Source organism: Gorilla gorilla, chromosome 12 (assembly GCF_029281585.2).
Source record: "Gorilla gorilla gorilla isolate KB3781 chromosome 12, NHGRI_mGorGor1-v2.1_pri, whole genome shotgun sequence".
Lineage (NCBI taxonomy): Eukaryota > Metazoa > Chordata > Mammalia > Primates > Hominidae > Gorilla > Gorilla gorilla.
The window spans coordinates 109727825-109975635 of record NC_073236.2 but is presented as its reverse complement, the minus strand read 5'-3'; the positions used below and the strand labels follow the sequence as shown (position 1 = coordinate 109975635).

Genomic DNA, 247811 nt, shown 5'->3' with positions numbered 1-247811 from the left:
CCCTTTCCAAGTCCCAAACCCTGTCTCATGGCTCCTGATGGCTTAGCAGCCAGTATGGCCCATATAGCCAGTCCTCATCCTGTAAAACAGACCCTCAACTCTCCCACCAGTCCAAGATGTCTGGCCCTGTGGTAATAGTCGAGCTCTGGAGTCTTGCTCGTTACTTTGAGAAGCATATGTCCACTGATGTTAACCAGCCTCGAAAACAGTCCCATCTTCTCATATTTGCACACTTGTCCATTGCCTTCCCACAGTGACTAGGGCTAACCAGTGTCACCAATAGGATATGCAGAAATGAGAGTATGATTTCTGAGTTTGGTCACAAAAGACACTTTGGCTCTCTTGGATCACTTGCTCTGAGGGAAGCCAGTTGCCATGTTGTAAGGATATTTAAGAAGCCCTGTGGAGATGTCCATGTGGCAAGGAACAAAGGACTCCTGCCAAGAGTCAGCTGTAACTTGCCAGACATGTGAATAAGCCATCTTGGAAGTAGATGCTCCAGCCCCAGGCAAGCCTTCAGATGCCTGGAGCCTCAGCCAATACCCTGACTATAACCTTGTAAGAGACCCTGAACCAGAATCACCTGCTTAGGTCAGGTTTTTGACTCACATAACCTGTGAGATAATAAATATTTATTGTATTTTTGGTGGCTAAGTTCTGGATTAATTTGTTTTGCAGTAATAGATAACAGACATACCACTTCTTCCTGTTCACCAGGTACCTCTGTCTTTCCACCTGTGTCCCCAGCCAGGCTGTGCCATTGCAGGTCAATCTGCCACAGCTGGTGCCATATATACCCAAATGTCCACCAAGACAGGACTCATCACCACAGGCTATAGCCAGAGGCAGGAAACCCCCTCAAAAATACTTCAGTGTTCCCTTAACACCTACAGCTGAAGCTACACAGCCCTTCATATTCCTGGGAAGGAATCCTTTAATTTTTTTTCTTTTATAGAATTTTCTTTCTGATTATAAAAGTGATACATATTAATTGTGGGAAATTTGGAAAATTCAGAACTGTGTTTAAAAGAAAGTTTCAATAACTCACATTCTTACCACCTAAAAGGAATGACTCAAAATTTTGTTATAGTTCCTTCTGGTATTGTTTTAAACCAGAATCATTTGGTTGATGCAAAGTCATATCCTGTGCTATTTTTTAACTTAACATTATATTATAAGCACTTTCCCATATCACAGAACATTCTAGGGATTTATGGTTTTTAATGACTGCATAGAATTACAATGTATAGATATACCATAATTTGTTTAACCAATCTCTATTTTTGGACATGTAGGTTGTTTCCAAGTCTTTGCTGTTACAAATAATGCTGCAACAAATATTCATGTACATTAATCTTTGTCCATGACTCTGATTAATTCTACAGCTCATAAATTTCTGTTTGCATTTCAATTCATTTCTCTAAATCCCTAAGTTTCTTTTTTAAAAATGTAATCACTAAGACATGCATAGAACTGAAAAGCTACAAAAGATTAGGCAGTAAAAAGCACATCCTTCTCCCTCCAGGGTCCCTGGTCCTCCAAGTCAATTTCTTCAGAGGCAATAATGGTTACCCATTCTGGGGTATTCTTGCAGAACCCTTCTATGCATATATAATTATAGATGTAAAGGTCAGATGTTCTCAAAGTGTGTTCCATGGACCCCTGGGGTCCTCAGGACCCTTTGAGGGAGTCTATAAGATCAAAGCTACTTTTATTATAATACCAAAGCATTATTCACCTGCTTCACTTTTATCCTAACAGAGGTATACAGTGGAGTTTTCCAAAGGCTGTATGATATGTGATGACATCATCATGTTGACAGCTAATGGAATGTGTGCTTGTGTATTCTTAGGTTTTCTAGAATTTTCTAAGATAATCTCTTTAGAGTTCTTGATAATTTTTAAGAGTATAAAGGCTTCCTGACACCAAAATGTTTAAGATCTGTTGGTATAGATTTTAAAACACACATACATGTACATGAAAATGGTTGTGTGCTATATGTATTCTGTGGCTTTTTAAAAATATATGGCAATAAATCTTTGAGATTACTTCATCTCAACAGCTATAAAACAGTCTTCATGTTTTTAATTGACTATTTTCTTCTATGTTATGGTTGTTCCACATGTATTTAACCAGCTTCTATTAATAGAATTTAATGTTTTAAAATATATCTTCGCTGCATTATTACTATTACATAACAATATATGTTGCACAGAATAACCTTATGTGCACTTCATTTTGTAAAAATGCAAGAATATTTCTATAGTAAATTCTTAGTAGTGGAATTGCCGGCCCAAGGGGTATGCACATTTGAAATTGGTACTGTCAAATTGCTTTCCATAGAGAATATATCCATTTTTATACCCACAACAGTTGAGAGCAATTATTTTCTCACATCTTCACCATCACAGTATATCAGTTTTTTGATCATTAAAATCTGATAGTTAAAAATATGGTATCCCATTGTACTTTGAGCTCCATTTATTCCATTATGAGTAGATCAAGTATATTTTCCTATTTTAAAAAGTCACTTGTATCTTATTCTCTGGAAAGTGTCTGCTTATGTACTTTGCCATTTGTCTTTTGATTTGTTGTTTTTTTCTTATCGATTACTAGAATTTCTTTACATATAAGAAAATTAGCACATTTCTGTCTTTTGCCTTTTAATTGGTTTATCTTACCGGGCAAAATAAATTTTGCAACTATCAAATTAATAATTTCTGTTATGGCATCTGGGTTATATGTAAGTTACATGCGCAGACACACACACTCTCTCTCTCTCGTTTTAAATTTATTCTATATTTTCCTCTAGTGATTTTATGGGATATTAAACTTTTTAGTCCATTTAAATTGTTTTCATACAGATTTAGACAAGAATCCAAGTTTACTTTTTAAATTTTCTTTCTACATGGGACTGATTGTCCCAACACTATTTATTTCGTAAGAAGTATTTTTTCCCTACTGATAAGAAATTCTACCTTTATTATAAAATTATTTTTGCCTCTATTTGGGTCTTTTTCTGATTCCCCCATTTTGTTGCATGGATCGGTCTGTGTGTCCCTCCCTAGCTACACACCATTTACAATATTATAGCTTTGTAATAGGTAGAAAGTTGTTCCTTCCTTCCTATTATCCGTTCTTTTCAGCATTTAGTTAAATATTCTTGCTCCTTTATTTTGCCATATAAATTTTAGAACTGACTCAATTAGTTTAAAAAATCCTGTTGCTTTGAGATTACTTGAAATTTACAAATTAACATAGGACAATCTGCCATCTTTACAATGTTGAGTCTTTCTGTCCAAGAACACAGGAAGTATTTTTACCGTGTTCTTAAGTAGCATTTAATAATTTCTTCACATAGATCTTGCATATTTCTTGTAAAGTTTACTCCTATTGTTTCTTTTGCTATTATAAATGGAATTTTTTTCCTTTCAAATATATTTTCTAACTGGTTATATATTATATAATATTAGAATTATATATTATATAATACTGGGATGCTATTGATTTTGGTTATATAATGATATTGAATTGGTTATATAATATATAATTTTGGTTATATAATGCTATTGAATTGGCTACATATTATATAATACTGGAATTATATAATATTGGAGTTATATATTATATAATATTGTAATGCTATTGATTTTCCTGTATTCATTTTATATCTGGCCTTCTTACTGGATACACTTGCTTATAACAGTTTTTCAGTTGTTCTTCTTGGATTTTTCAAGTATATATCATCTGAAAACAATGAAAATTGTGCTGATTTCTTTCTGAGTTTTATACCTCCTTTCTTTCTGAAACCAGCTCAGTTTTCCCATAGAACTGATGTTTATAGCTTTTTTTGAGTAAACATAGATATTGACTTTCCTGTTCTTGAAGCTTGAGAAACTTATACTTGTCTTATCTGAGTTTCTTTCTCAGAAAACCAATCGTCAGGGCTCCCAGATAGTATCAAGGAGTGGAAACTTTCCAGACCCCTTGTCTGACCACCTGCTCACTGTAGAACATCTTCTTTTCCTTCCCTACTGTATAAACCCCTAACTGTAGCCATGGAAAAAACTAATTTGAGCCTTGTCTCCCATCTCTCTGCAGACTTCACCCACAAGAAAGCTCTTCTTTTCTGACAATACCCACTGTCTCAGTGACTGGCTTTCTGTGCAGTGAGCAACTGACCTTCACCAAACCCTTGGCATTTGGCTACACTTCTCATCAAATTTCATTGGCTAGCTCCTCCAAAATAAAGCCAAATCACAGTAAGGATGTGTAGAATCTTGTGTTGTTCCTGACTCTATGGGAATGGTTCTAATATCTCACCAGTATGCCTAATGCTAGAATTGCCTTGAAAAAGATATCTTTTTATTGAATTATGACCCTTACTTTTCTAAACTCCATGCTCCCATCAAAAATTCAGATTCCCCAATCAATCATTGTGGCCCCCATCTTGCACCTATCGGTTGACATGTGATATGTGCACATATCTCAAACTGGAGGAATGAATTTGTCGTCTAGAATTAGATGGTAAACTCTCCTGGGGACCAAAATAAGGTATTTTTAAACATCTTCCTCTAAAAGGGATTACCAAAAGGTAGGCACCACATGCATTTCAGCTTAGGGCTGCTGAGTAAAAGTTTACTACTGGTGCCTAATTTTCAGGGAACATTCAAGAAAGAAGACAGTGCCTGAAAAATCTTTCAACCCAAATCTATTCATATACTATTGCTCTATCTGAGCTGTCTTTCTTTCCTAAGCCCCCATAGTCTTTGCCTGTCTCTAACTCACAAAGCATGCTGAGCCCCGGTCTCAAAATCATTTCAGACACACTCTCTATCCTCACCCACACCTGCTAATGCTGACCTTGTGAAGACTGTGAAACCACATGTCACAGTTTCCCAACATACAGAATAGCCAGGAATGCTTACTAAAACTTTAGAATCCCAGGCTCCCCAAGACCTGGTGAAGCTTATGTATACCATGATTTGAGAAGCACAGCCTTACAGTTTCATCAGTGCTGCAGGAAGTGCTAAAGGCCCTACAAGGTCCAACTCTTCATCCTCAACTCTTCTGACGAGAAGTCAAATTATCAGGCTCTTCCTAGAACTATTAGGTATGCTATGACCCCCACCCAGACAGGACAAATGCTATTTCTAAACTACTTGGCTTAGAATCTCCAAGGATGCACACGCATTTCTGGGAAAGTGGAGACACACCCAAACCATCCGTGGGTAGATTCCAGTGGATACTCTGAACAAAGTGGATCAGACATGTCTGTCAAACCCAGAAAAACCTAGAACTAGGAGGCTTTGTTAGAGAAATCATCCTTTACTGGAATGGGCCATGGGAACCTATGACAGCAAGATCTTTCCAGCCATAGACAACATGTGCCCAAGGCTGGTTCTGTACATCCCTATCCATGGAGTAGCCCTGCCTCTGATTCCACAGTGTCTCAGATGTCTGCACTTGCTCCTAAACTGCCTCAGGTATTAGGGCTATTAGGAGCCGTGATGGCATCTGCCACACCCCTGGTTACACTAGCCACTGGCTTGCTAGCTGGCATTTTCGTGGGAGATGGTTTGGTTGCCTTGTACCCATCTCTGCCCTCTTTCTACTTCTTCCTTTTCTCCATAGCCTGATGATGTTGAGCAGGTCTCACCTGCAAGCCCGAGTTACGGCCACTGGTAAGAACAAGCATCCCTGGCGATGAACAATCATATTTACAAACTGTCTACTGCTCACACGCACAGTCAGGACCACTTTGAATGGTGGCCTTAGAATGCTGAGGAGATCCACCGGCAGCCCCCCGTGGTTGGAGTCAAGGGTGGTGTGAAGTGGCAGAACTGCCGAACTGCTTTTAAATTGGTCTTTAAGCAAACGAGAAAAGCAGCTCAGCCCATTAAGAAACCCTCACTCAGAAGCTGTCCCACTGCCATGCCTCCCGGGGTGTTTGGGGACTCGGCTAATGAACCACCAGCACCGCCGCTAGTTACTTCCCTGAAAGTCACACCACATCAAGGTGAGTTTGCCGAGAAACGGAGGCACTCCTGGCCCATCGAGGGAGCCCATCTGGCGAGTTTAGCTTCTGTCTCCAGCAGCACCACATAATGAACGAGTCTCCTTTGAGGGAAGCGAAGCATTTTTCCAGTCTGACTCTGCCTTCTTTATAGATTTTCAAAGCCTGGTGAAGGCAAGAGGTCTCCCTTTCTTTCAGGGAAGACAGTAGACTTTCATCTTGACTCAGGACCACAGGCTACACAGTCACAACTTAAACTCAGCAATCCGGGTTCTTAAATTTTGTCACTCATAAACTAAAAATTGCTCATTATTAGAGTTTGTGGAAGAGTCTAACTCGGTATTCACTCAAAAGTGGGGATATCTTTCGAGCCTGGCTGTGTTTCCCAGCTCCTACTGTGTGTGCAATGCTTTACAGGTAGGTGTACTCCAACACTTTGAGGAAGTCAGTTTCCTCCATCACTGGGTCTGTGGTGCTATCATGAGTAGCACTCACAATGCAAATAATACTTCATGCGATTTCTTACTAGATCAAGTTTACCACGATTATTGTTAACTGGTGAGGTTTTCAAGAGCGACTATTTTTGCTTTTTGTAAAATATAAATCACTGTTCATCTAGCTTTATTATAATCAATTTAGAGTATTATCACTTATTTGCTTAACTCTATGATGTACAGTGATCTATAGTTGCATCAAAAGTAGTTCGGGCCTATAATTTTCCAATAATTAAAGTTTAATATTTATCATCTATATCCGTGTGCTAATTTGCTTTGTATACAGACACTTAAATGACACACTTATGTGCTGCCTGTGAATTTGTGCCATTTGAATCACTTGAGCCTTCTAATAAAGAAAGTATAATAAAAATCAGAGTTATCTTAAAATCACAAGGCATTGTTTTAGCATATATAGACTCTTGTATGTGTTCATTTTCTTTTTTTTACAATACAAATAATGTGCAATATGTATTTCTTTATAGCAACAAATTGAACATAATTGATTTTGTCCTTCAATTATATTTTGTCTCCCCCCAACTCCCATCAGTCACTGACAGAGGGAATTGATGGGTCAGGGAGGTTTCTGTTTCACTCAAGTAGACTATGATAAAAAAAAAAAAAAAATTTAAGAAATTATAGGGGTTGAGGGGGCAATGATGGAGAGGCCATTGGTAAGGGATCCAAGTCCCCCAACCACTTCATTGAAGCAAGGCAGCTCGCCTGTAATCTGGGTACACACTGAGTTTCTATGTTTGTAGAAAGAATCCTACTGCCAAAAAGTGTTTGAAATCTCAGCACTACACTTTTCTATTTATTCAAAATACTATAACCTTCTAAAACAATGCTAGAAAAATCCAGAAAGATGGCCCCGTTAGTTGAGGAGAAAAGGTTGAAAAGAAAAGGAAAAAGAAAACGTGGAACTAGGCACAGAAAGATAAGATTTAATCATCTCAATTCACCCTAGCAAAGCACCCAGCTGGGTGGATACCAGGAGGGGTGGGATGGGGATGATGGGAGATGACAGGGGATGAATGAGAGAAGATCCTGGACCTTTTGGTTCAGGAAAACAAAGACAGATGTTCAAAACTGACTATGATACAGGGGAAAAAAAAAAAAAAAGAAATGCAAATAGCATTGCCAAGGGGGTGAATTGTCCCAAGGAGAAGGGATCACTTTGATTATGAGCTGCTTAGGAAGGATACTTCTCCCTGAACACTGGGTTGACATAATTTATTCAGTTGTGAATTTATTTAGCAGAAATTTGCCACTGAGAAGGCACTGGGCAAAGCCAAGGAAAAGATTCCAAGAACCAGGGATTCCCTTGTTTCTTTGACATTAAGGAAAGTAATCTAAGACAATGTTTTTCAAACTTGAATGTGCATACAATTCACCTGAGAAGGGAGGGCAGGGGGAAGGGGGAGGGTCCTGTTAGAAAAAGATTCCTATTCAGAAGGTCTGGGGCTAGCCTGAAATTCTGCATTTCTAATCAGCTTTCAGGTGATGCCAGTACTGCTGGTCAGACACTTTGAGCAGTATGGATCTAATGAACTCATGCCTCACTCAAGTGTTAGAGACACATCATAAGGCAGTAACTACGGTGACAAATACTGCTACTTGCCTACCCAATATCCATTCTCTTATTTCACAATGAGAATCCCAGTTTTGTTTGGCAGGGCAATATGCTCAGCTAGAACCATTCAATTTTTCAATATAGTATCAACTGTAGTTGGGGTGGGGGAGTATTGTGAAATAATTCTGGCAAAAGAAGTATAGGCAGAACTTCTTGGAGAAGGCATCTGTGATGGTTGGTACTGAGTGTCAACTTGACTGGATTGAAAGATTCAAAGTATGAATTCTGGGTGTGTCTATGAGGGTGTTGCCAAAAGAGATTTAACATTTGAGTCAGTGGGCTGGGGAAGGCAGATCCACCCTTAATCTGGTGGGCACAATCTAATCAGCTGCCAGCAAATATAAAGCAGGCAGAAAAACGTGGAAAGGAGAGATGGGCCTAGGCTCCCAGCCTAGATCTTTCTCCCATCCTGGATGCTTCTGCCCTCGAACATCAGACTCCAAGTTCTTCAGTTTTGGGACTCAGACTGGCTCTCCTCACTCCTCAGCTTTCAGATAGCCTATTTTTGGACCTTGTGATTGTGTACATTAATACTTAACAAACTCCTCTCTCTCTCTCTATATATATATATATATACACACACGTACATATAAACATATACATATGTACATATATACATATACTCATATACGTATATGTGTATATATGTACATATATTCTGCTAGGTAGGTGGACTCCAACACTTTGAGGAAGTCAGTTTCCTCCATCACTGGGTCTGCAGTGCTATCATGAGTTGCATTCACAATGCAAATAATACTTCATGCGATTTCTTACTAGAACAAGTTTACCACAATTATTGTTAACTGGTGAGGTTTTCAAGAGCTGCTATTTTTGCTTTTTGTAAAATATAATCACTGTTCATCTAGCTTTCTTATTATCAATTTAGAGTATTATCAGTTATTTGGTTAACCCTATGATATGCAGTGATCAATAGTTGCATCAAAAGTAGTTTGGGCCTATAATTTTCCAATAATTAAAGTTTAATATTTATCACCTATATACCTGTACTAATTTGCTTTGTATAAGGACATATACATATATGTACATACATATATGTATATGTACATATATACACATGTATGTATATGAATACATATATGTATTTGTTATACATACATATCCTATTAATTCTGTTCCTCTAAAAGAACCCTGAATAATACAGTATCCCTTCCTGTTTAAAGGGCAAAATCTTTGGCAGAGGTTTTGGCTTTTGTCTTGGCTTTTGGTGTTTTCTCCCCTTTTTCCTGCCTCAAATACTGACTAATTCCTGGAGGGGCGGCAGCAGCTCTCTGGCCATAACACTGAAAACTTGACTCAGGGCGCTGGAAGCAACACCCTGGGTCCTTCAAGTCTCATGGATTGTCCTTACCTGCACCCCCAGTTTGGGTTTCTCAAAAGCAGCCCTGAGAAGAGAATTCAGCTGCAAGTAGTTTATTTGGGAGTGATTTCAGGAAACACCGGTGGAGGGATGGGAAGTGACACAGGGAAGCAAAGGGAGCCAGTAGCAGTGTGTTGCCAAGCCAATGGCACAGTGGGAACCTGGAGCTTAATCCCTGGGGAAGTCTGGGAGACAGTGTAGAACAATGCCAGGATTATCTAACCAAGGGGAGAAGAGGCTGGGGTATGTATCCACTCAATCCCACCTGTCCTTGGAAGAGGGCTGCTTCTGTAGGGCTTTAATTCTTCAGTACTCTGGCTTGCTCAGCACACAGCCCAAGCATGCTCCCCTACCCCAAAACAGCCCTATGACTGTGATTGGGGGTATTTGCAGTAGCAATAAGAACCTTATTGACAGGTATGGGTGGGATACTAACAGCATCTGCTATACCTGAGAAAATTCAATCTAGCCTCTGTTATTCTAGTCAGACACAATTCTAGCTGATAGCCACTCCAGGAGTATTATTTTAAAAGATATTCTCACCCATATTGCACTAAAAGGCCAATGCTTAACACTAAGCTGTATATCTGTAATGCAGAATCCAAGGCAATATCTTTAGATTTAGGAAGGCTTTTCTAGCAAACTTTTAAAAGACACTGTATAAGCAACCACCTACTCTGCCAATGGGAGCAGCCAGCAGACCTCTCTACAATGTGGGGATTTTGATATAACACCCAGAGCTTATAAATATGTTACTTATTTTCTTAGTTCTTCGGCAAATCAAAGAGACTTTCAATGAGTTCAGGAAAAAGCATTCTCTAGGTAGGGAAAACTCCCATCCTTCTAAATGATTAACATCCTTATGAATGACCTAGAAGATGAAAGAAGAAGAAAGTTACTCACAAGGCCACATGGTACCAAGCTGAGGCAAGGTGGAATGTGAATAAAGATTAAAAGAATGAGTTTCATAAAGTTCTTGAATGTGGAAACTGGAAGAGAGAACACTGACATCATCTTTTCTTCTTGTCTGAGCCCTTTGGCTGACCTTGAGGGGAACGGAAGCAGTGTAGAGAAGGAAGGAGCCAGAGACTCCCTCTGCTCCGCACAGAGCCTGGATTCAGGGCTGGCTGCAGCCAAGGGAACACAGACTGGAGATTAAGCAGGCCTAAAGTTTCCAAAGTCAGCGATTTCAAACAAAAACGCAGCAAAAAACAAAACAAAACAAAAAAAAAAACAGCTGTCACTGAGGGGCAGAGAATAGCAAACTCCTCTCATCTGACCCACAGAATGAGCTTCAGGGAGGCAGGGCCAGAGAACCACCCAGACAAAACAAATAAAACAATAAGCCCAGCAACATGGAGGGAAAGGTAAGCAGCTTTCTTTCTGAAAATTTTTGGGAACTTTTTGCAGTCTTAAATATTTCCAAATCAGGTTTCAATATGGCCAAAGGGCATGCAATTAAGCAAATGCTTTTGCTACATAAGAGTAAATGTTTGTGTGTGTTTGTGTGTGTCTGTGTGTGTGTGGTGGCAGGGGGAGGGGTGGTGGGGGGTTGAGGGGTTGTGGGGGTGGGAGGGTGGGTACAAATTCCAATGATGGGATTGTCCTTCTCAAATTTCTGATGCAATTGCCCTGAAGTAATCTTCAGTTCTTTTTTAGGTGCTTGTAGGCCTGTTGCCTTTATGAGTTTCAATTTCTTTCTCTGTAACATGAGATATACCCACCCTTTCTACAACTTAGGTTGTTGCTAATGTCAAAGCAGAAAGGGTATCATAGATGAGCAACGGCTTATAAACTAGAAATAAATGTAAAACATTATGATTACTAACATTACCATTGACCCCTTAACATGTCTGGGTTCGTTGTTTATAAAATATTATTGTTTATGCATTTGTTTGACCTTGAATAATACAATGTGATTCTGAAGATTGTGAGGTAGTATGCATGGAGACTTAGCATAGGACCTAGCACATAATTATGTTCTGACTATTGTTATTATCATCACCAACATCATCACCATCATCATCACCATCATCATCACCATCATCACCATTGTCCTCACCATCATCACCATCATCACCATCATCATCACAATCACTATCACCACTATCACCATCACCATCACCATCATCACCATCACAATCACTATCACCACTATGACCATCATCACCATCATCGCCATCATCATCATCACCATCATCATCGCTATCACAACCACTATCACCACTACCACCATCATCACTATCATCACTATCATCATCATCACCATCATCACAATCACTATCACCACTATCGCCATCATCATCATCATCATCACCATCACAATCACTATCACCACTATCACTGTCATCACAACTATTGTCATTGTCATCCTGTGTGGTTCACTTTATATTATAAAGGTCCCCAAATCAATGAATATTCTCTTTTGATTCACGGGCGTTTGGCTACTTGTGTTTCCTTTTTAAGCCAATCTCTAAGTCACCAAGCAGCATTAGAAAATTGAGTAGTAAGACTTTCTCTGATACCCTAGGAGGCTTTTCTTCTCCAAAAGATGAGTAATGAATGAATTTGAGATTACTTTGAAAGCCAAATAATGTTCTCTGCCTATTGTTATTGCTTTTGCTTAATTTTCATTTGTGTTGACAGTCAGCACTCACCCGAGTGTTGTCACCAACAAGCCCGGGGAAATACAGCTCCTGAACATTTTCAACCAAACAGTCACGAAGCAGATTTTCCATTAGCCTTGGGGACATTCAAAGGTAGTTTACCACTTGTGAATGACAAATCAGGTGCATCCCACCCATCTCTCTTCCAAAGACTCATAGCACCACAGGATGTGAATGCTGGAAAAGCTCTTAGCAATCTAGTCAACCTTTCATTTCTCACATAGGAAAAATGGGACACAGAAAAATAAAGGACATGTATAAAAACATACAGATAATGAGAGGTGGGAACAGGACCAGAACCCATGGCTGCTTAATTTTCATCCCAGTATTCTTTCCGCTACCCAGTGCCACCTCTTCTTGAAGTCAGATGACACCATCAGAGCCTCGGCAGGGAATAGGGGAAAGGCAGTTCATGCAGGTGAGAGAAGCCAGGAGCAGCTGGAAATTAGCTGGCTGGAGTGAAGATGAAACAAACTTGGAAACAAGCCCCCGAACTAGATAGAGGTAGGCAGGAAACAAGGCAAGAATGGAGCAAACATATCCAAGAAGCAGGCAAAAATGGATGGGAGCCCAAACCAGCCAGCAGTGACACCTAGCCAAGCTGCCTAGTGGCAACTGTCTGGGAGCCAGACTCACAGGACTCATGACATTACTGGCTCCTCCTTCTCCAGGAGTCCAGCCCTGACCTGGAGTGACCAGGGCTAAGGACTGGATCTATCATTCGGAGACATAAAGGGCTGGCTTTGATTTCTGATGTTATTATGGTGCTGGTTTTTCCTATCTCACCATTCTAAAGGGTCTCATCTGATGAAAGCGTAGGGCAAGAGTGGAAACCACAAGCTGGGAGTGAGAATTCTCAAAGTCTTGAGTATAAAAGCCAGGAAAAATAGAGCAGGAATTTCCCCCCCAAGACCTAACAGTGAGAACATTCACAAAGGACTGAATTTCCTCAAGAGTTAATGATTAGGGGAAACAAAAGAAACAGATCCTTAATGAAAAGTCATTTTCATTTGTTTGTCCCATAACTTATGCATGCTTTAAAAAACAAATCATAAAAATCAAACTCTTTGCTTCTGAGCCAAATATACAAATTGTGTGGACGACTAGGTTTCCTACTGCTATGGTCTAATGTTGGTGTCCTGTAAAATTCATATATTGAAATCCTACCTCCCAAGGTAATGATACCAGGAAATGGGGCCTTTGGAAGGTGGTTAGATCATGAGGGTGGGGCCTCCATGAACAGATTAGTACCCTGATAAAAGAGACACCAGAGGCCAGGTGTGGCAGCTCGCGGCTCACGCCTGTAATCCCAGAACTTTGGGAGGCCGAGGTGGGTGGATCACTTGAGGTCAGGAGTTTGAGACAAGCCTGGCCAACATGGTGAAAACCTATCTCTACTAGAAATACAAAAAAATTACCTGGGCATGGTGGTGCATGCCTGTAATCCCAGCTACTCGGGAGGCTGAGGCAGGAGAATCACTTGAAACTGGGAGGCAGAGGTTGCAGTGAGCCAAGATGGTGCCACTGTACTCCAGCCTGGGTGACCAAGCAAAAAAAGAAAGAGAGAGAGACACCAGAGAGCTTGTTTGCCCCTTCTGCCAGGTAAGGTTACAGTGAAAAGATGGCTATTTAAGTACCAGGAAGCAGGCCCTCTCCATGCACCAAATCTAACAGCAAATTGATCTTGGACTTCCCAGCATTTACAGCCACGAAAAATAAATTTCTGTTGTTGATAAGCCACCCAGTCTATGGTATTCTATTATAGCAGCCCACATGGATGAAGATGCCTACCTATTGGCCTCTTCTGAGAAGAATAATAGCTTAGTTTTGTGAGGATAAAGAGGGCACCTTAGGCAGAAAACAGTATGTGCAGTGGTACAGAAGTAAGAAGCAGCATTCCCTGACCAGAGAGTAAGAGGAGTGGCTGGACAATGGGGTATGTGTTAGGAGCAGCGGCAGAAAGTGTGGAAGAAGCAGGCAGGAAGTAGATTTCAAAGGACTCAGCACATGGGATGGGGTAGTTTGGACTTTCTGATAGATCCTCACCATGACCACCCTGAAGCACAGTTTTTCCTCATTATTCACATTTCAGTATTTGCAAATTCTCCTACTAAAATTTCTTTCTGTGTAACTCCCAAATCAAGTCTTGAGATGCATTTGCAGTCATTCATAGACATATGCAGATGAGGGAAAATGTGCACGCTCCCAGCTGAGGTGGGACCGGGTGAAGCTCTGCCTTTTTGTTTTGGCTCTCAGACTGTAAACCAGCACCCTTTTGCAGTCTATTGAGTGGCACATTTTTGCGCTTTTTGTTGGTGATTCTGAAGTAGGAGACCAGCAGGACTTGTTTTCTGGTCACAACCCTGCTGACACAAAACAGAATCTGATCCAGATGGAATGAAGTAAAGAAACTGGCAGAAACCAGCTGGGCACAGTGGCTCACACCTGTAATCCCAGCACTGTGGGAGGCCAAGGGGGGGCAGATCATTGAGGTCAGGAGTTCGAAACCAGCCTGGCCAACATGGTGAAACCCCGTCTCTACTAAAACTACAAAAATTAGCTAGGCAAATTGGTGCATGGTGCAGGCCATTAGTCCCAACTACTCCAGAGGCTAAGGCAGAAGAATTGCTTGAACCCAGGAGGCAAAGTTTGCAGTGGGCTGAGACTGCACCACTACACTCCAACCTGGGCGACAGAGACTCTGTCTCAAAAAAAAAAAAAAGAAAGAAACTGGCAGAAACCAGCAGATGGTAACAAAAGTGATCCCTAGATGCCCTCATTGCTCATTAGCATAACACACTCCCACCAGTGGCATGACAGTTTACAAATTCCATGGCAATGACCTGGAAGTTACCACCCCTTTCTAGAATGTTGTTGAATAAACTGCCCCTTAATTTGCATTAACATGTCCCTTAATTTGCAAGTATTGTAACTGCAAGTATTACAAGTAATTGGATATAAATATGGCCACCAACAGCCCACAAGTGTGACTCTGGGCACACTGCCTATGAATTAGCCCTGCTCCACCAGAAGCAGTTCCAGTTCAATAAAAGACTGCTATTTAACACCACTGGCTTACTCTTGAATTCTTTCCTGGGTGAAGCCAAGAACCTTGTATTAGTCTGTTCTCATACTGCTAATAAAGACATACCTAAGACTGGGTAATTTATAAAGGAAAGAGGTTTAATTGACTCACAGTTCCACATGGCTGGGGAGGCCTCACAATCATGGCAGAAGGTGAATGAGGAGCAAAGTCACATCTTACATGGTGGCAGGCAAGAGAGCATGTGCAGGGGAATCCCCCTTTTATAAAACCATCAGATCTTGTGAGACTTATCCACTATGATGAGAATAGCATGGGAAAGACCCACCCCCCATGATTCAATTACCTCCTACTGGGTCCCTCCTACGACACGTGGGAATTATGGGAGCTACAATTCAAGATGAGATTTGGGTGGGGACACAGCAAAAGCATATCAAACCTTCCCTGGCTAAACCCCAATTCTGGGGCTTGCCTGTCCACCTGCTTCAATTCCACTGTTTAAAATAGCTCCCATGTATGGTGCTGAAGTGCTGCAGGGCCAGAAGGATGTGACATGACTTACAAAGAAAATGCATGTGTTAGATAAGCTTTATTCAGTCATGAGTTGTAGTTCTGTTGGCTATGAGTTCAATGTTAACTAATCAACAATTTGTATTAAATAAGATGTCTAAACAGAAACACACATAAAACAAGGTTTTAACAATGTGTTGATAAATGATTAAACTATTATGACCAAAAGCTTGCAGGAACCTAACTCCATATTTCCCCTAGGAGCAATGGTTTAGTATTTCATTCAGTGTTTGCAGCAACTGTATAGAATGTAACTACCATGAATAATAAGAATCAACTGCACTTGGAATGTCTTCATTTTATTTGACTTTTAAATCTCCATTTCACAAATTGGGACCCTAAGTCTCACAAGGCTGAGACTTGCCCAAGGCTCCGTAACTACTAAGTATCAGAGCCAGGACTTGAACACAAATGGTCTGATTCCCACTCCCATCATATTTCTACTCTGAAATGCAGCAGATGCTAAAATAGCAGAAATACCAGTGTCCCTCAGGCCAGGTCTTAGAAATCTATAGTCAGCCATGCCATAAGACTGAAAGGTAATTCAGTGAAGGTCTTCTAGGATGCCTTAGCTGGCTCTTTACTGGAGGTAATGGCCAGGTAAAGACCTAGAATCCTGCCTGGCTCCACTTGGGTTTGAGCTGGGTTTTATGAGGACTCGATTTATCAGTGGCCTGGTACAGCTTCCATATTGAGATGTTGGCAGCCCCAGGAGAAGCCCGGCATCTTAATATTCCAGATGCAGCCGTGCCTGGCAGCCTAGAGTCAGATAACGGCAGCCTGGGTGTGTGCACACTTAATATTCCCTCCAGCAGCCCCATATCCCTCCTCCTGCTTCCAAGTCCTGCTATATTTTTGATGAAAGCTAAACAGATTACGAAGGAAGCCCAAAAAAGACACAGTGTTTGCAGGAACTAAACCTTGAAGGGGAGGCCCTTGGGGGCAAGAGAGAGCTACAGCTTTCTATTTAGACAGTGCTCCTTTTGGATAATTGGACGCCTGCTTCGTATGCAGCTGGTCAACTGAAAATGTATACAAAATGAGTGAGTGGCGTGTGTGTGTGTGTGTGTTGAGGGAGCAACCAGAACAGCAAAAGAGAGAAGAAAGCGATTTTTTTTTATCTAATATGATGATAATTGAGCATCTCCATGATATCCCCTTCAAATCTGCTAAAATTGTAAGAACAGAAAATCCTTACCAGGCAATGTTTCTCCAAAGAAAGAGATCAAAGCGGAAAAGTGTCAAATGAGACTGCAGCAGCCCCAGGCTAATTGTGAAGTTTGCCTTATGGGCCTCAGCTTCTTCTTCCAAGGTCTCCTGCCCTCTCTTGGATACTTAGGGACCCCATACTAGCTCCCTATGCCTACCATCTAATAGTATTGTAGGACTTAGTGTTAAAAGAGACACCATAAGCCAGCTAATTGTAACCCCCACCCAACCCGGGCTGGTATACACACCTTGACACTATTAAGGGAGGGTCTTTCAACCTCTAATTGCACCCTGTCTTTATTGTGATGGTGATGATGGGAGGGGATACTTACCACTTACTTCCGATGGTCACCTATCCTACACGTGATCCTCCAATGCAGGGGTCTGCAAACAGAGCCCCGTGGGCCAAATATGACCTACTGCTTGCTTTTGCAAATAATGCATTATTTGTACATGGCCACACTTATTATGTATCGCCTGTGGCTGTGTTCATACTACAATGGCAGAGTTGAGTGATGTGACAGGTACTGTATGGTCCACAAAGCCTAGAATGTCTACTGCCTGTCCCTACACAAAAAAGTTTCCCAGCCCCTGCTTTAATGGAAAAGATGGGTTTTCTTACTGCACTGAAATCTGAAATCTGCCCTGGTGGTCACAGTCCTCCCCCTGGAGTGCCATGGGAGGCTACATCCTCCTCCATCAAACTGTTCCCCACCTTCCTCCATCAGACAACCCTTTGGTTATGTGTAATCAGTCATTGTGGTTTGTTCTTTTTTCTCTCTTCCCCAAGATGGAAACCCCTTCCTTGTGCAGTCTCCACTTGCAGTTTAGAAAGGGACCCTTGTCCACACATGCTTGGCTCTGCCTTCTGAGGAAGCCATGTATGTCTCACACCCAACCCCACTCCCTCTCCTACCTCTACCCCAGAAATCTTTGGGTTCTTAAATACTTAAACAGAGAGTGCTAGATATAGCTTGTATTTATTCAACCATCAGTTCTCTTTATAAAGAGCCTGTCTGGTGACCTTTGCTTTGCCTATTATTTAATTTATAGCCCCCAGCCAACTGGGTGGGGTAGCAAGTAAATATAGACAAAGGGGAAAAGTTTCAACTTGGTTTGGCTAGACATTAGAATTGAGGATTGTAGCCAAAAAGGAGCTTACAGTCCAATTCCTTTATTTGACAGATGAAAGAGCAGAGACCCAGAGTGCTTGTATAATTTGTCCAATGTGTCAAAACTGAGCAGTACTGGGATTTAGACCAGAATACAGTAGTTTTCACTTCAGGATCACTCTTTCCACTGTTGTAGTTGTCTCTCCATATGGCTAATTCCCTTAGATCCACAGTAAAAATGTTTTGAGCATCTTAACATAAACTGGGAGGAGAATAGCTCCTCCTCTCTAGGCCATATGATTCTTTATCCAGTGGTTCCCCTTCCTACAACCTTCCCACTCGACTCTCTAATACTCCAAAGTCAGGCCCGGGATATTCAGAAAAAAATATCAGCACATATAATTGATATAATTTATTAAGTACTTGCTATGTACCAAGCACTCTGACAACTACATCTACACTGATCATCTCATTTAATCCTTACAATAAAAAGAGATCATTATTATTCACATTGTATGAATCACAAAATAGGGTTTTAAAGAGCTACCTGAGTGGTCTTTTGGTGAAACCCAAACCAGACAATCTGACTCCAGAGCTGGAATTATTTGCCTCCCACTGATTGGAGCAAAAATCCGGCTCTCCAGCCTCCCACTAACTGAAACGTCATGGGAATTTTCTACTGCATTGCATGGAGTCAAGTCTCCCACAGAGGTGGGTGAGAGTCTATAAAATATTACTTGGCTGTCCTCTCTCTAATATTCTTCTCCCACTTTCACTCTCAATTGGGCAATGATTTTTTTTTCTCAATCAGCAAAGGTCTATAATGGATCCACTACAATTCTACTTTTCCTCTTATTGTTTCTCCCTTTTTTTCTCTTCTCCCATTTTTTTCTCTTCCCCTTAATGGCTTAGATATGCCAAAAGCCCCCACAGGTACTGGCAGCTCAGACAGGGGCATGCAGAAATAGAGTTTGTTCCCCTTTGGATTCCTGTTCTATTCAAGGTGCAGTTGATACTACTGTCCCTGCCTCCTTCAGCAGCCATCTGGCCCCGACCCATAGAAAGGGGCAAACGTGGACCTTGAATTCGGTCCTCCTTATGTTGGACTTTATATGCAGCTCACTATGAATGATGCTGGAATACAAAGTGGAATAATATAGGCCCTGCCCTCATGAAGTTTACCACTAGTGGGAGAGAAAAACTGATAACAGATATGTGCTTGAACAGATAATTTCAAGACAATGTGATATATCAAGCAAACTATGAAGCCCAGGGGAGGGGCATTTGGCTCAGCCTAGTGATGTCAGGGAAAGTTCCAGAGAGAGAAATGTTTGAGCTAAATAATTTAGGACCAGTAAGACCCATCAAAACCCAGGAAGAGGAAAAAGGGTGCAGGTTCACGGAGAGAGTCTAATGGGTATGGACACTTAGTATAGGGCCCAATGAGGATCAAAGAATCTCTTGAAGCTTTTCATGGGGTGAAACAAAGGGTTCTTTACTCATCTGGTGAGCTCTGACTCCAACTGTATCTTGTGCTCTTTAAATGCGTTCTGTCATTTAATCTTCAGAACAAACTACTGGGTAGGTAACACTAGCTCCATTAAATAGATTATCCAGGCTTAGAGAAGTTGAATTCCTTGCCCAATTTTGTGCAGACAGGAGGGGATAAAGAGAAAAGTGCTTGTTCTGATTTGCATCCCTTGTCCCCAGTGCTAAGGACCCATACATGTATTTCTGCCGTCCCTGGAACATGTATTTCTGCCCTCCCTGGAACAGTATTGTGAGCTTTTCTCTTCCAATCTGGAACATAATCACCTGCCATTTGCTCAGAGTGTTCATAAGAGATGTTGTTGGGCGTCAAATGTGATGTCCTCAAGAGGGTCTCAAAGACGCTGAGGGTAATTATCAGAATGAATATGGGCAGCTGTGCCCTCCCAGAAGCATCCTTCCCCAAAAGGTGCTCTGCTTGGTGGCACTGCAATACACGCATGTGGTGTGTAAGGCAATGTGGTGTGTGTATGCTGTCTCTCTGCCTTTTTTTGTTACACTTTGCAGAGGTTGGCATCTTCACAGGGCCCCTTAGACTGCCATGTGGGATCTGTGTCTCTCTCTCCCTACTTTTTCTAGGCCTTTTCCTGTTTTAACTTATGCCCTGGAGGGCCAGCTCGTGTTGGGATGCTTGCTGACTGGTAGTGACAAGTGGCTCTGCAGTCACTCAGAGCTCCAAGCACCCTGCCTCCTCCTACATCTGTCTTCATCTAGAGCCAGGCTGAGCTCCAGATTAACTCTAGCATGAATTTGGCCTGAAAGTTGCCAACCACTTTTGGTAATGACATCACCAGTGGTGGGTAAATGTTTTACTTATATCAGGCTCCTTGCGGAATCTGTGTCCAGGATTTTAAAAACAAAAAGACAAAAAAACCAGAGTCAGCAGGTTTGCAATAATTAAACAAAGCCCTGAAGGCAGAGCTGATGCAAAGCCCAGGTTGAAAGCAAGGCAGGGCGAGCTGCAGGTTAGAGCCTGTGTCTGCACCTCCCGTTGGGCCCAGCAGCTGGGGGCCAGCAGAGTCAGTCTGAGGCCAGGTGTGAGATGAGAAAACCAGGCCTCCTTAGAACAGAAGCCAGCTGCTGAGGCTAAATGTCATGAGGCCAAAAAGCAGGGAGTTTGTTTTCCCCCTAAAGGCCCCAAGGGTGTTAGAGTCAGGACAATCTTCTTAAACCAAACAGTGTGTTTTCTTCCCTCTGATCTTATGTCAGAGCAAGGTTAAGCTCCAGAAAAGTCACCTGGGTCAGGTACTCAACATTCACAGAGCAGGAGGGTTGAAAGTCAGAAGATTTGGATGGAATCATGTCTCTGTCACTTGCTGGCTGTGTGATCTGGGGCAAAACTCAAGTCTCCCTGAGCCTGATCCCTCAGCTGTAGAATAAACAAAGGACGGACCACACAGACCATGAAAAGCTTGCTCTGAGAATCAACTGAGATAATGTATGCACCAGGTCACACATAGTAGGAGCCTCATTCTTCCTCCTCTTCCATGAAGACATCATCGTTTATATTTCGGCTACTGTTTTGCTTTCAGAGAACTACGAGGACACAACATTTATTGTATTATAAATATTATTTTACAACTCTAAATTTTCTATTTGATTTAGAACCCCTTAAGAAAAAAGATTGTGTCTTTCTTATCTTTCTTTGTATATCTAACACTTAATACATAGCAAATGTGCAAAAAAAGAAAGGTTTGCTAAATGAATTCATACATCCGTGTACTTGGTGGAATAAATAATAGCCAGAGATAAATTCCCACATGTATTTAATTAAAATCTTTTTTCTCCACTGTTCTCTCCTTTTCTTGCCCTTTTGTCTTTTCATTCACTGCTTCATGTGCTGAATAGTTCTTCTGTGCCATCCCTACTCCAGGCACTGTAAGGACATAATGGTGAATAAGAATAAGCCATGGTCCTCATACTCTTCCAATCCTGTAATAGCACAGGTTTGAAAGTCAAACCACGGGGCAGTATGGGCTATGTCTTATCAGTAGTATTTATAACTGTGAGTTTAGAGGGAGGAGCAATCCCTGGGGTTGCAGAGGCAGCTTCATAGAACACTTTGTCTTTGAACGAAGCCTTTGGATTTATCTCACTCTAGCCTGAGCTCTGAAATTTACCCATATTACTCCCAAACAATGGGAGGCTAATGATTAGAATGCAGACAGCAATAAGAAAAAGATTCCTAGCCATCAGCCAGGACTTGCTGTAACCAAGAAAAACTTTTCAACCTGTTCTAATGGGGAGAACAAGCCCATGACACACCAAGCCTCACAGAGTCTAGAGTTAGACAGAAGTCACTTGGGGTCCAAGACACTGCCAGCAATAGTTTTGTTTTGTTACTCATTAATGCCCCACTGTGAATGTGACTCGGCTTCTCTCTGTGTATATCTGACTCTGTTCATCATCTCAGCTGTCAGCTAACTGCCCAATGGAGAGTAATGGATCCAATGTAGTCACCATCAGTCTGATTAGGTGAAATAAGCCCAGGGCCCCTCATAGGCTGCTGTCACATCTATAGGTTGGTTTTCCTTGGATCATGGCCAAGCTTCATACAACCCTCTGTGACAGGAGAGGGCAATGGAATCACATGGGACAATATGGTACACATTAAGGAGCTGCTGATGACCACACTTCCTTCCACAGGGCTTAGGGCAGCAACTCCATTAGAACGTGGATGTTGACAGGAAGCGCACTTTGAATGGCCTGCCCGGTCTTGCCTGGAATCTCAGGTGTGATTTTTATTGGAAGTGACAACAAGTAAGGTGCAGGAGAAAGGAGCAAACACTCCAGCGGAAAGAAGAAGATGGGCAAAGGCTTGGAGGGAGCAAAGCTCAGGATAACACTACCCCTGTAGATTATGTGATCTTGGCTTGGACTCATGAAAGCCAGGGATTTGGGGAGGTTCCAGAAAACCAAGATTCCTTACCAAGCAATAAATACTGACCTTTGGTGAAAGGAGAATCACTAATTCAGGAATGAGTAGGTTTATGTCTCCGAAAGTTATAAAACTGAATGCATTACCAGTGTGTTGAAAAGTGTTTGTGGAAATGCTATCTCTAAATTTAAAATAAGGATTAGTGCAACCTGCCTGAGACAGAACAGGGCAGCACCTCCTGGAAGCAGAGAGCTTGACCAAAGACTCCTGCTAACAAAACTGTTGGTGATTAAAACTTATTCCCAAAGATAGTAGACAGACACGTCTTATACCTTGCAAGACCTCATTAAACATCAAACAGAACTGGAGGGGCCCATTCACAGACCAGAAAGTTCAACAAAGGGAGAAGGAAATTGTTTGTATTGTCTGACAACAGATACAACTGCAGCCTAGAATACAGGTAGAGTTGCCTACAGAGAGGAAATCAAATTTCCAGGCAGACCTCCAGAGAGAGTAAATACAATGGAAGCTAGGGTCAGAATGGAACACAGAATACAGGTATGTTAATGGAACAATTTACTTCTACTCTCATGCAGAATACTGGGTGCTAGCCATTTGCCCTGTGCAAAGAAAGAAAAACTAAAGTCTCTAATGAATTAAAACAAACTATCTGGAGAGGACATGAGCCTTTATTGTGAGGATTTGTGTCTGCAAGCAAAACCCTACCCATGTGGACATTTGGGGTGCCCCCAGGACAAAGGCTCTCAGTCTTCCCACCCTAAGGAGAGCTGTCAATCAAGAGGCCTCACCAAGTACAGAGAGTTCCCAATCAGCCTCTCCCCAGCCTCAATTAAAAATCTCATGATACACAAGCAAAACCTGCAGCATCATGAGAAACATTAAGATTAAGTGAAAATCCCAGTGGAATTCAAGAAAATCCTGATCAGAGTGCCATTTTTAAAAAATATCCGAAGACATTAAAGATCTCTTGGAAATCAAAAATATAATTTCCCCAACATAAAAATTAATAAATTGGATCCTTAAAATACAAAACCAAAAACCACTTTCAGAATGTTGAACAAAAAGACAAAGAGATGCAACATATGAGAGAAAAGAGACATGGTGTTCAATTCAGAAAGTCTACTTCAGTTGAGAGGGTTGCTAAAAGGGAAAACATAGAGTCAAACAAGATGAAAGAACTGACCCATGTCTAGACTCATGACCACCAGGCCTAAATAGAAACTAGTAAAACTACCCAGATGGGGGAAAATGGCTACCAACAAAAATAAAAAAAAGATTCAGATTGACACCATGTTTCTTAGCCTCCACAGTGGATGCTAAAATATAATGGAATAATATTGCAAAGGCTGAGGAACATAAAATTTTAAGCTAGAATTTATAATCAGGTAATTTACTAAACAAGTGTAAAAGAATAAAAGTCTTTTGATACCAAAAAAAATCTCAGAAAGTTTATATTCTATGTACCGTCTTTTAAAGTTATTTCAGGATGTTTGTCAACAAAATAGGGTTGGAAATAAAGAAAGAGGAAAACATTGGATCCAGGAAACAACAGATGCAACCCAGGAAACTAAATACAAAAGTTCTAGAATGATAGCTGTGAAATAGGCCTACCAACCAGCGAAGAATGGACCAGGGAAACTGAGACCTTCAAGAAAGAAGGTTCTAAGAAAAAAAAAAAAAAAACAAAAAAAACAGAAGTGGGAGGAAAAGCTGGGGAAGGGACTCAATAGAACAGAATCTAAAAACACATTGGGAATGAGAAAACAAAAAGCATGGGGATAAATAAAGGAAGGTGCACTTAGATTCTCCAAGGAAACCAAAAAGCTCTCAAGAAACTTGTCCAAATATGAAGCAGCTGGTTCAACATAGAACAAGAGATCATTGTCCATAAGAAAACACAAAATGGATTCTGAACAATACAGAGATTGAGTGGTAAAAAGAGGAAGGCAAAAAGGCCTATGTTCCTTCCCTTAACAAGAAAAATGTAAAGCAATCTGTAATTTTGAGGAAGGGCAAGTCCAAGAAAGGCAAAGTCCAAAGGTGAAATCTGAAAAAATATGACATAATTTTGAGCAATTGGTAAAATGCAAGAAAAAATAATCTATTTGAAGATTTTTCTTTATGTGATACAGGAATAATGAAATGGCAACTGTAGAGAAAGAAATGTAATCAGAGCACAGTAATTAATTGCCTTTGGCTTTGCAGTAAATAGTCAGCACCTCCTCATAATAACGTAAAATCTCTGCGTTGGTTTCCACTTTTGGAATCAAGTTAGAGTCAAAGCAAAAAAAGAAAGAAACAAGAAAACTTAATTATAATCCCAAAATATAACGTACATACTCTCAACTTCAGCCATATAAAAGTTCAAGTCACAGAAACTGAGAGGTGAAGGAAGATGACTTAAAGGGAGATACAGGATCTTCATTTCCTCATTTTGCAGAGTAAGACTCAAGAGGTATGGTCTTTATTGCTATCACAAGATACAGAGGCTTAAATATAATATTTAAAATTTCAAAGCTAAAGGAACTGAACGTAGTGAGTTGATTCTTTAGAAGAAAGTAAAAGGAAGATGAGAATGTAAATAAGCCAAAACCTCATTTATCACAGGAGAAAATCAACTGACGCTGTCCCAGATTGAGAGGGTGCCATTTAACACGTGGTGGGAGCCAGACTGAAACCAGGAGGGGTTCTGCGGGACTGCTTAGGAGGAGGAGGGCTGAGGTCGAAGATGGGCAGGCAGGGAGCAGGACCTGGGGGTGAGAGAGAGTCTCATTATAAACTGTGTATATATTCGTTTTATTTTTTATTTTAAAAGAAAAAAATATTATTTCCAAAAAGGGCTATTAAAACCCTTAAAATCCAGAGTCCACAAAAAGTGTGGTGTAGCCCTGATTTTTGACTAAAGAGCCATCTAATTCACATAAAATACACTGCAGGTCTTAACAGAGAATTGGATATTATTCTTAGGCACATTAGTTGTAACATTTTGCCATATTTGTTCTCTCTCTCTGAAATAATTTTTCTCAAGCCATTTGAAAGCATGTTTTATGCAATATATATACGTCATGTCCCTTTACCTTTAACACACCAGTGTATCTTTCCTAAGAACAGGATACCCTCTTATACAACCATGGTTGAATTAAATTCAATAACTTTAACATTGACATAGTTTTATCTAACTAGAGGTTATTTGTCAACTTCATCAATTTTCCCAGTAATGTCCTTTACTGTAATTTTATTCCCAGAAAAGAATCCAGTGCAGTTATCAAGTATTACATTTAGTTTGTCTTGTTTCTTTAGTTTTCTTTGAAACAGTTCCTTGTCCTTTCTTTGATATTCATGACATCGATAATTTGAAAATTATAGGTCAGTTACCTTATAGAATTTTATTTGAATATAGTTATTTTATAGAATGCTTCTCAGTTTGGGTTTGCTTGATATTTCCTCATTAGATTTGTGTTATGCATTTTTGGCTAGAATGTTAAATGGTTACTGAACTATCTTTGATTTCATTGATTCTGCTATCTTAAATCTGCTATTGAACAAATCTAGTAATTTTTTTAAAAGTTACTGTATTTTTCAATCCTGGAAATTCCATTTTTTATAGTTTCTTTTTCTCTATTGAGATTTACTGTTTGTTGAGTTATTGCCACCATATATTTATTTAATTCTTTGAATATATATATAATAGATCTTTGACGTCTTTGCCAAATTTATCATTCTGGGCTCACGCAGAATCCGTTTTCTATTGACTTATTTTTTTTTCTTGAGTATGAGTCACACCTTGTTTCCTTGCATGCTCAACATTTTTGTTTGAAATTTGACATTTTAGGTAATATATTATGACAACTCTAGATTCTCTTTTTTTTTTTCCTGAGGGTTTTCTTGGTAGGGAAAGTGAGGTAGCTTGCCTGAACTTAAGCTACAGAATCTCTCTCTCCCATGGTGAATAGCCACGAATGTCTCTGTGCAGTTGTTTCATTCCTAACTTCACTTTTTTCACTGGCTTTCTAGGATTATGTAGTTCATAGATAACCAACACTTGGGTACAGGCTGTTCTCAAATGCCTTGGTCTCTTAAAGCTTTCACTCTGCTGGTTTATCTATGTATAGGTTGGGAAGGCTTCAAAGGTCAGCTAGTTCTCAAGTCAGCCTTGACTTTCACTTTGCCCTGAGCTCTCTTGGGTCCCTGAGCAAGCTCATGGTTTTGTGGTCAGTCAGAGAAGGGTGGAGAGCCCCTCTGCGACTCTAATATCTAGGATATTCCTGTTAAGTATCTCACTGACCCACTTCATACCCCGATTTGCCCTGGGACCTCAAGGCAAATTAACAGAGTGATAGTATTTCCTGCTCATTTTCTACTGAGTTTGCTATTTTTACTGACAACACCCTGAGTTGTCTCCCTCTTCCCCATATCAAGTCCACTCCCCTGGGCAGCAAAGCTACTGTTTTTCCTGGTCAATTCTGCAATGGTGAAATTATAATTTTTGCCAACAGATTTGTATGTGGAGAGTGGACAGGATTTGTAGGAGGGTCAGGGGAGAATTTGACAATGGCCCCAGCAAGTAGTTTGCAGGCTGCGATGTTCTCACCCACTGCTCTGGTAGTTTTTCATCCATAAATGCTTCTCAATGTTTTGTCAGCCTTTGGTTGATTTCCAGATCCCTGAAAGGATTTTTGTCCAGTTTGATATGTATTTTGGGGACAGAGAATATGCCAACTTCTTGATGCCACCATGGCCAGTATTCTACTCTCCCTCTGATACATCCAGAGTTTACTGCTGCATATTGTATACATCTAATTTTATTATTTACTATATGGATTTCTAGTTGCCTCATATTTTTTATTAAAATAGCTATCTTTTCCCCAGTGACTTGAGATGCCACCTTTATCATATACTAAATTGCTACATGTATTTGGTGGATTCCTAAATTTTCTATTCCATTAGTTTGTCTGTTTGTCCGAACTGCATTTTTAAATGATAGGGACCTTTGCAGTATATTTTGTCTCCTTGGACTTATTGCTTCCTTCCCCCACTTCTCCCCTTCCCCAGACACACAAACATAGCTATTTCTTTTCACTGTTTCATGGCTATACTTGCATGTTTATTTTTCCATGTGGACTTTCAGTATCATCCGTAAAGCTATGGCAAAAAAGTATCTTATCAGTTTTGGGGGGATATATTAAATTTATAAATTAACTTCCCCAGCATACTGATGATATTGAAATATTTATCAAAGAACAGGGATGTGCTTCCACTTACTCAATTCTGTGTCGCTCACAAGTGTTTTCTGGTTTTCTTCATATAAGATTTACACACTTCTTATTAAGTTTATTCCAAAATATTTCATCTTTTTGTTGTTGTCTTAACCACATTTAAAATTCTAACAGCATTGGCCTTCAGTCTCAAATAAGAACTCAGGCATAGTGAGAGATTCAACACAATTCCTATCAAATCAACAACATCATTTTTCATAAAATTAGAGAAAATAATCACAAAATTCATATGGAATCAAAAAGAGAGCCCAAATAACCAAAGCAATCCTAAGCAAAAAGAACAAAGCTGGAGACATCACATTACCTGATTTCAAATTATACCACAAGGCTGTAGTAACTAAAACATCATGGTACTGGTATAAAAATAGACATATAGGTCAATTGAACAGAATAGAGAACCCAGAAATAAAGCTACATACCTACAATCAACTGATCTTTGACAAAGTCAATGAAAATATACACTGGGGAAAGGACACTGTATTCAATAAATGGTGCTGGGATAACTGGCTAGACATGTGCAGAAGAATGAAACTGGACCTTTATCTTTCACCATATACAAAAATTAATCCAAGATGGATTGAAGACTTAAATGTAAGACCTGAAACTGTAAAAATCTTAGAAGAAAATCTAGGAAAAACTCTTCTGGACATTGGGCTCGGCAAAGAATTTATGAATAAGACCCCAAAAGCAAATGCAACAAAACCAAAAATAGACAAATGGGACTTAGCTAAACTAAAAAGATTCTGTATAGCAAAAGAAATAATCAATAGAGTAGATAGACAATCTACAGAATGGGAGAATATATTTGTAAACCATGTATCTGACAAAGGATTATGAATTAGTCCATTTTCATGCTGCTGATAAAGACATATTCAAGACTAGGCAATTTACAAAAGAAAGCGGTTTATTGGACTTACAGTTCCACATGGCTGGGGAAGCTTCACAACCATGGCAGAAGGCAGGGAGCAGCAGGTCACGTCTTACACGAATGGCAACAGGCAAAGAGAAAGCTTGTGCGGGGAAAGTTCCCCTTTTAATAAACATCAGATCTCATGAGTCTACTTACTACCATGAGAACAGCACAGGAAAGACCTGCCCCCACGATTCAATTACCTCCCACCGGGTCCCTCCCACAACACGTGGGAATTCAAGATGAGATCTGGGTGGGGACACAGCCAAGCCATATCATTACACCCCCAAAATAAAAATCTTAGAAGAAAATCTAGGAAAAACTCTTCTGGACATTGGCCTCAGCAAATAATTTATGACTAAGACCTCAAAAGCAAATGCAACAAAACCAAAAATAGACAAATGCAACTTAAACTAAAAAGATTCTGTATAGCAAAAGAAATAATCAATAGAGTAAACAGATGATCTAAAGAATGGGAGAAAATATTTGTAAACTATGTGTCAGACAAAGGACTAATATCCAGAATCTACAATGAACTAAACAAGAAAAAACAAATAATCTCATTTAAAAGTAGACAAAGATTTACAATAGCCAAAGAATGAAATATTTAGGAACTTAGCTAACCGAACTGGTGAAAGTTCTCTATAAGGAGAGCTATAAAACACTGCTGAAAGAAATCAGAGATAACACAAATAAATGGAAAAAATATTCTATGTTCATGGATTAGAAGAATCAATACTGTTATTAATAAAATAGCCATACTGCTCAAAGCAATTTATAGATGCAATGCTATTCCTATCAAAACACAAACATCATCTCTCACAAAATTAGAAAAATATATTCTAAAATTCATATAGAACCAAAGAACACCCAAAATAGCCAAAGAAATCCTAAGCAAAAAAAGAAAGTTGGAGGCATCACATTACTTGACTTCAAATTATACTTTAAGAATACAATAACCTGGCCAGGTGGTAGCTCACGCCTGTAATCCCAGTACTTTGGGAGCCCGAGGCAAGTGGATTGCCTGAGGTAAGGAGTTCAAGACCAGCCTGGCTAATATGTTGAAACCCCGACTCTACAAAAAAATACAAAAATTAGCCAGGTGTGGTGGCACACGCCTGTAGTCCCAACTACTCAGGAGGCTGAGGCAGGGGAATTGCTTGAACCTGGGAGGCGGAAGTTGCAGTGAGCAGAGATGGCACCACTGCACTCCAGCTGGGGAGACAAAGTAAGACTCCATTTCAAAAAAAAAAAAAGACTACAATAACCAAAACAGCAGGGTGCTAGTACAAAAACAGACACATAGCCCAATGGAACAGAATACAGAACCTACACATAAACCTGCACACCTATGACCATCTGATCTTCAATGAAATCAATAAAAATAAGCAGTAGGTAAAGTATTTAATAAATGGCGCTGGGATAACTGGCTAGCCATATGCTGAAGAATGAAACTGGACCCCTACCTCTCACTATATATAAAAATTAACTCAAGATGGATTAAAGATTTAAATGTAAGACCTAAAACTATAAAATCCTAGAATAAAACCTACGAAATACTCTTCTTGACATCAGCTTGGGCAAAGAATTTATGGCTAAGTCTCCAGAAGCAACTGCAACTAAAACAAAAATTGACAAATGGAACCTAATTAAACTAAAATCTGCGTAGCAAAAGAAATTGCCAACAGAAAACAGAGAGCCTACAGAATGGGAGAAAATATTTGCATCTGACAAAGGTCTAATATCCAGAATCTGCAAGGAACTTAAACATGTCAATAAGCAAAAAACAAATAACACAATTAAAACATAGGCAAAGGATACGAACAGACACCTCTCAAAAGAAGACATACAAATGGCCAACATATGACAAGATGCTCAACATCACTATTCATCAGAGAAATGCAAATTAAAACCACAATGAGATACTATCTTACACCAATCAGAATGATGAGTATTAAAAAGTCAAAAAATAACAGATGCTGGAGAGACTGTGGCAAAAAGGGTTCACTTATATACTGTTGGTGGGAATGCAAACTAGGTCCACTGTGGAAAGCAGCTTGGAGATTTCTCAAAGAACTTAAAACAGAACTACCATTCGACTCAGAAATCCCACTACTGGGTATATACACAAAGGAAAATAATTCATTCTATCAAAAAGATACACACACTCCTATCTTCAATGCAGTGCTATTCATCATAGCAAAGACATGGATAAGTAGTCACCACCACCCCCTTTTCATGATCTAATTGCTGATTCTTAGACTCTGAAATAGATAAAAGTAAAAGCACAGAGTCCATCACTTATCCTCACAGCTATCTGTGCTGGATCTCTTGCTGAAGCCTTGTCAATAAATTGGTGGGAGGAGAATTCGTGGGTAAACAATGAAGTATAGCATATGTTTTATTCATTTTTATTAGGAACTATGCAAAGGGTGGAATGTGCTTTCATTTTGGGTTTCTTAGTTGTCATCTAATCCCCACTTTAGGATTATTTCACTGGCAATGAAATTCAGATTCTAAGGCAAGCAATCTCCCCTCTCTTTTCAAGCTCCATAACAGAGAGAGAGGAAAGAATTCCATCAAATTTCCAACAGCATTTCAAGGTCTCCTTCAGTCCCAGGATTTATTCACAACTCACTGTCCACTCACTATCTCATCCAGCAGGCTTTGTTCTCTTTGTCTCTATTTTCTCTCTGTAAAGCTGAAGCAATCACCCTTAATGCCAGGTAAGGTATTTTGAGATCCTAAGATGAAAGGATTTGAGCCCATCAACATGGAGTTTGGAACTGCTTCATGGTATATGTCTCTAAACCTTTCATTCAGTGCTGAACAGTTCTGTAATTCTGTTCCCTTTAAAGTAAATGTACCAAGTGGGGAGCTGACGGTATATTGCCTTTAAGGACACCAAATGTCCTATTTTCAGAAAACAGCCTGTTTGTTTCTGAGGCAGCCTTTGGCTGCTGCTCCAGATTCCCTGAAATAAGAAAAACCTCCCAAAGCAGCTGGGAGATGCAGGTGCTCCGGGATCCTCCAGATTCACACCTGGAGTGAGAACATTCAGGTTCCCATTCTTTGCTGGCCTCCTCCTCCCCACTCTCTACTGGATATAATAGCTGCCCCCGCCCTGCCTTTCCCACCTTTGACCCACCCAACCTTAGATCTGTCAATCCAAGGAGGATGGTTTGCTCTCAGTAGTGCTCTTCATACTCTCTGTGGGGCAGTAAAATCCTCTTTTCAAATTCAATTTTCTTCTGATCTCGGACTATATGACAAATCACAGTAAAGCAGTTTTAGACACAGGGTTTGGGGTAAGGGGCTGCAGGACCTCGCTGCTGCATCACCCTCTGACCCCTCTACCACTTCATACTCATATGCTAGGACCAAGTCACACTCCCAGAACCCTGGGTCTCCTTCCAACATGATCTGAAACTAATGGGAGGAAAAAAGAACATATTTAGCTCTGTAAATGAGGTTATAAAAGGGAGTAAAAAATGAGATTGTAGCACCAGATGACATTCCTAACAAAAAGTAATGGTGAAGAGCAGCAGTTAAACTTTAGAGACCAATGCACAAGCTCAGAAGTCAGGACACTTAGGGAACAGCATCCTCTGGCCTTGATTCCCAGTGCAACCTCAGGAGAGTTACTTAAGTTCTCTGGGCTTCAGTTTCTTCTTCAGTTAAGCGTTAATGATATTGACCCATTCCCTTAGGTCTTTCCAAGCAGTCATTGGCAAAGGTCTTCCTTCCTCCAATAATATTTTAAAAGAAACAATGGGGACTGATGACAAAACATCTTTGCTGCATAAAACTCATGTTTTACAAAATTTCATGTGAGCCAAAATGTAATCCCAATTATAACTATATTTGAAATAATTATTCACTCACACATGATCATTTTCCTTTACTGAAGTCTAAACCTGTGCTTAAAATTGATTAAGGCATCTATATTTTATAACATTCTATATGATGCATTTATTCCCCTTTCTTTGCAATATATTCCCACTAAAACTTGTTCAAGCTAAGTCTGACATTTTTAGGACATGATTTTTAAGTGGTATCTGTGTGCAAATTACAGTAGCAAATCCAAATTAAATTGTTTTTACTTTAATGTATAATGTCAAACAGATAAATACCTAATTTGTATTCTTGGGAATTGAGAGAGTGGTATTAAAAAATATCAATATAATAACGTGCTTAAAATCAGAAATTCAGGAAAAATTTGGAATTTACACTGAGATTCTGCCTCATAAAATCATTTTCATCTTAAAGTTGGTCTTGAAGCTTCTGGATCAAAAAAAAAAAAAAAAAAAAAAGTCAGCACATTTCACACAGAAAGCAAAGACAGCCCATAGGCAGTAGATGGAGAGGAATAAGGAAAGAAAGCCAACCCCATCTTAAAGCTCTCCTTCCTTCTTACCTTTTTGTTTTCTGCTGTAAGTGTCCCCAACCTGGTTCCTTTCGGCTTGACTCTATGTTAGTTACACTGTTCGTTTTATGTCTGTTTACAATGTACAAGACACCTTCATGCCCATCTCCTATCATTTCATTCTTACAACAATCTCAAAACACATGGTGAGCAGCCCTCTTTCTACCAGTTCTCCAGAGGAGGCAAGCAGGCTCTGGAGAGGATCTGACCACCCCGGCTGCCTGGCCGAGTGGGGCTCCAGACCTCTTCCTGCTCCTCTGTCCAGTCTGCCTAGCACTGATGTCACAGGTGCCCACTTTTGGGGCCCCGTTTGCCTTTTAGGACCTCTCCACAAACCTTCCCAGGAACAGAGGAGACCTGTGAGTTCAGGGCAGGTGCTCCCTCAGGAAGAGCACTGACTGCAGCCCTAAGACCTGAGTTCTGATTCTAGTCTTGGCCCTGCCTGACTCAGCAGCATCAGACACTTCATTTATTCTGTCTAGGCCTCAGTCACACCCCATCCATAAACTGGGGTTGTGAATGTGGCTCGCCCACCTCATCGGCATACTAGGAAACTCAATATAGTACATAACATAGATGGAAATGGTCTTATTTCATTGTGTCCCATAAGCCACTGGAGATGTCCTCTTGGGGCCTATGTCCTGGGGGATCGTGATCCTTCAGAGTCCCCCCAGACTCCTGAAGCCTGCCAGGCACAGGACCTTGGGGAAAGAAAGAGCAGCATTCATTGGTGCTCTGACCTTCCCCTTGCGAACAGCCAAGGAGGCTGCTCCGGAGGGGCCCTTCCTGCCCATCAGTCCAGCCCTCCTAGTAGCTCCCCAATTATATCAAAGGCCAGGTTCCCACTCCCGCCCTGCCTCAGCCAGGGGCCATCAATGACTTGATGAAAGTTAAAGCCACAGCTCTGAGACGCAGGAGTCAGCCCCCTGTGCTCACCCCTGTAGAGCCTGCTGGGACAGTCAAGGCTTGGAAGTGAGTCAAGCAGGGAGTGGGGTGTGGGAAGGTGAGTGCAGAGATGGCAGCTCCAAGCAGCAACTGCTTCTCCAGCCTCCTGTCACGCGGCTGCTCCCCTCCCTCCTGACACCCCCAGGACTGAGCCCACTATGCTCCAGGGCTCATTAAAAGTTTACCTGGTTAAAGCTTCAAGCTAGGATTAGGCAGGTTCTGGCTTGAGAAATCTGCAATGCTAATCAGGGACGGGCCAGAGGGGGTGATCTGGGATCCTGAGCCCCAGCAGCAGCCCCTTTATGGGGGTGGGGGGCCCTGAGTTAAGGGGTTGGGGGACAGAGGAACCCTGTGCCTGGTTTAACCATGTGTTACACACACAGTTTTTAGACATGACTTTGAGCACTTTAAGTCCACTGGACATCCCGAATAGGAGACGCAGCTACTGTGAGGGCCCCTTCGTTTTCCTAACAGGTCTCAGGGAACAAGTCCAGAATTACGGGAGGCACCTGCATCTACATCTGGCCAGAGAGCTGAGCCCAACGCAGAGCTGCTGGTCAGCTGCAGGGAGCCGCAGCTTCTGGAAGATTCTCCTTGTCATCATCTAAAGTGTTCTGGCGGAGTAACAATACTGCCAGTAAGAGCTGGCATTGAGTGATACTAGGCATTGAGCTTTCAGACCATTTACATGCAGTATTTTGTTTAATTTTCACAATGGTTGTGCAATGTAGGAACAATGAGGAAACTGAGGTTCACCCATGCAAGTCAGCACAGCCTGTAAGAGGCAGCAAAGCTGAACTAGGGCTGAGGTCTGACTTGAGGGCCTGAGTTCCTAACCAGCGTGCTGTTCTGAACTGCCTTCCAGGCATGAACAGGCTTTACAGATGACATCTGGGGGCTCTTTCAAGAAGAAAGGCAACAAATGTGTCTACTGAGCACCTACTCTGAGCTGGAATTCTTTACTCACGTCTTGTCATCTTCATAACACTCCTGTGTGGTGAATACTCTCATCTCCGGTTTACAGATTAGAAAACTGAACTTGGGGATAGTCAATGACTCACTCAAGCTATCAAACTGGGCTCCAAACCCAGGTCCGTCTGACTCCAGTGCCCATCGCCTTCCCACCAGGCTGATCTGAGTGTGTTTGTGATTCTCACTCCACTTTGGGGGTTCCTATAGTTCCCCAACAAAACCATTAAAAGGGGAGGAAGCCCCTGGGGGTGCCACAGAATCAAGGGGTAAAGGAACCATGAGTTCAGGCAGGGAAGTGACATTTCAGAGAATTTCTAGAAGTCCCCAAATCCTGGGAGTTACTGACCCACCTTTTGAAAAATGTTGCTTTCAGAGCCATTAACTCAGAGTGCCTGAGATATTAAATCTCGTGTTTTTAAAAAAGGCTTCCAGGTGACAATACCAGACCAAGAGGCAGATGAAATTTGCTCAGATTCTCCTTCTCATTCTCTGAGTGACTTCAGGTAAGTCAATTATCATCTCAGGGCCTCAGTTTCCTGATAAGACTTCTTAAAGCCCCTTCTACCTCTATTCTCTGATCCTGCAGTTGGATCTATCTCAGCCTAGGAGTGACTCCCAGTGGAGGTGTCTTGACACATTAATTGTGAAGCATATTGCAAATAATTTGTTATTAATGTTGGATGTGTCAAAGTAGAGACCATTCAAGTACCATCACGCTCACTCATGATCAGTGAGCAGGGTAGAAGGAGGGGAATGATAACCAGCACTAGGAATGGCACAAGCACCCATTATTAGTGACCCATAGTAAATGTAGTGAAGGATCTGAGAATTGCAGAGCTGAAACATCAGGAAGGTGGCACAGAGGAAGTGCTATTTGTATTGGGTCTGTAAGGACAAGGAGTTTTCCAGAGAAGAAGGACCTTCGAGGCAGAGGACACATTAGATCCAGACGGTCTTCACCAACTGTGAAGATACTACTGGGCCCAGACCAAGATGCTTGAGTCACTCCTACAACATCCTCAGGGGAGGCTTCTTAGTCTCTGCTACCCTTGGCAGGGTTCAAAGTCCAGAGTGAAACAGGTCAAGCAGGCTTCCGATGCTCAGGGAGGAAGAGTTCTGGGGTTGCTGGGAGCAAAGGACATTCTCCTTCCTTCAGCAACTCCTTCCAGAGTATAAGACCCTATCCTGCTATGCCTTGTTTTCTGCCCAGACCTGCCCAGCCTTGTCCAGTCCTGCCCAGTCCTCGCCTACACAGCAGTAGCAGCCCTGCCCAGTTCTGCCCTGGCCTGCCCAGTCCTGCTGAGCCTTGCCCAGTTATGCCTTGTTCTGGCCGGTGCTGTCCTGTCCTGCCCAACTCTGCTTTGCCCAGCCAAGCCCTGCTCAGCCCAGTTCACATTCTGCTCCATCCTGCCCAGCCCGTTCATTCCTGCCCAGTCAGCCCTTCCTGTCCACTCTAACCTGGCCCTGCCCTGCCCTGCCAGCCCTGTCCAGTCCAGTTTTCTGCCCAGCCCTGCCCTGCCTTGGTCTGATTCAGGACTTAAAGGAAGCCTCCTTTCTGTAAGACACCCTAGTCATTCTCTAAGGCTATATCTGGGGACATGATAAGAAACAGCTCTACGACACCCCCAACTACATCTATTTAAGAACATTGTTGAAGACATCGTTACTTTATGGGTTTTCTTTATGGAAATCCTTGGGAGAAGTTTCTAGCTGAACTCAATAATAGGAATTCTGCTTCTTTCAATCAATTGGATTGTTTTTACCTCAGGGCATTATGACTTAATAATGATAGTTCTTACTGCAGAGCCTCAAAAGAAAGCCAGGGGCCAAATAAATGACCCGTCTTTGTAAGTACAAAAGTTTCAAGGTGTATATTTTTGCACTAACTTTTTCCATCTTACAAGAATGAAGGTTTTGCTCTCTGCTTCCTTTTTTTTTTATTTTTTTGTTTCATGGTTAATGTATTTTTCTTTGTAAACTGGCCTGAATTCTTCTTTGAAGGAAGCTGGACACAAGTAATGAGGAATATTTATTAAACTCACAGTTTTGGTGGTGGTGTAAGGATAGGGGGCCCCTACTTTTTCACACATCTGGACTGGGATGAAAGAAAGCTCCCCTAATAGCTGTGGTGCTGTCTCCCACACACGGTGGCTGTGTGGGAGACTGGATCTCCAGAAGAGAAGAACTTCGCTCAGCAGGAAGTGATTGTACCCATGAGGAAGAACAACCTTGGAAGTGCTTACAAACGGGTTGTATTTGCTTTAGGACTTTAAGAGAATCAGGTTTTAAAAGAGATCTGCGAAAGATAATATGATTGACAGCTTTACGTTTCTTAGGTGCAGAGCTCACAAAGCAAGTAATCATTGTCAGATGATTAGCTCAAGGCAGGGGAAGGAAGAGCCTCATGGACACAAGAGGGAAAAAACAAGTGAACATCAAGTTGCATGCAAGGGACAAAATGTACCTCAATGTCTTTTTCACCATTATTTAAAAAAAAAAGCAAACAGACTTCATGAAGGTACTATCTTGGGGACAGTCTGAGGGTATCAAGGGGAGAAAAGGTGATTTTTTACTCCCAGTGACCTCCCATTCTGGTTGGAGAAAGAAGTCAGAGAGATAAAAGTCATATGGCACAAAGTTGCCTATGCTGAGTGTACAATTGGCTATGGGGTATCATGCGGAAGGCCTTCAATCCAGGAGTCTTAGGAGCTTCATCTGACTCTAGTGCCAAGAATGGATGGGAGCATGCAGAGACCAGAGTAAGAGGCCAGCTATCCTGGACCCTAACAGCAATCCAGGAGTCCAGCGGGGTGGTGACAGAGGGGGCAGAAAGGAAATGATGAATTCCAGTTGACCAGCGATAAAATAGAAGGGAGTCTCATCATACATGCTTTAATCTACAGATTTGACCATGGGAGAGAGAGGAAAAAAAAACAATGTAAAATTTCCAGGCTCATGTGCTCCTCCATGAACCAGAAGCTATGAAGCTGCAAGTCCTTCACTTGGTCTCAGCTCCCACATGCCTCTCACAGTGTGAGCGCCTCATGGCAGGACTGGAAACGTCTAATGTGTCCAAGTCCTTTGTTACATGCAGTGTGGATCACAAAATTCCTTAGATCACCTATAACATGCAATGTGTATGGCTTTGTGAAGACACAAAGAAATCTAAGAAGTCTTTGTGTCTTCACAGGTATTGTATGTTATAGGTGACCTAAGGAATTTTCAAGCTGTAATTTTCGCCTTCCCCACTTCAGACTAAGATAAGATGTGACTCAGTAAAAATGTCTAGTAGGTGCTTGATACAATTTTGATGACTGAGTGAATGGCTGGCCAAAGAGAAGGTGGGGATGAGAATCAGCCTCATGTTGGGATCTGGGGTGATTAAAGGAGCCTCAGAGATAATCATAGAAGCCCAGAGTTGCAGCTGGTTTTGAAGAAATGTCGGCAGGCCTCATTCTTTGTGGTGTTCATGTCACGGCTCCTGTTGTTTCCCTAGCATAAAATTCCTATCCTCTTTTTCCACATGAACTACTCGTCTTTCAAGACCAAACCTAAACATTACATCCTTAGGTGAGCCTTTTCTGAACCCACAGTGCAGACTTAGTTACTGTGTTCCCATAGTATATGTTTCTATTATAGAACCTATTAACAAAGCTTTATGGTCATTTATCAGCGTATGTTCAGCCTCTACTGGTCTGGAATCACATTAGGAGCTACTTGTTGCTTATTATTAATTTCCCAAAACAGTGCCTGGAATGGAAATTGAGTGAGTTTGGCTAGAGAGAAGCTGAGATTGGTAAAACACCCATCATAGGAGACTAAATTATTGGTCCTAATTTTTCACCCCCTCTCACCATAGTAGAACCCTTGCACTGTGGCCTCAGGAAAGGGCAAGTGGGCTTTCCTGACACTGATTCTGATCTTATCCAGCTGGCTTCAAAGTGCGGAATGCAAACATCTGGAAGGGGGTGGTCCCTGAAATACTTTTAGAAAGGCTGCGTGTTCTAAACTACTTTTATAATAATACTAAGACATTGTTTGTTCTTTTCACTGAGTTGACATTTCCACTGACGGTGCAGAAGCAGCTTTGGGTGAAAGTGCTGGCACCTCAGCAGGTATCCAGGCTGTGCCACCAAGCTAAATCAATAGTCATTGTATATACCTCACTGCCATTCACTCTCAGTAAGGGAAAGTGCCAGTTTGTCTACAAATTTCCCTGATGAAGCAGTAAACAAGATGCATTTTATTAAATCTTGATGCATGAGTAAACGTTTTACTAGTGTGTGAAAGGAAATGGTAAGTAAGCATAAAGCACTTGTGTTGCACACCCAAGTACTATAGTGGTCACAAGGAGAAGCATTTGTGTGATGGAGGTGCAAGTGGTCCCAGCTGCTTTGTCCATGGAACACCATTTTCACTGGAAAGGATGACTAGCAAATGATGGTAGCTTGGCAGACACTTGGTCAGAAACAGAGACTGTCACTTCTAGGAAAACACCTGACAATACCTGTAGCTAAGGATACAATTTGAGCTTCCAAACCAAAATGAGGATTTTGTACAGCATGTTGTATCGGTGTCCTCAAGAGTGTGACAGGCCCCACCTGTCTTCCTTTGCCCCACACTGAGCAGCTGATGAGAAAGCCCAGGTGTTCTCTCCTTGGGTGCCTGCAGAGAAGTTCAAACCACACAAACCCTGGCTGTGCACAGAACTCACTCTGCTTCTGCCCCCTAACCACAGTAAAAACCAAAGCCACTGGCCCCTGGATTTAAAGTCATTTCAGACCACCTTGGGGGCCTGCACTGCTCTCTCCAGAAAGCCTCAATCTATGAGAAATGAATGTTTTTGTGCCCTTTCTGGACATGTGTAGCATCCTCAGCATTGACATCCATGCCAATTTTGAGGGATTGATCCTGCCCTCCGTGAGCTACCACAAGACAATAAGTGGTGTGAGCAGGATGCTCTGCGCAACGACCACCACTACCTGGGGGCCTTTCTGCTCTCGTTTTTTGGCTTGCTAACTAGCTCTGCTGCCTATTGGCATACGTGCACCTAGGGCTGCTGCCTGCTGGCCAGTGTGCTCTTTGAGTGGTGCTGCTGCTTGCTGGCGAGCCTACACTTTGAGCTGTGCTAGTTTGTGCTGCATTTGCCAAGTCCTGCTGAGACTCTGCTATAGATTTAACGGCCTTAAATGAGAAGTTTCAATAATTGGCATTTAGGGACTGGGGTCCCTAAATAGGATTGGTGCCCTCCCTAGAGTTGCTCTGGGGAGTGTGTCATGGCCCAGATGGAGCCACGTGCCTCAGACTGAATCATCTATCTTGATTCCAGCATAAGCTGAGACTGACTGACTCTCGGCTCAGGGAACAACTCTTGCCCTCTGACTGTTGTTTGCGTGCACCAACCAGGTACTGACCCCTGTTCTACAGGGCACTAGGGAAAAGCTGGTGTCCTGTACAATGTATGGGTCCATCAGGTAGTCATTCAGGTGAGGAAGAGCAACTACATGGGGTGCACCGAGGGACAGCCCAAGGGCACTGGCTCACCTGGACTCTGTGAGGCTCAAAGTGTCTCTGCTGTTGTTGCTGCTTTGCTTCTGTCACAAGTAAAGAGCCTGATCTTCAGTATTCGAGAGTTGGAGATCTCAGATGCCCTGTGGCACAGAGCCTAATGAACAGTGGACCAGAATATCTCACCCTAGTTCTTCCAAAGGGGCCAGATCAAACTATACATGTATTGGAAAATTGAAAAAGTGATCACCAAACACTGCGGGTGCCACCAAGCATCAGTATATGAAGGGGCTGTTGCAACTCCACTAGGAGCAGAGGCCCCTAAGCCTTCAAAACAGGTAATATTGAGGAGTGGGGATACATGGAGGGTCAAGCTCCTGATCCTAGTGCCATTGACTGGAATTCTCTTAACGGAAAAACTCAAAAATGGGACAGGGGAAGACTTTCCCTGAAGTGTTTCTTATAACTACTCAAAAAATTGTATTCAGGTAGAAGAAGCAGAAAAGGAAACAGTCTGTCAGTTGAACTGACTGAAAATTTACTATAAGAATTTATTCAACAGGAAGATGAACAGGGAGCCAACTGACTTTGGCACCTCTATAACACTCATTCAGAATTTACTGTAGCATCTGTAGAGATGAGCTGATTGTCAGGACATTTTTTTGTGATCCCCAAATTAATACTTTTTTAAGAAATCCATTTAATCTATTGAAATGAGCACATAATCCATGCCCTCTGCAGTGTTCTAGAGCTCCTCTCCCAGTCTGTCCTCTCATCTACTGGGTGTTGCTGACAGGGAAAATAGCCCAGCCCATGACCACCACTGCAAATGCTCATGCCTTCACTAGTTGGAAACCCTGGGAGGAAGGACAACAGCTACTGAGAAAAATTGGTATGGTGCAATGGGTTTATTATTGTTTTGCTGAATATTCTGATGTACCAGAGGCTCTTACTAGCCCCGAGCAGGACCTTCTGATGCTGATACAAGGCAATTATTTTTAAGAAGGGCATTCTCAAATTCTCAGGCAGTCTTACTCCTCCTTATTAGCCACCTTGTGACCATTAGGGAAGCACTGGATGGCCTAGAGCTATCAGTTGCCCATAAAGAATAAGATGAGGCTGGGCGCAGTGGCTCATGCCTGTAATCCCAGCACTTTGGGAGGCTGAGGCAGGTGGATCACTTGAGGTTAGGAGTTTGAGACCAGCCTGGCCAACATGGTGAAACCTCGCCTCTACTGAAAAATACAAAAATTAGCCAGGCATGGTGGCGGATGCCTGTAATCCCAGCTACTAGGGAGGCTGAGGCAGGAGAATTGCTTGAACCCGGGAGGTGGAGGTTGCAGTGAGCCGAGATGGCGCTACTCTCTGGGTGACAGAGTGAGACTCCATCTCAAAAACATAAAAATAAATAAATAAATAAGATGAAACCCAATAAATGTTTCCTATCAATGAAATAATCAAAGGAGTAGGAGTCATAAAGGAGGCAGTGTCCTCATGAGGGACCTCCAGGCAATCAGCTTCCCCAAAACCAAGATCCCAATCCAAAGGCCTGATATTGGAGACTCCACAATCTAGGTTTCTCAAATCATTTTCTCTTGGGCACAACCCTTGAAGAATTACAAGATTGATTATAACAGACTGTGGGGAAGTTATGGCTCCCAGTGCCAGGCAGCATCAGATATACAGCAAGGTGGCTCCAGGCTTCCATGACTCCCATATCCCTGACACCCCAAGGGCTCATTGTCCAATATCTGGTTTTTAGGTAACGGCAACTGCCACAAGCCAGCTAGGGACTCAGCTTCTCCCCAGGACACCAGCCACCCACTAGGACAATTGTCCCTATACCTCTCTGGTAGTTCATTGGTCTCCTCACATTTAGCAAATCTTCACTGCCTTAATCAATACTAGGCTCAAGTTATAGCTATGCCTTGGATCCCATGAAACTTAAAGTAGATACCCTTATACTCTTAGGGAAAGTATAAGACATAAAATGTAGGACAGACACCTATCCCTCACCTTAACTGTCAGAACCATTACCTTACCTAAATTCCCCATGGTCATAGATAGCACTCACTACCCTAAAATACCTTATAGTTGGCATGGATGCCCAAACCCAATGAGCAATAAATTGGAATAAAATTAAGCAATTAGTACTTACAGTTGGTTTTGCAAAATGGAGTCCCATTTCCACACCCCCTTTCCACCAGTTAAAATAGTATAGCTGCATATACGTTGAAACAAGGGCTACAGGAATTGACCCATTATATAAGACTTACTGAAAGAAAGGGTCATTGTTCCTGCTGTCTCCCACTTTAATAACCCAATTTGGCCAGTGCTCACCCCTGATGGAAACAGATGATGCCTGAGAGTGGTTTAGCACAGCCTTAATGCCATGGTACCCTCAATAAGGTCCCCATATCTAATATCATTGACATTACTGACCATTCTTTAGCAACTGAAAGGTATTTTGTTGTAATAGACTTGGCTAAGGTGTCCTCTTCTGTGCCTATTTTGACAGCCTCTCAGCTGAGATTTGCCCTTGCCTTTGAAGAAACACAATAAACCTTCATTTTCCTCCACCATGGAGTATTTCAACAACTCTGCCATCTCACTCAGTCTTTGCAGGCAAGATCTTAACAACATCCAATTTTCTCTAGGAACACAAGTATGACATTGCACTGATGGCATCCTTCTCTGAAGGTATTTAAAGGATATACTCACATAGAAAACACAAACATTTGTCACAGAACTTTTCCAACTGGGGCTGAGCCATTGTGCCCTGTAAGATTCAAGACTATACCACTTCAGTAAAATTGCTGGGTGCTATTTGGTCAGGTGAGGGATAATCCATACCCAATACAGGAAAGAATCAAATCTTCACCTCATTGGCAGCGACTATTTTAAAGCAGGCTCCACACTTACTGGTTCTATTTGGATTTTGGAGGCAACGTATTTCTCACTTGCAAATTTGACTTCAGCCCATTTATGCTGTTACTCACAAATCAGCCTACTTTGAATGGGGCCCCCTACAACAGAAGGCTCTAAAATCTGTTCAAATGCAACAGGCAATCCCATTAATGCCTCCTTAAGACTCCCTCTATATAGAAGCATTGACAACCTCCTCTTGTGCCTCCTGAAGTCTCTGGACTACGTGTGATGGCCATAAATTGCTCATGGGCTTCAGTACATGAAATTCTTTGGCTCTCTAGAGCAGCAACCTCTGGCTATATACTGGAGTCCTCTGGAGATTAATGGAAGCTTTCACAGGTCCTGAGCCCAGCGTTCACCTAGCTCTACCAGACTGGTCTTTACTCAGCTGCCTCTGTGCCTTGGGTCAGGGAGGCAGGAGCACAGAATCAGCATGGCTACAGAAGCCTCTCTATTGAACATGGAAACGGTACCTACAAGATAGAGCCAAACCTGCACCCTCTGGCATATCCTGACTACAGAAGAAAATGGCTTCCCTGGTCCTCAATCCCTTGCCAAATGCAGTGGTGCCAGAGGAGGTCACCCCTCTCCCAGACCCACTGGCCACTAGGGTGCCCCTTGGTATCAACTGAGTGACCAGAAAAGAGAGTCTATACTTAAGGGTTGGTAGTGCCACCATCACATGTGATAAAACCCAATGGAGAGCTGCTGTTTTCCATTTCCTAATGGAGACATCTCTAATATCCAGGACCCAAGGTCCACAAAGCTGGATAAACCTCAAGTAGTCATCTTAGCACTAGAGGATACCCTGGCCAACAACCAGTCCTATCCACATTTTCTACAGAATATTAAGCCACTGCTGATGGGATCCTTGTATGGTACAATGAGTGGCAACAATTCCTTATTTAAGGTTTTTACCCTTTTGGGTAAAACGCTCAGGAAATTTCTTGTGTCATAGATATCCAAAATATAAGTCAAGGTCACACATGTTTCTGTTCATATTAAAGTCATGTTACAGGGCCTCACCCAACACTCATCACCTTCAGAGTTGCAGACGTTATTGATAGTTACCAAAGCACTCATTTCACTCTCAAAACTCAGAATGCTGGGTCATAACCTTGCTTTCCATATGCTATGAATTTATTTATTCTTCAGGGATCCACTGAGTACCTTCTATGATCCAGGTACTGGGTTAGGTTCTGGGAATACAATAATGAATGTGGCTAACACAGCCTTTGCCTGCCATGACTCATTTATTTTGTTGCCTGAGCGTAAGTATATATAAAGATTTCATTGCAATAGATGTGGTCAGAAAACACCTGAAGACAATTTTGTCCCCATTTAAAAGCAGCACTGGTGAGTCCTTTTATCTAGAGACTGGGAACAAGAATCACAAGGCATCAGAGAACCACGTCAGCCACGTTTCTCCTGGAGAAGAGAGCTCTGAAGGGAGGCATGACAGCTGCCACATCATGTGGAGAGCCACCACATAGGGAACTCCCTTCTCCCTTGGTACTCCAGAGGCAGGAGGATGATGGGAAAGCAGATTGTATTTCAATTTTGACAGGAGAACTTCCCAACTATTAGAACTTTTTTTTTTTTTTGGTTTTTTGGTTTTGGTTTTGCTTTTTTTTTTTTTTTTTTTTGAGACGGAGTCTCGCTCTGTTGCCCAGGCTGGAGTGCAGTGGCGTGATCTTGGCTCACTGCAAGCTCCGCCTCCTAGGTTCACGCTATTCTCCTGCCTCAGCCTCCTGGGTAGCTGGGACTACAGGCGCCTGCCACCACGCCCGGCTAATTTTTTGTATTTTTTAGTAGAGATGGGGTTTCACTGTGTTAGCCAGGATGTTCTCGATCTCCTGACCTCATGATCCACCCGCCTCGGCCTCCCCGAGTGCTGGGATTACTGGCGTGAGCCACCGCTCCCGGCCAGAACTTTCTAACAATGAAACGGACTCCCTCTGAGATGCCAATGTTTCCCCACAAGATGGTAAGATCCCAGTGAAGAAAGGCGATCAAATGGAACCTTATATTCCTTGGCCAGGTTATGGGTCAGTCACAAGATTGCAAAAATTCCATAGCTTAATATGGCAAAAGTTTAATTCCTCACTCATACTACACATCCATGTGGAGCAGCAGGGGTCTTTGCTCACTGTGGTGTCACTCAGCAAGCTGGTGACGTACATGTGAGCATCCACGATTGCCCACAAAAGTGGGAAGGGAAAGGCCCTCTTCGAGACCATTCCCAAGTGACGTGATCCTTTCCTATTTCATTGGCGACAGTACATCACACAGCACAACTACACAACTACTTAAAAGAGTTATGCTCAGAAAGCCGAACACCAGGAGTATCTGGAGAACAGCATTAATGACAATCATAAACTTCAATCTCTCCATCATATCTGTCCTACCTACTTTGCAGGGTGACTGAAAGGATAAAATCATGCACATGGAACTTCTTCATAAACAATAAAGTGCTATGGAAATGAAAGGATGCTGGTGATGCTCAGTGCATCCTGTTTATTGTGCTCCCCTTAGTACCTAGCACCCTGCCTGGGACATAGTAGAAGCTCAATGAATGTTTGCCGAAAGACTATATGATTAACAAGCATTCTGAGTTGATCTGATTTCTCACTGGGGGAATTTGACTTTGGATGTACTTAGGCGAAGGTGGCTAGCCAATCATCATCTATCAGTATGTTGAAAAACAGATGCCTCTGTTTAGATGGAAAATAAATTACGTGATCACAAAGCCCTTTTTAACAATGACAAAAATGCAAACTGCACATTTTTTTCCGTGGAAACATAAAAATACAATGATTATCCTAAAATAAGGGCTTGGGTTTCATGGCTTGTGAAAGAGTTTTTATTCTTTCTAATAAACCCCTCCCGACCCCACTCTACTTTGTTGCTTTTATTACCTTGAGAGCATGCAACACTCTCTGAACTTTATCTATTGTATCCCCATCTAGCACAGTAGCAAGATGAAGCAGGGACATCGTTTTGCTCTTGCTGGTAACCCCAGTGTCAACAGAGTGCTGGCCACGTAGTAGATGTCCAGTATTTGTTGAATGAGTGCTGCTTGGAACAATAAGAAAGGAGAAATTAAAAGCTTAAAAGCCAAATCAGAAGCCAAGACTTCTGACTTAGAGAAGTATACAGCAGGCCAGGCATGATGGCTCATGCGTGTAATCTCAGCACTTTGGGAGGCCGAGGCAGGAGGATCACTTGAGGTCAGGAGTTCGAGACCAGCCTGGCCAACATGGTGAAACCCAGTTTCTACTAAAAATACAAAAATTAGCTGGGTATGGTGGTGGGTGCCTGTAATCCCAGCTACGTAGGAGGCTGAGGTGGGAGAATCGCTTGAACCCAGGAGGTGGAAGTTGCAGTGAGCCGAGATCCTGCCACTGCACTCCAGCCTAGGCGACAGAGCAAGACTCTGTCTTAAAAAAAAAAAAAAAAATATATATATATATATATATATATGCACACACACACACACACATACACACACACACACACACACACACATACATACACACAGCTCAGAAGAACTTATCCAAGCCTCCTGGACTATGAAACAGAGTCTCCAACCTCCAAACACCAAAAAACGTCCCAGGCGAGGGAGCGTCACTTCCAAGGGCAGCCATTTCACCTGCTCAAAAGGAAGAGGAACCTTATTGGTAAACACAACCCCTTTGGGGAAATAACATTGGCCCTCAAAACAGCAGTTTTCTGCCGAGGTGGCATTTTTCCCAACACATTATGCAAAAGCCAGTTGGAGAAGATGCTGAGGACTGTTATTTCCTAATTTGATTCTGCCATTTCCAGTAATGGAAAGCTGCACTCCAGCCATCCATCTTAATAAGTGACAGATGCATTTCATTAAAACTTCCTTAAATAATTTCTCATGGTTTTAGAAGGATGGAAAAACAAGAAAGAGTGCTGTTTTGTGCTCTCTGGCACATGAACATTTTGAGAGCCATTAAACAAAGCGAGAGCTCGTCTTAGGTTGAGAATTTAGTGGTCATCTGATGCCAACCCAAGTGTGTTACTCAAATGCAGTTTCTCATTGGACAAAGCCGTGAAAGTCTGTTAGACTGTGTTCTGCTGAATGAGTACTAGTAGTAATCACACTATTATTTATGAATGATTTGACAATTCATATTGCACTGTCCATCCCTAAACACATTGCAGAGTGGAGATGGGTAATTCTGTAAATAGACTCGTCTCCATTTTGCAGCTCTCTGCAGGTAAACAGATACGAAAAAAATCTACTAAAGTGAAAAGAACATTGTACTGGATTCAGGGGATTTCATTTCTAGTCTTGTTTCTACTGCTTCGAGCACTGCAGCCTTGGCCAAGTCAGTGACTTAATCTCTGTGTCTCCATCTCCTCCTTTGTATGGCAAAGATATAATTCTTGTCAAACAACCCCATAGGAATACTGAGGATTAAATAAGATAATAAAGAGAAAACCATTTCTAAACTATTAAGAAACTTTCATTAAAAAAAAAAAAAACACCTGCAGGAGAATAGGGACTTTTTTTCTTTCCTTTTTCCCACTCCCATATCTCCAGTGCCTAGAACAATACCTGGCACACAGGAGGTATTCAACAGACATCTTCGGATTTATGAGTGTGACGGTTATTTTATATGTCAGCTTAAATAGGTCACGGGGTGCTCAGATATTTGGTCAAACACTATTTTGGGTGTGTCTGTGAAAGTGTTTCTGGATAAAATTAACATTTGAATCAGTAGACTGAGTAAAGCAAATTGCCCTTCCTAGCATGAGTGGACTCCATCCAATCAGTTGAAAACCTAAATAGAACAAAAAAGCTGAGCAAGAGGAAGTTTCGCCTTCCTGACTGCTTGAGCTGGGACATGGGTCGTCTCCTGCCCTCAGACTGGAACTCACGACATCAGCTCTCCTGGTTCACCAGCCTTCAGACTTGGAATGGAACTTACACTGCAAGCTTTCCTGGGTTTCCAACTTGCCAACTGCAGATCTTGGGACTTCTCAGCCTCCATAATTCTGTGAGTCAATGTCTTATAATAAGTTTATTTTGACAGACAGATGGTTGGTTGATTGGTTGATCTCCATTCATCCTATTGGTTCTGTTTCTCTGGAGAACCATGACCAGTACAATGAGTACAACACAATAAAATGGAAGGTGTTATTAATGATAAGCCATTTGAGTTGCCTTGACCTTCTAAGAAGTAGACACAATGAACTTAAAGTTGAGACTAAGAGAAATAGGATAAGAAAATTCACTCGTAACTCCAGAGGTATCATTTTACACTTGAAATCCCAGGCAGGATGCTTCAAGGCTGTGTGGTTTATGTAAGCACTGTTGTGCTACTCTCTTTTGAGCTCTCATTCTATACTTAGCAGTGACATGCAGCATCTCATTTAACCCTCACAAGCCTATTATTATCCTCACTCTACTCTCTTATGAGAAATGCTGAGTCTCAGAAAGTTCAAATAACTCTCCCAGTACCACAGCTGGTGATGGAATGGTGGAGCCAAACTAGATTCCCAACCACTGTGCCACTGTCTCACAGTTTGCAAGTTTAATGGCAGAATTACGGTTGCATCACTCAGCATGCATTGTTAGATGTACTAATCAAATCCAAATCAAATGGACTTAAACATAAAGAGAATGTATTGATTCATAACAGAAAAGCACAAGGGAGAAGGGTCTTTGGTGCAGCTTGATCCATGCTCCTGTTCTGTTTCTCTGGTTCTGCCCTTATCCATGTGAGGCTTCATCCGGTTTCCCTCATAGAAGCAAAGTGGTTACAGTGATTTCAACATAATATTCATGCCCTACATCATCCAGAGGGAAAAGAGAAGTGACCCTTTTCTTCTCCAGAACTTGAAACAGACAGATAAACCTCACTCTGATTTGGACCAACTTGAAAGAATCAAAGTGGGCAAGGAATGGCCATGCACTGATTAGCTTAAGCCTGGGTCATCCTCCAGTCCTAGACCAATGCCCAGGCAAGGAAAATGAGCTTACGGTAATAGGCCCAGGATGAGGTAACCCCCACCTCAGCTATATCACAAGAAGAAATTCTGGTTGCTGTTAGAAAGAGGGGAAAGCAGGATAGGATGCTAGGTGAGCAACCAGTAGATGTACATTGTGACAGTCAAATGACTAGTCCCCCTTTCCCTCACCAACAATGTGTGAGGACACTTTCTTAAGTAGTGACAAAGAACCTGTATTTTCTCAGTACTATGAACCAGCTGTGGCCCCACTAGCTGGCATCCATGCTCCCTTCCAATCACTCAATAGTCCAACAAACATGAAAGAAGCACTTTAGTCTGTACAAGCACCAGTGGTCATCCGTGGTCTGACATTCAAAAATAAGATATGATCTTGTCTTCAGAGGACTTGTAGTCTGGTAAAACTGGAAACTGACCACAAAGAGAATAAGGGGCAGGAGAGGAGATAGCTGAGAGGAGGATGGATGTGCATGCAATGGGCAGTTGGGGTGTGATCACCTGAGTAAGGCAGACCTCTCAACCCTTTCTTCTGCAGGGCAATCAGCCTGAAGCATCTAACCTTCCTTCAGAGCTTATTTTATCATTCCCACTGCCTTCCTTTGAACAAGTGCCTAGTTCCCCAGCCCTTCTCTTGGAGCCCCAAGACACGTTCCAGTGCTCTGAGGGTCTCCTGATCCATGCTGAGTCTAATCCCACCCCCTGCTCCCTTTAGTACATCTCTTATTTATTCATGCTTGGCTTATTTGCTATTTCCTTTCATTGTAGACACTGGGGAGGGGCTGTGTTTAAATACTCTTATTTGAAGTCTACCTAGAGCACAGTGGCTGTTCAATATGAGTCTATTAACAATAGTAACTACATTGATAAAGGATTTCAATCTCTGGAGCTATTAATCAAGTGCTTTTTACCAATTCTAAATTCATTTCATCCTGATATATTTATAGTTCTTGATTGCTGGCAAATAGTTCTAGTTGTTTATTTTCTACTCACTGGTACAGTGAGATTAGAGGCTGGACCTTTTCTCTTTCTCTGTTGTCCTATAGGTTTTTCAGTCCTAAAAGCTTAGTCACCAAACCTCATGAGGTTTGGAGAGGGTAAGGCTTGACTACCCACATTTTGATGCATGGAACAAAACCCGTGTACAGAAATAGGATGCATCATACCTAGGGTACCCATAGCAAAACCAAGCCTACAATTTCAGTTACCAGATATGCCTTAGCTACACTCAGTGTCTTCCCAGGAACAGAGTCGAGGAGTGGCTGAATGCATCGCAGGCAGGAAGGGAAAAGAAAGGTGTTTACTGGACACTTGCTATGTTACATACTTTGTCACATGTTTTCATGTGAACCATATATTTCTCTCAATGGTCTTTGAAAGATAGGCATAATTATTCTCATTACATAAAAATGTAAGGAAGGAAAACAGAAGAATATAAGGGTCAGAATTATTTAACAAACTTTCCCAGAACTAATGACTAGTAAAGCTGGGATTCAAACCCCAATCTCACTCCAAGCTCTGCCCTATTCTTTGTACCTGAGATCTTCCAGTGTCAGCAGATTTCTGAATTTGAAAACGCTCAGAAAATGACATCTGAGGACAGATGGAGATGAGCAGCCCTCACCCCTGACCACACCATCTTGCCCTGATGCTCTCTGTAATAAACTGATGATGATCAGCGTAGCCGGGGAAGTAGATTGTATTCTAGTCCTATGTCTGCTACTAACTGGCTGAGTAACCGTGAACAATTCCACTTTTTCAAATATATCCATAAATATTTTTAAGTATAAAGTTAAGTTATTGAGTGCCCAGTTGAGAGCACTGCTGATGACACTGGCTCTCTCTGCTCCTGATAACCCTAAAAGACACGGGAGTTTGATAATGACCTTTAGAGTGAATTTGGACTTTATCAGCTGTTGCAGCCCAAATGTGCTGATATGATAGCACAAAATGTAGGGCATCTGCATGCAGGAAAGGAGAGTGAAATCAAGGCTCACACAACTGCCCTGTCCTGGCTTTCTTTGGCTGGTGCCTGAGGATGCCCTAAAACAAGCTTGTCCAACCTGCGGCCCACAGGATGCATGTGGCCCAGGACAGCTTTGAATGCAGCCCAACACAAATTAATAGACTTTCTTAAAAAATGATGTTTTTTTTGGCATTTTTTTTAGCTCATCAGCTGTCGTTAGCGTTTAGTGTATTTTATGTCTGGCCCAAGACAATTCTTCTTCCAGTGTGGCCCAGGGAAGCCAAAAGACTGGACACCCCTGCCCTAAAATATCAAGCTACATTCAAAGAATAGGCTGGAAATAAAATCACAGGACAGAGTGGATATGATAAAAACCCCATAGTCCAGCAAAGGGAATAAGGAAGAGAAGAAGAAAAAGGCAAACATTAGATTTTGACACATACAGAAAATTCACCTGCCCAAGAAGAGGCCAAGGGAAGCTCAGAAATCAAGTGTGTAAGAGAAAGGCACTGGGTTTGGAAACAGGAGGTAGAGCTCAACGCTGGCTGTATAGAGATCCCAGGTGACTTTAGAGAGCTCATTCATCCTCCTTACATGCATAAAATGCAGATAAAGCCCCATCCCCTTATTTCATAACATTCCTCTAATAATTCAATGAGATAAATCGGAACAAGAAGGGCAAGTTATTATATCACAGGTAGGTTTCAGATGGCTTTGCCTGTCATTTTAATTTTTCCTTCTCTCCATTTGGAACAATGTGATTGGTAAATGAATAGGATTACTTTCACTACTTACACGTGTTGGGGAGAGGAACCGTTAACAAACATTTATTGAGACTCTAATACATGTAAAGTTCGTAGAGGCATGAGAAAGCGTATAAAACGTACTCTCAACCACTTAACGAATGCAAATAACTACCTCCACTGTCATCCTATAATTGATATGAAAGCTAGTTTGGAACTTTTGTAGGCAGAATGATGGCCCCCAAGGATATCCATGCCCTAATCCCCAGAACCTGTGAATACGTAAGGCGATATGGAAAAGGAGAATTAAGGTTGCAGATGGAATTAAGGTTACTAACCAGCTGACATTGAGATGGGGAGATTATCCTGGAGTATGTGAGCGGGCCCAGTGTAATCAGAAGGGTCCTTGTAAGTGGAAGAGAGAAGGAGAAGAGGGAGATCCAAGGAGATGGCAGCATAAGAAAGAGCCCAATTCTGCTGGCTTTGGAGGTGGAAGAATGGAGCTAGGGAACTGGGCAGCCTTGAGAAGCTAGAAAAAGGCAAGACAATGAATTCCCTCCAGAGCCTCCAGGAGGGATGGAGCTTTGCTGACACCTTGATTTTAGCCCCGTGAAACCCATTTTGGATGTCTGATCTACAGAATTTAAGATAATAAATTGGTGGTGTTTCAAGCCACTACATTCTGGATAATTTGTTACAGAGGCCATAGGAAACTAACATAAGAATTCAGTTTTGTTTTGTCTTTTTATTTGGAAAGCCAGTCCTCTATCTTGTACTTCTTTGCAAATAAACCTCCTTTCTTTTCTAAATGTTTTTGTCTCTGAGTCTTCCAGGACAGACGTCACAAAGAATTCCCTACCAGTTAATTAGTAAACAGAATATGAGATATATATTCCAGGTAAGTATTGCTATAAAGATATACAGTCTAGTCATTTACTGCAAGTTATCCTACCATTTACTGTTACAAAACAAGCATTTATTATGCTCATGAATTCTATGCATTAGGCATTCAGACAGGGCACAGTGGGGGTTGTTAGCTTCTGCTTGAGATAACTGAGTCCTCGGTAGGCTAGAAGGCTGGGAGTATCTTGACAGCTGGGGGCTAGAATTACCTGATGGCTCATACACTTACATATCTATTAGTCAATGCTGTCTGTAGTCTGGGGCATTAGCTGCTACCATAGGCTGGAACACCACTGCATGACCTCCCTGTGTAGCTGGGACTTCCTTACAACATGGTGACTTTTCTAGAATGTCATATAGTTGGACTCATATAGTATGTAGCTTTTTCAGACTGGCTTTTCATTAAATAATATGCATTTAAGTTTCCTCTATGTCTTTTCATGGCTTGATAGTTCATTTCTTATCACTGAATATTCCATTGTATGGATGTACCACAATTTGATTATCCACCTTTTTTTATATTTTTCGGTTTTTTTTTTTTTTTTTTGCTTTATTTCCAACCTTTTAAGTTCAGGGATGTATGTACAAGATGTGCAGGTTTGTTACATAGGTAAACATGTGCCATGGTGGTTTGCTGCACAGATCATCCCGTCACCCAGGTATTAATCCCAGCATCCACTAGCTATTCTTCCTGATTCTCTCCCTCCCCCCACCCACCACACCAGGCCTCAGTGTGTGTTGTTCCCCACTATGTGTCCATGTGTTCTCATCATTTAGCTCCCACTTATAAGTGAGAACATGTGGTATTTGGTTTTCTGTTCCTGCATTAGTTTGCTAAGGATAATGGCCCCCTGCTCCATCCATGTTCCTGCAAAGGATAGAATCTTGTTCCTTTTTATGTCTGCATAGCATTCCATGGTATATATGTACCACATTTTCTTTATCCAGTTTATCATCAACGGGCATTTGGATTGATTCCATGCCCTTGCTATTGTGAATAGTGCTGCAACAAACATGCACATACATGTGTCTTTTGACTATCCATTCACCTTTCAAAAGACATCCTGGTTGCTTCAAGTTTGAGTAAATACCTAGGAGCACGATGGTCAAATCATGTGACAAGACTATGCTTAGCCTTGTGAGAAACCACCAAACTGTCTTCCAAAGTGGCTGTACCATTTTGATTCCCATTAGCAATGAATGAAGATTTCTTGGTGCTTGACATCCTTGCCAGTATTTGATGTTTTCAGGGTTAGCTTTTTTGTTTTCTTTTTTTTTTTCTTTTTTTTTGGATTTTAGTCCTATCCCACTGGGTTAGTAATAGGTATATAGTGGTATCTCATTGTACTATTTAAATTTGCAATCCCTAATAAAATGATGTTGAACATCTTTTCATATGCTTGTTTGCTATTTTTATATCTTTTTTAGTGAGGTATCTGTTTAGATCTTTTGCCCCTCGACCCCCTTTTTTTTTTTTTTTTGAGACAGAGTCTCGCTCTGTTGCCAGGCTGGAGTGCAATGGCGTGATCTTGGCTCACTGCAACCTCCGCTTCCCGGGTTCAAGCGATTCTCCTGCCTCAGCCTCCGAGTAGCTGGGACAACAGGTGCATGCCACCACGTCCAGCTACTTTTTGTATTTTTAGTAGAGACGGGATTTCACCATGTTGGCCAGATGGTCTCGATCTCTTGACTTTGTGTTCCACCCACCTTGGCCTCCCAAAGTGCTGGGATTACAGGCAAGAGCCACCGCGCCCAGCCCAAAAAGGTTCCATTTTGTTTGTTTATTTATTCATCTGTTTGCTTTTAGAAATAAAATCACAGACAGGGCCTTGATGTTCTTCTGTGAGTCTAGTCTTTCTTTGTATTCCTTGGGAATTTCAAAGAAATGACTGTTGTCAGGGTAATCTAACAAGGCTACATTTGTGTTCTCTTCCTTCCCAACATTTGTTAATCCACCCTGCAACAACTCAGAGGCTTAAAGCTTTCTATAGCACTCTTTCAAACCCAGTTTCATCACTGGTACGTGTTGTTCTCCAAATCAGGTGTGACCTCTGAGGGTTCACGCTCATCTCTGCCCACCAGTGTTCCAATAGGGAAACAGCTATTGCCTCAAAACCAATTGGTCTCACAGCTAGGGCAATCATCAGTCTGTGGTAGATATGTTCTGCACTGGGAGCCTTAGCAGTCCTAGATGATGCCTCCATGTGTAGCAGGTATGAATTTTATTCCACAACATGGAACATAAGAAAGTTCATATTACTTTTATCTCCTAAAATAAAATTTAATCTTTTCTGAGGTCTTATCCCACTGGGTTAGTAGCAAATTTAATTCTGGTCACTACCTTGCGTCCTTTCCTCACTCAAGATTGGCAAAGTTCCCAGGGATCTTCCATAGTATGTGATTCAGGAATGGCTCTCTGGTCCATGGTTCATCACTAATATGGTCATTGTCCAAGCCCATGAAATCCCACAAAGGTGAGCATCAACTCTGTCCTGGGCTCATGGCTAAGGCTAAGTGGCCAGAGCCCCAGGTCCAGCCTCCTCGGTGCCCCACGTAGTATTCTCTGCTGAGATCCTGCCATCCTCCTATATTTTCCTACCATTAGGGGAAAGGCACTGGTGCCTACCACCCAATAAACCTAAAAATTTTCTCTCCCTTCTGGTCTTAGGGGATGGTCTAAAAACCTCTTCCCCTTGTGGCAGCTTCAACAGCTAGAGCCTCTTGGATACCGAACACTTTCCTCTACCTCCATCTCTTCCCTTGCAGCTCAGCACATTCCCCTCTGGAGCACAGACTTTGACAAAACAAAAGCCAGGAGAACCACTGTCTTCCGAGGGGCTGCTGCTTCCTGCTGCTGCTCCTGGGCAGAGACCAGAGATGAAAATGGGGTACGAAAATGCTGACTGTATAGCACCAATTAAAAAAAAAAAAACCTCAATTGCAATTTCAGTTTATTATACTGCCACAATTAAATTAGTAAAATTATAGGATAGAACAGCTCCTCTAAGAGATCTCATCACCTGTAACTCCCAAAGCACATTTGGAAAGGCCCTCCGGCCACCTGTAACCTAAATCATCACATCTTCCTCTCTGCCTACCAGCATGCTGCCTTCATCTGCTTCTGGTTGGGAGTAATTTTGTCTGGAACTCTCTCTCCCAGACCATGAATTTCTTAAGGGCAGGGACTGGGTTTTTCTGTATCAGTCAGGTTCCAAGAGGAAACATGGCACATGGAAACTGGACAATACAAAGAGGTTTGATTTACAAAGAGACTTATTACAAAGGCATGGGAAAGATGTAGGGAACTTCAAGGGATCACGAGGGAATCCAGAGCTAGCAAAGATCCAAAGAGATGAGAGAAGGTAAAGTTAATGAATCCTGGGAAAAAGAAGAGTGGGGTAGAGTCAATACCATGCCAAGATGAACACAGGGAAGGTGCTATGGAATGCCAATTTCCTGGCCTCAGTCTCCTCCAACTGGACTCTCCATTGGCTAAAGCCAACCAGAAACCAGAGGGCGTGGGCGCTGTCGATGTAATCCTCTGATCATCTTTGGGGCAGAGAACAACGTGGCCTTTGTGGGATCTAAATAATGAGTAGTTCTTCACTACCTTTGGATCAACTCTAGTGTGTGCCCTCTTTAGTCTTACAGTCTAGGGATAGAGAAGGGAGCCTAGCCCCAGTAGTTTCACTCCAAGTTGCCAGCTTATTCCACCTTCCTTTGCTGTACTGAATCCCCTGGGTGATTCTGAACCCTACAAGTACTTAATCTGAGATACACAAGCCATTGCTTGATCATAAGCTGTTTTGCAATTCACATGGGTTATTGTGTTCCTTGAACTGGACTATATATAAATTCTGTAAAGGCAAGATTTGTGTCTTATATCTTTCTCATATGTATAACAGCTCTAAACATAATGGTTGTCCAAAGTAAGCACTTTACAGTTGTCAAATGAGTGAGTCATCAAAGGGATCTTTGAGTGTCCAGGAAGATTTGAGCTCCAGGGGTGGGAGGGGGCATGTTTTGAATGACAGCCATACCATGTTACTATAGAGACTTTTCAGGGGAAGAATTACTTAGAATCAAGCATAGCTTCCCACCTTCCTCCTCTCCTCTCCCCAGCAACTAAAGCCCCAGAGGCACTCCCAGTCACGCTCTGAGAACAGAAAGCTGTTGCAGAAGCACAGATTCTATTCATTCATGCTTCTATTCATTCAGTTATGTATTCATTCACTTAACAAATAATTATTGAGGCTCTCCTGCATTCCAGGCACTTAGGTAGGTATTGGGTTTACAGTAGATCATTATCCTGACTTCCTCACCCTTTAAGGGACATATAAATATACAAATTAATGTAAAATTGAAAAGTATGATAAGTGCAGCAATTTTTTTAAGTGTGAAATAAAAGACTAGCTAAGACATGGCCAAGGTGGTCAGTGTCCTGCCTACACCCCAGCTTGCCCTGGAGGTCACTGTTGATAGCTGCCGTCCACGTAATGACTTTCTGTTTGCATCTCTGCTTTGGGGTTCTCTGCTTTGGGGTTCTCTGGGGTGGAGGGGAGGCTAGAAGTTTTAGGCAGTTGGAGCCCCAGGAACGCCCTTCACCCAATGAAGGATGGGAGTCAGTGGATCATTACCCTGGCTTCCTCACCCTTTAAAGGACAATTTTGAGACATGTTGCATAAAAGCTCTCTCAGAGGGCTGCAGAAGAAGACAGCCCCAAGTGCCCAGAGCGGTTACCTGCTCTTTAACCTCACACATGGCTGGCCTTGTTTCCTTCCCTGGATCCCTCCCTCACTCCCCTACTGCTGCTTCCTGGAATTGCCCCCCGACACACACATACAAAATTAATTGCATCCATATCATCTCATCCGTATCATCTCAGGGTTTCTTTTGGGGGGAGCAAAAACTACGACAATAGAAAACTAACTTACATTCAGGTCAACACCCACTGTTACTTAGACTCTTCCAGACTTAGGGGTCTGTAACATCAGTCATACATACTCTGAGAAAGACTCTAGTCATTGGAATTTTGGAAGAGAGGTGAGCCAATGACTGGTGGTCCTTCATCATGGGGGGATATGGAGAAGGGATTCTGTGTACTGGAAGGGGAGAGGAAAGGGAGGAAGGAGAAACAGGGAGTGACTGAGTGAAGAGACCAGCTGGCAGCCACAGGAAAGAGGTAAATGATTATTCCATTCTCTTCACAGAAAAACAGAACTTGGTTCCTTGTCATGGCCTCACAGCAATCTGGACCGTACAAGGCAGAGGGGGGGGCACTTTTAAAGCAAGTGATACCAACTGTGAGTTTTCTTCAACAGACTGAAAGTGTGAAAAAAGGCCCTTTGTAGGCTACTGATGTTCTTGCTTAGAATGGGTGTTTAATAACTCCTTCTCCTCCAATGTTAAACTTCAGGGAACTAGTATTCACTACTAAGGGAAGGACTTCTCTGAAAGCCAAGGCCACATCTAGTTTCATGTTTGAATTCCTCTCACTGAGCACAGAGGAAAAGAAGGTGCTCAAAAGTGTGTTGAATGCGCAAACGAACGAGTATGGAAGAGGAGTTGGCAGGGGCCTCGCACGTTCCTTCCCCTCTCCTAGTGATTCTTCCTTGTGTAGGAGGCTCTGTTAACAGGGCTCTCCCTTAGTAGGCCACTCCAGCCTCTCCCCACCGCTCCCTGACTGGACCCTGGGAATTACGGAGTGACCCATCTGAGTACTGCTTTTGGAAGAAGAGCTTGAATAGGGGCAGCCCAGCCCTTTCTTCTCTCTCTCTTCAAAGTGAGCTGCCCACAGGGTGTATGCATTTTCTTGGTGCCAGCACCTGTGGGACAGGAGGAACAGATGTGAAGTTCAGCCTTTCCCTAAGACCATAGCTATATTCTCCTATATCAGTTATAGCATTAATAACAGCAATATTTTGGTTCCCATCAATTCTTTTATATCTTAAAATTCAATTGGTCCAACCTCCAATATTATGGAAGAAGATTTTCATAATTTTAGCGGAACAGAATAGACTGAAGTAAAGAGGCCTGAGTCCTGAATGGTCTTCCACTTACCAGCTATGCAAATTGAGGGTTTTACTTCACTTCTCTGAGACTCGGTATGTTCACTGTTGAAAGCATTGATCTAGATGACTTCCAAGATCCCTTCCATGATTCTGAGCATCTGAGATTTGCAGGGGCATCTGCCTCTGGGGAGCACCCCCTAGCTCACCTGGTCTGGGCCAGATGCCTCTTCTTTGCGCAACTGGAAGCCTGCTCTGTCCTCCCTGACAGCACTTGCCACACTGTTCATATTGTCTGAATCCTCAGCCAGTCAGTTGGCAACATGGGAGTGGGACCATGACTGTTTGATTCCCTGCTGTATTCCCGGCACCTGGTACATCTCATAGCAGGTGCTTAATTGGCTGAATTCACAATTGTGATACAATTCAGGGGCCAGAGGCCCCTGAGGCACAGTTAGCCACCCTTTCCCTGTGCAGTGGGAAAAGAAAAGCATCACAGTGGCCGATCTAGCCACGACTCTCACACCACGTACCCCAAGGAATCTGGAAAGTAGATCCCAAGCAAGGCCTGGATTTTGAACCTGTTTCTGAAGGGGAAAATATCTTCCTATATTGTTTTTCAGATTAATTTGCCAGTGTTAGGGAAACAGTAAGCCATCTTTCAGGGAGAGATGACCATTTCTCCCATTGGTTCATTCATATTTATAGGCATCTGGTTTGGGGCTATTGCTGTGTCTGTTCTCAGATTCTCAGTGAGGCTTTTAGCCATTTGGAAAGCACAATAAACTCCTCTCCATTTCCATCTGCACAAGCCCATGCTGTAGTTATTCCCCTCTACAAGCCCTACCTGCCATCACGACATTTCCCTACCCTGGGATTGGAGGAGAAGAGCAACTCAACCCTGAGCACGCTTCAGGTGGCTCTGTGACCTTGCATTCTTCCCAGTGACCTTTCTCATGTTACTCTCTGCATGGGCAACTCCAGCCATTATATTAGCAACACACAATTACACCTTCAAGGTACATTCAAGTTCAGGCACTGCCAGGACATAAATACCTTAATGAGGTGACAGCCATGCAAAACCTCTGAGTGATGTAAATCAGAGCTCTGATTGCAAAGACACATTGGCAGGTTCACGCCCAAGCACAGAGAAAGAAGAAAGCAGAATGGGAGGAAGGGAGGCAGGGAGGCAGAGGAAGGAAGGGGGGAGATGAGAAGGAAGGAGGGAGATGAGAGGGAGGAAGGAAGACGGGAGCATTCTATGGTAATGCTAGCGGTAGCACGCAGCACAATGTTTTTGAAGTGATTTCTAATGCCTTCATCAAACACTTGCATCCTCATCCCGACTTCCTTGATTTCTCTGCTGGCTAAATCCTTGCTGGCACACCCAGGATTCAGTACTCACATTCAGCAAGCACTCCTCAGTTGACAGAACACAACTTGGCTCTAGGTTGTCCTTGCCTCTATCATACCCTCCAAATGCACCTCGGCCCATGGGGTGAGGTCTCTACTGCACAGACTCCTAACTCTGTTGGGGTCCTAAAGGAATGTCAATTTCAGGCCTAGAGGCAGAGTGGATGATGGGGGAGGGCATATCCAGCCTCCAACAGCAGCCAGGAAAGGGGACTCCGGTGCTACTGCTCTGGCCGATGGGTGACAGAAGGACTTTCTCATCCCTGAACCTGCTCACTCCAATGCAAACAGTCTTTGGTTCAGTTCTATACTAACTGCAGAACTGAAGCACTCAAGGGCCCTGTTCCATCATGTAGGGCCACGACTAATGCTAGATACTGAGAGAAATGGTGAGAGCTAGAATCCAGAGTCAGAGGTCAACATAAAAGGAAATGACAAGTAGCAGACCTGTGGAGATGCAATCAGCCTGGCTTCGCCTCCCTGGACTGCTGTTTCCTCTAAGGGTTGCATGACTGCTCTGCGGGCATGTATGCACCTGTCTTAAAGGCATAGCTGTCTGAGTGATGACCAACATCCCCAGGCCTGGTTATTCCACTCCCAACAGCCCCACCACCTCGCAAGGGCTTCATGTGGTTGTTCCCACAATGGTGGCAGTAGAATGAGCAGTAGCTTTTATCCACCTTACCCCAGGAATAGGAGGGGCCCAGTGCAGTGCTGCCTAACAGAAATACAATGTGAGCCACATATGTAACTTTAAGTTTTCTAGCATCTATGTTAAAAAATGTAAAAACAAACAGATAAAATTAATTTTAATATTAAACCCAATATGTTCAAAATATCATGATTTCATGTAAGCAATGTAAACAATTATTATAATATTTTACATTCTTTTTTCCATAGCAAGAGCTTTGGAACCCTGTGTATAGTTAATATTCATAGCACATGGCAATCAGAATAGCCATATTTCAATTGCTCAGAAGTCACATGTGGCCAGGCACAGTGACTCACGCCTGTAACCCCAGCACTTTGGGAGGCCAAGGTGGGTGGAACACAAAGTCAAGAGATCGAGACCATCCTGGCCAACATGGAGAAACCCCCATCTCTACTAAAAATACAAAAATTAGCCAGGCGTGGTGGCACGCCCCTGTAGTCCCAGCTACTCAGGAGGCTGAGGCAGGAGAATCGCTTGAACCTGGGAGGCAGAGGTTGAAGTGAGCCGAGATCACGCCACTGCACTCCAGCCTGGCTACAGAGCAAGACTCCGTATTAAAAAAAAAAAAAAAAAAAAGTCAGATGTGCCCAGTGGCTTCTATATGAGGTTGCCTAGTTCTGGTAGGATTCCCAGAAGGCCACACTCTCCCCAGTCATTCTAGAGATGCCTGCCTCAGTTACATGAACCAGTAAGGACAAAGGGGCTCTGAGATCATCAGAAACAAAGCATGTAGGCCAAGGAGCCAGGAGCAGCAAGCAAGGACATGTCAGTCTGACCCCAGATAAGGGAATACTTCCAATTCAGCACAGAAGCTCATATGCTCCATCAGGAGCTCTCCTGTCTAAATGCACCAGCCTTTCCTTCCTGTAATGAAACCATGTCTCAATCTCTGCAGTGCCCCCAGAAAAGAGAAAAACAGGAAGTTGAGCCCAAATTGCACTTCTTTTTTCCCTTATCCAGACCAAAAAGAAGGAAGAGTCTATAGCCCTCACAGATCAGAGAAGGCAGTACATAGATAAAAAACACATGGCCACCATAATATCTGGCCCTTCCAGCATCCTGCTTACCTGGCAAAACTCAGATTCCATTGACACCACTGGAGAGGAGAGTGACTTTCCCCCTTTATAGGCCATACTCTGCATCCTCATCAACCCCACCTCTGCACCCAGCTGTCCCAGTACAGACACCTAGGACTGCACCTGCATTACTTAATCTCATGTATTAACATATATCTTTCCCTCTACTAAAGTGTTAGCTCCTCGAGAGTAGGGTTCAGGGCTTATTTATTTCTGCATCCCTGGCACCTGACGCAGACTAGCTTTGAAGATAGGAAAAACAGGTGATAGAGAACAAACACAAACTCTGAGTTGGCCAGCCCTAGAATTACAAATTTGCTGTATTTTGAATAGCGCATAATCTTGGGGAGTTGTGGGGACCTTTCTATGCCTCAATTTCCTCATCCATAAAATGAAAACAATGATTCCTATCTCTTAGGGTTAATGTGAAGATTTGGTGTGGAACACACTTAGAGCACTTTAACTCAACTCACAACATACGGTGGGGATCCAGGAAAAGTGGGTTTGTTCCTGGACCAAACTGAGGGTCAGGCTGCTTATTCTCGTGGCCCAATAACAAGATGCAAATGAACTGGGAAAGAAGAGTTAATTTCTGTAACCTGGTACAGGGAGAAGGCCTGGAAAACATTGCCAGACCACCTCAAACTTACAAAGTTTTCCAGAGCTTGCATACTTTCTAAGCTATGTGTCTATGTGCAAGCGTGCATTCCTCTAAAGACATAACTGATTAACTTCTAATCCGTAACTAAGGTCTGAGTTTTGAAGACCTTCCTCTGGAGCCTCAGTAAATTTACTTAACCTAAATGGGTCCAGGTGCCGGGAATGATTACCCTTATCTTGTCTCTTGCTAAATCATGGAAGTTTGGGGAGTTCCTTTAGACCCCTAGTAAAACTTGCTTTATCCTAAATGGGTTGTGTTAAGATTTCCTTCATTATCTTGTCATGCTTCAAGTCCCAGGAAAGGCCTAGGCTCTTGGTGGGCTTTTGCTACATTCCAGCCTTTGTAAAAGGGCACTGGCCCTTTCAGCCCTTTTTTTTTTTTTTTTTTTTTTTTGAGACAGAGTCTCACTCTGTCACCCAGGCTGGAGTGCAGTGGTGTGATCTCGGCTCACTGAAAACTCCGCCTCCCAGGTTCACACCATTCTCCTGCCTCAGCCTCCCGAGTAGCTGGGACTACAGGTGCCCGCCCCCAAGCCCGGCTAATTTTTTGTATTTTTAGTAGAGACAGGGTTTCACCGTGTTAGCCAGGATGCTCTCGATCTCCTGACCTCGTGATCCGCCTGCCTCGGCCTCCCAAAGTGTTGGGATTACAGGTGTGAGCCACCGTGCCCGGCCTCAGCCTTTAATATTTAACTTAACCACTCGGTCAGTGCTGAAACAGTTGTTACGGAGGCCTGCCTGTTCAGCTGTTAGTGAAACCTGGCCTGCCACAGGTTCACCTTTCGCTCGAGCTGGAGCAGATAGAGAAAAACAAGAGGTGATAGGAACTGGGCTGAGTCAAACATCAGCCTTCATCTGGCTATGTACAGGCTGTCAGCAAGAGTACAAGTCTTGGCCAAATGCAGTGGCTCATGTCCGTAATTCCAGCACTTTGGGAGACGGAGGTGGGAGGATTGCTTGAGCCCAGGAGTTTGAAACCAGCCTGAATAATACAGTGAGACCTTGCCCTTACAAAAAATAAACAAAATTAGCCAGACATGGTGGCACATGCCTGTAGTCCCAGGTACTTGGGAGGCTGAGGTGGGAGGATTCCTTGAGCCCAGGAAGTGGAGGCTGCCATGAGCTGCCACTGTACTCCAGTCTCTGGGTGACACAGCAAGACCCTGTCTCAAAAAACAAAAAGAGTACAAGTCTTTTCAGTCCCTTACATCAAGGCTGTTCTGATCCTTAGTCTAACGTTATCCTAGCCAAAGGGGCAAGTAGCAAGAGACGTCCTCCCAGTCTGTGCCTTGATTTAGAAAGCACCTCACAGTTTGTGAAATAAATGGCAATGTATTCAAAGGGTATCAGATGAGAGTATTACTTCCTTGCACTGGCTGGCTATATTGTTTTCTTGATTTCATTTCTCGATGCATGTTAATTGGCCTGTCTCTCTTGCTCCATTTCACTCTGTGTGTCTTATCTCTAGATATGTAGGTCTCTCATACTCCCCAGGTGTCTATCTTTATGTGATTTTCTGTCTTTCTATCTCTCCCTGTCAAAAAGCCTCTTTTTTCTGTGTTTTTCTTTACTGTTTTTCTCTCTCTAGCCCATGTTTTCTTTTTCTTATTTGGGCATTATATGTAAATGAATGTATACTTTAAAATTGTTTTGTGTAGTTCTTATGATAAATTTTAAAAATGGAATGCTTTATATTTCTCTCCCATTTGAAAAAAAAGACCCTGCTAAAGAAAATCCCATCAAGTTATTTTTCAATATATTTCCCTTGGTTTTTATTTTCAGCATATCAGTATCTCAATAATAGTGATTAGAAAAATAATAGCAAACATTTGTACAGCACTTACTACATGCCACTTTTCAAAGCATATATTTCTCCTGTGAACTAGAAAACAACCCAACAAAAATGAAATAGATACTATTATTATCCCCATTTTACAGAAGAGAAAGTTGGAATGTCTGAATAGCCTATGAACCATCACTTTCCCCCTTTCCCTGGGAACTGTCCCTTCTCATGTGAGCCCAAAAATGGATCCTCAGTTATATTGGTTGAGCAAATCCAGCCCTTAGCCATAGCTGATCTGACCAGAAGAGGACACCTGAATTAGATTGAGGCACTCAGACCTTCTGCTCCAAGGCTTACACTCTGAGAGATGCCAGTCAATTTCTGTGTGTAGCAGGACTCATACTACATACATGCATGAGCTGTGAGGTGGCCATATTCTACCACAGGGACCAGAGAGAGAGAGAGAGCAGATAAGCAGAGAAATAGAAGAACAGAGACATGCAAAGGAGAAGAGATGGGGGCAGGAGACAGAGCTCAGCCAGCTTCCTCATCCCACTGCCTGCACTTAGTGAGGGAGCTGCTTCCCTGTCCTTGGGGACCACCAAACAAGCATGCCCCTGTGTCCTTCCAGTCATTTCCCCTTTTGTTCAACTTTTTCAAAGGAGTTTCTGTTACTGACTACCAGGGACTTTCCTAACATACATATTTACCTGTAACGGAACCATGACTGTCCTCCCAGTCAAATTCTTTGGTGCTTCCTACCACTCAGCATCTCATGCTGCTGTTGTCCTGCATGCTCCCCTTGCAAGACTAATAAAGAGCCAGGCTCTTTGGTTTCTTCAGATGGTTTATCTCTGAAATATGCCAACCTGTCCTCTGAGGATCCTTCTCAGTGCCACTCTTTTCTCTCCACGTTAAGAGCCCAGATCCATACTCTAAACTGGAAGCAACTAGGCTGGGATGCCTCTCTTTATGAAGCTGTCTTCCTCTGGTCCCTCTGGACAGACGGGAAAGCCAAAGGAATGAGATGAAGATGACACTGTAGTGTGAAAAACTGTCCATCACTCTTTTGAGAGCTATACATGAGAAAGGAAGAGGAAGATGGAATAGCACCTGGGAAGATGGATAGCATCACAGAAGGTTGTCTCTTAAGAATGGGGATATATTTCCAGATGACACGTTTAGCCATCATCTGCATACGGCAATCCTCATTTAGAGACCTTGGAGCCAGACTGCCTCTCAAATCACATAAAAACAGAATTTTCTGTCTTTTTCTAAGTATAAGCCTTCCCTCTTTTAAAATTTGCCTGAGGCATCCCACTCACTAGCCCCCTCCTTAGCCACAACCACTTTTGCTCTGTGGTATAGTCTTTGGAGCTCATCATCCCTGTGTTTACTTCTACATCATGGAAAAAACTTCTGGTAACCTCAGTGAACATGGTAGAGGAAAGACGTCTAAAACTCCTCTCCTCCATAAAATCAACTAAAACACCAGCAAAAATGATCAGAGTCAACTTTTCCAGAACTCTGGGATTTAAGCAAAGACTCGATACAAACCAGGGAACATTTATTCAAGGCAAAAAGCTGAATCTCAGTTAAAAAAAAAAAAAACCAGACAAACAGTGAGCACTGTGGCATTTAACTTGTCCTAATCCCCATCCCTACCCCCAGCTCCAAAGTAGCCTTGAAAATCAACAGGTTACAATCAACGTGAAAAGCAGCATCCTGGCTGCCCCACTGGCAGGGACGGAACAGGGCTAGAGCACCTTCAAAGTCTCATTCCCACAGAATTCCCACTAACTGGCCTCTCTGGTGGTCCCTAGAAGATCTCGCTTACAGGGTTGTGTTTATTTGACGTAACTGGGAACTTGCCCAGTGGGAACAGCCTAGCAATTGTTAAACATCACAGTGTTAAACATCACAGTGCTTGAGGAGGTGGGCAAAAGTTGAGGCAAACAAAAGACTTATTAAAAAGCTTAAAAAGAAAAACTGGAGAATGAGAGATGTCCACAGGCAGCTTCAAAAACCTCAGACATATTCTTGAGAATCTAGATTGCCAGTTGCATGAATATGGGGGACACACACCCAGGAAAGACCTGAGAAGAACCGAAGATCTCACTGTTGGCTGACATTGAAGTTCTGGGCAAAGAGGAAGCAAAGGCTTAGGCAGAATTATCAATAGCCTGGTTGAGGGTTGAAGGAATACCCCAAAACACACAGAGCCCCTCAGCAATGACTGGGAGACTTTCCAGGCATTTAAGGATATCTCTGCCAATCATTAGTAAGCAATAACCTAACTGAGCAGAAACTTCAATGATTATGCATGACAAAGAATATGGCCTTGAGAGAGTTCAGAAAGTCATGAACCTAATAACAACAAACAGCAAAAATAAACTCTGGGGAGAAGGGAAAATATGATTTCTAGAGTTGCCACATTATATTACTTAAAATGCCCAGTTGCCAATAAAAATTATGAGACATGCAAAGAAACAAGAAAGCATGGCAAACATACAGTAATAAAAACTCAGTCAGTAGAAACTGTCCCTGAGGAAGTCTAAACATTGCACTTATTAAACAAAAGCTTTAAGATACTATTTTAAATATGTTCAAAAAACTAAAAGAAAGCATATTTAAAGAACTTAAGGAAAGTATGAGAATGATATCATACCAAATATAATAGAAAAACTGTTAAAAGGACTAGATAGGATTTCTGGGAGCTGAAAAGTATAATACTTGAAATGAAAATATTCTCTAGAAGGGCCCAGCTACAAATCTGAGTAGACAAAAGAAAGAATCAGTGAACTTGAAAATTGTTCACCGAACTGTCAGTGAACAAAACTGAGAGAACTTATTGCTAGCCGACCTGCCTGAAATGCTAAAGTGAGTCCTTCAGGATGAAAAGACACTAGAGCAGAACTCAAATACACATGAAGATGCAAAGAGTATTAAAGGATACTACATAGGTAAATATAAAAGAAAACATAAATGAGTTTGATTTGTAACTTGTTTAAGAGACAATTGCATAAAAGAGTAATTACATGTCTGTGTCAATGGGCATACAATATATAAAAATATAATTTGTATTACAAAAACATTACAAAGGAGGAGGAAATGGAGCTATACAAGAGCGAAGTTTTATCTATTGAAAGAAAACTGGGGCCGGGTGTGGTGGCTCACATCTATAATTCCAGCAGTTTGGGAGGCCAAGGCAGTTGGATCACCTGAAGTCAGGAATTTTGAGACCAGCCTGGCCAATGTAGCAAAACCCCATCTCTACTAAAAATACAAAAATTAGCTGGACATGGTGGTGGGCACCTGTAATCCCAGCTACTCGGGAGGCTGAGGCAAGAGAATTGTTTGAACCTGGGAGGCTGAGGTTGCATTGAGCTGAGACTGTGCCATTGCACTCCATCCTGAGTGACAAGAGTGAAACTCTGTCTCAAAATAAAAAAAAAAAGAAAAAAGAAAATTGGCATTAATCTGAACTAAACTGTTGTAAATTAAGATGTTAATTAGAATCTCCAGGGTGATCATTTAGAAAATAACTCAAAAAATATTGTAATAAAAATGACAAATTAAAATAGTGCATTAGACAATATCTATTTAACAAAGAAGGTAGTAATGGAGAAATACAGGTCTAAAAATGACATAGGACATATAAGAAAACACAAAGCAAAATGACAGGTATAAATCCTACCTTACCAGTAATTATGTTAAATTATAAATGGAATAAACATCTCAATTATTAAAGGGATATTTGGGCAGAATGGATACAATAAGATAACCCAATTATATACTTTCTTTAGGTGACATACTTTAAGTTCAAAGACACAAATAGGTTGAAAGAAAAAGGATGAAAAAATATACACCATGAAAACAGTAGCCAGAAGAGAACTTAAGGGCTATACTAATATTAGACAAATAGATTTTAAGACAAAAACTGTTACTAGAGACAAAGAATGACATTTGGGCATTCAGCATGGTGGCTCACACCTGTGATCCCAACACAGGCATAGGGTGCCACACATCTGTAGTCCTAGCTACTCAAAAGGCTGAGACAGGAGAATAGCTTGAACCCAGGAATTCAAGGCTGCAGTGAGCCATGATCGTGCCACCGCACTCCAGCACAGGCAAAAAAGCAGACCCTATTTCTAAAAAAAAAAAAAAAAAAATTAAAATTAAAAACATTTTTAAAGAATGACATTTCACAATGATAAAATGACAAACCCATTATGATGATATAATAATTACAAACATATATGCACCTAACAACAGAGCCTCAAAATACATGAAGCAAAAGCTGACAGAATTGAAGAGTAAAATCATTAATACAAAAATAATATTTGGAGCCTTCAATATCCCACTTTCAATTATGAACAGAACAACTACACAGAAGGTCAATAAGGAAATAAAAGATTGAATAACACTTCAAACCAATTCAACAAAGAAGACATCTAAAGAACAGTACCCAACAACAGCAGAATTTATATTTTTCCCAAATGTGCATGGAACATTCTCTAGTATGGATGATATGTTAGGCCATAAAACAGTCCTAAATGAATTCAAGTGATTAAAATCACACAGTGTGTTCTCTGACGACATGGAATGAAATTAGAAAATAATTAAAGAAGTCAATTTGGGGAATTTATAATTATGTGGAAATTTTTAAAACATACTTCGAAGTGACCAATGAGTCAAAGAAGAAATTACAAGAAAAGCAGGAAAATACTTTGAGATAGATGAAAACAAAAACACAACATACCAAAACATATGAGGTGCAGCTAAAGCAGTGCTTAGAAGGAACTTTACAGCTTTGAATTATCTACATTAAAATAAAGGAGAAAGCTCTCAAGTCAGTAATCTTCTACCTCAAGAAACTGAAAAAAGATGAGTAAAAACCCAAAGCAAAAAGAAGGAAGAAAATAATGGAATTAGAGCAGAAATAAATGAAATAGAAAATAGAAAAACAACAGAAATTTTAAACATTGGTCCTTTGAAAAGATCAATAAAATTGACAAACTTTTAGCCTGAATGACCAGAAAAAAAAAGAAGATTAAAATTACTAAAAGAAAGAAAGAAAGATGGGACATTACTACCAACCATACATAAATGGAAAAAAATTATAATACTATGAAAAAAGTATGTCCACAAATTAGATTACCTAGACGAAATGGACAAATTCCTAGAAACACATAACCTACTGACTTAAAAGGAAACAAAATCTGAATAGACCTATAACAAGTAAATAAACTGAATTTAGTAATAAAAAAATCTTCCCATGGCCAGGCACAGTGGCTCAGGCCTGTAATCCCAGCATTTTGGGAGGCCAAGGTGGGTGGATCACCTGAGGTCGGGAGTTCGAGCCCAGCCTGGCTAACATGGCAAAACCCCATCTCTTCTAAAAATACAAAAATTAGCCAGGCATGGTGGTGTGCACCTGTAATCCCAGCTACTCAGGAGGCTGAGACAGGAGAATCGCTTGAACCCAGAAAACAGAGGTTGCAGTGAGCCAAGATTGTGCCACTGTACTCCAGCCTGGGTGACAGAGCAAGACTCAGTCTCAAAAAAAAAAAAAAAAGGAAAGAAAGAAAGGTTAGGAGCAGATGATTCCACTGGTGAATTCTGTCAATCATGTATACATACCCAAAATCTCCTTAAGCTGATAAGCAACTTCAGCAAAGTCTCAGGATACAAAATCAATGTGCGAAAATCACAAGCATTCTTATACACCAATAACAGACAGAGAGCCAAATCATGAGTGAACTCCCATTCAGAATTGCTTCAAAAAGAATAAAATACCTAGGAATCCAACTTACAAGGGATGTGAAGGACCTCTTCAAGGAGAACTACAAACCACTGCTCAACAAAATAAAAGAGGATACAAACAAATGGAAGAACATTCCATGCTCGTGGGTAGGTAGAATCAATATCATGAAAATGGCCATACTGCCCAAGGTAATTTATAGATTCAATGCCATCCCCATCAAGCTACCAATGACTTTCTTCACACAACTGGAAAAAACTACTTTAAAGTTCATAGGGAACCAAAAAAGAGCCCACATTGCTAAGTCAATCCTAAGCCAAAAGAACAAAGCTGGAGGCATCATGCTACCTGACTTCAAACCATACTACAAGGCTACAGTAACCAAAACAGCATGGTACTGGTACCAAAACAGAGATATAGACCAATGGAACAGAACAGAGTCCTCAGAAATAATGCCGCATATCTACAACTATCTGATCTTTGACAAACCTGAGAAAAACAAGCAATGGGGAAAGGATTCCCTATTTAATAAATGGTGCTGGGAAAACTGGCTAGCCATGTGTAGAAAGCTGAAACTGGATCCCTTCCTTACACCTTATACAAAAATTAATTCAAGATGGATTAAAGACTTAAATGTTAGACCTAAAACCATAAAAACCCTAGAAGAAAACCTAGGCAATATCATTCAGGTCATAGGCATGGGCAAGGACTTCATGTCCAAAACACCAAAAGCAATGGCAACAAAAGCCAAAATTGACAAATGGGATCTAATTAAACCAAAGAGCTTCTGTACAGCAAAAGAAACTACCATCAGAGTGAACAGGCAACCTACAGAATGGGAGAAAATTTTTGCAATCTACTCATCTAAGGGCTAATATCCAGACTCTACAAAGAACTCAAACAAATTTACAAGAAAAAAACAACCCCATCAACAAGTGGGCAAAGGATATGAACAGACACTTCTCAAAAGAAGACATTTATGCAGCCCAAAGACACATGAAAAAATGCTCATCATCACTGGCCATCAAAGAAATGCAAATCAAAACCACAATGAGATACCATCTCACACCTGTTAGAATGGCGATCATTAAAAAGTCAGGAAACAACAGGTGCTGGAGAGAATGTGGAGAAATAGGAACACTTTTACACTGTTGGTGGGACTGTAAGCTAGTTCAACCATTGTGGAAGTCAGTGTGGCGGATCCTCAGGGATCTAGAACTAGAAATACCATTTGACCCAGCCATCCCATTACGGGTATATACCCAAAGGATTATAAATCATGATGCTATAAAGACACATGCACACATGTGTTTATTATGGCACTATTCACAATAGCAAAGACTTGGAACCAACCCAAATGTCCAACAATGATAGACTGGATTAAGAAAATGTGGCACATATACACCATGGAAAACTATGCAGCCATAAAAAATGATGAGTTCATGTCCTTTGTAGGGGCATGGATGAAGCTGGAAACCATCATTCTCAGAAAACTGTCACAAGGACAAAAAACCAAACACCACATGTTCTCACTCATAGGTGGGAATTGAACAATGAGAACACATGGACACAGGAAGGAAAACATCACACACCGGGGCCTGTTGTGGGATGGGCGGAGGGGGGAGGGATAGCATTAGGAGATATACCTAATGTAAACGATGAGTTAATGGGTGCAGCACACCAACATGGCACATGTATACATATGTAACAAACCTGCACGTTGTGCACATGTACCCTAAAACTTAAAGTATAATAAAAAATAAAAAATAAAAATCATGTATACATAAATTAAAGTAATTCTTCACAAACTTTTCCAAAAAGTAGAATAAAATGAAATACTCCTCAACTTATTCTATAAAGCCAGTGTTACCCTGATTTACCCTGATACCAAAGCTAAACAAAGAAATCACAAGAAAACTAGAAAACAATCTCTCTTATATAGATGTCAAAATCCTCAACAAAATACTAAAAAGCCAAAGCTAACAACATATTTTTTTAAAAAAAGGATTATATACCATGAACAAGTAGAATTTATCCCAGGATGTTAGGTTGAGTCAACACATGTAACTCAATCAATGTAATAATCTATATTAATATAATAGAAGACAAGCACGTGATTATCTCGAAAGATGCAGAAAAAGCACTTGACAAAATCCAACACTTCTCATGGTAAAATCTCTCAACAGCACTATTTCCTCCTAGGAATGGAAGGAGACTTCTTCAGCTTGACAAAGGGCACCTATGAAAAAGCCACAGCTAACATCAAACTTAATGGTGAAAGACTGAAGATCTTACCCCTAACATCAGGAACACTGGAAAAAATTCTCACACTTGCCACCTGTATTCAACATTGTAGTAAATGTTCTAGCCACAGCAATTAGCAATAATAATAAAGGCATCCAGACTGCAAAGAAAAAAGAAAAACTCTTCACAGATAATATAATCACACATATTTTAAAAATCTGAAGAAATACACGCACACATAATACTAGTACTAATAAAGAGGGTTCAGCAAGCTTGCAGGATAAAAAATATATAAAACCCAGTTGTATTTCTATACACTAGAAATGCACACACAACCTAAAAATACATTTAAAAAACAATTTGATTTACAATGTCAGCAAAAAAAAAAAACTTACAAAAACATTTTAACAAAAGAAGTGTAAGACTTATACAATAAAAACATAAAGCATTGTTGAAAGACATTTTAAAAAACCTAAATAAGTGGAAGGATATTCCGTGTTCATGCACTGGAAGACTTACTTTTATTGTTATTAAGAGGTTAATACTTTCCAAATTGATCTACAGACTTAACATAATCCATGTCAAAATCCCAGCTGGCTTTTCTGGAGAAATTGACAAGCTGATGTTAAAATTTATATGAGTATCTAGGGAATTCAAAATAGCTAAAATCAATCTTCATAAAGAACAAAGCTAGAGAACCTACCAATTTTAAAACTTAGTACAAAGTGACAGTAACCAAGGTACTGTAGTACTGTCATAAAAACAGACATGTACATCACTGGAATACAATTAAGAATCTAGAAATAAACCCTTACATTTATGGTCAACCAATTTTTGACAAAGGGGCCAAGACAATTCAATGAGGAAAGAACAGTCTTTTCAACAAATGGCGTTGGGGCAGTTGGGCATCCACATGCAAAATAATGAAGTTGAACCACTACTTCACATCATACGTAATAATTAAAATAAATAAAAAACCTAAATGTAAGAAGCAAAACTATATAACTCTAGAAGAAAACGCAGGTGTAAATCTTTATGACCTTAGATTAGACAATAGTTTTTTCCATATGACACCAAAAGTAAATGCAACCAAAGGAAAAAAGAAAACTGGACTACATCAAAATTACGAACTTTTGTGTTTCTAAGAACACTAACAAGAAAGTGAAAGGACAATGGGTCTAGTATCCAGAATATATGAAGAATTCTCACAACAACATAAAAAAAAAATCTAATTTTAAAATCAGCAAAGAATGTGTACATACATTTCCACCAGAAAAATAGACAAATGCCAATAAGCACATGAAAAGATGCTCAACATCATTAGCCATCAGGAAAATGTAAATAAAAAGCACAATGGAATACCACTTCATACTTAGTAAGATGGTTATAATAAAAATTAATAACAAACGGTGGTGAAGATACAGAGAAATTGGAACTCTATACTGCTAGTAGGAAAATTAAATGGTACAAACTTAACCCTTTTTTCCTCCTCACCCCCACATCCAGGCACCAATATTACAAATTTTACCTGCAAAATATTTCTTTAATCTGCATTTGACTCTCCAAACTGAATTAGACCTCTCATCAGGATTAGAGTAAGAACCTCTTAACTGGTCTCCTTCCCTCCAAGGGTGTCTTTCTCAAATCCATTCTCCAGATAGCTGCTGCCATGACCTTTCAAAACATTCTCCTACTCTACACGTTTCCAGGCTCCCCATGACCTATAGGATGAAATCAAGATCCAACAGAAGTCCCAAGGCCCTCCGTGGCGAAGAGGACTTCTCCCATCATCCTGACTCTTCCTTCGTGCTCGCTCTTCTGTCAATGAGATTTTGCATTTTCATTTGAGAAACTTGGATCTGCTTGTAGTTCCCCTCCGTTGTCAACCGCTGATCACTCACTCACTCTGTCTCTCTCTCTCTCTCTCTCTCTCTCTCTCTCACACACACACACACACACACACACACAGTTCTCTATGTCACAGAGGTGAAAACAAGCATCCATCTCCTTCCCTCTCCATAATTTCCTGGATCATTCCTACTCAGCCCTTAAGCAGCCTCTCAAGGTTTACCACCTCGAGGTGGAAGGCCTTCCCAGGTCCTCTACAAATGAACCACTCACAGGTGAATTAAGGGTTTCCACTTTATGTTTTTTAATAGCTCATACATATATCATTCATCATCACGCTTACTATATTGTATTTTAATACTCTGTGTCTCATCTGCTAGTTTGAAAGTTCTGTAAGGGAAGAACTCATGTCATTCATCAAAACTTCCTGCGCAGGGCCCGACATAAGGCACCCAATAAGTGTCATGCAGACTGAAGGAATAAACCATAACACTTATGTGGCTATAGGTATCCTCAAATTGACTAAACAAAGAAACAAGAATTCATTGGTTAAGGCAATGGGCAAGTCCAAATAAGCCTCAGGCCCAGCTAGGTCCAGGTGCTTAAAAATACCACCAGGAAGCATTTTATAGTTATTTTGAGGCTCAGAAGAATATTTTTTTCTTAGTATTTGAGCAAGCACTCTAAACCTGGGCCAAAGTGACTTGCCCTTCCCAGAACCGATCACCAAAGCTCTGGTTAAAAGGCCTGGGTTGCGTGCCCACTTCTGAAGCTAAGGGCTAAGGTCAGTCTCACTCAAATATCACATAGGCAAGAATAGCGGAAGGGTGGTTAACAGAGGGAAAATAGAGATTTTCTTACCAGAAGAGGGTAGATGAAGGCTAGACAGGCAGCAACAATAGTTGTCTACCATAGAATCTCTTAGGTTTTCTATATTGTATTTGTGCTCCTCTTGTTCTCTCGATCAGCTTATCAGCATTTTAGGACAACGCTTGCTCTTTCTTTGTAGTTACCTACAGATTCCTGCAAGCTGTTCTAAGCACGGTGGCCACCCACTGCACGTAGTTGAGTAGCTGATGGGCAAGTCATCATTGACAGCCCCAGCAGCACCTGGCCAGGTCTCTCAGCCCATGTGCAAGGCAAGCATCACCGAGCAGGTGTAGGCTCTGGCTGGGAAATGTTGTTTTGCAGAGAGCTGAGTATTTATTTGGATTGATGACTCTCAGCGTTGCCAGATTTCAAATTTAAATCAAATATTTATTGTTGATAGGTGGCAAGGAAAACAGTATACTTTGGGGGTAATTATTAATGTAGTCCAGCTCATCTGTCATTGGAACAGCTGAATTTCAATCCCATGAACTGGGAACCCAAGCAAGAATAATCATGTTAATATGTCCTGACACTTACATAGTGCATTAGCATTTACAACATTTTCCCTATGTTATTCGTTTTGGCTTTAAATCACACACCTGTGCAAGGTGAGATTTGTAATTCCCATTTTACAGATGAGAAATACGAGACTCCAGGTGTCAAGTGGTTTCTCTACAAGTGGCAAAGCAGGGCTAGAACCCACATTGCTGATATCCAAGGCATGACTGTTGCCAAGATATCACTCACTCCCTTTCCTTACAGCACACCTAAATCACAGAAATACTTCATGCACTTCACATGTATGTCTGACCTTCGTGAACTCTTCAGTGTCAACTTAGTTGAGGTCTTTTCAAGTTAGCATGCCATTTCATGAACATAATCTTATTTTATTTTGAAGACCACCTATGAGATAGATATTACCCCTATTTTTTTTTTTTTTTTTGACAAGTGCTTCCAGATCAAGAATGTCCCTGTGAGTTGCCTGGAGAGGGGAGTCAAAGGTAGAAGGCATTGCCTCAAAAATATTTTACTCTGTCCAGCTTCCCTTGAGAGATCCAGACAACTGCCAAGCCCTGGTTGTTTCTGATTATTATTCAAATGCACAGCATGGTTGTCACAGAAACTTTTCTCCTCAAGCACCCTCTCAAATGAGTCTGTCCTTTCATCTCAGATTAAGTCTTCAGCCATCATTCTCACAGATAATTGTCTATTTGTGCAAGCCAAATTTCTGATTGTTTTCAATTTTCATCAGTCTTGCAGAAGAGGGGCCCCCACTTCACGGGGCGTCTGACCTTCATGAGCTCATCAGTGTGAGCTGACAGTGCTTTTTCTCTAACCACTTAAGTTCCTTTTACATGTCAAGTGTCTCATTTGAAGATCTGTTTAACCTGACCAAGAATTTGACATGAGTTCCTTGCTCTTGATAATGGCCAATCATTTCTCACCATCATAAGATCAAGCATGTCTCTTTACTATAGCTGTAGGACCAGGCAAACTGGCTGACCTTGGATGTGTTTGGATGGGAAGATCAGCTGTCTTGCTGCAGACTCTGCCAAGACCATTCCTGAGTCAACATATAGGAAAGGAGGTCATTCTCCTTACTTCATATCACTTGTCACATTAGCTTTTATATCACAGAATGCTAGGGTTGAAAAGGCCCAATCATAATCCAACATCTCCCACCTTTAGATGAAGAAACAAACTCCTCTTAAAGTATGTGATGAAAAATTTGGCTGAAGGGTAAAAACACAACCTCCAAGATTATAGACAGGTTTCTTCTGTCTTAAATTCTCTTGGAAAATAATATTTTGGAACATCTTTATCTACTTTGTGCTGTGGGTTCCCTGTCTCACACATGCTCACGCTACTTTACTAGTTCCACAACGTGTTTTAGTGATGTTCTCTATCGTTTCAATGTGGTAGAAAGCTCTAGGCCTGGACTCATGAGACCTGGGTTCTAGTCCTGGCTCAGCCACACCTGACCTTGTGGAAGCCAGAAAGCCTGTATCAGCCTCCACTTCCAAGCTTCACGGAATTGTTGTGATATCAGATGAGCTCGTGCGTGCAGGTGGAAGACTCCATCACCACCAACACCACTTCTGGAGGATTGCTGTAGGCTGGGGAGGAAGGCACTGTGCCTGAGAATGTGTTTGTTCCAAAGGTAAAGAAAAGTGATTTTTTTAAAGTCCAGGGTCTTTGATCATCTTTCTCTTTAGAGCAATTGACTTGGGACATAGTGGAAGATGAATAAAGAGCAGCTGGGTCTGTGCTGTCTCCACTTCCACTTCTGTATGTATTTGTGGAGTGTGAGTGTGTGTGTGTGTGTGTGTGTGTGTGTGTGTGTGTGCAGGCCAGAAGACCAGGAATGAGGAAGAGTTCTACTTTCACACAGACAGAGGGATCCCAAGGGACAATAAGACCTTACAGTACACACGCCCACCCTGGACTATCCCTCAAATTCCTCCTCTCCCTCCCTTGATGCCGTTAGGGATGAAGTCCTGGGTATGAGGCATAATAAAAAGAGTGGATTCTGGGCTAAGAGCAACCCCTGTGATATAGGGTATGAGTTTTAATTTTTAAAAAGGCAGAGGTTTTGTGTGTTGGACAACTGAAGAAGTTTCTCAGAAAGGGAATGAAGAAGACAACTCAAGCACAGGAAGTGAGGCTAGGTAACAGGGTGGACCTGAGAGGGCGCTGTGAGAGGAGTTTCATTATTTGGCTGATTTTTTCCTTGGACTATGGAAACAGCCAAAGCATGCACTGGTTCACCCTTTTTCCTCCAACTCTGTAATTACCTTCAGCTGTGGCTCTGAGTCATTCAGCCCTGTATGGAAGTGTGTTGGGGAGAAGAGGTACAGGGCAATGTAGGCAAGTGTGGCCTTCCCCAAGCCACTCCTGTACTGGAGCTGACCAGGCTGTCACGTCCTTACTCCATGTGGGATGGCAGCCCTCAAGCTCCAGGTGGTGACAGCAGGAAAGTGAGGTGGACCTATAGTGGAGCTGGGATGGAGAGGACACTCCCACCACAAGGAAGTCAATGTCTATGGGCAGTTCAGTGGATATTAGTCAAACCCCCTTTTTCTCCAAAGACACTAGGAAGGTGACCCTTGAAAGGGTAGAAGCTGACACACGTGACAGGTATGTGACAGTGTTCTCTGTGAGCTACTAAGCCCAGGGTAGGTAAGAAAGATGATCAGAGTTGCAGAGCTTTCCCTTCTGTGGCTCCCACTCCCCCCAGGTCTCCTGTGGTGCATTCTAATTATCAGGGAGCAGCCACCTGCTCCCAGGCCCCAGCCACAGGCACTGCTCCCAGTTGTTCCCAAAGATGCTCTCCTGGTCCCCAGCAAGATGGAAGAAACTTGGCCTGATGTGACCACACAGATTACATCCCACATTTTCCCCTTCCAGTTACTGGACATGGCCAGAGGACTTCCTGGCACTCTGCTCTTCTTATCTCAGGTGACCTTGCAGTTTCCCACTGCCTGGAACAACAGCACACATCAATTATAATAAAATAGCTCCTATTCCTGGGCTCCCCAGTGCCACCAGGCCCACTTGGGAGCAATAAACCATGTGCTCATCTGAGACAATCACGTACTCCCTGTTGATTAACCTCTTCAAAACCCAAGCCTCTATTCCCCAGAGTAGAAAGCCTCCCCTCAGACTGCAAGCATGAGCCTCTCTAGCCCTTCTCTGTGCTCCCATCTTCAGCTTGGCAGACATAAATAAGGCCACTACCATGCCAAGAAGCCATCCTGGGTCAATGTCCCCTCTTCCAGAGGCACCATGGGATTTAGCTGAGGTCATGGTGCTGGGGCAAGGAGGGCTCCCACCCTTGTACTGTAGTAGGTGACCCACATCATCATCTTTCACAGGGAGTCAACAGATGATGTCTGAAGTTCCTAAGTCAAGAAATGGCTGTGCTCACATTATTTAGTATGGAAATAAATAAACTCCAGCAGAACTAAAACCAGAGACAGCCATGAGTGGTCGTCTTCAAAGAGTAATACTTAGAAGAAGAGGTGAATAGCAGGGCACTGTTTTTCATTTTCAGCACTTGTGTATCATGCCAGTTTTTAACCATGTGTACTAATTTCATTTTTTAGGCCAATTTAAACAAGAAGAAAGGTAAATAAAGGAAATGCAAATAAGTCAAAATACAATAAAACAAAATAATGAAAATATAATCGTGTGAATTGTAGATTCAGAGAATCGATAGAGCTGAAAAAAATCTAAAGAAACTCTTTTCCAGTTCGACTTCCAGTACTTATTTACATATGGGAAAAGCAGGCTCAGAAGAAGAGACATTACATGTCCAAGGTCTCCCAGGGGATTGTTTCTTATAATAATCTTATTTCAACAACATGGTCCTGCAGCAGTGGTTGAAGTCAGGGGGTAGAGCAGGGAAGAGCAAGGGCCAAAATCCTCCTCTTTCTGTGCCTTGAAGGTCACATGGGTCATAGTAGCAGAACTAATTGCCACTCTTGTAATGACAGTCTCTGTAGTTGCAGGCTGTAAGGTGAGGGGTGGGATGTTGCTCTGGGGTGTCAGCGCTGTAGAAGCTGGGCTCATTGACTGATAAGGAGAGGAGTGCAAAGGGAAGCTTTGTATCTGGATTTCAAAGCCCATGGTTCAGCAGTACTCTGGTTCTGTGATCTTGGGGAAGCCACTTAATACATCTGGGCCTCATTCTCCTGATCTATAAAATAGGAATAAAGAAGAATACATAGCCCAGGTGTGGTGGCTCACGCCTGTAATTCCAGCACTTTGGGAGGCCGAGGCGGGCAGATCACAAGGCTAGGAGTTCAAGACCAGCCTGACTAACATGGTGAAACCCCATCTCTACTAAAAATACAAAAATTAACCAGTCATGATGGCACGTGCCTGTAATCCCAGCTACTCAGGAGGCTGAGGCAGGAGAATCTCTTGAACCCGGGAGGCGGAGGTTGCAGTGAGCCAAGATCATGCCATTGAACTCCAGCCTGGGTGACAGAGCATTAAAAAAAAAAGAGAGAGAAAGAAAGAAAAGAAAAAAAAAAGAATAATACCTGCCTCAGGCTGCATGCAGTGGCTTACATCTGTAATCCTAGAATCCTAGCACTTTGGAAGTCCGAGGCAGGAGGATCTCTTGAGTCCAGGAGTTCATGACCAGCCTAGGCAACATAGCGAGACCCTGTCTCTATTTCTTAAAAAAAAAAAAAAATATATATATATATATATATAGATAGATAGATAGATAGATATAATAAAAATAAAGAAAGAATAATACCTACCTAATAGGAATGTTGCAAGAAATAAATAAGCCTTCATATGTTAAGCACTTAGAACAGGACATGACATTTGGTAAGTGGTATGTAAGTGTTAACGTTCCCATCCTACCACCACAAATCCCTAAGATTTTATTTTAAGCACTACACATAAATAGAAGAATTTTGGTGGATCTGAGGCTGTGAAGCATATAAGGAGGGGGAAAGTAGATTAAAAGGCTCATAATAAGCTAAGATTCCACAGGATATCCTAACATCTTCTGGGAAAACAAGCAAGACCTACATGGGAAGCTGGTGGGCCACCATTCCAGGAAGCCAGTGGGACAGTTATGCCGGGCATTGCCTCAAGAGGCTGTCCTACCTGCCATGCCAAGAAACAACTGATGCCACCAGCTAAGAAGCTATCAAACCATATGGGAAAAAGTCAGCAGGCTCCAGGATCACAAGGAAGAATCTTGTCACAGAAAATGAATGCAGAGCCAAGAATTACTAAACGTTGGGTGAGGTGAACATAACTGATAACTCTCCAACAGAAGAAAGAACTTTCATGTGGGAAAAATATTAATAAAAAATTTAAAGGGCTTTTAAAAATTAAAGTTATAATCCTCTTAAAAATGAACATAAAATTTTATCAATAAAGTAAGATTTTTAAATAGGTAGTTCCTTAAAAGAATTGATTAGAGATTTTGAAATTAAAAAGACAATTGATGTGTTTGCTAGCAGGGTAGGCATGGCTAAAGAGAAAATTAGAGAACTGGAAGATAAAACTATAAAAATTATCCAGAATTCAGCCAAGAGAGATAAAGAGCAGAAAATGTAAAATAAAAGTATGATAGATTAACTATGATAAGAAACAGAAGAGTATCTTGATACTTATTGTACAAGGTTCCTATGAATTATAAATCAATACATTAATTCTTATTAATTACAAGGGGAAAAATAATAAGGTAAACCTGAGAGACATTGCTGTGGTTTGGATATGATTTTTTTGTCTCCATCAAATTCATGTTGAAATTTAATCCCTAGTGTGGCAGTGTTGGGAGGTAGGGCCTAGTGGAAGGTGTTTGTGTCATGGGGGCAGATCCCTCATGAATAGATTAATGCCCTTCTGCAGAGGTGAGTGAGTTTTCACTCTATTAGCTCCCAAGAGAGCTGGTTGTTAAAAAGGACTTGGCACCTCCCAGGTCTCTCTCTTTCTTCCTATCTCACCATGAGACCTCTGCACACACAGGCTCCCCTTCACCTTCTGCCATGATTGGAAGCAGCCTGAGGCCTTCACTCGATGCCCAATCTTGCCTTTCCAGCTCTCAGACTCATGAGCCAAATAAATCTTTTTTCCTCATAAATTACCAAGCCTCCAGTATTCCTTTATAGCAACACTAAATGGACCAAGACCGATACCATCCTAATCATGTGATCAAAGTTAGCATTACCAATACTAAGACAAATCAACACCATGTCTCCCCAGATATGCTGTACTAGGCACAACATCCCCTCTGTGTTATTCCCAAAAATGCTTAAACTTAATCTGTTGGATAAAAATCATCAGACAAATCTAAATTAAGAGATACTCTACAAAAAAAAATTGACATTAGTTTCTTTAAAGTATCAAGGTCATGAAACGCAAAAAAAAAAATAGTCCAAGGAACCATCAGATTGAAGGAGTCAGGGAGACATGCCAGTTCCATGTGGAATCCTGGACTAGACTATGAACCGAAGAAAGGATATTAGTGGGAAAACTTATGAAATTAAAATAAGGTAGATTAGTTAATAGTATTGTATCACTAGTAATTTCCTGGTTTTGATAATTATACTATGGTGATGTAAGAGGTTAACATTTAGGGACAATGTGATAAAGCATGTATTAAAAGTCTATGTACTCCTTTTGCAACTTTTTCGTATATCTAAAATTATATCAAAATAAAATTATCTTTAAAAAGTCACTTAGAACAGTGCCTAATACAGAATAGGCATTCAATATATTGTAATTGCTGTTATGATTATTGAAAGTAACATCTGAGAAGCATTTTCTACATTCATGGTTCCTAACCTGTGGGCTGATTTTCTGAAAAATCTACCTGGATACCAAATATTGTCTTTAAATAGAATATGTCTTTTACATTTATCTACTAATATTTGTCAAAAGAATATAAAGTGCATTTGTTGACTAATAAAATGCACACTCAAAAATATTGCCATACTATTTTGTACTTCTCTCATCAAGAGGTAGAGTATTTTTCCACACCTTTTGAATCTGGGCTGGCCCTGTTACTTGCTTTGACCAACAAATATATCGCAATGAAATGGAAACTACCAAAGATAAAGAGATCTTAAAGCCTGCCATAGAGACAAGCAGGGATGACACGAAAGGGATGACAATCAGTCTGACAGCTGATTTCCAAATAGCAGTGATCTAATCCTGAAGACAGTGGAATAATATCTTCATTAGGCTGAGAGAACATATCTGTTAACTTAGAAAATAACTTTGTAAACATCTTTCAAAAGCAGGGGAAAAATAGACATTTTCAGGCAAACAAAAGATGAGAATTTTACACAATAGACCATCACTAAGTGGAATTCAAATGGATATACTTCAGATGAAGGAAAGTGACCTGAGATATAAGAAGAAACAAAGAGCACAGATATGGTGAATTTGTAGGTAAACCTAAAAAAAAACGATCTACATGCATATCATCTTGTGGGGTTTAAAATAAACCAAAGAAACTAAAATTCACAGCAAAAACAAATAATGCAGGGAAGAAGTGAGCACAGTTAACCTGTTTTAAGGTCCTTTTATTGTTCTAAATGAAGTTAAAAAAATTAACAGTCTTCAGATTTGATAAGTTAGATATGCATGTGAGCATTTCTAGGAAAATTACTAAAATTAGAAAGGAAAAGTGAAATTAAAAATTGCATTTAACCAAAACAATGCAAGAAAGGAGAAGAAAAAAACACAGCAAAGGCAAGACAAATAAAATGGTAGCAATAAAGAAGATAAAATGCATCCAAATAAATTGGTGCTTACAACAGATGCAAATGGACTAAAATATTATAGCAAAACACAAAGATGTCAAACAATGAGATAAAGAACTGTTTTAGAACACTGCACATCAGTAGGAAAAAGTTGAACTTTTCAATAAATATTGCTGAGATACTTTACTATCTATATGGAGAAAAAATGAAATTGAACCCCAAACCTCCTACCACACATAAGATTCAATTCTAGCTGGACTAAAGATATAATAGTGAAAGGCAAACTTTCCAAAGAAAAGACAAGAGTATATTTGTATGTTCTCAGGGTGAGTAAAGGATTCTTTAAAATGATACAATAAGCAAAATAATAAAAGATAAAATTTATAAATCAACTACATAAAATTGAGTAACTTTTGATCATCAAAACACACTATAAAGGAAGTAAAAATACAAGCCTCAAATTTATAACACATAACTGGTGAGAGATTAAGATGCCACATAACTGGTGAGAGATTAAGATGCCAAACATACATTTTTAAACTTCTAAGCAGCAATAAGACAAAAGAACTAGGCAAAAAAGAGAAAATTATTGAATAGACAACCACACAGAAGGAACCAGATTGCAACAGCCAATAAACAAATAAAAATATGGTCTACTACACTAGTAATCAGGGAAATGAAAAATAAACCATAACAAGATACTATTTTATAATCACCATGTTGGCAAACATTGTAAAATCTCTTTATTCCAAGTGCAATGAAGAAGTGCAGCAAACAAAACACTTACACGGTGCTAGTAGAGGGGTCAACTATTACAATCACCCTAGAAGACAACTTGGGATTCTACAGTTGAAGATGCTCATGCACTGTGAGTACATGCATGTGGACCATGGAGCATGTGCAGGGATGTTCACAGAAGCACCATTTGAGATGGTAAAAAATGCCCATCAGCCATTAAACAGATAAATAAGTTATGTTACATCCACACAACAATAATAGCTAATATTTATATAGTGCTTATAACATGCCAGAAAGTGTTCTAAATACTACTACTACCTTTTTTTTTTTTTTTTTTTTTTTTGAGATGGAGTCTCGCTCAGTCGCCCAGGCTGGAGTGCGGTGGCATAATCTCGGCTCACTGCAACCTCTGCCTCCCGGGTTCAAGCAATTCTCTGCCTCAGTCCCCCGAGTAGCTGGGATTACAGGTGCCCGCCACCACGCCCGGCTAATTTTTACAGTTTTAGTAGAGACGGGGTTTCACCATTTTGGCCATGCTGGTCTTGAACTCCTGACCTCGTCGTGATCTACCTGCCTCTGCCTCCCAAAGTTCTGGGATTACAGACGTGAGCCACTGCACTCAGCCAATACTAATACATTTTTAACTCATTCACCACACTCTTGTGAGGTAGGTATTATTATGCTCATGTTACAGAGAAGGAAAGTGAGTCATAAATGGGTTAAAAAATTTGTCTACTGTCACACAGTTAATAAATGGTGGACCCAAGAATTTGAACAGGGATATTATAAGTCTAAGGGCTGTGTTCTTAGCCACTCATCTATCCCATCTCACAAGATAATTAATCATGGTATACAATACAGCAGTAAGGCTACATACAAAAATGCAGACAATCTCTGAAACATAATGTTGAATGGGGGAGGGGAGAAATTTTTTGTAGAAGAATGTATACTGTGTTATTTATTTACATAAAGTTAAAAAACTTGTAAGACTAAATAAAGTTAAGGACATAAACATGATAAAGAATGATTCCATTTATTCAGATATTAGAAAAGAAACCATAGATACTTTTATATCACTTGCAGATAAAATCACAATTTATAGTGTAAGGGGGCCAGGCGCGGTGGCTCACGCCTGTAATCCCAGCATTTTGGGAGGCTGAGGCGGGTGGATCCCTTGAGGTCGGGAGTTCCAGACCAGCCAGGCCAACATGGCAAAAACCCGTCTTTACTAAAAATACAATAACTAGCCAGGCATGGTGGCAAGCACTTGAAATCCCAGTTACTCAGGAGGCTGAGACAGAAGGATCGCTTGAACCCGGGAGGCAGAGGTTGCAGTGAGGTGAGACTGCATTACTGCACTCCAGCCTGGGTGACAGAGCAAGACTCTATCTCAAAAAAAAAAAAAAAAAAAAAAAAGGCGTAAGGGGCAAAATTATACAGGAAAGGAAGGGAGTGACAAACACAAATTTGTGGGGAATGCTTGGGTGGGTGAAGAAGGAAAAAGCAAGGAGACTCGGTCGGGCACAGTGGCTGATGCCTGTAATCCCAACACTTTGGGAGGCCGAGGCGGGTGGATCACAAGGTCATGAGATCGAGACCATCCTGGCTAACATGGTGAAATCCAGTCTCTACTAAAAACACAAAAAAACTAGCCGGGCGTGGTGGCGGGAGTCTGTAGTCCCAGCTACTCGGGAGGCTGAGGCAGGAGAATGGCGTGAACCCGGGAGGCGGAGATTGCAGTGAGCCGAGATCGCGCCACTGCACTCCAGCCTGGGCGACAGAGCAAGACTCCATCTCAAAAAAAAAAAACAAAAAAAAAAAACAGCAAGGAGATTCACAGAGAAGACTTCAAAGATAACATAATGTTCTTTCCTTACACAGGATTTTGGGTGCTCATGTGCTCATTGTATTTTTATTTTGTATCTTATACATATTTCATGCATATTATTTTGTATATACTCAATATTTAATAAAACATTTTTATATACTGTTTATAAAGAAGAAATATTAAGGAAAGGAATCAGAAAAATATGTTGTTAAATCTAAATAAGTATTGATTGTAACAAAAAAAGGTTTTTTATAAAAATCTGAATTCAAAATTTGAATCAATAGTAACATGGGGTTTGGATAATGGAAAGACAAATAAAGGCATGCATTTTTGTTATATGCAGAGGAAGAATATAAATACTAATTAACTCTAGACTTCATGAGAAAAATATTCAGTTACGTATTATGTCAAAATGGAAGAAAGACCTGAAAAAATCAAGATAAACTTTGTAACTTTCTAATCCGTAGAGGAAAATGTTCAAACAAATTTTTTTAAATGGCAGTATGTACATGTAATTAAAAACTATGGAGGCAAATACCCAGAAGAAACAGCCAGAAGAACTGGAAATGACTGTCTCAGGGAAGTGAGAAGTGCGAGAAATAATGGCTAAAGAAAGCTATTTTTATTAGAAGTCTTATTTTTAACAAATGAACATGTATAACTTTAATAAAAAATAAAATAAAAATATAATTATTATATGCATAACTGTTATAGATCAATTTTTAAAATATTATCTCCCAACTGCTGAAAAGGTCTTTGATACAATTCAACAGCTATTTATTACTCTTAAAACTTTTAGCAAATAAGTCAGAACTAAAGTCTTTAATTTCATGCAATGACCTATTAATATCATGCAAGACAAAAATGTTTACTGCCGTTAATATTATTCAACATTGTATTAGAGGTCTAGCCAGTTTCCAAAACAAGAAACAATATAAGAGAAAGAAATAAAAGTTATTTAAAAATTGAAAAGGAAATAAAATTGTCATTACTTACAGATGAGATTATCTGCCTAGAAAACTGAAGAAAAAACAACTGAAAACTATTGAAACTTATTTGAGAGTTCAGCAAAGTATCCAGATGCAAAATCACTACACAAAAATCAACAACTTTTCTATAAACTAGCATTTACCAACTAAATATATTTTAGAAAAAAAATCTTATTCATTATAGAAACAAAAGCTACAAGCTACCTACAAGTAAGTCTATCATAAATATGCAAAACCTTTTTTTGAGAAAAAGCACACCATTTTATAGAAAGACATTTTTTAAAAGATGTTAATAAAGGAAGATTGATCATGTTCTTGGATGGAGAGATTCTATACTGTACTTAATTTCTCTCCAAAACAATCTATATATTCAATGCAATCTCAATCAAAATCTCAATGTGACCGTATCAATCAGGATCCCAGCTGGAAACCAACAGCATATTCCAATTAGGAGGAATCAAGGAGGTTTTGATACAGAGACTATCTACACATGAAATAGACAGGGTCTAGGAAATCACAAGGAAAAGTGCCGTATCCCAGAGCAAGCGTCACTGGGGATATTATCACCCCAAGGCATACAGGGGCAGAGGGAGAGCAGTTACCAGAATCCAGATGGAAGGAGCTGGGAAAAGAGGGCCACCTTGAGAAGACATGTGATCTTCAATAGAGGAACACAGCCAACCCCAAGCAGCCCTGCAGGCAGAGAGCCAGGAGAATAAATATCCCGCTCTCATCCTCTTCACTCCCTCATCTTCTATTGGAGATCCTCCATTGGCTCAGCCGGGTGCTGGAGAATTGTCTGTATATTCCATAGTGCTTCCCAGGGCAGTGGGCAGGGTGAAATGTAGAGAATGGATCCAGAGAAGTAAATCGAACCTATCTGATGTTATAAAAGATAGGCCAATAGAACGCACAGAGTCAGAAACAGACCTTGATGTATAGGGAATTTGATAAATGATAGAGGTGGCATTTCAAATAAGAAGAGGAAAGATGGATTACTCAAAAGATGGTATTAGAGCAGATAGGCTCTCTATTTGGGGAAGGAAAATAGATACCTGTCTCATATGAATAAAGAAAATTTCTAGACGGAAAAAATACCTAAATGTAAAACCAAGCTATTTTAAAAAGTGAAAGAAAATATAATATTTTTATATCCTTGCGGTAAGGATGTTAAAATCAAAAATCATAAAGATAGATAAATCTGACTTTTTCAAGTGCTATGTACTAAAATATAGCATCAAATAATTTCAAGAAACTGAGAGAAAATATTTGCAAATACTGTCAAAGAACTTGTACTCAGAATATGCAAACAACTCCTAGAAATCTATAAGAAAAGGACAAACTATCCAATAGAAAATAGTCTGCAGATACGAAAAAACAGTTCTTGGAAGGTTTACAAATGAGGAATAAATAAATAGAAAATGTTCAGTCTCACTAAAAGGTAGGAAAATATTAAATGATGCTATTTTTCACTTATCAGATGATCCAAATATTAAGTCTTATAACATCACATGATGACAGAACATGGGGAAACAAGTACTCTTTTGCACTATTTGCGGGAGTAAAAGTGGAAGTGTTTATTTAGAATACAAACCAAACATTTAAAAAGTGGTTATTTCTGGGGATCAAGTTAGAGGATTAGCATTGGTGATGTTGGTTGGGGGACCTTAGGCGCTATCTGTACCATGTTCACTATTTTTAGAAAATACAAGATTAAAGTATGTTACTGTGTTATTTGCATCACGCAGCGATGATATTTCCTCATGATTCTGTCCTTGGCCCTTTGACCATTTCACTCCATACTCTCCCCAAAAATATGTCATCCACTCCTACAGAATTATTGGCCACCCACATGCTGATGTCTCCCAAATCTGTATTTTCAGCTCAACAGGTGTTCGAGTAACTCAAAGATGTTGGGGCCAAGGTCTCTGAAATTCCCTTGGCTTTTCCCCCATGGTTCTGATAAGGTTGTGTTAGTCCAACAATCCTCATTCCAGGAAACAGATAGGGGAAGAGTCCAGAGGAAATGATGGTGCCTACACAGGTTAAGCATCCCTAATCAGAAAATCTGAAGTCCAAAATGCTCCAAAACCCGAACATTTTTGAGCACCAACATGATACCACAAATGGAAAATTCCACACTTGACCTCATGCGACAGGTCGCAGTCGAAACCCAAGCGAACAACACATAGTTTGTCCAGTGTTCCCAAGGGAAAAAAGACTGTCCCAACCCTTTCAGGTGCTATATACATCCTTCCTGCACATGCCCAGACTCCCTCCCAGCAAGTATGCCCACAAAGGGTAACAAAATGCAGGCTGGGTTCACCAACGGCGGATTCTCCACAATGCGCCACGTGGGGCCAAGACCTACATGCATTACTTGCTGTGGTTGTTTGTCTATTCTCTACCCTGTGGTGTAAAGGTGTTGTTGAAGATGTCATTAAGGCCTGCAGATGCTCCTATGGATAACAATATAAGAAAAAGAAATAATAAGAAAAAGAGGAAGCATTTATGATTATCTATAGCATAGAAAGTCAAGCTATAGGAGAAACTGGACAGCAATGTCAGTGTGAAATGTCTTACAGCAGAGTATGGTGTTGGAATAACCACCATATACAGTTTCTTCCCACCTAAAGACATAAAATAGATTGCGGGGTCACCTTTTAATCCAAACACAACATTGTAGGTGGAGACTGAAAGCCTGCCATTGTTTGTGGTTGCTGTTGTGTAACATGACGCAGGTATCCTGGTGATGCTACTGTGCTGCTTAGTTACCCTGACACGTTATTTTTTCACTGTATTAATGGTATGTCACATTTCTTACTGTTAAGTACTTATGTGTGAATAAATATAAGAAAGTGATTGCTAATCAATAGCACGTAAATTCAGAGTCAGGAATGATGGTGAGGCCAAACAACCATAGATTATCCCCATGATTGGCTGAGAGAGTGACACCTCTGCTTTCTGATGGTTCCATGTACACAAACTTTGTTTCAGGCACAAATAATTTAAGATATTGTACAAAATTACCTTTGGGCTATGTGTAGAAGATGTATATGAAACATCAATGAATTTCAGGCTTAGGCTTGGGTCCCATCCCCAAGATGTGGGATATATTACATATATGCAAATATTCCAAAATCCAAACACTTCTGGTACCAAGCATTTCAGGATAAGGGATACTCACCCTGTAATATAAAAACAAAACTTTTCCTGAAGTCCCCAGCAGACTTCAACTTGTTTCTCCTTGCTCAAAAGAGTGTGAAATGGCTGCCCTTCACTGCAAAGGAAGTTGGACAAAGTAGTTTATAGCTGGGCACATTGCTGTTGTTAGAATGTCACAGCATTCCTCAAGCACCTGCAACTCCAAATGGCCAAGCCATCGTTTTCACTTGCCTCCCTTCGACTACTCCTCTGCTGTGCCCTCCATCAAGGCCACCACAGCTCCCAAGACAGATCTGTCATTGACTCCCTCCCCTCAAATCTCACATAGGAGGCTCCAAGTCTTTCCAAAGACTTGGAACTCTCACATCCTATCCTTTCCCTGGACTCCTGTCAGCCTTCTCCATGATCTTCTTCCCCTCTCACTCAATCTTTGCAGTCAGCCAGACTCATCTTTCTTTTTTTTTTTTTTTTTTTTGAGACAGAGTTTCACTCTTTTTGCCCAGGCTGGAGTGCAACGGCACGATCTCGGCTCACTGCAACCTCCGCCTCCCGGGTTCAAGTGATTCTCCTGCCTCAGCCTCCCAAGTAGCTGGGATTACAGGCGCCTGCCACCATGCCCAGCTTTTTTGTATTTTTAGTAGAGACGGGGTTTCACCATGTTGGCCAGGGTGGTCTCGATCTCTCAACCTTGTGATCCACCCACCTCGGCCTCCCAAAGTGCTGGGATTACAGGCGTGAGCCACCGCGCCCGGCCAGCCAGACTCATCTTTCTAAAGGCAAAAACAGATCGTGAAATGGTCTCAATTTGTTTTTAGGATAAAACGTAAATTTCTTATCGTGGCTTCTAAGGCCCTTCATGACCTAGCCCTTAGCTATCTCTCCGGCTGTACTTGTCACCACTCTTCCTTTCACATTCTTCGGCTATTCTGAACTTCTTTTCCATTCCTCTAGTAACCAACACTATCTCCTGAATCCAAGAACTTTTGCAGGTCTTTTTCCTCCACCTGGAATATTCCCCATCTACATCCACTGTGTCTAAATAGAATTTCTATCATCTTCACTGCTCAACTTAAGGATCCTGTTCTCCAAAGAGTCTTTCCTCACTCTCCTACAAGAAGATGATAATATTATTGCTGCAATAACAAACAACTGCAAAGTCTCAGTGGCTTACATATTGCTGCAGTAACAACTGCAAAGTCTCAGTGGCTTACAACAACCAATACTTAATTTTCTTCTCATTTCACATGTCAGTGGCTACAGGTCAGCCCTGCTCCCTGTGCCTTCTCATTTTAGGACCCAGGCTGAGGGCACAGTCCCAATCTATGGCATGACATTCTCACAGTGGAAACACGGGATGCCTCTTAAAACTTCTACTCAGACACGGTACACATTCCACCCTCTCACATTCTATTGACCAACACATGTCATACACAACCAAGGATATTATCTTGGGACTGGGAATGTATCCTCCTTCAACAGAGAGATGCCGTGAGTCACACAGCAATGGGAGAGGAGGTATAATCCTTTAACTCAGAAGGAAGAAGACAATAGTTGAGGCTAATCATATAATCTACTACCATGATGATGATAGTGACAACGTTATTTACTGAGTGTTTGCTGTCTGCCAGGCTTCATGCTAAATGCATTAATAAAATTTTTCCTTGTATCCTCACAAGACTGCTAAGCACTATTGCTCCCCGCAGATGAGAAAATGGAGGGGAAGGGAGATGGAGCAACTCATGGTCACATAATGAGTGGTAAAAGGGTGGATTTAAAACTAATTTCAATTCTGTCTGCTCAGAATTCATGCTTTACATCATTATACCATGCTGCTTCTGTGGCTCACTCCCAAGCTTAGTCTTTACCACCAATTGGCAATTTCCAGGGTAGCTTTGAAAGAAGGAGACATGTGACCAGCATGGTGCCCAGATCGCAGTCAGTGTTTGTAGAGCAAACAAATAAGCTACTGCACCCCATCTCCTATTTTTCAGTTAGCTAATTTGCATTCAAAGTGTCCGTTTCTGTTTGGGTGTCACTTCCTTCCAGAAACTTCCTCTGACCACACAGGCTGGGTTAGGATGCCTCTTCTGTGCGTCTATGGGAAATTGTGCATAGAGCTATTCTTGTACTTATTATAACAAACCATAATGATCTTTGTGACTTGAGAGCTCGCTCATGGCTTCTCACGTCTGAACCCTTCTTTCTCTTCCTCTGCTCCTCTCCCTCCTAGCCCTGGTTGGTCCCCCTGAGCAGGGTTATTATGTCTTCCAGATGGGATCAGACCCACTCACTCATTCTCTAAGGCCTGCTGTGCGCACCAGGCAATGCAGTCAGCTCCTTCACCACCAACATCCTGTCTTGCAGAGCCCACAGCCCAATGGAGGAGCAGGATGAGAGACAAGGAATCAGACTGGAAGCATAAAATAATTCCAGATTGCACAGACAAATATAAATAGAAAAGAGTGATAAGGCATGGGATATCTACTTACCATAGGCTGGTCAGAAAAGTATGTTTTGAGACAGTGATGTTTAGGCTGAAACTGAATGATGAGAAGGAGCCAGCCATGGCACGACAGCAAAACAGCACACCTTCCAAGCAGAGGGAACAACACATACAGAGGTGGCATAAAGCTTGTGTTCCAGAAATCAAAAGAAAGCACATGGCTGGAGTGTATGAGCTGTTGGGGACATGGCTTAATAATGCTGGAGGGATAGATTAGAAATAGATCTCACCAGGCATGTTGGCCATGGCAAGGAGTTTAGATGTGAACCTCTGGAAGGTTCTCAGGAGGGGAGAGACCATCTGCTTTTCATTTTAAGAACATCTTTCTGGCCACTGTGTGGAATAAAGTAGTAGGACACCATTGTATTGTCCAGAAGATAGATGATGATGGTGGCCTAGGTTAAGGAGATGGAAACTAGTGGAGATGGATAAGCAGTTAGATTTTATACATCATGTGATGTGGCTTTAGGCATGCGTCATTTAAGGAGTCTGCAGACATCCACGTGAAGCTGTCAGGCAGATGGAGCTTAGAGGAGAGGTCCAGGCCGGAGGTCTAATTTGAGAGCCATCATAACACTGATGGGGTTTTAAGCTAAGGGGATAGAGAAAAGAAGTGAACCCAGGACTGAGACCTGGGCATACCAATATTGAGAACTCAGGGAGACTGAGGCAGTGGATCACAAGGTCAGGAGATCAAGACCATCCTGGCTAACACGGTGAAACCCTGCCTTTACTAAAAATACAAAAAAATTAGCCAGGCATGGTGACGGGTGCCTGTAGTCCCAGCTACTTGGGAGGCAGAGCTTGCAGTGAGCTGAGATCAGGCCACTGCACTCCAGCCTGGGCGACAGAGCGAGACTCCGTCTCAAAAAAAAAAAAAAAAAAAAAAGTAGGAAGAGGAGGAGCTACGGAAGGGGGTTAGGAAGGATGGCCAGAGAGGTGAGAGGAAAACCAGGAGACCCTGGAACCACAGATCTCAAGATCAAGAGGCTTTAAGTACAAATGACTGAAAAGCATTAATATTTCTGCCTTGAGATAAATGGATCAAAAAAGATTCTGAATAAATGTTAGTGTTCTTTCTGCCTCTACCCTTAGATATTTACGTGTTGATGAAGGTAAACATTTACATCAAAAAAACTGTTCTCTATTTGTGAGATTTTAGGTGTTAGCCTACACAGAGGAACATTTAGGAGAAGGGAGAAGAGTAATGATGAAATTATATCCCATGTAAAGCTAGACCTACCTTATTTATAAGTAAAAGTTTTGTTGCTAGGAGAGTCTTTAGAAACCACCTAGTACCCTGACTTAGACAATAAGGCCAGCCTTGTGGCATCAATAATGAGCAGCACCTGACAAAATCACTCAAGTGCTCATAATGGGCTACTCTACGGTTGCTCTGGGGGAGGGGGCCAGCACTTGTGCTTTAACATCCCTCCAGGTAATTCCGATGCATGCTCCAGTTTGGGAACCCCTGTATTACAAGAGCCCCTGGCCTGTTACCCCATTCATAGCTAACTGGTAATGCAGTAAGCACCACGGAATAAATAAGTCAAACCTGGAGCTGACAATCAATATAGCTTGGCAAGTCTTGGTGGCCATTGGTGACAGGACAAAGGGAGACATGCTAGGGATTATCCCAGGGCCCCTGGGAAGCCCCTGGAGGCAGCGTAGCAGCTAGGGACCCTGACTTGGTTGTACCACAGCCTCTGGGTTGTAATCCCTTGTCAAAGATTTTCCATTTCAGTAATGCTGTTATCCTGGGGATTATGGCCAAATGGAAATACATTAAATTGTAAATCACCTTCCCCACGTGGGCCAAGAGAAGCCCCAGAAGAATTCATTAAAGTGTAATGGTACCTGCACCCGTCATTACGCACGCCTCACTCAAATAAGGCCATAGAATACAGATTATTCACCTAGAATATGGTCACTCCATAATGAGCTCCTCCAGGGTTAGCTCCTAGTGGAGAGTAGGAAAGAGTGAGGCAGCTACTTAGAGCAAAATATTTCCAGGAGTAGCAAGGATGCTGGGCTGGAAGCCTTGCCCTGTCTGTACTGCTAATTCACTGCTTGTCCATGGGCAAACTGCTTCTTGTCCTGGCTCCAGTTTCCTCAACTGTGAAATAAATTGTTTCCAGTGCTTCTCAAACTTTAGAGTGCATAAAAATCACCTCAAGAGGTAGCCAGCCATTCCAGTACTCCCAGGACTGAGGGAAGTCCTGTGATATTGGCGTTTCAGTGGTAAAACCATGACAGTGCCAGGCAAACCGAGCCTAGTTAGTCACCCTACTCCTGGAGGGCTTGTTGAATCAGAGTGCTATCCCCTCACCAGGGATTCTGATTCTATGAGGGAGAGGAGGAAGCAAAGGGGAGCAAGAGTTTGCTAACAAGCTCCCTGAATGCCAGGGATAGACTAGATGGTGGTTCCTAAATGCCTTTCTGCAGACAAGCTACATTAGACATACCTGAAGAGTTTGTTAAAAATACCGGTTCCTAGGTTCCAGCACCAGACATTTTTTTTTTCTCTCTCTTTTTTGAGACGGAGTCTCGCTCTGTTGCCCAGGCTGGAGTGCAGTGGCGCCATCTCGGCTCACTGCAAGCTCCGCCTCCCGGGTTCACGCCATTCTCCTGCCTCAGCCTCCCGAGTAGCTGGGACTACAGGCGCCTGCCACCACGCCCGGCTAATTTTTTTGTATTTTTAGTAGAGACGGGGGTTTCACCGTGTTAGCAAGGATGGTCTTGATTTCCTGACCTCGTGATCCGCCCATCTCGGCCTCCCGAAGTTCTGCGATAACAGGCGTGAGCCACCACGCCTGCCCTCCAGCACTAGACATTCTTACTCGATGGGGCTAGAGCTGAGTCTAGGAATCTACATTTCTAACAAGCTTCAGTGGTGATGCCCAGTGGGATTGAGAACCACTAAACTAGATCATGTGTACGGTTCCACGCAATTCAGACATTCTATTACATTTAAGTGTCTGTGTCCATGTCCATTTAGTAAAAGCTCCCCAAAAGTTTGATGAACAACCCTCAATCATTTTCTCTGGCTAGGATCAGTCATGCCTGGCATTAGGCATTTCCATTTTTGCCCTGAGCAGATGCAGCTGTTGGAGGAAGCGCACGGGCCCTGGGAGACAGGCGTGCTCATTCAGAGTGGGCGAACACATGCGCTTACTCATGGATGCAGCTCTCATTTGCCCTCGGGGAGACCCAAGCCTGCGTCAAGGAGCTCCAGCAAGCTGCCCGGATATGAGCCTGTCACTGGGGCCTTGTTGCGGATGACTGTGCCCTGGCCTGCGTGTGTCATGCCAGGTGAAGTCAGAGAGGGGACAGTAAGTGTCCCCTGTACCCAGGGCTTGGCAATCTCGCTGCGACCGTCTCATGACCCAGCAGACTACAAACAACTTGCAGTGAAATGTAATAAAAGAGTCCAGAGGGAGTGGAGCATGATGTACACCCCAGCCCTACAGAAGTGACAGCCCAGCCCCTGCGGCTGCATCAGGCTGGAAACAGAGCAGGTGCTGCCACCTCCTGGCCCCACTCAGGCTGAGCCACCGCAGTCTCCAGATGCATTTGGAATCTCAAATTGGGAATTCTGGAGATTTGGCCTCGAAAACACCCCAGAGACCATCTAACTCTTCCCACCCCATGTGCAGAAGAGGAAACTGAGCTCCCTCGATGTTGGCAGTTTTCCCCCACGTCCGACTGTGTGGCAGAGCCAGAGGCAAGCCCACCTGGTGCTCTTTTCCTAGTGCCTCACTGATCTCCTGCTGCTTTAAGCCAAACAGCTATGACCCAGTAATCCTGGCCAGAGCGGGAGCTGGGGTTTGTGGTGAGATCTGAGCAAGGAGAGAGGCTTGGCTGCTACTCGGTCCTGTGCCAGCTTGCCTCCTCCATGCCTAACCTTTGAAGATGAACCGAGACCCACCTTTGGAGATGAACAGAGACCCTGGTCAGGGAAGAACACTTGCCACTTCTCAGAGAGAAAGAAATGCTCCACGAATGCATCACTTCAAATAGTAGTCTCCATAGCAGACAAGCATCACATGGAAAAGAGACCCCACTTCCTTGAAACAAAACCACCTTGAGTGTGCAGGTTCTTTGTTGCTGTTGTTCTTGAAAAGTTGTCTAGGACCATAGCAAACACCCCTGTAGCAGAAACCAGCAACCTGCAGAGATGGGGTATGCCCAGCAGAGCTGTGTAGAATGTCAAGGCTTGGGGGTAAATGAAATTAAAAGAGGAAAAGGAGAAGGTAAAGAGAGAAGAGGAAAAAGCAAAAGAGGGAATAGAGAGAAGGAAGGAAACGATGGACAGATGAATGCACTGAGTACCAACCTGAGCCAAAGACTGCTAACCCTTGCTTCAATAAGTCTCTCATTCATCAAACATTTTTGGATGCCTACTCTGCCCAAGGCATCCTGCCTGTACCCAGAGTGGACACGACAAGTAATCTCTTACCCCTGCTTTCAAAGAATGTATCAGATAAAGCATGTGGAAAAGAAATCTTTCCAAGCCAGTGTGATATGAAGTAGAAGGTGATGGATGTTGTGAGAGGGAAGACTCGTGACTATGCAAATCCAGAGGAGGAGCAAAGAGGGGAGAAATCGAAGAAGGTGGTGTCATTTCATCAAGGCTCCAAAATCATGAGAAGAATGGGGGCATGCAAAGATGAAAGGTAGGGCATTTCAAGCATAAAACAAAGAAAAGGCATGAACTGAACACGGAGGAAAAGTGGTTATGGAGAAGACAGCAGTTGCATCTGGCTAAAATGCAGGTGCAAGAAGGGACACACAGGCAATAGGTGGAAAAGGCAGGTGGGGCCAAGTCGAGGAGCAGGTGGTAAAGTGAACTTGAATGCCAAGTTAACTGTTCTCTCGGCATCAGGGAGTCCTGCAGGCTCCAAAACAAGACAGGGGCATAATCAACTGTTCCGGATGCTGCAGGGCAAAAGAGCACTCAGTATGAACTCTGCAGCGTGAGGAACAGGGGAGCTTGAGTTAGGGGGAAGAGGGGTGCCCCGTCCACCGGGATTTTATTTTGCAACTCAAAGTGCTGAACAGCATATCCCAGTGTTCATATTGCTGGATTATATCTGCCAGTTTCTGCTTCCTGTGCACTCACTGCCAGGCTTTCTCCTCTCTGAGCTGCTCTAGAGAACAATAATAACATCCTCTGCTTCCCACTGGCCTGCATTCTGTTCTGCTGTCTGAACAATGCACGTGTCTTTGCTCCTCGATGGATAAGGCTTGTATTTCTGATTCAAATTCACAATAAAGTCAAAAGCAATTGTGCTGGAGCTGCTGGTGGGTCCAATGATCACTACCTTGGAGAGAGACCGGGGACTCCCTTGTTCAAGCCCCTACAATGAAGACACATTGGACTTCTCCAGTTCTGTCCCTCCCCAGAACTTGTAACACAGTGGCACTGAACAATCAGAGCAATTAACAAAATGCTCAGAATGTACAGAAAGGAGATGAAGGAAGTTCAGCATTGCAGTTGGTGGGGGCTCCTCCCATCACAATCGATTCATCAAACAAACTTGCCAACTCTCTAAACTTTAATTTCAAATGACTGGGTCCCTTTGTGCACAGACAGATAATCAAATTCAATATGTTGGAAACATGTTTCAGTCTTTTCTGGGTTGTTATTTTTTTTTCAATTTTAAACAAATAAGAGCTCTTTCCAAGGCAGTGTTTTATTTCCTTTGCTTCACAGCCTGATTAATGATAGGCTCAGCCCCACAAAAAGCCAAGGGAAGAGAGGAAAATAAATGTGAAGGCCCAGCCATTTAAGTCCTCTCCTGGCCTTCCAAGAGAGGTTTAATACCCACCGACCACTCTGGGGTACAAATCAGCCTCAGACCTGAGCTGGATGCCATGGGTTGGCATGGCGTGAGCCTGAATCTATGGCTGAGCTAATTATGCTTTTCAGCCTGGGCTAGGCATTGTCTTAAGAAACCAAGTGGAAATCACCAGGATTCTACAAACCCCCAGATGTTCACTTTGAGTTTCTGCCCTTTGATGGTACAAAGAGCGATGGACATGGAGTCAGAAGGCCTGGGTTTGGGACCCAGATCTACTCTTTACTGGAGGTGGGACTTTAACCAAGTCCCTTCCATCTCCAAACTGAGGCCAGGCCTCAGTCTCCTCAAGTGTGAAGCAGGAATAATGATGTCCACTTCAAAATGTTTAAAACGAGCGGGTACCACATCCTCTCTTAGAGAGAGACTCCTTGATAGGACCCCCCAACCCCAGAAGCTCCCCTGAGCTATGTACGTCTTGTAGGGCATGGATATGGCTGGAACCAAGGGCTCAGGAAAGGGAGTGACATCTCTGGGTTAGAAATAAAGAATTTCTGGCCGGGTGCGGTGGCTCACGCCTGTAATCCCAGCACTTTGGGAGGCCGAGGCGGGCGGATCACCTGAGGTCAGGAGTTCGAGACCAGCCTGCCAAACATGGTGAAACCCTATCTCTACTAAAAATACAAAAAATTAGCCAGGCATGGTGGCAGGCCCCTGTAATTCCAGCTACTTGGGAAGCTGAGGCAGGAGAATCACTTGAACCCAGGAGGCAGAGGTTGCAGTGAGCCAAGATCGCGCCATTGCATTCCACCCTGGGCAACAAGAGTGAAATTCCATAAAAAGAAGAAAGCAAGAAAGCAAGAAGGAAGAAAGGAAGGGAGGGAGGGAGGGAAGGAAGGAAGGAAGGAAGGAAGGAAGGAAGGAAGGAAGGAATTCTAACAGAAAAGGCAGTGAAAAGCAAGAGGCACAGAGGAGAGGGGAGAGCCAGAGGCTGTGATGGGCAGGATGCAGCCTCCTCATTCCCCAGCCCACCCCATCTGACAGCACTATGCCTCTTATCTACAGCAAATTGCTAAACTAATAAAACATGTCACATGTTTAAAGTGGAGAGTGCGGGTGTGTGATGAGGCTGCTCTTTGCATCCAGCAATCCAATGCAGCTTAGAACCATAAGTCTGTGAGAATTTGCAGAAACCATGAGGACAGGCTTAGCTCTCTCCCAGGCTGTGGAGACTCCTGGTGACATCTGTGTGGTGTTACCATTGCTACAATAACAAGAACAACACATTAGGAACGTTTCATTCAAATGGTTACACTTCCAAAGAACGGGCTTACACTTAGAATCTTGATCTATCTTTGTTCCATCCTGGGCCATTCCCTGGTGAACACAGCATGGCTGGGACATGGACATGGTAGAATTGGGAGCCTCATTTTCATTTTCAGTCTAGTACAATTCAGGTGAGGAGATGGTGGGAGCATCTGTTTCTGGGTCTCCAGCAGTAAAGAGGACAGGGCTTCCACACAGTCAGGGGGAACAAAAAAAGAGATTTCAAGAGGAAACAGAACTAACAATGTCCCTGGCAGGTTAGTTTCATGCTGCACCTGTTCTACTGGTTTGCTCACTTCTGCCTCAGTGACATTTTGCATATTTTACCCACAGTGCCTTGAAGTAGTTTAACTTTCAATAGGGTGCTTTTTGGCAGTTCTCCTAACCTAATTAGGTATCTGCCTAAGCCAGGGGAGTGACACATTTTTCTGGCCAAAGTAACCGTCCCAAGATCATGAGCATGCCCAACACATCCGAGTCCAGTGCTCACAGTGGACATCACTTATGTAGCTCTGCCAGGAAGGTACTGAGCTTTCATCTTTGCCTCATGTCTATAGTCTATTCGATTTCATTTGGAGCTCATCATCCATGGTATTGCCTTGAAAATTATTTATTCATTGGGTTATTGTAGTAAACTTGTAAGCAGATGGAGTTTTAGACTTTCCATCCTGCCTCAAAGAAAAATGAACAAGGAGTGCAAGACACCTAAAATCCCTCATCCATCACCGCCTCCTGCCAGGTGATCTGCTTCCACTATCCATGCTGTACACATCTCCTGCACTTCTCTCTGTATTCTGCTACAAGGGAGAGATGTGAATCAACAGCACCTCTGATGTCAGCGACACCCAGATGTTGGGCCTGCTCTTCTTCTTTCTGTCTAGGCCACATGTTCTGGGCTTTCCTGGTTTTCTTTACAGAGCTCCAACACTGGCATTTATTTATAAACCGTAGCCTTGGCTTCCCTTTAGTTTTCACCTCACGTCCCTAATCCAGGCCTCACCTTCAAAGCTTCCTAGCACTCTTCTCTGACAGACCCAAATTCCCTTATTTCCATCAGGGTCTGTCTATACCAGGGCACTAATTAACTTCTGGCTCTTCAAGTTACAGAGCTCATTTGCTGACTCACAAGAGACAACCAAAGGAAGTCCTTCATTAGCATTCCTGAGCTGCTCATTAGCCACTGGGAGAATCACACCATCCAAGCTGTCAAATGCACCCAACTACAGGAAGGAAAAACAACGCTGCTTGGATTAATGACTCCAGGCATTGGGCATCTCCTAAGAGCCCAGCACTATGGGAGGAGAGGTATCAAATCCATGTGAGGCAAACCCCTGTCACCAAGGAGATAAGAGCAAGACTCACAAGCATGAAACAAATAAAATATAGTATAGAAAAAGAATAGAAGACATCAAGACCAAGTTAGGTTTATTCCCAAAAGGAAGGCTATTTCAACATTTTGAAAATATGTCAATGTTAATGTTAACTTAAAAGAAAAATATTTAAATGAATATAATCAGTGTAATAAATGAGGAAAAATCATCTGATGATATTTAACACCAATTCATGATTTAAAAGGAAAAAAATAACTTTTTAGCCAACAAGTAATAGAAGGAAACTTTCTTCATTCCATGAAGGATGGCTACCAAAACTCCTACAGCAAACATTACATTTAATGGTAAATTGTTGAAAGATTTTCCTCTGAGGTTAGAAGCAAAATCAGAATGATCATTACCCTTACTTTCCAATTACTGGGTAAATTGGATCACCACATGGAAAAAAAAATGACCCCTATCTCACACCATACACAAAAACCAATTCCAGGTAGATTAAATCTAAATATGAAAAACAAAATGATAAAGCTTCTAAACAATAACAGAAGAATTAATCATAGTGGTAGGCAAAGATTTCTTAAACAGAATACAAATAGCACTAGCCATAAAGAAAAAAATGATAAATTGATCTACATTAAAATTAGAAACTGCTGTGTTTCAAAGCACACCATTGGTAGAAAAAAAGACGTTATATGTAACCGAGAAAAATGAGCCTATCCAGACTATATAAATAACTTTTGCAAATCAATTAAGCAGACAACTCAATTTTAAAATGCAGCAAAAGACTTGAATAGGCATTTTAGAAAGGAGATATTCAAATGGCCAATAAACATATAAAAGTTGCTTAAACTCATTAGAGATCAAGGAAATGCCTATTACATAAAACTACAATACGATGCCACTATACTTCTCCCAGAATGATTACAATTTTAGGAGCTGACTATACAAAGTGTTGGTGAGAATGCGGGTCACCTGAACCTCTCTTGATTGCTGGTAAGGTTGTCACTCAGTATAACCATTTTAAGAAAGTGGCAGTGTATTAGTCCATTCTCACACTGCTATAAAGATACTACCCAAGACTAGGTAATTTATAAATGAAAGAGGTTTAATGGACTAACAGTTCCACATGGCTGAAAAAACTCCTCAGACAGAATCTACTGAAGTTGAGGGTACACACAGTCTGAACCAGCAATTCTGCTGCCCAATAGGAATGCCCAATCTGCCCAATAGAAATGCCTACATATGTGCACCAAGAAACACATACAAGAATGTTCATAGCAGCACTGTTCATGATAGCCCCAAAACGAAATCAACCCAAATGTTAATCAACCAGAGAATGGATAAATATGTTTTGTATATGCACAATGAAATATTACACAGCAGAAATGAATAAACTGCTACACATAATGGTATGGACGAATCTTACAAACATGAAGCTGAATAAAAGAAGCCCAGGCTTAAAAGAACCCATAGTATATGATTCCATTCATATAAGATTAAAATATAGGCAAAATGAATCTGTGGTATTACAAGTGAGTTTTCCAGGGTGCTGGCCCTCTTCTTTTTTTTTTTTTTTTTTGAGACGGAGTTTCACTCTTGTTGTCCAGGCTGGAGTGCAATGGTGTGATCTCGGCTCACTGCAACCTCCACCTCCCAGGTTCAAGCGATTCTCCTGCCTCAACCTCCCTAGTAGCTGGGATTACAGGCATGTGCCACCACGCCCAGCTAACTTTGTATTTTTAGTAGAGACGGGGTTTCTCCATGTTGGTCAGGCTGGTCTCGAACTCCTGACCTCAGGTGATCTGCCCGCCTTGGCCTCCCGAAGTGCTGGGATTACAGGTGTGAGCCACCGTGCCTGGCCAGCCCTATTCTATGTATAGATATGAGTAGTCATTACCTGGATTTGTTCACTGTGTGATATTTATCAAGGTGAAGTGGTATACAAAGGTAGAGAGGCCACCAGAGTGGTCTACTCCAGCAAGGATGAGTATCTTATCACTGACGTTGATTAGAATATCCAATGCATGATGGTAATAAAAGCTGCTTTTTTCCTGTTTTTATTCTCTACAGACAATGAACCCCCTTATTGCCTGAAGCTGGGATGGACTACTGCTTCCTTCACCCCTCACTACTACTTGTCAAACTATACACCTAAGAGTTGTACAATTTCTGTATGCATGCTACACTTTGATAAAAATATTTATTTTTAAATGTTAATGGTAATATTTAAGAGAACATCAATTAAGAAAATACAACCGATCACTTCTAAACCAGACAACATTACTATAAAAGATAAACCCAAATTCATTTCATGATAGCAGCTAACACTGAGAAGGAAGGAAAATGGGACTTCAACTTTATCTGTGTGTGTGACAGTGTGTGTGTGTGACTGTGTGTGTGTGTGTGTGTGTGTGTGTGTCTGAGAGAGAGAGGTGAAAAAGCCTGAACCAAGGGCCACCTATATCAAAGTCATTTCTTTGGGAGGGATAATGAAGGCAAGCACTATATCATCAATATGGCCACAAAAGAAAGGTTTCATTCAAAAACACACAAGAAAAGAGTAAGCAAAAAGTGTCCATGATGTCCATGGTGCTCCTTCTCTGGCTCCAGCAAGGGAATGTGGTAGGGAGGAGAAACCAGTAGTGCCTGCTACTCTTGTCCAGCAGGGTCTGAGCTCATGCAGCAGACAAAGAGACCTTCAGACCTGGACCTGTGGCAGGTGCTTCTAGAAATCCTCCAGACATTAGTGGAGTGATTGGGGCTGAAATCAAGACAGCCCAAGAAGGAGGGTCAGCCTTAGGGGTGGTGGCACCACCGAGGTGAAGTGGGGCATCAGGGTTGCTGCCAACCTCCTGTAATGTCCTCTTGAGCTTTGGGGACCCAAGAGCTCAGGGCCTAGCAAAAGGAGTCACCTCCGGACAAGCAAGCGGAGGCCCACTTAACCACACAAGATAAGTTAGTAAGAGTCATGCCCATCCTCATGGCACTTTGCCATTCTCAAAGTGCATCCCAATATAACCTTTTGTTTTATTTCCTGAGTCACCTCGTAGAGTTGGCAAAGGCTATGTTTTTCCTCTTCTCTCATAAGAAGTAATAAATGCTTATCATAAAATTTAGAAAATGAAGGGAAGAAAGTACCTACAAATATCATACTTAACATTTTTAATAGTATTTCATATTCTATGGGCTAGGTTTGTTGTTTTCTTTCCTCTTTATTAATATGATTAGATTTGTTGTTTTTCCTCTTTACTAATCATATTAGTAATCATATTAGTTTACTAATCATATTAGTAAAGAGGAAAAAACAACAAATCTAGCTCAAAATCATATAAATATACATATATATCATATATATCATATAAATATATAAATATACATAGCCGGGTTTACTATATCCATTTTAAAGATAAGTAATTTGAGGCTCAAAGAAGTTAAATAACTTATCCAAAAACACAGGACTGCTGAATGAGGAAGCCAGTCTAGAATAAAAACATTCTGGCACTCTATTCTCCCTTTGGATGAATTTGAGAAACAAGTAAGATCTCACTTCTTTGTCATCCTCCCATAAATAAAAAAGTCATTTCCTTTTTTATCTGCCTTTCCTGGCAGAAAAGGAAGAGAAAACACGAATTCTCAACCAGAAAAGAGCCATGAAAGCTGCCACTGGGTAGCTGGGATCAAGGGCAGCTGTGAATGGGGGCTGAGGGGCGTCACCGTGGGCTGCCCACTCTTTACTCTGGCTTTGAACAGTGTATTAGTCAGGGGCCTGCCAGAAAACAGATGGTCCCTTCTAAAGTAGGTAGGAAAAGCAAGTTTAATGAAGGGACTGTTTACAAACGTGTGAAAAGAGCTAAGAAAACTCACCAAAAAATGATAAAGCATCCTGAGTCTAAAAGCAGTGGTACTGGAACCTGCACAATGCTAGGGCCATGGGAGAAGAGCTCAGTCTCCCCAAACCATTGCCATGAAGGAAGGAGTTAGAAATACGCTCCCCAACTTTTCTCTACTCCAGGTTCTGAACCTGCCATAATCTCTCAAGGACTGAAGTCAACCAGAAGCCAGAGAGCAAAGGAACTGGATAAAGCCCTGGGGTCAGCCCCCTAGAACAGGGCAAGAGGGGCCAAGAGAGGAGACCCAGGGTGAGTTTTCCTATTTCTTCCTCATAGAGGGAGCCAAACAGGGGCTGTTCCTGAATTAGAATGACACAACAGAATTCAGAAGCACTAACTGGGTCTACACCTGGGATGGGCAACCTCGTGAAGCCTGCAGGCCAAATCCCACTCAAGGCCTGTTGTTATAAAGTTTTATAGGAACACGGCCACACCCATTTGTGTATGTACTATCTATGAGGCAGCTGTCACGCATACCGCAACATCCAAGTTGAGTGGTTGTGACAGAGACTCTATGGCCTGCCTAAATATTTAGAGCCTAAAATATTTACTAGCTGACCCTTCTTAGTGACAAGAATCATATTCATTTAACATTCCATCTTACCAGTATTTGTGAAATGCTTATTATATGCCAGATACTATTTCAGAAACTGGGGATATAGCAGTGATCAAAATGAACAAAAATCCCTGCCCTTTTGGAGCTTGTGGGAGAGATAGATAAACAAATAAATAAGAAAATTCTATAGAATCTAAAAATTGATGAATGCTTTGAAGAAAATAGAGGTGAATAAGGGGACAGGATATGCCACGGAGTGGGGGGGGCTTTACCTTAATCTTCTCACTGAACCCTAATGTAATGCAATGAGGTAATACCCTCCCTACTTCTTCATGAAAAGGAAAATGAGACTCACAAACTGGCTCAAGACCAAAATCAATGATTTTGCTGGGATTGGAACCCATATCTGTCTGCTCCAAAACCCTTGTTTGTGCCACCTTCTGAAAATGACGATACGGGCTCAGAAAAGTAAAGCGACTTCCGATAAGTTTTATCTTTTGATGATAATCAGGGTTAGTTATCTTCATCCTCCTAAGGGTGACCTGCACAACCTTACACTGTGAGTTACGAGCCAAGCAAGGCTTAGAACCCAGACCTTCTGAAGCCAAACCCACACATTTAATCCACAGTCATCAGACCAACTTTTTAGCAGGAAATGTTTTGAAGGGTTGATTGGAATTGAGAAGGGTTAAGCCAAATGTGAAACAGACTCATAGAAAACAAAGGAGCACTTCCTACACTTTAAATTGGTTTGCTTAGGGATGCAATTAACAAGCAAACATAGACTGGCAATGCTACTAAACACATACTTCCCCAAAGACAGAGTGAGGATGCTAACAACATCATGGCTGTTAGCTTGCCCAGGTCAGACTTTCCCAAATATCTGTAATCAGTTGTTCTCCTATCTTCCAAAAGACAGATTACAATCATCTTGCTACACGGATGTTGGTTTGGGTTGTGGAGAAGAGGAATGAATATCCAGGGATGTATTACAACAAAATAAATTTTTTATCTCTCAAATGTCCCTCCCAAGATGGCAGCAGCTCCTGCTCTCAGACAATGTGGTCTAGGGAGCTCTAAGTAGGAAGCCCAGGGTCATAAAGAGCCTGTCATTGATTCTTCCTCCAGTTAATGAAGTCCCTAGGCTAGAGGAGCTATTAAATTTCAGTGCCAAGTATTAGTGGCTTTTGCTGGTTATAGTGATTCAACAGCCCCCAGTGAGGGTGAATCACAGGAAGAGCTGGAGAGCTGAATGTGGCCCTGGAGCCCAGGCAGTCTTGTTCATGGATATCACCTGGCATTCACACTGGCCAAGCAGCCGGGCCCTTGGAGCAAATACCACCAGCACCATGCCATCTGGCCACCATCATTCCAGCCATGGCTGTTTGGTCCTTGCCCTCAAAGCCAGGACACATCAACACTGGGGCTGCTCTTTGGGCAAATGAAGAAAAAGAAGATGCCAGGGACCATACGTCACCATGAAATGTATGCCCCTGCAGGCCCTCCATGGGTATTCCAATCCAAGGAGGAGACACAAAAACATAAATGAGAAAGCTGAATGATGAAAGACCTGAATTAGAGATTAAGCAGCAAAGGAAGCAGCATAAATAGTCTTTGGGTAATTGGGTTCATAGAGAATGGGAGGGAAGAGAATGAGATTTTTGGAATATGGCTTATCTTGCCAGGGAAAAGGTAGTTTCTTAAATGAGCTGCATCCATCCAGATAGCAGCCACCCTCACTTGGCACTTGTAATGGTGATCTTCCTAATATACTTCTTAAAGATGCTATCCCACCTTCATAAAGACTTCCCCACCCCCAGGCCAAGGTGGATGACTGACCCCAGGTGCCTCAATTTCTTCCCTGCTGGACAGCAACATGAAATGACAATGAGAGACCAAGTTAGCCAGGAGGAGCCACACTGGGGATTTTAGATTCAGAGGCTACACCCTGTGGAGGCCTCAGGGCTGTGGGGGAATAAATGTAGGGATGGATGTGCAGAAGAGCAGAGAAAATGGCCAGCGTAGCCCAGGGGGTGGGAAGGAGTAGGCTGGTAGCATTAGGTTCCCCGAGCCATCAGAAGCTCCCCGAGGACGCCTGCTTGTTCCAGTGAGTTTCTCTTCCTTGAAACTGAACTGTTCTGGACGAAAGGTTTTTGTTCTCTGCTGTCCTTTGTAAAGTTTTACAGGTGAGGGGAAAAGATTGGCTTCTTTTTAGGAAAAAAAAAAAAAGACACGCAGCAGCAGCGGAACTGCTGTCGGGGTGGGTGGATCTGAGTTCATCATCAGGTTCTGAATAATTCTCAGTACGATCTTGGGCAAGTTATAGCTGCTCTCTCTGACCTCTGTTTCCTTATCAATAAAAGGATCAGTGGTCACCAGCCTGAAGTTCATGAACTCATCCTTGAGCCTGCAGGTAATAATAGGGTTTAATAATATCACATATCACCAAACTCCTCATAGAAAGTCTGCATTTTTCCACCCAAAGCATGCACAGGCTAGTTTGTCCCTCCTGCACACAGCTCTGCACAGCTTTCGCACACACACCGGCTCTGTTCACTCGGCTGCTGCCCTCATCAGACTGTGTGAGCTGTTTGAAGGGAAGGGCTGAATCAAATGCACACCATATGAGTAATTAAAATGCTCTGCTAGATAATTCTCCAGGAGACAGAGAGGTAGCTGTTAAAAGTATTGCATCTCACAGTTGGAAGTAACCTCAGGAAGTGGCCTTAAGGATCTAAGACACTCATATTCAGTGAACAAATATACTGGTGGTATTTGTTCATTTCCATAGACTTTCCTTCCTTCATTTGTCAAATGAAAGGCAGGTTGTTAGGCCGGTGTGGTGGCTCATGCCTGTAATCCCAGCATTTTGGGAGGCCGAGGTGGGTGGATCACTTGAGGTCAGGAGTTCGAGACCAGCCTGGCCAACATGGTGAAACCCCGTCTCTACTAAAAATACGAAAATTAGCTGGGCGTGGTGGCAGGCACCTGTAATCCTAGCTACTCAGAAGGCTGAGGTGGGAGAATTGCTTGAACCCAGGAGGCGGAGGTGCAGTGAGCAGAGATCGTGCCACCACACTCCAGCCTGGGTGACAGAGCAAGACTGTCTCAAAAAAAAAAAAAAAAAAAAAAAAATGAAAGGCATGGTTGTGTTTTAGCTTTGTGTTTTAGTTTTCTATTGCTATGTAACAAATTGCCAGTAACTTAGCAGCTTAACACAAGATTTACAGTTCTAAAGGTCAAAAGTCCCGGCTGGTATGGCTGAGTTCTCTGCCCAGGATATCACAAGGCTGAAATCCAGGTATCACCCAGAGAAAACTCTTAGCTTTTAAAAGGGTTTGTGTGATTAGGTTAGGCCCACCAGATAATCTCCCTGTCTTAAGGTGAACTGATTAGTAATGTTAAATACGTCTGCAAAATCCTTTTTGCCAAGTAAGATAACATGATCTACAGGAGTAATGCCGGGGGTGAAGGTCATGAAGGCTATCATAGAATTCCGGTTCACACTCTCTATTATGGTTATCATTATTTCAAGATTTTTTTCTTCCTCTTTCTCCATTTTTATTACATGAGGGTGAGGACACCAGCCTCCCTTACTTCATTTGGCCTTAACAGCATTATGGAGTAACGTTAGCATGTTTTAAGCATTGGTGAAGTGATTTGTTAATAAATACACAACAGTACTAGAAAGTCAAGGAGAGAAGAAATGATATCTCTGAATTTTATGAAAAACAGGCTCCTACCCCGACTGAATCCAGGAACAACAATGACAACAATGAGAAACACTCTTACTCTAAAGATTTTAGAATCTATTTGTCAAAGTATTTTTCTAGGACTCCCTTAGTAAAGAGGCCCCATAGTCAAATCTATTTTTTAAATGCTACATCGCATATCTTCAACCCTGCCCCCACTATCCCATTTATAAAGCACAATAATATATTAAAGCACATGAGAAACTCTGCCGTTAACAAAGATATTTGGCCACAAATCCCTCTTACCCTTTTATTTATTTTTTAATCTGCTTATACCTTTCACAACTAGATCATTAGCCCCATGAAAGCATATATCTTCTTTGATTCCCTGCTATAACCCCAATGCCTAAAATAGAGCTGGGTACATAGCAGCAGTTCAATAAATGGCTATTGGAAAACAAATGGACCAGTGTTTTAGCAAATGCACCTTAGGAACTGCTGGTCTAGAATCACACAGATGAGCTAGTCCAGACCACAAAGGCTGTTATGATTCAAAGGTGGGAGTGAATAGTGGCTTGAACATCATTGATGTTTTTCTCCACTGAGACTGACTTCCAAACTAGTAAATCGAAAAGTGTAGAATGACTCACATAACCAAGAGCATAAGTGAGTTAGTGCAGCTCCCAAAGTTCAGGGGTCCCACATTGGGCCTGGCCAGGTTTCCCCACAGTCATGGAGGCAAACTCAACCCCTGTGTTTAGGGAAATCACATTTACCCACAGGCTGTAAACACCTACTTATCCACACTTGCCAACCAGGGTTCCTAAAAGAACAGCACTTAAGGCTTATTCCTTTGGGTGAAGAAATGGATCTCTGTAATCAAGACTTTTAAAATGCAAACACTTTAGAAACAATATATTAAGCTGCTATCAGTTAACTCAATCGTGGGATTTTTAAAACATTTCTCTTCTGAGACTTCGATGAATTAAGAGGATAACAGGCAGTAGTGGTCCTGAAGAACAGTGGTTTGCAAACTACAGGGTTCCTAAACACAACCTGAAGCTTGATAAGAAAGCAAGCCATATCCCAGAGATTCAGCAAGTCTAGAGTAGCACCCGGGAATTATTTTACCAGCCCTCTCAGGAAAGACTCTGCAGTCAGACTTCATCTCGGCCAAACCCCCTTCCACTCAAGAGTGACCAAGAACACTTTCTGAGTCCAATTTAAGTGCCTACCAAGGCCCCTCAACCTGGGCCCAAGCATCAGTGCTTTGTACTTGCCCAATACAAATTTATTAAGCAACTTCAAATTATATACTGCCCCTTTCCTCACATAATAATTTCCAGAATCATAAAAAGTGAAGGGTTTTAGTCTAAATTTACTTTGATATTGAGCTTGGGATAGTGATACCAAAACAATAATATATCCATGTTTTCATTTTTTATTGATTTTATGATGGTTTGACAATTTAAAAATAAACCAATTTACTTTTCCTGTCTCTTATATTTCATCAAAAAATTTTCGGGTCATCAGAACAGTTTTGGTGGATAAGATTTATTATGAGTTTTGACAATAAAACTGGATCTTTAAAAAAATATGAATCAGAGGGGGTCAGTGCCATAACAGCACTGCTCTTCTATCTTGTCTGTGTGCCTGCTTTCCCTCATGGATTGTTTTCTAGCTTTCAAATGATGTCAAAAGTAAACAGACTGCTAAATTCATCACATAGGCAATGAACTTTTTAAATCACTATTTCTTAATTTTAAAAACTAGAGGCTGAATGCAGTGGCTCATGTCTATAATCCAAGCACTTTGGGAGGCTGAGGTGGGTGAATCACTTGAGGCCAAGAGTTCAAGACCAGCCTGATCAACATGGTGAAACCCTATCTCTACTAAAAATACAAAAATTAGTCGGCATGGTGGCACACGTCTGTAGTCCCAGCTACTGGGGAGGCTGAGGCAGAAGAATCACTTGAAACCTGGAGGCTAAGGTTGTAGTGAGCAGAGATCGCGCCAATGCACTCCAGCCTGGATGACAGAGTGAGACTCTGTCTCAAAGAAAAGAAAAAAAAAAAACCCAAAAAACTAAAGATTGGTTTGTGTAGTGATTGAGTGGTGGCCCCCCCACCCAAAAATGTGCCTACATTCTAACCTCTAGAAGCTGTGAATGTGATCTTATTTTGAAAAAGGGTATTTGCAGATGTAATTTAGTTAAGGATTGCTAAACGAGATCATCTCGGATTATCTGGGTTGAACCTAAGTCCAGAGGGAGAAACACGGGAGAAGGGGAGAAGAGGAAAAGTCCTGTAAAGATGGAGGCAGAGACTGAAGTCAAAGCAGCCACAGTCCAAGGAATACCTAGAGCCAGCAGAAGCTGGGAGGGGCAAGGATTACTCCCCAGAGCCTTTAGAGACAGCGGGGCACAGCTCACACCTTGATTTCAGATGTTTGGGGTCCAACACTGAGAGAGAATGAATTTCTCTTATATTAGGCCACCCGGTTTGTCGTAATTTGTTAAGGAAGCCAGAGGACATGAATACAGTTGGCTTTCTTTTACGTCCTTTTTATGACATTGTCTTTGTTGACAATTATCAGAAATATAAATATTCATTGAAGAAAATTTAGAAAATAAAGCAAATAAAAAATTTTTTAATTTCCATTTTCTACCACTCAACCATTTTAACATCTTCCATATTCTTTTATTTTTGCTCTATATGTCAATATAGGCATAGAAAAATATGATTGGCGTAATATAAATTATACAATTTATGTATATAACATAAAGTACATAATGCATATGCTTAAAAATTATGTTTACATATTAAAATATATTGACATATAAAATAATATATACTATAAAATAGATTATACAATTGTGAAAGCTACACTTTTTACTTTTTAGATTATAACTATATTTCTATTAAATGTTTTTCTACAACACGGTTTTTCATGGCTGCATGCTATTCCACTGTATAAAATTTACAGTAGTTTAATAAAATCCTTATGTAACACATAGGTTGTTTATAGCTTTTAACTATTACATGCAAAAGTGAGATGAGAACCTTATAGCTTAAACTTTACGTAGTTAATTTTTCCTTAGAATAAAATCCTAGAAGTGAAAATACTTCATTTAAAATTTTGCCCTTGATTGCTTTGACTTTTATCTTGCTCTCTTCATTTCCAGCTCTGAATGTCACAATTACTATGAAGGTGTATGTATGTGTGTAAAAGACAGGGAGTGAAATAGAAAGTGAGAGGAAGAAAAAAGGAAAGATTAAAAGAAACCAAGACAACAAGGTATTATTTCTCAAAAGCATTGATGTTTATTCCAGCTCATTGTTGCCCAGGACACAAAAAGTTTTCTGTTTCTTCCTGTTGTTGAGCTCTGGACCTCACGAAACTTTCTAAAAATAATTATCAACCATAGAATAACCAAAATATTGGCATTAAATAAAGAACATTCAGATTCTCACGATTAATTCTCCAGAAGTTTAAATATGGCCATTCGTAGAAACAGGAACCATTCTCTTCACCAATACATTAAACAAGAGCATTTTGTATGTGTGTGTGGGTGGTAGATGGGTAGGTGTGTGTGTGTGCATGTTCACATGTATACTATGAAGTCTATACAAATGCAAATAAACAAACATGTAAACTTTTTACTATATATACAAAAGTACTTTATTGTATATAATAAAGTAGCTTCATTATATACAATGAGGAAAAGGAGATATGATAGCAAAAATAATCAGTTGTTCCAGCACCATATATTGAAAAGACAATTCTTCGACCATTGAATTACTTTGACACCTTTATTGAAAATCAATTAGCCACATAAAGATGAGCTTTTCAGGATTCTCAGGTCTGTGCCAAAGATCTGTGAGTCTATCCATGTGCTAATACTGTACTGACTTGATCACTGTAACTTTGCAGTCCAGCGATTTTAAGCTTGCAAGCAGAGTGTCATTCCTTGCTGGAAATCAAATTTTATTATCTACAGCGAGGAAAAGGAAGACTGATAGCAAATCCTTTACCGCCTACAAACCCACATTTCTTCTAGAACTCACAGAGGCCAGTGAATAGCCTTAAGTAGACCCTGCCCCTGTTAAGCAGTGACTATGCCTAGGTGTCACATTTTTGATAAAGTTTTCCCCAAACACCCTAGGCTGAATTACCCATTCTCATCTCCTGGCTTTGTCCTGAGGCAGTTGGTTCCTATGTCTGGTGTGGTGGCTAAGACCAACATGGACCCACAGGGGTTCAAATCATGGCTTTACACTCACCTGCTCTCAGTTTTTAGTGAGTTACTGCCACTAAAGTACTGACTTTATGCCTTTTACTCTCGGACCCAAGATATTTGCAGCAGATAAAGGCAAAGTGTTCCTCATGCCTTACTGACAACTTTAGCTTTACTTTTGTCGGATCTTCTGTAATATCCAGTCAGTTACCCTGAAGTAGAATGTAGTTAGAGTCCAGATGACATCATCATACAAAACATTCTTATTTCAGAGACCCGGTCAACTTTGTAATTTTTGTTCAGATTAAGTAAAAATTGGTTCTGCTGCCAGAAAGCCATTTTAAAGTGGCATAAAATAACATAAAAAAATTCTTCCTCAGAACTTTAAAGAATTCAAAATGAGAATAAAATAATGGAAATTTCAGTCCTAACCACAGTATTATGCTGTGGTACAAGTGTGCGAGTGTGATTTTTTTTTTTTAAGAAACAGGGTCTCACTACATTGCCCAGGCTGGTCTTGAACTCCTGAACTCAAGTGATCCTCCCACCTCAGCCTCCCAAAGTGCTGGGATTACAGGTGTGAGCCACCACTCCCAGCCCAAGTGTGATTTTTGGGCAACAACTACCACAGATGACTAAGCTGCTTGAAGTCATCTTGCTTTTATCATGAGTGGTTTGATTTAAATATATGTGTGTATATATATAATTATATGTAAAAGTGTGTAGCAGAAAAAATAAAATTCCCTCCTCTCACTCTACCTGAATTCCAATTTCCCATATAGGAAACCTCTGATTAATGTTTGATTGCTATGGGTTATTTTTTACATTGTTAGTAGCCTCTCAAAGGCTATTGACAAGAAAAAAAAAGATCATTGACAAGTTATGGAGGGGTTTTCCAGGTAGATTGAATCCTGGCATTTATGTCTGATTCCATCTCAAACCTCACTAAAATTACAGCAATGGAATAAAAAGGACATAGGCCCACAGAGACAAAGGGGACAGGATCAACAAAATTTTCTAAAGATGGAAAGCAAGTCAGCAACTGCCCTTCCATCCTGACCTGAGTTCAGATTTGTCTAGTTTACCTGCGTGGGTGGAAGGAGGGAACCAGCAAGAAGCAAGCAAATTCACAATGCAAAAGCTCAGGAAATGAAGGTTTAATATCTCTTGCAAGTGGCCTGCAGAGTGGGGTTGAAGCCAGGATGAGAGGGTGAAAGCCTGCATACGGAGTGCTCAGGCCCTCAGACCCCTTTCCCCATTTCCAGCCTTCAGTGATTCCCCTGTTCCCACCACAGAGAAGCCTGGAGGTTTGCTATCTGGAAAAGCTATTGAGTGGCTATGAACTGGGGGCACTAGATACAACTAAGGCAGTAGGTAGTGCACAAGGGAAGCAGAGGAAGTAAGAGAAACTTGGGACAGGGAAGGGTGAAGTCCCCTTTTTCCTTCTCCTTTGGGCTTCTGGAAGACAAACTTTCAGGTTTATAACACCTCACCACTGGCCTGGTCACTTTCCCAGAATGGAGGAAATTAGAAGCCTGATATCTGAGAGCTCCTGTCAAGGGGGCTGAGACCCATCCTCATTCCTGTGCAGTGAGCCTGCCCAGTTGACAAGGTCCTCTCCCACCTGCTGTGCTTCCAACAGCCTTCCAATGCCTTGCTCAATATAATACCAATGATCAGCCAAGAATCACCAGACATTTGAGGAAATGGAGGTCAATGGATATAGAAAACTGAAAACTCACTGACGAGCAGTATATTGTATGTTATTAGAAATAGAAGATAAATTTTTAAAAATTTATAGAGTCAAAAGACTTTGCCCATGGTGGGTGGAACTCTAAGGTGAATGGGGTGAACAGGGACCTATAGTTTTTCAATAGAAACTTTGTACTACTTGTTGATTTTTAAAACTAGATATTTGTATAAAGTTGACAAAAATTAAAATGAATTTTTAAGAATTTTTGTTTGATTCTTTAACAGTTTTTCTTTCTATTTCACCTTAGACAATGTTTTTCCTGGTACTTTGGGAAGACATCTTCAAGAGGTTGACTGGTAGTTTTACATGTTTGTAACAGTCTCTGTTCATCTACATATCATCTGGACAGTTCCCAACTTCATGATGTCATAAAAAAGCACATTTAAACCAGGAGGTCATACCCTGTTGCACTCATACATGACTATTTATCTATTGTAACCCCCATCTGGCTACAGACATGATAAGACTTATTTTGTCAGCTGGCAAAGCAAATGCTTCAGCTTCACCTCTCTCAGTAGAGCCCGATTCACATGTGCCAGGTGCTTATAGAGCACCATGGCCTGTGCAAAGCCCCCAGCTTGTGTTATTGCCCTTGCCTTATAATAACCCTATGAAAAAGATGCTATTATTATCCTGCATTTTACAGCCAAGCAAATTCAGGCTTGGAGAGGTTAAGTACCTCACCCCAAATCATCTGACAAGTAAATGACAGAGCCAATTTTGTCAGACTTCAAAATCTATGCTGTAATCCACAGCATTATTCTGCTTTTCATGCATTTCACGGCAAAATTGCTCCATAGTGTATCTGGTTCCTGGATCAGCACTGCTGAACAACCAGTTTAGGTGTCACCAAAGCAATGATGCCTTTCCCTACACGTTGTCCTGCCCACCTGAAAGTGCCATGAGATAAGAGCATGGCTGTTTTTCCTTTGCCCCAATCTTATTTCCCACTAAGTAAGATTGAGAAGAGATTCACTCAAAAAGAGTCTTCTGGGAAAATAAGAGGGACTTCATAATTTGAAAATTCCTTCTAAGAATGCTTTTAAGGTTATTAAGTAGTACATCCAAGAGTAGGCAGCTCTTGGGAGAGCCTGGCCAAGGTATCTAGTGATATCCAGGTGACATCTTGTCTACAGATGATGGGAGACAGGGGTGTAGGAATTTTTTGTTCCCTGGAATATTTGATTTCTTGAGGATTTGGAGGTGACAATTCTAACATCATGAGAGCATCACAGCAAACCATCTGGGTGGAGACCACGGGTAATGTACCTGGCACTCATTATCATGGTCCTCTCATTCACAGCACACATACCTTTAAGACAATCCTCACACACCAATATATCCTGCTCGTAGCCTTTTGAAAGAAACATTTCCTTGACAGCATTTGCAAATCATGTTTTGTTTTTCTCCTCTGGAATAATTTGCACTGAAGAAATTCTTCCATATGTCAAAGTTGGTCTCATCATTTTGCTTGAAGGAGGGAGGTAGGGAAGAAGACTATAGTTAAGAAGCCAGTTCAAACCAGAGCATGTATAAATATTGTAACAGCACGCTCTTGGCATGGTGTTCAAGAGCTTTCCGTTCCTGCAGGCTTCACCTCACTTCTAAAGTGTAGGTGATTTTGCACTAAACATCAGGTTCTGACATGAAAAATATGAGAACACAGCTGAAATATAGCTTAATATCCAGAATTTAGATAATGCTAACACCTTAACTGTTATTGTACATAATATTTATGTTAGCTAACTGATTGTCATAACAACACTGTGAGGATGCAGGGGCAATTGCCTCACTATGTAAACAGCATTGCCCTACAGATGGCTGTGCGTGTTCTCTATCCTCTTCACTTGATTATGGCTCCTTGAGGGGAGAGACGGGGGTTGTTAAGGGACAGCCATTGATCTCTAGTGACGGAAGACAAGATCATGTCATGAAATGTCAATGGGGCCTGCCTTACCCTCTCTGGGCCTCTCAGACCTGGTAGTTCCCAAGCACAGCAAATGCTTGAAATGCTTGAATGGCCAGTCTCCATTCATACACAGAACAGGGCCCAGCCACGTCCCTGCATTCCATTCCAGCTCCTTTGTGACCACATGAGCAAGCCAGGATTCTGCAAGACACAAGGTCTAGGTTCAGGAATGAAGGGTTTTGTTTTTCTTTTGTTTTCCCTTGAGGAACGTTCAAAATTCTGCCTCCTCCTAGGCTTAAATTCTGGACGAATTACAATGCTCTGTTATTCCTGTTGGGGGATGAGAGGGCAGGACAGGGGTTGCAAATAAATAATGAAGAACATGTAGACATTTTGGATGCCACACCCTCTACAAGGCCCTCACTTTGTTATCATCTGTATAAAGTTGCACACACACCCTTTTAAATGTTCCTGAGGGATATTTTTCTAAAGTAGTTCATGTTGAAAATATCAAAAGGTGACATCTAATAGGGATTCCAGTAGGACATAAATCTCTGTCTGAAGCCCTGCGAGGCCTGTTCTCCTGCTCCTTCCTTTGTGTGTACTCCCTTGGCCTGGGGCTGCTACCACTGCCCTGTATGTCTCCAAAGCCACAATCTTGCCCAACGAGCTGCCATAATTCCAGCAGCCACCACACCCTTATGTGCCTGCACCCCTATAACCCCAAACCTTCAAACAATACCACCACCAATGCCCTTACCTTGCTTCCACAAAGCTATCATTTTGGGCAACTCCACTGCCACCACCAAGATAAACTCCCTGGCTGATCAACAGAACTACACACTAAGGATCAAGCTTCCACATATATCATAGTGTTATACTACATGGCCTGAGGATGCCTCCAAATCTGAATCCTTACATAAAGAACTGCAACCTAACTTAGTGTGTAAACTAACCGAAAGCCTAAGTAGGAGCATACTCTTGTAACAAATAGCTGAGTCTCAGCCAATCACAGCAAGGGATCTTCAGTAATCGCAGGTCGCTAACTGATTAAAATAAGGCAAGACATCAAGCTGTAACCAATTAAGCCAACTTCGTACCTCACTTCCGTGTTCTGTTCATAAATGCTGCCTGACCTGAGTTCTTAGAACCTGCCTGGTTCTGAGGGCTGCCAGATTTGCAAATTGTTCCTTGCTCAACTAAGCTGTTAAATTTAACTTGTCTAAGCTTTTTCCTTTTAACAATAGTTTACCTGAGACACGGTTTGTTAGCACATTTTCACAGTTGACTTAGCTTTCATCCAGCAATTCTTAGAACCAGCTGAGAATCACCTGGAAAGCATCACATTAGAATCACCTGGAAAGCTTCAAGCACATCCTGATGTTTGGACCCCATGCCCAGAGACACTGATTTAATTGGTCTGGGGTAGGACCTGGGCATTTCCATACTTTACAGGTGATTCTAATGTGCACCAGGTTGAGAACTACAATTTAATTGCCTTTATGTCCCTACATATATGCAAACCATGGGTGGTGCTTACGAACTGAAAAGGCCACATCAAACACACGTAAGTTAAGAGGACACTGATTCAACTTAATGGAGTACATATGTAACATCTTCACATTTTTATATCATGGAAGAGATGCTCTCATGGTCTGAGTGCAAAGGGGATGGAAAGCAGGGCACTTCCTTCAACACTAGTTCCAGGATCTCTACTATTCCCAGAACTCTGAGGGCTAAGCAGCAGCTACAGCTAAAAACCTATTCACATGGTTTTGGTCAACATGAGGCAAGAAGTGGTCCACAAGTCCAACAATTAATGAGTGGTCTTCCTTCCATCATGATGATGAAGTGCTCCTTGCTAGCCAACGTGCATCTTTCTCTTACACTTAAGAGTTGTCTCCCACCAGCCAGGCTCAGTGAATGGGCAGTGTCCTATGGGGTTGTATAAATAGTCAGAAATCAACATGCTGCACTTCTGTGGGGTTGTCTGGCTCTGACCATTCTGATCAGCCTTTTCTGTTCACCTTGGTTTCCACAATAAAACCTTGGCTAGGTGGGGGATCGGGGGTGGGGGAGGCACTATACCATGAATCCAGACCCCCACAGCAGGCTCATCAGTTAGGTTTATCCTCACTCTCAATGAACTGGAAGGTGGTAGAGAGCATGGGCCCTGAAGTCCTAGGTGATATGCCTCTGTTTTAATTCCAGCTCCCACACTTCCGGGCTGTGTAAATTGGAGGTAGTCATGATAACCTAATTCACAGAGTTCTTTTGAGGATTAAATGAGGTCATGTGTGGAAAGCTACTTAGCACAGTGTCTTGGTAAGTAATTAATGTTTTCTAATAAAGCACACAAAAGTTTTCACCTTGGACAACTTTAAAAATCATTTAGAGGAATAAAAAACAGAGAGGGCCATGTGAAAACCTCCTAATCATGCTATTCACTATGAATTTGGAAGTGGCATTGGAAAAGTACGCAAGAAAGAAAAAAACTGAGGGGGGAAGTGATTTTCCATTTCTCGTTCAACAACTCCGTCTTGTTAGTAGTGAGGAAAGCTCTTTCTCCTGGATTCAGCAGAAATCAACTCCTTCTCATGCTTCCTCCTGATGAAAGAATGGGGACCAGGGAGGAAAGGAAGATTCTGAATCAGATAATTGGATCTGAGCCAAAAGCACAACCTTTTCAGTCCCACAGCATGATCTCCAAGGGGCTGGTGAGACTCTGGGACCTCTGATGCCATTCCAGAGGCTGTTGAGAGCTTCAGCATTGCAGTCGCTAACCTCCAATGACCACTGAAGCCAAGACCATAAAGAAAAGTTGCCTTTGCCCATTAGTCAGCAGACTGAAGTCATTCTACTGCTCCACCAGGGCAGCGAAGTCAGGATGCCATGTTTCCAAAATGACTCTACCCAAACCACCTAATGTCCTTAACTGGACTCGTAGCTGAACAACACTCAGGGAAGAGAAATTCTCTCTCATCTTTGGTAAATAAAAAGAGAAAAAAATCAATAAAACAATTTCCAATCTGCTCCTTAAACTCGATGCCCCACTGATCAGAATGAGTCAGGAACAAACACATTAGCTCTGAGAGAAAACAGCTTTTAAAAATAAGATTGGATCTAGTTGGCTGAACAATCATTATGCTTGAAATTCTCTGCGCCATATTTGCCAGTCAATAGAGCACACAGGGATATATACCGCAGGGACAGTGCCTTTCATCTGCCACCCGTTTTCAGACCACATTTATAATTGCTATCAAGATCATCAAACCATCCAGGGACTTTAGGGAAAAGCATAATTCTCACCAAAATGAAGCAACGACTAGTTTGTAACACTAAAATAATACAGTTACTCTTGAGACCCAACTCTTTATTCGAGCTTCTCAAATTGGAAATACTATCTTTTACTAAAGATTTGAATCAAAGTTTAGGTCCTACTAACCCCTGCCTTACCTGTTCCTGTTCAACTAAGTCTTTGAGGTCCAGTCCCACACAGTCCCCACGCCAACCCGCATCAACACAGAGCATATCAGAAGTCCCATTGTTTTCAGTGGACAGGGTCCAGATCAGTTGTGTTATCACAGGTCTAGAGTTTGGGGTGATACCTGGGCCCTTTGTGTCCTACTCCAGAATTACTCTGTTACCCGTCTGACTTTTAAGAATGCCATTTCTAGATATCCCACTGTTGGGTCCAACTCACAGAATTGTCTTTTAAAATGCTACCTTCAGGCGGGGCACGGTGGCTCATGCCTGTAATCCCAGCACTTTGGGAGGCCGAGGCGGGTGGATCATGAGGTCAGGAGATCGAGACCATCCTGGCTAACATGGTGAAACCCTGTCTCTTCTAAAAATACAAAAAATTAGCCAGGCATGGTAGCGGGTGCCTGTAATCCCAGCTACTTGAGAGGCTGAGGCAGGAGAATCGCTTGAACCCGGGAGGCGGAGGTTGCAGTGAGCGGAGATCATGCCACTGCACTCCAGCCTGGGTGACAGAGCAAGACTCCATCTCGAAAAAAAAAAAGGCTACCCTCCTCTAAAGTCTGTGATCTAACTAGTCAGTTCTGTTTGGGCCAGTCCTGGCTTCTTCCCTTCCACACTTGCCACTGTCACCACCAAGCCTGCCTGAATTATGAGAAATATTTGCGTTTTGTTTTTTGTTTTTGCTTCAACCCCTTAATCTCAGATTAAGCATTTGAACTATAGGCTACATGGCATGGGGCAAGTCACCAAATACTACAACAATAGCTATGTGCTCCTGGGCAAGTCAATTTACCAGCTCTCAGCATCAAATTGACCTTTCAAGTTTACCTAGTGTAATGTACACAGCTGGTGCCCAGTCCATATCTTCATTTCTAGGGTGGGCACCCTCCCCAGTGTTCTGAGTGTTAGCTGCTAATATTCAGAGTTGCCGCCTTCTTTTAAGAAGTGAATTGCCCTCAGTCCACCCTCCATTAGCCTGGGCAGCCCACAGCTAATGACTGGTTGACATGGAGTACAAAGGGTTGACTCCCTTGTTTCAAAGTCGGCCACCTGTGTGGCGCCATGTCTACTCCAGAGCATCCCACGAGATCAAGCTGAAGTTGGGTTTAGCTGAGACCATGCCCTTGCATTCTTTCCTCTGCCATGTCCCGCTTTCCTCATTTTCTTTCTCAGGAGAGCACTCTCTCAATAACTTGCTTGCATAAACATCCCCAAACCCTGGCTCAGGCTCTGCTTCTAAGAAACTCAACACAAGGAAACTAGGATTTTGTGTGGAACATGAATTGGATCAGATAAAGAGTAAGGCAGGGAAACAAGTTAGGAGCCCGCTGCCACAATCCAGCTAAGAAATGTTGTTTTTTATCTGTTCTACTCTGAAATTCTATGGTTCTCTGAACAGAATGCTGCTAGTAGTCACAAAAAGCTCATTAACTCTCTTCCATATGTTAGAAAGAACATAGGTCAAACTGGCACAGTGAGTTGTCTGCTCCACTGAGACTGGTGGTCAGAGAAATAACAAACAGAGAAAAAATGGAAGCATTTGATTTACCGGGAACCAGATTGTAAAAACAGATCATCTCCCAGTTCTTCGTTGAAACGTAAAATTCCACTGGGGATCCAAAGACAGGTCCCTTGACTTAGTATGCTATTGATTACACGTAGATTGTCCAAGGATAATCTAAGCCATCCACGCTTTGCCCCCAAGGGTTCTTCCTGGAGTCAACAAGTGTTGCAGAATGTGACTTAAACATAACTTGAAGGTAAACCTACTTCAGATCAGAGACATCAAGATGTATTCAAAACCAGATTGGTCTTGGGTTATCTATAATTCCAGTCAACATGGGAGTTTACGCCTTTTCTTTGACAAAGGTAAGTACATCACTGTTTTTCACACAGGTCTGCAGAAATATCCTCAAGAATTTGAAGTTCTCTATAAGGATTGTTTTTCTATTTTAAATTTTTATGTTAACCTTTAAAAAATTAATCTAAGTGAATTCTATTTCTCATAGATGGCCACTGATAACTAAACCTTGCCATGAGATTTCGATGTTGGTGTTATAATTGGGTGTTGACCTTATTGACACTAAGGTGATTATCCAGAACTACAAGTGCAAACTTTTAAGGAAGAATCTCTCAAGCTGGACATTTGTAGGCATATTCTCGTGAGTCCATGAATTTCAAAATGTGAATGATTGCTTCATTTCTGAATGTGATCAATGCCTAAAAATTCTAGTTGCAAAATAATGGCCACTTGCTATTGATTACACATCAATCAAAATGATGGCAAGTGGCCATCATTTTGCAACTAGAATTTGTAGGTATTGATCACTGACAAAGTGAGGAGCTGGCATTCTGGTTGCTCAGCTGCCACTGCAGAACAGAGAAGGACACCTGAGCAGGACGGATGAAGTCCCCTTCTTGAAAAGTCACATAATATCAAGTATTCCCATCCCAGGGTTGGTATGGGTTATCATATTGCCATTACCATTTATTTTTAATTAAAAATCAGGCTCAGGGCCAGTGGCTCAATGGATAATGCGTCTGACTAAGAATCAGAAGGTTCCAGGCTTGACTCCTGGCTGGCTCAGTGGGACTACTCTGAGTTTGGCTGGGTGCGGTGGCTCATGCCTGTAATCTCAGCACTTTGGGAGGCCGAGGAGGGCGGATCACCCTGAGGTCATGAGTTCAAGACCATCATGGCCAACATGGAGAAACCCTGTCTCTACTAAAAATATAAAAGTTAACCCGGTGTGGGGGCGCACACCTGTAATCCCAGCTACTCAGGAGGCTGAGGCACCAGAATCGCTTGAACCCGGGAGGTAGAGCCTGCAGTGAGCCGAGATCACACCACTGCACTCCAGCCTGGGCGACAGAGCAAGACTCCATCTCAATAAATAAATTAATTAATTAATTAAAAATCATATAAATTATTAAAGCAGTGCCCATGATATTGTTCCAGCTTAAAGATGGTGCCTATTTTTTTTAATCTCTGGCTCTACAGAACTTAGTTGCTGGGCTCTTTCTTGGGAGGTATTCACTAAACATCTGACAAGTGAATATGCATTAAGCCACAGAGAAGGCCCCTCAAGGAGTTTATAGACTAACAGAAAACCGCCCAGATTATAGTGACCATTTGATTTATCACAAAACAAGTCTGTGCATTCACAGGTGCTACAACTAGAAGGAAAAGAAAGGATTTGATTACCATAAAAGTCAGGAGAATGATCCCCTCTGGAGGAGAGAAAGGGGACAAGACCAAGGAAAGGGAGACATTCTGCGATCAATGGCAATCTTTCCATTGCTTAACGTGGGTGACACTTACATGAGCATTTATTTTCAAACTTGTAGGTCCCCTATGCATTTATTTCAGGAACAACAGTAACAAAAATCAGTGAAGCACTGTGCTCTCCAAAGAAATGCAAACCAATGTGACCACTGTTATATAAGAGAAAGAGTACTGGTCTGAGTCCAAATTCCTAATCTGAATCCCAGGTTTGTAACTAATTAGCTGAGTAACCATGGTAAATCACATAACCTCTCTGAGCCTCAGTTTTCCTATCTGTAAAATGGGGATATATAAGTCACCAACTTCACAACGTATTGTGATTCTGAAATGAGATAATACATGTGAAAGGGCTTCATTGTTTTGTAGAGTGGAAGGCATTCTAAAAACATAAACGTGATTAATTTTATTTGGAATTATTATTGCAGCTGAGACACTATGTCTAAGAAAATGCGGGCCCTAGGTCCCAGGTTCCACTGATATCAGTTCATCGGTTCTGTGTCTTGCAAAGCACATCTTCCACATTCTCTCTGGACCCAGGCCTGCCTCCTCTCCTGCCTCCACTCTCCAACACAGAGCCCAGGCTCCTGCCATGCTGTGCCCTTGCGCTTCTCCCATTGTGTCACACACTCTCTGGGTGACTTCCCATACACTGTTTCTTCTGTTTTTACTCACCTGACCCACCATCCAGCTTATAACGCATTCATTAATGCAACAAATATTTACTAAGCATCTGTTATGTGCCAAGCACTGTTCTAGGCCCTAGGGATAAGTTCCTGACCTCATGGTGCTTACATTCTGGTGATGGCTCAATTCAAAAACACCACTTGCTCTAGGATAATTTCCAAAATGTCTCCTCCCTACTCCCTTCCCACAACCACCCACCACCAATCCCCACTGAGCTAGTGAATATCTCTTTTTGTCCTCAGAGTGTCCTGTACACTCATATGACTCTATGGTGATCATTCATGCAGGTGGTGGGCTCTTCGGTGTCATGATTACTTCTTTCACCTTCATTTGCGGAGAAGCACACAGAGCAATTATAATAGCTAATGGCTAACAAGCACTGAGTGCTTAATATGTAGCTGGCACAGTTCTAAGCACTTTTATGTATTATCACATTTAATTCTCACAAAAACCAGCAAGGTGGCCATTACTGTTGACCCAGTTTGAAGATAAGAATTCAAGCACAAGGAAGTACACTAACTTGCACAGGATCACAGAGCTGGTAAGAAGCGGAGCCCAGTGTGAATGAAGACATCCCACTCTTGGTCACTGCACCATACGTCCTCACAGTTAGGAGACACTAGAGGTGTTTGGGAGCGGAAGAAAGGCAAAGAACTAGTAGGGAGGATGGCCATTTGCTTGGCAAATAACATGACAAGGAGATCTTTTTTATTAGGTGCCTTAGAGTTGGGATGAGCCTGAAAGAAGAAAAAAGAGTGTTCTATTTAGATTCCTGCATCCATTCCCATTTCCTTTATTTCTCCCCTCTCTAAACTTAAGCTATCTAGGGATTATCCAATCAATTAGAACACACTTTAATTAATGGCATTGTTCAGGCTGGTCTGTGTTCATTCAAGCCCCAAAAGACAACTGCATAAATGAAGCGGGGGACTGGGGGATTCCAGTCTCCTTCCTGTCAGTCAACTTGGATCCTTCTGGGAAGCAAATGTGAAGACAGGTTTTCAAGGCCAGATTGAGCCCCAGAGATCCCCTGGTCCAGCAGCAGGGAACTCAAATGCCTGTGAGGAAGAGCACTTAACAGAACCAGGTGAAGCAGGCAGCAGGGAGGTGTTAAGCAGCTTGTACAGGACTCAAGCGTAACAATCACTGCCTATCACCTTGCTTTTGATAATTTTGTGTGGAACTTCTGGTTAAGCATGGCAGATTAAACCCATGCATTTATATCTACTTCCTCCTCCAATCCTACTAAAATGACAGTAAAAGAGTTTTTTTAAGTGTGAATCCATAGGACAAAAAGGAGAAAGAACATGGCGGCAGACACAGGATGGCAGCAGACACAGGATGGCAACAAGACTTTGGAAGAGGGAAGTGATAGATGACTTAGTATGGAGAAGGCTGAAAACTAGGCATGAAAAAAGGTGAGTCAACAAGATACAAATCAGTTTGTACCTCAGAAGCACAGAAAAGCTCTGAGCTTGAAGGAATCAGGTATCCTCAATGTCTGGGGGAAGAGATGGGGCTGAAAATGCAAGGACTAAAAGCAGTTAAGAACCCCATCCTCAAGTTACTAAGTAACTATGCCTCCCCACTTTGGAAGAAAGCTAGAGGTTTCCCGTTGGTGTAACAGAACCAAAAATGATCTCTCTTGAGGACACCAGGCTTCTCAGAAAACAAGGGTGGGGTGCCTCCATGAAGAACCATACCATACTAAGTGAAATTGGACATATTAAGAAGGAGACAGTATGTAGAGGGTTTTGCATGTCTTTCTTTAAGCTTATTCCTAATATTTGATGTTTTGATATTATTATAAATGGTATTTTTTTTATTTTTTATTTTATTATTTATTTTTGTTTTGTTTTGTTTTGAGACAGAGTCTCGCTCTGTCACCAGGTTGATGTGCAGTGGCATGGTCTAGGCTCACTGCAGCCTCTGCCTCCTGGGTTCCAGTGATTCTCTTGCCTCAGCTTCCCAAGTAGCTGAGGTTACAGGCACATGCCACCACGCTGACTAATTTTTGTATTTTTAGTAGAGACGGAGGTTTCACCATGTTGGCCAGGCTGGTCTTGAACTCCTGATCTCAGGTGATCCGCCTGCCTCGGCCTCCCAAAGTGCTAGGATTACAGGCGTGCACCACCACACCCAGCCATAAATGGTATGTTTTAAAAATTTTATTTTCTAATTGTTTATTGACCATTAACCTTGTATCTAGGGGCCTTAAATTTACCTAACAACTTGTTTTTGTTTGTTTGTTTTTGTTTTGTTTTGTTTTGTATTTTGAGACAGAGTCTCACTGTCGCCCAGGCTGGAGTGCAATGTTGCAATCTTAGCTCACTGCAACGTCTGATTCCCGGGTCCAAGCAATTCTCCTGCCTCAGCTTCTCGAGTAGCTGGGGTTACTGGCACACACCACCATGCTGACTAATTTTTGTATTTTTAGTAGAGACAGGTTTCACCATGTTGGCCAGGCTGGTCTCGAACTCCTGACCTCAGGTGATCTGCCCGCCTCAGCCTCCCAAAGTGCTTGGATTACAGGCATGTGCCACCACACCCAGCCATAAGTGGTATGTTTTTAAAATTTTATTTTCTAATTGTTTATTGACCATTGTCAATATCTAGGGGCCTTATATCTAGGGGCCTTAAACTTACCTAACAATTTGATATTTTGTTTGTTTGTTTTTTGTTTTGTTTCATTTTGTTTTGTATTTTGACACATAGTCTCACTCTGTCATCCCAGCCAGAGTGCAATGGTGCAGTCTCAGCTCACTGCAACCTCCAGTTCCTGGGTCCAAGCGATTCTCCTGCCTCAGCTTCCCGAGTAGTTGGGACTACAGGCACGCACCACCATGCCCAGCTAATTTTTGTATTTTTAGTAGAGACGGGGTTTCACCATGTTGGCCAGGCTGGTCTCAAACTCCCAACCTCAAGTGATCTGCCCTCCTCAGCCTCCCAAAGTGTTGGGATTACAGGCGTGAGCCAACCTAACAATTTGAATCCTACTTTTGTGAAATCTTTTGAGCTTTCTGTATACACAATCACATCATCTACAAATAACGAGAGTTTTATTTCTTCCTTTCCATTCATTTTGCCTTTTTTCTTCTTGACTTATTTCCCTGGCTAGAACATTCAGTACAATGTTGAAGAGAATTGGTGCTAGAGGGTATCATTGTCTCTTTCCTAATCTTATTGGGAAACCTTCCAAAATTTTACCATTAATTATGTTTTTTATTAATTTATAAATTAATTTTCAAGTAGATTTTTATTACTGTTTTTTACAAATTTCCATTATCTGAATAAAAAAATTTCCTTTTATTCTTAGTTAGCTAAGAAGGTTTTTTAAAAAATCATATGTTTTGCTTCATCTATCAAACTTATCATGTGATTTTTCTCCATTATTGTGTTAATTTGGTAAATTGCATTGGCCAATTTTTTAATGTTAAACATACCCCTTGATTTCCTATATAAATCCAACTTGGTCATGATACATTATCTTTTCTACATATTGCTGGATCAGGCTGTTAATATGTTCTTGGGATTCTGTATCATCATTCAAGTAAGAGATTTATCTGGAATATTCCTTTCTTGTAGTGGTTTTTAATACATTTGGATGCATAACAACATCTCTGAGCCTCTGTTTCCTTTTTGATAAAATTAAGACAATTTACCAGAATTTACAGGGTTGTTACAAGATTAAGTTAGAAAATACGTGTGAAATGACTTGGCACATTTCCTGGCACAAAGTAGGTACTTGACAAATATATATTGAAAGATTAGAATGGACTGCATCTCTAATCAGGTAAAACTTAAGAATAAAATGTGTATATAAAACAATCCAAAGAATAAGTTAATGAAAGTAACAAAGGCTTCACTTCTAAAACCAGTAAGTAGGATTTGACACACAACAATCTAATTCATAGAGCCCCAACTTACGTTCAGAACTTACAATCCAGAGCCCAGTGAGGGCAAACCCCAGATCAGAAAGGTTAGGAAAAAGAGGCCAAGACCTCCACAATACCAGCTATTTCACTCTCCAGTGATAATTTCTAGTTCCACCATCTCTGTAAAGGTGAACTGGTAAAAAGCAGCCTGAATTGGCAACCAAGAGACTGTCCTTTATTAGTTCTGTGACCTTGCATAAATCACCTAAGCTTTCTGGGCTGCAGTTTTCTCATCTGTCTAAAAAGCAATAATAGGGTGTGGAGCAGGACAGCCAAATAGAAGCCATCACCAATCATCCATCCCCCGCTACTGGAACACCAAATTTAACAACTATCTACACATCGAGAAAGCATGCTCATAAGAACCAAAAATCAGGTAAGCAATCACAGTACCTGATTTTAACTTTACATCGCTGAAAGAAGCATGACAAGAGTAGAAAAGCATTCTTGAATTCCAATGCCACCTCTCCCCTATTCCCCTGCAGCATGGCATGGAGAATCTGTATGCTTGGGGTAGGGAAAACACAGTGATTCCGCGATCCTGCATTGAACTCAGTGCTGCCCTGCCACGGCAGAAAGCAAATCCGAGCTAAACTTAGCAGGTGCCTGCTCACAGAGGGAGTATTTAGACCAGCCTTAGCCAGGGGGGAATTGCCCATCCCAGCCATCAGAACTTGAGTTTCAGCAAGCCTCATCACCACAGGCTGAAGTGCTCTGAGGTCCTAAATAAACTTGAAAGGCAGTCTGTGTCACAGGACTGCTATTCCTAGGCAAGTCCTCATGCTCTGCTGGGCTCAGAGCCAGTGGACATGGTGGGCACAAAACCTACTAACACACCATCCAGGGTGGCTAAGGGAGTGCTTGCACCACTCCCCCCTCAACCCCAGGCAGTGTACCTCCCAGAAAAAAAAAAAATTACTACTTCCTTCTGCTTCAGGAGAGGAGAGGGAAGAGTAAAGAGAACTTTGTCTTACTTCTTGGATACCAGCTCAGCCACAGTAGGATACAACATCAGCAAGGGTTGTGAGGCCCCCATTCTAGGCCCTAGCTCCCAGATGACATATCTAGACTCATCCTGGGACAGAAGGGAATCCACTGCCTTGAAGGGAAGGACCCAGCCCTTGCAGGATTTATCACCTGCTAACTAAAGAACCAGGAGTAATACCTAGGTAGCCTTAGGTGAGACTCTGAGATGTATAGAGCACAAAGCAGGCCCTTAGTGTCCCCAGTTTCAGGTCTTGGCTCTTGGACAGCATTTCTGGACCTGCCCTGGGCCAAAGGGGAGCCCACTGCCTTGAACAATGAGCTTCAGGCCTCAAAGCATACACCACAAGCTGACTGAAGCATTCTTGGGCCTTAGTTGAACATCAGCGGTAGCCTAGTTCTAGTACTAGGGTAGACCCATCACCCTAGTCCATGGGTCTGTGGTGGGGGAGGCCATGAGGAGAGGCTCCTCTGCCTGTGGAAAGGGGAAGGAAGAGTGGGAAGGACTTTGTCTCATGGTTTGAGCACCAGCTTGGCTGCAACAGAATAGAGCACCAGGTCGATTTCCAAGGTTTTTGACTCCAGTTCTTGGCTCCTGAATGGCATCTCTGGACCCACCTGGGCCCTGGGGAAATCACTGCCTTGAAGGGAAGGAGGCGAGCCTGGCTGGCTTTGCCACCTGCTGATGGTAGAGCTCTAGGGCCTTGAGTAAACATAGGTGGTAGCCAGGTGCTGTTACAGCAGTCCCTGCGTGAGACCCAGTATTGTGCTGGCTTTAAGTCCGACCCAGCACAATCACAGTGGTGGTGGTGGCCACAGTGCTTGTGTCCCCCAACCCCCAGCTCCAGGAAGCTCAGTACAGAGAGAGAGGGGCTCTATTTGTTTGGGAGAAAGTAAAGGAAAAGAACAAGAGTGTCTGCCTGGTAATCCAGATAATTCTTCCAGATATTATCTAAGACCACCAAGGCAGTACCTCTATGAGTCTGCAAGAGCTACAGCATTGCTGGGCTTAGGAGGCCCCTCATGCAAATACAGCTTAGAACACAACATCCAAGTCCTTTTGAATACCTGGAAACCCTTTCCAAGAATGACAGGTACAAACAAGTCCAGACTCCAAAGACTACAATAAATACCTAACTCTTCAATGCCCAGACACTGACAAACATCCACAAGCATCAAGACCATCCAGGAAAACATAACCTCACCAAATAAACTAAATAAGGCACCAGGGACCAATCCTGGAGAAACAGAGATGACCTTTCTAACAGAGAATTCAAAAGTGTTGTTTTGAGGAAACTCAAAGACATTCAAGACAACACAAAGAAGGTATTCAGAATTTTATCAGATAAATTTTAAAAAGAGATTGAAATAATTACAAAGAACCAAGCAGAAATTTTGGAGTTGAAAAATGTAATTGGCATACTAAAGAATGCATCAGAGTCTCTTAACAGCAGAATTGATCAAGCAGAGGAAAGAATTAGTGAGCTTGAAGACAGACTATTTGAAAATACACAGTAGGAGGAAACAAAAGGAAAAAATAAAAAAGAATGAAGCACACCTATGAGATCTAGAAAATAGCTACAAAAAAGCAAATCTAAGAGTTATTGGCCTTAAAGTGTAGGTAGAGAAATAGATGGGGTAGAAGTTTATTCCAAGGGATAATAACAGAGAACTTCCCAAACCTAGAGAAATATATCAATATTCAAGTCCCAGAAGGTTATAGAACACCAAGCAGATTTAACCCAAAGAAGACCACCTCAAGGCATTTAATAGTCAAACTCTCAAAGGTCAAGGATAAATAAAGAATCCTAAAAGCAGCAAGAGAAAAGAAACAAATAACATACAGTATGTCTGGCAGCAGACTTTTCAGTGGAAACCTTACAATCCAGGAGAGAATGACATGACATATTTAAAATGCTGAAGGAAAACAACTTTTACCCTAAAATAGTATATCTGGCAAAAAATATCCTTCACACATGAAGGACAAATAATGACTTTCCAAGACAAACAAAAGCTGAAGGATTTCATCAAAATCAGACCTGTCCTACAAAATATGCTAAAAGGTGTTCTTCAATCTGAAAAAGTTCATTCATGAGCAATAAGAAAGCATCTGAAGGTACAAAACTCACTGGTAATAGTAAGTACACAGAAAAAAAACACAATATTATAACACTGTAATTGTGGTATATAAACTACTTTTATCTAAGAAGACTAAAAGATGAACCAATCAAAAAAAAAACTACAACAACTTTTCAAGACATAGACAGTACTATAAGATATAAACAGAAACAACAAAAAGTTAAAAAAGCAGGGGATGAAGTTAAAGTGTAAAGTTTTCATTAGTTTTCTTTTTTGCTTGTTTATTTATTTATGCATTCGGTGTTAATCTGTCATCAGTTTAAAATAGTGGGTTATAAGATAGTATTTGCAAGCCATGTGGTAACGTCAAATCAAAAAACATACAACAGATACACAAAAAATGAAAAGCAAGAAATTAAATCATACCACCAGAGAAAATAACCTTCACTAGAAGGAAGACAGGAAGGAGGGAAAGAAGGAAGAGAAGACCACAAAACAGCCAGAAAACAAATAACAAAATGGCAGGAGTAAGTCCTTACTTACCAGTAACAACATTGAATGTAATGGACTAAACTCTCCAATCAAAAGACATAGAGTGGCTGAATAGATTTTTTAAAAAAATAAGACTCAATGATCTGTTGTCTACAAGAAACATATTTTGCCTATGAAGACAAACACAGCTTGAAAATAAAGGGATGGAAAAAAGATATTCCAAGCCAATGGAAACCAAAACAGAGCAGGAGTAGCTATTCTTACATAAGACAAAATAGATTTCAAGACAAAAACTATAGTTAAGAGACAAAGAAGGTCATTATATGATGATAATGGGGTCAATTTAGCAAGAGGATATAATAATTGTAAATATATAAATGCCCAATACTGGAGCACCCACATATCTAAAGCAAATATTACTAGAGCTAAAGAGAGAGATAGACTCCAATACAGTAACAGCTGGGGACTTCAACAACCCATTTTCAACATTGGACAGATCTTCCAAACAGAAAATCAAGAAAGTAACATTGGACTTAATCTGCACTATAGATAAGTTGGACCTAATAGATATGTACAGAACATTTCACCCAATGGGTGCAGAATACACATTCTTCTCCTCAGCACAAAGATCATTCTTGAGGATAAACCATATGTTATGTCACAAAGCAAGTCTTAAAAAATTCAAAAAAAAATGAAATAATATCAAGGATATTCTTTGACCACATGGAATAAAACTAGAAATAAATAACAAGAGTAACTTTGGGAACTATATAAACGCATGGAAATTAAACAATATGCTCTTGAATGACCAGCAAATCAATGAAGAAATTAAGAAGGAAACTGAAAATTTTCTTGAAACAAATGATAATGGAAATATGACATACCAAAACCTATAGGATATAGCAAAATCAATAATAAGGGGGAATTTTATAACTAAAAGTATCTACAACAACAAAAAAAGAAAAACTTCAAATAAATACCTAATGATGCATCTTAAAGAACTCGAAAAGCAAGAGTAAATCACACGCAAAATTAGTAGAAGAAAAGATACAATAAAGATCAGAGCAGAAATAAACAAAATGGAAATGAAGAAAACAATACAAAAGATCAGTAAAACTAAAAGTTGGGTTTTTGAAAAGATAAACAAAATTGATAACCCTTTAGCCACACTAAGAAAAAAATAAAGAAGACCCAAATAATAAAATTAGAGATGAAAAAGGCATTAAGACCAATGCCACAAAAATTCCAAGGATCTTTAGTAGCTACTAGGAGCAACCATATGCTAGTAACTTGGCAAATCTAGAAGAAATGGATAATTTTCTAGATACATACAACCTACAAAGATTTAGCCATAAAGAAATCCAAAACCTGAACAGACCAATAACAAGTAATGAGATTGAAGGCAATAAAAAGTCTCCCAGCAAAGAAAAGCCAGAGACTGGATAGCCTCACTGCTGAATTCTACCAAACATTTAAAGAAGAACTGATACCAGTCCTACTCAAACTGTTCCAAATAATAGAGGAGGAGGGAATACTTCCAAACTCATTCTACAAGGCCAGTATTACCCTTATACCAAAACCAAACAAAGATACATCAAAAAAGGGAACTATAGGCCAATATCCCTGAATAATATTGATGCAAAATTCATCAAAAAAATAGTAGCAAACGAAATTCAACAACACATTAAAAAGATTATTCATTATGACCAAGTGGGATTCATCCCAGGGATGCAAGGATGGTTCAATATACAAAAATCAATCAATATTATGTCAACAGAAAGGACAAAAACCATATGATCATTTCAATTGATGCTGAAAAGCATTTGATAAAATTCAAGATACCTTCATGATAAACATGCCTCAACATAATAAAATTCATATATGATAGACCCACGCCAAGTATTATCCTGAATGGGGAAAAACTGAAAGCCTTTCCTCTAAGATCTGGAACATGACAAGGATGCCCACTTTTACCACTGTTATTCAACATAGTACTAGAAGTCCTAGCTAGAGCAGTCACACAAAAGAAAGAAATAAAGAGCATCCAACTTGGAAAGCAAGAAGTCAACTTAAGTTTGTTTGCAGATGGTATGAGCGTATATTTGAAAAAACCTAAAGACTCCACCAAAAATATTATTGAACTGATTAACAAATTCAGTAAAGTTCCAGGATACAAAATCAACATACAAATATCAGCAGCATTTCTATATGCCAACAGTGAACAATCTGAAAAAGAAATCAAGAAAGTAACCCCATTTACAACAACTGCAAATAAAATAAAAGATCTAGGAATTAACTTAACCAAACAAGTGAAAAATCTCTACTGTGAACACTATGAAACACCGATGGAAAAACTTGAAGAAGACACAGAAGAATGGAAAGATATTCCATGTTCATGGACTGGAAGAATAAATATAGTTAAAATGTCCATACTGCCCAAAGCAATCTACAGATTCAATACAACCCCTGTCAAAATATTAAGTTTGGTACAAAAGTAATTGTGGTTTTTGCCATTACTTTCAAAGACAAAAACTGCAATTACTTTTGCACCATTCTAATACCAATTACATTCTTCACAGAAATAGAAAAAACACTTCTAAAATTTATATTGAACCACAAAACACCCAGAATAGCCAAAATTATTCTGAACGAAAAGAACAAAACTGGAACAAAACTGCTCATGGGGTATTACTCAAGAAATCACATTATCTGACTTCAAATTATACTACAGAGCTATAGTAATCAAAACAGCATGGTACTGGCATAAAAGCAGACACATAGACCAATGGAACAGAATAGAGAACCCAGAAACAAATCCATGCATCTACGGTGAACTCATTTTCAAAAAAGGTGCCAAGAACGTATATTGAGAAAAAGACAGTCTCTTCAATAAATGGTGCTGGGAAAACTAGATATCCATAGCAGCAGAAGGAAACCAGACCTCTATCTCTTGCCATATACAAAATCCAAATCAAAATAGATTAAATACTTAAATCTAAGACCTCAAACTATGAGACTACTGAAAGACAACATTGAGGAGATGCTCCAGGACATTGGAGTGGGCCAAGATTTCTTGAGTAATACCCCATAAGCATAGGCAACCAAAGCAGAAATGGACAAATGGGATCACATCAAGTTAAAAAGCTTCTGCACTCCAAAGGAAAGAACAAAGTAAAGAGACAACCTAAAGAATAAGAGAAAATATTGGCAAACTACCCATTTGACAAGGATTAAGAATCAGAATATAAAAGGAGTTCTGCCAGGCACAGTGGCTCATGCCTATAATCTCAGCACTTAGGGAGGCAGAGGCAGGAGGACAGCTTGAGCTCAGGAGTTTGAGAGCTGCCTGGGCAACATAGCGAGATCCTATTCTTTGAAAAAGGAATTAAGACAACTGAACTCATGGAGATAGGGAGTAAAAGGATGGTTATCAGAGGCTGAGCGTACTGAGGGTTAGGGGGGGAAGTGGGATGGTTAATGGGTACAAAAAAACATAGAAAGAATGAATAAGAACTACGATTTGATAGCACAACCAGGGTGACTATAGTCAATAATAATTTAATTATACATTTCAAAATAACTAAGAGTATAAATGAATTGTTTTTAACACAAAGGATAAATACTTGACTTGATGGATGCCCTATTTACCCTGATGTGATTATTATGCATTGCATGCCTGTATCAAAATATCTCATGTACCACATAAATATATACACCTACCATGTACCCACAAAAAATAAAAATTAAAAAAATTTTGAAATGCAATAATAATACCTGCCCTGCCTATTTCATATGGTTATTATAAGAATGAAATGGGTCCAGGCATGGTGGCTCATGCCCATAATCCCAGCACTTTGGGAGGCCAAGGCAGAAAGATCCCTTGAGGCTGGGAGTTCGAGACCAGCCTGGGCAACATAGTAAAAAAGACCTCATCTCTACAAAAATAAAAAATAAAAAATTAGCCAGGTGTGGTGGTGCATACCTATAGTCCCAGCTACTTGGGAAGCTGAGGCAGAAGGATTACTTGAGCCCAGGAAGTGAAGGCTACAGTGAGCCAAGATCATACCACCGCACTCCAGGCTGGGCAGTAGAGTGAGATTCTGTCTCAAAAAAAAAAAAAAAAAAAAAAAGTTAAAACAAGCTACATGCAAACATAAACTACATTATTATAATATTATCAACAATATGTTAAATTCTTTCTGTTGATTATATTAGTTAATACTTAAATAAGCCTATGTGGTAGGAGCAGACCTAAGGTATAGAATGCATAAGCAATTCTATAAAATAAAAAAAAGGTCCTACAGCTAGTAAGTGGTGCAGCCAGGATTTACTAACCTGTGTTCTTAACCTCTAGATTATATAGACTAAGAAAAATGCTGATCTTCCATTCAAAACAAAAATTTCCATATTTTATATTGTGGTAAGATTGATAGTATGGTATTAAGATTCAACAGCATTTAACACAACAACATCTACTAAAGAGTGAAAAGAAAAATGTCTCCTTTTATGACAATCTCTTTTCTCCTCTGAGAATCATTTCTTTTCTGTTTCATTAAAAAAAGGAAAAGGTACCACCACAGGAAATGTTTCATCCCATAAAGCTCCAGCTAGTCCAAAGTCTCCTTGGACAGCTGCCCCAGCTGTGCAATTGGAAGACATTAGACTTTAGGGAATTCACAGTTCTCCTGTTCACCTAACATTAAATGGTTCCAACATTTCATTCACTCAGAGATTGCTCTCCAACCTACAGTAGCTTTTTCCACCTCTGGACATCCTTTGTCAGGTCTCTATTGTCTCATTGTAGAGTCAGCAAATAGTCAACAGCCTTCTCAGGTATGTCATTTTTAAACACAACTGACGTTGGCAACTCAGCCCAAGGTCTCACCTTAGAGACAGAAGCTGTCATAGGAAGAGGTCCAGCCCTGTGGCATGAGTAAGGCGCTAGAATCTCTAAGCCTCTGATTCTTCATTGGTTAGGCAGGATTCATCATCTCATCTTTGTCTGCTTTCCTGGGTTGATGTGCAGAAACCATAAGACAGTGCTTGGGAAAGTGCTGTGAGAACTACAGGACCCTGTTCATGGTAAGAAACAACAATTGGGACCTATCTAGTGTGTGATGTGAAAACATCACTGTCTGGGACTCAGGAGTCTTTGTCTCTTTCACGCAAAAATCTAGGAATGAGGCCAGGTACAGTGGCTCACACCTGTAATGTTAGCACTTTGGGAGGACAAGGTAGGAGGATTCCTTGAGCCCAGGAGTTCAAGACCAACCCAGGCAACAAATTGAGACCCTGTCTCTACAAAAAATTTAAAAATTAGCTGGACATGGTGGCATACGCCTATACGCCCAGCTACCAGAAGGACTGAGGTAGGAGGGTTGCTTAAGCCTGAAAGGTAGAGGCTGCAGTGAGCTGTGATCGTGCCACTGCGCTCAAGCCTAGATGACAGAGCAAGACCCTGTCTCAAAAAAAAAAAATCTAAGAACATGTGCTTCTCTCATCTTGTTGTGTGGCATCATTTAAGATCTCATTCCCTCTTGGTTTTCTCTCACACTCTCCTCCTTCCCTCATCAGACACTTTCACTGCCAAAGCCAGGGCACCAGGCATTTGAACTTGCCTTCCCACACTTCATTCTCCTTCATGGATTCTCTGCCAGGACTCCCACCTAACTCTTCTCCTCTTTCACAGTAGATGTATCTATGATTGAGGCCATAGAATGGGGCATTTATTTTCCATACCAGGTCTTCCTGACTCCCGCCCCTGCCTCCTCAAGAAGCTTCAGATCTCTCCCTCCATCCTCCCTCAGTCATTCCGAGGGCATTCATTGGATGCCTCCAATGTGCCTGACCCTGTGCTAGGAACAAGGAAACAAAGTTGAGCAAGACACAAACTCCTCAAAGAACTTACAGTCTAGTGGGAGGGACAGATGACTAACTCGACAAGTAAGTAGATTGATAATGACTGATGATCAACGCTATGACGGAGGGAACACCTTGGAGGAGCACCTAACCCAGTCTGGGGCACTGGCGAGGGAAGGTATTGCACAGGAGGAGTCAGGTGGGTTGGCTCTTAAGGAGTAGGTAGGAGTTGGCTAGAGGGAGGAGGAGGAAAGGGGTTTCCCAGGCTGAGGGAACAGCATGCACACAGAAGCATGAGTGAGCATGGCCCTTGGAAAAAGACGCACAAGTAATGGCCGAGTATAGGCTGCATTTGAGAGAGTTCTGGAAAATAAGATATAGAGATTTAGGCAGAAATAAATCAAATTATGGAGGGTGTCATTTGCTAAGCAGAGAAGCCATGGGGAACCACTGAAGTAGGGGAGTGGTAAAGAGCAGATTTGTGGGTTTTGTTTGTTTGATATTAGCTTTGTTTTTAGAGACAGGGTCATTCTCTGTTGCCCAGGCTGGAGCGCAGTGGCACAATCATAGCTCACTGCAGCCTCAAAGTCCTGGGCTCAAACGATCCTCCTGATTCTGCCTCCCAAGTAGCTGTGACTACAGTTTGTGAGCCACTATACCTGGCTAATTTTTAAAATGTTTTGTAGAGACATGGTCTTGCTTTGTTGCCCAGGCTGGCCTCAAACTCCTAGCCTCAAGCCATCCTTCCTGCCTTGGCCTCCAAAAGGACTGGGATTACAGGCAGATTTGTGTTTTAGAAGGTCACAATGGCAGTTTTCAGAAGGGCAGATTGAAAAAGTCCTGACTAGAGGCATGAAGACCAGTTAGGAGAGGCAAGAAATGAAGAGAATCTCACTTAAGTCAGTAACCTTGAGAATAAAGAGAAAGGTGGACTGAAAAATACAGAATAGGCAGGGCGTAGTGGCTCATGCCTGTAATCCCAGCGCTTTGGGAGGCCAAGGCGGGTGAATCACTTGAGGCCAGGAGTTTGAGATCAGCCTGGCCAACATGGCGAAACCCCACCTCTACTAAAAATACAAAAATTAGCCGGATGTGGTGGTGCATGCCTGTAATCCCAGCTACTCAGGGGGCTGAGACAAGACAATCTCTTGAACCTGGGAGGCAGAGGTGGCAGTGACCCGAGATCACACCACTTCTTCTCCAACCTGGGTACAGAGCAAGACTCCGTCTCAAAAAAATAAAAAAAAATACAGAACAGAGAGACGTGCTAGGACTTCCTGACTAATTACTCATGGCATGGGGTGTAATTGGAGGGGGGCAGTGAGAGGAAGGGGCCTTGGGAGGGTGAACCTTAGCTTTCTGGCTTTGATGTTGGGGTGAATGGAGGGGCCATCACATGCAGAGCCTGGCATGAAAAATGAGATTGTTTTTGCACACATTGGTAATGGGGATTAGGTCAAGTGAAAGCAGTCAAACACAAAGACCATACACCACGGGATTCCATTTTTCTAAAGTTCTAGAAAAGGCAAAACATCATAGCGACAGAAAGCAGACATCAGTGCATGTCAGGGACTAGGTTAGGGGTGGGGGAGGGGACCAACTGCAAAGGAGTAGGAGGAAGCTTTTTGAGGTGCGAGAACACTGAAAGCCAAGGCCAAGACGTGAAAAAGAAATTTTACAGAGTGAGAGACAGTGCATTTTTCTGAGACCAATATCTTGATTGAGGTGGCAGTTACGTGACTATATATTATACAGTCACCAAAATTTGTGAAACTATACACCTAAAATGAATGAATTTTATTGTATATAAATACCTCAATAAAGCTGTTTTCTAAAACAATGTCCTTCAGGACACCCAAGTAGAGATGGCAATGCACAAAGGCCTGAATATAAGATGTGGATTTGGAACCAATGGGTGAGTAGATTGTGCAGAGTTGAAGAACAGAGACCAAGGACAGCAGCATAGGAAATGATGACATTTAAGGGGAAAGAACATGGGGGAACCAGGGAACTAGCAAATAAATCAGGAGAAAATAGTGAACAAAAGTTCAGGGAGAATTTTTAAAACAGGAGAGTAATCAACAGTTGATGCCCCTAGAGAGCTCCAGAAAGATAAAAGCTAAACTGCAGCAGCCATTGGCTTTGTGGAGTTGGAGGACTTTGGTGGAGTAAAGTCAGAAATTTCCCTCTTCCTCGTGCTGCTGCTAGAATAACTAGGTCACCCCGAGGCAACACTTTTAAAACATTTTTTTAGCAGCGAAATCTTGGGGAGAGTGGTGGAAGGGGACTTGACATAACCAGTCCCAAATGTGCTGATTCTAAAAATTTGCTGACTTTTAGTCCTGAAATTCATCTTATGAACATTTTGGCCCTTTCTGGTCATAGTTGGTTAGGCAAAAATTAAAATAAATTAGGATGGCACAAGCACCTTCCACCTGAAAGCAAAGGCCTGAATGAATGCTGTCTGATGACTCCAAGTGTTGCTGCCAAGAATTTTAAGAATGTAGGGAGGCCAGGTGCGGTGGCTCATGCCTGTAATCCCAGCACTTTGGGAGGCTGAGCCGGGCGGATCACCTGAGGTCAGAGTTCGAGACCAGCTGGCTAACATGGTAAAACCCCATCTGTACTAAAAATACAAAAATTAGCCGGGCATGGCGGCAGGCGCCTGTAATCCCAGCTACTAGGGAGGCTGAGGTAGGAGAATCACTTGAACCCGCGAGGTGGAGGTTGCAGTGAGCCAAGATCGCACCACTGCACTTCAACCTGGGTGACACCGCGAGACTCTGTCTCGAAAAAACAAAAACAAAAAAAGAAGGCAGGGGACACATACTGGAAATTGAGACTGTCCATGCTCACTGCCAAGAAGCAAGGCTGAGGAAAGGAAATCTACAGAGCTGGAGGCACTACACAATTTTGAGTCCAAGAGCGACACCCAGTGGTGATTGAGATCACTCCAGGCTCTCCACAACCCTTTTGTATTCAGGGCACAGAAGAGGGATGGACTCCTTGGCATCACACAGCCAGGACAGCGTTTGGGCTTCCCAGGTCAGGAGGGCAAGCTAGGCTGCAAAGTTGAGTAAGGTGACCATGGGAGAAATAGCCAAACCCTGTGAAACAGAACTGGCTCGCTCTTCCCATGATGAGACCTGAAAAAAGAGAGAGGTTGACTGTCTCTAAAGTACTTTCATATTTATTACCTCAGTTGATGCTCAAGACAACCTCATATGGCCAGTAGCACAAGTCCTCAAAGTCCCATTTTATGAAAAGAAGACTAAGATACAGAGAGGTTAACGTATTTCTCTTTTTCATTATTTTATTTTTGAGACAGGGTCTCACTCTGTTGTTGCCCAGGCTAGAGTGCAGTGGTGCAATCACAGTCCACTGCAGCTGCCGTCTCCTGGGTTCAATCAATCCTCCCGCCTCAGCCTCCCAAGTAGCTGGGACTACAAGCGTATGCCACCATGCCCAACTAATTATTTTAGTCTTTTTGTAGAGATGGGCCCAGGCTGGTCTTGAAGCCCTGGACTCAAGGGATCCTCCTGTCTTGGCCTCCCAAAGTGCTGGGATTATAGGCACGACTGCACCTGGCCTTAAGGTATTTATTAACAAATCCAGGTCTCAGGATGTCTTAGATATGGGGGTGGGTGTCTAGAGTCCCAGATCGGGAGCCCCAAATATAAAATAAGACCCAGCCTCCAGGCCGGCCACGGCAGCTCAGGGAGTACTCACACCTGGAACAGACCACCTCTGCTAAGATGGCAGTGCAAAAGCCTTTCTACACAAATCTCCTTTCCAAAAATAATGGAAAACAGAGAAGAAAATCCACCTTCAGGGAAACTACGAAACAACCAAAACCCTAAAGCCCAGTTGATGGGGAGTAACTGCCATTTGGGCCAAGTCGACAGAGCAGGCAGGGATTAGCCAAGTCCCTCTCCAGCCCTTGGGTGGTGCATATTTCTGCAGAAGTCAGCACACAGGCCAACCGGCAACCGTGAGCTTGGCAGTGAAGGAGAAGCATCTCAGAACTCACTCACGCCCACTGAGGCAGGGGAGGTGGGAAGTAGGCCGAAGGAGAAAACTTTACAAAAAACTAGATGTTGGTGACACCAGGTAGCAAACCAGCAAAGAGCTCTGCCACTTCTGATCAAAGACAGGGGGAAAGAAGTAAATGCTAAAACACTATCCAAAAAACCTGTGACGATACAGGATTTTATGCTGAATAAGCAGACTTGCTGCTCACTCCAAAAATAGGAATGCGGAAAGTGGAAAGCCTGAAGCAGAGATATACCCTCTGCAGAAGACAGAGCAGAGCTTTGGGAAAAGTATTTTGAGGACTGTACTTCTGGCAAAAAGGCGGCCAGATATTGCCAGGGTGGGTGGTGAGGGAGAGGAACTTGTGCTATAAATATCTAAAAGTACAAGATAGACAAACTTTTTTTTTTTAATGCATAGCTTGGCTCAGAAGAAAGTAAGAGAAATCCACAAGGTCTGAAAGTGAAGAGGGAAACCGAGAGACAGACAGCCCTCCCTGCGGGTGTCTCAGTCTTGGACTGACTTGTCCTGTTGACTTACATTTTCTTCTGGTAGTCATTACAAGTTTTCTTTTAAACTACATTGCATAAAATGTTTGTTGGCACCAGTTTGCTAACATATGCTAAGATCAACAGCTTGTCAGACCTGACCACAAGCTGCAGAGGAGGGCTGATAGCTCATACTAGCCCTCGGATGTGTGCCTACCGTGTGCTAAGCTCCATGCACAGACATATTTGGTGCTCATCACAATCCCACGGGGAGTGGGGAAGGATTATCTGCACTTTACAGGTGAGGAAATTGGGGCTCCTGGAGGCCAGGCCACTTGCTCAAGGCCGCTTAGTGGACTGGCAGTGCCAGGCAGCCAGCACTGGGTGCTCCAGAGCCCACAAATGCTCCTGTTTGCCAGCCCCAGTAAGCATTTCCCTGGCATTTCTAAAACACAGGCACCTCGGTTCAGAGGGAGGGGATAATCTGGTGACATGAAAATGAAGAAGGACCTAAAAGGAGACCAATGAGAAAACCTCAGGTTACCCTATTTTAACATCTAGGGTCTTCTGCCCAGAGCCTGGAAGCCCGACTTTAACAGTCTCATGAAAGATCCAAGGCACTGAGAGACCCAAGGTGGAGGATGGGACGTGAGACCTCTACCTGAATCCATGATCTCTGAGGAGCTACGCCCTGAAGAGTGGTGACTGTGAGGAAGTGTCAGTGTAGAGGCTGACTGGGAAACTTGTCTGTCTCAGGCTACAGGTTGTGGTTAAAAAAAATTAATAAATAAATAAGGCCAGGCGTGGTGCTCACACCTGTAATCCCAGTAGTTTGGGAGGCAGAGGAGGGCAGATTGCTCGAGCCCAGGAGTTCGAGGCCAGCCTGGGCAACATGGTGAGACACCCATCTCTACAAAAATGGGAGGAATGCTTGAGCCCAGGAGGATAAAGCTGCAGTAAGCTGTGTTTGCACCACTGCACTCCAGCCTGGGCATCAGAGTGAGACCCTCTCTCAAAAAAAAAAAAAAAAAAAAAAAAAAGCTTCCTGGAAATTTATAAGCACAAGCCTTCCTTCCCATAGAAGGGGTTTGAAAATATACTGCTTCTACATAAGGAACCCCAAAGAAAAATTAATCTCAAGTGCTTCTCACTCAGAATCACCCTGGGTACCTGGAAGATGCAAATGTGAAATTGCTGTGAATTCTCAGGATTCCCAGTCAGCAAAATATCATCAAATCAAAAACTGCCAAAACCACGAGGAAACAAACACCACGAAAAGATGAACAAGAAAGCAAAGAGTAACATCCCAAATGACTCAGGTATTAAAATGATCAGATACAGAAGATAACTAAGTAAAAATAGAAGAGGCCATATGTCCACAAAAAGACCTGACCAATAATGTCTATAGCAACTTTATTTATAATGGCGAAAACCTGGAAATAGCCCAAATGTTCATCCATAGGAGAATGGATAAACAAAGTGTGGCATACTCGTTCAGTGAAATACTACTCAGTGATAGAAAGAAAATAAATTATAGGAATAACTACAATGTGGACGGATCTCAAAAACGCTATGTTGAGCAAAAGACGGTAGATACGAAAGCCACACACATACCATATGATTCTATTTATATAAAGTTCAAAAGCAAACAAAACAGGCCAGGCACGGTGGCTCATGCCTGTAATCCCAGCACTTTGGGAGGCTGAGGCGGGGGATTACTTGACGTCAGGAGTTCAAGACCAGCCTGGACAACATGGAGAAACCCCATCTCTACTAAAAATACAAAAATTAGCCAGGTGTGGTGGCGTGCTCCTGTAATCCCAGCTATGCAGGAGGCTGAGGCAGGAGAATCACTTGAACCCGGGAGGTGGAGGTTGTAGTGAGCCGAGATCGCGCCACCGCACTCCAGCCTGGGCAACAAAATGAGACTCCATCTCAAAACAAACAAACAAACAAAAACTGACAAAATTAATCTATGGGTAACAAAAATCAGAACATTTAAGGGAGATGAGGAAAATTAATTGAAAAGATATATGGGGAAGTTGTTGGGATTACAGCACTATTCTATACATTGGTTTCATAGGTGTATATGATTGTCAAAATTCATCACACTGTACCATTAAGATTTGTGCATTTTAGGGTATAATAATTTTATATTGATAAACTATGTGCACACATTTAATGAAATAGGAAATGGAAATTATGTTCCAACCTATAAAAAGGGATTAAGAATATTTTGAAATGATCTGAAAAGAAATTCTAGAAATAAAAACATAATCATTGTTTTCAAAAGCTGCATAGGTTCTGCTTCAAACTACGGCCTGCACAAGACCAAGTTTCTATTAAGAACATCTTTTTTTAAAAAAAGGAGAAGATATTTCTTGTTTTAAAAGATGTTTTCGAACATCAGAAAGCTACCAAAACTGTGCAACATTGAACCTGGACCTCAAAGAGAAGGGAAGTATAGAGATGTGAGTGAAACTCAGAAATGCTTTTTCTCCCAAGGTGTTGCTAAAAGCGGCCAGCTGAGAATATGGGAAGTTCGGAAGAAAATGGCAACAAAGATGCTGAGAGGCTAAGAAAGCTTTGGGTAGTATTAAGGGCTAGAGAGAGACAAACTGGAGCACAGGACCCTGTTAGGTATCCCCAGGTCTTCCAGTAGGAGCCTAGCAGGGAGTGACAGGGACAGCCCTTACAGAGAGAGATCAAAACCAGTGTCAAACCAACTGCATCTCAAAATGGATTAAATCTTTGCTAGCACAGCCAAGTGGCTGAGGCAAAAGTGGATGGTGTTTGGAGAAAGGTATCATCCAGTGCCCCAAATTATCTTTCCAGTTCTTCAAGCACAATGTCTCTCGCTGAATCAAAAACCAGGCAAGGGCTCCAGAAGACACCCAAGGCAAAGAGAAGCACAGTTTTCCCCACACCAATGCCTACCCTGGCTCTCCCAGCACCACCCATGCCAAGAGGGTTCCAACTGCCTGCAAGGGACTCTATCATAAATGGACACATAAAGGGAAACTTACAATTTAAACGTGGAAAAGGGGACATGAAGGATATCAGGCATCCCTCCTACATGCAGATCCAAGAAGAGAAAAATGTGGCAAAAGACCCCTCATTTAGTTTTGTGACAATATCTACATAAAATCCAGATGTCAGGATCAGCCTCCTGGACTGAGAGAGTGACACTCCAGGAGAGAAAAGAAATCCATTAAAAAGAGACTTTTGGGGCTGGGTGCAGTGGCATCGTGCCTGTAATCCCAGCACTTTGGGAGGCCAGGACGGGTGGATCACCTGAGGTCAAGAGTTCAAGACCAGCCTGGCCAACACAGTGAAACCTGTCTCTACTAAAAATACAAAAATTAGCCAGGCGTGGCGGTGGGTGCGACCCAGCTACTTGGGAGGCTGAGGTAGGAGAATCACTTGAACCCGGGAGGTGGAGGTTGCAGTGAGCCGAGATCGCGCCATTGCACTCCAGCCTGGGCGACAGAGCAAGACTCTCTCCAAAAAAACAAAACAAAAGAAAGGCTTTTTTAATGGTGAAAATATTTAAAATTTACTCTTTTAGCAACTTTGAAATACGCAATGCAGTTATTTATTATAGTCACCATTCTGTGCAATAGATCACTAGAGCTTATTACTCCTGTCTGACACTTTGTACCCTGTAATCAACATCTCCCCATTCCGATCCATCCCCTTCCGTCAGCCCCTAGTAACCACCATTCTACCCTCTACTTCTATGACTGCAACTTTTTCAGATTGCACATATAAGTAAAATTCTGTGGTATATTGGTCTTTCTGTGCCTGGCTTACTTCACCTAGGCTAATGTTCTCCAGATTCATCAAAACATCACATTGCACCCCATAAATGTATACAATTATTATCAATTAAAAATAAAAAAGGAATATTTTTTAAAGTAAACGGAAAGAGACCTGCTTAAAAAACCATGATTGTTTCCCAGGGATGATTTTCCATTCTCAACGCAATAATGTAAATTTAACTACCATTATTTCACTCAATGGCTATCCTTTAGACGCATTGTGTCTGCCCATCTTGGAAGAAGATAAGGATTGGATTCCAGCAATCACAACTAAAGAAATCTTATTAGGAATACAGAAATTCCTAAATGAACCAAATATATAAAATCAAATTGTGTAGAAGGTTTGGGAAACTATTGCCAAAACAGAGTACGAAAAAAAATTTTGAGTACTAGCCAAGAATTTTGATCCCTTCTACATGCGGATCAATGACATCTTAAAAAGGAATTGATACTTTGGGTAAGAGCTTGCCCAGAAAACGTCTGCAATGTCTCATTTTACTGTCTACAAATGCTATTAACCCAGTGGAAGGCTTGCATTCATGCCATGCCTTCATTTTTGTGATGTGTACACAGTTCTAAATTTGCTGAATTGCCCCCTTCATTTTCTCATGCATAGCTTCTTCCTTGACTCATTTCTAATTTGGGTTGTTATGTAAAACTTGTTTTTATTTAATATTATTGTCAGCATTTCAACTGCTGTAAAGCCATGTATTTTAATACTATAAATACCCTACTACTTGGTTTCCTTTGCTCTCTGATTATTCCAGTTGTTAGGCTAAGTCTTCTGTGTTTTGAGATGCTGTGGCTGAGACTGTACATCACACTTCTGACCTAGCAGCTGGCTTCTTGTTAGGCTCTGCCAATAGGACGCACTAAAGGCAGAATGCAAGGATGGAGAGATTTTCTCCTGTTAGCTTCCTGTCTGCTTCCTGTTCCTGTGAGCATCACCTCAGCAATGCTTCTCCTTGGCAGAAGTTCTTTCCCATAGCATCAGCTGAATTCAGTGCGTAGTTTTACTTTTTTTTTTTTTTTTTGAGACGGAGTCCCGTTCTGTTACCCAGGCTGGAGTGCAGTGGCGCAATCTCGGCTCACTGCAACATCTGCCTCCCAGGTTCAAGCAATTCTCCTGCCTCAGCCTCCCGAGTAGCTGGGACTACAGGCGCATGCCACCACACCTGGCCAATTTTTGTATTTTTAGTAGAGACAGGGTCTTACCATATTGACCAGGCTGGTCTTGAACTCTCGACCTTGTGATCTGCCTGCCTCGGCCTCCCAAAGTGCTGGGATTACAAGGAGGAGCCACCGTGCCCGGCCTTCAGTGTGTAGTTTTTCAGCACTAGCAGAACAATCCTTCATTGCATACCCTCAGAGAGACCAGCACCCACCAGCTGAGCCTCTCCTCAGAGGTCTGGATTCCAAATCCAAAAGGCCCTACCTCTGAGCTCAGAGATATCACCACCAAATGGGAGGTAACCCCTTCCCCAAAATCTAAATTTCAGCTTCATGCGTCCCCTCCTCCAAGCTTGCAAAGTTTTAGTAATTCCAATCTCTTCCTTTTGCTCTCCCAGCTTTAGGGAGAGCACTTGCTGCCTTTGCTACCTTTCTAACACTTGCTACCTTTCTAACACTTAGGATTTTGTTTGTTTGTTTGTTTGTTGTTTTCTGAAACCTAGTTAACCAATTTATGCCTCATTAACAATTCTTCATATTAAATTATCTCCATTAAAATAACTGGCATATCTCTGCAGCCATTAAAAAAGGATGAGTTCATGTCCTTTGTAGGGACATGGATGAAGCTGGAAACCATCATTCTGAGCAAACTATTGCAACGACAGAAAACTAAACACCGCATGTTCTCACTCATAGGTGGGAATTGAACAATGAGAACACTTGGACACAGGGTGGGGAACATCACACACCAGGGCCTGTCGTGGGGTGGGGAGAGGGGAGGGATAGCATTAGGAGATACACCTAATGTAAATGACCAGTTAACGGGTGCAGCACACCAACATGGCACATGTATACATATGTAACAAACCTCCACGTTGTGCACATGTACCCTAGAACTTAAAGTATAATAAACAAATAAATAAATAAATAAATAAATAAATAACTGGCATACCTCTCCAGCCAATTAGATCTTCTTTGAAGTTGCCACAGTTTTGTAGCCTACAGTAGTGGTCCCCAAACCCCTAAAGACCAGTACTGGTCCATGGCCTGCTAGGAACCAAGCTGCACAGCAGAAGACGAGCAAGCATTACTGCCTGAGCTCTGCCTCCTGTCAGATCAATGGCAGCATTAGATTCTCACAGAAGCGAGAACCCTGTTGGAAACTGTGCATGCAAGGGATCTAGGTTGTGTGCTCCTTATGAGAATCTAATACCTAACGATCTGAGGTGAAACAGTTTCATCCCAAAAAACCAACCCCCGCCCCCAATCCCATGCCCCAGTCCATGGAAAAATTGTCTTCCACAAAACCGGTCCCTGGTGCTCAAAAGGTTGGGGACTGCTAGAGTACAGCATACAACTCTTGCACATATTTTGATAGATTTAAATTGAATTATTTCATGTATTGGTGCTATTTTAAATGATACTTCAAAAATGAGTTAAAGAATTGGAGGACTCATAATTGCTAATATGTCAATCCTCCCCAAATCGATCCATTAATTCAATACAATGAAAATCAAACTCTTCAGCCAGCCATGGTGATGGATCACGCCTGTAATCCCAGCACGTTGGGAGGCCGAGGCAGGCAGATCTCTGGTGCTCAGGAGTTCGAGACCAGCCTGAGAAACATGGTAAAATCCCGTCTCTATTATTAACAAAAATACAAAAATTAGCCAGGCATGGTGGTGTGCACCTGTAGTCCCCAGTTACTCAGGAGGCTGAGGTGGGAGGACCACGTGAGCCCAGGAGGTCAAGGCTGCAGTGAGCTGTGATCACACCACTGCACTCCAGCCTGGCTGACAGAGCAAGACCCTGTCTCAAAAACAAAAGCAAAAACAAAATGAAACTCTTCATAGGCTTTTAAAAATAGAAATCAATAGGCTTATTCTAACACTTATACAGAAAGGCAAGAGAATCAAATTAGCCAAAACAACTTAGGAACACTACCTGATCTCAAAGCTTAATATAAAGCTATAGTAATCAAGACAGTGGGGTATTAGTGAAAAGATAGACATAGATCAGTGAAACAGAATAGGGAGACACAATAGACTCTCCTGTATATGATGGAATGATTTCCAACAAAGATGTCAAGGCAATCCAATAGGGAAAAGGTAGCCATTTCAACAAATGGTGCTGGAGCAACTGGACCTCCATGTACAAAAACAGAAAAAATTTGACCCATGTCTAACACGATCTACATTTTCAAATAAATAAATACTAAGAGTGCTTATCATCAACTATCTTCACTAAAGAAACTGCTAAAGATACTCCAGAAGAAGAAACTGTCTGTGTTACCAAAAGAAAAAGTGAGAAAAGAAGCTGACAAATGTGGGTAAATCTTCACAAATTATTTGTGTAAAGCAATAGTAAAAATATCTAATTTGCAGGGTTTAAAATGATAAAAAATACTACATAAAACATCTATCATGGGAACAGGCAGTTGGAATTAAGGACAAATATCTTTGTATTTTTCAGAAGAATGATAAAAATGTTTAATAATTTTAAATTATAAGTTATATATGTATATTAAAATATAAAGAGCAACTGTTAAAAATTAAACAACTAAAAATAAAAAACAAAATGTACAATTTATAAAACAGTATAGAGAAATAGAACTAAACAAAAAGTAAACTAATCCTAAAATAGGTTAAAAAAAAGGAGAGGAGAGGCCAGGCGTGGTGGCTCACGTCTGTAATCCCAGCACTTTGGGAGGCCAAGGGGGGCGGATCACAAGGTCAGGAGATCAAGACCATCCTGGCTAACACGGTGAAACTTTGTCTGTACTAAAAATACAAAAAAAACTAGTCAGGCATGGTGGTGGGCGACTGTAGTCCCAGCTACTTGGGAGGCTGAGGCAGGAGAATGGCGTGAACCCAGGAGGCAGAGGTTGCAGTGAGCCAAGATTGCACCACTGCACTCCAGCCTGAGCAAGAGACTCCATCTCAAAAAAAAAAAAAAGGAGAGGAGATAGCATTGAAAATATGGGCAAGTAAAAAGCCCAAAATGATACATGAATATAATATATATCATAGTGTCATAAAGAAGAAAAATTGATTCCACTCAGGAGTTAAAAGAAGGAGATTGTCATTTTGGATGACAAAATCCAACAGTATGCTTTTGTTTGTTTGTTTGTTTGTTTGTTTGTTTGTTGAGAGATGGGGTCTTACTACGTTGACCAAGCTGGTCTCAAACTCCTGGCTTCAAGCGATCCTCCCATCTCAGCCTCCCAAGTGCTGGGTTTACAGGTGTGAGCCACTGCACCCACCCCTGTATGCTATTTTTAAGACACACCTAAAATATAAGAACATAGACAATTTGAAACTAAAAGATTGGGAACAGATAAGCTATGCATATATTAATGATAGAACTGATACGTAGCTCTAGGTTAACATCAGTGAAAATACAATCTAACAGATAAAAAGCATTATCAGAGATTTTTTAAAAGGTAACTTATCCAGTAATAAAATTTCCAATTATCAGAAAAATAGAACAATTCTGCATTTGTATGTAACTAATAACCTTTCTTTAAAATCTATCAAACAAAAATTGACTGAATTAATAAACTCTGCATCATAGTGAGATCTTTCAACGCATGTTTCTCAGTTACTGAAAAAGATGGAACAGCCAAATATAAGTAAAGTTATAGAAAATGTGAACAATACATTAATAAGCTTAATTGAATGGACATTTATAAAAATGCTTTCCCCAACAATTAGAAAATAGACATTCTTTTCAATCTCATGTGGAACTATTACAAAAATTGACCACATATTATGGAGGCCATAAAGCCAGTCTCTATAAATTTCAAAGAATATCTATAAAATAGTTCACATTTTCTGATTACAAGGCAATTAATTCAAAGCTCAAAATGCAAATAAAAAACACTTTAAAATGTACATTACCAAAGTATCTAATATCTCCAATGGAGCATGAGCTCAGAGGCAAAAATAACCAGACAAGTGAGAGTTACAAGTATCTCAAAAGAAAGTCAACAAACTGAAGAAATATATACTCATCTGAAACACAAATGTTGGAACACACGAGCTAAGGGTTTTTTTAAAAACTAAGCATAAAAGTAATAAGACATGTAAGGATGTTAGTAATGCAAAACAGTAATTGGAAATAAGAAGGAACACTGTAGAAGTATTAGATTTGATTATCACAACAGTTGAAATAAAAATTAAAATAGATGGGTGAAATAGAAGAATAGATTGAGCTGAAAAACGAACCAGCGAATTTAAAAAGTAGATCGAGATAAAAGCAGACAAAAATAAAGATAGAAGTTGTGTGGGGTTTCTTTTCCCCTAGGCTGGAGTGCAGTGGCGTGATCATAGCTCACCGCAGCCTTGAACTCCTGGGCTCAAGCGATCCTCCCACCTCAGCCTCCCAAGTAGCTGGAACTACAGGCATGTGCTACAGGCATTAGTCACACCAGGCTAATTTTTTTTTTTTTTTTTTTTGAGACAGTCTTGCTCTGTCACCCAGGCTGGAGTGCAGTGGTGTGATATCGGCTCACTGCAACCTCCGCCTCCAGGGTTTAAGTGATTCTCCTGCCTCAGCCTCCTGAGTTGCTGGGATTACAGGCATGTGCTACCATGCTCAGCTAATTTTTGAGAGACGGGGTTTCACCATGTTGGCCAGGCTGGTCTTGAACTCCTGACGTCAAGTGATCTGCCTGCTTCGGCCTCCCAAAGTGCTGGGATTACAGGCATGAGCCACTGTGCCCAGTCCTGGCTTTTTTTTTTATTTTTGTAGAGACAGGGTCTCACTATATTACCCAGGCTGGCCTGAAACTCCTGGGCTCAAGCAATCCACCCACTTCGGCCTCCCAAAGTGCTAGGATTACAGGCATAATGAAGACGTAAGAAGTGTTCAGGAAATGGAGAATTGCAGAAGCAATGCCTGGAGTGAAGGCAAGGAGGTAGGGTAGCATGCCAGAGATGGCCAAATTTAGGAGGCTGAAACGTAAATTGCAGAAGCAGGAAGGATGACCGAGCATGAGCGTGCAGGTACAGGAGGGTAGACGTGGCGGTGGGTGCTGTGGAAGTTCTCTGCTAGTCACTTTCATTGTCTCATAGAAATAGAAAGCAAGGTCTTTCAGTGTATGAATGGAGGAGGTAGTATTGCAGGTTAGATGAGGGAGCTTAAAAAATATAGAAAACATTTGTAAAATATCACCTACAAAAGTGAGAATGAATGGATTATGGAAACAGGATGGGATTACTGAGCAGGAGTAACTGTTCCACTGAAGTTTGTAGCAATGAATTTACAGTGAGACCAACCAGCATGGTTTTGTGTATTTTTCCTGCCACCTTTGGCTATGTGAATATAGGCACAAGAGACAGAGGAGTATATTTCACCAAGGCTCAAGCTTTGCCCTGAGAATTCTACAAAGCAAAAGAAGAGCAAAATATCTGAGTGTATGCAAGAGAGTGAGGACTATGAGAAGCATGAAACGGGAGAATGACGGGAGGGATGGGAGAGGCAGGATCTGTGCACTTGGGGTTACTGGGGGATTGAAGGGTTGTCTGAAGTTGGGGATTGCAGGAGACCTGCTGGCGAGTTAGGGTGTGGTGGCCAAAGAGTAGAATGCCTGGAAACTGAAATGAAGGAAGATTTGCAGCATGGCCATAGAGTGAGTAGCTGAGGTTGGGTAGAGAACAAAAAGTAATGAAAGGAAATTGAAATAACATATTACTAAATAAGCCTTTGTTTAAGAACAGAGACTTCCATTTCTAGAAAATAGGATGTAATATAGGCTGGGTTTATCCTCCCACCTGAAACAACGAAAATCCAGATGGAACAAATGAAAATAATTATGTCATGATAGTGGACATCAGAAAATAAAGGCCAGTGATTGACCCCTGAGATGAGACCTATGATTGCCCCAGCTTACTGCCTTGGGAGAATGTCCAGGCAGAAACCGAAAAGAGGGCATCCAGGCAGTGCACAGAGGATCCCTTGAGTTGAGGAGACAAGACTCAGAGAATTTGGGGAGAACAATGCAGCCAGTGTTTACAAGACAAACTACTGGAGAAGAGAGAGCTGTGTGGAGATAAAACTGTGGGAGACCTTCAAGGGTATCCCCCTTGAGTACTCAGCAGAGAACTGACCAGTGCATGCAGGGAGGAAACCACCCAAGGCTGGGGAGGGAATCACCTAGAAGGATTAGAAGGAACAGTACCCAGAACTCACATAGGGCTGGGAATAGTGCCTGTTCCCTCCGGCCTGATTCCCAGTGCCCGTTCCCTCCAGAAAACCTCATAATTCACAGGCTTTAGGCAGAGTACTCAGGAGAACCTTGCCTCAGTAGTGAGGCATAACTAGTCCTGTATTCAGCATGGCTCTTTTACCACCTACAAATCTCAGTTCCCGTCATAGAAGACATGACCTGCTTCTTCTCCAAAGTAAACAAACACCACCCTGTGAGAATAGAGCCTGAGGAGAAGCTGCTCTTGTTCACATTCTGCCCTTTTAACACATTCATCCAGGCTCCAGGAATTTCCTACAGGAGAAAATGTCAGCTCCATCCTCTCAAAGAACAATGCAGAGACAATTACTGAATGCTGAGTGAAAGATACTTTATTTGCAATCGGGCATCAGGCGAGGAAGTGGGGCTTTCAAGAATGCCTGTGATTCCAGGGCAAAGAGAGAACGCTGTATTCTATTCGTAGCTCAAATGTATTATTATTAATTATTATTATTATTATTGAAATGGAGTCTCAGCTCACTGCATCCTCTGCCTCCCGGGTTCAAGCAATTCTCTCTGCCTCAGCCTCCTGAGTAGCTGGGATTACAGGCACCTGCCACCAAGTCCAGCTGATTTTTTTTGTATTTTTAGTGGAGATGGGGTTTTGCCACGTTGGCCAGGCTGGTCTCAAACTCCTGACCTCACGTGATGCACCCACCTCAGCCTCCCAAAGTGCTGGGATTACAGGCGTGAGCCACCACGCCTGGCCCGTAGCTCAAATTATTACACAGCAGTCAACAATTTTGATTCTATAATGCTCAGATCCTTTTGATAAAATGTAAATACCTCTGCTTATCTCAGGATGTATAGTTTTTAGGGTGATCCCATAAGCTATGGCTTCTCTGTTAAAATGCAACGCTTTAAGAAATCTAAATCTTTCCTTCCTACAAGGTGTAGAGATATATGCCAAGTTAAACAGGACTAGACTGTGTTAATGGCAAAAAAAGATAGGTCTACTTTTTCAAAACCAAAGATCCATAGACAAGCAATAATTCAAAAGGGGAAAAAAAGCGTAGCAGGCACTGTCAATACCCTGCTCATCGGCCACTTAACCTCTATACACCACACACTGCAAACACTTGTACAAACACTGCAGACACTTTTGTTCCCAGACCAAACTGAGAGTCAGGCTACCATTTCTCATGGCCCAATAACAAGATGCAGATGAACTGGAGAGGAAGAGAGTTTTTTATTTCTGTAACCGGTTACAGGGAGAAGGCCTGGAAAATATCCGCCAGACCAACTCAAAATTACAAAGTTTTCCAGAGCTTATATACCCTCTAAGCTATATGTCTACGTGTCAGTGTGCACTCATCTAAAGACGTAAATGATTAACTTCTTTTCATCTGTAACTAAGGTCTGAGTCCTGAAGACCTTCTCCTGGAGCCTCAGTAAGTTTATTTAATCTAAATGGGTCCAGGTGCTGGGGTGATTACCCTTATCTTGTCTCCTGCTAAATCATAAAGGTTTGGGGAGTTCCTTTGGACGCCAATAAACTTGTTTGTGGAGGCCTGGGGAGTTTCTTCAGACCCCCCCAGTAAAACTTGTTTAATCCTAAACGGGTCCTGTTAAGAATTCCTTCATTATCTTGTCATGCTTCAAGGTCCAGGAAAGGCCTAGGCAAACTCTTGGTGGGCTTTTGTGACATTCCAGCCTTTGTATAAGGGCACTGGCTCGATCAGCTTTTCATGTTTAACGGAGCTACTGAGTCAGTGCTGGGACAGCTGTAATGGAGGCCTGCGTTAGTGAGACCCGGCCTACCACACTTTGTCTATACATCAAAAATGACAAACACTTATGGCTCTCTGCTTGAGATTTTTCCCTGACCCTAGGAGCCTGCTCATCTCCCCAGTGAACATCAGAAACACCCGAAGGGAATGCCCCAGAAGTGCCCTCCAGCCAGGGACAGATGGGGGGGCCAGGGGAAAAATACCCCAACTTCCTCACCCCTTGATAGAAATAACTCTGTGGTGTGTCTACACTGTCTCCCAGAATCCCCCAGCTGGACGACTGCAATTCCCCTGTCTTCATAAATAAGCTCTATCTGGGCAGTGGGCAAGAAGAACCTATTGGGCTTCCACAGGAGCACTGGTCCCTGACCAACATTTTTAAACTAGCAAGTACCACCCAGATTTAAGAGACAGTCTGTGTTTCTTTTCTGACTCCTGCTCCCTCCTTTCCCCACGCTATTCTAAGCTCCAGTTGCCTACAGTAGCAGCTTGCTTGATAATTAATTCTGTATTATCTTCCTTCCCATTCCTGTTTCGCCTCCTCACTCCTCTATGGGTACTTCCCGATCACCTCCCAAATAAAATACTTGCATTCAAATTCTTCTCTCAGAGTTTGCTGCAGGGGAGACACAAACTAAGTCAACAGGTGTATCACAGAGGCATATGTGCATTGATATTCAAACCAGAAGGGCTTTCAGAGACCATTTAGTCCACTTTCAGCATTTAGAGATAAGGAACTGAGGTCCAGGGAATGCCGAGTTAGTGTCAGAGTCAATGGCAACAATGAAAACTGACAGCATGGTAAGAAGCTGATGAAAATGTATAAGGAATGGCAGCAGAAGCGAAAGGCACAGGAGCCTGCTAAGGTTAAGGAGTTGGCTAAGGTCGACTGTGTTTATGTTTGAGTTACATGTAAATATACAGGTAATTTTGTAATTGTAATTTCAGTAAATGAATTAGTTATTTTCCTCTTGATGATTTCAATCAATCCATTACCGTACCAAACTACCAGCTTCAGAAAATCATCGCTCATACATAAAGAGAGGAACAACAAAGAGCAGCTGGTTTATTTGCAGGACCGTGGGGCATTGCAGAAAGGCTGTTCGAATGTGATGGAAGGGAATTCAGCACAGGATCAGAAGGGACTCACTCGCATCCACTTCTCCCAGCCACGGTCCACTGCTCATCCCCCAGGCTGTGAGAGGACGTGGATCCATGGTGTTAACACACACTGCAGGAGGAGCCCCTTGCAGCTGTCTGTCTGAACTAAGAATATTTCCACTATGAAACTCACAACAGATCCAAATGCTGTTAGAGTCTGCATGAAGTGCCAGAAGGAGCGAAACCACCTTTGCAAAAATCATGACAATGACAAAAAATCTTACATAGGAAAATTATGATGGTGAAAGAAATCTGACCTAACTGACTCCATCTTGCTTCCAACCTCCAAGCTGTCCTTGTCCATTCCTGGGTGTAGGCTGAACTAACTTTGGGAGGGATTTCGTTTATAGTTTAACTTTCAAACAAAGATGTTAACGGCCCCTCCCCAAAACAAAATTCCTCCTTGCTTGGGGACCAGACTGCCTTTGTAAAACTAACAAATTAGCCACAAGATTAGAAATTATGGCTCAGGAGTCATTCGGCCAGAGGTCACGAGATTCCTAACCTCCCCAGTTGTTCCTGTGGATAACACTACTATTGTAAAACCTGAGATTCATGTTTGGGGTATTTTTTAGACCCTACATTCTGATGGACCAGCTGGTGCCACCTAGGCCAGTAAACTGGCTCATCTGGTCTTGTGCCCCCCACCCAGGAACTGACTCAGCTCCCTTTGATTTCATCTCCAACCCAACCAATCAGTATTCACCATGCCCTAGTCCCCTGCCTGCCAAACTATCTTTAAAATAACCCTAGCCTCGGCCAGACATGATGGCTCACACCTGTAATCCCAGCACTTTGGGAGGCCGAGGCGGGCGGATCACCTGACGTTGGGAGTTCGAGATCAGCCTGGCCAACATGGAGAAGCCCCATTTCTACTAAAAATACAAAAAATTAGCCAGGCATGGTGATGCATGCCTGTAATTCCAGCTACTTGGGAGGCTGAGGCAGGAGAATCGCTTGAACCCAGGAGCCGAGATCGTGCCATTGCACTCCAGCCTGGGCAACAAGAGCAAAACTCCGTCTCAAAACAAACAAACAAACAAACAAAAAACCCTAGCCTCTGAATTTTCAGGGAGGCTGATTTGAATAATAAAACTCCATTCTCCCATTTAGCCAGCTCTTCATGCATTAAACTCTCTACTGCAATGCCCCTGTCTTCATAAATCAGCTCTGTCTGGGCAGTGGGCAAGAAGAACCCATTGGGCAGTAACAGGAGCCCTGGTTCCCTGACCAATAAATCTACATTGAGTTCCCAGCTGGCCATACACTAGCAGGCAAGTCACCTAACCTCAGTGAGCCATTGCTTTTCCATCTGGAAAATGCAATAATATTTAATCTGCCCACTTCACATAGTTGTAATGACAGCTACAAGTTCTAGGAGAACAGAACGTGTCCATCTCCTTCCTTATTTGAATCCCTGTGCCTTGCAGAGTCAGGCTCATAGTAAACTCAGAGCACGTGGATGGTTACCTGATAGTTCAAATGATGCATGTAAAAGAACATTTTTAAACTAGCAAGTAACACCCAGATGTAAGAGATAGTCTGTGTTTCTTTTCTGACTCCTGCTCCTTCCACTCTCCCAACTATTCTTGCTCCACCAATGCTCCTGTAACCAACCCATCCTTCAATCTAAGAGTTTTCCCCAGGCCTCCCCAGCCAGTGTGATGTCCCCAAATATACAGTCAACTGACCATAGTCAAGGACAACTGTGGTTCCAAAATCCCCCGGCACAGTTAAAGTCTCCTAACCACCTAGATCACAGTACTCCCAACATTTTTAGGTTACCAGTATCTCCCAGGCTACCCTTCACACAGAAGCATTCCTCTACAGATCCCCAGGAATATCCCCAAAAAGCCTTCCCTAGTCAGACAAGCTTCCCTCAGGCTCTCACCCTTTCCAGCTTCTCCACTCAGCTCAGCCTAGCTTCTCAGGCCCCAGTCTTCCCACTTCACCCCAGTACTCACATCTCTGAAGACAGCCCCTACTTCACCCTCCCAGTGGACGGTGGAGAAAAAAGTGGAACCTGATAGGCAGGAGCCACACTATTCGCCCTTCACCTTCACCCTTAGCAGCCTCTAAAACGGATGCCCTGGGATAACCTAGAAGGAAACCAGGATGAATTCAACAGAACACTGCACTATTTTGCTAACACTAATCAGATGAATGTGACACAGGGAAAAAAATAAAACCAAAAGTAAAAGGCAGAACTGAGTTCGTAACCTGGTTTGCCACATTCACCGCTGACCAGCTGCGTGATATGCTGCTCAACATCCCCAAGCATCCATTTTACCACCTATAAAGTGAAGATAACAGTACCTTTTGCACAGAGTGTCAGGAAGGCCAAAGGAAATCATGTAAGTACGTAGCACAGTGCCTGGTACTTTATACCTCAGTAAATGTCAGTTTCCCTCCTCCCCTGACTCAATGCGTCCACTTGCAGCCACACCTCCCAGACCCACATGGAAGGAGGACTCACACGTGGGTCCTCCTTCCTTCATCACTGGAAGAAGGAAATTAACATTTCCAGGGCATCTTCTCCATACTGGCCCTTCTCAGAATTACCCTGGAGGCTCAGAGATGTTAGGTGACTTTCTCAAGTTCACACAGCTCCTACCAAGCTCAGCTGAGGTTCAATCCTAATTCTCTAGAACTCCAAAGTCTGCTTTCCATGCTTCTCACAGCACTCTCCTTCCAAAGGATGCACATCAGTCAGCATCACAAACTGGTTAAAATGATTATACAACATCAAGAAAAGAAATTCATCATCCAGGAAGGGCCATTTACTCAGGGGACCTCTTTACCGTATTTTCAAACATCCCTCTGTCCTTGAGTCTCCTTGTCTTATCTGCATTTCCCACTCACTCCACAAGGTGGCAATATTCAACAGAGTTACCTGTAAAACAGCCTCTCCCTCCACCTCATTTAAGACTCTGCAAGGAGACCAGGCACGGTGGCTCACGCCAGTAATCCCAGCACTTTGGGAGGCTGAGGCAGGCGGATCGCATGAGGCCGAGAGTTCGAGACCACCCTGGCCAACATGGCGAAACCCCATCTTTACTAAAAATACAAAAATTAGCCAGGCTTGGTGGCACACACCTGTAACCCCAGCTACTCGGGAGGCTGAGACAGGAGAATCGCTTGAATCCGGGAAGGCAGAGGTTGCAGTGAGCCAAGATCACACCGCTGCACCCCAGCCTGGGTGACAGAGTGAGACCCTGTCTCAAAAAAAAAAAAAAATCTGCAAGGAAAGACGCACCCTGAAATACACTGGGAAGAACACACGTAAGTATCCCAACAGAAATGCTTCCTTTTAAACTCCCATCACTCCCTGAGGACAAAAAGATGCCATCTCAGAGGCTTATCTAACACTTTGTTCCTACAGGTAAAGCCAGAAAAACAAGAAAAAAGGGGGAAAAAGTATGAAAATTGGATAAGAAGAAAAGGAACATCAAAGGGAAGGGGCAAATAATAAGGGACAGGGCCAGAGTTAATGGCAAAGGGAAGCAAGAAGGAAAGAAAAGGATGTTCTGTTTGCAGACCCTGCATTTCTTCCATCAATGGATCCTAATTCCCAGGTTAGGGCATGTAAACTCCGACCTTTTTCTCTCTTGCCGAAATTCCTGTCTAAGTACCCTGAGGCTACAAACCATAAAATCTCATCAGATGGGTTTTATTTAACCCTATTTACAACATGGTTTACTTTCAAACCTGATTCTGGCATAACATAACACAACAGATAAAGAAAGAAATCAAAATATTTTACCCCAAAATATGTTTCTTTGCCATATTTTGAAATGGCTCTGCAAAGCCATCTTTTTGTGGGGGGAAATTTGCATCTGTAAAGAATTTCTATTAATATAACTAGATCGCTCCCTTTCCAGGCCCTCCCAATTCTAAAGAGATTAACTGAGAGTCTAGAACCTTTTAAAGGTAAGAAACATTTGCCAGGTGCAGTGGCTCACGCCTGTAATCCCAGCACTTTGGGAGGCCGAGGTGGGAGGATCATGAAGTCAGGAGATCAAGACCATCCTGGCTAACATGGTGAAACCCCATCTCTACTAAAAATACAAAAATAAAAATTAGCTGGGCATGGTGGTGGGCGCCTGTAGTCCCAGCTACTCAGGAGGCTGAGGCAGGAGAATGGCGTGAACCTGGGAAGTGGAGCTTGCAGTGAGCTGAGATTGTGCCACTGCACTCCACCCTGGATGACAGAGCGAGACTCTGTCTCCAAAAAAAAAAAAGAAACATTTGCCATCTACTGTCTCTAAGGGTGACCATGTAGGAGACTTCACCTACATAATAAGAACCTTGGTCTCCTCAACCCCTTATCTTAATCCAGACACTCCTTTCTATTGATCCCAGGTTTTTAGATAATAACTTAATTCTTTCAGTCAATTGCCAATCAGAAAATCTTTGAATCTACCTATGACCTATAAGTCCTCCCCAACATCCTCCACCAATCCCCACCCACCTGGAGTTGTCCTGCCTTTCTGGAATGAACCAATGTATACCTCACATGTACTGACTAATGTCTAATGTCTTCCTAAACTGTATAAAACCAAGCTGTGACCCAGCCACCTTAAGCACATGCTCTCAGGACCCGCTGAGACTGTGCTGTGGGCCATGGTCACTCATATTTGGCTCAGAATAGATCCCTTCAAATATGTAATAAAGTTTGGCTCTTTTCATTGACATGGGACATTAGCATCAGAGAGAAATGGTCACTTGGCCAGTATCCCACAGAAGTCGGGGCAGAGTCTACCTTTTAGCCTCTAAGCACCATTGGGGCACTGAATTCATAATTAAAATTTTTAAATACAAAAAGAAAAAGAGCTTAAGGAAAATATAATACTATAAAAAAAGAGCTAATATTTGTTTCACCAGAGTTCCAGAAGGGGAGGAGAAAGAGAACTGGACTGAAAAAGTACTCAAAGAAATAATGATTGAAAATTTCCCAAATTTGACAAAAGATATAACTCACAGATTCAAGTTTTGTAAACCCCAAATAATAATCAAAAGAAATCCACAACAAGGCATGTCATATTTGAACTTGTGAAAAGTAAAGACAAAGAAAAAACATCTTGAACAGCAGCAAGAGAGAAGTGACAGGTATCGGGGAAAAAAATGCAAGTGACAACAGATTTCACAAAAGAAACCAAGAGGCCAGAAGGAAAACTGTTACAGCATTTTTCATGTGTCGAAAGAAAACAACTGTCAACTCAGAATTCCATATCTAGAGAAAATACCCTTTAGGAATGAAGGAGAATTCAAGACACTCTCAGATAAAAGAAAACTAAGGGAATTTCTTGCTAGCAGGCCGGGTCTTTTTTTGGGAGGGGGGTGGGGAGGTGGGGAGACAGGGTCTTGTTCTGTCACCCAGACTGGAGTTCATTGACTGGCATGATCACGGCTCCTGCGGCCTTGATTTCCAGGGTTCAAGTGATATTCCCACCTCAGCCTCTCAAGTAACTGGGACCACAGGTGCACACTGCCATGCCTGGCTCATTTTTATTTTTTGTAGAGATGGGGTCTCACTGTCTTGCCCAGGCTGGTCTTGAACTCCTAGGCTCAAGCAATCCTCCCACCTCAGCCTCCGAAAGTGCTGGAATTACAGACATGAGCCATGGTGCCCAGCCTAAAGGAAGTTCTTTTAAAAAAATTTTAAAGGCAGTGTTTTTGTTTTAAAAGGAATTTAAAACATCACAATGGCAAAAAGAACAACAGAAAGAGCAAACACAGTGGTAAATTCAATAGACTTTCCTTCTCCTCTTGAGTTGTCTAAGTTATATTTAATGGTTGAAGCAAAAATTGTCTGATGTTGTTCTAAGCATATCTAGAAGAAAGAGTTAAGACAACATTATAAGTGGGAGAGGGTAAAGGAATGTAAGGAGAGTTAAGGGTTCTATACTTCACTTGAACTGGTAAAATGTTGACAACAATAGATAATGATAAATTATGTATATATAACATAATACCTGGACCAACCACTATAAAAGCTAACAAAGACATACACTTAAAAAACACTGCAGATAAAACAAAATGGAATGCTAAAAAATGTTCAAGAAAATCACAGGAAGGGAGAAAAAAGGAAACCAATAAATTAAAGACAGGAAGCAAAGAGAAAAAATAAAACAAAATGGCAAATTTAAGCTCTATTGTATCAATAATCACACTCAGTGTAAATGGTCTAAATACACCAATTAAAAGACAGAAATTGGGGACATGTTGATCAAAGAGTACAAAGTTGTAGTTAGACAGGAGGAACAAATAAAACGTATTTATGGTGATTGATATATTAATTAGCTTGAGTCACTCATTTCACACTCTATACATGTATCGTAACATCGCTTTGTACCCGGTACATATAATATCAAAAAAAAAATAGAGCTTGGCAGAGGGATTAAACCCATTACTCAACAGTATGCTGTTGGCCAGCTGTGGTAGCTCACACTTCTAATACCAACAGTTTGAGAGGCTAAGGCAGGAGGATCACTTAAGCCCAGGAGTTTGAGACCAGGCTGGGCAACATAGCAAGACCTCATCTCCAGTTTAAAAAATTAAAAAAAAATTTAAAAAAAAAAATCAGCATTCTGTCTACCAGAAAATACTTCAAATATGACCATCTAGACAGTTTGAAAGTAAAAGGGTAGACAAGGATATATAGTCATCCCTGTGGGGGATATTACTTTCAGGACCCCCTAAGTATACCAAAATCCTTGTATGCTCAAGTTCCTTATATAAAATAGCATATTATTTACATATAATCTATGTACACCCTTCCCTGTACTTTAAATCATCTCTAGATTATTTACAACACTTAATACACTGTAAATGCTATGTAAATAGCTGTTATACTGTATTTTAAAATTTGTATTATTTTTATTGTTGTGTCATTATTTTTTTCAAATATTTTCAATCTTTGTGGTTGCTTAAATTCACAGTGTGGAACCAGCTGATACAGAGGGCTGACTGGGCAGTGAAAACATTAATCCAAAAAGTACAGGATTGGCTATACTATTATCAGATAAAGTAAACTTCGAAGCAAAGAAAATTACCAGGGACAGACAGGGATATACCGTAATGATAAAGGGTCAATCCAGCAAGAAGACATAGCAATTCTAAATGTGTACACACCAAACAACAGAGCTGCAAAATATGTGAAGCAAAAACTAATAGAATGAAAAGGAGAAACAGAAAAATCCACAATTACAACTGGAGTGTTCAACATCCCTCTCGCAACTATTGATAAAACAAGAGAGAAAATCAGCAAGATTATAGAAGAACTCAACAATGCTATATCCAGCAGAATCAAACTGACATTTAGATTCCACTCCACCCAACAGAAGAAGAATACACATTTTCTTCAAGTGCTTATGGAACATATCCCAAGACAAACCATATCCTAGGGCATGATGCAAACCTCAACAAACGTAAAATAATAAATTATACAGTTTATTCTCTAACCACAATGGAATCTTCCACAAAGGAAGAATTTGCTAATACAGGTTGAATATCCCTTATCCAAAATGCGTGGAACCAGAAGCATTTTGGATTTCACATTTTTTTCAGATTCTGGAATATTTATTTGCATTATACTTACTGGTGACGCATCCTTAATTTGAAAATCTGAAATCTGAAGTGCCTCAATTAGCAGTTTCTTTGAGCAGGGCTTCTGAGTATCATATCAGGGCTCAAAAAAGTTTTGAATTTGTGGGAATTTTGGATTTCAGATTTCTGGGTTAGGAATGTTCAACCTGAATTAAATATTTACTGCTTCAAAGTTTCTTAAACAAATCTTCCTTCTTCTGTGCCGGTCAGTACGCTGTTGTCTCTCAGCTTCAAAATCACTTTTCTTTTCTTTTTTTTTTGGAGACGGAGTTTCGCTCTTGTAGCCTAGGCTGGAGTGCAATGGCATGATCTCAGCTCACTGCAACGTCCGCCTCCCGGGTTCAAGCGATTCTCCTGCCTCAGCCTTCCGAGTAGCTGGGATTACAGGCTTGCCCACCATGCCTGGCTAATTTTTGTATTTTTAGTAGAGACGGGGTTTCACCATGTTGGCCAGGCTAGCCTCGAACTCCTGACCTCAGGCGATCCACCCGCCTCGGCCTCTCAAAGTGCCGGGATTACAGCCGTGAGCCACTGCGCCCAGCCAAAATCACTTTTCTTTCCCTGCTCTGTGATGCTGGGGCTGAAACTGTACTTTGCCATTAGGCTTTGGTAATAGAGGACACTAAGAGGGAATCTTCAAGGCTGGAGGAGGGAAAGGGGACGTGCTCTTTCCCGGCAGCTTCTTATTTCTGAGTATCACCCAGCTTTGCTGCTTTACATCGGCAGCAGCAGTTACTTGCAACAGCAGCAGCTGAATCCAGTTTGCAGTTTTTCCAACACTTGAATGACCAGTCTTATCACGCTGCCTCAGAGATACCAGCACCAGCCAGCGGGGCTCCCTCCTCAAGAGATGTGGGTCCCAGGTCCACAGGGCACCTCCTCTGAGTCCAGGGACACAAGCACCAGTTGAGCAGCACCCCTTTCTCTAAACTTCCAACCTCTTCCTTTGCAGCCCAGACCTAGGAGTGTGAGTGCTTCCTGTAGCTACCACCTCCATGTTCCCTTAGCGTTCCCTTTTTGCCTTTTCAGTTCCTTAAGTAGATGATGCTTTATATTAAATGTCCTCTCTTACATGAACTGGGATGGTTTGTCTCCTGACTGATACTATAAGTCCCACACTGGATGCTCTGAGACCTCCTCACCTTACACCAGCTCCCCGGACTTGAGACCATTTTCCAAGCGTGGCTGTCATTAACCTGACTGAGTTATCAGCATCTGGGAGGCAGCTTTAAGACACCACGAGGTGGGAGAGGTGAGAGCACACTCACAAGCAATCAGTTGAAAGGTTGCTCACCTGAGCGTGGCAGCGGAAGGCGGCCGAGACCTTGCCCGGATCCCCTACCTCCTGTCTCTTCTCGCCTTGTGTCCCTGCTGCTTCCTTCTTTCTCAGAGCCTCCCAACTGAACTCCTTTTCTGGCTCTTGCTACCCAAACCTGACCTTTCCTCCATCATGGTGTGCCCCGGCCTTCCACCAGAGCACATCTGCTATGAAATCTGTGTCTTCTTTTATCTTACCATCATTGTTGAACTGGGCAAAGCAATTACATCAATCTTGAAATTGTCTATGTGTTTTGTGGGTTGTTTTTGTCTCCATTTTTACAGCAATTAAACATCAGTATTGTTTGCCAGTATCTCTAGTTCTCCTCCTTCCTGGCACAGAGCAGGATTACACCTCCCTGCCCCTCATATGACTCAATTTGGTCAGTAAAATGTGAATGAAAATAATATATGTCATTTCTAAGTGGAAGCATTTAAGAGATGGTGCACAGTTTTCCATTTTCCCACTTCCCTTGTTGCTGTCATCCAGTGATGCTCCAGAAGACTAAGGCTCTGTCTACCTTGTCCCTGAGTGAGTGACATGGAACAGAGGTTTCCACCAACCCTAATGAACAAGTAGCATAAGCAAGAAATAAACCTTTGTTTCAAATCACTAAATTTGTGGTGACAAATCACTAGATTTTGTGACCACAGCATAACCCAACCTGCCCTTAGTGATGCTTAAGATGACCCAGAGTCCTCATGCCTTATTTGCAATTTAGAGTACAATGCATTCTGGTTACATTTGGCATTAAATATTAATTTAGTGATAGACAGTGCTTTCATGGGATGGCACCTTTGAGAAAACGATGCTGCCCTGGAGAATGAGTTAATGTTCCTGTAGGCTTGAGAAGGCAATAATGTGGCTTCTCAAAACCTGGACTGGGTGCTCAGCTTCCCCTTTGAGTCAAAGTATAAACCCACACGTAATACACAGAAGCAAGGTAACAAGTCACCTGAAAAAATAGAATGGCTCCTGAAACAGAGAAGCTAGTACTATCATTTGTTTTATTCCATAGCATGTCTAAGAGAAGAATGTAAGTTGAAAAGGGAATATTCAGAAATAGGAACATAGAAAGGAGAGACAGAGAGGTAAACTCACTCAACCAACGTTCATTAAGTACCTCTTATATGCTTGGCTGACTGCTAGATGCTAAAGTTACAGCCATGAGGATGAAAGTCAGGACCCCTACCTTGAAGGGGCTTACAGCCAGAATGGAAGACAGATAATCATTAAACCACATTTAGTTTAAAGCTGCCTTCTTACATACTTTAAGTTCAGCCTAAAGGTCTCTCCGTACGTAGTGAACTGTAACCTAACTAGATGTGTCAATAGACTGTAACCTGCTCTTGTACCAGTCACACAGTTTTGGCCAATCACAGGTGGCCAACCATTCAAACTGTATTCAAATAAGGCAAATGCTGAGCTGCAACCGATCCAGTTATTTCCGCACCTCACTTCCGTTTTCTGGACTTTTCTTTTTCTGTCCATAAATGGATCCGACTATGTGGCAGCCCCAGAGTGGCTCTGAGCCTATTCTGGTTCTGGGGACTGCCAAATTCTCGAATCATTCTTTTCTAAATTAAACTCTGTTAAAGTTAATTTGTCTAAAGTTTTCCTTTAACATAATTAAGCCAGCGACCATCATGAAGCAGGATGTGGACCATAATAGAGAAGCACATGGAGCCCCGGGAGCCAGAAAGCGATAGGAGTTACGCAGGATAGGGCAGGGTGGGCTCGGGGGTGAGGTACAGAGTTTCAGTTCTGCAAGGTGAATACATCCACATCTGCTGTACAAATTGCTCCCACAGTCAACAACACTATATTCTACACTTAAAATTTTGTTAAGAGGGTAGACTTCTTGTTAAGTGTTCTTACCAAAATGAAAATAAATAAAACTATAAGTATAAATATAAAAAGAAGAAGAGTATTCTAAGCAGAGAGACCAGTGTGTGTCAACTTTCTGAGACTGAACACAACAGGGCCAGCAAATGGTCAGACAGAGAATTCAGCAAGACCAGAGCATAACTGAGGAGAGAGACACCAGGGAGAAGAAAGGTCAAGATCTTGTGTGGCTTTGAAGTCTGCATTAAGAAGTTTGGGTTTTGGAGTAACACAGTCAGATTTATTTTATTTATTTTATATTTTTCTTTATTTTATTATTCATTTTAGAGATGGGGTCTTGCTCTGTCACCCAGGCTGGAGTGCAGTGGCACAATCATAGCTCACTGCAACCTTGAACTCCTGGGCTCACATAATCCTCCTGCCTCAGCCTCCTTAGTAGCTGGGACCACAGGTGCCCACCACCCCACCCAGCTAATTTTTTTATTTTTATTTTTTGTAGAGATGGGGTCTTGCTATGTTGCCCAGGCTGCTCTCAAACTTCTGGGCTCAAGCAATCCTCCCACCTAGGCCTCCAAATTTGTTAGGATTACAGGCATGAGTCACCATGCCTGGCCCAGATTTACTTTTTAGAAAACAGTTCTCTGACTGCTGAGGCATTCTTATGCCTTTGCATCCTCATAGCTTAGCTTCCACTTATGAGTGAGAACATATGATGTTTGGTTTTCCATTCCTGAGTTACTTCACTTAAAATAATGGTCTCTCATTCTATCCAGGTTGCCACAAGTGCTGTTACTTCGTTCCTTCTTATGGCTGAGTAGTATTCCATGGTGTATGTGTGTATATATATATATATACCACAATTTCTTTATCCACCTGTTGATTGGTGGGCATTTGAGCTGGTTCCATATTTTTGCAACTGTGAATTGTGCTGCTATAAGCATGCATGTGCAAGTATCTTTTTTGTATAATGACTTATTTTCCTCTGGGTAGATACCCAGTAGTGGGATTGCTGGATCAAATAGTAGTTCTACCTTTAGTTATTTAAGGAATCTCCACACTGTTTTCCATGGTGGTTGTACTAGTTTACATTTCTACCAGCAGTGTAAGAGTGTACCCTTTTCACCACATCCCTGCCAACATCTATTTTTTAAAAAATTTTTTTGATTATGGCCATTCTTGAGGGAGTAAGGTGGTATTGCACTGTGGTTTTGATTTGCATTTCCCTGATCATTAGTGATGTTGAGCATTTTTCATGTTTGTTGGCCATTTGTATATCTTCTTTTGAGAATTGTCTATTCATGTCCTTAGCCCACTTTTTGATGGGATTGTTTGTTTTTTCTTGCTAATTTGTTTAAGCTCCTTCTAGGTTCTGGATATTAGTTATTTGTCAGATATATAGATTGCAAAGATTTTCTCCCACTCTGTGGGTTGTCTGTTTACTCTGCTGATGTTTCTGTTGCTGTGTGGAAGCTTTTTAGTTTAATTAAGTACAATCTATTTATCTTTGTTTTTGTTGCATTTGCTTTGGGGTTCTTGGTCATAAAGTCTTTTCCTAAGCCAGTGTCTAGAAGGGTTTTTTCAATGTTATCTTCTAGAATTTTTATGGTTTCAGGTCTTAGATTTAAGTCTTTGATCCATCTTGAGTTGATTTTTGTATAAGATGAGAGATGAGGATCCAGCTTCATTCTTTTACAGGTGGTTGGCCAATTATCTCAGCACAATTTGTTGAATAGGGTGTCCTTTCCCCACTTTATGTTTTTTGTTTGCTTTGTTGAAGATCAGTTGGCTGTAAGTATTTAGCTTTAGTTCTGGGTTCTCTATTCTGTTTGATTGGTCTATGTGCCTATTTTTATACCAGCATCAAGCTGTTTTGGTGACTATGGCCTTACAGTATACTTTGAAATCAGGTAATGCGATGCCTCCAGATTTGTTATTTTTGCTTAGTCTTGCTTTGACTATGTGGTCTCTCTTTTGGTTCCATATGAGTTTTAGGATTGTTTTTTCTAGTTCTGTGAAGAGTGATGGTGGTATTCTGATGGGAATTCCATTGAATCTGTAGTTTGCTTTTGGCAGTATGGTCATCATTTTCACAATATTGATTCTACCCATCCATGAACATGGGATGTGTTTCTATTTGTTTGTGTCATCTATTATTTCTTTCAGCAGTGTTTTGTAGTTTTCCTTGTAGAGGTCTTTCACCTCCTTAGTTAGGTATATTCCTAAGCATTTTATTTTTTTGCAGCTATTGTAAAAGGGGTTGAGTATTTGATTTGATTCTCAGAGTGGTCGCTGTTTGTGTATAGCAGAGCTACTGATTTGTGTACATTAATTTTGTATCCTGAAACTTTGCTGAATTCATTTATCAATTCTAGGAGCTTTTAGGAGGAATCTTCAGGGTTTTCAGGTATGCCTCTCATACTCACCAGCCTATATACGATTATATCATCAGCAAACAGCGACAGTTTGACTTCCTCTTTACTGATTTGGATGCCCCTGAGAAGAGATTAGATCATAGGTGAGCAGAGAGGAGACTTGGGAACCCCTTAGGAAAGAGATGAAAGTGGTCTGAATTCGGGTAGTAATAGATGGGTGGAAAGAAGAGACATGGAGACAGAGGAGATGGCAAGACTTGGTGGCAGATTAGCTAAAGGGGCAAGAAAAAAGAAAACTCTAAAACAAGCATGATTCCCCTGTGCTATGGTTTGAGTTTATCCCCAGACCTCATGTTGAAATTTGATCCCCATTATGGTAGTGTTGGGAGGTGGGCCTAGTGGGAGTTGGGGTCATGGGGTCTGATCCCTCATGAATGGTTTGGTGCCATTCTTGCCTAGTAAGGGAGTTCTAGAGTTCTAGCTCAGATGAGACTGGATTCATTTCCTGGAGAGTGGGTTGTTATAAAGCCAGGATGTCCCTCGGGCTGCCTCTTCGTCACACGTCTGTTTCCCCTTTGATCCTCTCCACCATGTTATGATACAGAATGTGGCCCTCACCAGAAGCCAAACAGATGCCAGCACCATGCTTCTCATACTTACCAGCCTGCAGGACCATGAGCTAAATAAACCTCTTTTGTTTATAAATTACCCAGCCTCAGGTATCCTGTTATAGCAGCACTACACAGACTAAGATGTCAGGTTTCTGTCTTGAATGAGTAGGTAGACAGTGGTGCCAGGTGCCAAACTGGGGAACCCAGGAGGAAAAGCAGGTTTGGGAGCAGCTCAGGAGAGGGGAGTGAGCCCATTCAAGCACTACCCTGATGAGGAGGTCCCAGTTTAGGCAGGAACAAAATTTAGTCTGCCAGGGTTACAACTATGGTTATCTTAGTCACCTCAAGCTGCCATAACAAATTACCAGAGCCTTCAGGGGGACTTAGACTCACAGTTCTACAGGCTGAAAGTCCAGGATCAGGATGCCAGCATAGCTAGGCTCTGCTGAGGGCCCCCTTCCTGGCTTGTAAATTTCCACCTTCTTGCTATGTTCTCATGTGCTGGGGAAGAAAGGAGGTCTTCCTATTTTTATAAGATCACAGTCCTATAGGATTAGGACTCCACACTTAGGGCCTTATTTAATCTTAATTACCTCCTCATGACTCTATCTCCAGATACATTCACACTGGGAGCTGGGGCTTCAACATGTAAATTGGTGTGGGGAAACGTACACCATTCAGCCCTTAACAGTGGTGGAACGGTTGGGCTGGGTTGTCCCCCAAGATAGAACACAGCCTAATGTCATTAAGTGTTCAGATGAGGTAGCTGGCTGTCTGTGTCTGGAGTCCATACTGTTCAAGCCACCTTCTGATCATCTTGCTTCCTGTGGTCTTTAAGGAAAGAATGCACTGATCTTGCCAACATGATTGCTTGCTATACTTGGAGTACATTAAGTATTGCGGCTTAATTGGTGTGGGTCAGGATGGTCAAGTCTGAAAAACTCTGACCCACCAAAAGGCCACAGTCTTTTACTATGGCTTGAAGAGTATGGACTCCTGACACAGAGAGCCAGCTACTTCATCTGAACACTTAATGACATTAGGCTGTGTTCTATCCTGGGGGACAACCCAACCCAACCATTTCACCACTGTTAAGGGCTGAATTGTGTACAAAATTGAGAGCCAGATTCTGGACCTTGGTGAACTCACTATAATACATTACAACTTACAAGGTTCCTAATGGCCAGCCAGTCTGTCCCAGGGAACATTCCTCCACACTAACAGCTTCCATCTTGCCTGGCTCATTTAGAAGGAAGAGACAACAGTTTCACTTACGTAGGCAAAGTAATAAAAGGAAAAGAGAAAGGACTTTGGAGCAGACCATTGCATTCACACGAATGGAGACCCACTGGAGTTGTGTAGTACACAACCCGCACTGCTGCACACAGAGGTGCTGCTTGCAGTTAATAGCGGAAGGTTCAAAGGCCAGCACCTCTGCTAACCAACTCTACACAGGGGCCTTAGGCAACTCACTAACTTCTCCATTAGGTGGAAAAAAAGTATCTACCTTGGACAAGTAGATTGAGTGGAAAATGATGTGTTGAGCTTTTAAACCAGTACCTGGCATTTAGTGGGCAATCAAAAATGATGGCTATTTTTATTTTTAGTGGGGAAGAAAAAAGGGGATAATTAAAAGCCATGAAAGAGGCATTGTACCTTTTGCATCAATGTATGACTTCCACTGCTGCCTACCTAATATTGGGATGTAATGGTTAGTCAGAACCAACTCCCTAAATCCTGCAGGGCTGTGGGAGGAAAGGAAGATAGGACGGTGAATGGAATTGTTCATAAAATGGCATGGAGTCCATGTTTCTGCCCAAAGGGGATTAATTTTTTATTCTGATCACCACCACCCCCAATCAGGAAGATAGTCTTCCTGCAAAATGCAGCTAAAAATAACCCCTAACTGGCATGAGGAAACTTCCAGGGATAATGTAGGTGTTTATAGTCTTGATTGTATGTGGTGATGGTCATATATATATGTCAAAACATATTGCAATCTATTCTACATTAATTAAACTTCAATAAAGTTGCTTCTGTTGTTTTTAATGTTCTCCGGTCATCACTACTGTTTTCCAAACACTGACTTAAGCAGAGAATGCCACACATAGGGCTGGGGGGATAGGATTCAGGACAAAATGAGCACAGGTTAGAAAGAGATTATCAGCATTTTGAAGCATGAGTTAAAAAAAAAAAAATAAGCCTCCTGGGAAAATGATCAACCAAGACCGCAGTTAAACCAGGAACCTTTACAAACGCAAATATAAGAACGTTTTTCATATGATAGTAAAGACCCTAAAAAGCCAACTGCCAGCCCTTCTGTCCTCCCAGGATGGGATGCAGCGAAACGTCTAGGAAAGTCATTTCACAGACTCTCATGCCCTGACACATCTTGCGTGCTGTTGTTGGAATAATTCTTCTCAGAGAATATTTCCATCCCGAGCTCTCATTCTCTAATCTCCTGTGGCCCACTATTGCTTACAAAGCCAAACCCAGTTCCCACCTGCCTGCCCTGCAGACTCCTCTACAATACAGTCTCGCTGGCCTGCTGGCTGGTCCTCAGCACTTCTGGTCTCCACCCTAGGCTGCCCATCCCCCTTTTAGACCAAGCTTCATTTTACATCCTCTGCTAATCTTTTCTTGGCTTCACCACTAGATGACCATTTATCTTTCCTTTCATTAAAAACCTGTCTATAGAGACTGTATTTCTGAACCCAAAATTGGAACATGTGGATACAGAGTTTTATGCTGTTGACAGATGTGAAAGACGCTCTGGGAAAAGTCACTTGGATGCTCATAAATTGGACTTTGGAGGATGTTTCGATAGTATGTGGGGCCAGGGAACAAGATATTTGAAATAGTGATTGTATAGGGTGTCCAGGGTGCATGGCTGAATCTTTCATTTGGCTTTTTGGCATGGGCTACCTACAGTGTATTACTAATTTTTTTTTTTTTTTTGAGACAGAATTTCACTCTTCTTGCCCAGGCTGGAGCACAATGGCACGATCTCGGCTCACCACAACCTCCGCCTCCTGGGTTCAAGCGATTCTCCTGCCTCAGCCTCCTGAGTAGCTGGGATTACAGGCGCCCGCCACCATGCCCAGCTGATTTTGTATTTTTAGTAGAGACCAGGTATCTCCATGTTGGTCAGGCTGGTCTTGAACTCCCGATCTCAGGTGATCCGCCTGCTTCCCCCTCCCAAAGTGCTGGGATTACAGGCATGAGCCACTGCACCTGGCCTATTAAATTATTTTAGTCAGCTGGGTGTGGTGGCTCACGCCTGTAATCCCAACACTTTGGGAGGCCAAGGCGGGTGGACGCTTGAGGTTGGGAGTTTGAGACCAGTCCGGCCAACATGATGAAACCCCGTCTCTACTAAAAAACAAAACTTAGCCAGCCATGGTGGTGGGCACCTGTAATTCCAGCTACTCGGGAGGCTGAGGCAGGAGAATTGCCTGAACCTGGGAGGCAGAGGTTGCAGTGAGCCAAGACTGAGCTACTGCACTCCAACCTGGGCGATAGAGTGAGACTCCATCTCAAAAAAAAAAAAAAAAAAAAAAATTTAGTCACATCTTTTTCCAAAACTAAAGTTTAATTACCTTAAGGACAGGAACTGTGTCAATATCTTGATATGCTCCCAACACTGGGAAAGGGCTCAGCATATGTTGTAGAGAAAATAAATGGCTATGAATGAACAATTTCAAACCCTTTATCTCGATGGGAAAATGACTACCTTGCAGTGTCACCATCATCCACCTTCCTTTTCCACCCCTCTGTGAACAGCACTCCTCATCTGGAATGCAGCTCACAGGAGTGACACAGTAGATGAGGCAGTCTCGGGAGCTGACCTTCAGGAATTTTGCACCATCCTCTAACCAATGCTTTAAAGAGTGTGAGAAAAAATGGGGCCCTGCTATAATGCAGAACAAGTTTCTGGGACTATAACACATATAAAAATCACCAGGCAAGCTTGCTAAGGTAAAGATTCTGGCCAGGCACAGTGGTTCAAGCCTGTAATCTCACCACTTTGGGAGACTGAAGCAGGTAGATCTCTTGAGCCCAAGAGTTCCAGAACAGCCTGGGTAACATAGTGATATCCCTTTGTTAGATTTTTTTTTTTTTTTTGAGATGGAGTTTCTCTCTTGTTGCCCAGGCTGGAGTGCAATGGTGCCATCTCGGCTCACCATAACCTCCACCTCCCAGGTTCAAGCAATTCTCCTGCCTCAGCCCCCAAGTAGTGGCATGTGCCACCATGCCCGGCTAATTTTGTATTTTTAGTAGAGATGGGGTTTCTCCATGTTGGTCAGGCTGGTCTCAAACTCCTGATCTCAGGTGGTCCGCCCACCTCGGCCTCCCAAAGTGCTGGGATTACAGGCATGAGCCACTGCGCCCAGCCACTTTGTTAGGTTTTTTTAAAGGTAAGGAGAGGGTTAAAGAAAGACACACAGAGAGAGAGGGTGGCTCTACAGCAACACAGGTAGATTGCAAAAACCTGTGGAAGTGGGGGGACCAGCTTAATGCCAGAGCCACCACCGCTTACAGGCTAGGGTACTTATGTGCCTCGGGGGGAGGGGTCTGGGCAGTATGGTTTGCTGCCTGGGAAGATGTTGGTAAGACGTCCCCACGATGGGGCAGTTTGACTCTTGTTCCCGCAGAATGTGATGTTCCTTGCACCTTTTCCCAGCAGAATATGACAGGGATGTTCCTTCAGTTGGGCCTTTGCCAGGCAGGGTATGATAAGGATGTTCCCGTGCCTTGTGGTCAGGTGGTTAGACATGCCCGAACACCCATGGAATGTTTCACTTTGACCAAGGTCAGTGAAATGGCAGGGTTGGGAGGCTTACAAAACAGTACAGTTAGGGCCGGGTGTGGTGGCTCACACCTGTAATCCTAACACTTTGGGAGGCCGAAGCGGGTGGATCACCTGAGGTCGGGAGTTCGAGACCAGCCTAACCAACGTGGAGAAACCCCAACTGTACTAAAACTACAAAATTAGCCAGGCATGGTGGTGCATGCCTGTAATCCCAGCTACTCAGGAGGCTGAGGCAGGAGAATTGCTTGAACTTGGGAGGCAGAGGTCGTGGTGACCGGAAGTCACAGTGAGCCAAGATCGCACCATTGCACCCCAGCCTGGGCAACAAGATTGAAACTCCGCCTCAAAACAAAAACAAAAACAAAAACAAAAGGTACAGTTTGGACTAACACCCTTCTCTACAAAAAATTTAAAAAATTAGCTGAGTGTGGTGGCACATGCCTGTGGTCCCACCTACTTGGGAGGGTGGGGTGGGAAGATCACTTGAGCCTTGGGAGGTCGAGGCTGCAGTGAGCTATGATTGCACCACCATGCTCCAGCCTGGGCAACAGAGCAAGACCCTGTCCCAAAACAAACAAAAAGATACAGATTCTTGCTGGGCACGGTGGCTCATGCCTGTAATCCCAGCACTTTGGGAGGCCGAGGCCGGCAGATCACTTGAGGTCAGGAATTGGAAACCAGCCTGGCCAACATGGTGAAACTCCATCTCTACTAAAAATAAAAGTAAAAAAATTAGCTGGTGTGGTGGCGGGCGCCTGTAATCCCAGCTACTCGGGAGGCTGAGGCAGGAGAATTGCTTGAACCGGGAGGCAGAGGTTGCAGTGAGCCGAGATCACACCACTGCACTCCAGCCTGGGCGACAGAGCGTGACTCCGTCTCAAAAAAAAAAAAAAAAAAAATACAGATTCCAGGGCCCCACCCCCACAGATTCTGTAGGCTTGGGATGATGGTGCCTGGAATTTTGCTTTTCTCCCAGTAGAGGCTGATCATGCTGCTCTTTGGACCCCGCGTCGATGAGAACTGATGGACCGCACATTCTGAAGGAAACAAGCACCACAAAAACCTCTTTGTGAACGTGGCAGCAGAAACCCAAATCAAACTACCTTAAGCAAGAAAATGGATTTGCTGGGAAGAAACTGGGGTAGGCAGCTCAGTGCGAGTGGAAAAGTTGCAGAAGGAAGTAAGGATCTGAGGACCTTGGAGACTGAACTTGGGGACTCGATTATCATTGGAATCACTTTTATTTCTGCTGTCTCTGCGTTCTCCCCTATTTACAATAAGTTTTCTTTATATAATGGGGACATGCTGATGGAAATTCCAAATTCTTATTGCCAAGTTCCATATTTCAGTTATTTATTACAAGCCACCCCAAAGTTAGTGGCTTCATACAACAATAATTTGTTTTGCTCATGAATCTATAATTTGGGCAGGGCTCAGAGGGGACATCTAATCTCTAGTCTGTGTGGCATCAGCTGGGGTTCAAAGGCAAGAGGTCACTGGACAGCTGGGAGCTGGAATGCCTGAGGGGTCCTTGCCCGCTTGTCTGAGGATTGATGTTAGCTGCTGGGGACCTCAGCTGGGGGTGTGGCCGGAGCACCTATCTATGGCCAGTGTGGCTGCCCGGACTTCCTCATAGCATGGTTCCAGGGTTCCAAGAGCACTGTCCCCAGAGGATCAGACGTAAACTGCATTATCTTTTATTACACAGCCTTAGATGTCACAAAGCATTATTTTCACCTTAGTCCCACCCTTACCGAGATTCAAGAAAAGGGAAAACCAACCCCACCTCTTTATAGGAGAAATAAAAATGTTACATCATATGCAGCAACGTCTGGGGGACGTTGTTGTAACCATCTTTGAAAAATACAACCTGCTACACTGCATCATCTGAGGTGGTAGATTTTATTAGTTACTGTATCAAAAACCCCAGGGAAGAACATTGATTGACTTGGCCTTGGTCAGTGCTCACTCCACTGACCAATTATTGTGAGCAAGAAAGGGAAGCACAAAGACTAGCCCAGCCTGGCTCACATGCTTATTCTGTGACTGGCTGGAGGGAACAGCCAAAATTACATACAACCACTATAAACTAGTACTTCCCACGTTCTGATCCTTCTGGACACCAGAGTCAGCTACAACAATAAGAAGGGTTCACAGAGTCCAGATGCCTTTATGTAAAAACACCTAAAGGACAATATTTTCAGAAATGTGTTGGCAGCAAGAAAGACCAACAGAGGAGGAGGAACTATGGCCAGGTGTGGGGTCAGTCAGAAGAGTTCAGGTGTGTCAGTCAAAGTCCTGGAAGAGGATCCAGGACCAAAAAGAATCAACCAAGACAGACAGGGACAGCCATACCCCATAGCGGCAGCAGGTGAAAGTGTAAGCCTGAAAAGTCAGGTGGGAGAGGTTGGTGGGGTCTAGGGCGTGAGAGGAAGGCTCCAAGGCAAGGGGGCCCATGCAGTGAGCTTCCACTTGCATTTGTCCTCACAGCAACTCTACCATGTAGCTATCATTTCCACAGATGTTCAGAGAGATTAAGTAATTATCGCCGGGCTCGGTGGCTCACGCCTGTAATCCCAGCACTTTGGGAGGCCGAGGCGGGCGGATTACCTGAGGTCGGGAGTTTGACACCAGACTGACCAACATGGAGAAAGCCCCTCTCTACTAAAAATACAAAATTAGCTGGGTATGGTGGCACATGCCTGTAATCCCAGCTACTCAGGAGGCTGAGGCAAGAGAATTGCTTGAATCTGGGAGGCACAGAGGTTGCGGTGAGCCAAGATTGCGCCATTGCACTCCAGCCTGGGCAAGAAAGGCGAAACTCCATCTCATCAAAAAAAAAAAAAAAAAAGTAATTCTCTCCAGGTCACCCAAGACATGAGCCTCAAAGGTTTATATAGGAAGAAGTCCAGGTTCTGAGAGTACATCAGAGGCCACCCCCGTAAGTAGGGGACACAGATGCATGCTCTCATCCCAGGGCAGCCCTGGACACGGCTCCACTCCAGTACTGCTCCCAGCATGTGGCCCACAGACACTCAGCCCAGCCATCACCTGGGGACTGGCTAGAAATGCAAACTTATGGGCCGTACCCTAAACCCCCTGTTTCCAAATCTCTGGGGACAGGGCCTATGGAGTTTCTAATAAACCTTCCAAGTGATCCTGAACACACTTACGTTTGAGAACCACTGCTCTATTCCATTTTATTCCCATGGTTTACTCCACACAGCCTGGAGCCACCAGTGTAAACTGTAACTGGCATGCGAGAGACCTGCAGGAAACTGATTACACAAGGACAGGATGTTAGCATTACCTAGTCATGGTTATTACCCTTGGGTAATAACCCAAAGGTAATGTTGGCATTACCCTTACACGGTTGCCTCGAGGGTGACAGAAGATCCAATATATGGATGTATAGTTTGCTTTGCAAAAAGTCATTCTCACTCCATACCCCAGCCCCTACCCCAGCTTGAAGTTACCACTCTCCTTACTCTAAATCCCTTAAAATACATAAAGTCTGAATCGCCTCATTATTATTTTTTACTGGCTGCCTTATATGTTAGTGGTCTGCTCATGTTAATGTCTTACCTCCTAATTAGGTTGTAAGCTCTTCAAAGGCAGGTGCAGGCATGACCTCTAAGTGACTAGGACAGAAGCCCAAATAAAAGTATCTTTTGTAAGCTAATATTTATAGGCCCTTGATAAGTATTTTGCTGAATGTTATATGTATGTAATAGATAGTGGTACCCCCTTATTCAGGAGGGATACATTCCAAGACCCCCATTGAATGCCTGAAACTGCAGATTGCATCAAGCTCTCTATATACTATGTTTTTGTTTGTTTCTTTGTTGTTTTTTAGACAGGGTCTCCCTCTGTCACCCAAGCTGGAGTGCAGTGGCACAATCATAGCTCACTGTAGCTTCCAATTCCTGAACTCAAGCAATCCTCCAACCTCAGTCTCCCAAGTAGCTAGGACTATAGATGTATACCACCCACGCCTGGCTAACTTTTTAATGTTTTGTTGAGACAGGGTCTCACTATGTTGCCCAGGCTGGCCTTAAACACCTGGCCTCATATGATCCTCCTACCTCCACCTCCCAAAGCACTGGGATTACAGGCATGAGCCACCATGCCCGGCCCATACTGTGGTTTTGATCTGACAACCTAGACAGTAACTAAGTGACTAAGGGGTAGCGGGTATAGACAGTGGATATGCTGATCACAGGGATGATTCACGCCCAGCCAGGATGGAGCAGGACGGTGTGAGATTTCATCATAACATTCAATTTAAAACATAAATTGTTTATTTCTGGAATTTTCTATTTAATATTTTTGGCCAAGGAAAACAGAACCATGGATAAGGGAGGGCTGCTGTGTCTTGTTTAATCCACAGAAGCACAATCCTATAAGCTGGGTGTGACCTTGAGGAGACTGAGACTTCAGAGGTGTCAAGGACCCCCTTCAGCATCACACCCAGGAGGGAGCTGTTGGAGGCAGGCCCACATTTAAGACTGTGTGATGCCCAGGTCCCGGCCCTCACCCAGCCTAACGCAGGGCTCCGGCGTGCAGGTGTCACGGTGTCGCTGCTTCTCACTAACACAGGGCTCCGGCGTGCAGGTGTCACGGCGTCGCTGCTTCTCACTTGCGTAAGAAGTGCCACCACAGAAGTACCACAGCTGGTGGCAAAGTGCTTAACATGGTACGTGCTCAAAAACTGTGAGCTATTTTAAATACTTGACTTTCTATTTTAAAACACCTGGTCACCTTCATAATTTTATTTGTTTCTGAAAATGACCATGGGCAATGGGTAGAGCCTCTTTTACTATACCTAACGTGAGAGGTGAAGAAACCAGGGCTGGGGAGTTAAGAGACCCAGGTTTGTTTTCCCACCGCTCAAGTCTCCCTCCTTCTACTCTTAGCGGTGGTGGTTATCCCTCTGCATCTGCAGCAACCTCAATTCTTGCCTCCTCAGAAGAACGAATTTGGCTGAGGGGCATAAAGCAGAAGGAGACATCATGGTAAGTTTTGTTTTGTTTTTTGGTTTTTTTGAGAAAGAGTCTCACTGTGTCAGCCAGGCTGGACTACAGTGGTGCGATCTCGGCTCATTGCAACTTCCGCTTCCCAGGTTCAAGTGATTCTCCTGCCTCAGCCTCCTGAGTAGCTGGGATTACAGGTGCCCGCCACCACGCCCGACTAATTTTTGTATTTTTAGTAGAGACAGGGTTTCACCATGTTGGCCAGGCTAGTCTCGAACTCCTGACCTCAGGTGATCCACCCACCTTAGCCTCCCAAAGTGCTGGGATTACAGGCATGAGCCACTGCGCCTGGCAACCAAGGCAAGTTTTAGGGCAGAAGTGAAAGTTTATTAAAAAGCTGTAGAGCAGGCCAGGTGCGGTGGCTCACACCTGTAATCCCAGCATTTGGGAGGCTCAGGCAGGGCGGATCACTTGAGGTCAGGAGTTCAAGACTAGCCTGGCCAACATAGTGAAACCCCGTCTCTACTAAAAATACTAAAATTAGCAAGGAGTGGTGGTACACTCCTGTAATCCCAGCTGCTCAGGAGGCTGAGGCAGGAGAATGGCGTGAACCCAGGAGGTGGAGCTTGCAGTGAGCCGAGATTGTGCCACTGCACTCCAGCCTGGGTGACAGAACGAGACTCCATCACAAAAAAAAAAAAAAAAAAAAAAAAGATGTAGTATAGTGAATGAAAGGAAGGAAGGAAGATACACTTGGAAGAACACCAAGAGGGCAACTGGAAAGACCAATTGCGTGGCTTGACCTCTTGACTTGGGGTTTTATATGGTGGCATATGTGATGGTTAATATTGAGTGTCAGCTTGACTGGATTGAAGGAGGCAAAGTATTGTTACTGGGTGTGTCTGTGAGGGTGTTGCCAAAGGAGATTAACATTTGAATCACTGGACTGGGAGAGGCAGACCCACCCTCGATGGGGGTATGCACCATCCAATCAGCTGCTGATGCCACTAGAATAAACCAGGCAGAAGAAGGTAGGAGAAGCCGACTTGCTGAGTCTTCCGACCCTCATCTTTCTCCTGTGCTGGATGCTTCCTGCCCTCGAACATCAGACAAAGTTCTTCAGCTTTGGACTCTTGGACTTAAACCATTGGTTTGCCTGGGGCTCTCAGGCCTTCGGCCACAGATTGAAGGCTGTGCTGTCGGCTTCCTTGCTTTTAAGGTTTTGGGACTCGGACTAGCTTCCTTGCTCCTCAGCTTGCAGACGGCCTATTGTGGGGCTTCAGCTTGTGATCGTATGAGTCAATGCTCCTTAATAAACTCTTCCTCATATAGACATCTATCCTATTAGTTCTTTCCCTCTAGAGAACTCTAATACAACATACTTTCGGGGTCTTGTGTTACTTCTCCCCTCTCCTGAGATCTTATGGGGAAGCTGCTGATCACCAGTTTCAGATGTTTTCTATCTATTAGGAGACTGCCTTTCCCTCCTGCCACTGTGAACAATTATTACTTTCGAGAAATAGGTAACAACCACCTGACCCTCACCTGACGGTCGTCCAGCACTCCTGGTGTGTGTGGGGGGAGGCCTCTCCCGCCCTGCTGATACCTGACTATCTGCCTACTGTCACGCGACTACTCGCCACCACTCACATGGCGTTTCTATCCAGTCTGGATCATTCCTGCCAGCCCTGCAGTTCAGGGCTGTCCTCAGCTGGTGCCCTATCAGACTTCCACCTGCAGGGCAGATGCAAAAGTGAAAACCTTCCTCCAGCCCCACAGTCTAAGAAAAAACAGATTTGAGGCATCAAAGGCCCACTCTCTGAAGGACCAAGGCAACTGTGAGGTTCCACTGAAGCTCTGTGGTGAAGCCTCCTTCAAGCTTTCTCCTGCATACCCCCTCATCTTCCACGCTGTGACTCCACTCCAGGCCACTGCTTTAGAGACCTCTTCTAACCCGCTCCAAGGACATGACATCAGGGCAGGAAAAGCGTGCCTTATGACTGGGCTCTGCCTGGGCTTAGTCATCCTGCTGGACCAGCTCTAGGGGAAGGCTGTGGTTTTACTTCATCTCTCTGAGCTTGTAAAATTAATCAAACTTGTATTTTTAGTACGGGATTTATTTTTCAAGGTCAGTTTTTCCAGATTTCATAAAAAGATAAAAAGTGGTAACAGCTTCTTTGGACACCTTAAATATTCTACATGCAGAATGAAATGCATCTTTGTATAAGAAAACCCTGGGGTGAGTACGGAGAGCTAGCTCTCCCCAGCAGTTTGAAAAGCCTCCGGGCCACTGAGTGCCAGGCCAGCTCCACCATTCTTTGGGTTGATGAGTATGTCTTGTGAAGGGCAGGGTGTTAATCGTTAACTCAAGCTTTTGAAAGGGAGTTCAGTAGCATAACTTGTTAGTAATGAAGGGGCGCAGGCAACTTCACCCCAAAATATGGCTCCTTGGTATAATGAGGATTTGGGGTTTTTTAACTTTTTTTTTTTGAGGCAGGGTCTCACTCTGTCACTCAGGCTGGAGTGCAGCAACATGATCTCAGCTCAGTGCAGCCTTGACCTCTTGAGCTCAAGAGATCCTCCCACCTCAGCCTCCTGAGTAGCTGGGACTACAGGTGTGAACCATCGTGCCCAGCTAATTTTTAAAATTATTTTTGTAGAGATGGCAGTGGGGAGGGGATCTCACTATATTGCCCAGGCTAGTCTCAAACTCCTGGGCTCAAGCAATCCTCCCACCTTGGCCTCCCAAACTGCTGGGATTACAGGTATAAGCCACCATGTCTGGCCTATAATGAGTACTTTGAAGGCCCTTAGAGATCAACAGATGCTTGAAGAGACTTTTATCCTATCTGCATAAAGACCAGGTGAACCCACCAAGGAAAGTAATTGTTTTTCCTTCCTCTTCCTGTTATCTTATTATCTATCCAATGTAACCACACCTGAAGAGACCCTTTCACAGGATAACATCTGTCTCTCAGGCTCATTCAATTTCCAGAGATAACCATTTACAAGTTAATCTATGTTCCTGATCCATTCATTCTCCCGAGTAATCACTTCTTGCCTCTCAACAGAAGTACCTATATTCCCCATCTCCCCACTTCCCTCTGAAATAAGGCTATGTAAGTATCTGGGCCCCACCAGGATATGGGGCAGTCACTCTGATTCAGCTTTGTGCATGCTAATAAATGTGTATTATGCCTTTCCTCTTATTATCTGCCTTTTGTGAGTTGACTTTTCAGCAAAACTTCAGAGAATGAAAGGGAAGATTTTCCCTTGACCTTGACAGCCATTACTGGGGTTTAAGTGGAGGAGAGGGGAACATTTAAGAGAAAACTATAATTTCTCAGACACCAGTTTCTCCATGAAAAATCTTGTGGGCTCACTTACAAAGCCCTTAGAATGTGAATCCACTTCCACCCCCGAGCCCGCTTCAAGATGATGGCACTCTTCCTTCCCATCTCCTCCCTGTTCCCTCCTGACAGCTCCAGCGCCAGTGTTCTGCTCTCAGAATATAAATTTAGCTGCTCGAGGAGGATGAGCAAGGCTCATGGCAACTGTGCTCTCTGCAGGTGGTGTGAGTCACTCAGCCTCGGGAGGGGCCTCCTCTGGTCTTGTCAGCATCTTCGGCCCTGGCTGGGCTGGCTAAGCACACCTGCAGCGCCGGCTCTGGTATCGGGATGTTAGCTCACCCAGGGAGCTAAAGCTGTAATTAAACCCACCCAGAAGATGTTCCCTGCGTCTGACCAACTTGTTAGCTTTTTTTTTTTTTCTCCTTTATACGATGTATTCCCAGTGGACAAGTTATTCAGATCATCTGGTGAAAGCAGACCCACTTCCTGGTAAAATAAACATGCCTTTCTTTCCATCCCAATGTCTAAATGCTTAAGGAATTTTAAGCCAAATCTGATATTTTTCCTTTTTAGCGCTTGCCATTGCACACTGGTCTGCTTCTTCTAGGCTGTCCCATAAGCATATATTTTTTCACTTCTCTCTGGCCCATGTTCTTCCCAAATGCCCAGCACTTCCTAAAGGCCGGGTTCAGTGTCGCACTTTCTCTAAACAAGGGTGCGAGGCCACCATCTAGTGTTCAACAGCGGAAGTGCAGGTATGCAACAAGTCGACTAGGTCGGACAAGTGCACTCCAGTGGGACCCCTGAATGTGGTTCCACCCGCCGCCATTTCTGGGAATGTTGTGACAGTTTGTCACAAAATCGGACAGGCTACATACATTAGGCAGCTAAAGAAACTGATGTATAGATGAGAATTAAAAAACATTTCTCTACCCTCTCCCAGTGTAGAGCAGTGACCAACCATTCTGGTTTTTACCTGGGACTGAGGGGACTGCCTACGACCAAGGACTTTCAATCCTAAAAGCAGAAAAGTCCCAGGCGAAGAGGGAAAAGTTGATCACCCAATAAGGAGAAATAAAATGGCTCTGGGAGCAGAAACTTGTAAGAAATAAGAGGCCTTGGGCTTCTGGTTGGCGGTGGAAGACAGCTTTAGAAGAAAACTTTTGTTTTTATAGAAGAGATGGCACTGTACAGTTATCAGAGGGAGGAGGCTCAGTCAGACAGCAAATAAATGACTTCGGGCATTAGCCCAAAAAGTCCTGATCAAGAGGCTGGGCTGGGCTCAGGGGATTCTCTGGTGGCCTCCAGACCGAGGAACCTCAGTTACAATTGCTCTCCTGTTACGAAGGCAGGTTCTGCATCTGCTCTTACAGGCGTGCCCTTGCTGCTTTGAGCAGTGTGGTATTTGTATAAATCTCTAAGATGGTGTCAGTGCCTCAAATGAACTCAACTGGGCTACACTCAGGAAGCGAACCAGAGCTTGCTGTTTCACTGACCATCTGGGAATGCCCCAGTGAGCAAGGGGGCTTTGCAGTTGCACCTCTGCCACTGGCTGTATGACACTGAGCAAGTGACTTAACTGTTCTGAAACTCCCTTTCTTTGGTGGGCTGTTGTGCAGTTGGATGAAGCAGGCATATAAAGTCCTCTTAGCCCAGTGTCCAGCATTTGGCCAGCTCTGGGTGAAGCCTGTCTGTCTTTGACCAAGCAACCCAGACACAGTCCCTGGCCCTGAAGCCAGAGTCCTGGGGCCTCTTCTGTTTCTTCCAGCAGACCCCCCAAATTGAGCCTGCTTCTCTTTCTGTTTAGAGTTTCTACCACCTACCTGGTACTCACGCACCCTTCCCCTTACTCCCAGGACTGGCTGAAGAATGGAGATTATAACAGCAATTGTGAGATTCACCAGATAATTCATGCAAAGAGCCTAGAGCAGGGGCCTGGTGCTAGGCTCTAGGCTAGCAGGTCAGAGCTTAAAAATGCTCCTGTCATTGTGGCTCTCTCACCTTCACTTCCAAGTTACAGGTCCTGTTCTTTGCTGGAGTCTAAGAAACTGAAGTTCAAGAGATCCCCCAAATTTCACCCTGAAATCTAAGCAGTGCGGAAAAGCTTCAAAGGCCTTCTTGGTTCACTTATTCATCCATGCAACCAAGTTTTATGGCTCCTACGCCAGACATTGTGTGAGGTAGGAAGAAGCCACTGAGGCCAGGCTCAGTGGCTCACATCTGTAATCCCAGCACTTTGAGAGGCCAAGGCAGGAGGATTGCTTGAGTCCAAGAGTTTGAGATCAGCCTGGGCAACGTGGCAAAACCCCATCTCTACAAAACTTTTAAAAATTAGCTGGGTGTGGTGGTACAAATCTGTGGTACCAGCTACTGGGGAGGCTGAGGTAGGAGGATCGCTTGAGCCCAGGAGGTCAAGGCTGCAGTGAGCCATGATTGCACCACTGCACTCCAGCCTGGGTGACACAGTGACATCCTGTCACCCTTCACCCCAAAAAAACCACCTGGGAACAGGACAAATGCAGCCACTGTCCTCAGGGTCTTATAGCCAACAGGGAAGCCAGCCATTAAAGGCAAATTATGACAAGATGCCAAAGATGGGGCTTGGGGGGCTGAAGGAACGGGGAACAGAAAACTTCTCTCCAAGGGGGTCCAAAAGGCAGCCATATTTAAATGAGACATGAGGGATGAAAGTGGGAATGAGCTCACCTGCCAAAGAGTGAGGCAAGGGGAAAGGCACAGAGAATTCTCAACCATAGGGAAGAGGCAAGAATGGCCAATGCCAGGGACTAAGAAAGGCCAGAAGACAGAGCCAGAGAAACAGAACAGGGAGTGGGGGCACCCCAAGGAAGGCGGGGGGGGGGGGGCTAGAATTTGCAGGACTTGAAAGTGTAAGGACAGGGGACTTCTTTTTTTTCTGAGATGGAGTCTCTGTCGCCAGGCTGGAGTGCGGTGGCACGATCCCGGCTCACCGCAACTTCTGACTTCCCAGTTCAAGTGATTCTCCTGCCTCAGCCTCCCGAGTAGCTAGGATTACAGGCACCTACCACCACATCCAGCTAATTTTTGTATTTTTAGTAGAGCTGGGGTTTCACCATGTTGGCCAGGATGGTCTCGATCTCCTGACCTCGTGATCCACCTGCCTCAGCCTCCCAAAGTGCTGGGATTACAGGCGTGAGCAAAAGCGCCTGGCCAGGACAGGGGACTTCTTTCTGAGGGTGATGGGGAGCCCAGCCCAGCATGAAGTTGGGGAGTACAGATCAGACTGGAATTTTGGAAAGCTTGCTCTTTTATCCCTGGGCATGAAGCTAAGCAAACATCACCTACCCCTCCTGCAAGACTCCTTCCTTTCACTAATTCTTCAGAGGAGATGTAGTTAGTGGGGAGCCACAGGTGTGAAATATGGGCTGTTCGGATGGGTAAATCCCAGACAAGACAGCATCGTCCTCCCAGCAAGTCATCCCTGGGGGCAGGAAAGGACTGGAGAGTGGGCTCTGTCCCCAGACCCGGATGGTGGGGGTGGCTGGGAGCTAGCAGCTGGCTACAGTGCCTACGCAGGCCTCTATTTTTCTTTCTATAGCTAATAAATATTAGTGACAGTTTTTACAATTGGCCAATAAATCCAGCTTATTCCAACCCCTGTGTATTTCTTAAATCCCTAGCTTGTATATCAGTTGATCTGCCATGATAGAACAAAAATGGCCTAGATGCTTCTGGGTGTAGGTGTATGGATGGGTTGGGAGTGTGGAGAAGTTAGAAAGGAGTGACCTCATTACAGTCTTCACAGAGGTTGTCGTCTTGTGAGGAAAGGAAAAAATGAATTCAGTAGGAAGAGGACAGTGACAACCCTGTACTTCTTCATAGGGAAATTGAGGCTGGGAATGCAGGGACGCATTTTCCTAAGACTGGGATGGAGTGAGTGCTAGGGCTAGTGCTGGAACCCACCAGACCACACTGGCCATGGCTCACACAAAGGTCCCTGGAGAAGAGGACTTCTTACTTACTGTGGGAAGTAAGTCACAGGCCACATTCCTAGCCAGGGTCCACTACTCTCCGAGGGTCCCCACTCTAGTCATGCAAACCTTCCTTTGCTTCCTCAAATAAGCCAAGTCCATTCCCACAGCCTCAAGATGTCTTCTGTTATGGTTCCCTCTTACCCAAAGGCTCTAACCCCTCAATGGTTACTGGCTTCCTCCTTCAGGTACTGCGTCAATGCCAGCTCTTCAGAAAGGCCCCCTGAAGACTCTTCCTGAAGTGGCCCCACACCCACACACCAACAAGTCTCTGTCTCCCCCAGCATTATGCTTTTCATCTTCATCATTCTCAACCCCCATAGGAAATGACCCTGCTCCTCTAGTTTCCTCTCCTACCCCCCAACTCCTGGCCCGCAGACTAAAACTCAAGAGAGGAGGATCATGTCCACTTTGTTCACTGCTGCATCCCCAGGCAAGCGAGAAAGCCTGGCTTACCCTAGCACTCAGCAGCTGCAGAATGAATTAATGAAAGCAATGCTCTATAAACAAATCCTCTTCAAGTAGACATGGAAATTATTATTTGTGAGATAACTCAATTCAAAGGTGTTATGGTAGAGAGACCAGGTTGAGCAATCGTAAGACTTACATTTCAGTCCTACGTGGACTTTTTCTTCTTGCTGTGGTGGTCAATACACAGAATATTCTGGAATCTCAGGCTGAATTTATACCTGTAGAAAGAAGAAAGCAACGCCTTACACATTATTGTTGGGAGGATCAAACTAGAGAGTATACGTTCAGTGCTTTGTAAACTGTAAGGTACAAATAGATGTATGATTATAACTTTATGAGGAAATTACTACAATATTTATATAAGCACTTTCCCTAGTCTTTCCAACATAGACTCTGACTTAGAAAAAATAGATTTAGAATCTGCATTTCAGAGACATCTAGGATATAAATGGAATCATTTTAACAAATGAGGGCAGAGTCCACAAATCGTGACTATTCTCAGGCTCTGTTGCTTTTCTTTCCCACCATGCCCACTGACAGCTGGCTTCATTTCTGAACAATTTTTGTTGTCTCACTATTTACTTTCCTTTTTAAAAGGTTTTTTTTCCAATTTATATATGTAATACATGTTCTTGTAAAATTGTTAGAAAATGCTAAAGTTTTTTCAAAATCATCTGTAACCCTAACTAGTCTAGAGGTAACCAAAGTAAATATTTCGAAATATTTTCTTCCAAATTCTTTTTAAAACTGAAATTGCATATGACAGTCTCATTTTGTACAGAGGACAAAGTGAATGTGCTGTATTGCTACATGATAATGGCTCTGTTAAGCCAGCTGAGACCCTGCTGAACAGGATACAGATGGCACTGGATGGTGGGAAAAGCACAAGAGTTTGGTTCTGACCCTGCTTCTTAGTAACTTGTAGGCTTTGGGCAAGTGATTTAACCTCTCTGAGCCTCTGTTTTCTCATATGCAAAATGAGCAATAATAATTCCTACCACATAGAGTGTTTATGAGCACTCAATAAAATAAAATATGTAAATTGATTGAAACATAGTAATGCTCAATCAATTATAGTCATATTATTAGTACTGTTAACAATAATGTCTTTAAAGGTGGCAGCTTAGTCTTGAAAAAAGAGGAGATTAAATTGAAGCCAAGTTGGCTGGAGCCAGACACGATGAAAGGGAACAGAGTAAGAACTCCGCACTCATTGCTGGGATCCAGCCTGAATAACCAGGGAAAGCATTCCATGTCCAGGGCTTACCCCTTCCTCAAGAACAGCATCAAGGACATAGACGATCAACAGGTACCGTCAGTCCCCAGGTCTGGCCACAGAGAAGCATTGTGATCAGAGCTCTTTGTCACTAGCTGAAGAAAGGTAAGTGTGGCAGGTTCGTGGCATGTCACCCACAGCACCCTTCAGAATGAAGGAGCCTGGCGGCTGCAAGGCCAGCCTCTGCAGTCACCAACCCTGGGGATGACCTCAGTAAAGAAGGCTGTCTTGCCAAGGGTCACATCCCTTTTCGGGATAACACACACCCTGTGACTGGCAATACAGGTGTACAAAGGCCTGACCTTCTCTTCCCAAGTCAGGACAGCTATGAAAGCTCATCCCACCTTCAGCTTGCCCTGGTAGGTTAGCAGTGGCTTCCATGGAGTCTTGGCATCTCCCTCTACACAATCCTGCTTCCCTGCCTTCCCCTTCCTTCTCCCCTTCCCCTTCCTCTCCTTTCCCCTTCCATTCCCTTCCATAGGATTTGATCCCAAAAGCACTCCCTACTGGAGCTCGTACATGCTAACTCCATCTCTGAGTCTGCTTCAGGAAGAGTCTTCAGGGGGCCTTTCTGAAGAGCTGGCATTGACGCAGTACCTGAAGGAGGAAGCCAGTAACCATTGAGGGGTTAGAGCCTTTGGGTAAGAGGGAACCATAACAGAAGACATCCTGAGGCTGTGGGAATGGACTTGGCTTATTTGAGGAAGCAAAGGAAGGTTTGCATGACTAGAGTGGGGACCCTCGGAGAGTAGTGGACCCTGGCTAGGAATGTGGCCTGTGACTTACTTCCCACAGTAAGTAAGAAGTCCTCTTCTCCAGGGACCTTTGTGTGAGCCATGGCCAGTGTGGTCTGGTGGGTTCCAGCACTAGCCCTAGCACTCACTCCATCCCAATCTTAGAAAAATCCAGCTTGTGACAGGAGACCCACCTGCTCCCCCTCCTCACATCTCCTGGTGCAATCCCTGCTGTGTGCCCTGCAGGGCTTCTTGAGTAAACAGTGAGCTGAGCTGACATTAGATTCTATTCTTACAGTTTGCCCTTTTTTCAATGTTACCCAAGGACTTCTGCTTCCAGGAAGATGGAGTAGGCATACTTTTCCCTATTTTTACCTCTAAATACAAGTAAAAACCCTGGACATTATATATAAAACAAACAGAGGAGAATCTGAAGATGGAGAGAAGGAGGCAGACAGGCTAGGGGCCTTGGGCCACAAGGAATGATTCAGTAGTGAGTCCCTGGAGCTTTCTTGTTGTCTTGGAGCTAAAGGAGCTGGCAACTCAGAAATGGCAAAAGGCGCACACAAAAACATCCCCAACAAAAGTCTGCTTTCTTTAGCAAAGGACCAGGAAAAGGGCAGCCTAGCAAAAGAGAAAATCTTTAGACAGCAGCCACTCAACTCCAGCCAAATGCTACAGGAAACAACAACAGCAACAGTGGCCCCATACCCACCCTCACCAGCAAAGGCCAGTGGGGAGCCTCAACCTCCACCCTCAACAGGCTGTATCAAGGTGCCCCAAGCCCCCTCCCAGGGTGGTGTCAGAGAAGGCCAAGCGTGGAGCCAGAGGTTTCATCTCTACCAGGTGGCAGAGACCCCTCCTACCTCCCACCATCCAGCCGTGTGGTGGCAGTGGAGACCATGTGGGGAGCCTCAACTTCCGCCCCCAACCTGCGGTAATGAGACACCCCTCCCTGTCCCCACTAGGGAGGGGCTAGGGGCTTGGAGGAGGCCTGGTGGAGAGTTAAGACATATACCACTGCCTAGTAAAATGAAGCCACCTCCTCCCACGGTGTCAGTGAAGCCATGTGGGGAGCCATGGCACTCCTGTCTCTTCCAGCCAGGGTATATAAGCCTAGAGGGAATCAAGAACACCCACCTCCACCCAGCAGTACTGAGGAGCACTGCCTCACAAGTGTCAATGGAGGCAAAATAGAGAATCTGGACTTCTATCCCCACTCCTGGCAAAATGGGCAGCACTTTCCCTTTCCCCTACTGAGCTCACACTAGAGTTTATTTGACACCTGCTAGAGCCAGCTAAAATAGAAGGTTTGAACAAGATTAAAAATCCTATAACATAAAACCCAAAGTATACAAATTCCAATAGAAAAATATTCATCATACCAAGAGCCAGGAAGATCTAAAACTGAATGAAAAAGACAATCAATAGATGCCACCACCACTGGGTGCTGTGGCTCACCCCTGCAATTCTAGCACTTTGGGAGGCCAAGGTGGGAGGATCACTGGAGCTCAGGAATTCAAGACTAGCCTGGGTAACATAGGTAATTTTGTAGAGGCCCCGTCTCTACAAAAAATTAAAATAAATTAGGTGGGTATAGTAATGTGTGCCTGTGGTCCCAGCTACTGGGGAGACTGAGGTGGGAGGATCACTTGAGCTTGGGAGGTTGAGGCTGCAGTGAGCCATGATCATGCCACTGTGCTCCAGCCTGGCAGACAGAGTGAGACCCTGTCTCAAAAAAAAAAAAAAAAAAAGATGCCAACACCAAGATGACAAGATGTTACTGATAAAATTTTTAAAGCAGCCATCATAAAAATCCTTCAATGAGCAATTACAAACACACTTAAAACAAATAAAAACACACAGTAAAGAAACAGAAGACATAAAGAGGAAACAATGAAAATTTTAGAAGTGGGAATCACAATAAATTTTTATAAAACTCAATGGATGAGCTTACAGCAGAAGTCAACGTAAAAAATCAGTGAACTTGAAGACAGAAATTACTCAATCTGAGCAGAAAATAATACAAACTGAAAAAAAAAAAAAAGAACAGAGCTTTAGGGATCTGTGGGACTAAAACAAAAAAATCTAACACTAATGTCATCAGAATCCTGGAAAAGGAGGAAAATAAGTGCCAGGCTGAAAAAGTCCTCCAAGATATAATAACTGAAAACTTCCTCAAATTGGCAAAAGATGCAAATCTACAGATTCAAGAAGCCAAGAACACTCCAAACAACATCAACCCAAAGAAATCTATACTAAGTCATGTCACAGTCAAACTTCTGAAAACTAAAGACAAAAAAAAGAAAATTCTAATAAAAAAGGACATCTTACTTGTAAGGGAAAAACAATCTGAATGACAACAGATTTCACAAAAGAGGCCATAGAGTTCAAAAGGAAAGTGGCACGACATTTTTCAAGTGTTGAAAAAAGACTTGTCAACCCAGAATTCTATATCTAGAGAAAATACCCTGTAGGAATGAAGGGGAAATCAAGACACTCTCAATGAAAGAAAACCAAAAAAAAGGTGTTGCTAGCTGACCTACACCGAAAGAATAGCTAAGAACATTCTCTAAAAAGAAAAATAAAATGTTTCTTTAAAAAAAATATTGGAACAATGGGAAGAAAGAAAGAGAACATAAGCAAAAAATATGGATAAGTACAATATTTCCTGCTCTTCAGTTTTTAAAATTAGTTGATCATTGAAGCAAAAATTATAACACTCTGATCCAGTTCTCTGTAAGGGGGAAATACATAAGACAACTATAAATGGAGATGGCAAAAAGAACTAAGGTTTCTATAATTCATCTGAACTGGTAAAATGTTGGCAATAGACAGTAATAAGTTATGTATATATAATGAAATACCTAGAGAAACAAACTTAAAAAGCTAACAAAGACATACATTTAAAAAAGTACAACTGAGGGCCAAGCACAGTGGCATGCACTTGTAATACCCAGCTACTTAAAGGGCTGAGGTGGGAGGACGGCTTGAGCCCAGGAGTTTGAGACTTTATTTAGACAACATAGTGAGACTCTGTCTTAAAACAAAAAAACAAAAACAAACCAAAAGTACTATAGAGGAAACAAATTATTTTTAAACTTTTTCAAGTAACCCATAGGAATGGGAAAAAATTAAAAATCACAGAAAACAATGGAGAGAAAAAACAGCATATTTAAGTCTTAACATAGCAATAATTACACTAAATTCAAATTGTCTTAATATACTAATTAAGAGAGATTGGCAGAGGGATTAAAATATATATCCAATTCTATGTTGTCTACTAGACATTTAATTCAAATATAACAATATAGATTTTAAAAGTAAAAGAATGGAAAACAATATACCATGAAAACATTAATCGAAAGAATACAAGAGTAGCTATACTACCATTAGATAAAGTAGACTTCAAAGCAAAAAAAAAGTTACCAGGGACAGAGAAGAGCATTACATAATGATAAAACAGCAAGTCCAGCCAAGAAGGCACAGCAATCCTAACTGTTTATGCACCAAACAGAGGTAAAATATGTGAAGCAAAAACTAATAGAATTAAAAAGAAAAACAGACAAATCCACAATTGTGGCTGGAGACTTAAACCTCTCTCAAAAGTATATAGAGAAACAAGACAGAAAAATCAGGACAGATATAGCACTCAACACCATTAATACTAAGATCTAACTGATATTTAGAGAGCACTTCATCCAACAACAGCAGAATACACATTCCGTTCAAGTGCCAATGGAACATATCAAGAAAAACTATATTCTGTGTCACTTAAAAAATAAAAACAAATTTAAAAGAATTGAAATCATACAGAGTATATTCTCTGATCACAATGGGATCAAACTAAAAATTAATAGTAGAAAAACAGAAAATCTCCAAACACTTGGAAACTAAACAACAAACTTTTAAATATCTCCTGGGCCAAGAGAAAGTTTCAAGGGAAATTGTAAAAATACACTGAACTGAACAAAAATTAAAATAAAACATACCAAAATTTGTGGGACACCACTAGAAGACCACTGAAAAGAAATTTTTTAGCACTAAATACTTCTAATAGAAAACAGAAAAAGCCTAAAATCAATAATCTAGCTACACACCTAAGAACACTGAGAAAGAAGATAGAAAAACAAACACCAAAACAAGTAGAAGTAATCCCATAATAAAGATAAGAGCAGAATTCAGTAAATTGAAAACAAAAACAATAGGAAAAAACAATAAAAGAGAAAGCTGGTTATTTGAAAAGATCAGTAAAATGGACAAGTCTCTAGCAAGACTGACAAAGAAAAAAGAAAAGATAAAAATATCAAGAGTGAAAGAGGAAATATCACTACAGACCATGCATATATCAAAATGATAATAAGAATATGATAAGCAATTTTACATCCATAAATTTGACAACTGAAATGAAAAGGATCAATTCTTCAAAAAATGCAAACTACCCCAACTCACCCAACATGGAATATATGATTTGAATAGCCCTATGACTACCAAGTAAAAATTTAAAACTCCCAAAAAAGAAATCTCCAGGCCCAGATGGCTTCACTGGAGAATTCTATGAAAAGTTTCAAGAATTAGCACCAATTCTATTCAGTCTTTTCCATAAAATAGAAGATGAGGAAATTCTTCCCAAATAATTTTACGAAGCTAGTATACCCTGATACCAAAGCCAAACAATGACAGTACAAAAACAGAAAACTGCAGACCAATATCCCTCATGAATATAGATGCAAATATTGTTACCAAAATTTTAGCAAAAACAATTCAGCAATATAAAAAAAGAATTACATGCTATGAACAAGTGAGGTTTATTCCAGGGATGCAAGGCTAGTTCAGTGTTCAAAAATCAATATAATCATTGTTAATACATCTACATACTAGCAATAAATGTGAAAACTAAAATTAAAAAATAGAATACTGGCCAGGTGCAGTGCCTCACACCTATAATCCCAGCATTTTCGGAGGCTGAGGCAGGTGGATCACCTGAGGTCAGGAGTTCAAGACCAGCCTGGCCAACATAGTGAAACCCTATCTCTACTAAAAATACAAAAAATTAGCCAGGCGTGGTCATGGGCGCCTGTAATCCCAGATACTCGGGAGGCTGAGGCAGGAGAATTGCTTGAACCCAGGAGGCAGAGGTTGCAGTGACCCGAGATCATGCCACTGCACTCCAGCCAGGGTGATAGAGTGAGACTCCATCTCAAAAAAAAAAAAAAGTACTATTTATAATCATTCAAAAAATAAAACGCTTAAGGGGTGCAAATTTAAGAAAACATAAGACTAGTATGCTGGAACTACAAAACAGTGACGAAAGAAAGCAAAGAAGATCTAAATTAATGGAGAGTCATACCCGGTTTGTGGACTAGAAGACCACACACACAGCTACCATATGACCCAGCAATTGCATATGTGGGCATATATCCCACAGGGGTAGCAAAGCATGTTCACAAAAAACCCGTACATGAATACTTAAAGCAGTTTTATTCATAAGAGCCAAAAACTGGAAACAACACAGATGGCCATCAATGACAAATGATTGCATGTACTGTGATACATCCATACCATGAAATACTATTCATCAACCAAAAGGAATGAACTTGGCAGCCCACGCCTGTAATCCCAGCTACTTGGGAGGCTGAAACAAGAGAATCATTTGAACCCAGGAGGCAGAGGTTGCAGTGAGTCAAGATGGTGCCACTGCACTCCAGCCTGGGCGACAGAACAAGACCCTCTCAAAGAAAAAAAAAAGGAAGGAGGGAAGGAGGGAAGGAAGGAAGGAAGGAGGGAGGGAGGGAAGGAGGGAGAGAGGGAGGGAAGGAAGGAAAGAAGGAAGGAAAGAAGGAAGGAAGGGAGAAAACAAAAAGGAATGAACTGATGATACATGAACAGCCTGGAGGAATAGCCAGAGAATTATGCCGAGTGAACAGAAAAGCTAATCCCCAAAAGGTTACATACTGTGTGGCTCCACTTATATAACATTTTTGAAATGGAGAACAGATCAGTAGTTACCAGGAATTAAAGCTGGAATAGAGTGAGAGGGAAGTGGGTGTGGCTATAAATGTCAACATGAGTCATCCTTGTGATTGTGGAAAAATGTTTTCTATCTTGACTATATCAATGTTCATAGACTGGTTGTGATTTTGTCCCATAATTTTTCAAGATGAATTTAGTTTTTAAAAAATATTACATATATATTTGTTGAAAAATAAGCATTAAAGAAGTGTATAATATAAAAAGTTTCTTGTAAGATACCCAGACCCTACTCATTCCCTTCACCCTCTTCCCATACCCCCCACCCACACACACACTGCCTCTGGATAAATACTATTAATGGTTTGATATATTTTACTCTGATTCTGTTTCTGGGGGGATTTTTTGACAGGGTCTTGCTCTGTGGCCCAGGCTAGAGTGCAGTGTCACGATTACAGCTCACTGCACCCTTGACCTCCAGAGCTCAAGCGATCTTCCCACCTCAGCCTCCCAAGTAGCTGGGACTACAGTCTCATGCCACCATGCCCAGCTAATTTTTGTTTTGTTTTGTTTTGTTTTTATACAGATGAGATTTTGTCATGTTGCCGAAGCTGGACTTGAACTCCTGGGCTCTAGCAATCTGCCCGCTTTGGCCTCCGAAAGTGCTGGGACTACAGGTGTGAGCCACCGCTCCTGGCCTACTCTGATTTTTTGCATAACCTAAAATATCTATCTACCTTTATATATAATTTACATTTTTAAAACCAAAAATTGAATTATACTAAACATAGTCCTGCAACATGCTTTTCTTATCCAATATATTTTGGGCATTTTTTCTATATCAGTATTTTATTGCTATCAGTGGCTATAAAATATTCTACTGGATGACTGTGTCATGATTTATCATTTCTTATAATGGTGGAAGTATATATATTTTTTCCTTTCAACATTACAAATATTGCTGAAAACAACTATCTATTTGTGTTAATGTATTTCTAGTCTCATTTCCTAGAAGTAGAAAATGTAAGACCAAACAGTTTTTGCCTATTTTAAAATGTAATAGATTCTGCCCATTGCCCTCCACAAATATTGCACCAATTTATATCATCATCAACAGAGTATGAGACTCTGTCTGTTTGCCCATACTCTCAACACAGACATTAGGTTTTAAAAATTCTCCTAGAGTCATGTTTGTGACAATAGTGAAAATGTGGAAAAGAATGTGTCCCCAGACATAGAAGTTTGTGTTCCAACACTGTATACAAGGGTAAGACATTGAGACAACAGTAGGCTTGAAGAAACAGAAAGGTAGAAACAGAGTGAAATAGAGACAGATGGACGGATGGGCATATATATGGATGGTGGGTACACAGAGATATGAAATCTCATTTGATTCGGCTGAACATTTTTAGAACAAGCACACAGCTTTGAACATGCCCTGAAGGCAAGTGCCATGAATATATTGGATGGTTTCAGTAGTGAGAAAAATACCATTATATATAAAACAAAAAATGTGAAATTCTAAATTTGACTAGTTACATCAAGAACAAAAGTCCGGGCCAGGCACAGTGGATCACTCCTTGAATCTCAGCACTTTGGAAGGCTGAGGCAGGAGGATCACTTAAGCCTAGGAGTTGGAGACCAGCTTGGGCAACAAAGTGAGACCCCTGTCTCAAATTTTTAAAAATTTATTTTAAAAAAAGAAAGAACAAACAAAAGCCCTGAAAGCTGAGCAGAAGTTCTCCAGGAGGCATGCAAAGAATGGGTGCAAAACACAGGACAGTGGGCAACTCTGGAGAGTGGCCAGGAGTGTAACATGGTCACAGCATCAGGCACCTGTAGGAAGGGGATAATAGGAACAGGCCCACAGTGGAGGATGCAGCAGGGAGAATATGGGTACAGGAAGTAGAGATGGAGTGTGGTGGCCTCAGACCTCCCTCCAAAAGAACCGGCTGCAGGGGGCACAGCTTCCCGCACAGACCTGCCACAGAGCCACACTGTCCCTGGCGCTCCCACCCCATGCCTGAGCATGCAGTGGGTGCCATTTCTGCCTGATGCGGGATTCCACTCACAGGCTGCCTTCTCTTGGGGTTGCCCCATTGTCTGAAGCTTCTCCTACCCAGTCCTCCTTCCCTCCCTCTCTGCTTCCACAGGTGTCAGATCTACATCGCAGGCAGCTGGCTCTTTGGCCTACTGAGGTTCACGTCCCTCTATCCTTCCCGGAGGCTTCCTCCATTTTGTCCCTGGCACATCTAGTCCCATCTTGGCATCTGCTTCTTGAGGGGCCTGAGCCGACTCAGAGAGAGAGAGAGATGGGCATCTGACAAGTCAGAGAGAGAGAGATGGGCATCTGACAAGTCAGAGAGAGAGAGATGGGTATCTGACAAGTCATGAAGGGCAACCCGCTCCTTTAGACTTCACTATCACCCTAGCATCACACCTGGGATTGCAACGATTAATCACTCCTTGCAAAGCTGTGGATTCCTCGTCTGTAAAGTGAGAGAGATGGGCTACATAATCTCCAGGTCCTTTCGGTTCTATGTTGCCACAAACTGAATTTGTTAAGATTTCAAATTTGAGGATGTGGTCTCTACTGCCAAAGAGAAGGGATTTTCTTTGAGCCTATTAACCAATAAATGGAATGAATCTTTCTTATGGACAGTGCAGTGATTAATCCCAGGGTGTGGTGACGTACCAGGCACAGGTACGTCAGTGGAGGGCCACTCTCCAGAGTTGCCCACTGTCCTGTGTTTTGCACCCATTCTTTGCATGCCTCCTGGAGAACTTCTGCTCAGCTTTCAGGGCTTTCATTTGTTCTTTCTTTTTTTAAAATAAATTTTTAAAAATTTGAGACAGGGGCCTCACTTTGTTGCCCAAGCTGGTCTCCAACTCCTAGGCTTAAGTGATCCTCCTGCCTCAGCCTCCCAAAGTGCTGAGATTCAAGGAGTGATCCACTGTGCCTGACCCAGACTTTTGTTCTTGATATAACTAGACAAATTTAGAATTTCACATTTTTTGTTTTTATATATAATGGACAAGGGAGGAAGGCTACTGAGAACTGGGAGTACAGGAAGGAGACCAGTGTCCTTGGGTTCCTGCTTGGAAACAGAGATGGTGCAGAGATTATAACCTGCGCTTACTTGCATTGACTTCTTTTTTAAAAACTACAAAGGTTTTACAGGCTTTTTAAAAAGTCAATCAGGCTGGGCACAGTGGCTCATGCCTGTAATCCCAGCACTTTGGGAGGCCGAGGTAGGAGGATCACTTGAGGTCAGGAGTTTGACACTAGCCTGGCGAACATGGTGAAACCCTGTCTCTACTAAAAATACAAAAAAATTAGCCAGGCGTGGTGCTGATGCCTGTAGTCTCAGCTACTCTGCAGCCTGAGGCATGAGAATTCCTTGAACCCGGGCGGGCGGGGCTGTGCAGGGAGGGGAGTGGAGGTTGTGGTGAGCCGAGGTCACGCCACTGCAGTCCAATCTGCGCGACAGAGTGAGACTCCATCTCAAAAAATATATTTTTTTAATAAAAAAGGCAATTAATACATAACTGTATAAACTGCTTAAGGGTGTTCATTGCTCACAGTATGATGTTTCTTTCCAAAACTTCCTGTTTTACACAAACCCATATATCTCCACTTATACACATTTTTTCTTTTGAACTTTAAAAATTATAAAAGAAAAAGATGTTCATTGTAAAAAAAATAATAATAATGTTTTTTAGAATATCCTGCAGCTTACGGAGGAAAAGGGTAAGTTTCACTTGAACTGTCTCCCATTCCAGTCAACTCCAGAGAGGTAACACATACATAGGAATACACAACCACCTCCAGGAAACATCTCCTCCTACTCCAAACACACAGCTCAAATTCAACAAGTCCAAAATACGACTCCTGACTCTCCTCACCCTATGCCCACTTGCCAAAGCCATTCCTTGAGGCCCCTGTGCTTCCCTCTCACTAAAGGGTTCCAATATTCATTTCATTGCTCAGGCTAAAATCTAAGGGTCAGCTCTGATCCCTTTCTTCCCCTCACATCCCACGTCCAATGCATCAGTAAGTCCTGTCTACTGGAATATGTTATATACCCCAGATGCCATCATTTCTCCCCATGCCCTTACACCGCGGCCCTGGTGTAAGGCCCATCTGCTCTCACCTAGATCACCGCATCCACTTCTGGACTGATCTTCATGCCTCCAGGAGAACCAGAGGGACTGTTTTAAAACACAAAATGAAAATGAGCTTTGACCTACTGCACTGCCTTTCCATTACACTTGGAATAGAACTCGACCCCTTTGGTCCTACAAAATCTGGCATCTGCCCCACTTTCAATCCCCTTCCTTTCATTGCCTATGCCCCACAAGCCTTGCCAATCCATGTGAGCTCCTTCCACTCAGGGACCTCCAATTTCCTGTCCCCTCTGTCTGGGACGCTCTTTTCTACCATCTGCACACATTGCCCCTTCTCAAATATTCCTTCCTACACAACCTCAAATAGCCACCCTACTCCAACTCTACTGCCTAGTTTTCTTCAAGGCACCTGCAATCATCTGCAAGTATTTAATTATTTACTTTTTCAGTTTCTCTCTCATTACAGTCCACCACCCATGAAGGGCAAGGCTTGGTCTTAGCATGGTACCCCCAATTTCTAAAGCAGTGCTTGGTACATAGTAAGTGCTCTAATAATAATTATTGAAAGAATAAAAACACACTTACATAACCAAGATTTTTTAAAATTTATTTTATTTTATTTTTTGAGACAAGGTCTTGCTGTGTCATCCAGGCTGGAGTGCAGTTGTGTGATCACGGCTCAACTTCTGGGCTCAAATGTTCCTCCCACCTCAGCCTTCCCAGCAGCTGGGACCACAGGTACACACCACCACACCTGGCTAATTTTTGTAATTTTTGCAGAGATGGGGTTTCACCATGTTGCTCAGGCTGGTCTTGAACTCCTGGGCTCAAGTGATACACACACCTCAGCCTCCCAAAGTGCTAGGATTACAGGTGTGAGCCACCGTGTCTGGCCTATAACCAAGATTTTTAAAATAATGGCTTTAATTCTCCTGTTAACTTGCTCTTTTCACTTTAAAAATATTACACAAACACCATTCTATGTTAGTACATATAAACACACCTCACAGCACAAGATATCATAGTATATCTGTATTATAATTATTGAACTATTTACTTACTGATAGACATTCAGATCATTACCAGCTTTTTTGGTATTACAAAGAGGGCTTTAATGAACTTTCCTTTATATATATTTTTGTACCCTGGTATAAATGTTTCACACACTAAGTTCCAAGAAGTGGAATTGCTGGCTTACAGTTTTACTGCCCTTTAAGGAGATAACCGTGGACCAGGAGAATGAGCATGGCTCCATTTGAGAATATTTGAGTTTGTATCTCATCCTTTCCATGTACTTGCTCTGTGAGATCTGCAGTCTCTGAGATTCAGCAAAAGTCCCCCTACTGTCTATATATCCATGTGAGATCATGGGTATGTTAAGTAGCTTGTAGAACATGAAGTTCTGTAGCAAAGGAAAAATTGGGCTGGGCACGGTGGCTCACACCTGTAATCCCAGCACTTTGGGAGGCTGAGGCGGGCGGATCACGAGGTCAGGAGATCAAGACCATCCTGGCTAACATGGTGAAACCCCGTCTCTACTAAAAATACAAAAAATTAGCCCAGTGTGGTGGCGGGCACCTGTAGTCCCAGCTACTCTGGAGGCTGAGGCAGGAGAATGGCGTGAACCCAGGAGGCGGAGCTTGTAGTGAGCTGAGATTGTGCCACTGCACTCCAGCCTGGGTGACAGAGCGAGACTCCGTCTCAAAAAAAAAAAAAAAAAGAAAAAAAAAGGAAAGGAAAAATTGTGAATCAAGTAGTACACAGTAGTCAAGAGGATGGGCTCTGGAGCCATCCTGTTTGAGTGTTAATATTAGGCACCACTGTTTACTGTGGGCCATGGACATGTAACCGAACCTCAGGTTCAGTCACTTGCTGCTTGCAGAGTCCAGTGAACAAGAGCAAGGTCTGCTATAAAGAAAGTGACTTTTTATTCCAAAGCGAGCTTAGTGGAAGAAGTACAGGCTCCTGCCTTTAAGGGTACTGCTTCACGTTTGGGGCAGAAAGCAGGGGACTTGGGATGAGCAGCATGCAGGAGAGGAAGCGAGCAGGTGGGGTTCTGTGTGACTGGCATTGGTGCCTTCTATCTACCAAGAAGTCAAGCTGGTGGTATCGCAGGCAGAGCTAGGTTGTAAAGTGGCCATTGTCTGAGATACTGCCCAGGTAGGAGAGAGTTCTGTCGTGGGCATACTTCTAGGTTGTAAATGTAAACAGACTGTTGTCTCCTGAGACAATCTCCTAGTGGGAGAGGGTTCTGGCTCTGGAGCTTCTAAGTAAGCACACAGTTAGACAAGCTTGCTGTGTAGGGAGTGACTAGTAAAGGGAAGGTAAAGGTGAAAACTGCATTTCTGAAAAGATAAGTAGGAAGTGGGGAACAGGGGAAAAGGAGGAAAGAGAAAAGAAGAAAATAATAATTTAAAAAATAACTAAGTCCCTTTCTCTTAGAAAAATGGGGGTACTCAGTTATAGACAGATTATTCAACCCTTCTATGACTCAGATTTTTCATCTGTATCTAAGATGGGTTTAATAATAGATCCATTCCGTACAGTTGTTGTGAGGATTACATAAATTAACATGGGTAAAAATACTTAGAATACTGAGTAGCACAAGATAAATACTATACCAGTAGTATCATTATTGTTATGATGCTGTTGTGATTCATTTGGGTGCATAAAGCATTACTTCATGAAGGACAGAGCTAACTAAATACTTCTTGATACTTTTTTTTCTTTTGCTTACAAAAAAGGTCCTCATGTCTTCAGAAATTGTAAAAAGTTCTCCAACCATTTCCTTCCCTTTACCTAAGCTTTCTTACCCTTTGTCTTCCTTTTCAGCTTGTTCACACAAAATACTACACATATGTCTATTCTATATTCAAGATATGTCACTCAAACTGGATCAAAAAAAAAGAAAACCCTAATACTTCTCAATGTTTTCTAGGAAATAAACACAATGATATAGCACTGCTCTGAGAAAATGTAAAAAAAAGAATAGAAAAGAAACAAGGCTGCCAGTGTACTATACTGCCATGTAGCGTCACCAAAAGCCACTGCTTGTTATTCGTTATCTGTGGTGTGTTCATCTTGAAATTCAGATAGCCAGTCCACAAAAGACAAAACTCAGCCCTGCTTGAAGTCTTTCTGCAGAATTCTAACTGACCTAAGCTGTACTAGTGAAACAGAGTTGTTACAGTGGACATAGTTAACCCTATTTTCCTGGTACACATTAGGTGACACGAGGCTTCCCAGGAACACAGTGGAACACAATGGCGCTGGAGAAGGCTATTTAAAATTACATAAACAAACATTGATCTGTGATTCCATCCATCGTGTGGTTATTATTTTTGTATCTTTGAAATTCTGTATCTCTTTCTCTCTCTTCCCAAGAAACCATCCATTTGCTCATTCTCCAAAGTCCACTGGAGCCAGGGAACATACCCACAGAGATAAAAAATATGCTAGCCATGAGCCACTTCTCAGCTTACTGATATGATTACAACCTTCATCAAAACAAAGAGCTTCCTATGAACTCCAAAGGATAAAATCTTTTCAGATCAAAGCTTATTTAGATGGTACCAGTTAAAATGCAGAATTACAGTAAGGATGTAAAGGTATCTTGATAGAACTCCTAATTCACTCAGTCTTGTCACCAATATATCTTTAACAGACTCATTAAATTGACATTCAATAAAGATTTGCATACAGCATTCAATTTCCAATAGTGAGCTTCTGATCCTGAAAACCCAGGTTTTGGAAAACTTGAAATTAAGGCTCATAAGACTTTAACATCTTTGGGTTAAAAAAAATTACTTGTAATGAAACTTTAAAAGAAATCAGTTAGTCTAGCTAAATTTCTTCGACTGGCACTTACGGCCTGTCTACTATCTGTTCTCTGCCTGGGCTTTCAACGTTGTCTGTGGCTACTGTCCTATACAGATACTACTCTGTTAAACAGAGCTCCTCAGTCTTCCCATCTTCCCCAAGCACACTGACAGTTCCTGTCTCAGAGCCTTTGCTCAAGGGCAAGTTAATCACTGAGGAACTTTTATAACAGATGCTGCAAGTTTTCCCTGCAAGCTGCATAATAATAATACAGTTCTACCTGCCCAGAGTAGAGCCATGCTTCGTTTGGGAAATGCCATTTCCCCAACTCCAGCCCTATGGTACTAGGGAGGTATGGGGGCTGCCAATGAGAAGACCCCATACGCCTAACCTTGGCAATTAGTCCCTGACCCAGCCAAGCCAAACAGAATCCTTCTCTGGGACTCTCTCGACTTGAGCTTACAGGGATAAGACTTTCCAGTCAGGAACCCACAAGGACATAAACATGGAGTACAAGGGGTCAACCTACAAAGAGCAAGAGAAGTAGAGACAGAGCCAGCCAGTCTTTGCTGCTTATAAGTTTCCTAAGGCCAGATCCAACCACCCTTCCTGTTCTTCAGTGATAGGGGCCAATAAATTTCCTTCTTATGTTTCAGCTCCCTCAAGCTGGATTTCTGCTACTTATAATCTCCTACTGCTGACTGATACCGGTAGTTCTGCAGAAGATGCAAATTCTTCACATGATCATTTTTTGTATCAATTCTCTGTAACAGCCGAGGACAAACTGAAATTAAAAATGCTTGTGGCAATAACATTTATCTTTACCAGTTTTCTAATTGCTAATGTTAAACATATCCATTGTAAAATACGTTTATGAAAACCAGGACAGTTGTAGAAAGGGAATATTTCAGATGTCTGTACATATATAAATACATATGATCTTATTTTACAAAAATTGGATCAGACCTTGTATAGAATTCTACATAGCTTGCATTTCCCAATTAATAACATCTTTTGGACATCATAATATATTAGTTCATACAATCTGCTTGGTGCTTGGTGGGTTTTTTGTTTCTGTTTTTAGGCATTAAAATTTTTTTGTGTGTTTTTCTCTTCCAATAACTTGGTGGTGTCTTAAATGACTATGTTTAAAGTGCGTCCTCCTAAATGACTATCACTGGTAATGGTGGTCAGTAGGAGTGTGTTCACAGTAATCCCCCCCATTCATGGGGGATACATTACAAGACCCCCAGTGGATGCCTGAAACCATGGATAGTACTGAACCCTATATACACCATGTGTCTTCCTGTACTGTAATGGGCAGGTAGTGTGTACAGCTTGGACAAAGGATGATTCATGCCCCACGCAGGACAGGGCAGGACGGAGCCGGATTAGACCACACTACTCAGAACAGCACGCAGTTTAAAACTTATAAATCATACACCCATGTTATGTGTTGGGGAAAAACCTTACAAATTGTTTATTTCTGGAATTTTCCATTTAATATTCTTGGAATGCGAAACTGAAGGTCAGGGGAAACTACTGTAATCTCATTGACAGGATTCTCGTTTAGAGCCCAGAGACCTTTCTATTGACCTTTTGTGTGCAGACAGCTGTGGAAAGAAGTCGAATGACTACTTTTTCATTTCCACGACATAAATCAGGTCAGACTTTTGGCAATATTTCAAGTATTCTCTCCATTCGGGGTTGAACCACAAAAGAGAGCTATCACGCATCGGCCTGGCAGTCTGTGAGGTGACCTTAACACTCTGTCATGTAGATGGTACACAGAAAACAGCAAAAGCTGCTCACCTTGAACTCAGCTTCATAATCAAGAATCACGGATATCACAATAAGAACCAACACAGCAGCATCTTTTATTGAGCACATAATAGGTGCCACGGACATTGCCTATGCACTTAAAGTCAGCGGCATTATTTAATGCTCACAAATACCTAAGTTATGACAATTTTTGGTAATTATGCGAAGCGCTCCCCATGGCCAGACAGTGTGTCTGTCAGTGCTGGGGTCTGACCTTGGGCTCACTAACTCTAAAGCTTGAGTTTCTCACCACCATTTTATTCTGCTAAGTGGCCCCACCTAATTTGGGACATTTATCACTCCTTATCCCAAGGCTCAGATTTTGAAATGCCAAGTGTTTATTGTCAGAAAAGTTTGTGAGCATTTTACTATAGTTCTTGTTTTTAACATAATGTAAGGGAAATATTAGAATATCCTCTTGGTAGGTTCGACCTGATGCAGGTAAGAGCTATGGGGTGGTGAACTAAGGCTCTGCTCCCTGACCACTTGAACATTATCTTGAGTAGGGTTTCTGGAAATGAGGTACATTAGAAAGAATACAGTTATGTGTATTAACAAAATTAAAACGAATTACATGCAGCACCAAGTAATTAATAAGAAAATATAAAATATGACTTTAGGAAAATAGGTGATATATAAGTTTCCTATCACCGCCATAACAAATTACCACAAATGCAGTGGCTTAAAACAACACAATTTTTTTTTTTTTTTTTTTTTTGATACGGAGTCTTGCTCTGTCACCCAGGTGGGAGTGCAGTGGCACGGTCTCGGCTCACTGCAAGCTCCGCCTCCCAGGTTCAAGCAATTCTCCTGCTTCAGCATCCTGAGTAGCTAGGACTACAGGTGTGCCCCACCACACCCGGCTAATTTTGTATTTTTAGTAGACATGGGGTTTCACCATGTTGGCCAGGCTGGTCTCAATCTCCTGATCTCAAGTGATCCACCCGCCTCTGTCTCCCAAAGTGCTGGGATTACAGGCGTGAGCCACCGTGCCCAGCCAAAACAACATGAATGTATTATCTTATAGTTCTGGAAGTCAAAAGTCTAAAATGGATCTTACGAAATTAAAAAAGAGGATAAAGTGGCAGAGCTGTGCCCTGCTGGAAGCTCTAGGAGAGACTGTTTCCTTGCCTATTTTAGCTTCTAGGGGCTGCCACCATTCCTTGACCCCTGGCCCTATATCACTGTAATCTCTCCTTCCATGGTCACATCTCCTTCTCTGACTCTCTTAACTTCCTTTTCATTAGAAAAGCTAGTTTTTTAAAGTGTGGTAAAATACACATTAAATGTACCACCTCTGTCCAGCATGGTGGCTCCTGCCTGTAATACCAGTGCTTTGGGAGCCCAGGGTGGAAGACTCATTTAAGGCCAGGAGTTCAAGACCAGCCTAGGCAACCTAGTGAGACCTTGTCTCACTGTTTTATTATTTTACAAAAAATTAAAATTAAAATTAACCAGGCATGGTGGTGCATACCTATAGTTTCAGCTACTTGGGAGGCTGAAGGAAGAAGATCACTTGAGCCAAGGAGTCCAAGGTTACATACAGTGAGCTTGATCATGCCACTGCACTCCAGCCTGGGCAACAGAGCAAGACCCTGTCTCTAAAAAAAATGTACCATCTCAATCATTTCTAGGTGTATGGTTCAGTCACATTAAGTCTATTCACACTGTGATGCAACAGATCTCCAGAACTTTTTCATCTTTGTTAGAGTGAACTAAATATGTCCTGAGAAGGACTATGTACTTCTATATTTGAGTCCCTGTGGACGAACTGCCACCTGGTTTAATAGGTAGACAAGACTGAAAACCTAATTTAGGAGTATGCACCTGTAACAACAGCTGAGTCTTGGCCACTCCCAGAGGCCATACTTCAACCATGAATACACTGCTGAGTGTTGAAACTGTGCTCAAATAAGGCAAACACCAACCTGTAACCAATCCAGCTGTTCTGTACCTCACTTTTGATTTCTGTACGTCATTTCCGTTTTTTAGTCTATAAATCTTCTTCCACCACGTGGCTGCGCTGAAGTCTCTTTGAATCTGCTGTGATTCTGGGGGCTGCCCCATTTGCAAATCATTTGTTGCTCAATTAAACTCCTTTAAATTTAATTTAGCTGAAGTTTTTCTTTTAACATCTTACAAAACTGAAACTCTATACCCATTAAACAATAACTCATTTCATCCAGCCCCTGGCAAACAGCATTCTACTTTCTGTTTCTATGAATTTGACTACTTTATATACCTCATATAAGTGGAATCATACAGTATTTGTCTTTTTACGACTGGCTTATTTCACTTAGCATAATGTTCTCAAGATTCATTCATGTTATAACATGTATCGGAACCTTCTTCCTTCTTAAGGCTGAATCATATCCATTGTATGGATACACCACATTTTGTTTATCCATCCACCCATCAATGGACATTTGGGTTGCTTTTATCTTTCGGCTCTTATGAATAATGCTGCTGTAAACATGGGTGTACAAATAGCTTTTCAAGACCTTGCTTTCAATCCTTTTGATTATATACCCAAAAGTTATATTGCTGGATCATATGGAAATTCCATTTTTAACTTTTTGCTATACTGTTTTTCATAACAGACGTACCATTTCACATACCCACCAATAGCGCACAAGGGTCTCAATTTCTCCACACCCTAGTCAACATAACTTGGTGGTGTCTTAAATGTTTATGTTTAAAGTGTTATTTTCTGTTTTCCTTTATAATAGCCTTCCTTATGAGGTGATATTTCATTGTGGCTTTGATTTGCATTTCCCTAATAATTAGCAATGTTGAGCATCTTGTTAGTCCCTTTCTCTGACTCTGACCCTCTTTTATAAGAATCTTTGTGACTATACAGGGCCCCACCCGGATAATATAGAAATGTTAGAAAACCTAGTTTATTTTTTAAATTGTGGTAAAATACAATAATCTCCCCATCTCAAGACCCTTAATTTAACTCCACCTGTAAAGTCTCTTTTGCTATGTAAGGTAATATCTTCATAGGAGATTAGGGTATACACATCTTTGGTTGTATTATTATTCTGTCTTCCACAGGTGAGTACTATGCTACCAGAGCCAAGAGAATAAAAAGTTTGAGACCGGGCACAGTGGCTCATGCCTGTAATCCCAGCACTTTGGGAGGCCAAGGTGGGTGGATCACAAGGTCAGCAGATCAAGAGCATCCTGGCTAACATGGTGAAACCCCGTCTCTTCTAAAAATACCAAAAATTAGCCGGGTGTGGTGACACATACCTGTAGCACCAGTTACTTGGGAGGCTGAGGCAAGAGAACTGCTTGAACCCGGGAGGTGGAGGTTGCAGTGAACCGAGATCGTGCCACTGCACTCCAGCCTGGGCGAGAGAGTGAAACTGTCTCAAAACAAAACAAAACGGAACAAAGTTTGAAGAATTATTGTTTGGTTGATTATTTCAAATACTGTATAGAATTTGTGCAGGCTAAAATGATTGGCTAAGTTTTACGATCAGTGTCCTTTATGATAGCTTTTAGTAAATTGGCAGGGCCACGCACAGAATAAGGTATTGATATTTTTTATTTTAACTACTTAACTTGTGATAATAGTTACATATATTTATTTCTCCATGATATGGACTGATTGTTCATTTCCCCATAAAATGTACAGGTTGAAGCCTAATCCCCAATGTGATGGTACTAGCAGGTAGTGCTTTGGGGAGGTAATCAGCTCATGAGGGTGGAGCCTTCACAAATGGGAGGAGTGACCTTATAAGAAGACACAAGAGCAAAATGATCTCTCCATCAGCTATGTGAAGATACAGCAAGAAGGCAACTGTCTATAAGCCAGGAAGCAGGCCCCCACCTGATGCCAGATCTGCCAGTGTCTGGATCTTGGACTTCCCAGCCTCCAAAATTATGATAGTTATTTAAGCCACCAGTATACGGCACTTTTGTTATAGCAGCCCAAACTGACTAAGACACTTCCTAAAGGAGCTATTCTATTTACATTACCCAGAGCTCTCATAAGCTCAGGTTAAACACACACACACACACACACACACACACACACACACACACACAAAATGCAGCCTCAGCCTTATGACAGCTGTACTCCACACAATGTTCAGGATCCAGGTTCCTCCCAGCTCATTGCTCCATTGTCCCTAGATGGCATCCTGGTCCCTGTGGTACAGACATCATTCATGATCCAGGCAGCAAGATGGAGGGGAAACAATGAATATGATCTCAATATAAAGCAAGGGGCAAGATAGAGGGAAGTTATTAAAAGGTTATTAGAACCCACCAGTAAGAGGTTACTGGGGTCTAAACTGGAGTGTTGGATATGAGGGCAGGTCACTTGTATGCAGGGCCCAGACAAGACAGAGATGATAAACACTTGCAGCCATTGAAGCAGGCAAGGTATTGTGGTCCATGAACAACAAGGGAAGTGATGGTCCTAGGCCTAAAGGAATGTTTGTTTTTGTCTCTGCGTTGAGGGGAGATATGGGATCCATTTAGGACAGAATGAGCTTCAGGATGCAGAGTGTTCTCCTGGAATAGGTGTCCATCAGGTGTTGAGAATTATCAGGAGAGACTACCTTTTATCCAAACCTGGAGAAAATAGGTGACAGAGGAAGATATGCTGAAATAGAGAAAATGTAAGGCAGTTCATTTCCACTGGTCTTAATCTGACTCTAAATATGAAGCAAGACTCTCCGCAGAGAGTAAGACAGGTGGGTGGAGGCCCAAATGTTCCAGGGCTTGAGGAGCAAAGAGAAAATTTACTAGGCTGTGGGAAGTACACAGAAGCAATGAGAGATTCACAGCTGATTTCACCCACTTGAAGGGTGGTCTCACCTCTAAAGGAGCAGCTCCAAAAGCAAGAGAAAGAAAATCAGAGCAAAGGAGAGGTCCATGGAAGCACCATTAGAAGGCCACTCTGGCCAGGAACAGTGGCTCATGCCTGTAATCCCAGCACTTTGGGAGGCTGAGGAGAGAGGATTACTTGAGCCCAGGAGTTCGAGACCAGGGCCGGCAACATAGCAAGATCTCATCTCTACTAATAAATAAAAAGAAGGGCATTCTGAAAGCCTGACTCAGGGTTTGTAGTTACTAAATAGAGTCATCTACTGAGGACACAGCAGACAATTTCAGACAGAAAGTATAGTCAGTAACCCGAATAAAGCAGCAGGGTATGTTGGTGTACATTGGTATACTCCTGTTTTTGATTTTATTTACTCAAAGAATGTCAGTGTCAGCACACGTCAAATGACAAAGGAGTTTTTATCCCAGAAACACAAAGCTAGTTTAATATTGGAGATGGGCTAATGTAATACATATAAAAAAACAGAATAAAGGGAAAAAAAGGTCATCTCAATGGACACTAAAAGATATTTAATAAAACTGCATGCCCATTCTTTAGAAAAAGGAACATTACAAACTAGCAATAACTTTTATGAATTTGTCTGATAGAAATATTCACAGATATACTCAAAGATATATGAGCAAGGATTTAAAAAGAAATAAAAGGCCAGGCGCGGTGGCTCATGCCTGTAATCCCAGCACTTTGTGAGGCCGAGGCATGTGGATCATGAGGTCAGGAGATCGAGACCATCCTGGCCAACATGGTGAAACCCCGTCTCTACTAAAAATACAAAAATTAGCTGGGCATGGTGGCATGCGCCTGTAGTCCCAGCTACTCAGGAGGCTGAGGCAGAAGAATCGCTTGAACCCAGGAGGTGGAGGTTGCAGTGAGCCGAGATCACACCACTGCACTCCAGCCTGGGTGACAGAGCGAGACTCTTGTCTCAAAAAAAAAAAAAAAAGAAAAGAAAAAGAAACAAAAGGCAAAATGACTAGAAAGTGGGCAGCAAAACTGTGATCATTTGCAGATAAAAACATTTTTCCATCCAGAAAATCCAGGAAAATAAACTATAAAATCATCATATTTCCTGCAAAACAAATAACTGGTTAGAGATGTAATATATAATACGGGAAGCTCCCATTCACAGTAGCCACCTGTATTAGTTTGCTAGGGCTGCCACCACAAAACACCACAGATTGGGTGGCTTAAACAGAAATGTGTTTTCTCACAATTCTGGAGGCTGGAAGTCTAAGATCAAGGTGTTGGCTTTCTTCTGAGTTCGGTTTCTTCTGAGGCCCTTTTCCTTGCCTTGCAGATGGTATCTTCTCACTACATCCTCAAAAGGTCTTTTCTCTGTGTGCAGGCATCCCTGGTTTCTCCATGTGGCCTAATCTCCTCTTCTCATAAAGACACCACTCAGATTGGATTAGGGCCCACCCTAATGACCTCATTTTAACTTAATCACCTTTTAAAGTTTCTACCTCCAAATACAGTCACATTTTGAGGTACTGGGGATTAGGATTTCAACGCATGAATTTTGGTGGGGGGAAACACAATTTAGCCCGTAGCATTCCCAGAATACATACAATACCTAAATACAATCCTAAAATGTTATGTAAAAAACATACAGGAAGGCAGCTACACCATAAAATTTTACTGAAAGACATAAATGAACATTTGGATAAATGGAAAAAATGTACCATGTTCTTGGTGGGAAAGTCTTAGTATTATAAAGTTTCAATAAAGTATCAATTTATTCCAATTACTTTACTGGTATAACACAATTCTAACCAAAAGCCCAGCAAGATTTTCTTCAAACCTCTCACCCTTTCTTTTTCATTTCTCTTCCATATTTCTCATATCACCTTTAATTGTACACTTTATTTCTAATGAGTGTCCCACCATCAGCTCAGACTCAGCCTCTTTCACCCCAAATCAACCTTCTCAACCACACTATATCTGGCAATGGGAAACCATCACACTATCAGTCACCTAGGATAAAACCTCTGACTTTGAAAATTCTGTCCTTAACCCAGGTAGAAAGTCAGTCCTGTGTAGCCCTTCCTGTTAAAGTTAAACCTGCACACCTTAGCTCCATTCCTGCCTGCCTTCCTTACCTCTGCACATCATCATCATCTAGATTAATCTTTCTAAAATATGATTTTTATTGTTATTTTTCAAGTTTACAAATACTGTAGTCGATAACTCTACAGGGTGACCTTGGACAAGTTAGTTAATCACTGTACCTCAGTTTTGTCATCTATTAAATGGGGATAACAGTACTTACCTCATAGAGTTGTTATGAAAATTAAAAGTTAATAATTTTAAGGCACTTACAACAGGAAGAATTTTATATATATTGTTATATAAATAAACATTGTCCCCACTGTTTTATCTGGTACTTAAAGTGTTCATTTCTGTGGGTTTAAGCATTGTACTCTCTTTTCAAATGATTATATTCAGAAATACTTGAATATTTTATCCATGTACACAGGTGTCGATTACAGCATTATTTTTAACACAAAAGACTGAAGACAATCTGAATGTCTATCAGTAGAAAAATGTTTAGAAACATTTAGAAAAGATGGTGAAAGCTGGACACATTGGCTCACACCTGTAATCCCAGCACTTTGGGACGCCAGGGTGGGCAGATCACCTGAGGTCAGGAGTTTGAGACCAGCCTGGCCAATATGATGAAACCCTGTCTCTACTAAAAATACAAAAATTAGCCAGGCGTGGTGGTGGGCACCTGTAGTCCCAGCTACTGGGGAGGCTGAGGCAGGAGAATTCCTTGAACCTGGGAGGTGGAGGTTGCAGTGAGCCAAGATCACGACACTGCACTCCAGCCTGGGGCACAGAGCAAGACTCCACCTCAAAAAAAAAAGATGGTGAAGTCATACTACGGAAAACTATGGAGACAAAGGTAAATTTGTAGATAAAAGACACATCTGACATGAAAGGATGGCTATAGCACATTGTTGAGTGAAAAAAAAAAAGCAGGTTGAAAAACAGGAAGTACAATATGCTTCTATGTATAATACATTCAATTTGGGAAGAATAGAAGGATACATATGAAGCTGTTAGAAGACAGAAGTCTCTTATCAAATGAGGCAGTATGATCTTCCTACAATAAACGTGTAACTTTTATATTAAATAATGTTAATTGAAAATAAAGAAATAGAAAGGAAAATAAACTAAAATACTGTATGTTTAAAACTTCTGGCCAGGCACGGTGGCTCACGCCTGTAATCCCAGCACTTCAGGAGGCCGAGGCAGGCGGATCACGAGGTCAGGAGCTCGAGACCAACCTGGCCAATATGGTGAAACCCCATCTCTACTAAAAATACAAAAATTAGCCGGGCGTGGTGGTGTGCGCCTGTAATTCCAGCTACTCAGGAGGCAGAGGCAGGAGAATTGCTTGAACCCGGGAGGAGGAGGTTGCAGTGAGCCAAGATCATGCCACTGCACTCGAGCCTGGGCGACAGAGCAAGACTCCGTCTGAAACAAACAAACAAAAAGAAAACAAACAAAAAAACTTATCTCCTGGAAAACTCACTTATTAAAAGATAACTAGTCCTTTTGCCTTTGATGCTCAGGTAAACTTCAGACGAGCTAAATGAAAATACTTATGGATTTGGGGATAAGCGGGAGTCAAGTGCTAGAATTTGCTTAGCAGCTTCTCTTCCACCAATAATGACTTTAAACATGTTGCAAACTAGCCCCAAATGCTAACCTACATTTTCAATCTGAGAGGTATGCGTCATCAAATATTTTGGTTTTATCCCGAAAGTCAGCTAACAGATGTAATTACCTGGGCAACTCTAATGGAATGAGAAGCAACATCTTCCATCTTAAGCATTGATAAGGGTTAAGGGAACAGCTGCTCTTTGCAATAAACAAATCTCACTCTCTGAGGCAGAAATTCGCCATATAGAAGACTCAATTTCTTCATCTTTTTGAGAATCATTTCCACTACCCAGAAAAAACATTCAAATGAGTTGTAAATAAAGTCAAGCGCAGTTGAAAAATCCTGTATCCACAGATGTTTCTTAGGAGTGCCTTTGTGCTTAGACTCGAGGGCTAGGGGTTTGAAAGCAAAAGGCAGCCCTCTACCAGGGGTGGTCGGGGAAACGGCCTCCAAGAAACGAATTACACGGTGCACTTTAGTTACCTAGGCAGCTGTTTGTCTAGGAAACAGCTTATTGTTTTCATTTGTCATCACCGCGGCTCACTAGGTATCAGGAAGCTCGGCTCCAGCCGCTACCTGGTGACGCTAATGACGTGCGATGTCTCGCAGCTGCCGCAATTAGACAGGCCAAGCCTTCGCCTTTAAGAAGCTGACTCACGTGGATGCTGTGTTGTGTGCGCTCAGCTGAAAGGGAGAGGTGGGTACCCAGACTGACTACATTGGCCGCCTCGAGAGAAGGGGCAGAGTTAGCCTCTTTGATTGGCTGTACGAGTCCGAGGTGCTGGGTCAGGGGCGGGGCGAGCTGTCGCAAGCCTGCCCTGGGTCTGCGGCTTCTGAGAGGGGTGGGCCGCGAAGCGGAGGGGTGCGGGAGTGGGGGAGGGTGAGCCAGAGAAGGGGCGGGGCCCCGCGAAAAAGGCAGGAGGCCGAGGACAGGGGCGGGGCCTAGAAATAAAGAGCGTTCTGGGCCAACCGGGAGAGCTGACTGCGGGGGGGCGGAGCCACGCCGGGTGACTGACGTTGAGGCCCAACCAGGGAGAGGCGGGGCCAAGGCCAGGGCCTGGCTAAACCTGGAGACTCGGGTGGCCAAGGGGCTTCATACCAGCTGAAGAGCGACGAGCCGCTGGCAGCCGCGGATCTCACCGCCGCTCAGGGTGAGTCCCGCGGGAGGGGCTGGACTCGGGGCCGGTGGGGACTGAGGCGCCCGTTCGGGTCGGGCGGCTTCGAGGCACTCGGGGATCGGCCCAGGGTGGGGGGCCCAGGCAGGAAGTGCCTCTTCCTCGTCGCGCCCTTCCCGGGGTCCCAGAGCGGCCGCCCCCGATCCTTCAGGGTGGGCCCCGGCGCTGGGACCGCGGGCGGACGCGCGGGGCTGTTTGCTCTTTGTGAGGCCTGGCGCGGCGGCCGCCGTCGGCCCGCCCCCGCCGCGCAGCCGGGCGACCGGTGCGACAACAGCCGCAACCCCTCCGCGCGGCGCCCGCGCCTCCGCCCCGTTTCCCCGCCGCGTCCTCCGAGGCCCGCCGCCGAGGCCCACGGCGCCCCCTGGGCGGACGGTCTGGCCGCGACCCCCCACCCGCCGCGCCGCGGCTGCCCCGCCCCCACCCGTCGCATAGTCGGGGGCGCGCCCGGTCTCCGCCCCGAATCCAAGTCGGAACTTGACCGAGTTGTTTGGGCCGCGATGACCGCACGGCGTGAACCGTCCTGAGCAGGGCCCACGCCCGGCCCAAGCGGCCCAGCCACCGGGCTGGGGCGGTGTTTCCCTTTGCCCCCTCCCCCCCATGAACGTCCGCCTCCCCCGCCCTCCTGCCCAGAGGACCCGGGACTGACAGCGCAGGGTGACGGTTGGGCAGCCCGCCGGGTGTCGGGACCAAGAGAGCCCGCCGGCCACCCGCTCAGCTGTTTCCTGCTCGTGTTTGTTGTGTCGGGGGAGGCCCCGCCGCCACCGCCGCCGCCGCGCTCTGCCGCCCCGGGCCCTCCCGATTGGCCGGCGGGCGTCACGTGTCCTCCATCAGCTGGGCCGGCGGGGGCGCTCGCGGGCCCCACTGCGGCTGCCGGCTGAGCCCACCCGGGGGTCGCCCGGGCCGGCCCGGCTCCGCCAGCTTCGGGCTGCGGCCTTCCCTCCGCTTGCAGTTGGGAGGGTGGGCGTGCCCTTGCAACCCCTTTCCTGTACCCTTCTCTGCAGGTAGATGGGACAAATGAGTGTCCGGATCAGCGGGAGTGGGAAATTGAAATACTACAAAGATCTGTTTAATCCTGATACCAACTAAAATCTCCCTTTCAAGGGAGAGTCTGGGAAGCTGTACAGCTCATTTATTTTTAAACTTTTTCTGTTTACAGAGATCTGTTGGTAATCTGAGGATTTTTATTCCACGTCGTCTTGACAGATGAAAAACCTGAAGTAACTTCGGGCTAACCTTGTGTTTTTGGAAAATTAGTAGACTTGGTGGTGAAGAAACAGGGAGGAGTAGGATATTAGCTAACTTTGCATAGCCACATATAGAGCGTCGCAGCTGCATTCCACCAAAGAGGAACCAAAAGGCATGTGGTGTTCCCAGGGTACATATTCATGCCAGAAGTGAAGTGCCTTGGTGAATTCGTTTCCTGAAAGTTTATCGCATACTTGTACTGGGTTAGGTAAGAAGTAAAGTACAAAGAATTTAGAATAGTTTCTCTAGAAGCTTATAACTTAATCAAAAGTCGTGGACAAATGCGATCGAGCAATAATTTTAGCAAGTTATGAGACGTTAGTAAAATATATGTGGCTTGGAAAATAATGTTACCCGGTTGGATCGTTGCGAACTTTTCTCTAGACTAATTTCCCTTTTCTGTTTTCTATTTAAGTAATGAGAAAAATAAACAGGTTTAGAAAAAAGTGAAAGGAAATAAGGCCAAAAATTATGAAAAGGAGTAATTAAAGCAGCTACTACCCTCTGAAAAACAGTCCATGAGACATGAAGGTAGTCCTAGGTATATGTGTGCCTAAAATATCATTCTAGGTTTAATGGTGAATAACTATAGAGATCAATGTCAGTTTTAAGATAATCCTGTGTAGTAATGTCAGTGTAATGCAGGAACTGAACCTTAGCTAGACCTGAAGTTGCTACTTGACACTTGAGTCGGGAAGCCAGACAGGTAAATTACACGTCAATCCATCTAGTTAGAGGCTTTTGGTATTGCATCACAACAAACGAGACCATGAAATTGTCTTGCTAGGGTTTAGCGGGGGATGACCAACTCAGATTGTGCACTAACAGACACGGTTTCCTGAGTGAAATGACTAGTCTTATTTTCTAATATTTAAATATAAGTGTTATTGAAATATAGTGAACTTGAAAGTCATCTAACAAAACAGGAAAAAATAAGGCATTATTGAGGGGGGAAAACAAAAATATATCCTTAAAACGTACTGCAAATGAAGACCTGATTCCACAACAGGACATCATTTGACACAGCAAAGTAAACTGGTCACGTACTGCAAGAGGATAGCAGAGCTTGCTATCACTGAAAACTTAGCTTGTTACATATTTTGCACAAAAATTGGAAACTTGATTGTATGGATCAAACTGTTTTCCCATGTAGATTTTTTAATAGCGTTTAGTCACAACTCAGTATAAAGAGTTGATGAAATTACAATAGCAGTAAGTGCTGATTATTATAGTAATCAACCCAGCACTCTTAAAAGTTATTTGGGTTTTTATCCTTTGTTTTGGCGAGGGAAGAAATTAAAAACGAGATACGAAAGCTGGCTTCCACCGGATTCCATTTTAGCAGAGTCATTGCAAAACAAAACCACCTCTGCAAGGGGCAGGTTCCTTTAACCCTTTCTGCGCTAGATGCCTGCATACTCAGTTCCCTGCAGCAGAGTCTTTGTACCTTGCCTTTGTCCCATCTTCTGATGCAATGGAAAACCCACTGTGGTCTGTCCAACACTGGGGATCTGGTGAAGTGTGTATTCTATGGAAATGCCCTGAGGCGATGGTTTCATTTACTAAGGAAAAGTTTATCTGTGAACTGGGTGTTTTTCCATCAGAAGGTTCTATGAGATGCAAATAGATACCTACCCTCCCTGGTATTTTTAGGGCTGGGAAGTGGTGCCTCCCTTGACTAATTCCACTTGCCAGGGTTGAAACCAAACTGGATTATTAATTATAGGGACAACAAGTACCTATTTTAAGACCCAGAACTGTGACATGCTTCAGAAGGTTTCTGACTTTCCTCCAGCTTCTAATTTCTATCACCTGGTCGCTTAGCTTTAGCATAATTAGCAGGAAGTGAAGCCAGTTAATTGTTATTGTTTCATATCCTTTGTGAGCCATGCTTTTCTCATCTGTCATAGGGTGAGTTGGGATGGGGAATGTTGAAGAAGATAATCTAGTTTTACTGACCTTCACTGAGCATTCACTGTGTGCTAGGCACCGTTCTCAGAATACAGTATCTCCACTTAATTTCTCATAACTCAGAGATGGCTGCTGCTCTCACCATTTTACAGATGAAACAGGAGAGGATAACTCACCCAGTGTTTCCAAAGCTATTAAGGGGGAAGAGCTGAGATTTGAACCTAGGAATCTCCAGAATTCAAGTATCTCAGCTCCACAGTTTAAGTCCTGGGGGTGGAGAGAGGAGAGAGCAGCTGGTAGATATTATCTATTTTTATAATCTTTATTAGAGTTGATCTTCAACATGCTGAACTGGTTACAGAAAGTTAAGGATTTTAGCTAGAAAATCAGTAAAGAAAAGGGGAATGGGATTAAACTGATCTTTTCAAATACTCCTATCTAGCTTTAATCCCAGATGCCAACCAAGTTTCCATTTTTTCTGGGAAAGACTGCTTTCTAAATGCAAAGCTCTTTCACTATCAGAATGTGTTTTTAAGCAGGGAAAACTTTTTTTTGGTAAAGGGCCAGGTAAAAAATATTTTAAACTTCGCAAGCCAGAAGGTTTCTGTAGCAGCTCCTCATTGTAAAGTGGAAGGAGTAAAGTGTAAACAAATGGGCGTGGCTGTGTTCCTAAAAACTTTGACACTCAAGTGTGAATGTCATAATCTTGTGTCAGAAAATATTCTCCCCTCTCCCCAACCATTTAAAAGTACAAAATTCATTCTCAGCTTGTGGGCAGTACAGAAACAGGTGGCGAGCTGAATTGACCCACAGCCTTCCCAGCTTTTAAGGAAAACAATCAGCAATGAGCCAGACAAGTGAACAAGATACCGTATTTTGCTTGATAGTGTATGTGTAAAATAAACCAATAGTCTTTTTAGAAAATTGTTTTATTGATGTGGAAGCAAACTAGGAAATTATATAGTCCATCATATCCGTCATGCATTTTAAAATAATGCATTCCTGGAGACTCTTTGGCAGATTTCTGAAGAGAATCATCTTTTTTTTTCCCCCTTACAGATTCTGTAATTAAAAAAAAAATTCTGTAACAAGGCAGAGATCCTAAAATGTTATTAATATTTCACCAGAGTCTTCTGATAAAAGAGAAATTGGAAGTTGTAGATAGCTAAATATGCTATTGGTGAGAGAGGGAGGAAATTGAAAATAATACTAAAGTACGATCTATGAAATTATCTATAAATTTGACTTATATTTTCATCCCAGCCCCTCACTGTTTCAGGTAATTTCAAATAAACTAAGAATAGTCTTCCAGTTAAACAGTCAAGCTTGGTACTTTTCTTATTCAACCTTTTTAGGACTTTTATAACCTGGACCTATAAGAAGATAGTACCAAAGAGGCCTTATTTATAACATGATAAGGTAGGGAACATCTTAAATAAAACTTAAGCTTTATGATGAGTTTAGCTCTCATTTCACTATAAACTTGAACTTCAGCACTGACATATACCAAAGCCTGTGTGTTGCTACTAAAGGACACAGTAAGCTGCCCCCAGAATCAACACCAAACATTAGCTGTCTGTGAAAGCAGCTCACTCTTAAGATGTTTTAGAAATACGGGGCTGAAGAGATCTGGGATTACTCTAAGTCCAAGCAAGGTGATTAGCATACTTGGGAAATATTTTGAATATAAAAGCAATCAGACAGCAGATCAGTGGTTGCCAGTGGCTGGGAGTTGGAGAAGGTATTCGCTGCAGGCTGGTGTGTGGGAATTTTTGAGGGGCTGATGGAAGCATTCTAAAGCCAATTGGTGGTGATAGTGGCACAATTTTATAAATTGACTAGAAGTCATTGAATTGTACACTTGTAGTGAGTAAACTTTGTCATGTAGAGTATTCCTTAATAAAGCTGTTTTTTTTCTTTTTAAAAAATAACCTGCAATTTTCTATTCTGTCAGAAAAAAGTTTCAAATTTTATAAAGGAGCAGTCTCTATGAGCTTTTAGAAATGGGCGGCACATGCCTTTGACCATATTTTTGTAGCTCTATGTAGCAGAAATGAAATGGTATGTATGAATATATGTTGGGTTTAACAGTCACACTCGCTGACCCTGAAAGTTTTATCCGGACGTGAGGAGAGTTTGAATCTAATACAGTGATGATGGGGAGGGAGGAAAACTTCCAAAAGTGATTTAGGAAGTCTTGTTAATTTTGCAGTTTTTTAAATGACTTACTAGGGTTTCTAGTTTAGGAGAGTTTGTGATTGCAGTTGGCATCAACCAAGATAGGGAATACAGGAGGAACAGCATGGAAGCAGGAAGGGCTGATGGTAAACCCTGAGGGAGAGAGTAAATCTGATAGCCCTCTAATCACTAGAGAGATAATAGAATGCAGTGGCTTGGCCACTTCTGGAAAGTCACAGTCTCTTTAATTCATCTATAAAAGTGAGGTGATAAATACCTACTTTAAAAATTGTCAAAATTAAATGTGGTATGTAAATACCAAGTACAGTGTCCCATACAGTGTAGATGCTAAATAATTATAAGGTCTAAGGCAGAGTTCAATATGTTGTTCAGGTCCAGAGAAGCCTGATTCAAGTGTTATATCTTAGCTTTTTAATGACTGTCCTCCTTTGTTTTTTTTTTTGTTTTTTTTGAGACGGAGTCTCACTCTGTGGCCCAAGCTGGAATGCAGTAGCACAATCTCAGCTCACTGCAAGCTCTGCCTCCCGGGTTCACGCCTTTCTCCTGCCTCAGCCTCCCGAGTAGCTGGGACTACAGGTGCCCGCCACCATGCCCGGCTAATTTTTTTGTATTTTTAGTAGAGACGGGGTTTCACTGTGTTAGCCAGGATGGTTTCGATCTCCTGACGTCGTGATCCGCCCACCTTGGCCTCCCCAAAGTGCCGGGATTACAGGTGTGAGCCACCGCGCCCGGCCTTTGTCCTCCTTAAATAAGTGGCTGTCTTAGTTCATTCTGGCTGCTCTAACAGGGTACTGTAGACTGGATGGCTTATAAACAACAAATTTATTTCTCCCAGTTCTGGAGGCCAGGAAGTCCAACATAAGATTCAATGTCTGTTGATGGTACCTTTTATCTTCGTCCTCACATGGTGGAAAGGAGCAGGCAGCTCTCTGGGACCCTTTTATAAGGATAGTAATCCCATTTTTGAGGGCTCTGTGCTTGTGACCTAATCACCTGGTAATATCACATATGAATGGTGGGGGGGTATACAAACATTGAGACCATAGCAGTGGCATTTTAATGGATGTCAGCCTCTTGAGAGTTTGAATAGTGTCAGTGTTAGGTTGAGTTTCTAACCCTGCAAAGGCCAGGGCTACCTCTTGGAGCCTAAGGACCCTACAGAGGTTTTTCTGCTTCCTAAAGACCTTTGACAGCAAGTGATGTTTTTCTTGCTTCTGCTAGATCCTGTGGCATTCTAACTTATCTTTCTTAGCAAACAAAAACTACATTCTACAGTTCTATATATATAATTCTCTATAAATGGCAACCACAACTAGGAATAGTGTAACATAAGGTTTTGCTCAGATATTTTTGGTCTTGGTAATGAATCATATGATTGAATCCAGTAAAAATACTTGGGTAAAGAGAAAAAATAGATGGGATCAGGGGAAAAAGGCATGTTAAATGTATTTACCCTCAGTAGGAAATGATCACAGTAGTTTTTAGCCAAGGATAAAATGATGTAGGCAGAAGGTATAGGGAAAGTTCACTTTGAAGTCCAGCGCATTTACCACAACCGTATGGTGTCACAGTGGTCAATGTAGATACAGGTAGTTACTCTCCATTATGATTGAAATAAATTACAACATGAATATTGTATTTAAAAGTCTTAAGGGAAATTGGCTTTAAAATAATGAATCCCAGACCCCTAGCTGGAGGTTACAAATGACTGCACAAATACTAGTCTTCAAAGACATACAGAATCTGAGGCCTATACCTCAACGGCTGAGACTCCAAAACCTTGCTGTTGATTCCCTTCTGTTAATGATCAAGATTCAGAAACATGACCAAACTTAACTGCTCACAGGTTTGTTGAATGTTTTATTTATATCAGGAGTCATACATTCAAATATTGGTTCAAGGACCAAAGAGGTGAAGTAATTGTGTGAAGCAAAGTGGAGACTGAGCAAATAAAATGGCCTGGTGAGGTTTAGGGGGTGCAGCTCACTTGTAGTCAGTTGTTGCCATAGGAGAATATGTGCCCTCCCCATTGTTAAAAAGAAATCCAAACTACAGGCTCTTTAATGAGATCTTCCAAATTTTAAATGTCATCTCAACTTTTTAAAATGAAGATTAAAAACTGTGTGACCCAAATAAAACAGACATGTCCACATATGTTTTTTAGGGAAGGGTTTTTGTATCTGTTCACTGCTGTATTCCTAGGCTACCAAATGAATTCAGCCTGGAGGCCTCGAATTTGCAACTTCTGACTTATATGTAAATAAATAATAAATGTATTCTTTTTTGTTTTTTGAGATGGAGTCTCGCTCTGTCGCCCAGGCTGGAGTGCAGTGGCATGATCTTGGCTCACTGCGACCTCTGCCTCCTGTGTTCAAGCCATTCTCCTGCCTCAGACTCCCGAGTAGCTGAGACTACAGGCATGCGCCACCACATCTGACTAATTTTTGTATTTTTAATAGAGACGGGGTTTCACCATGTTAACCAGGCTGGTCTTGAACTCCTGACCCCAGGTGATCTGCCCATCTCAGACTCACAAAGTGCTGGGATTACAGGCGTGAGCCACCGAACCTGGCCAAGTGTATTCTTAATCATGTGGAAAAAAATAATGCGGTAATCTTAAAGGCTGAAATAAGGCAATAAGTGTTTCCTTTTGTTGTTTTATAGAAATGTAATTAGAAAGTTAAGTATTATAGCTTAAGTCTGTGTTTTAGTGCAAGGTTCATTGTGATGCTTGCTAATATGCTGGTTTTCCTTTTACTAGCTGCACATTGTCATTATATTCACCATTTGTTTTTTATTCCCTATTAAACTTTCATAATGTTTAAGGGGAGTCATAATGATTTTTGTGATAACATTTCTAGTGACATTAGGACCGCCTAATGGCTGGGGAAGTTCATAGACCTAGAAGGAATGGAATTTCCTTTTAAATTTGTAATGGAATTCCCCCAATCTTAAGACAACAGTAGATTCTCATTACAAACATGCATTCTGGAGTTTTTTTTTCCACAGTGGCAGTTACATTAGCTCTGCATGCCATTGGAAAGATGTATAATAAATATTTAAAACACAGGCGCTGATAACTATACCTGAGAATAAATTATGTTTTAAATTAAAACTGTGGTATATTCATGACTATATCTAGATCTTTAAGAATACTGTTTAGGATAATTAGTTATGATGAATTTAAGAACTTGAATATAGTAACTTCCCTAACTTTTGAATGTTATAAAGTGTTAGCCTAGTTTCAGACATATGTTTCAAACTTACATCTTTTCAGTGTTTCAGCGCTTTTATGATTTATTGAATCAGTAAGATTTCTTAAAGATAATCAAGTTATGTATGGGAAAGCTTATCTTTCCCTTATTCTGTTCTCATTGCTTTAGCCTTATGCCAGCCTGGACCATCTTGGAGGCAGTGTAGGATCATGGAAGAACTTTGAATTAGGTGAATTGCATTCTGTACTTTTCTGTAGTTAACAGCTTTGTAACCTTTGACCAGTTAATAACCTTTTTAGCCTTGACTTGGATGATCTGTGAAGTGATGGTAACAACCTCACAGAGCTGTGACAATTTTGAAATAAGTACCTAGTAACAGTGCTCCCTAGACATTGACTTAAAGTTAGTCATCACCTCTATACAGTTGTAAATGCACCTGGTGATCACAGACCTACTTACTCTGTGTTCTCAAACCAGACTGCTCTCTTCTTGTTTTCTAATTGCCCCTTTATCTACTTGTATCCCACTGAAACCTCACAATTCTTTTCTGAAATTATACATGCTCAGAATGTATACTTAACATTTATGCTAAACCTTTTTTCTCACCTCTCTGCCAGTGCTTTACATCATTCATTTTCTGAAATTCCACTTTCCATTTTCTTTTTCCACACCAGCCATAAGAGAAGTGACACTATTCTTTGGCCTTGGCTAATAGGTTTACTTCCTTGGCTCACTGCTTTAAAATCTTCTTAGCTTAGGCATGCCTGTTTATTTGTTCAGTGTGTGAACTTTGGATCTTTTTGTTCAGGATCAGCTATTTCACACATCGAGTACTACAAAGCAGAGATTACATAAATATGTATATAAATGGTTCTCTATGACACCCCCCAAGTAGGTGCTAACATGATTATTATAATGCATTTGTTACCCTTTTCTATTTACTCCTAGGTTTTTAGAACTTCAGCCATAAAAATGGGCAGAATTTTCCTTGATCATATCGGTGGTACCCGTCTGTTTTCTTGTGCAAACTGTGATACGATCCTGACCAACCGCTCAGAACTCATCTCCACTCGTTTCACAGGCGCCACTGGCAGAGCATTTCTTTTTAACAAGGTTAGTGAGAAAAAGTTTGATTCCTAAGTGGGCTCATTGGCTGTATTTGACAGCAACACCAGAATACCCCCTCAGAGCTTAGAGATACCAGGAAGAGTCAGAATGAGAGCTTGAAATCTACAGAAATGATTGCCCACTAGCTCGTCTTTGATGGGACCTTAGGAAGGTGTTACTAGGATGTGATTTTAACCTTGGAAGTTTGAAGAAGTAGGCTGGGCACAGTGGCTCATGCCTGTAATCCCAGCACTTTGGGAGGCCAAGGTGGGCAGATCACGAGGTCAGGAGTTCGAGACCAGCCTGGCCAACATGGTGAAACACCATTTCTACTAAAAATACAAAAATTAGCTGGGCGTGGTAGTGTGTGCCTGTAGTCCCAGCTACTCGGGAGGCTGAGGCAGGAGAAACGCTTGAACCTGGGAGGCGGGGGTTGTGGTGAGCCGAGATAACGCCACTGCACTCCAGCCTAGGCAACAGAGTGAGATGCAGTCTCAAAAAAAAAAAAAAAAAAAAAAAAAAAAAAGTATAAAGAAGTGTGATCTCTGTTGCCTCAGGAAATGTTCAGTGTAATAATTTGGTAGCGACTTCAGCACAGACTATGGAAGGAACAGGTCAAGGTACCCACCTCCCTTTCTCCACGTGTCACTGGTTTATCCATATAGGGAGATAGTGGCATTAAACTATTATAACTTGACAGCGAATAAGGATCATCTAACCAACTTTTCATGCTCTAATTCATGCTCACCAATCATCCTTCCATGGATTTGCTGACAGGAAGAGTGTTTTTCTGATTTGCAAGTGTGTGCCCAGTCTGCCTGTCTCTCTAATTTCTGGCTTGCTTTCAAATTGGATGCCGTGATTCTGCCTCCCGGAATCTGGTATATAATAGAAAAGTTGAATTTCCAAGTCTTTTAGGCTAAGGAACATAGCTAGTCTAGGGTACTGTTCTTAGAAGATCAGATGAACTTCCCCAGTGGGCACTCCTCTGTTCCATGTAGAAGCAGCTTTTCTCAGAATTGATGGTGCATACTCTGACATTTATTTTGGTACAGAGGAGGGCACACTGCAGCAGGACAGCTGCCTGTTTTGGTAAATGTAATGGAACACAGCTCTGCTTGTGCGTTACGTATTGTCTACAGCTTCTTTCATGCTACAGTGCCAGAGTTAAAAAGTTGCAACGAAGACCACATAGCCCTCAAAGCCAGAAATATGTACTATCTGGCCCTTTACAGAAAAGGAAAGTGTAGAAGATTGTTGGGTATTCAGAATCAGTGGAAATTCATTACACATTGTCTCAGACCCACTTCATTGTGTTCATTGTCTTTGAATTCACTTTAAAACTATGCACTGCAGATGTATGGTCTTTAGTAGGCTTAATCTGTCCCAGTCTATATATAAAGTATATTTTCAGAAACAAACTGACAGACTGTTTTATGGAATAACTGTGGTGCATTAGGTTTTTTTACATTGATTGTATTATTTGCGCTCATCATTGAATAATGATGAATTACTACAATTGGACCCAAACCTACATCTTATGGCTCCAATTCCAGGACTTTTTCTTACCTGCAGCACAGAAATGTAACTAGTATGTTTAAATAGTGTGACTTAGGCTAGTACGGTAGTGCATGATTGCATTAGATGTCTAGTGTAGTGCAATTTCCAGATGTCTGCCTGCCCCAGCAGCTTCTATAAATAAGTCTTGGGTATTATAGGTTTGACTAAAGTAACAACTTCTTTCTCCTTTTCTGAAGTTGCTGTTGCATTAACCATAATATTTTGTACATACTTAGCAAATAACTAACATGCGTTGCAATTTTGATTTTCCTTGTCCCTTGTTAGGTAGTTAACCTGCAGTACAGTGAAGTTCAAGATCGGGTCATGCTCACTGGCCGCCACATGGTTCGAGATGTGAGCTGCAAAAACTGCAATAGCAAACTGGGATGGATCTATGAGTTTGCCACTGAAGACAGCCAGCGATATAAGGAAGGCCGTGTGATCCTGGAACGTGCTCTAGTTCGAGAGAGTGAGGGCTTTGAGGAGCATGTACCATCTGATAACTCTTGAAGATACAGAGAGAAATCCATCTTTTCCCAGGTCTCCTTCACTGAAAACAAAAATCTACTTACATACACTGTCACCTTAGCATCAGAGTCGGATTAATGAACTGCGGAGCAAGAGGTTGTGAGAATCTAAGATGGAACCTTTCTTTCTTTTTTTTTTTTTTAATTTTGTATTTTCCATCCAACAGCAGTGTGTAGAGAGAATATTATGCAGATGCCGTTAATTTTTTACCCTATGTTTACATCTTGAGGCAGAAGAGTCTGTCTGCAGCTATGTGGTGAGCTATGTAAGGAAAAAAATCTGGGCTGTTAGAGGGAAAAAGTGTGTTTTATGTCAATTGTGAAAGGAAAATGTTAGGAGTATGGTTTTTAAACTTGGGCTTCATTTTAAACTTTTTTTTTTAAACCCAGTTATTTCACTTGATTTGCTAGCTTCAGAGAAGAGATCCGAATCTGTGCCCAGCGCTAAAGGCTCAGTGTTAGCATGGCTTGTGCTGGCCGGTGTGCCATATTCTTGTTGGAGATGAACCGTAGCACCAGAGCCCATTCTTCCTTGTCAGTCTTGGCCCAAAGATGTCACCATTCCTAGTTATTTGTCACCACATAATTGGTGTTGATTGGAAACTTTTTCTGAGATGGGACAGAACTGCTGGGTTGTCTTTTTCCATGTAACTTAAGCATAGTAATATAAATAAAGTAATAGTTGGATGCTTTTGGTCCTGTGTTGCTTTTAAAAACACCTTATAAAAGAGGAGAGTATTTGATAAGCAATTTTCATAGTAGTAAAGTTTGTTTTCATCTCTTAAACTAAATTGACCATGCATATAATATTCTTTGTTTAAATGAAAGCATACTGTTTAAACCCGCAGTGTTGCATTTAGAAAACAGTTGAACAGAATGTCAATGTGCATTCATGCAAAAAACATTTAATCTGCATCTGTTTTAGAAAAGGGGGAAATGAAGCAACTTGTCTAAAAATACTGCTTTACAAAGCATTTCAGCCTTTCCCCCTCAGTTTTGCATTGATTTTTTGACAAGTCTGTAGAGCCTAATAGTTTCCATCAAAGGCCTAGATCTCTTATTAGCATTTTTTTCAGCTCTTCTCTCAGAAGTTCAGCTGTTGAAACCAAAACTGTACTTTGTACCCTCAAATAGAAAGGGATCAAATTTGACCTGGTGTTATTTTAGCCCCAAATTTATGACATTACAAAATATTAAAATGTAAATGTTTCTTTACCCAAACTACTTCTAGATATTCTAGTATTTGCTTCTGGTGGAATTAAATGACGGTAAAATTGGCTAATTATTTGAATGAATGAATGAATGGATGGATGGGTGTTTTGCATGCTCAATTTCTAGGTCCTTTGTCTAGAAAGGAAATTTGCCTCAGTTGAATTAGTGAAATATTTCTGTCGTTGATATTAAAAGTGACTTCTGAGTACAGTTAAGTTCCTCTTATTTGCCACTGGGCTGTTGGTTAGAAGCATAGGTAACTGATTAAGTAGGTATGATACTGCATTTGAAATAAGTGGACACAAACTATCCTTTCTCCACCATGGACTCAATCTGAGAACAACAGCATTCATTTCCATTCATTTCCATACTGGCTTTTGATTATATGCAGATTCCTAGTAGCATGCCTTACCTACAGCACTATGTGCATTTGCTGTCACAATAAAGTATATTTTGTCTTGCATTGGTGCAGTACTGCTGCTTATTTTCCACTGATCTTGTCTAGTGATCATCTTAATTTTTATCTCTGAACACATACTTGGTATCTTTGAGTACCTGTAGCTTTCTTCATTTGGCAATGATAGTGATGTCTGACTTGATTAACTGCCTAATTCACACATGAAGACATTGACTTTGCCAGTATTAACTTCTCTGAGATCATTTTGCCTTAGATACTGATAACTATAGTTCAGTATATATAAACAAAAAAATTTCATATTACTAGGTTAACTTTTAGGTAACTGGCAGGTACCAGCAACAAGCTCCTCTGTGCCTTTTAAAAACTTCCATTTGCAAAAAAAAAAATATATATATATTGGAAGGTCTACTTTGGATTATTTACAGAAAACCATTGTTATTTTGAGATGGGGATACTAATTAATAGGAATGATTTTTGCTTTGGGGTGGGAGAGTTAAACAAGTAGAGGTGAACTTAGAACTAAATAGGTTACTGAGGAATATACAGATTTAAGCTTTTTTTCCCCTGACCGAAGAGGAAAATTCTTCCTCTTAGTCTTAGGTGACAGTAACCGTAAGTTGTTTTGATCTTAAAGTGCTTTTATTTAGACTCTCAAGTGAACATTCCTGGTAAAAATAATTTTAGTAATTATGTGAAGATTTAAGTTACAGTTAGGAGTTGTTACTTTGGGATTGGAGGAGAAAAATATCAGTACCATCTGTTTCCTAAGTTTACCTACTCATAAAGTCATATAGGATGTTTAAATCAGAGTCTGGGCCCAAGCCCAGGCTTAAGTCAGTCAACAGGTAATTTTTGGTGGGGCAGAATTAAGAAACTAGCAGTTGTAAAATATTCAGACATGTTTATGATGATTCATTTCTAAACATCAGTTATAAAAAAATCTCAGTTTAAACAGATATCCACTAATTGTTCATCTGTTTAACACCTGTTTCCTACCAGGAGCCATATAAATTTACTTCTAATCTGTGTGAGTTGGGAATAAAGCAAGATTAAACTGAAGGACTCTTACCAGGCTAGCACGTTGCACTGATAAGATCTATTATAGGAAGAAAGCAGAACTAAGCAGAAATTAGGGTGGATATTCTAAGTTGGGTGTTAATTGTATGGCTTATTTTAAAATATTGGGCTTCTCAAATTGAAATTTCTGTGGTAAAGCATAAAATACACATTCCAAAGCATCGTTCAGGGTTGTATAATCCTAGGCATCACTTTACATATTTAGGTTTTAAAAATCATCTGCAGCATAACCACCTGGGAGGCTTGTTAAACATGTCAATTATGTCTTCATTCCCTTCCCCAGTACTGAATGGGTCTCGGGTGGAGCCAAAAATCCAGTTTTTTTTTTTTTTTTTTTTTTTTTTGCCAAACTCCAAAAGTAACATGTTTCTTTGATACTGTGAAATACGTATTTGGTCTCCTGGTCTTCGTCCCCATTTCCTAGCAATACAATCCCTAAAATCCTTGGAATTTTCCAATGATTATCTTTTTGTATGCTAATATTGACTGATAGCCAGGGTAGAGCTGGTCACGGGAAAGATACAGGCATGATTAAAGGTGAGGTGCTTTCAGTCTCACAGAGCAACCTCCCGGGAGGGGAAAGGGGCTGCAGGTCAAGTTGATTACCAATTGCTATCAGACAGGTGGGATTTGCTAGAAGGGCCCTGGCTTAGAAAGGTGGACAAGAAAAATGATGGAAATGTGATGGGTCAGAAACCTTTGATTCCTGGGTGGCCACATGGCCACCCATGGTATAGAGCTGCAGCTGCACTCAGTTACTACCAGTAAAATTTAGAGATAGATCCAACTCGTAGAGAGGTGATTCACTGGATGCATAAGGAAATGCAAGCTAATAAGAAAAGTGAACTCTACAATCCCTTGGTTATTATCTATAACAGCTAAAATGAAACAGAGTGCTGGGTCCAACTTTGATGCTGCACCAAGCTTAGGTTTCAGGCTGAGCTTCAGCCGCTAGCCTCAGAGCCACCCACAAGGGCAAAGTTATGCAGCAACAACAAAATACCTCTCAGATCTGTGGTTACCAAGAAGGTAGTCAATGTCGGGGAAAGGCAAAACCAAGTAACTTGAAACCAGAAGGTATAATGTACAAGGATTTGTTGCATTTCATAGATCCATATCATTAGCTTCCTGAGGAACCTTTACTAAAATGGACTATGAGAGTAATTTAGGGGCAGTATCTTTTGTTTTAAATGCTGCAGAATGGAAGAAATGTTTGGGTTGATGGAGGACCCACAGCTCACTATTGAAAGATTGCAGATGGCTAAACATGATCCAGACACATAGGAGGTTATTCCTGAGGAACAGCTAGTCTGGGGGACTGGATTAAAAAAGCCACTGTAAGATCTGTTTACCCTGAGAATGGGGACTGTCCAACTTCCCCTATAAATGCCAAGCAGAACACCCAAGATAAAGCAGCTAATATACTTCATGTGCAAGCCATGTGGGACTGGCTTTATGATGACCCCAATAGTCACCCACCATGTATGCCCATTACCCGTGTCATGGCCAGTGCTATAGTTAAGAGAGCCCCATTTTCATGGGCACCTCATACAACCTTGCTGCTACAAAACGTCTGCTAATACATGAGAATCATTATTCAAAGGGTTATTGAAAATATAGTTGTGGTATGTTACCACCTGATAAAAGCCTATGTCACAAGAGGCTGATAGGCTAAGAAGTATGGGTAAGAAAAAAAAAACAGATTAATGTGGCTTTCCATCTGCTTTAAAAAGTGTCTTAAAATGGATTAATACACCAATTAGATAAACTGGCTTTAAGGAGCAGAAGAGTCCCTGGGAAAGAGGCATCTAGTTTCTGGGAAGACTGCTACATGTAAAATATAAAGACATATCTTCGGCCGGGCACAGTGGCTCACGCCTATAATCCCAGCACTTTGGGAGGCCAAGGCGGGCAGATGACAAGGTGAGGAGTTCAAGACCAGCCTGGCCAACATGGTGAAACTCTGTCTCTACTAAAAATACAAAAAATTAGCTGTGCGTGGTGGCGAGCACCTGTAATCCCAGCTACTCGGGAGGCTGAGATAGGAGAATCACTTGAACCCAGGAGGCAGAGGTTGCAGTGAGCCGAAATTATACCACTGCACTCCAGCCTGGGCGACAGTGCAAGACTCCGTCTCAAAAACAAACAAACAAACAAACAAAAACATCAATGCTGACTAACTTTAGCTGTGTGACTTTGGGAAGTCAGTTAACCTCTGAAACTTAGTTCTCTCAAGTGTGAATTGTAAAAACAAGCCCTGTCTTAAATCTTGTCAGAACATAGTGAAATATAGAACATAAAAACCTGTTGATAAGCAGTATGCATATATCTGGAGTAACTACTTTTTTCAGTAATCCTGAACAACTCTTCACAGTTTAACCTAATTTGTTCTAAATTATAGAATGACCAGAATGCTTTCAAAGTTCTTTAAATCCTTTCTGGATTTAACATGTACTGCTAAACCTTTCAGCAAATGAGGATTTGAAATCTGCAGTTTACTAAATGTTACTATCTTGACTTTTCATTATAAGGAATTTTTCATAATCTTCTATAATATAATTTTACATTGCTTTCAAAAATCTTCAAAGCTGCTATTTTTCTCCTACCATGGAGCAGAAGAGAAAAAAGGTAAAAAGCTCATTGAATATATAATATCAATGGTAATTAAAAAGCCACCATTTCCCCCCGCAGACAAGCTAACTTTGAGAACCTGCCAGAGCTTTCACTAACAGCAACTGACTCATTTTCTCCTGTGTTGGTCTCAGCTTATTGCATACTGCTGCTAGAATGAAGTTCGTCCAGTTTTTAAAGAATCCTAAGGTGGTGAGATAAATGGTTTATATACTTCTTCTGATGTGCCCTACAGATGAACAAGTTATCTCTTCCTCCTGGATTTAAAGCAAAATACAAAGACAAAGTCCATATAGTAATTTTTAAAACCTGTATCCAAAGCTAATTTGAAAGCCCAGCTTTGCAGGTGATATCTGTGTCCTTGAGGATAGACCAGAGGTTTTCAGGGACTGGTGCAGTTTGAGAAATCCCCTGGTATGCCCCCGACCCAGGAGAGGAGGTTGGCTTCCGCCACTCCTTGGAATTCACTTAGAATTTCCCTCTTTTCCAGCAGTTGAACTGCCATGGAAGGAGCTGGCCACCACCTTCTCAACTATCCCACTCTACCTGGAGCCCTCCCAGGAAATACTGGGCAAAGTATAGACATTACTGTGAACTCCAGAAAATTCCACGAGTGTAATCTCTTCCCAGCTAACCCATCTCCCTTCCCCCAGGATCCCAGCCCAATGCAAGGTGTTCAGAGGCGTTTCTGAAGCTTGTCAATATGCCAAAAGGAATAAAATATTTCAGTCCCTTTCAAGTGAGTCAGGTTCTGTGTTAGAGAAGGCTCCTTAGGGCAGCAACAGGAAGCGAGTTTCAAAGTTTGAGGGGACGGTATTTTTAAGAACTGGGCTAATGAGTAAAACATTCAAATGATCCTGCTAAAGTTTACACTGAAAAAATGTTTTTAATTAAAAAAAAAAATCAGCTGGAAGCTTTGCTACCAGAAAAGTACCAGTAGGTGGCATGAGTGTGCAAGAAATTCCACTCAACCACCAGTCAAACCTATCTTTTGGAAAAGAGAAACGTTGGGGCAGTCAGTTCTTGTTGCTGTTCATCCTCTAGGGTGCAGTACCAGGAGCTGATGCAAGGGACCGTCTTACTGCAATGGCACGACATCACTGGGCAGAATCGAATTATGGAGAAAATGCTTTGCAGACTATCAAGTGCGATGCAATAGTACTGTTTCCTCTTTGTGATACATGATTTTTTTTCTGCAATGTTTGTTTTAGTATCTAAAGCTTTAGCTTATACAACTTCAAAAATGTTTTTTGTCAAAAGCTATGTTTTAATACTGGCTTTTAATTTGGTAATGGTAACCTGAGGCCTCAGAAAATTAAATGTCACAGTGTGACTTTGAAGTTAACCTCTGGAAGCTCCATTTCCTCGACTTTAAAATAGGAAAAATAATTTCTAGAGAACATGTGTGAGGACTTTATAAGCTGTATGGAATTCTAAAAATGATATATATTACTATAACTTGAATGAGGTTCAGTGTTACTTAACTGGTAGTGTAGGCTCCAGTTGCTGCAAAGAATTTGCCCGTTCATTTCTCCAGTCAGCAGTGCTTGAGTGCCTGTTATGTGTGTCAGGCAGTATAGTAATAGAACAACACCTGGCACCTGTTTCCCAGCGGCCAGATGAAGGATATTTGCAAAGCCAGTAAAATTACTGAATGCATTCCTGCTGCAGGAAATGAAAGGTATTCAGCGTAGGGGTGCATGAACTCATGAAGCAGAATAAAAGGTCTTTCCTCTTCCAGCAATTGCTTAATGTCTGCATTAGAAACAAGGAAGCCTTTCAGATTAACTGAAAATAAATCTATTTCCATGTGTAAGAGATTCTGAAATTGGCTTAACTATACACCCTAAAACAAGCTTTATCTGTCTCCCTTGCAGAAACAAATATAAATCAGCAATTTTGGGGCATACGCCAATAGGAACACTGACACCTCTGGCAGCCAGGCCAAGCAGAGGGCTTCTGTAACAGTGAGAGGCAAGGAGCCAAGGCTCAGAGCTGCCTTTGCACAAGAAACATCCCAGGTAAAGCATGACGATGGATTGCAGGGAGGAAGGGAGGTGAAATTCAAAGAATAGTAAATCCATAGGACCTCAGGTTTAGCCATTGGTTGTGATCAGTGTCAGTGATCTCCAACTTAAATGCCTCCAGGTGCCAGGTCACTCAAGAAGTGGGCCTATGGTAGACAGCTGAAATCAGGGCTAACGGGGTGAGCAGGGAAGAGCATGTACCCCTTAAAGATGGTCACTTTCAATTTAAGAGAAAATTCTAGCCAAATACAGTTTATTATTTGGGCCTTAGGGGCTTCAGTTTATATTCTTTAATTTAGTCTAACCTCCCGTTTTAAACATTTGGAACCTAAGGCCAGGAGAAGTGAAGTGACTAAGCCAAGTTCTCATTGTGAGGAGCAGAGACATGACTACCCAGGGTGAGACATTTCACCTTAACAAAGCACAGCAGAGTATGCTAAACGTCTTACAAATGTAGTAATATTTTCAAAACCTGGTGAGGCAAACTGGCAAAGAGTGGGGACCCTGTAACCGGAGTGCCTGTGCGTGAATCCCAGCTTTCACATATGATCACTACGCCCTGAAGCAAGTTTCTTCACCTTTCTGTACCTCTGTTCCCTCATCTCTAAAACAGGGTTAGTAATAGTAGTACCTTCATAGGGTTGTTGTGAGGCTAAAATGAGATAATAGATGTAAAGTGCTTAGACCAATGACTGGCCCATAACTATTATCACTCCCATTTATAGATGAAAATGGATGCTCAGAGGTTAAGGTCACACAGTTTTACTTAGAGGTCAAGCGTGTGCGTGCGCACAGACAGCTGATGTGGAACTCCCTTTTAGATGCCTGATTTCCAAGCCTGACCATCTAAGCCCCACATCTGCCATAACCAGACTTGGGAAGGAAAACAAAAGGAGGGACTGGTACAGATCCCAGAGCAAGGTGCCAGTTGTTTCTTTCCACTTTTCAAGAGTAGCTAGGCTTCTAGAAAAGCAAGCAAGGATGAAGTAGTTGACATATATCAGTGTTTCTCCAATTTGAGCATGCATAAGCCTCACCCACAAGGTGTGTTAGAACAGCCTGCTGGCTGCACTCCCAGAGATTCTGATTCCTCAGGGCTGGGTGGGGCCTGAGAACCTGCATTTCTAACTAGTAGATGATGCTGGTGCTGCCAGTCCAGAGAGCACACTTTCAGAACCACCGACATACCTCTTTTTCTAATCCTCAAAATAAGCTTATGAGCTTGGCATCATCTCCATTTTCTTATAGAGAAAACCGAGTTCAGAGCATATGGCTGACTCATCCAACAGCACACTATTTGTAAGGAATGGAATTGATCTTAAGTCTAGTTGGTCTGCCTTTGAAGCTCTTTGTCCTGTGCTTTTCCTACCTCACCATGCGAGATGAGGCATGAGCATTTATGCTCTCCCAGGCACAGAGCTGTGGGCCAGAAGAACAAAGATGCACAGGATCTCTGTCGTGAGGAGGAGCATGTGGGTGGAGAAAATGTGAGGACGGCTTCTCTGGAGAAGGGAAGGCCTAACCACCACTTTCTACCATCTTCCTTCCTAGTCCACCAACTGCCTTACCTCCCCTACCTCACAGCTGCTTAGTTGGACCAGTCACAGCCATGACACCTGCCTTCACTGGCTTTTCCCTCCCTGCCCTGTGAGGCCCCATCTGCCTCCATAGGTTTGTTGCCCTCAAAGCTTCAGAGTCCTCGTTCATCCCGGAAGTGGCACGCTCTCTCCAGCTTGCTCTGCTGCATTCGGTCTTTCTTCTGACTCAGATGTCTACTTCCTGCTTTCCCTGGAATTCTCCTACTTGTCCTCGAAGACTCAACTCCTCCGGCCACCCATCTCTCATGCCCATCAGTGTCCCTTCCCGAGAAACTCTGGCTTACCCCTTTCATAGCACTTGTGTACATGGTTGTACAATTATTTACTGGTCTACTTCTTCTATGCTAAATTTCTAGTCTCAACCAACTTTTATCTCTAAGTCTTCAAGAGCTTCAATACTTGTCTACACATTAGATTCACCTAGGTATCTTTAAAAAATTCCAAAGCCAGGCCACTTCAGGCTAATTAAGTCACAATCTTTGAAGGTGGAACACGCCATCAGCATTTTTCAAACCTCACCAGGTGATTCCAGTGTGCAGACAAGCTTGGTAAGCACTGAAACAGAGTTTTAATAAGTGCAGGATGAGTTTTGTGGGTGGTTGGATGAATGGATAATTAGATGGCTGATGGATGGATGGATGGATGGATGGATGGATGGATACATGGATGATCAAGCTGAAGGGTGAAACAGAGTGCCAAGCAAGCAGAAGGAGAAGTGGTTTCAGTAAGAGCTAACAGCATAAGAAAAAGCCCAGAGTAACAAGGTACACAGGAACTGATAGAAGACAAAACTAACAAGGTAGTGAGGGGGCACACTGCAAAGGGCCTGACCTGCCATGCTCAGGAATTTGAATTTGCTGCTGTCGGTGATGGAAGCCATAGAAGGATTATACGTAGAAGAGTGAAATGGTCAAATATATTTTTTAGAAAGCCAGTTGGCAATTGTGAGACCTTATTGGAACAGGGAAAGGCAGGAGGCAGGAAAAAAATGATTTTTCTGCTCAACCCTCCTGCTAGAGACTGGCCTCTAGGAGGCTGGTCAGCTTTCAGGAGCAGCAGCCCACTGAAGGCTGATCATGAGACCACTGGAAGCCATGGGGTGGCTGTGGTGTTCCTGATCTTTAGCTGCTGGCAGAACTAGGACTCAAATCCAGGTATTTCTGCCTCCAAGTCTCATAACTCTTTATACTTACTTCAAATTAGCAGCTCCTCCAGATGGTTTCTCTCACTCAATAACCTCATGGGAAAAGTGAGAATTGACTAATTTACACACAAGGGCAAACAGACATTGATTCATCAGTGGCCAGTGATAATCAACGTTAACCCTGCCAATGAAGCCATTTGCTTTGGGAACCAAACTGCAAAGAGAAGCACAGTGGTGAAGCCATTAATCATGCTTTCCTATTTTGTCTCCTTTTTAATTTTTTTGTAGAGATACGGGTCTCTTTATGTTGCCCAGGCTGGTCTTGAAATCCTGGACTCAAGTGATCCTCCTGCCTTGGCCTCCCAAAGCACTGAGATTACAGGCGTGAGCCACCTAACCCAGCCGATTTTGTCTTCTATTTAATCAATTAATCAGCTCTCTGATACTCTAGCAATTATCCTCTGAATTGGGTTTCCCTGTGTTATCCAGGAGGCAACTCACCTTGCTGCCACCCCATTTTCTCTGAAGCTACATTTTTCTTCTGGCCAGATACATGCTGGAGTGTCTTTTCTTCTCCCTAATTCCCCAGACTAGTGACCCAGAAAGGCAAGGGCATGGGGAAGAATATGCGAGCTGGAGTCAGAGGAGGCTTCAAGCTCTCCACTGGGTCTCCTGCTCCCCCAACCTGGTGGGCTCCCTTGCCACACATGGAGAAGGTCCCAAGCCTACACCTGGGAGGGCCAATCAGACCCCATGTGCTTGCTCTGTTTTTTTATTTTTCTTTCTTTTTGTTTTCTTTTTTAAACTTGCAGAGATAGGGTCTCCCTATGTTGACTAGGCTGGTCTCGAACTCCTGGGCTCAAGTGATCCTCCAGCCTTGGCCTCCTCCCAAAGTGCTGGGATTACAGGCATGAGCCACCACACCCGGCCTTCTGTTGTTATTTTTTTGTCCTTTCTTTTCCCTTCTTTCCTCATCTGGTAATTTATTTTTCTTTCTCCCTTCTCTTTTATTTCTGTTTACTTTCTCTCTTCTTCTTTCTTCTGCAAGCATCGTCCTTTGCTTATGGCTACTTCTTTCCCATTCGTCTCCTGTCACCTTCCCCAGGGCTGTCACACTCAGATTTTGCCCCGACCAGGAGTGCCTGGCCAAGGAGGAGAGTGTGGATTGAGCTCGCCAAGCCAAGCACCTAGCCACCCTGAAGGGGACGCCTTTTCTAACAAGCAGGAGATGCTACAAGGACTGGCTACCTGGCTCTTTTGCACTCTCTCCTTTCTGTGTCTGTCTCCTCTGTTCTGGAGCAATGTGATGGAGAGGACAGAGCATGAGCTCTGGAGTCAGGCCTCTGTTTAAATCCTGGCTCTGCCATTTACCGATTCTGTGACCTCGACCACGTTTTTGACCTCCCTGAACTTCAATTTCCTCATCTGTGCACACCTCCTGGATTGTTAATCCTAAATGCCTAGGGAGGCATTCAAGCACGGTGAACACAGAGCACAGTCTTATGAGTGTGAATGCTGACCCAACCTCTTAGTAGCTGTGTGACTGCAGTACCTAACCTCTCTAAGCCTCAGTTTTCTTTCCTTTTTCTTTTTTTTTTTTTTCTGAGATGGAGTCTTGCTCTGTCGCCAGGCCGGAGTGCAGTGGCGCGATCTCAGCTCACTGCAACCTCTGCCTCCTGGGTTCAAGCGACTCTCCTGCCTCAGCCTCCCAAGTAGCTGGGATTACAGGCACGTGCAACCACGCCCGGATAATTTTTTTTTTTTTAATTTTAGTAGAGACGTGGTTTCACCATGTTGGCCAGGATGGTCTTGATCTTCTGACCTCATGATCCATCCACCTCGGCCTACCAAAGTGCTGGGATTACAGGCATGAGCCACCAGGCCTGGCCTCTAAGCCCCAGTTTTCTAACTTCTTCAATGAGATGATAACCAGACCAAACTTGTAGGGTTTTTATGAAGATAAAGGAGGTAACTCAGGGAAAGTACTTAACATCTGGATACATAGTAAACATGAAATAACTTCCAATTGTACATTATGATTGTTGTTGCTATATATTACTTGTACACCACCTAGCTCATGGTAGGTACTTGTGGTATCCAGCCTCCAAGATGCCCCCAGTCAGGCCTTGAGATGACTGCAGCCCTGGCTGATGTATGATGGCAGCCTCATGGGAGACCCAGAGCCAGAACTGGCCAGCCAAATTGTCTGAGTCCATTGGGGGATCTTATAACAAAACACATAAATTGGGTGGCTTATGACCAAAAAGCATTTATTTCTCACAGTCCTGAAGGCTGGGAAGTCCAAGGCCCCAGCAGATTCAGTGTCTGGTGAGGGCCTGCCTCCTTACAGATAGTGCCTTCTTGCTGTGTCCTCATACAGTGGATGGGAAAAATTCTGGTCTCTTCCACCGCTTATAAAGGCACTAATCCCATTCACAAGGGCTCCACTCTCATGACCTAACCACCTCTCAAAGGCCTCACCTCGTAATACCATTACACTGGGGATTATGTTTCAACATGGGAATTTAGGGAGGATGTAAACATTCAGACCATAGTAACCACCAAATTCCTGACCCATAGAAACTGTGCATGATCAATTTTTATTGTTTTAAGCCACTCATTTGTTATGAAGCAAAAATTAACAAATACAGTGCTTTAAAAAAAAAAGTCGGCCAGGTGCGGTGGCTCACACCTGTAATCCCAGCACTCTGGGAGGCCGAGGCAGGCGGATCACGAGGTCAGGAGATTGAGACTATCATGGCCAACATGGTGAAACTCCGTCTCTACTAAAAATACAAAAAATTAGCCGGGCTTGGTGGTGGGCGCCTGTAGTCCCAGCTACTCGGGAGGCTGAGGCAGGAGAATGGCGTGAACCTGGAAGGCGGAGCTTGCAGTGAGCCAAGCGCCACTGCACTCCAGCCTGGGCGACAGAGTGAGTGAGACTCCATCTCAAAAAAAAAAAAAAAAAAATAGCCCCCTCTCCCTTCCAAGTGAGGGAAAACAGATTGGCATTTCCTTCTGCAAATCCATGCAGTCCAGCACATGGTCAGCAGGGAGAGTCACTGGACCATGTTCTGGTCTAGCTATGTTGGCATTTTCCTCACTAAAGCAGTGAGCACACCCAGCTTAGGCCAGAGGAGATGCCAGACCAGTAAAGAAGAGGCCAGCCACCCCAGGCCCCTGCTCCATCAGTGAGCTGCTGGTGGCCCCAGGGGAATGCTCAGTCCCAAGAGCCAGCTCAGAGCAGGCTCCTGCCCTGTACCAGGAAACCCAGAGAATGATTCTGAGACTTGCTTCATGGGCTTGAAAGCAAGTTTCTGGGCAGGCTTGAATACAACTCCCCAGTGGCCAAAGAACTCCTGTTCTTGGACTTGAGCAAAGACCCCAAGAAGGGTGCCATGGCCAGTGGCATCACTTGGGGAAGGGCACCTGTAACTCTTCCGAGCAACTCCTCTGCCCTTGAGAAGAAAGGGGCAGAGTACCTGGCCCAAGTGACAGGTCTTGCTCCTTCTGCTGTCCTATGTCAACCCCAGCCCCTGACGCTGTCAGTAACCACTCTTGTGGTTGCTTCATAACAAGCATGTGAGTCTCTGGCTGCAGGAGGGCAGAAGCATCTGATGACCGAGGATTTGGGGCCCCCCGTCAGACTCTGACATCACCGTCCCTCCCCAATGCCCATTTGCAAACCCAAGTAGGGATCAAACCCAGCCTCAACTGGATCTGCCGCAACCTTAGAAGTGCTGTGAATCCACTCTAATCACCAGTTTAGATCATCAGGGACCATACCTAAGGACCAGCCAGCCAGCCCCAAAGAGGGCCACACAGCCAGCTGGAGTCAGGGCTGGAGAGTGCAGGGCCTACTTCCTTCCAGGAGAGGGGAGAGATGAGTGAAACAGCTGAGAAAACCCCCCTGCTTTCTTCCTGTGCCCTCCAGAAAGAACAGACAGCTCTTACGGCTCACATCTCCCCAGAGCCTGAGACCCAGGGTATCAGGTCCTTCCAGGTCCTTCTGCTACATCTCCCTGGCCCAGTAAAGGCAGCACTTTGCAGGGGAGGGAGGAAAGAGTTGGACATATCCTGGATGCTTCACCTTATTCCTTGTTGGTGTATGAGGCTGGAGGTGAGAGGTCATCACAAGGGGTGAGAGGGTAAAAGTTAAGGTACTTCGAGAAGCCCCAGCCCCAGGAATGATCCCTGGCACCTACTCCCCCTTCCCATAGACTGGATAGGAAGCAGGACCACCCACCTCCCTGAGGGGACTTGTGGAAATGCAACAGAGGCATTTTTTTTCTCATAATGTGGTGTGTTTAAGCATCTACACATTGTAATACATACATATAAGTAACATTATAAATTACTTTTAATGTCTTCTTTATATTACAGCACATTATTTATAATTCATTGGAATTACGTATATAGCCAGAATTTAATGATTGTAGAATAGCATATGCTTTAGTATTTGATAGGGTTAATCCACATTCATTCCTTTTGTTTTCAGAATTTGCCTGTTAACTGCATAGCAGGTGCTCAATAAATATTTTTATAAGTGAATGCTTCAAGGGGCTTATGGTCTGTAGGGCATGCTAAAACTAAGTAGATAAAAGAAATAGTGCCATAGGAATATATTCATTCAACAAATCATGATTGAGTGCCAACTACGTCTAAGGCACGATGCTAAAGTCTGTGCAGGGCCCTCCAGAAGACTAAGTCACTATTTACATAGAAAACACAGCCATGTGCAAAATGAAGGGTGCTCTACAGCCATCAAGAAGCTGGGGTGGTCCCTTCTGGCCCAGGGAAGAAAGTGGAGAACTATGAGAGTCTAAGTGGTAGGCTTTGGGGAGAAGCTGCACATTTATGCATTTTTAGGAAAAATCACCCAAAAAGGAGCTCTTTGGAATACCTATGCAAGATGGAAGAATTCTTCAATCCCAGGTACATTCACCTTTCCAATCCCTAGTCTTGTCAGGGGCTCTTTCCTGGAGTACATAAGAACAAAGAAAATCAGCAGAGCCTCTATCAGCCCACGATGGAGAGAATGCCCCCAAAAATTTTTTTCTTTTTTTTTTTTTTTTTGAGGCAAGGTCTCTCTCTGTTGCCCAGGCTGGAGTGTGGTGACACAGTCACGGCCCACTGCAGCCTCCACCTCCTGGGCTCAGGCAATCCTTCCACCTCAGCCTCTCAAGTAGCTGGAACCACAGACACGTGCCACCATGCCTGGCTAATTTTTTTTTTTTTTTTTTTTTGGTAGAGACAGGGTCTCACTACGTTGCCTAGGCTGGCATCAAACTCCTGGGCTCAAACAATCCTCCCACCTCGATCTTCCCAAAATGCTGGGATTACAGGCGTGAGACACAGCACCTGGCCCCAAAAACATATTTAGAAGACCATTATGGCCTGCCTCCACATGAAAAATTTCTTGTCAGAAATGTGTTTGCCTCATTACAAAGAAACAACCTCCCCCCAGCATATTGGAATAGCTTTACCCGCTTCTCAGCAGTCACAAAATTGATTTTCTGTTCCCTCTTAACTCCCTCTGGACAGTGGAACTCAGTTATCAAGCATCACTTCCTGTTCTTTCGGTAACCCTATTTGGTGAAATTAGAATTAGGAGTTTAATTCAATGTAGTGCAAAGCCCAATGAGATTAACTTTATGGTTTCAAGACCTTCGCTAGGAAACAGAATCCTGCGTTCTCTATTTCTCTTTCAAAAATTGACATACAACTGAAGAAAAAGGATATTGGGGGTACATCAGCCTTGGGCCTGGGCCCCCTCCTGGGTCCTATGACCCACTCCGCTCTGAATCTGTTGAGCCCTTGATATCTAAAAACCTGCTCTGTAAAGCTTGACCTGTGCCTATCTTTTAAAACAATAACTTTTTTCTTAGATTTCAGGTGGCAAAGTAAGGTGGCCCGCTGAGCCAAAGTAAAAGTAAGGTGGCCAAAACACAAATAGTTGCCATTCTTCAGGCGCTTCCCAAAGGGGATGCAGTTTCCCAAGGGGGATGAGACATGTAATGTAATCCTCACCATCGTCTTGAAGACATACATGACCTTGCTGCTGCACATGGCTTTGCACTCAGAAGGGCCCTGTGCTTGGTTTAGTGTTCTGCTGTTGTTCTCCTGACATTTGTAATACTTTTTGAGCAAAGGATCCTGCATTTTCACTTTACACTGCACCTGCAAAGTATAGAGCCAGTCCTATCCTCACCATAACCCTTTTGTTTGGTAGGTATTGTTAATCCTATTTTTTAAATGGGAAACCTATGATTAGAGTAGGTTCAGTAACTCACCCAAGGTCACAGAGACTGACGATGGCAGCCTTGGGCTTTGAAGCCAGGTCTCTACTATAAACCCCAGATCCACTGCCCTCCTGGCTCAGCTGTCTAATTCCAGTCAGCCCACCTCTCTGAATTAGGATATTAATTCTGGGATAGTCCAGGTTAAAGTGCATTAGCAGGTGGTTTTTCCTTAATCATCAAGATTGTTACTTTAGCTCTCTAAATAGTTCTGCATGTGAAGTATTTATTTTCTGAAAAAATGTTCAGCAAAATGTAATAAATTTTGTCTTTGAAACCTAGGCGATCTTTTTATCCTCATACACTTTTAAAATGACATTAGGGATGTCAACATGAAGAATATTTGCTCTATAACAAAATTACTTTTCATTCTAAGATGTAGTGATTTAATAATTAAAATAATATCCATAAAATATAAATACAAGGTATTCATAAATAAATTAAATTGGATTGCAGCTGTTAAGAGCCAATTATCATGTAAAATATCTCTGATGGTCAAAATAATAAGAGAGCAGAATATTAATTTTGACATTCTGTATAGACCATGAGCATAAATTGCTAAAATGGCCTAATCGGTTATGGAATTTTACTGAGATTTGAGGTCACCCTTAAAATATTCATTGTGTGTTAGAAATTAATTGTCTTGATTGATTTTAGTTATAATTCCATTATATGTTTACAAGATGGAGGAAGATAGGGTGCCATAAAACAGACGTCTACTTATGAAATAATAGTAGTAATTAGGATGGTGGCTCCATGATTAAGAAGCAGAGAAACCTAGATTTGAATCCCAGTTTCACCCCTTTCTGGCTGTGTGACCTTAAGCAATTTACTTAACTTTTCAAACATCCTCATCTTTAGAAAAGGGTTATGATAAGGAATAAATTAGATGATGTATAAAGCATATAGCCCAGAGACTGGCACTTAGCAAGCACAAAATAAATATTAGTTCTTATGATTTCTGCGCCACAATACGGGAACTTGAAATGGTTGGAAAGACAGCACTTCCCTATCTTGGTTATTATGCATCAACTTTGATCTTAAGGACCATAAAATATTCTTTAGCACCAACTTAAGAAATTATCAGGATATTCTCAGCCGTGTGGGTGTAGCAGGGGGAGTTGGGGAACCCTGATTTGCAGCATTCGACAATTCCCGTGGTGTAAATAATCTTACCATGACTGATTTCACTGATATCACCAAAGTGATATCCCTAAATGTGGAGTTGGGAATGGTGTGCACACTCGTGTCTCATGAGCCAACATAACCCGGCTCCCATTGGTCCTACTGGTACTTTGGAACTAAGAATGAAAATGATGTGTTGGTTCTCTTTCTGGCTTCATTGCTCCCTAGTTGCAAGACCCTTTGCAATTCACATCTTCCCTGGGCCTCAGCTTCTTTATCTGTAAAATGGAGATAGCAATACCTACCTGGTATGACTCCTTGGGCTGACGTGACAATTAAATAAATACAGGACATGAACAACTATTGAAACTGTGAAACACAATGTAATCGAAAATAATTGGTAGTTGTTGATGCACAGACTACTACTGTAGTTGCCAAGGTGGTGTGGTCCAATTTTAAAAGTCCCAAGATACGGAATTCCTTTGTCTTTTGATCTGCTGTTCAGCTGGGCCCTGGAGCTACTGGTTTACTTACCCTAACCTCTTTTTTTTTTTTTTTTGAGATAGAGTCTCCCTCTACTGCCCAGGCTGGAGTGCAGTGGTGCAATCTTGGCTCACTGCAACCTCTACCTCCGGGGTTCAAGTGATTCTCCTGCCTCAGCCTCCTGAGTAGCTGGGATTACAGGCACGCACCACCATGCCCAGCTCATTTTTTGTATTTTTAGTAGAGACAGTGTGTCACCACGCTGGCCAGGCTGGTCTCGAACTCCTGACCTCATTATCTGCCCACCTCAGCCTCCCAAAGTGCTGGGATTATAGGCGTGAGCCACCATGCCTGGCCATCCCTTTTTTTTTCTTTCTCTGTGACCATTTAACTCAATGATTATCTGCACAATTAACAATAAAACAAGTTAGGCCCTTCCAAGCCACAGGAAACAAAGACTGGCTCCTGTTACCTGAGGCTGCAGAGCTTGGGAAGCCATCCATTCAGATGTCCCACTACCCACCGGTGCACAGGAACAAAATTCTTGTCCTTCAGGGTTATTGTGGTGGCCTGGTCACTTTGTTGTCCCCTCAGAAGTGGATGTCCTTAGTCCCCTGCTGATCACAAAGCTCTGTATCCATCTCTCAGTTTCTGTCTCCTCTTGACTGCTCTCTGCTGTGACCACCTCTACTTCAACTACATTGAAAGACACTCAGTGCAGTGGTAGGAGCCTGAGTCACAGTGCCTGGGTTCAGATCCAGCACCATCGGGTTCTTGCTTTGGGATGGGCATCTAATCTTCCTGTGCCTCAGCCTCTTCATCTGCAAAATGGGGACAACAGCACCTACCTCATAGGGTTGTTATGAGATTAAAGAGAGTTGAGACGTGAGATGTTAAGAACCGTGTTTGGCACATGGCAGCAATAGTTGCTGGCAGCTGCCCTCTGCTTCCATGGCTGTCTCTCTGTGGTCCCCCAGCAAGTCCAGGTTCTGAAGAGGTCCATTTGATACTATTCAATGGAGTGTTTCCCTCCTGGAGGGACGGTTCTTGTAGATTCTGGCTTCCCTTATGTCTGCATAAATGTGGCTGCCTTTGATGACATAGTAAGGTCCCAAGGCACGGAGCACGGCACATCACAGGGAGGAGCCACCGGAGCCCATATTAATCCAGGAGGAATGTGGTCATCTCTCAGCTTCTCTCCTTTCCAGCAAGCAGTCCTTTCTGAACATCTGCAAGAAGGCAACATCAAACCACAAGCACTTCCAGGAAGACACAGTCCATGGCAGGGTACAGGAAGGCTCTGGGGATGATGATAATCAGAGCAACATACAAGAACATTGCAGTTACTCTTTCATTAGCGGACATTTTAGAGGCTTGCCCTTCACTGTCCTTGGTTTGAAAATCCATTCCTTAAAGGGTGTGGTGACAGCCAATCTTTTCCCACCCCAGTGCCCCTGAGTGGCCCCCTCCCATTGGGAACAGCCTGTGAGGATGTCAGCGTGTCTCAGGCTGGGGCATAATCATCTCCAAGGGGCATGATCCTCTTGATAAGAAACAGCCAGCTTCTTCATTTTCCTCAGAAGGAAAGCATTTAAGAGTGTGTTTCCAAGGTTCAGCTGCTCATCTAATAACAATAATAATTACCTTAATGTTCTTCAATAGGGGATTAGTTAAACAAATTATGGTACATCCATGGTACATGATGCAGCCATTAAATGAAGTAGAACGATACACCGTATTTCATTAATCCTTATACCACTCTATATCTGTACCACGTGGGTGGCTTTGAAGTCAAAGGGCAGCGCCCAGTTGCATCCTGAATTAAAATCATCCCCCTGGATGGGAGCCAAAATTCCATTTCAATGCTGGCTGCCTGAAACGGGAGACAGATGACCCGGCATGAACAAGTTTCCTGGAACATCACTGGGAAGCCAAAAGGACATTGTAGAGATGAGGCTGAGGCTAGAATGACAATTTCTGGGAGACGGCAAGGTTCAGAACTGGATGTTCCAAGTGGAGGACGAGTATGAGTCACCAAATTGAGAAAGTCTCTAACACTCCCTTGCAGTAGCAGCGTCAGATGGTCAGGCTGGTTCAAGGACGGCAACCTGCCTGCCTACCGGCTGCTGCCTTGAGGACTCAGCTGCTCCTATGGGACTGAACACCTGGGAAGCGTCAAAACAGACTGCTTTCCGCTGGAAATCAGAAGGACTAGCAGCGAGTCCTGTGCTAGGGAACAGAGAAAATGTTTGGGAAAGGGTTAGAACATGCCCCAG

General features: G+C 42.3%; 1 protein-coding gene and 2 long non-coding RNA genes across 12 annotated transcripts; 1 reads left to right on the top strand and 2 right to left on the bottom strand.

Annotated features, from left to right (window-relative positions):
• Positions 1-21396: 21396 nt before the first annotated feature.
• Positions 21397-215485, bottom strand: LOC109025756 (uncharacterized). Of its 6 annotated transcripts, none has more exons than XR_002004716.3 (9): positions 214706-215485; positions 209310-209425; positions 200441-200498; positions 190102-190179; positions 188443-188524; positions 178676-178780; positions 170130-170199; positions 25162-25318; positions 21397-21545 (listed from the first exon to the last, which is right to left on the bottom strand). It is a non-coding gene; the product is annotated as an uncharacterized lncRNA (long non-coding RNA). The 6 variants fall into 6 exon arrangements; XR_010130009.1 differs by having other exon boundaries at positions 215066-215485; XR_010130011.1 differs by lacking the exon at positions 25162-25318.
• Positions 116896-136525, bottom strand: LOC134756806 (uncharacterized). The gene is made up of 4 exons (XR_010130012.1): positions 136410-136525; positions 125458-125674; positions 117533-117685; positions 116896-117045 (listed from the first exon to the last, which is right to left on the bottom strand). It is a non-coding gene; the product is annotated as an uncharacterized lncRNA (long non-coding RNA).
• Positions 215278-229196, top strand: YPEL5 (yippee like 5). Of its 5 annotated transcripts, none has more exons than XM_031008381.3 (5): positions 215597-215733; positions 216914-217210; positions 224496-224556; positions 225276-225440; positions 227280-229196. In XM_031008381.3, the coding sequence occupies exons 4-5, from the start codon at positions 225300-225302 to the stop codon at positions 227502-227504; spliced, it is 366 nt and encodes a 121-aa protein (XP_030864241.1). In that variant the 5' UTR covers positions 215597-215733; positions 216914-217210; positions 224496-224556; positions 225276-225299; the 3' UTR covers positions 227505-229196. The 5 variants fall into 5 exon arrangements, with proteins under 5 accessions (XP_030864240.1, XP_055234782.1, XP_030864241.1 ...); XM_004029051.5 differs by lacking the exon at positions 215597-215733 and adding an exon at positions 216649-216758; XM_055378807.2 differs by lacking the exon at positions 216914-217210 and having other exon boundaries at positions 215591-215733.
• Positions 229197-247811: the final 18615 nt, after the last annotated feature.

What these genes read in the sequence shown, in the direction of transcription:
- YPEL5 (XM_031008380.3), top strand. Translation starts at nt 225,300, where the DNA reads ATGGGCAGAATTTTCCTTGATCATATCGGTGGTACCCGTCTGTTTTCT. An exon ending in GAGCATTTCTTTTTAACAAG is followed by an intron (nt 225,441 to 227,279) that starts GTTAGTGAGAAA and finishes GTCCCTTGTTAG; the next exon opens with GTAGTTAACCTGCAGTACAG.